The following is a 288358-nucleotide window of genomic DNA, read 5'->3' as shown; positions in this document are numbered from 1 at the left end:
GCTCGAGCCGGGCAACATGTGATCACACGTCACGACCTTCAATTCACCACAGCGTTTGCATTTTATGAATCCGTAGTCATTGCATCGATGTTATAATTTACAAATTAATAAACGAGCACCTGTCAATTGTGATATATTTTCGGAACAGTGCGATTGCTTTAACAACATAAAAAGCTTCACTAAAACAAATTTGTGTTTTACTTGACGGACAACAACTATTTATTCGCGGAATTCTTCAATTCAAAGGTAATTTACTTGCTAGAAGGTAAACGTGGAAACATTGTTTCAGTTTGAAAGCCGATTTCCTTGAATCCCGATTTAGCACGATCCTGTTTTTTTAGCGATGACATTTTATGGACCTCAACGATCGCATTATAACAGGGCCACACTGTCGTTGTTTATTATCATTATGAGGTATTATGTTCTGTAGAGTGTACATAATTGTATGTGCTATTTTATACGAGGCTACATCACTCGACGATAGGAATTTTTCAGCAACTTTTTTTTTTCATTTTTTTTTTTTTTTTCATAGCTGGCAGACCCATCGTATATGCGATCCGTCGTTGTCAGGAACGTCGTTAAGCGGCGCATGACTGTATGTTATATATACTAGCGATACCCGTGCACATGCACGGGATAGCAGTACAACATTGCTGGTCGCAGACGACAGACCGTACACGGGGAATGACAAAAATACGCATTGTGCAAAATGCAAGTGGTACTATGGAACGCCAAGACTTCCCAAACATTGTCGGCATGTCCGCTAAGTGCCACAGCAATTTCATAGGGATCGTGTGATGGCGAGCCGAGTTTTTATTGTGCAAGCTTGGTATATATATATATATATATATATATATATATATATATATATATATATATATATATATATATATATATATATATATATATATATATATATATATTTCTGAATTCGCGCCCACCGGCGTGCGATCGGCCACATAACTCGAATCGCGACACGTCGCCCACCGGACGGACAATTCAGTCGTGACCCTCCAGGAACTACCGCCCGGAGCCAGTCACGGGTGGGTGTTTAACCTCACCACGGTCGTGCCAATTGCCCACCGTCGCAGGATAGGGTTGCTCGCTAAATTCGACCTACCTAAGTACCTGCGCGAGTGGTCGACCGGGCGATCGTACCTTGCCGCAGGTCGACTTCGGACACGAACCGCTTAAGCGGTTCGTTCCGTGCTGCAGAGATAACCGAGCGGAGTTATCATCGACCTCGACGGTTAGGATGATTTACCGGGCATTTTAAACCCACTATCAGTCCCTTACGTGATGCAAGATGGAGATTCAATAAAAGGAAGGAGACGAAGCAAAGCGGCAAACCGTTCAACAAGCAATGCACATTTATTTACAAACACGGAAGCACGTATTTGACAGTCATACAATCATGCAACAAAAGCAAATGCAAGGAAAGAGTTAACACCGAATAAAAGGGGGGGGGGTAATTATTTACAACACTTAAACAGTTCTACTTGTTGGACACGGCACCACAGCATGCATTCAACCCGAAAGAAAAGAAAGCCACCCTCACAGGCAAGGAGGCAGACAGGTTCGTAGACCAAATGTACGTGGATCCTGGAGGATCGGCCAGGTCCACAACACCGGGAAGGTCTTACCCGCGTCCTCGTGACGCGATGGCAGGCAAGCCGCAATGTTCGCGCAGCTGCGCCCCGACTCCGTGCCCCTGTCGTGGTGGGCGAGCCCTCACCGGCATGCACCGCGCGAGCGGTTTTGTTGGCACCACGTTTAGGGTGGGGGAGGAACGGGCACCCCCCCGGCACTATCTCAGCATGGATGGGGGCGGGAATTACTGATGCTCAGGGAGAGGGGAATGGCTGGCTGGTTTGGACCCCGTGACGAGATGAGCGACCCCCACACCGCAACCTCGTTGCCGACCTCCGTCTCCACTTGACTCGACTTGAACTCGACCAGCCGCCTGCAACTGAACTCGACTGCAACTCAACTGAGCTCAACCCAGCTCCACTGAGCTCAACCCAGCTCCACCCAGCTCCACCCAGCTCAACCGTAATTCAACTGCAGCTCAACTGATCTCAAAACCCAACTCAACCGTAACTCAACTGCAGCTCAACTGATCTCAAACCCCAACTCAACCTAGCTCCACACCTGAGTCACCTTGCGCTCGCGTCTTTATAGGCCTCAGGAGGAGCCTATATGCAAATATTCGGATCAAAACGCGATTGGAGACGGGGCCACGCCACCCTCTGTTCAGCCATTGATCGGGCAAAAAAGGGGCGTGAATCCTTCTTGATCCGAATTCCTCTCTCGGAAAGGCCGCCATTCGCGCTCGCGGCTCGATACGTTCGGCACCAATCGCTGAACGGGCCCAAGACAGCCCGACGTTCAGTGTTCACAGGTGGTGCGGTTGGTGGTTGTGACGGAGAAAGGCGAAGGTGGTGGAGTTATTCGGGGGCGTTGTTGAGCGTCCTTAGAGAATGGCGGGTGAGGCGATGTTTGCGGTGTTGGGTTGTGGAGGTGAAGGTAGTGGCGGTTTGGAGTTGTTCGGGGGCGTTGTTGATGGTGGCGATTTGGTTGTTAGGGTGGTGTTTCAGTTGTTGGCGGCTTAATGGTCAAAAATAACAATAGCGAAAGAAAAAATAGCTCACTCAAAGCGTCGCAGCCCGGATGATAACACATATTCCCTCTATACAACGGGTTTGGGCTCACTCCACATGAACTTACCGATATATCTCACCTGAGGACTCTTTATGGTGTAATGCGAATTTCCACAACCGTAACAATATATATATATATATATATATATATATATATATATATATATATATATATATATATATATATATATATATATATATATATATATATATATATATATTTTTTTTTTTAATATATCTGAGGTCCGTCTAAAAAGTAACGGAACTGAGCTCGCTGTGTGCTCCACTTACACAACTTGAATGAACGGGTTGCGTCACAATCTTTCACAACATTCCAGCAATATATATGATTGGTGATGGTTGACTGCGCTCATTGTGTGATTTCTTTTTACAGGTCGTGCCTTACACGTTGTCGAGTCTGAGCCGTTGCGCTATGAGTCGTGGGCAGAGAGCCAATCTGAAGTTTCTTGCCAAGCTTGGCAAAACACCTTCCGGATCCTTCGCAATGCTACAGTAAGTCTATGTGGAAGAAACGATGTCACGTACATGTGCATTTGAATAGCCCAAGAGGTTCAAAGAAAGAAGGGAGGAGGTTGAAGACGATCCATGGTCTGGAAGACCCTCAACGAGCAGAACGGAGGACCACATCGAGCGTGTGAAGTAGATGGTGTGTGCAGATCATCGACTCACGGTGCGGATGATTGCTGAGGAACTTTCCATCAACAAGGACACATTCTGGAGCATCATCACTGAAAATCTCGAAATGTGCAAGGTGTGTGCAAAGATGGTCCCCAAGCTGTTGGCCAAGGACCAGAAACAGCAAAGAGACACTGCCTGTCAAGACATTATTGAGCGCCTCGAGGACGATCCAGACCTGCTCGAGAGAGTCATTACTCTTAGAGTGAATCAAACATTATCAATCCAATTTGGAGTGAGATGACGAGAGCGGTGCAAAGGTCCCTGCATGTTTGAGCAAGCATGCAGGCAGGTGTTTGCCAACAAGGAAATATGGGTTTTAAATGGTCTGGCCCTGTTTTATGTCGAACCTGGTGGTTAAAAAGAAAATATTGCTATTTCAGCGTATTTCATCGCCCTTCCCTTCCCCACCCCTCGTGCCACCTTCCCTTCTCCTCACACTTCCTTCACTTACCCTCATGTTGCCTTCCCTCCCCCTCCCATCATGCTTGTCTTCTTCCAAACCCCCTCCCCTCTCTATCCCCTCGTGGACATCTCCGGGTGGTCGATGCGTGCTGTATTAACATGCTGTTTTAATGTACCCAATTTTGTTCAACCATGCACTACCCCCTCCCCCTTTCTCCACAAGTTCCACTACCAAACGCAAGTTGAGAACCCCTCCCCCCCTTTCCTCCTCAATTCCCTCTACCAAACGCAAATCCAGAACCCCTTCCCCCCACACTTACCTCCTACAAAGCACACTCCTCACTTTCCCCTTCCCCCTACGACTCTCTCTCCCATCCTCCTCACTCCCATCCCTGCTCCTGGAGTGAATGGTGATGTTTGGTGAGGCGTTGCTCTCCCCACCCCCCTCCCCTCCCTTCTTCCCTTAATATTCCTGTCAGTGAATTGATGGGCTGTATTTGCAAGCATGTATCTCTCAATCTATATTATTTATGTATATATGTATGTATATATATATATATATATGTATATATATATATATATATATATATATATATATATATATATATATATATATATATATATATATATATATATATATATATATATATATTGTTACGGCTGTGGAAATTCACAAATCACCATGAAGGGCCCGTAGGTGAGATATCTCTAAGTACATGTGTAGTTAGCCCAAACCCGTTGTATAGAGGGAATTTATGTGATTCATCCGGGCTGCGACGCTTTGAGTTAGCCATTTTTTCTGTTCTATCTTTATTTTGAACCAACCACGTCTCAACCGCCATCACACAACAACCACCACCGAAAACCCTCCACAACCTTCACCTCTCTCCTTCTACGGCCATTCCCGCCCCACCTGTGAACACTGAGCGTCGAGTTGTCTCGGGCCCGTTCGGCAATTGGTGCCGAATGCACCGAGCCGCGAGCGCAAATAGCGGCCTTTCCGAGGGAAAATTCGGATCAAGAACGCCACACGCCCACTTTTACTCCGTCCAATTAGCAAGCGCGGGGCGGCTTGGGATCGCCTCCAGGCGCGTCTGTGTGAAATCGATATATGCAAATTCTAGGATCAGGGGAGGTTCACGCCCCCATTTTCTCCTACCAATGGGCAAGTGTGGCTCCGCCCCCGAGGTCATCCTGATCCGAATATTTGCATATTAGCTGCTCCTGCCGGCCTATAAGAAGGCGAGCGCAAGGTGAATGGAGTCAGTCGGGTGGCGAAGTCATCGGTGTGGCAGAGAGTTGGGTTCTGCAGTCAGCTGAGGAGAGTGTCATCGAGTTGGGTTCTGGAGTCGGCTGAGAAGAGTTGCGGGAAGAGGCAAAGGAGCTCGGGTCCGAGGCGAGAAGAACGGCGGTCGGCGACGAGGTCGCGGTGTGGGATCGCTCGTCGCGTGACCCAAGCCAGCCAGCCATTTTCCTCCCCCAGGGCATCAACAATTCCCCCTTTCCCCCGCGCTGAGATAGTGCAAAAAAGGGGCCCCGTTCCCACCCCACTCCAAACGTCGTGCCAACGAAACCCTCCAAGGAGCACGGAGTCAGGGCACAGCCACGCGGCCACATCTGCGGCTCGTCACAAGGACGTGGGTAGGACCCCCCGGTCTCGCGGACCTAGCCGCTCCTCCAGGTCACGCGCAATTGGCCTACAGGCCTGTCTGCCCCCTTGTCTATGAGGGTGGCTTCTTTCCTTTGCTTTTGTGTAAATGTGTGTTGGTGCCGTCTGTAAAGTAGAACTGTATAAGTGTTGCCGTATGTGCGCGTAGTCGGTAGTAAATCTGCGTCGTTGTTGCTTTTGTTTTGGTTGCTATATGTGCATTTTGACTGTATGGCTGTATATATGTGCTTTCCATGTGCCGGGAAATAAATGTGCATTGTGTGAACTGTTTTCCCGTTTCTCTTCCTCTTTTCTTTATTGACCCTCCATCCTGCTTCACGTAAAGGGTTCGTAGTGGGTGCAAAACGCCCGGTAAATAATCTGAACTGTCGAGGTCGACGATAACACCGCTCGGTTATCCCGATAGTACGTAACGGGCCGCCCAAGCTGTTCGTGTCTGGAGTCGACCTGCGGCGAGGTACGATCGCCCAGTTTACCATCCGTGTGGGTACTTAGGTAGGTCGAGTTTGGCGAACAACCCTATCCTACGCGGGTGGCCGATTGGCACGATTGTGGTGAGGTCGAAAGGCCCACCCGTGACTGGCTCCGAGCGATAGTTCCTGGAGGGTGACGACTGAATTGTCCGTCTGGTGAGCAACGCGGTCGCGATTCGAGTGACGTGGCCGTCCGCACGCCGGCGGGCGCGAATTCGCAACAATATATATGCCTGTCTGTTTGTTTGTTTGTCATGTTATAACATGAGAACAGATTAATGGATTTCATTGAATCAAACTGCAGTGGATTCAGGGAACTCCCAGGAAGGTTTATGATGATTTTTTTTTCTTTTATTATGGGTACATGGGCACTCATGGCAAAACTGCAAATGCTAACTTGTGGCTCTGGTTATCCCCGCACTCCCAGGAATCCTTTTTCTTCTTGCCATATTGATTAGCCATCACAGCAAAGATTGGTATTTCTGTCAACGAAGCGATGGGTCTTACATTCGAGTATATCAATAATATTAAATGTCAGTGTGTTCCCGTTCGTCAGTCCATCCATCTCCTCCTTGACCCTAAAACGATGAAACCTAGTGGCCCCAAACTTTGCATGCATACAAAGGTAACTCAAAGGTGGTGCATGAATGAAAACTGGTGTTTGGGTTAATTTAAACACCCCTTTTGAAGATAATTTAGGGGGTGCTCATCATGAAAAACCAAAATAAGCTTTACCAAAATGGCGGCACGCCATCACGGTCAACCCTCTGTCAGCTTACAAGAGTCTGAAGGGAGAGCCACCTCCTCTCTCTCTCCCTCCTCCATCCCCCTTATCCCTCCCTTCAGCCTGGTGTTGTCTTTGTGGTTAGGGTGGCGGCTTGGGATCCTAGGGTCCTGAGTTCAAGCCCTGTTGGCCACTGAATTAAAATACACCAGGAGGTTGACTCAGCCTGTCATCCTTCCGAGGTCGGCCAAATGAGTACCAGTATACTGGGCCGGTGTATACCCCGGTTAAAATAGGTATACCATATCCCTGTGTCGTAAGAGGCGACCAGGGTTGCGTCAGGAAGAGCATCCGTGGTCGGCAAAATGAGCACCACTGTACTGGTAAGGGGGACACTGCATCAGCGGCATAGCCACGTCCCAACCAATGGTGCAACCAGCAGCTACAGGCTGAGAGAGAGAGAGAGAGAGAGAGAGAGAGAGAGAGAGAGAGAGAGAGAGAGAGAGAGAGAGAGAGAGAGAGAGAGAGAGAGAAAGAGAGAGAGAAAGAGAGAGAGAAAGAGAGAGAGAGAGAGAGAGAGAGAGAGAGAGAGAGAGAGAGAGAGAGAGATCCCCTTTCTCCCTCATCCCTCCCCTCTCTCACTCCCCACCTTCTTTCTTTCTTTTTTCTCTCTCGCTCTCTTGCTCTCTCGGTTTTGGCCTCGAAGAGATGATGTACCACCATTTTTTTCTCTCTTGTGTGAAGCAACAGGGCAATTGAATGATCAAATGGGTGTTGGTAATGCTCCCAGACGTGCTTGGGGTTGGGGGAGAGCTGTAGGTTGGAATTGCTGACCCTTTGCCTTATATTCAAGAGGAGACCATGAAACTATAAGTACTCAGGTACTCTGCTGTATTGCATACTCAGGTACTCTGCTGCTCAGATCGGGTACCTTCGGGTGGGTATTCTGCCGGTGTATGATAATACGTGAAAGCCTACAACAAGGAAAGTAAACATCTCCAGATAAAGCCACATGCAATGGTTGTAGAATCTCAGTATGCTGCGTTCATGGGTCAGAGTGGCGACTCGTCCAGGATTGTGCCCCCTAGCACCCCTAGCTAGAGAAAAACTGCTTCAACAGTGCGATGCATCTGAAAATGTCAAAGGTTAACCTGGTGTTGGCTTCGCGGTTGGGGTGGTGGCTTGGGATCCTAGGGTCTTGAGTTCGAGCCCCGTTTTTCCCCTGAATTAATACCAGGTGGGGTTGACTCAGCCTGTCATCGTTCTGTGGTTGGCGAAATGAGTACCAGTGTAGCAGCCATAAGGCTGGACACGAAGGGAAGGGGTATTGACGGATTATTAAATCTGGTATTGGTGTGGCGCAGGCATGATGGGCCGAATGGCCTCCTCCTGCCCATAATTTCCTTGTAATTCCTTGTAAGGTGTGGTTCTTCTTTTTCTGCCCCCACAATTAGAGAGTGTGAAAATGAGGTTGCATTGTTGGATTTACTGTACGGAACCAGCTGATGTCACGGATCCGCAGCTGAGGTTATGGACCCACTGTTTCAAGAGAATCTGAGCAGAAAATGTCAAAAATCTCTAGGAAGAGCAGAGTCCTGCTGATGGTTTGAGCAGTCGAAAAATTGGTCAATTGTAATTAAAAGTGACTAATTCTCTTACACTGGGTGTACTTGAGGCACACAGATACAACTATTTAGAGGTTTACGATTAAAATAAAGTCAAGTGTAGAGTTATGGAATTTGTATCATTTATAACATCCTTTAAATGTGCATGCGTGCGTGCGCGTATCCACGGCCTTCCCTCATCGGAGTCTCACTGTCTTACTCCTCCTGTCCAGCTGTTCCTTGCAAGCACTTAAGGTCATCCTTCCCGCCATCTTGTGAGCCTTTTACAATCTCTTCTTTGCAGCTTTTTAGTTCTTCCATGAGCCTTGACGAACATCCATGCTTGCACACTTGATTAACGAAGACCATTCCACTCTAACAGCAATGATCCATTGATTACCATTTGTAAGGTCTGCCCTGCAGCTATCCACCTTACTGTGACTAAACCGTGTCCACACTCTGCTACGACACGTCTGGCTCAATAATTCAAGGACGTGTCTAACTTGTTAAAATTATTGTGTATTGGATGATTTATTAATTCTGCATCGTAATGACCTCTTTCGTTCCAGGCATGATTATCCAAACTCCAATAAGGTGAGATCCATCACAGATTGAAGGATTCATTAAACAAAAAAACACACGTTGTGAGAAATTAGGACATTAGTCAGTCTGAAGTTATTGTGACCAGAGAGCGACCTGCCAACAAGCATTTTCCATGCTCGTGTGTCCCTTTCTAATTTTTTAGGATCCTCTAATCTTTTCTAATAAGTGTGTGTGTGTGTGTGTGTGTGTGTGTGTGTGTGTGTGTGTGTGTGTGTGTGTGTGTGTGTGTGTGTGTGTGTGTGTGTGTGTGTGTGTGTGTGTGTGCGTGCGTGCGTGCGTGCGTACATGCATGCATGCGCGTGTGCGTGTCCCATAACTTGCATAACATAAATGTCCCCCATAATTGTACAGGAATTTAGTGAGGGCCACATCAACAATATTGTGTGCAGTTTTGGTCACCACAGTTCTGGAAGGACATAGATGCCATCGAGAGGGTTCAGCACAGGGCTACCAGATTGATTCCGGGCCGAGCAAGACTCAGCCATGAGGAGCGACTGAAGGAGACAGGGCTTTATACACTAGAAAGGAGGCGGTTACGAGGAGATATGATAGAGATGTTTAAGATAATGAAAGGTATTGATGAAATAAGAGCAGATGAATTGTTCAACAGGGTAGATATTAATAGGACCAAGGGCCATAGCTTGAGAGTAAAGAAGAGGAGAGGTAAGACAGTGGCAAGGCAGGGGACTTTCACTCAGAGAGTAGTTGATGCATGGAATGGCCTCCCTGGAAAGGTAGTGGCAGCAGAAAAAGTAGTTGTTTAAATTAGAATGAGATAGGTACCTGGAAGTTATGGAGATAAGACTTTTCGGTAGTTTGAGCATTGATGGCTGATTGTGTGCATTTGTACGGAGTGCTGTGGGTGGGGGTCTTGTCAAGAGGGGTTGCGTGGTTGATGTGTGTTTTTAACCAAGTTCATGCCCCCTCCCCTGAGGGGAAGAAAACAAAATACAAAAACTGGAAAACAAACAAAAACAAACAACAAAAAAAAGTTCATTAATTAAAAACATTTTTTGCATTTTCTTCCTTGGGTCTTGTGCAGATAAATTAGTCTCGCGTTGGTGCAGGCACGTTGGGCTGAATGGCCTCCACCTGTGTTAGATTTCCTTGTAAATCCTTGTAAACTCCATAACCATGAAACCTAGCAACCTGAAACTTTGCGTACTTACTAAGGGAACACGAAGGGAGTGCATGAGTGAAAATTGGATGTTGGGTTTAATTAAAACACCCCTGTTGAATATAATTAACAGCCTTATTTAATTATATCCTCGACCACCTCGCTCTCGATGGTTTTTCAGGCACATCCTGGATTACTTTGCTGGGGTCTGAAGCCACCAGGTTTTTTGGCCTGCTCAACCATGCCTTGACTTTGAACAGACCACAACGATATCTAAACGATAAAGTTTTTTTTCGCTTTCCTCACTCATATTATGGAATGCCTGATCATCATAGCTACGAATCGCTGAGTACATTGCAATGCTTTTAAATTCCCGGTGATGCCAACGTTCATGGCTGTATTTCATTTCTGCACATGCCATAACCTTGAGAATCTCTTAAACTAAGCCAAATTACAAAGTTTAAGCTTCAGAATTGAACTTGGAAGCAGTTCCAACTGCTAAAAAGTGCTCATTTGTCCAATTCGGACAACCACATACAAACCACATTTGTCCAACTCTCTCTCCCATCCCTATCCCCTTCTCTCCCACCTTTATCCCTCTCTCTCCAACTCCTCTCTCTCCGACCCCTACCCCTCCTCCGTACTCTCCCCTCCTCTCTCTCCCTCCCTTCTTTCCCTCCGCACCCCCTCCCAATACCCTCCTCTATCCTTCCCCTTCCTCCTCTCCACCGCCCTTCCATCCTTCCTCACTCCTCTCGCCTTCCTCTATCCTTCCCCTCCCTCCTCTCTCCCACCTCTTCCTCTTTCTCCCCACAAATTCAATCCTAAACTGTCAGTCCTTCGCAGTCCCCTTAACAGGGGGAGAGAGGGAGAGGGAAGCGAGAGAGGGAGAGGGATGGGAGAGATGGAGAGAGAGGGATAGGTGTGGGAGAGAGAGGGATAAGGGTAGGAGAGGGAGGAAAAGAGGTGGGAGAGAGGGGGGGGCGTTAAGATGGAGAGAGAGATATATATATATATATATATATATATATATATATATATATATATATATATATATATATATATATATATATATATATATATGAGCCAGTTATAATCTGTCATCCCAGTGTTTCACAAGCAAGGTGATTCATCAATGTGTGTGCCATCTCTCTGATGGACATTGAACTGGACATCTTGTCTGCTGGAATCCCCCCCTCATCTTTCCTCCCCCCTCTCCTCCTCTCCCCCTCCACACTCTCCCCTCCCCTCTCTCCCCCTCCCCACTCTCCCCCACCCCTCTCTCCCCTCTTTTCCCTCTCCCTCTCTCGATTCTTATCCCACCCCTCTCTCTCTCCCACCTCTTTCAAACCACAACGATATCTGAACGATAAAGTTCATCAAGAGCCTCTCTCTGAATTCATCAAGAGCCTCTCTCTGACCCCTCTCCCTCTCTCCAATCCCTCTCTCTCCCTCTCTCCAATCCCTCTCTCTCCCTCACCACCTCCCCTCTGTCCTCTATCCCTCCTCTCCCTCCCTCCTCTCTCCCCCTTCCCTCCCTCCCCTCGCCCCCTTCCCTCCCTCCTCTCTTCCCCATTCCCCCTCTCCACTCCCCCCTTCCCTCCCTCTCCTCTCTCCATCGCTTCCAACCTCCTACCCCCTCCTATCATCCTGCTCTATCCTTCCCCTCCTTCCTCTCTCCTTCCTCTCCCTCTTTCTCCCTACCCCTTAATATTCCTGTCAGCGAAGCGATGATGGGTTGTATTTGCTTGTCTCATATATATATATATATATATATATATATATATATATATATATATATATAAAATTTCCCCTCGGAGGGGATGGCCTGTTATGTGTGCCACCTGACGTCTTCAACTCACGTGCACACACTGCCCTTGTGATTGGACAAATGTACACCACAATAATATGTGTAACCAATGGTTAATATCTCTACAGTACAACCTGGTGTTGGCGTAATATGTGGTTGGCTAAAGATCCTTGGGTCTTGAGTTCTCGCCCTTGTTAATACTTAATTGAATTGAATTTAATTAATACTAGGTAGGGGCGACTCAGCCTGCCATCTTTCTGAGGTTGGTAATCCCCTTAACACTTGTTACTTTTACACTGGTATACAGTACCAGTGTACTGGTAACAGGGACATTGCATCGGTGGCACAGCTATGCCTCTAGCCAATGATGCTACTTGCAGCTCTGTGTTGCACATGAAGGAGGCACAAAGTGCTTACCCACAAACTGGAAGCACAAACAAATGCTTACCACATTTTAATTCAATAAATATTGTGTAAGTGTAAATGTTTGGCAAATTCTGTGAAAATATATTTCATTTATCTCTTTGAAATGTCCTTGGCATAACAAATTTTAAATGATCATTTCTAATTGAGAACTTGTGATTCATTATAAAGTTAATTTCAAAAATACATTTTATATATGGACTCGTATCTTCTGGTAGCTTGAAGGATATGTACTATGTGTGAATGTCTTTATAGCTGTGGAGGAACTCTGGGAAGGGTTTGAAAGAGCAAAGTGCTTACCTTGGGTAGGCCTTTTTGGGTTGCTTTATTCAGCTTCTTTGGCTAAAGGATGGGAGGTGCCAATTATATATATATATCTATATACAGTATACATATTGTTGCGGATTCGCGCCCGCCGGCGTGCTGACGGCCACATAACTCGAATCGCGGCACGTCGCCCACCGGACGGACAATCCAGTCGTGACCCTCTCGGACTAACGCCGGGAACCAGTCACGGGTGGACCTTTCGGTCTCACCGCGATCGAGCCAATCAGCCCCCGCGTGGGATAGGGTTGCTCGCCAAATTCGACCTACCTAAGTACCCACGCGGAGGGTAGACCGGGCGATCGCACCTCGCCGCAGGTCGACTTCGGACACGGGCCACTTAAGCGACCCGTTCCGTACTATCGGGATAACCGAGCGGTGTTATCGTCGACCTCGACGGTTCGATTAATTATCGGGCGTATTCAGCCCATGAAGAGGTGCGAGTGGGGTGTGGTGTCGGTGCTTGGAGTGAGAAAGATGGGGTGCGAGTCAGTGGTCGCTCGAAAAAGAACGGTTGTTCGGGCTTTTCCCTCACTGATAGTTCTTTGTGCATCCACGGTCGACGAATTGGAAAAAAGAGAGAATATCGTATTAAGATATCATGATGCTAAACCAGAAGAGGATTGTGGTGTTGTATTGTGGCATCGTAAGGTGGTTTCATTCTTCATTGTCATTTTTCTTCTTCATCCATCACAATCCCACAACAAAAGCAAAACGTCCAAAGATGTTGTGATGCTAATCCAAAAGAGGATTGTGGTGTATGGTGACATTGTAATGTGGCGTCATTCCTCCCTTGTTTGGTTGTTTTTTTTAGATTTCATCACTCTCAATGTTTTTACATTTTCTTTAAAAACTTTTTTGTGTGTGTGTGTGTGTGTGTGTGTGTGTGTGTGTGTGTGTGTGTGTGTGTGTGTGTGTGTGTGTGTGTGTGTGTGTGTAGTATATATATATATATATATATGTGTGTGTAGTATATATATATATATATATATATATATATATATATATATATATATATATATATATATATATATATATATATATATATATATGTATATATATATGTATATATATATATATATATATATATATATATATATATATATATATATATATATATATATATATATATATATATATATATATATATATATATATATATATATATATATATATATATATATATATATATATATATATATATATATATATATATATATATATATATATACATACATACATACATTTGGAGCCTGGTGTTGGCGCAGTGGCTAGGGCAGCGGTTTGGGATCCAAAAGGTCCTGAGTTCAAGCCCCGTTGGGCCACTGAATTAATACACCAGGGGGTTGACTCAGCCTGTCATCCTTCCGAGGTCGGCCAAATGAGTACCAGTATACTGGGCCGGTGTATACCCCGGTTAAAATAGGTATACCATATCCCTGTGTCGTAAGAGGCGACCAGGGTTGCGTCAGGAAGGGCATCCGGCATAAAACATGTGCCAAATCTCTATGCGGATCATACGGATGATCCGCTGTGGCGAACCCGAACGGGAGCAGCCGAAAGAAGAAGAAGAAGAAGATATATATATATATATATATATATACATATATATATATATATATATATATATATATATATATATATATATATATATATATATATATATATATTGTTCAGCTTCACAGCACAACCAACAAATAGATGGCAAACATTCTCAGCCAAGAATATTTAGCATCACGATATCTTTAGGCTTGATATATGTTGATTAGATATATGTTGATGCTGTGGATTGAAAGACATATGGATATTGTAGGAAATTATCGCAAATATGTTATTTCACAATCAGGTTCTGTTCATTGATTCCAGATCTACGTGCTGTGTACACCCGGCGAATTTGCACTTCATTAATTCAATGGTTCAATTGCACTCCAATAATTAAAAGCACCTGGGAAAATTGGTTCTACACTTTTAATGCAACAAATCGTCTTTCTACGAGACCGAGCAGTCTTCAATGTGGCTCTGGAGTAAATGAAGTGCATCCGTTGAGCTGTTTCTATGAACCGGGCTCACTCGTTGTTTGGTTCGATTGAGCCGTTTGAATTATTTCCAGTAGTGGTAAAGCCACGCACCCTACTCCTCGAACTAAAGACAGATGGCTCGTATACACTCTCCTTTCAGTGTGTTACCATTAAAACATGGACTCTGTAAGGCATTGTTCATGTGAATGATACACAAGTGAGCTTTGGATCAGTGTAGTCCACTGAGAATATGCGTAACGAGCACCAGTTAACGGAATGGAAAGGAATAAGATGTGTCTGACTTTGAAGAGCTTTTATTATTTGGCTCACTTGGTGAATTCATCAAGAGCAATAATTATGGAATTGTCTCTAATTTGGTATGGTAGTCGTATTTTATGGACATTCAGTAATGTTCCATTTGAGGGATATACATGAAATGACTGGGACATTCATTGCCACACAAATATTGCATGGAGGACTCTAAAGATTTGGCGATATTGGGTTATGGCTAGGATTAGGGTTACGGCTCATGATAGCTACAGTTAGGGTATTGGATGAGGGATAAGGTGGGTATGTCATCTGTTGATGCTGTGGTATACGATAAGTATGCTTGCTGTTGGCTTAATGGTTCAGGTGGTGGGCTTAGGATCTGAGGATCCTGAGTTCAAATCCCACTCTTCTGTTGAATTTATACCAGGTGGGGTTGACTCTGCCTTTCATCCTTCCGAGGTCGGCAAAATGAGTGCCAGCTTGCTGGTATCCTGTGTCGGAGTGGCGACCCATCCAGGATTGTGCCTAATGGCCAAGGAGACTGCTTGGGCAGCACCAACGCTCTGCACAAAGTATGGTCCCAATGGATGGATGGATGTGAGAAGTGTGTGAAAAGTTACCAGTCTGACTGAGTCGTTGAGAAAATATAATAACTGTGATATTTCAAAGTTTAAATGTAAAAGCCTTAATTTGGAAAGAAATTTAATGAAGTTGCTATTAAAAAATGGTGCCAAAAAAAACTTTCTTTATTTGGCCTTTCTGCATGGCAGGCCTGGAATGTGTCACATGCCACCATTGTTCAAGCTGTCATGAAGGCCCAGGATAGACCAAAGTTACATTAGGTCAGGCTTTGTCATCTCTCACCAGGTGGTAGTGAGTCACAGAATACTCAATGAATGCCATTGAATGCGATTGGGTTTCGTTGCTTACAATTTGCTATTTTAAGTAAACACAGACGACTCCCCATTTTCAACAAATACCCCAACCTAACTTATAATAAGTAATTCACAATTGTTTGTAAATTACAGAGTACTCTCCTTTCCCAAAGATACCCCGACCTTATACTGATATTGAAATCGAGACTTTTACAGACGGAATCTCACAGGAGGAGAAAACTGGAAGTTTGCAACGATAAGGGTTTGGGGTGGGGTGGGGTGGGGTGTGGGGGTTAGTTAGGGTAGAAAATATTATGGTTTTGGATTGGGGATGATCTGAGATGGTGATGAACAGCAGTCTTGAAGACCAGGAGGAAAGAGTGAGATTGAAGAGGATGTGAAGTTGGTTCCATAAGTGTGGAAAAAAGAAGAATGAATGAGTGGAGGTGAGCAGTGATTCTGGATTTAGTTAGTTTCACCAGAAGGGGCTTGATATTGGACCATGTGTGCCCTGCAGAAACCTGGGGAGGACAAACCACAGAAAGGGTGCAAAACCAGAGAGGAGGTGGTAGAAGACAGAGAGACCACCGACCTGTTTGCAATGGGATTGTGATAGCCCCATGTACTCAGCCTCAGTGCGGAGATTCCAATGGTCTTGAGGCCTCAGTTTCCACGGCGTCAAGCTGAGCAAGGTGTGAGGCAGGGGAGCCAGTCCAGAGAGGAGAGCAGTATTCCATCAAGCTGCAGCTGAAGGTCTTGTAGTTGGATAGGTGTTCAGGTGTGTCAAGGAAGGACTTTGTACAATGGCGAGTGGCTTTGGAGGCCAACTTTGAAATGCAGTTTGCCTAAGAAACATCATGACTGATAGTAAGACCCAGGAGTTTGAGTGACTGAGCTTCCTTAAGACTTGTTTAAAAAGTAGATGCAAGGGTTTGCCTTTTGTAGAGGGGAGAGAGAGAGAGAGATAGAGATAGAGATATTTGTTTGGATTGTAAGACATATTCCAAATGTTTGATCAGGTTGTGATTTTGTCAAGGCCTGAAGAGAGAGAAGAGGCTGCAGCCTGCCTGTCTGAAGGATAAGGAATGACTTGCACAGTCATTTATTGAGGCTAAGATTAGAATAACCGTAAACATTTTGTGCTATTGAACTTGAAACAATTCTCTTTCAGCAATATGCTTGATGTGCTTCTTCAGAACCGTCACACTGGTGTTGTACAATTGTTAAACCAAGTGGATAACAGTTCTGAGAACGCATTATGTAAAACCTGCACAAAGCTCACCGTAATGAGAAAGCACAGTTAATATGCTGTCACAGTCTTGTCGCATCTTCCAGAGGCATTGTCTCATGCAAAACGTCACAAACAGCATGAAACCGCATGCGTTCGGCTCACTCCTGAATGTCTGACCAGCATAATTACATTAGTAATGGCCATGATTGTACCGAAGTCACGTAATTTTTCAAGCAATTATCTTGTCATGCTCATGGCTGCACTCCAGTGAATTTCTTTCTTTGTCTCTTTTTGATTTTTTTCCCCCAATTCCATCCTAACCAGCCTCACAAATTTCTCATTGCAGAGCCGGGATGCACTTATGCCAATATTGGAATTATCTTTACTCCTTGTGCATGTTTATTCGTTGAAACTTAAAATTTTGCAAAAGGTTTTAAAATCATGAAAACGTATCTGCGAACATTTTTCCCGACTGCTTGTATGGTGTTGATTAAAATACAGATGAAATTGATTTCGAGAATTAAACGCAGATTTCAAAAGCTGATAATTCCCTCGGAAGATGGATTCGTTATTGAATTTTTCACTTTGCAGCCTTAAGGAGCAAATGGGACATTTTGGTGAATTTCCATTTGCTCTCTGTCGAGGCAGCCACGTCTTGTTTGTGATTGGAGAAACACAACTGACATCATGTCCATTTGACAGCCAATCGGGGAGCCCCAATAGCAAGACGTGGCTGCCTCCACTGAAATTGCTGGGAAATTAAAAAAAAAAACTGTTAAAATATTGTAGTACATTTTATTTTCAAGTAAAGCAGTAGTGGGCAACCTAAACTCATTATTGGGACACATGTCCGATCCTCAAACAACTCCAAGACCCCCTTTACCCCAATCACTAGCTAAAATTACACCTTATTTTTTAAATCTAAAAACATACAGTATGTATTATTTTATCTCCTTTGCATTTGTCTCTCCGATTTTCTTAAAATGGCTGGCTTTGTCCTCAGCGACAGGGATGTAAGACAGTATCATATGGAATATGGTGTTATACCTTACAAGGAAATATAACACAGGTGGAAGCCATTCAGCCAATCATGCCTGCGTGAACACCATACTAATTCATCTTCACAAGATCCAAGGAAAAAAAATGCAAAAAAAGTTTTCAATTTCTGATTTTTTTTGCTGTTGTTGTGGTATGACATGAACGTGTAAATCCGTAAAACCATGTTTCAGCAATACCCTTGGGATGCACTCCGCTGATCAAAAGAATAGGTTGATCTATTCCTTTGATCTCATCATATTTAGGAGGCTTGCATTTCTTATGGCATACCTTTTCAGAAGCCTGGTGTTTCCTTAGACTTTAAAGGTTAGGGTGGCTGGCTTAGGATCTTGGTGTCCTGAGTTTTGGATCCCTGTTAACCATCGAATTAACACCAGGTGGGGTTGACTCAGCCTGTCATCCTTCCGAGTACCAGTGTACTGGTAATAATGGCATTGCATTCGCGGCATAGCCGTGTCCTCAACCAATGATGCTACCTACAGCCTTGTGTTGCATATGAAGGAGGAGGACCGTTCAATAATTGATGGAGGTCTCATTAACATCAATTGTTGATTCAGTTCCTTGTAATGACTCGTTCACAGAACCTGGTTGCTATAAAGTGTAAAACCAGGGCTGCCTCCTATAAATGTGTCGAGGGCTGCAAGCTTGCCATGGGCTGCTGGTTGCCCACCACTAATGTAAAAGATGGAAAGTGAAAATAAATCGATAATGATCACATGTAGTAATTCTCAGATGTTGAAAATTGCTTCTTTTTTTTTCTCCTTTTTTTGCTTCACTTTGAACAAACACTTCCATGTTAATGGTTGTAAGACATTTTTCTCCTCCATTTCAGGTTTTTACTCGACTTGCTGGTGCTATAATTTATGTAATGCAGGCACTGCTAAATTTACTCAGTGCCCCCCCCTCCCACCCACCCAAACCTTCTTCTCTCCCCTTTTTCAATCAGAGAGATGTATTCATGCCGTGGTCGCCATCATGGCATTCCTCCTCAAACCACAATGGTTACTTTATAATGTGATGATGGCATTTATAATCCAAGTATACAAAACTCACCTTATTCGTCTAATTCTCAACACACTTCTCCGGCCAATATTCATGTAACGATTGACATCACAACACTCCTTTTATGTTCTAAAGCCTTTTTATTTGGCCCAGATTTTCCCTGCATTACTCAAATGATTTCTTTCTGGACATGCAGTGTTCAAACTTCACTTTCTTCATCAATTTTTTCGCTGTGTCGACCGCAAGGAGCATTTTTATTAACCAACAAAGAACTGCCTTCACCGCACATATGTGTCATCCTGGTTGTCAATCGCTATAAGATAGTCATCAGCTGAGCAAGAATTTTCGAACTTATTTGTATTATTTTTCGTGTTTTTTTTTCCCCCCGCAGTTCTTTTTTATTAGAAGATGCTATATTCGTCTTTTTAATGAGTCATTCTCAACGTATGGATTGCTTTGCTGTTATTATTGATTTATACGCACAGCTTTTGTGACTCAAAGATGGACCTGCCGTAAATTGCACACGAACCCGCTCTGCTCCCAATACATGACCTACCAAGCCTATCTCTCTCTGTGATGCATATAATCAAAAAACCTTAAAAAAAAAACTAAACCCACTCATTACCAGAAACGATCAAATGGAAAAACAATCACTCTCTGGCTATCTTCCTTGTTTATGCAATTCTGCTCCTTTTCTTCTTCATCGTCTTTCTTTGTGTTATTTACCTGCACCACCAATCTTGAATGGAGGTTATTTTTTCACCTCTGCTTGTCTGTCTCTGTGTGTCTGTGAGCAGGATATCTTTTAAAGTTATGGACGGAGCCAACGAGACTTGGTAGACAGGTTGGGTGTGTGACCAGGACAAAATGATTCGATTTTGGTCAATGTCCACATCCAGATCTGGATACGAGAATTTTTTTAAAGATTCGTGACCATTGAGAGACGTGGCCAAAAACTATATACAGCAAGATATTTCAAAAAGTTGTGGATGGTTTATGACAAAACTTGGTGGATAAGTTGGGTAGGTGACAACAACAAGCCAATTTGATTTTGGTTCAGGTCCAGATGTGGATCTGGCCCATCAGTGTGATACAAAATGTAAACTGTTCAGCTTGGTGGAGGTATGTTCTCTACTGAGTGCTGTTAAAGTTTTACTAGCAGGGTACCCCTCTTCAATGGGTTCATAGATGTCTCACTTAAAATGAACAATTTTTGGCTGCTCTTAGAGCACCCTTATTCTGGACATTTCCATCTGTCTGTCTGTCCACGAAACTTTGGTCAAGCCAAAGGGCTAAACCACTCAACCGATTCCAATGAAATTTGGTAGGTAGGACCAATATTTCTGGAAATCATGTGCTTTCGAATATGGAACCCCGGGCCCTAGCAACGGCCCTTTAAAGTGGTCAAAAATCGAGGAAAATCAAAAAAAAAATCGAAAAATCGAAGCTTAGAGTTCTGTGCGCAATCTATCGAGCTCCCTTCATGCCAATTTGCAGCCCTAACAAAAAATATTTGTAGAAGGAGATAGGTTTTGGGCGAGTACATGTCGAACATTTCAGAAACGGTTAATTGCGAATATCTCTAAGAGAAAAGAGTCTGATTTTGATAAAACTTGGGTGAAATGTGTACAATGTGGCTAGCATGTACACAAAAATGAATGGTTGCTATGCACACCTCCGTTGCTTAGGCCTAAGTCACATTTGCTATACGGCGGCCGTACGCCTTCTGAATTGACATAAACGTGCAGCGGCCACAGAGTTTCTGAGGTGGCCTCAGGGTGGCCCTACGCCGTTTGGCTATCTTTTACAGGCCGTAGGGGTCGCCATGGAATTATAACGTGTTTATAACTTTTTTCATTTCTACGTTCGCCGTAGCAATTCAACAAGCCGAAAAAAAAAAAACTGGTAAAATTTTTTTTTTTTTAAATGAACCCATTCGTTACCATCTGTCTGGCCGCACGTTCGCCTTTGGGCCCCCCTGCGGTCGCCTTGCGGGCACCTTGAGGCTACCTTGCATCTGCCTTGAAAATGCTATGGCCGCCGCAGGGCCCCCTTAAGGGGGGCCCCCCGACATCAAATCAAAGACCGTACGGCAACCCCACGTTTTCGGTCTCCGCAATTTCTCAATACGCCGTGCGGCTCCCCGAAAAATAAAAACATATGTGACTGCTACATTGTGTGACCGTGGAAATACTGCGGCCACCGTATAATTGCTCGTGGCCGTAGATTTTGGAGACCCCACGGCCGCCGTGGCAATTGTGACTTAGGTCTTCGCAACAGGTAAAATACTTTATCGTACATCGTACACTTATTGTGGACTGTACAAAAAAATCAATACCTCCGAAACTGGACCTCCGAGGGACCTGTTTTTTTTTTGTGCCCAAGGAGAATGTCTTACAGCATCATATAAAAAAAATAAAATCTTTAGCGAATAGATAAATGGAATTACCAGGGCTGCCATTTGTTAGAGTCTCTTTGTAAACATGCCTGAAATTTCACAAGGCGGGTTTCTGGGCTCAAACAAAGAGGGCTGTGATAATCATATTTATTGTGCTAAATTGATTGATAGCATGTACATGAATATCTGCAAGTCGCGTCGGCCAGCTTTCCATCTAGAGCGAGCAGCCATGTCGCCTACCGGCTTGTTTGTAGTATGTATTGGTAGAAACGGGAATTCAACATAAAGTGATGATGTGGACTCTGACATGTGGTACATGTTTACCTTATGGACAACGGTGATCCGCTCAGAAGAAAAACTATCATTCGTGATTAAAATTTTGTGATAAAAATCTACTCCTGGACCTCAGATCTTTCTTTGTCTCTGTAGTTATCTGTCGCAGATGTATCTTCAGCTCTCGCTCTTTGATGGAACTATATCTTGAATATACAAAGGCGTCTAAGAGATGTCACGTGTCTTTTCAGTTATTGGAATCCTTAGTTTGATTTAATTATCTTTTAGTACTCGTTTGTCTTTCCCATTGACATTAGGTAGTTATGGTTAATGCAGCTTACATATTTCAGTTTTTGACGTTTTGTGTGTACTGTTTTAAACACAGGACTATGAGGTATAATGGTCTATGATAGTTATCTCCACATTCAGATGAGGTGAAAGAGTTGGTCATGACCTCTTTGTTCATATGCAGCACAAGGCTGTGGGGTTGCATGATTAGCTGAGGGCATGGCTGTGCCTCTGACGCAATACCCTCTGCTGGTTAGGGTAGGAGTTTGTAATTTGTTAATGGTGCTAGCGATAGCTCACCTCCTCTTCGAGAAGGACACCATGGGATCTTTAAAGTCCACCAACGAATGTTGGCAGAAAGGATGCCTGTTTAATTTCCATCCGAGGGGCACATGCATTGATGAATCACCTTGCCTGTGAAAAACTGGGATGACAGTTTATAGCTAGGTTGGGTTTCGAAAACAGGCGAGACCGCTTGGAGGCGAGTGTGCATACCTCGAGTAGGCCATTCTGTCAGCCCCTGGTCATAGCAAGGTGTTGTGTTCAGCATACCCCCTCCTCCTCCACCATATCATATTTTCAGAAAGAAATACATTATTATTCCAGAAAAAATAAAGATGTATTTCTCCAAAGATTGATAATACTTTCTTCATTAACCCTTTGAACCCTAGCGGCCGGTTTACTGACCGCTATTCAAACCTCCATATATCCAAGCAGCCGGTTTATCGGCCGCTATTTAAACCTCCATAAACCTGACCAGACGGTCAGTAACCAGCCGTCACATGCTCTTGTTTACAAACACATCATGACCAACTTCCTGAGCCATTACTGGCTGTTATATTGCACCTGATCTTTGGTCTACATCGCCGCTAGTTGTTCAGGAAGTGTGAGGGAGTCTTCTGCTGTGGACACAATTTGGTTGTTCTCCCACCACTTCCCGTTCCATCCTGGCATGCATGCCAGGAGAGTCTCGTTTGAAGTGCGAGTGCAAAGGAGGTTTTGCTGTGCGCACAATAATTTGATACACATACCAGACGGCCCATCCTTGTGAGCACGCCGAAGCGCATGATCTGTGGAAGTAGTAGCAAGAAATTGATGAAAGTTTTTGAAAGTTTCTCGCTAAATATCGTTCCAAAATGAGTTGAAATGTGATGCCAATTGATGAGGTGTTGAGCTCAGATGAGGAAGGTATCGATGATGATGATTATTATTGTAATGAGAGTGATTTTTTAGTCGGAGAATGACTTTTCAAATGGAGAAGGTGAAACTGACAGTGCTGTCGACAATGCTGGAGGAGCTTCCAGAGGTGTGGTCGAGGGCGTGGTCATAGCAGAGGAGGCGGAGTGGATAGACCAAGGCCTGACTTCCACCCAAGATGGACAAGAGCCACTGCAGGGTTCAGTGCATGCCAGTTTACACTTAATGAGCAACCAGGGCCTAAAAATGTACCAAATGTAATAAATGTTTAAAGTTCTCCACTTGACTATTTTGACTTGTTCTGGTATGATGTTCTTTGGGATTTACTTCTTAGGGAGACGAATTGCCAAGCTGAACGTGTGATTACAGCCAAACCAAACAATTATGCAGCAAATTTTTTCCAACAAAAGCCTCTTACTTTGGTAGAGTTGAGGGCATTTTTGGGGCTCTGAGTCACCCTTGAAATGTTTATACATTAAGATAGGTATGAGTAGTACTGGCGGTCTAAGGACGCGATGCTTACTTACATGCCTGGTTTTCCAAAGGTCACGCAAAAGACCGGTTCCTTGCAATCTGGTCTCTCCTACATTGTGTAAGTGAGGATGATACCCAGCTGGACAAGACTGATAAAATATACAAGACCCTCCCAGTGTGAAATTATTTGATTGAGAAGTTCAAACATTACTTTGTTGCAGATTGTGAACTTTCACTTGATGAGGGAATGATCCCCACTAAAAACAAAAACTGTCGTTCAAACAGTACATAAAGTACGAGCTGATCCCTTGGGGAATCAAGACTTGTCTATTATGTGATAATGAAAATGGGTAATTATTACGTGTCGAAAAGCCGGGCAATAACTGCTGGTTGACTGGCACGACAAAGTAGGTCAGGTCAGGTACGGGAGCATGTGCCAGAACAGCGCGTCGCTGCGTCCACTTTCCGCCGGTACTCCAGGGGCCTCCGTCTGGCCTTCCCCCAGGCAGATGCCAGGCCCATCCCCATCTCCTTGAGATGCTGGTCAACCTGCTGCAACCACGAGGCACGTGGTCAGCCCATTGGCCTCCTCCACTCACGAGACTCCCTCGCTAAGAGAATCTGGTGAGCAGGATCAGCGTCAGGAAAACGAGCCACATGTCCATACAGCCGCAACTGACGCTCACGGACCATGCAGGTAACAAATCTCATTTGAGTCTCTCTCGGCAACTGCTCGTTGGACACAAAATCTGACCAGCAATAGCCAAGGATTCTCCGAAGAGACCTGGTACCAAAGGAATTAAGTCTCCGTCTCAGATGCTTGGTCAGCGTCCAAGTCTCGCATCCATAGAGCAAGACTGGAAGCACCAAGGACCTGAAGACTCAGACTTTCGTCCTCCCGCACAGGTACCGGCAGCGCCACACCCCATGATCCAGTGAATTCCTGACTCCCCAGGCCCAACCCAGACGTCTATTGACCTCTGACTCACAGCCAGCAGTCATGAATATCACTGCCAACGTAAGTGAATCTCTCCACGACCTCAACATCCTCACCACAAACAGACACAGACAGGACAGCAGCATGCAAGATGTCATTGAAAGCCTGGATCTTAGTTTTGACCCAAGAAACCCGTAATCCCAGCGGCTCTGACTCCTCATTCAGCACCTCGAGGGCCCCAAAAGGATATCTAAAGTCTTCGCAAAGATGACTGCATCATCTGCGAAATCAAGGTCCGAGATCTTGACATTCCCAAACGATGCACCGCAGCTTGATCTCTCCGACATCCTCCCTAAAATCCAGTCCATACAAGTGCTGAAATGTGTGGGGGGCCAATACACACCCCTGTCGAACTCCAGTAACAACTGGAAATAAGTCAAAGATGGTACCACCACACTTCACAGCACTCTCAGTACCAGAGTAGAGTTCAGACATCAGATCGATCAGTTTTTGTGGCACCCCACGAAGACCAAGAACCCTCCAGAGGGCATCCCGCTTCACTGAATCAAACGCTTTACAGAGATCAAGATAGGCAGCAAGCAGCCCCTGCCAAAACTCTCGTCTGCATTCGGTGAGGACACGAAGAGCAAGAATACGGTCAATCGTTGACCTCTTTTGGTGTAAAGCCTGACTGCTCTGGACGCTGGTGCTCAAGCAGATGGTTCTGAACCCTATCAAGAATTATCCGAGCAAAGACCTTGCCCGGCACTGAGAGCAGCGTCACCCCTCGGTAGTTGTTGCAGTCTTGGCGATCACCTTTCCCTTTCCAGAGAGGGCCAACAAGGCCCCTCTTCCAATCAGTTGGGATGATGCCTGTGTTCCAGGCAGAGCACAAAACTGCATGCAACGACACGAGTGCAGCATTTTCACCAGCCTTGAGAAGTTCAGCATGGATGCCACAGATCCCTGGAGCTTTACCCCGTTTCAACCGGTTCACCGCAGCCCGTGTTTCCACAAGCGAAGGTGGGCCACAGTTGATTGGAGGGTCAGCAACAGGGATTGTAACACACTTGACGTCCAACTCGACAGCTGGGGGATCAGCCTGGTACAACCGCTCAAAGTAACCGGCCCAGCGGGCCTTCACTTCAGACTTCTCTGTTAAGAGCCTACCACTCTCTGCTCTAACTGCAGTGCTCCGAGGGATGGGCTTGGATGAATGCAATGCACGAATTCCCCTGTAAGCAGGACGAGAATCACCTGTCCACAGGTGATGCTCTACCCCCTCACAGATTCCTCGCACATAGGCCTCCTTGTCCACCCTCAGTGCACGTACAGTTTTACGCCTCAGCTCCCTGAACAGCTCAGCTCTGCCATTCAACCTGGCCCTGCGACTCTGGTCAATTATATCCAGTGTCCCTTGAGAGACAAAATTCTTCTTTGCCCTGCGGTGAGTTCCAAGACATCCACTGGCAACATCAAGGACGGTGGTCTTGAAGGCACTCCACAACTCTTCAGGACTCCCCAAAGCACCCAGACACCCCAAATGTCCACTCAACATGTTCTCAAACTCCTCAGCTACTCTCTCATCCCTGAGCTTGCCAACATCCAGCCTAGGCTCGGATGGTACCATTCTCCAGGATTTAAGGTGCAGCTTTAGAGTTGCTACAACAAGCCTGTGGTCAGTATTGAAGAACTGAGCACTCCGGGAGACCCTGCAGTTCTGGATAATCCTCCAGCGAACGTCAATGAGGACATGGTCAATCTCCTTTGCCACACCGCCAGCGTTGGAATACCAAGTCCAGCGATGAGCTTGTGGGTGCTGAAACCATGAACCAGCCACCCTAAGTCCATGACTTCTTGCAAAATCAAGGAACTTAGTGCTATTCTGGTTCATCGTTCCTGACTCATGGGGACCAACACATGTCTCATAACCATCCCTATCAGTTCCAGTCGATGCATTGAAATCCCCCAAGACTAGAAGTGTATCTTGTCTGGGGCACTGATCAACCACAGACTCGAGCTTGGCGTAGAATGTGTCCTTCACGGGGATGTCACTCGCCTCAGTCGGAGCATAGACAGAGACCAGGGAAATGACACCTAAGGAGTGACGAATCCTTAGTCTCATAATACGCTCGTTGACTGGTGTTACCTCAATTATCATTGGAGTCAGCTTATTGGACACAGCTACAGCAACTCCTTGAATATGGTAACCATCAGAGCAACCAGACCAATGGTACGTGTAACCACCCGCCATGATCTCGCCGCAATCCGGTCTCAGAACCTCAGAGAGTGCTGCAATACCAATGTCCAAACGTTTGAGCTCAGATGATAACAGACAGGTGATCTTCCTCTCTTAGGGATAGGACATTCCATGCACCCACCCGAAGGGACCGCCTCAGGTTAACCCAAGGAGACCGCCGTCTGGTGGACGACACCTCAGCACCACTCCGACACACTCTCCCGCAATCTGACCGAGGGATGTTCCCTCCGAGGGATCAGTTACCCCGTGGTTTCCCTCCTTTCATCAAAGATTGGGGGTCCCGAAGGCTTTTCCCCAATCCTGTCATCCGCTGAGCTACCCTGCGAAGGGAAGCTGCACAGGAGGCACTTCCATGGAGTGGGTTTTCAGATTTTTTTGTGTTTTGCGGAATGAAGGGTTTTACGGTGACCGGAGTGCAAATCCTGCCACCAACCTCCTAATAAGAAGTAACCCAACTGCAAGAGCACGTCCGCAGACACAGTTGGGCACTAGATATGGATGGCCGTTGGCTCACAAGGAGCTCCTCCGCCCTTTGATGAAGTATAGGAAGTACAGCAATACAAAGTAGAGTATTGCTGAAAAACTCAAAAAAGAAGAAAGTAAGACACTTTTTGATTCAAAATATCATTTATTTGTAATTCCAGGGCTAGAAAAACATTTTTATAGGCAGAAAACTGAAATATAACAAATTTCAATTTTTCAGTTATTTTTCTCCAGGGAGCCCAGGGTGGGGAGCTGAAAGTCGAACGAATTCAGGGTTCAAAAGGTTAAAGATTTTCAGTCATCACATTATATAAGACACATCGGCCATTTCCTCACCCAGCCATCCCCTACTCTCCTTGTGTGTATTCGGGATTCACCACTGACTTGTGCAGACATTTTCTTTATGATTCCTCAGACCTGTGTTGTTACATTTCGTATCAGAACAATTGATGATATCAATACACTTTTCCATGAATAACAAGGATACTTGGATGCATTGGATACCCCATTTTACAGGATTTGAACCTTTTGTGATAACTTAATGAGACAATTCAACTTTGAAAACTAAAGTCTGCTTGGACCTTTTATAAACCTTTTTTCTCTTCTGACTTGCCCCCCCCAAGATCCCAAACTCTGTTTTCCCAGCTCAGAATACATCCATCCTTTCTTTTGTAATACCCATTCCACGTTGAAGTCTTTAGTTATTTTTTTTCTTAAACTAAGAAACAAGTTGAAAATGAAATGAAACTGATCTGCTGGCTTCGGCTCGATTTTGAGTCGGCCGCAAGCCGATCGCAAGCTCACACCGCAAGCCGATCCCCAAAACACACAAGCATGTCTCGGATGATCTTGAGGTGCACAAATATTAACTTCATTGATCATGTGCACACGGACTAATCAAGTGCAAAATCCGAAGGTGTGAGATTGGAGCACGTGGAGCGAGGACGAGCAAGGACTCGAAGTTCTCGGTTAAGAAGAGATTGATGCGAGTTTGAACTTTAAGGGTTATTCAGCAAGGAGGTGGTGTAACCTTCAAAGGCCTGTAACATGATTTCATTTCCATTTGTTTGGTAGAGATTTTGTGGTTTAAAGCCAGCACATGAGCAATTTGTTGGTTGTTCACATACCTCGACTTGATGTAACTTGGGAATATTCTGTTTGATCATGAAAAGAAGAAAAAGGTCTATTTGCAAACGTTGTTTGTTGTTCAAATACCCCAGGGAAGGTGTTTCACATTGTTTCAGTGTACAAACCTGAGGAATTGCTCCAGTAAATGGTTAACCACATTCGGGCCCTTTTGGGAAACTAGCAATCTGTTATATCGATAGCTGTCTGATTAATTGGAAAACCAACATACTACTTCAAATCCTGCTGATCCCACGAGAGCAAAGCACAGTGTATTTCTTTTTGCCTTTACAACATGTCTTGAGATCTGTCAATGTAGTTTGGGAGCATTTGCTTGGAGATGAATGTCCATCAGTCCTAAAAAGACAAAGTAGCTACATTACCTATGACAATTGCACTACGCTTTTACCATCACAAAAATGTAATGTCATGGATGATGTACGAGTTGTTTGTACTGTGCTGCCTTCCAGTCTTCATCAAGACATTTCTGATGTATATCAGATTGGAATCGGATTTGAACAACGTCCATAAAAAAAATTCCTCGCGTTGCATCTTAAGCAAACACATGACATTAAGTGATTGACAATGATAATTCATGCTTTGTTTATGTAAGCCTGTGTCACATGATATCCTCAAAAGGATTTCAAAGAATAATTCGGTGCTTCATCTATCCAAGTCATCTCCATGTAAAAATGGAAACCAGATTTGCAAGAAAGATTCTTGGCCTTTGGTCTGTGAGGTCCTGAGGCTTGTTTGTTTAAGGAGATCATTAGTTCTTCTGCAAAGATAAACTTAACAAAGCCTGTAATCAAAACAAATAGTGGAGAAATGACTATATAATATTGTATAATGACTGCATAATGAGTGAGCATTACTATGTATGCAGCTATGGAAGTGTCGATAAAAACCATCTGGCTCACTAATGACCTTTGAGGGGTGGGTAATGTATTTTGATTGCTAAGGTAATGCCAGCTCACACATTGAGGTTGAGTTGAATATCCTGCAGTGCATTTAAAGTTTGATATTAGAAACTAGATTAAGACTGATGGGAGAAAAAAATTTTTTGAAAAGATTGGTTGGATGAGGTGGTGAGAAAGGTTGAAAATGAAGAGGTTTGAGATGATGTTGATATAAAAAGAGAAAGAGCTGGAGGTAAGATGGTGCAATCAAAAATACCAGCATTTTGTTTACAAGAGATGTCGATTACTCCTAAACCGTGTGTGTGTGTGTGTGTGTGTGTGTGTGTGTGTATGTGTGTGTGTGTGTGTGTGTGTGTGTGTGTGTGTGTGTGTGTGTGTGTGTGTGTCTGTGTGTGTGTGTGTGTGTGTGTGTGTGTGTGTGTGTGTGTGTGTACAGAAACAATATTTATCATGGTACCGATTGATAAAATAAATGTTGTACCTTTTGTGTACAAAGAGCAGTGAATTTGAATGACCTTGCAGAGAATTATAAATGTCGTGTGACCATGTCTCACACTGCAGGCAATTTGGCATTTTCAATGGACGGTTTTATAATGCATATAAAATGTTTTCCATTTGAGTGACATGGTTTCAAATGGAATATAAAATAAACTAGCTTTCATGTATTAGAGTACAAAATGGCATAAATAATGTAAAAATTTGGTTCTTATTGCACTTTAGCAAAACCGTTCAATAATTTTGGTGAAACACCACAACTGCCCACAATCCACTTTATAATGTTTCTGTAATTGTCATGAAAATGAAATTTTATTTCTGGTTGAATGCATTCTGAATGATAGCTAACTTGAAACCAAAGATGACAGGGATACCTTATCAAAACTAATGTTACACTACACGTGTAGTGACGCTTCCCATGCATTCTGGTTTCCCCAAAATGAATTACTGGATAAACCGACCCAACTGAGGCAAATATAACATATACTAGTATGAAAGTCTGTCAAAAATGGCAGGTTGGAATTATTTTATTCAAAATATTCAAAGAGACTGGAAGATTGTATGATGTTTCGTAGCAAGAAGTGTTATTTTAAAACACAACATGTACAAATGTGATCATATTTTCTTTATCTTCTGGGACGTTTTGTTTCGACTGTACAGCCTCGTGAGCATGCCAAAGTCTGAAGCCTCGACCTAGCGTCAAGTGTGCTTATATCTTCTTTATTTAGTAGACATGCTACGGATATAAATGAACACTCGTTTTACTCTGCGTGTGTTGCACATCATTTGCTGTGAATTTCACCTCCCTGTGCCTTGTATTTACATATTGTCATTTTTAAAATGCTTCTGTACACCACTCTCGAGGCCTAGTTGCAAGTCATCGTCTACATTTCCAATAGAATAGAAGTAATTACTCTTTCAAGAAAAGTGTTTTTAAATTTTTTTTTTATCCTGAAAAAGTAGTCCAGCAGCCATTTCTCATATGAGGCCAAATAAGGAAATTCGTTCAACACCCCCTACAGAAAAGGTTTGACTTGACAGGGTGGTAGAATAGACCCTATAGAACACCTCCAGGTGGTATGTGGTTTCAAATTGTGGTATCATTAAAATTCTACAGGCCATTATACATACCAAGGGTACTTACCAAGAGGGTCACTGTGGGCGAACAAAATTTAGGGGAGGGGTAACTTAAACGTGAATATCTTTGTCGAGACAACCAATTTTCAATATTGAGGTATCATTGGCTTCCTATTATAATTCTCTATCAGAGTATGTACAGTTATTTGAAAATGGCCTTTGCCATGGCATCACCAAATGGTGTTCTGTACAGTCCTCAACATGGTGTTCTGGACATCTTTTCTTCTTCCAGAGCTAGTTGGCATGCTGTCACTTGCTTCATCACAGCATCTTCATCTACATCACTGCCCTCCTGCCTAGAGTGCCACTTCACAAAGGCACACCATTGCAGATGAAACATGACTTCCATGACTATCTTGTGGGCTCTCACCCCACAATTGTAAGACTTCCCTTTCAGGAGGGTCGAGGTTGTCAAACTGCTATACATGCCAGATTCTATCAGAAGATCCTCGCTGCTTGACATCTGGTACTTTTTACCCAGCACAGCCAGATAATTTGTTGCAATGTGGAAGCCTCCTATGCATATCACCATGTCTTCAAACTCTTCTTGTAGGCGTCATTGAATCTCTTTGGCCTTCACATATATAGCAAGGTCAAATGTAATAACGCTGTCATTTTGGCCAAGGCTTGCCATCATGGACTGCACATTCTTCATAACTGTGTAGACGGTGCTGAACTCTGTAGGGGAACCATCGATCATAGGGCAGTAGCCGATGTTTGTGCGAACGGGAACACAGGAGTGTACCACAGCATTGAAGCCACTCCAGCTGGGTACTTTTTGTTTTTCTGTGGCGAAGAGCTCCACCTCAAACAGCTTCATTGGTGTCATCCTTATCAATGCCCAAGCAAGATCCATCTTACAGGCTGCCGAATGCAAGCTTTCAGAGCATTTGAACCACCCAGCTTGTATCTTCCAGGAGAAACTGGTAACAACAGGCCGCTTTTTGTATGCACTGTACTCTCTGATGGATTGGCACATCCCAGTGGATTCAAGTGTCCGTTTCCTTTTTGTCTGGTCTGAAAAAACCCTCGGCTCGGGGACTGGACCAAAGTGCCCTCGTTGATAGAGGACTACTGTAGTGGCATGAGTTGTCCTCTTTCCATCAAGAGTCTCTTCAGTCATGTCATTATTGTCTGCTGCCACCTGGACAAAGATGCCTGGGGAGATGTTTGATGGCAATACTGTACCAAAGATGTCGCTCTTGGCTAGGATCTCCTGTGCAAGGCTTGTGTCGGTTGCCTCAACATCATCGTAGGAGTCACAGTGGCCCAATCTGCTCAGCATGGTAATGAGCTGTTTTGACCTTGTCATATGGCAAACTGCAATTCCCAGGGCCACATGCTTGGGCATGTTAGTTCTAGCACGAGTCGCACAGTGTACAACATCCTGAGCAAGCATCAAAACACGTCTTTCATCTGATGAGTTGCTACATTCTGGTGCTGAAAACTCATCTTCATCTTCCTTTTCTGGTTTGGCAATAACCCAGCGTAGTAGCCAGTAAAGACTGTCTGGTATCACAGATTTGGATTTTGTCAGGGTTAGATCCATGATATTAGGTGGTCGGACTGATATGCCTTGGCATTCATTGATCTCCGACTTGATGAGTTTCGCAGTGCGGTACAGCAGACTCACCCTGTCGCAATCATCCATCGCTGTTGTGGGCTGTTTTATTGGTACACCCGTGGCTGTTGCGGTGTTACACTGATAGGCAGAGTTGATGACATCTTGAAGGGATATGGAGCTTGAGTACAAAAGCTCGGACTTACTAAGATCATATGGCTTATGGAAGACAATGTCATCTCCAAAGTGTTTCTTTAGTCGAAGTTTGAGTCGCTGGGTAGTGTAGCTGTCGACTGCCACTCCCTGTCTGCGCAGAAAATGATTGTATCTGTCCAGAAGAATTGTCATATCAAAGGCCTTCCCACCATTCAGGTCAGCAGAGATATCTTCAGCCAATTGCTTGAATGCCGTATCAAAACAAGTTTCTTGTCTCCCTTCATGGAAGCCAGCATACTGCAGATTAGCTTTGCTGATGTATGAGGCATGGCAAGCTCTGTGGTATCTAGCTTCTGCTGCCACTAGATCGTTACTGGCAGCACCAGTAGTCCGTAACATGTCCTCATCGCCCTTTGCGGTCACTGCTTGCACAATAGTTTCACAGGCTTGGAAAGTTCTGACCATGGTCATCTCCTTTACCCTGCTGTGTGTTTTCTTCTTGCAGAAGAGGCACATAGTCCAGTCAGTGGACGTTGACTGGGACCTGGATACCCTGGAGGTCTCCGTCAAACTTGTTTCAGATTGTGTGCCAATCTTAGATTCTTATGCTGGTGTCAGTGAGAATGCAGATCTTCTCCTCTGCATGTAATGCAGGTTTTCTTTGCTTGTCCATTTTTCGTAGCAATTTGAGTGCCATTTAACATCTGCGCTTGCCAAACTGTCAAAATCTGATTTTAAACGTTCGTATACTCCATCTCGTCGGAGTTCCAGTGCTGCAACATGTATCTGTATGGAGGTATCTCGGGCTTTCCTCAGTGTCTCGTTTGAGTCCATCTGACAAATTATGCACTTGTGAAAGTTAGTCAACTTCTGTCTCTTTACAGGTAAAAGTTGCACTACTGCCTGACTCTCTGAACTGGCCATTGCTTCAGTTGGCTAGTAGGATTCTTTCAGATGTTCAATCCGGAATGACACAGAGAAGCAACTATGTTAACCCACAGCCTCTTTTACCATCATTATTAACATGACATTTTTAAACTTTATTTTTGTAATTATCTAGTCCATAAGAATTTCATAAAAAATAGACTAACACGGTATTTTTTAGTCCAGCAGCATGAACCTGTGAAAAATTCAATTGTCCAACACCCACTACAGAAAAGTTTGACTTGACAACTTAGTATACTCTAAAAGATGCCTAAAATATAACAAAAAGCTCATATTTGATTTGTTTGTGATTTTTACCTCTTGTGGTTGTACAGTTGAATGAATATCGACATTTCTGTACATATTCTGAAAGAGAATTATAATACGAAGCCATTGATATCTCAATATTGAAAATTGGTTGAGTCTCGACAAAGATATTCACGTTTACGTTACCCCTCCCCTAAATTTTGCTAGCCCACAGTGACCCTCTTGGTAAGTACCCTTGGTATGTATAATGGCCTGCAGAATTTTAATGATACCACAATTTGAAACCACATACTACCTGGAGGTGTTCTATAGGGTCTATTTTACCACTCTGTCAAGTCAAACCTTTTCTGTAGGGGGTGTTGAACGATTTCATTTTTTTCAGGTCCTTGCTCCTGGACTAAAGAGACTGCAGTGAACACGCAGTCGTGTTTAAAAGATTGGACTTTAAAACTCTACTTTAATCGTCCTTATTAAGGGGACAGACAACTAGACAAACACACAAATGCATAAATACACAGTGTTTTATGTGTGTAGATTATAGCAAACATTACTTTTCTTTAAGAAATTGGACAAATCCAACCAAAATTGGTTTAATCTGCTTGGTCTGATGAAGGGCTAACACTCAACTTCAGGTAAGTCATTTTCTATGGCGGTAAAATTTGCCTTTGAGTTGATTTTAAAAATCCATCGTTTATCGAGTATGACATTTGTCTTCACATAGACTTGTATCCCATTGCTTATTCTATGTAGATTGACCGATTAGGGTGGGCAGTTTCCAACTGACACAGCTATGTTTTAGCAACAGAATGACCATGCAACCTGGAAAGCCAATGTGCCGACCATAGCCAATCCTTTGCATCAGGATGGAGTAGTCATTCTGTTGGATCTTCGTAGAAAGTTGTATGCACACTCGCCTCTGCGCTGTCTAGCCTGGATTTGAATTTCGACTCTGCTATAAACTGTCCTCCTGGTGATTCATCAATGTCTGTGCTGTCCCTCGGATGGATGTTAAACTGGGCGTTCCATCTGCCAGAATTAATTGGTGGATGTTAAAGATTCTATGGTTCCCTTAACGATCGAAGAGCAGGCGAGCTTTCGCTCGCACCCCTGAACAAATTACAAATTCCTCCTCTAACCTACAGGAGGCACTCCATCAATGGCACATTTGTGCCCCCACCAAATGATGCTACCCGCAGCCATGTGCTGCATACGAAAGAAGAATATTGTGGAAAGCCAATGTTGGGCCGTTGGTGATTGGTGCTGATATATACTTTATTGTGGGCCAATATGGAAAGTCAATGTTGGGCCGACAAGCGACCAACACGCGACATTGGCCGAATGTCCCAGTTAGCACAAGATTAGCCCTCTCTTTCTGTCTAAAAGCAAACGTTGAACCAATGGTGGCAATGTGTGATGACCAACCGTGATGATGCCAATCCAAGCACAACATTGGTTTCATGTGGCTGTGTCAGCTGGGAGAGTAGGTCTACATCAGTTGCGAGCAAACAATTAAAGTGTTTATCATGGATTTTGATACCCAGGGAAATCTGTTCTGACTAAAGCTATTGCTGCGCTGGCATGGGACTCGACATCGTGGAGAATAGAGTAGACATCCAGCTCGCTGTTCTGTGTACCATATGGATGTTATAGATCCCACTTTATCTTTTATAAATATGGAACTTGTTATGATGTATTCCAAACATGTGTCGTGTGCAGGGTTAGCCAATGGGATGTAAATTTAGCCTTAATTATTTGCTAATTTCGATCTGTGAAACTAATATGGTGGTTTGAGAATTCATTAAAGTGCGATTCTCGTGATTAAGTTTCAATAAGAGCAAATGAACTCCAGAACCCAATCCTCCAGTTCCGATCACTGATCGTTACTCACACCACAACATTCATGCCTTTTAGATCTCCTTTTGACTCCTATTTTTCTTTTGACACACTTAATGTCTTTGACACGGTCCAGCAAGCATGTGCACATTGTCCATGCATTCTGCTTGTGGCACCCTTTCACTCATGGTTCCCTTCTCTGTACTTGCAAGCAAGGTGTTGCTCTTGAATTATTGATGGGCAGGTACACATAGCTCACTTTCTTCCTTCCATCCTTTTCCCGCAGTTGATGTCCCACAGGGTACAACCCCTCATCTGGTCCTTTCCATCAGCAAATGTCTGTTTTGTATTGCATCATCCTACATCTAAAAAAAGCAGACAATAAACCTGACTGACTGTGGACCAAAGATCAACAACTGCTTTGATTGCAGGAGTATGACATTCGACCAAAGTAAACTAGAACGGCACTTGGTGGAGTGCATACCTCTGCCAGCTGAACAGTTTATGTTTTGTATCCCACTGATAGGCTGGATCTGGATCCAGACCTGAACAAAAATCGAATTGGTTTGTTGTCATTTACAGTACCTAACTCATCCACCATGTTTTGTCCGAATCTGTCCACAACCTTTTGAAATATCGTGCTACATATCATTTTTGCCCAATCTCAATGGTGAAGAATCACTTTAGAAATTCTGATGCCCAGATCTTCACGAGTGTCCAGATCTTCACCAAAATCTAATCAATTTGTTCTTGTCACAAATCCCACTTGTCTCCCAAATTTCGTCAGAATCCGTCCTCAACGTTTTGAGACATTCTGCTCACAGACAAACAGACAGAGGTGAAAACATAATCTCCATCCACCTTCATGGCGGAGATAACCCCATGTTCTCGTTGTTGTTCTCCAGAATGGCCATCCGGCAAACCGTCTTATTTCATTTGTTTTGAGTCTTGGTTGCAGAAGTTTAGTCACTTGAGATCCTTCATAAGAACAGCAGCTTTGACCTGCTTGGGACTAATGCTTTATGCAAGTGGAAAAATATAAGTAGGAAAAGTTTTCGGTTAAAATTGTTTTTTCGACGACCTCAAACAAAATGAGTTTTATTAAATGACTCTTAAGAGCTGGCAAACTATAGCTCACTGATTAATCCTCATTAAATGGCCAACGCTGAATAATTTGATGAAAAAGTAAATCTGCTCAAAGAAGTTGCAAGTTATTAAACAAAAACTGATAGTTTGCATTTGAGGATTGGAACAAAGCAACGAATTAAGCACAGTAAAGCAATCAGTAAAGCAGAAAAAGTTACATCAAAGGCTAATTCCATTAAAGCTGTTTTGTGCAAAAAATATCAACATACAAAGCAAAATGTCAGTGGGCAATAATCCCTGAATGCAATTAAACAAAGTCTATTGCTGTGTTCAGTGAGCAATGTCTGTGCTTAAAGACACTGCCTCACCTTGGTTGTAGCCAAATACCTCCAATAGACACCGCACAGTGAGGAAACACCGAGACGTCCGCAGTCCACTTTTACCATAATTATATAATATATATTTTTATATAATATATATTTAGTGACTTCTATTTACACCTAAACACCTGCACTCATCAACAAACTATGTTTGCTTTTTACAAACTATTTTGTTTTTTTGAAGAGCACACAAACTCTTAATCCACTGAATCCAGAATAATGTGGGTAATAGTCGTGAAGTGGATGTCTTTTCTCGGTGGGACTTCAACCGTCGAGCCCCTTCGGTACCTCGGGACATGTGGGTAAGATGGTTAATGGGTTGGACCCCACCACCTCTTTTCCTTCAGAAACCTTCAGAAAAAGTGTTACTTATTTTTCCACATCTTCGGAGCGCATGGCATTTCAAATACCAGATTGACCTTTGGGGAGGGAGTAAGTAAAGCACAAGATGCAAGAATCAGACTGTCTCAGAGCAAATTTTAAAAGGCTTTGCCTTTAGCTGGCAGCCAAGCTCTTGTAAAGGGAAAAGCAGAGCAGCACCGAAAGTCCAGCCATGGAGGTCAATCAAGTGCTTTTCATGCTTCCACGCTGGGTGTGGCAACATTTTTGTTTTCTTATTCTTTTTTATTCACCAGTGGTCCGTTGGTGCATTGGACCAAATTCTCATTGGTCTTCATGGCCTTGTAGCATACCTGCCTGATGTACTGGTTGAGCATTAGCTTGCCTTTTCACCAAGCCCAGATGAGCTTGGCCCAGGGAGGGGATTATGTGTTCATTGTCATTATTGTCAAATGATACTACTATCATTGTTGTTAATATTATTGGTATTATTTCATAAATGCTTTGTTACAATGTTATCATTCTCTTTGTTCTTTATTTTGTAATGAGAATGCCATGCCACGGCAAGACCTCATAAGTTGCTCTATATATCTTAACATGCATTTAAAACATGGGAATTCTTCTGGGTTATTTGTAGTTAATTAGCCTAATCAACTCAGGAGGTCATGACGATCATTTCGGTGTATCAAATTCCACATCAGAAAGCTCCAGGGGAACCTCCACAAAAAACACACACACATACCACATCCACTTATTGTAGAAGATTACCTTAACAAAGGATTCTTATCCTCGCCGAAGGAGAGGGTATTGCATTTGTTTGTATGTCTGGGTGTTTGAATGATGTCTGTCTGTTTGTTTGTCCACACAGAACTTTCATGTTTTTCTCTGCAACCACTTGTCGGATTGAGACGAATTTTTCATCATTGATGCGACTACTCTTCTCGAATGTTTTTATGATAATTATGATGTCGTAGGTCACATGGTGTGGCAGCCATATTGGATTGAAAAAAAAATTAAATGATGTTTTCTCTTGATCTGCTTAATCAATCGATGTGAAACTTCATATTTATGATCTAGTAGTGATGGGGATTACATGTTTTAAATTTCAACTTGATCAGATGCATGGTCTGGCAGCCAGGATATATATATATATATATATATATATATATATATATATATATATATATATATATATATATATATATATATATATATATATATATATATATATGGGTTCTTTTTTATTTTTTGAATATTGGCTGGAAAATGGAAAACTTGGCTCACAAAACGGAAAAAAAAATTGGACCTCTGTAACTCTGAAACCGCACCAAGGAAAAAATTGAAACTTGGCTCATCGCAAGTACTCCTCATGGGGAATGGGTGTGATTTTTATATGACGTCATATGTGTCCTCGTTATGACGTCATAATTGCATATGTACAATGCCATGTCCGATCAGTATGAAAAATGTTGAGGGTCATCTAGGGATAAAATGGTCGCAAATATGGTTTTTGATGATGTCATGGGTCACGAGATTTGGCATCCATTTTTTTTATATATCCTTTTTAACCTTCAAAAATCCTCTCTGAAATGGCTGAAAAGATTGAGGCATAACTTTACACATATGACCCCCTATCCATAGGAAACAAATGGGTCACACAAATGACGTCATAAGTCACATGGTTTGGCAGCCATATTTGATTGACCCGAAAACCTATTAAATAAAAATACACCACTCAAAAGAAGTCCTGGTGAGGGTTTGCAATCTTTGATTGCTCTTTTACTTGTTTTTTACTTGCAAAATCGAAGATTTTTCAAGTATATTGGTTCAGTCGATTTTGTTATTCTGTCTGTCTGTCTGTCTGTCTGTTTATCGTCTACAGGTCACAATTTTATACCGATCATCATGAAACTTCACCACATGGTAGAGTTTGTCAACAGGAAGAAGATTTTTGTTTTTGAGGTCAAATGGTCAACAAAGGCCAAAGGTCAACAACTTAGGTGAGATTTGTCTCGCTTATGTGAGGTGAGATTTGTCAACACCGAAGTTGGTATTTCTAAAATCCTCAATTTTCATTTGATTGACTTGAAATTTGAAGAGAATATATATTTCAGGTCACTGAGTTCAACCACTAATTACTTTTGAGGTCCACATAGGCCAAAAGGTCAACCTAGGCTGAATTTCGAAAATAGTCAATTTTATCCAATTCACTTAAATTTGAAGAGTTGCATATTTTGTCATTGAATTCAACCACCAATGATTTTTGAGGTCAAATTTGTTTTATGGATTTTGCAAGTACCTTGCTCTGCAAGATGTCTTCTTCTTGTTACTTGGCAAAAAGAAATAAATATTTGACAAGTATGTTGATCGCCTCCCTTTGTTTATTTGTAACTTGCAAAATCGAACATTTTTCAAGTATATTGGTCAGTCGATTTTGTTATTCTGTCTGTCTGTTTGTCGCTGACAGGTCACAATTTTAAACCCAATCTTCACGAAACTTCACCACATGGTAGAGTTTGTCATAAGCAAGAAGCCTGTTGTTTTAGAGGTCAAAAGGTAAAACATAGGCCAAAAGTCAATGACTTAGGTGAGATTTCTAAAATCCTCAATTTTCATCCAAATGACATGAAATTTGAAGAGGATTTACATTTCAGGTCACTGGATTCAACTAGCTAATTAATTTTCAGGTCAACATGGACCAAAAGGTCAACATTGATTTTTCATTGATTCACCTCTCTCACCTATCATGGCATTTCAGCAAAAGCTTTTTGCGACTCATTGGGACTGACTCAATCGGTCAATTTCCTGACCCGGATCTCAACCAACGGTACTTTATCTCTTCTGGATCTGATTTTGACAAATTTCCCTGAAAATATCTGCTGTTCTTCCTCCGCTCCAATCGATTCTTCTGACCCACATGTTTGTCAAAGTGGACATCTCTCTGGCTGTTATCAGAAAACCACCTCAGCGCCGTCGAGTCTGGCATTTCACTCAAGCCGACCGGCAGGGTTTCCGAGCAGCCATCAAGCGTCTAGACTGGTCTCCCATTGCTACTTTGTCCAACATCAACTCATCCTGGGAATTCTTTCAAAGAAACTTGCTCTCCCTCATGCACAGATTTATCCCATCTCGTCTTCAGTCATCCTACCCTTCCTCCCGCCCTTGGTTCACTGAAGCTTGTGGTGAGGCAGTTGTCCTGAAACAACTTGCCTTTGCCTCATGGAAAGCAAATGCAACTGAGGGTAATCTCAGTTCCTTCCATAAAGCTCAGAACAAGTGTGTGTCTACCCTCAGGAGAGCCAGAAAACAACATCTTTCTAAGCTCAAGTCTGAACTCTCAAACCTCTCTCCCTCCTCCAAATCCTGGTGGCATCTCATCAAATCTGTTTCTGGTGTATGTTCCCCCTCCATCCCCTCCCTTACCTCAAATGGCCGCACTGCTGATACCGCACGTGAAAAGGCTGAATGCGTAAATTTGGTGTTTGCATCGAAATCATGTGTCCAAAACACATCGCTTTCTGTACCCACCTTACCTAGTTTCACTCAACTGTCCCTGGACTATGTGTCCTTTTCCTCTGACAAAGTGGAGAGCTTTCTGTGAAACCTTGACTCAGATTCTGCAACCGGTCCAGATGGCATCAGCCCACGTCTCCTCCAAACCTGATCCTCTGTTCTTGCTCACCCTCTCTCTGTTCTATTCACCCTCTCATTTGCTCAAGGTCATCTGCCATCTGCCTGAAAATCAGCAAACATTACCGCCCTGCATAAAAAAGGTGCAAAAACAGATCCCTGCAACTCCAGACCAATCAGCCTTCTCACAATCATCAGCAAGGTTATGGAATCCATCATCGCTTCTGACATTAAATCCTTCCTCTTCTCCAATGGCTTGATTTCTGATCATCAATTTGGTTTCAGACCAGGTCACTCTACCCTGGATATGCTGCTTCTACTCTCCCAACAATGGATGGAGGTCCTCAATGCCGGACATGAGATCAGAGCCATATCCCTAGACATATTGCGTGCTTTTGACGCGGTCTGGCACCCTGCCCTGCTCACCAAACTCTCTTCCTATGGTATTCAAGACCATCTCCACTCATGGCTCGCAGACTTCCTTTCCTGTCGCAGTCACCGTGTGGCCCTAAATGGAGTTCTTTCATCCCCTCTTCCTGTCCAGGCTGGAGTTCCTCAAGGTCATGTTCTGGGCCCTGTTCTTTTTCTGGTTTTCATCAATGATCTCTCTGACTCTCTGGAAAATCCTCTTTATCTCTTTGCTGATGACTCCACCCTCTGCCGTACGATCTGTCATCCCTCAGACCGGCAAGCAGCTGCGTCTTCGCTCACTGCAGATCTTGGTTGTAGCATCTTGATCAACAATGTTTCATTAGTGAAAACGCACCTTTCTAAAGCAGCTTGGAAAGGTTTGTTTTGAGGTTGGGTGTGCTGTCCCAATGATATTGCTCATGAAGTGGGGAATGGCCTGCCTTTTAATGTATGTAGAGGTAAGAACAAGGAAATGATCCAAAATTAAGGAACCTAATTATTTTCTGGCTGTCTTCATACATCTGAGCTGTTTTGTATCCCTCTTTGAACATGGAATATAGCCGGTGCAATTTGTGTGACAGGTAAAATGCAGCCATAATGAACCAAGTGTCCTTTTCTGACATCTTTGCTAACTTGTGTTGTACGACTGATGTCATCATGACTTTTTGACATCAGGTAGGGAGATCCCTGTTGCTTTGCTTCGAGATATTTGTGATCCACGTCAAATTTACCTTTATGCCACTTCGTTATTATAATCCATAGACAATAATGGTGATGTACAAAAACTTTTCAGAACCCTGTGTGCGGTCGGGGATGCAAAAGCAAAGGCCTCACAGAACGTTGGCAAAAGAGAGGGGTTTCCACATGAGCACGTTTCTCCACATATCGAGTCGTCACGAACGGTGCATTTCATGGCAGCCAGTGCAAGGCTTGGGTCGAATGCCTCCCATATCCATCGTCAGAAAATAAACCCATGAGCTCCTCATTTCACGAATGAGAAGGCAACACACCATTGCGGGATTACTGATGCGCCAAGGTGTTGCCTCCAAAGCGCCACTGGAGACCAACACTATACAGGCATTACTGAAGGAAATCTCACTTGGATAGATCAGAAATCTCGTTCCCCCAATTGCTCTCCTCCTGGTAATGTGGCAACCAGGTTTCTGTTTGCTATGTGATACTGCGGCTTGCCTGATTATTGGTATTCAAATCCCAAGCTATCACTTTTGTTGATTTCTCAAACATCCTCTGAAAACCTGTAGACAGTGGGTGAAAATGATTCACCTTCATTGACAAACCTTCATTCTTGTAAAACCTGACAGAAGGAATTTAGATTTTATTGAGGGGAGAGGGGGGAACACGCCATTCCCTTTTTGTACATCGACATCAGGTGCACTCATTGGGTCAAAATTCTCATTTTGCTCCTAAATATGTTTGCTTTGCCAAACGGCACCATAAAAAAACCAGCTGGTTTTGCCAACAGTCGAAAACCTCTGAAAGTGTCAAAAAGTCTCAAGAAATGTGATTGTCTTTTGACTGCACACACATCTCCAGAGGCGTGAGCACTGCCAGCTGGCAACGTTCGATTGAGCTCACAAAAAGGGCCATGGGAAGGGAGGCTTTTAACGGCTTGCAGATGTGTCAGAAAGCTTCCTTAAACAAACCACGCAAGGCATTCTTCGGTCAATTGAGCAGGAGGCAGCTCCATTGTCGGTTCCGGCAATTTTGCTGCAAAACAACAGCAGATGGGCCAGAGATGGACGTATGGAAAGAGCGCGAGCTGCTGTGGGTGCGAGATCAGACAGGCGGAGGCCGGATTAAAAGCATCCTTCCTACAGCCTTTCACACTCAGGATCATGATTACTGGAAACGGATGGAGCCAAGATTTTCCGATGTTCTTGCCGACGCGGCCTCTGCCACAACATGTGACAGGTTCTCAGATGAACATGAAGGTTTGGTCATTTGCAGCATCAAAGACATCACACGTCAAACATTAACGGTGCGGTTTAGTCACATAACCACTGATAGGTTTTTGTGAAAAGAACTGACCTCAGTACTTCCAGCATAGCTTTCTGGGCTCATTTTACAATCATTTCAGTTGGGATGAGGTGAGAGCCAAGGGGTTCTCCAAATGCATTCCCCAAAACTATTCAATTTAGCCATTCAAAAATAACCTCCTTTCAGCCTTTTCCTGGGGGGAATTCTCTGATGACTCCAAACAATCTTTGCCATTCCTTTTTGCCTTTTCCCAGCAGACTATCCAGACTTTACTTTTTAAGAAGCCTCTTTCCTAAAGCAGACTCGTTACCCGTCCTCGTTTATAAATTTATTATGAAGGGCCGTGTGGTTAATGGTCTTGGGGGTTGGGGGGATGGGGGGATGGGGGTTGGCAGACAGGCCGCAGTTGCAAATTGTAAAGGCTTTCACCACTTACTGCCTTGAGTATTTACATAGAGCGTGAGGAATGAACATAAAATGGAAAATCTCTCCAGGCTTTTACTTGCCGTCGAATAGATCACACAGAGCACTTTCGATTGCGCAGGCTGAGGGAATTTCAGGAACTTGATTGTGATGTAACCTTTATCCATTATCGACTGCGACTGTTCGAAAGCGCACTGCGAAGCCATTGTTTGGGCAAGCACCGTGCCTGAACGGACAAGAATCTGAATCAAAATTCTAAGCAAGTACAACATCATGTTGCTCATGTTATTATCCACATAATCAAATAAAAATCCGCTTCGTGGGACATTCAGTCGAATATTTCCTTCAAATTATTTTCACCGGTGAGGAACAAGGCACAAAAACATAGTCGGTGGCGAATTAAATTATAAATAGGAGGGTAGTTGTACAGTCTGGAACAGTGCGACGCATAGCTGCAACAGTATTTAACATGAGATGTGCCATGTGAAGCTTTCACAGCTGATGATGGAGACCATCTCGATAAAGGATTGTTTAATGTAATAAGGAGAGTTTAAGGGATTTTATAGGGGTTTAAGAGAAAATGCAAAGCTCTTTCCCAGACATTCCTAACAGGGCAACAAATGCAACGAATTCTTCCTGTAGATGTGCATTCTCTACCACCGACATATTTCTTCTTGTTCCTCGAGGAGCAGAAATGTGCAAATTGGAAAAGGAGACTCAGGCCAAAAAAAGGTGATCACAATGAGAATCCATGCAGTAATTTCCCTAGACCTGTGATCTAGCTCGGATAATGGATTCAGCTTCACACACCCTAAAAGGAATGTAGCATAATCTTCATGTGATTTTGACATCATCATTCGTTTATTTTCCTTTGGAGATAACTATGTAAAAATAAGACTTTCATGGGAGTAGGAATAAAAAGCCCAGGTTCGAGCCTGAAAACTGCCATGGTGCGTAGCTGTGCACTCTAGTGCCACGAGTCATGACAGGCAATGAAAGCAGGATCGATTAAACAGCTTTAAAACGTTGCTAGGGTTCTTTAGCCTGCTGAATTTGGATCCGGTACAACGAGCGTGCCAGGAATTTTAAACGAGCTTCTCATACGTAGGCCATGTGATCATAATAATGATTTTAATACCGGCCACACTGCGCACGAGGCCTGCTCAATTACCATTTGACTCTGTATTTGGTACATGCTCGGACAATAAAGACCGTTGTTTCTCCACCTGGAAGTCATACTGAGAGCTTGGAGTATGCACTTACCAATCGCATCATGAGTGGTACCATACTGATACAGGGAGCAGTAGGTCTTGCTTAAATGCTAGTATTGTGGGGGAAAAAAGGCTCACACTCTCATTCAGATGCCACACTCACATAAAGCTGAGCTGCAACCACGGGCGATAGTACACTGGCTCACAATATCGAGATAGGCATTGGATCGTGGTCTCGGTTGATACAACAGTGAGCTGGAGGTGATTAAAACGAAGTCCCTGAGAGATTGGCGCTAAAAACGCATCACAAACACAAGGGTTGAAGCAATTATGGTGCAGAAGCAGACGAGGCATGATCAACGTTCTGTATTATTGGGAAGCAATTAAGGGCTGGGGTTACCACTCATAATTGTGTTTGGTTCGTTAATGGTTGGAGTTCAGGATAAGGTGCTTGAATGATTTTTAAAATGCTAATATGGTGTGGACAGGATATCACAAGATCAGTTATACACTCACCAGCCATCTTTCAAGGCCCAGGTTCAACTCCTCCAATAAAGAATATCTTCACTGTCGGTGGTGGGGCGTTTCGAGCAGGGATACCTGGCACTGCCCTGTGCTGTTCACATCCTATTGGCATTTTGAAGAAATCAAATTTTGTTTTGTTTTTTTCTAAAAAAAAATTGTGGGGGCCTAAGACACTTCGCATCGCCCACAAATGAATGAGGTCGGGGATCATTTAATATTACCTTTCACATAGCTACAAAAGGCTTAGGCACTATAGAGCGATTAAAAAAAAAAGAATCAAAGTTTTGTTTTGTTTTGTTCTTTCAAAATTAAAAATAAAAATTCCCCCCTGGCACTAATTCATGAATCTGAAAGTTTGACAAAGATCCGTTTGTCCATCTCTAAAAAAAAATGGCAACACAGACACGTACAGACAGACGTCTCTCTTACAGAATAGATTATAATTGTTGACCATCCCTCCACATAAATGATTGTGTATTCATGATGGCTGTACAACTGGGGTAAAATCAAAATGTCTGACTCCAGTAATTTCCTGGTCAAGAGTAACTCTAGGGTCGTTGTCTCTTAAAGATGCAAATGTGCTCGTTGATCATTTATTTTGTATGCCGAGAAATAAACCAGCAGTCAATCAATTCACAGGGGCCAATGATTGTCTACAGACCCTCCTTCGGAGTCACAGACGAGCCTTGAACCAAAACACACAAAGGAGAAAAAAAAAATCCCCCGATTGAAATGAAAGATACTCATAAAATGTATTTAGTGCTTCTAACATAAGCTAATCAAAGAAAAGCATTTGATACTTTGTGATTAGAACAAAGAAATACAAAACCAGACTCGGACGAGGTCGTAAAAGCCGCCCTTTTATAATTTGTTGGAGAAATAAAGATGTCACCGAAAAGTGTGCAAGCTAAGCTGTTTAACGTCCAAGCAAAGAAAACTCCCTCTAGACTGGCTTACAGCTACCCACGGAACACAAGACGATGTTTATAGCAGGGAAAACGTCACGCCAAACTGAGCTTGTGATCTCCATGAAGAAGCTTGGCTAAAGGCAGGGTGGCCATTTTGTTTGACAAAAGCTGATTTGCCATCAAAGTGCCATCCCCAAGGTGCCGTATTCTTAAAACCAGCAGAAGAAACATCGCGATTCTCTTCCGGGCATACTGGGAACAGAAAGCAGACACCACAAGCAAGCGGGGAAGAGTGTGCGATCCAACGCTCTGGGAGCAGGCTGCGGATGTGTTGCTCAGAGTGCAGGAACATCTGCACTGAAGACAAAATGCATCGTAGACACCCCTCTCAGCTTGTGGACTGCCGCCACAATGACCACTCCTAACGGTTCATTGAACAGTTTATCATGTGGCGATGCACTAACCCTGTAAAGGTTAAAGGGATTTTGCAAAATTTGCTGTTGTCATTGTTTCGATGATGTATCTGCAAATTTATTCATTTAATCTCCAATAAATACCCTGATTACTCTGACAGAGAGGGGGTGGTGAACAGATTCCGTTGAAATGCACATGTTGAGAAACATTCTGAACACCTGAATGGCACTTGGCGGAGCGCATACCTCCGCCAGTCTGAACAGTTTACATTTTGTATCCCTCTGATAGACCGGATCTGCATGCGGACCTTCGCAGAATTTTAATGGGCTAGTTCTTGTCACACACCCAAACCTTCCACCAAATTTCGTCCGAATCCGTCCATAACATTTTTTGAGATATCCTGCTCACAGAAAAAACAAACAAGGATGAAAACATAACCTCGGTCTACCTTCGGTGGCAGAAGTAATTAATTTATCAGAGAAAGACTTGAACAAATTCCAGTGAGTGTGAGCATACATAAATCTACACTGAAATGATGTGGACTTGTGAAATAATGGAGGAGGAAAGACGAGTGAAAAGGGTATGCCAAAGCAGGATGAACAGTTGAAGGCCAGAGGGTGGACCAAGAACCAGATAGAAGCAAACACTGGAGAGGTATCGAATGAAAGCTGGAATTACTATGGAAGAAACACAACATTTCACCCAAGATTTAAACAAAAACAAACAAAGGCTGGAGAGCTGTGATTCAGTCCTGATTCTGCAATGTAGCAGCAGGAACATAAAGTCTGATGGTTTGGGGGGTTAATGGAAGCTGTTGCAAAGATTATTATTTCATTTCCCCAAAAACGTTTTTGAAAGAGTTCATGACACCAATTCTTATTGAGTACCAAATAAATAAAATAATTAGTATTATAATGTACAATAACAAATTTATCAACATAAAATGTCTGGGATTACTTTCATTAAAATGTTATTGAATGAATTCATTCATTCATTCGTGCACGAAGCTCCTCGTTATCATTTTTGAAAGCGCAGCAGTGTCGCTGATGCATTGCCCCCCGTAGATGATGACATCAATTTGTAATTTGCTCAGGGTGCAGGCGATAACTTTCTTTTAAAGACACCGTGGGATCTCTAACATCCACCAGCTAATGCGAGCAACGGGGATACCCGGCTTCACATCCATCCAAGGGATGGCAAGCTGCATTTAAAACTTTATTTTTTTATACAATGATGCAAGGTTCATGGAGGAGCATATATGTGTAACACAAGCAGAATAAGAATAAGAGGAGAGACATCAGTGCACTTTTACATGAACGAGTCATTCAAAAAAAACATGTTTTTTTTTTAATATAAAAGGATGTTGGAATGATGTGCCAAAAGTATGTAATCAAGGCAGGGATGGTCACAGTAAACTACAATGTGAAAGCAACCCTACACCTTTCTTTGAATAGTGGTTGTTCCCTGATATTGTGTATTAACACTATTCAGGCTGGGGAGCGGGGGGGGGGGGGCGAGAGAGGATCAAAATGATTCAGCGAGTGTTTGTGATTATTGTGAACCCAAATCGAGATCGAAGTATAATGCAAATACCCAGGGCCCTTTGTTATACAAGGGACTAATCAGCACAGTACGGTATAATGGATTTGAACCTGGGATCCCAGGCAGCATTGTGAGTTTGTATGATCAGATTGGAATGCCAAACCCAATGTTTTATCCTTTAAATTTATAATGAAGTAAAGACATCCGGAGCCCTTGATGTGAGAGCCCGAAGATAAAACATTCGTTTTCATGTCACGTTTCTCGTCTACCCGCCAGGTTCGCTTGGAACGTTGCACGTAAAGAGAATAGTATTCATCGTCCTTAAGCTTTTGGTTGCACTTTCTTTGAGTAAAACTCAACCGGAGAAGAACAACACCTGATCGGCCAGAAAGCAAAGTAACTCAGTTTGCTTCACAATACCTGTAAAGTTGTGTTGGTATAAGGAACAAACTCAGAGACAATGATCTTCCATGAGCCTTGACTCTAGATGAATAAATAAATAATACTGATTTTGTCTCGGTCACTCACTCGTCTTTATTCCTTATTTTACATCAAAGTATGAGAATCTAATTTTGAATCTTCTTTTCATATTTTAAACTTTTTTTTTCTTTTTCTTTGAATAATCAAATAACTGACCAATGCAGAACTTGAGTATCGGGAGGAACCAAATAGACAAAGATGGAGTCTTCAGGAGGAACCTGGATAGGATTCGGGTTTCGGCTGCTATTCCTCCACCCTCAAACCCATCCAGGCGCACTGCGCAGCCAAGTGAGCTTTATAAAAAACTACTTCCAAGATTCGCCCCTTCATAGACAAGTGCATTTGCAATCGGATATCCCGATGACATGACACGAGCTGGAACCATGGTGTCATTTGAGTTCTGTACTTTACCAGCTGGCCTCCATTTTGATTTGTTGGACGTAGATGCATCCTGTGCTAGCAAGACTTGATTGCTTATAAATAAGCCAACAGCGAAAGAATACTGCACTCCACAACTAAAGTGGTTCGAAGTAGAACAAAGAACTAGCCTTGCTCGTGAAGGCTAGTATCGATCTGCTTTGGCGGGCAGGTAGACCGATCGATGAAATCAACAGAACGTTGATTGACATATGCTAACCGCCAATATGAGAAGCAAGGAGAAGCTGAGGTTAGGGTGGTAGCCCTTCGTCGGAGAAAAGGATCTGCGCTCCGATGAAGGCTCCATCCTTTTTTTTTCCTCGAACAAAGAGTTCACACCCGAAACGTCCACTTCTTGCTTCCCACGTAGGGGTTAGCATACCCCGATCAAAAATCTGCTGATTTCATCCATTGTTCTGAGGTGGTTATACCATGGTGGAGTGTAATTCAGATCAAAAGCCCTAACTTCACGTCGAAAATGGGACTTTATTTTCCTGACAGTCACAGGAGTCACTCATATTACTGGTCGAATGAAACATAAATCAAGTTGTACTTTGTGTTCACCGTCGTCTGCATTGACGTTGATGTGGTATCTTGCTATTCTAGACATGTTCATGTTTTGGTGTTTAATATGCACCTGTCATTCTGATGGAAGATATTCAGGTGTATTAGGGAATGGGCAGGATTTCACACAGCACATGTCGCACGTCCAAGCTTGAACTGCCACCCAAAATGCCAGACGGCCAGATGATGAGACAATCATGGTGTGGAGCTCAAGAGAAGAATAGTGTAAGCATGATGCAAAGCTCTATCATATTACCCATACATTCTGTAGGATGGCCACAATGTCTTGTCACCACTTGTAAAAATTGTAACATTGCCTTTTATCACACTCGCTGACAACACTGAATGGTTCTTCAAGTGATACCACATGCATTTGGAGTACTCTTACTTTATTACACTCTTTTGAGCATACAACACAAGCCTTAAGTGTCCAGTGGATCCGTTTGTGCTCCATCATTGTCATTACACAGAATAATGTCGCGCAATGTTCTGTGGGACATTTGCCGGAACACTGACAACAATCCATTGTTCAATGGTGTGATTGCTTGTATCACCCAACCATGGTTACATTCACTCAATCTGAAAAAAAGGAAACGAATCAACACTGCACATGAGGGGTGACAAGACATTGTGCCCCCCCCCTGAACAATACCCAATTCTACCCTGTCTTTGGGGCTGGTTTTTTTCCCCTCTTTCTTGCGCACAGTATAAATTGTATTAATAAAACCTCAGCAACAAATTAACAACCTCCATTTCCTTCTTGCTTTTATCACCATCATAAATGGACTGCTTCCTTGTATCGGCGAATTTCATTATTATTGGAATGAAGGTGTTTAGTTATCGCTGGTAGGCGAGCGGGGAGGGTGTCTATGCTGGGTTCGAATCCTGAACCAGCTGTAAACTGTCCTCCTGGAGTTTCGCGTACAGGTCGAGGCATCAATGTGTGGCCCGCACTCAAATTAACATGAAGCAGAGCGTTTTGTCTGCTCGCCTTCGTTGGTTCCGTGGTGTCCTTAGCCAAGAATTAGCAAGTTATCTTCGAAACCGTAACCTAATTTCAAAATCCTGCTTGGACTGTGGGGAGCAAGTGATGTGGTCTTCCTGGTGGTTCCTTGACACCAGGTTACACTGCTTGCATGTGATTTCTGACTGATCAGCAGCTTCTGCACAGCAAACAAATTGACCAAGTAGTTCACGTTTCATGTGAATGGCTTATTCTTCGAATACGAAGGGCAACTAACACAACGAGGTGTTTTTGATATGTGGTTGCTTTTCGCACGTGTGTGTGTGTGTGTATATATATATATATATATATATATATATATATATATATATATATATATATATATATATATATATATATATATATATATATATATATTGAGTCAGAAGTAGCACCCAATTTCTGTCAGTTGATTGTTTGTTTGCCATTTGTATTGCAGTGTGTACAAGAAGGTAGAAATAAATGAATGACATGTTTATCTAACCATTTATTCAAGAAAAAATTATTACAGAACTGTACCAAGCTGTTTTACTTGCAATTTTCAAAGTGCCCTCCCTCGTGATCGATGCACAATTGCAGCCGAGCAGGCACAGAGCGGCACACACGTCTGCAGAGTTCGATATCGATTTCCTCAAACTTTGCAGTGATTTGAGCCTTCAATTCCTGAATGGTACGAGGCTTTTCACGATAAACAAGGTCTTTCATGAGCCCCCAAAGAAAGAAATCTGGAGGTGTAAGGTCTGGGGAGCGTGCCGGCCACTCGACCGGACCACAGTGGCCGATCCACTTTCTGGGAAAGTTTTCATTAAGCAACTGACGAACATAACGTCCATAATGAGGTGGAGCTCCGTCATGCTGGAAATAACAGTCCTGATCTTGTACACTGGGCCAAAAGAAGGTTTGCAGCATATCCAGGTAAATTTCTGCAGTGACAGATCCCTCAAAGAAAAAGGGTCCAATTATCCCAAATGGAGATATGGCTGCCCAAACTGTGACTCCAGGTAAATTTACCTCCTTCTCAATTGTCACTCTTGGGTGATTCGCAGCCCAGTAGACAAAATTGTGTCTGTTAATTGTGCCATTAAGCTTAAAACATGCCTCATTTGACCACCAGATGCTGTCTAGCATTGTGTCCTTTTCGTGAAGTTTAGCTAAGAACTCTTCGCAAAATTGAAGACAGCGGTCGTCATCTCCATCATGAAGGGCATGCAGTAAGTGTGGAATGTAAGGTTTCCATTTTTTTCTGGTGAAGGATACGGATAACACTTGATTGGCTCATTTCCAACTCTGCAGATAAACGGCGAATTGACTTTTGCGGTCTTTGTTCCAGTCTTCTGATGGCTTCTTCAGCCTTAGCCACATTCGTTGCCGTTTTCGGATGACCAGACTTCTTTGCAGTGGTTACCGACCCTGTTGCTTCAAATTTATCGACAATCAATCGTATGTTTCTTCCCTGAGGTGGGTTAATATCAAATTCCTGTACCAAACGGCGTGCCGCCATCGTTGGTTGTTCATTGCATTTGTAGTAATGTTTCACGGCCGCAATGCGTTGATTCATTGAAAGGTAATTCACGGTTCAATTTGGTGCAAATTCAGTAACTTTTCAAACTCACAGCAATAACCTGCAAAACAAAATGAACGAGAAGGGCACTCGGTAGAGCACATACCTCCGCCACACAATGCCTGATCCACGAGAACATATCGGGCCCAATACATTTTTGAAAAATAAAATCGAAATTTTTTGAAAAAAAATTGCAAAATGTTGCTTTTTTTCTCTAACAATTTTTTTTTGGGGGGGGGTGGAAACCACTTAAAACATGTAGAAATGCCAAGACAAAAATTCAAATATTTTTTCAAAATGGCCTCCATAGCGGCCATATTGGACTTTGGTCCAAGTCCAAAATCTCATGGCATGATCCTTGGACCATAACTAATCTCCCCACCAAATTTCGTCGAAATCCGTCGAGGAGTTTTTCCGTAATGCTGTTCACAAACAAACAAAGAGGGGTGAAAACAGAAACCTCCGTCCATCTTCGATGGTGGAGGTTAAAAATAAATAAATTACGAAAATTAATAATCTGCAAGACAATTATTAACAACATGACTTCCCAGAAAGAATCTGGCAGCCGAAAAAACAGAAATCAGGTGCTACTTTTGACTCACCCTGTATATATATATATATATATATATATATATATATATATATATATATATATATATATATATATATATATATATATATATATATATATATATATATATATATATATATATATATATATATATATATATATATATATATATATATATATATATATATATATATATATATATATATATATATACTGAGCGTAGTGGCGTGCGCCTGTAATCCGGCTACTCGGAGGCTTGGGTTGGAGGATCGCTTGAGGACGAGAGCTCTGCACTGGGCCACGCTATGAGAGGGTGTAGGGCAGCCCGGAATCATGGCGAAACCCAATCCATATCCCCGTTTCGTAAGAGGCGGCCAGGGTTGCGTCAGGAAGGGCATCCATTGTCTGTATTTCAGCGTAAAACCTGTGCCAAATCAGGATGCGGATCATAACGGATGATCCGCTGTGGCGACCCCTAACGGGAGCAGCCGAAAGAAGAACAACAACACATATAAATAAATATACATATGTACATGTGGAGTGTGAAGAGCACTCACCCAATCCCTATTGGACAGAGTCCTACACAAAAGCATCACCTCCAACCCAGAGGCCTTGTCCCAGCGACTCTGTCAAACAGACAAAGATTACATGGTCAACATCAGTATAAACGAAGTCAGATGTATAAACAACAAATGTGGTCATCATTCGTTAGATATTTATCGGTTTACCTTCCTGATCAGGGCAAAAATGCCTGAAATCCATATCAGCGGCTCCGATATATATATATATATATATATATATATATATATATATATATATATATATATATATGGATAGATAGATAGATATACATACAGCAAGCAATTTGGCTCATGTCGTGAAGCAAGATGCTGGCCTTTGGCTCTTGGTTGGGTCATGAGAAACGGACACTGAGCCTCATGTATGTCATAAGCAGCTGCACTGGGGCTCTGAGCCGAAGTGTGAGTGCCGCTCATGGATTGCCTGGCATACGTTTGTCCTGCTATGAGAGAAGTGACAGCGCCGTTTGTGTGCGTCTCCACATGCGAATAGGAGCGCCTCGATTCCAGTTCCACAAAGACCAGCTCTGGGCCAAGTTAAGTACAAGAATACTTGAAATGAGGGTTTTTCTTTTCATTTTGTGTTCCCGTTGTCTGTATTTGAGTTTGTGCAAGAGTCACCTCGACTATTGGATTTATTTATTTATTATTATTATTATTATCATTACCTTTTGAATTATTGTCCTTTGTAAATATTTGTTTATGTTCATTAAATGTATTAATTTTAAGAAACTGTATTCGTGTATTTGTCGTAGGGTTCGACGATAAACCCCCGCCTCCCCCCCCCCATGCATCCATTCCCTGTGCTTCTCTGCTCCTCCGCCATTACGCCCCATGCCCTTTGAGCATGTTTTGAAATTGCCGTGGATCAATGTGTCCACCTCTTATTAATAAGGAACTGCTCGGCGATCCCGGGGGTTAGTGGTGTTAACCGCCTGTCACCACAAATTGGGTCGTGGAGTTAACCTTGGCCGGCTACCCCCGCGATAATATATTTACACACCTACACAAACAATGGTGAAAAGCACGTTATTTTCAGCTATTTATTAATCAAGCAAGCAATCATTAAAGTGAGTATTTACAAGCAAAAGGCAATGAAGAACAGACTTAACCCTAACACGCATTCCCCTTACACAGACTTAGACAAGACATCTGGTCATCATTCAATCTGGGAGGAAGAAGACAAGAAAAACTGAAAGTGTGTGGTCGACTTTTTGTCTCACATCACACAACCAAATGGGGCAGTGCACCCAGTCCAAATATACTGGCGGTGGGGGGGGGGGGTCGTGGGGGGAGTTTGGGGAATATTGGTGGTGGAGTGGTGATGCGGTGTGATGGGACCTGCAGCGGTGTCCCCGGGGCATCCAGACCCAGTAGGCATCCAGACCCATCTAGACCCAGCTCCACCATGACAACGCCCCTGCTCACAGTGCCCTGAGCATCCGACAGTTTCTGGTGGAGAGGAACGTGCCAACTCTGGAGCAACCCCACTATTCACCAGACTTGGCCTTTTGTGATTTTTTTCCTATTCCCCAAGCTCAAGGGGGTGATCAAGGGGACCCGATTTCCTGATGTGGAGGCCATCAAAAGGACCATGACGATGGAGCTCCAGAGGATTCCAGAAGAAGCCTTCCGGGGGTACATCGAAACGTGGAAGAAGAGGATGGACAAGTGTGTGAGACTGGAGGGAAACCATTTTGAAAGGGACAAGCTGTGATTTCAATATATATTTTGGAATAAAATTTCTGTGAAGTCAGTCCCGTTACTTTTTAGACGGACCTCGTATACAAATACACACACAAGCCGATAGGCGACATGGGTGGTCGCTATATAATTGCATACTAGTCATACAGTTTTTGACGGATCGGGCTGAATATTTTTGACAAATGTTGATTATAGTGCGCATAAAAGTGTGGAAGCTGATTTTTGATTTTCGGGGACAAATTTTTTTCGGATTTTTTTCAAAAATTTCAAAGTCCCGTTCGTTGCTTGACAACGGTGGCGTCCATAGCAACGGTGCTCAAAATGATACAACTAGATCCTGGTATGAACCTACCAGTCAAGTTTCATCAAAATCGGTTGACTCCTCTGGCCTCTAGAGCTGTCCATTACATACAAACATACAGACCGAAAAAGTGAAAATAAGGGTACTCCAGCAACCACCCAACAGACATACAGACAGATGGAAAACCTGAGAAAAACGGTAGTCAAGCAACCACCCAATATCATTATGGAGTATGGTCGTGTATATACATATATATATATATATATATATATATATATATATATATATATATATATATATATATATATATATATAGATAGATAGATAGATAGATAGATAGATAGACAGATAGATATACTTTTCTTTCCTTCCCCTTTACAAAATGTTCAATCCCAGTTGTTCATAGAATGAACTCATGACCAATGAAGCTTGTTTCACACACAAAAAGCAAAAGGTAAAAGGCAGAATTCAGGATATTCTGTCTTCTTAGTCTTCTTCATCGTCTCCTCATCTTCTTCATCGAGCAATGAACTCTCAGTGCAAATCCAGAGCTTGAGCCTCCGAGTTTGAGCTGAAAACATTGCACACTTCACAAGCTTTCCAAATTGCACGGGGAGGAAGTTCAGAATAGAATAAGTGTCGTCGTGTTTTGAAGTGCTGATGAAAGTGAAAACAGCGATAGTTATATGCACTGAGGAAGGGACACTGCGTGAGTCTGAGTAGTCCTTCAGAATCGGTGTACTGCGGTTGCACTGAGCATGTACAGTCACTCAAACTCAGTCTGCCACATAAACAAGATTCAGGATATCTCATTATAATTGAGCACGCTTGCGGCTAACTAACACGTGTGTATGTACAATGTACATGCACGCCTATTCGTGACCCATATCCTGAAGCTCATTACTTTCCCTAATCAGTACTATTTACTTGGTGGTTCTGCCTTGACAGTGTGAAAATCCATGAGTAGAGAACTGGGCAAAACCTCATTAGAGCATACACATGCTATCTGTGAAGTGTGTGCTGAATCTCAGGTCAAGTGCACATCTCAAGCACAATCTGTTTTATTATTATCATTATTATTATTGAATCGTCTCCCCTCCTTTAATCTTTTGTGTTCCTCAATTTTGACTTCCTGCTTTCAATGTATCCGTGTGTGGTCTTTGCCTTTATCGCTTCCTTTTTTTTTTTTCTGAACCTGTCAATCTCCCTCAAAAGACCAATTCCATAATCCTTATGCAAGGAGTGGAAAATGGATGGGAGTGGTGGGGGTGTGGGGGTCGGAGGGGGGGGGGGAGTAGAACTCAAAAAGTATATGACAAAAGAGGATAGACAAAAAACGACATGGTTCTTGTAGTATGGACATGACACTAGCACCCCAGAGGTCATGTGTTCAAATTTAGCTGAAGGAAGCAGCATTAGGGATTTCGATGTTTGTTTTTCTTGCTTTTCCATGAACCTCAACTTCTGTTTTGAGAAGACTAGTCAATTATCCATTTCATGGAGGGGTGGTGGTGGTGGTGGTCTTGTCTGTAGAAGGCACGTGTGAGCACTGGACTAATCACATTCGTTGATGTACCTTGGGCTGCATAGCTAATACTTGGTTGGCTTGGCTTCACTTTTTAACCCCCATAATTTTTGTTCATTCCTTCATGATAGTGAGCTAGAAGGTATAGCAATCCAGAGTAATGTATACCAAGTACAATATAGCTGGGTTTTGTGGACTGTTGACGTTTCGTCGAGGAGGAGATAATAAACACTTTAGCTCCATTATAGTACAGACGAGCAAATACCACCCGGCGCTTCGCTAAGAGTAATACTAAAGAGGGGAGGGAGAAAAAGAGGGGGAAGAGGGGGAGAGGGGTGGGGGAAAGAGAGTGGAGGGGAAAGGAGAGAGAGGAGGTAGGGGGAGCAAGGAGGGGTGGGGGGAGGGAAGACAGTGTGAGGTGAGAGGAACGGAAGGCAGACGTGTGGTGGAGCGTTAATTACGATTCATACCGTCTCATCAAAATCATTCTACATAGAATAACAGTGAAGATTGAAACAAAATGATGTCTGAAATCCATTTTCTCCCGGTCATACTATGAACACGGCTCGGAGACAAACTCCTTTCTGGACAAGTCTGAGACAAACTTCCGTCCAGACATAAATACTGCCCGGACGCGTCCGGAGCCAAACTATATGCTGACAAACACTGCCCAGACGCATCTGGACACAAACACCATCCGGACATGTCCGAAGACAAACACCGTCCAGGCATAACCACCATCCAGATATGTCCAGACAGAAAGAGAGAGAGAATGGGAGGGTGAGAGAGGAGATGTGGCAGGAGGGTACTGCATTGTATTGGGAGGGGGTAGAGCAAGGATGGGAGAGAGAGATAGTGATATGGGGGTAGGAGAGTTAACAGAAAGAATATGTTAAGCTTAATGAACAACACATGCACACACACACGCATGCTTGGCCGATATAGGTAATTTTCAGGAATGGGCAGGTTGGAGTCTCTGTGAATACCAACTACAGTACTTACTGTACACAACCCAGAAACCTTGAGTAGCTTTCACCGAAAAACAACATTGCATTTACATAGACGTTTCAGGGATATGTTTACAAACATTATTCTTTATAAACAGCTGCGTGTGATGGGTGGAAAAAAAATTTGGCTTGGTAATTTAGAAAATATGTTAATATGGCAAACGGCTTAGAAGTTGGGTGTTATTTCACAACATTTCACTCAGGGTGACAGGGCACGACCCACTCACTCATGGTGAAGGAGCACGAACCTACCGGTCATACTATAAACATGGCCTGGAGATTTTCTGGTCATACAATAAACATTTTCGACCAGTCATACTATAAACACGGCCTGGAGACAAACTCCCGTCAGGAGATAAACTCCTGTCCGGAGACAAACTCCCATTCAGACATAAATACCCCCCCCGGACGCGTCCGAAGCCAAGCTGTCCAGAGCCAATTACCGCACGGATGCGTCCGGAGACAAACACCACCCGGACGTGTCCGGAGAGGAAAAACATCTGGACGCATCCAGAGACGAACACCGTCCAGATATAACCACCATCCAGATATGTCCAGAGACATATCAGAGATGGACAGAGAGAGGGAGAGAGCGCAAGAATGGGGAGGGAAGAGTGAGAGAGGTGTAGGAGGAGGGTGCTGCATTGCATTGGGAGTGGTGGTTTTGGAGTTAAGGAGACACACATCACACACCACACACTGCCTTTTATTAGTATAGGTTAATCGTTTTTCTGATCAAATCTCATGACGATTCTGATTTATGCCTGGTGTTGGCTTAATGGTTCGGGTGGTGGGCTTGGGATCCTCAGATCCTGAGTTCAAATCCCCCTTGGCTGTTGAATTAATACCAGGTGGGGTTGACTCTGCTTGTCATCCCTCCGAGGTCAGCAAAATGAGTGCCAGCATGCTGGTATCCTGTGTCGGAGTGGCGACATATCCAGGATTGCACCCAATAGCCAAGGAGACTGCTTAGGCAGCACCAATGCTCTGCACAGAGTATGGTCCCAATGGATGGATGGATTCTGATTTGGTCTTTCCAATGACCTTAAAGATTGTTCGAGTGCAATGTTAGTGCTTCTCATGGCAAATAGACCCTCTCCTCTTGTGGCCAGATTCGGCAATAATTTAGGAATTTGGTCAGAGTGCCATCACACACGGCCTGCTCTTTTCGAAAGCTACAATTGGATATTTTCACGTACACCTGTGAAGCGGAGCAGACAGAACACATCACCTAATGTCCCTCCAAAAAATGGTGCACTCATTGAATCAATGCCCTGACTGTTAAGCAGAAAGACGAGTTATAGTGAGGTGTGGAATCGAACCCATACTAGACAGCTGGAAAGTATGTACCATACCTCTGAGTTGTCCCAACAGCCACAGTACTATGACCCTGTTACTGATGGGGTATCGATGAAAACCTCGCTTGCTCGCTATTCCACCTGCCTATCCTAGTCTGTAGGATTACATGCGATGCCATTTCATACTTTGTATTTTTATCCCCTGCCAACCAATGAAGTTGGTGGGGGATATAGAAATGGGTTCCATCCGTCAGTCACATTTCGTTTCTGGAGCTTAACTACAAATCCCCTCAAGATATATTTACGAAATTTGGTACACATATCAAGCAAGTGGTGAACTGGTGCCTTTTGATATTTTCTTGATAGGTCACATGGTTTGGCAGCCATGTTGGATTCAAGAAAAATATTAAATAATGTTTTCTCTGGAATCACATAACCTAACAAAGCGAAAATTTGCAACTATCATATTCCATCATGTCTGCATACATAGTAAAAATTATGACATCACAAATTACATGGTTTGGCGGCCATCTTGGATAGAAAAACACACCTCATCCGATTAACACGAAACTTCACACATGTATTCCACTGGAGGATTTGAGGCAGAATCTAAATTTATGATGTCATAGGTCACATGGTTCGTCAGCCATCTTGGATTGAAAATTAATAAATTTAAAAAATCTTCTTCTCTTGAACAGCTGGACAGATTGAGGAAAATTTCACATACACTTTCCCCAACACATCCTTTCAGAAGTGTGTTAATTTTTAATTGATATGTCACATGGTTTGGCGGCCATATTGAATTTACCTTAAAACCTTCAAACATCTTCTCCAGAACGGCTGGTCAGATCAAGGGGAAACTTCACATACATATTCACATGCTTCGGGAATACAAGTTTGTTAATACTCATTTACTATGGGGGGGGATATCGAAGACTTTGTCTTCAATGGATGCTAGTTATTTTTGGCTTAATGAAGAGCATGATGACAAGGGTAAAAGGGAGATGATCCTTCAGATCGTGATGGGGAGAAACCATGCATTTCCAGCATCCTCTTCACATCCTGGCTTCCTTGCTTGCTCTATCATACTAGCTTGGAAGAAATAATTAATGGAGAACTGTAGTTGATAAGGAGAGACAATGTTGTCTTCCGAAGAGTCCTTCCATCCCTGACCCCAGGAACTTTTCATACCCAAAGTTGAAGAGCTCCACCACCACACTGTCGACTATTGATTCCCTTCTCTTTCCCTTGCTCATGGTGACAATTGCGTATTTGCTTGCTTTTGGTCTTGTTAAGATCTCAATTATTTTTATTCTGCCGTAGCAGTCCTTTTTGGAGCTCTATTTACATGGCATTTACTGTTGTCAGTAAACTCCATTCATCCAAAGATTACTGTTGAAGGAAAATAACGAATACGAGTTCCTTACAAGGAACTTAATTGCAGGAGACCATTCGGCCCACCAAGCCTGCACAATGGTTGCCAACATATGGTTGTTTGTCTGTGCTCTATTTGTCGTCAATGCTGAGAGTCAAGCAACCAAGCAGCACAAGTACCATTTTTTTTTCTCCAAGTTCTTGTTTTGACTGCCGGGGTTCGAACTGCTGACCTTCCAGACACCAACTTAACGTAATGGGTCTTCCACACAGGTAGTTATACGTTTATTTTATCCTGTTATTCTGGTGACTTGTCTCTTCAGCACCATCTCGCATCACGTTCATTTTCACGCAACGCAGTGAAAGCTCCACCGAGGTGAGGGGGGGTAGCGAGATGTGAGGGGGGTCGTCAATAAAGGCAGAAAATTACCAAACGAACACACACAGGGAACGCGTGGCTCTGCCTCGTATCAATTCCTCACTGCAGCTTAGTGTTTCCAGGGCAATAATTTTGCTTTGGGATAATGCTCTGCGCGTAAAAATGCTGTTTGTGGTAAATAATGGAAAGGAAATGGTGCATTTTGTTACACTAACTCACGAGTGGCAGAGTGTAACTGTTGTGTTTTTTGTTTTATGTCCTCACCCAAATGAACTCGTGCAAATAAGCCCAGTGGTCTTGTTTCACATGTGATTAAAAACAGACATCAAACATGAAATAGCCCCCTCTTTGGAAGACTTTTGGCCCATAATTAACCAAAACGCTGGATGGACCAAATTTACGGGAAGCAAATGTGATGTTAAAAATCTCTTCCCTGCAAGGCTTTAATCAATCGCTGGGCTTGATGGATCTACCTTGCAGACCTGCAGCTCTTGTTTGAACAAATTAAGTACCGAACGAAAAATGTAATTTCCAACAATACCCATCATTATTGAACGTTAATGAATAAAACTTCACATGCTGGCCTGAGCACAGTCATGATGGTTCAAATCCTTGGTTCAAATGCCTTAAAAGTGAGTTGTTTTCCTTTGTCTCCAAAAGCCACTGTAATTCTTGTGAAGGACCCTGATCTCTACAAACGTGGTGCTGTTGTCTGTGATGTGTGTACGAGTTTCATGACGAGCTTGAGATCGCTTTAAACTACACTATTAAATGGCTGTGTGTGTGTGTGTGTGTGTGTGTGTGTGTGTGTGTGTGTGTGTGTGTGTGTGTGTGTGTGTGTGTGTGTGTGTGTGTGTGTGTGTGTGTGTGTGTGTGTGTGTGTGTGTGTGTGTGTGTGTGTGTGTGTGTGTGTGTGTGTTATTCATAAGGTACAACATTCTTTCTGTTAACTCGATGAAAACTCCATACTATGACTATGCATACTATGACTATGCATAGCATGAAAACTCCAAAAAAGTGTAAGAGTGAAAATTTGGTGTTTGGGTTAATTAAAACACCCCTTTTGAAGATAATCAACGGCCTTATTTAATTTATCCTTTATCAGATGCCATCCACGGACCCTCGTTCTTTGGAGTGTTCAGGCGTATGCTCGGTAAGTTCGCTGGGTTGTGAAGCTGCCATTTTTTTGGGGACTGCTCAACCAAGCCTTGACTTGGAACAGGCCGCAATGATTTATTAACGATAATTTTTTTCTTCACTTTCCTCACTCATGTTATTGAATGCCTGTTCATCATAGCTATGAATCACTGTATTCATCGCTTTTGTAAGTGCTATCGTTTTCAAATTAGGAGCTTGGAGCGATATATGATGCAATTTTCCACGATCTACTCTCATGGGCTACTTAAAGTAGATCATCGAAATCGGATTTTGATTTTGACATTGTCCAGACAAAATAAATGTCGAAATCTGGAGGGAAATCTGATAGTTTAAAGAAATAACGAGTCTTAATATGGAATAGGCAAAGTCTAGAAGCGAACGTAGAATTCTTCTTACATTCGCTTCTTAAATATATCAAATTAAACAGTCTTTTTGCTATGAAAAAATAAATATTACCTTAACATTACCTTCACAACAACTACACCGCCTAGAACAGGATCTCATCTAAAAAAATTAATACTAGAAGCGAACGTAGAATTCTTCTGACATTTGCTTCTGACTTTACCTACAACTTGTTCACAACTGTATACGCAATTTCCAGTTACTTCAGCCTGGATTCGGGATCAGTGATCAAATAACGTAAATCATGATTAAAAATTATTTTTTGATGATGCGGGAGATATCTTTATTAAAATCAGTGGATGAAATATACACCATGTCTGATATTTGGGTCTTTCATGTCTCCGACGATGCCTTTATCTCCCGGCATGCATCATTCCCCATGACAAAAACTGGAAACAAAAAAAAATACCAGAAACAAAACAAAAACGGAAGCAAAAGGGTCATAGGCAACGACACGGATTCACAATTGGCAGGGTATTGTGTTGTTTTTGTTGTTTCCAATTCTCTCATGTGCACGCGTTAAGTAATATTCACAAGATAGAAATAAAACCCAATCGTGTTTATACACCGCACAGCGTTTAAAAACAACCAGAAGCAAAAGGTCATATCCAATGACACGGATTCCAAATAGCCAGGGATATTGTGTCATTGTTGTTGTTGTTGTTTCCTATTCTCTCACGTGCACGCGTTAAGTATGAAGCTCACTGCGTTCGCTATAACTAAGCCTATATAAGTAAAAAGGATTTGGGTTTTCACCATGTATGAGCTCTTAAATGAGGTATTTGCATTATTTTTACTTTAAAAAGAAAACAAGTCCAAAGCAAAAAAATAAAAAATAAAAAAAAAATAAAAATAAAAATAAATAAAAAAGGGGAAAGTAGGCCTCACCATTTCAGGTAGCATGCTGCATCCATCAACAGGAGGAAGTAACTGGAACGAATGAATTCAGCTTTTATAACAACTCCTCACCCCCACCCCATTGGCTGATTATTGTGGGATGCTGATTGGCTGATTAGTGTGGGATGCTGATTGGCTGATTATTGTGGGATGCTGATTGGCTGATTATTGTGGGATGCTGATTGGCTGTTGAATGCATGTTACAGATTGGTCGGGACATTTTGCTCACCATCGTGCAATGTCCTCAGTGTATTGCAAGCTGTAATTATAGGTGTCAATTTGTTGGTAAGGGAGAGCCAGATATCGCAAATTGGTATCCCGTTTCCTTGAGGGACCATGCGATGTAAATATGTCTCCATAGCTTCTCTGATTTCCTTGTGTGCCAGTGACTGGTGGATGTGATAAGCTTGCTATCTGACCATAATATGTGATGATTATTGATCTGTGCATGATTGACAATTGCTGATTTTTTTTCCCCTTCCCCTCTTCTATTATGGGCCTGATGTTCTTTCAATCCAGTGTTGAACGTCCTGCCAGTTTCACCAATGTAAACTTTGCCCCATTCACACGGGATGCGGTAAACACCTGGATGGTGGTTTGGAAGCCTTCTGTCCTTATGGGAGTGAAGAATAGATTCAAGCCTATGTGTTGCATGATGGTGGACTGTTATATTCGTAGTCTTGGCAATCTGTTGTACATGGAGTGATGTACGTCCAATGAAGGGAAGAGTAACATGTGCTCCGGCTTCCAGTGTTGGATCACGAGTTCTTGGTGGTTTAGTGATGATCTTGTGAGCGGGATAACCGTTGAATTTAAGGACATTAGTGATGTGGCATAGTTCGCGATGCAGGTTATACTTGTCGCTGATGGTGTAAGCACAACGAACAAGAGTGCTGCAAATTGACTGTTGTTGCTCGACTAAGGTGCTGCAGAAACGTATTGAGATCTATTTTGTCATATTGCCATATAACAAAGATGTCGTCGACATAGCGTCGCCAGAATTTTGGTTGAAATGGTGCTGAGAGGAGGGCTGAGCATTCAAATTCTTCCATAAAGAGGTTTGCTACTATGGGTGAGAGTGGAGAACTCAGAGCAGCGCCTTCCTTTTGTTGGCAGAATGAATCTCGCCATTTGAAAGTTATAGAATTGAGACACACAAGAAGGAGTTTGTGAATTTGTCCTGGTGATAAACTAGTACGTTCCTTAAGGGTGGAGTCTTCTTGTGTACGATGTTTGATGATAGAGCAAGCCTCTTGAACAGGGGTGGAAGTAAAAAGTGATTCTACATCAAAACTAATGAGAATGTCAGAGTGAAGAATGGTAAACTGCTGAATGTGTTGAATAAAAATATGTTCTGAGTTTTCAACGTAGTGTTGGGTTTTTCCAATATGTGGTTGAAGGATCTTCGCTATGGGGTGTGCGAGATTATAAGTTGGTGAGCTCTGTGTTGAAATGATAGGCCGAAGTGGAACATCTGGTTTGTGAATCTTAGGTTGTCCAAATAAAACTGGACATACTGAAGATATCTCTCTCTCTCTCTCTCTCTCTCTCTCTGGCTGCTGGTTGCATCATTGGTTGGGACGCGGCTATGCCGCTGATGCAGTGTCCCCCTTTCCAGTACACTGGTGCTCATTTTGCCGACCTCGGAAGGATGACAGGCTGAGTCAACCTCCTGGTGTATTTTAATTCAGCGGCCAACAGGGCTTGAACTCAGGACCCTAGGATCCCAAGCCACCACCCTAACCACTAAGCCAACACCAGGCTTATACTGAAGATGATGTGTGAAGTTTGAAGATATATAATGACTTGGAGAGAACGCTTGCTCGATGGAAAGATAGAAGCTTGCTGTTAATTCTCCTCTTCATTGCTGGGGTTGGATCTCGGGAGAGTTTCTTATAGGTACAGATGTTAAGAAGATGTTGAATCTTGAAATCGTATTTCTCCCTTTCCATAATAAGTCACATTGCCTTTGCCTGCAGTCAGTATGTGAATTGAAGTCTCATATTTTAATCTGGCTACAGCATTCTTCTCTGTTCAGCTGATATTTGTTTCAGGAATCTCAGCTTTGGAGAGGACTTGAGTGACTTGAAAACGGATTTGATCAGCAAAACTTTTGTTGAGGTGTCCTAAGACCGGGTTCAATTTGTTGGATCGTGTCTTTGATCGGAATAACCCTCAGTACCACTGCAAAGTTTAAACCCAAAATTAAAACTGATTGTTCATCATCGGTCAGATATCGTTAACTATGATTGATGACAGTTTGCTCAAGATGACAAGGCCTGTGTGTCATCCGAGATTGAACTGTAGGTTGAGGTCGAAGTTTCTTGAATTTCTTCATCTGTATACTATGAGCCGTGTTGAATGCTTTCTTCACTGAAATTGAGTTTAAATCTTCTATTTTTCGATTGTCTTGGTGCCGTAGCTTGTGATGAAGAACTGCTTGTGATAATGAAATATCCTGCCTTAGTATGTATAATTGATGTCGTGAATAGTTAATGCGTTCTTTGACTATATCAACGCTGGCCTGCCTGAGAATGCTGTCTGCACGGCGTGACTTGACTGTTGCATGAATCACCAGTCCCTGTGGAATAACATCGGAATCTCTGCAGTGCTTGAGAAAGGTGAGATTGTTGACAAGTTTTGCTGACTTGATGAGACTTCGTTCAGTTGTCCAACTTGATGATGAGTTTGCTCCCCAAAGAGCTGATTTAAGAGCTCATACATGGTGAAAGGCCAAAACCTTTTAACTTATTATTGTTGTTCCACCATGAAAACATTTAAACAGTACCTAAGTCTATATACATACTTACTTTAAGCAAGCAAGGTCATGTTCCCTCCTGCTCCATATATATTCAAGGAAATGTGAAATTTCCAAAGCATTTAACTTATCTATGTCGATTCTGGAGAATTATACTCAGTAAAGAAAAGATTTTGGAATGTGCCAAAATTAACCAGCTTAATTGAGCTATAATGCATTCACTGCTTGACATCGTGCCCTGTCCCCCAGAGGGACTGCTTCTGCCAGATGTGTCTATACTTTGGGAGGTTTCACGAGGTGCTCTACAGAGAATCAAAGCAAATCTGGTGAAAAATGGAAGTTTTAAAATAAAGTTATAACGTTTGCCTGGACCGTGAACCGATGTGCCACATGACGCGTGCACAGATTAGTAGGCAACATGGGATTATTTGCAATGTTTATTTCACAGGTAATTAAACTTTACAATGTCCCCAGGGATGTTCTATGTTAAACAGTAACTCTTTTGTGGATAAAGTCATCATTTGAACGAAATCATTTAATTTATTTAACTGCTATGGGTGCGGTGAAGACCGGCTTTAAAGTTAAAGATCCTATATGGAATGCAGCCACAGCCTGGCCAGCCATTCCTTGTCAACCATATAATTAGAGTGCTTGCTTGAGTGCTTAAGCCACTTGTTGAGCACCCTACAGTCGATAGCGGGACCACACTACGTCATTCTGAGTGAATCGTTCAACTCACAGCGGACGCTTTTGCCGCGCCAGATCATTCAGAGTGAGAGGTTTGTGCTCCGTCATCCTGAGCAAGTGGTTTATGCTCTGTCATCTTAACCGAGTGGTTCGTGCTCCATCTTCCTGAGTGAGTGGTTCATGCTCCATCTTCCTGAGTGAGTGGTTCGTGCTCCATCATCCTGAGCGAGTGGTTCAAGCTCCGTCATCCTATGTGAGTGGTCCGTGCTCTATCATCCTTTGCAAGTGGTCCATGCTCTATCATCCTGAGGGAGTGGTCCTTGCTCTGTCAACCTGAGTGAGTGATTCGTGCTCCAACATCCTGAGTGAGTGGTTCATGTCCATCATCCTGAGTGAGTGGTTCATGCTCCATCATCCTGAGTGAGTGGTTCATGCTCCGTCATCCTGAGTGAGTGGTTCATGCTTTGTCATCCTGAGTGAGTGGTTCATGCTCCGTCATCCTGAGTGAGTGGTTCATGCTTCGTCATCCTGAGTGAGTGGTTTGTGCTCCATCACCCTGAGCAAGTAGCTCATGCTCCATCATCCTGAGTGAGTGGTTCATGCTCCGTCATCCTGAGTGTGTGGTTCGTCTTCCGTCATCCTGAGCGAGTGGTTTGTTCTTCGTTATCCTGAGTGAGTGATTCTTGTTCCATCATCCTGAGCGAGTGGTTCGTGCTCCATCATCCTGAGTAAGTGGTTCGTGCTCCGTCATCCTGAACGAGTGGTCCGTACTCTGTCATACTGAGCGAGTGGTTCGTGCTCCATCATCTTGAGCAAGTGGCTCATGCTCCATCATTCTGAGTGAGTGGTTCATGCTCAGTCATCCTGCGTGAGTGGTTCATGTTCCATCATCCTGAGCGAGTGGTTTGTGCTTCGTTATCTTGAGTGAGTGGTTCCTGCTCCATCATACTGCGTGAGTGGTTCCTGCTCCATCATACTGCGTGAGTGGTTCCTGTTCCATCATCCTGAGTGAGTGGTTTGTGCTTCATTATCCTGAGTGAGTGGTTCCTGCTCTCTCATTCTGAGCGAGCGTTCAACTGGTTCATGCTCTATCATCCAGAGTGATTGATTCGTACTCCATCATCCTGAGTGGGTGGTTCATGTTCCGTCATCCTGATCGAGTGGTTTGTGCTCCATTATCCTGAAGGAGTGGTCTGTGCTCTGTCATCCTGAGTGAGTGGTTTGTGCCCCATCATCCTGAGCGAGTGACTCATGCTCCATCATCCTGAGTGAGTGGTTCCTGCTCCATCATCCTGAGTGAGTAGTTTGTGCTCCATCATCCTGAGTGAGTGGTTCATGCTCAGGCATCCTGAGTGAGTGGTTCGTGTTCCGTCATCCTGGGTGAGTGGTGTGTGCTTCGTTATCCTGAGCGAGTGGTTCATGCTCCATCATCCTGAGCGAGTGGTTCATGCTCCATCATCCTGAGTGAGTGGTTTATGCTCTGTCATCCTCAGCGAGCAAACTGGTTCATGCTCTGTCATCCTGAGCGAGTGGTTACTGCTCCATCTTCCTGAGTGAGTGGTTTGTGCTCCATCTTCCTGATGGAGTGGTCCTTGCTCTGTCATCCTGAGCGAGTGGTCCTTGCTCTGTCATCCTGAGCGAGTGGTTGATGCTCCATTATCCTGAGTGAGTGGTTCGTGCTCCATCATCCTAAGCGAGTGGTTCATTCTCCATCATCCTGAGCGAGTAGTTCATGCTCTGTCATCCTGAGCGAGTGATTCATGCTCTGTCATCCTGAGCGAGTGGTTCATGCTCCAGCATCCTGAGCAATTTGTTCATGCTCCATCATCCTGAGCGAGTGGTTCATTCTCTGTCATTCTGAGCAATTGGTTCATGCTCTGTCATCCTGAGTGAGTGGTTCATGCTCTATCATCCTGAGCAAGTGGTTTGTGCTTCGTTATCCCGAGTGTGTTTTTCATGCTCCATTATCCTGAGTGAGCAATTCTTGCTCCGTCATCCTGAGCGAGTTGTCGACTGGTTTGTGCTCCATCATCCTGAGTGAGTGGTTCATGCTCCGTCATCCTGGGCAAGTGGTTTGTGCTTCGTTATCCCGAGTGTGTGGTTCATACTCCATTATCCTGAGTGAGCAATTCGTGCTCCATCATCCTGAGCGAGTGGTCGACTGGTTTGTGCTTCGTTATCCAGAGTGTGTGGTCCATGCTCCATCATCCTGAGTGAGCAATTCGTACTCCGTCATCCTGAGCAAGTGGTCGACTGGTTTGTGCTCCATCATCCTGAGCAAGTGCTTCATGCTCCATCATCCTGAGTGAGTTATTCCTGCTCCATTCTCCTGAGTCAGTGGTTCGTGCTCTGTCATTCTGAATGAGTTGTGATATAACACCCGATTTCTGAGCCATTTGCCGTACCTACGTGTTTTCGAAAATTACCGAGCCAAATTTTTTTTCCACCATCACACGCAGCTCCTTATAAACATTTATATTTGTGAATATATCCCTGAAATGTCTATGTAAATGTAACATTGTTTTTTTGGTGAAAGCTACTCAAGGTTTTGGGGTTTTACACCTAACGTGTTGTCGGTCGGTAATCACACTGACTCCAACCTGCCGATTCCCAAAAAATTGCCGATATCAGCCAAACGTGTGTGTGTGTGTGTGTGTGTGTGTGTGTGTGTGTGTGTGTGTGTGTGTGTGTGTGTGTGTGTGTGTGTGTGTGTGTGTGTGTGTGTGTGTGTGTGTGTGTGTGTGTGTGTGTGTGTGTGTGTGTGTGTGTGTGTGCGCGCGCGCGCGCGCATTATTCATTCGGTATAACATTCTCTCTGCTAAATCCCCTAAACTCCATATATCTAACTTTCTCCTTCTCTTTCTCTCTCTCCATATCTGGATGGTGTTTGTTTCCAGGCAGGTCTGGACGGGGTTTGTCTCGAGACCTGTCTGGATGGTATTTATCTCTGGACATGTATGAATGGGAGTTTGTCTCCGGACTCCGGGCAGTATTTATGTCTGGATGATAGTTTATTTCTTGACGTGTCTGACCGGTTTTTGTCTCCAGACAGCTTGGCTCCGGATGTGTCTGGGCGGTGTTTGGCTCTGAACGTGTCCAAGCAATGTTTGTCTCTGGACAGCTTGCCTCAGGATGCGTCCGGGCGCTGTTTGTCTCCAAACATATTCTGGCGGTATTTATGTCCGGACAGGAGTTTGTCTCTGGACATGTCCGGGTGGTGTTTGTCTCTGGACCGGGTGGTGTTTGTCAAGCAGCTGGCTTTCTCAGCTTGGAATGCTAACCTGACTGAGGGTAATTTTAATTCACTCCATAAGACTCCCAACAAGTCAATCCTGATGCAAACCAGAAGACATCATCTTACAAACCTCAATTGGCTGAACTCTCCAACTAGTCTCCTTCCTCAAAGTCATGATGGTACCTTGTGAAGTCTTGTCTCTGGTGTATGCTCCACTCCATCCCATCCCTCAACTTGAACGGCATCACCGCAGACTCTGCCAGAGATAACGCAGAATGTCTCAAGTGCGTCTTTCTTTATTCCAAATCTTGTGTAACCAATTCATCCTGCTCTGTCCCCATCTTACCCCGATTGTCTTTAGGACTTTGTGTCCTTCTCACCAAACAAGGTAGAGAAAGTTCAGCCCAGCCTTGACTCTGCTTTAGTGATGGGCCCCAGTGGCATCAGTGCGTCTCTTCTCAAATCCTGCTCTGCCATTCTTGCTCCCAATCTGTCTGAACCTATTCAGTCTGTCCTTCTCCTTTGACCTCTTCTCCTCTGAATGGAAGTCAGTAAACATCACTCCCATCCACAATAAGGGTGCAAAAACAGACCCTACCAACTATATGCCAGTGAGCTTGCTTCCAATTACAAGGAAATTCATTAAATCCATCAATGCTGCTGATGTCACGTCTTTCCTGTTTTCAAACAGCCTGATCTCTGACCATCAGTTTGGATTTCGGCCAGGTCACTCATCTCTGGATATGCTTTTGCTCCTCTCTCAGCAATGGTTGGAGAACCTTAATCTGAATCAACATGTTCGGACCATCTCCCTGTACATATCTCAGGCATTCGACATAGTTTGGCATCCTGCTTTGCTTGCCAAGCTCTCTGCCTGTGGCATACAAAGCCAACTTAATTCCTAGATTTCTGAATTCCTCCACTCATGCAGTCAACATGTTGCCATATATGGAATCCTCTCCTCCCCTTTCCCAATGGCGGCTGAAGTTCCCCAAAGCAGTGTTTTGGGGCCCAATCTTATTCCTCATTTATATTAATGACCTCTCTGATGCTTTGGAAAACTCCACTCTTCCTTTCTGAAGACGACCTCCCATTGTGTCATATAGCACCCCATCCCACGACTTGGCAGACAGCAGATTATATATATATATATATATATATATATATATATATATATATATATATATATATATATATATGTGTATATATATACACACACACACACATACATACACGACATGGCCAAAAGTATGCGGACACCCCTTCCTATCAATGGATTCGGCTGTTTCATCCACCACACCAATTGCTGACAGCTGTATCAAATCAAGCACACAGCCATGCAATTTCCATTGACAAACATTGGCAGTAGAATGGGCCACACTAAAGCACTCAGTGACTTTCAATGTGGCACCATCATAGGATACCACCTTTCCAACAAGTTAATTCATCAAATTTCTGCCTGCTCGAGCTTCCCCAGTCAACTGTAAGTGCTATTATTGTGAAATGGAAACATCAAGGAGCAACAACAGCTCAGCCATGCTCAGCTTGGTCGACCACACATGATCACAGAATGGAACCGCTGAGTTCTGAAGCACATAGCGTGGAAAAAATCATCTGTCGTCAGTTGAAACCTTCACTACCGAGTTCCAAACTGACTCTGGAAACAGTGTCAGCACAAGCACTGTTCATCGAGAGTTTCATGAAATGGGTTTCCATGGCCAGGCAGCCGCACACAAGCCAAAGATCACCATGCACAATGCCAAGCGTCAGCTGGAGTGGTGTAAAGCTCACCACCATTGGACTCTGGAGCAGTGGAAACATGTTCTCTGGAGTGATGAATCACACTTCACCATCTGGCAGTCCCACGATAAATCTGGGTTTGGCCAATGCCAGGAGCACGCAACCTGCCTGAATGTATAGTGTCAAGTGTAAAGTTTGGTGGAGGAGAAATAATGGTCTGGGGCTGTTTTTCATGGTTCGGATGAGGCCTCTTAGTTTCACTGAAAATAAATCTTAATAAGCCCTGACCTCAACCCCATCAAACACCTTTGCAATGAGCAGTGGGAATAATCGGCTGGGTGGCAGATGGACGGTTGTTCTTTGCGGATTATGCGGTTTTACCATGTGAGACATAATCCATGGCAATGCTCACCATAACAGTGAAGAGGTGCATCTGATGTGTAAACGATGACTGTATGTGTAACAATTATTATTAATATATACAACAAGCACAATTTTAAAACATAAACTTTGAATCAAAGTACAAAGTTATTAATTTAAACAGCAAGCACGATTTTAACCATAAATTTGTGCTTTTAATCAACAAGCATGATTTTAACGATAACCTTGTGATTTTAAAACACAAACTTGGAATTCAAAGCACAAAGTTTTGGATATAAACAACAAGTGGGATTTTAAACCATACACTTGTGATTTAAAAAGAGAAACTTTTGAATCAAAGCATACAGTTATGAATTTAAACAAGTATGATTTTGAAGTTCAAACTTGTGATTAAAAAAACAGGTTAAGAATTTAAACAACAAGCACAATTATAAACCATAAGCTTTGATTTTAAACAACAAGCATGATTTGAATATATAAAATTGTGATTAAAAACATAAATTGAAACAAAAAGCGAGATTATAAACCATAAACTTTGATTTTAATCAACAAGCATGATTTTAAACCATGAACTTATGATTATAAACAAAAAGCATGATCAAAACTATAAACTTGTAATTTCATAACAGAAACTTGTGATTCAAACAAGAAGCATGATTTTAAAACATAAACCTGTGATTCAAAGCACATAGTTATGGATTTAAACAAGCACAATTATAAACCATAAACTTGTGATTTTAAACAAGAAACTTGTGATTTTATAAAATAAACTTGTGATTTTCGAACATAAACTTGTGATTTTAAAACATAAACTTGTGAATTTAAACCACAAGCATGATTTTAAAGTATAAACTTGTAATTTTAAAAGAGAAACGTGATTCAAAGCATAGAGTTATTAATTTAAACAAGTATGATTTTGAATCACAAACTTGTGATTCAAAAAAATAAAGTGATGAATTTAAACAAAAAGCATGATAATAAACCATAAACTTGTGATTTTAAACAACAAGCATGATTTTAAACCATAAACTTGTGATTTTAATCAACAAGCATGATTTGAAACTTTAAACTTGTGATTTTAAAACACAAACTTTCAATTGAAAGCACAAAGTTTTGAAGTTAAACAACAAACATGATTTTAAAACATAAACTTGTGATTCAAAGCCCAAAGTGTTCAATTTAAACAACAAGCATGATTCTAATCCATAAACTTGTGATTCAAAGCATAAAGTTATGAATTCAAATAACAAGTATCATTTTGAATGACAAACTTGTGATTTAAAAAACAAAGCTATGAATTTAAACAACAAGCATGATTATAAACCATAAACTTGTGATTTTCAACAACAAGCATGATTTGAAACTATAAAATTGTGATTATAAAACAAAAACTTGAAAATTTAAACAACAAACATGATTTCAAACTATAAACTTATGATTTTAAAACATAAACTTATGAATTTAAACAATAAGCTTGATTTTCATTTAAAACTTGTGAATTTATACTACAAGCATGATTTTAAACTATAAACCTGTGATTTTAAACAAAAAGCATTATTTGAAACTATAAAGTTTTAATTTTTAACAACAAGCATGATTTTAAACTATAAACTTGTGATTTAAGACTTAAAGTTGTGATTTTAAAACATAAAGTTGTGATTTTAAACAAGAATGATTTGAAACTATAAACTTGTGATTTTAAAACAAATTTGTGATTCAAAGCATAAAGTTATGAATTTAAACAACAAGCACTATTGTAAACATGATTGGTTGTGGGGAGGAATGGGGGGCAGCATGCATGGGCTGGACAAGAATACATACAGAATTAAACTCTAAAGAGGGAAAACTGGAAATTTGGAAGGAGGGATTAGAGTGGGGTTAACGAGAGTAGAAAATATCATGTTTCTAGATTTGGGAAAATCTGAGACGTTGGTAAAAAGCTGCCTGGAAGCTATGGAGGGATGAATGAGATTGAAGAGAATGTGGAAATTGGTCCAACGGGTAGGAAAAAAAAAGAGGAACAAATGAATGGAGGTGAGCAGTGATCCTGGATTTAGATAGTTTAACTAGGATGGGTTGATAGTGGACCATGTGTACCCTGCAGAAACCTACGGAAGACAAAACATGGAAAGAGCATAGGGTGATACAAGACCAGAGGATGGTTTAAAGCACAGACATGAATTTCAACAATAAGCATGATTTTAAGCTCTAGAATTGTGATTGTTCAAACAAATTTGTGATTTGAAACACCAATCTTATGATTTTAATCCGCAAATTTGCAATTAAGCAACAAGCTTGTGGTTTTAAACAACAAGCTATTTTTAAACATCAAATTGTCCATTTTCGACACAAAAGCCAAGTGACGTCACCAGCAATTATCTGGGGTTCTTTCACAGTATGATGTTCTTCAATTGTTGGCATGATTGAGATGCAGATGCTAAGATTCTTGTGATAAACAAGCATGATTTGTAACAATAAACTTGAGATTTTAAACCAGAAACTTGTGATTCAAAGCACAAAGTTGTAAATTTAAACAACAAGCATGATTTCAAACCATAATCTTGTGATTTTAAACCATAAACTTGTGATTCAAAGCACAAAGTTATAAATTTAAACAACAAGCATGATCTCAAACCATAATCTTGTGATTTTAAACCATAAACTTGTGATTCAAAGCACAAAGTTATAAATTTAAACAACAAGCATGATTTCAAACCATAATATTGTGATTTTAAACCATAAACTTGTGATTCAAAGCACAAAGTTATAAATTTAAACAACAAGCATGATTTCAAACCATAAACTTGTGATTCAAAGCACAAAGTTATGAATTTAAACAACAAGCACGATTGCAAACATGATTGGTTTTGGAGATGAATGGTGCACAGGATGCATGGGGTCGATGATAATAGATACAGAAAGAAACTCTGAGGAGGGAAAACTGGAAATTTGGAAGGATGAGGGATTGGACTGGGGTTAACGAGGGAGAAAATATCATGGTTCTGAATTGGGGACGATCTGAGACGGTGGGGAAACGCTGTCTGGAAGCCCTGGAGGGAAGAATGAGATTGAAGAGAATGTCGAAGTTGGTTCCACAGCTCGGGAAAAACAGGAACAAATGAATGTAGGTGAGCAGTGATCCTGGATTTAGATAGTTTAACCAGGAGGGTTTGATGATGGACAGTGTGTACCCTGCAGAAACTTATCAGGGACAAAGCACAAGTCATGTGTCCGGCCAGGTGAGATTAGATCTGTGACTTGCTGCAGGTACCATGTAAACCTGTACTGACCTGTTCCATGGTCAGGTTGTCGGCGACTAAACCGTCTCCCCACCAAGTTTCTTGGTGAAGAGGGTGTATGATATGGACACCCAGCCGGATGAAGAACAAAACCTGTGAAAGGGTGGAGGAGCTCCTTATGAGCCAGTGGTCATCCATATCTAGTGCCAAACTGTGTCTGCGGATATCCTCCTGCAGTTGGGTTACTTTTTATAAGGAGGTTGGTGGGCAGGATTTGCACTCCGGCCACCATAAAACTCTTCATTTTGCAAAACATTCCAAAAACATTAAAAAAAAATTTTTAAAAACCCACTCCATGGGAGTATCACCTGTGCAACTGCTCTTCGCAGGGCAGCTCACCAGATGACAGGATTGGGGCAAAGCCTTCAGGACCCCCAATCTTTGATGATAGGAGGGAAACCATGGGGTAACCTTCCCAGGCCAGATTGTGATAGTGTGTGTCGGGGTGGTGCTGAGGTGTCGCCCATCAGACAGCTGTCTACTTGGGTTAACCTGAGGCGGTCCCTTCGCGTTGGTGCATGGAATGTCCTTTCTCTAAGAGAGGATGATCACCTGTCTCTGTTATCATCTGAGCTCAAGTGCTTGGACATCAGTATTGCAGCACTCTCTGAGGTTTGGAGACCGGATTGTGGCAAGATCATGGTGGGTGGTCACACCTACTATTGCTCTGATCGCTGTGATGGTTACCATTCCCAAGGAGTTGCTGTAGCTGTGTCCAATAAGCTGACTCCAATGATAATTGAGATAACAGCAGTTAACGAGCATATTATGAGACTCAGGATTCGTCACTCCTTAGGTGTCATTTCCCTGGTCTCTGTTTATGCTCTGACTGAGGCGAGTGGTCTCACCATGAAGGACGCATTTTATGCCACGCTCGAGTCTGTGGTTGATCAGTGCCCCAAGCGAGATACTATTCCAATCTTGGGGGATTTCAATGCATTGACTGGAACTGACAGGGATAGTTATGCGACATGTCTTGATCCCCATGAGTCTGGAACTGTGAAACAGAAAAGCACTAAGTTCCGTTGACTTTGCAAGAAGTCGTGGACTTAGGGTGGCCGGTTCATGGTTTCAGCGCCCACAGGCTCATAGCTGGACTTGGTATTACAAAGCTGATGGTGTGGTTAAGGAGAATGAGCACAAACTCATTGATGGCCGCTGGAGGATGATCGAGAACTGCAGGGTTATAGAAGTGCTCGGTTTCCTCAATAGTGAGCACAGGCTTGCTGAAGCAACTCTGAAGTTGCAGCTTAATTCCAGGCAATGGTACCATCCCAGCCGAGGCTGCATGTTGGCCAACTCAAGGATGAGAGGGTTGCTGAGTAGTTTGCAAACAGGCTGAGTGGAGATTTGGGGGTCTGGGTGCTTTGGGGATCCTGAAGAGTTGTGGAGTGCCTTCAAGACCACTGTCATTGATGATGCCGGTAGATGTCTTGGAACTCACCGTAGGGCGAATAAGAATTTTGTCTCTCAAGGAACACTGGATACCATTGACCAGGGTCGCAGGGCCAGGCTGAATGGCAGAGCTGAGCTGTTCAGGGAGCCGAGACGTAAAACTGTACGTGCACTGAGGGTGGACAAGGAGGCCTATGTGTGAGGAATCTGTGAGGGGGTGGAGCATCACCTGTGCTCAAGTGATTTTGTTCCTGCTTACAGGTGAATTTGCGCATTGCCTTCCTCCAAGCACGTCCCACGGTGCACTGCAGTGCAGAGGGCGGTGGGCTCATGACAGAGGTGTCAGGAGTGAAGAGCCGCTGGGCCATTTACTTTGAGCGTCTGTACCTGGCTGAAACACCAGCTGTCGAGTTGGATGTCAGTGGTGTTACAATCCCGATTGCTGACCCTCCAATCAACTGTTGTCCACCTTCATTTGTGGAAACACAGGTGGCAGTGAACTGGTTGAAATGGGGGTAAAGCTCCTGGGATCTTTAGCATCCATGCTGAACTTCTCAAGACTGGTGGAAATGCTGTACTCATGTCATTGCATGCAGTTCTGTGCTCTGCCTGGAACACAGGCATCATCCCAACTGACTGGAAGAGGGGCCTTGTTATCCCTCTCTGGAAAGGGAATGGTGATCGCCAAGACTGTAACAACGACTGAGCGGTGACCCTGCTCTCAATGCCGGGCAAGGTCTTCGCTCGGATAATTCTTGATAGGGTTTGCCACCATCTGCTGGAACACCAGCATCCAAAGCAGTCAGGCTTTACACCAAAGAGGTCAACGATTGACCGTATCCTTGCTCTTCGGGTCCTCACCAAATGCAGACGAGAGTTTTGGCAGGGGCTGGAAAGCATTCGATTCAATGAATTGGGATGCCCTCTGAAGGTTTCTTGGTCTTAATGGGGTGCCACCAAAACTGTTCAATCTGACGTCTGAACTATACTCTAGTACTGAGAGTGCTGTGAGATGTGGTGATAGCATCTCTGACTTACTTCCCGTTGTTATTGGAGTTTGTCAGGGGTATGTCATAGCCCCCACACTTTTCAGCACTTGTGTGGACTGGATTCTGGGGAGGATGTTGGAGAGATCAAGCTATGCTGCATTGTTTGGGAATGTCAAGATCTCTGACCTTGATTTCACAGATGATGCAATCATCTTTGCGAAGACTCCAGATATCCTTTTGGGGGCCCTCGAGGTGCTGAATGAGGATTCGGAGCTGCTGGGATTTCGGGTTTCCTGGGTCAAAACTAAGATCCAGACTTTCAATGACATCTTGAATGCTGCTATTTTGTCTGTGCCTGTTTGTGGTGAGGATGTTGATATCATGGAGATATTCACTTACTTTGGCAGTGATATTCATGTCTCTGCTGGCTGTGAGCCAGAGGTCAACAGAAGTGAGGAATCATGGATTCACTGGATCATGGGGTGTGGTGCTTCAGGTATCTGTGCGGGAAGACGAAAGCCCAGGTCTTCAGGTCCTTGCTGCTTCCAGTCTTGCTCTATGAATATGAGACTGGGACTCTGACCAGGGATCTGATACGGAGACTTCATTCCTTTGGTACCAGGTCTCTTCGGAGAATCCTTAGCTATCACTGGTCAGACTTTATGTCCAACGAGCAGTTGCTGAGAGAAACTCAAATAAGATTTGTTACCTGCATTATCCGTGAGCGTCAGCTGCGGCTGTATGGACATGTGGCTCGTTTTCCTGATGCTGATCCTGCTCACCAGATTCTCTCAGTGAGGGAGCCTTCTGAGTGGAGGAGGCCAATGGGCCGATCACATGCCTCGTGGTTGCAGCAGGTTGATCGGCATCTCCAGGAGATGGGGATGGGCCAGGCATCTGCCGAGGGGATGGCCAGATGGAGACCCCTGGAGTACCAGCAGAAAGTGGACACAGCAACACGCTGCTCCGGCACATGCTCCCATACCTGACTTGACCTGACCTTACCTGACCTGACAAACACGGAAAGAGCAGAGGGTGATGCAAGACCAGAGGGTGATTTAAAGCACAAGCATGAGTTGAAACAAGCACGCTTTTAAGCTATACACTTGTGATTTTCAAACAAATTTGTGATTTTAAACACCAACCTTTTGATTTTTATCCACAAATTTGTGATTAAGCAGCAAGCTTGTGATTTTAAATTACAAACTATTTTTAAATATCAAATTGTCCATTTTCAACACAAAGGCCGAGTGACATCACCAGCAATTACCTGGTGTTCTTGCTCAGTGTGTTATGACTAAATTGTTGGCATGATTGAGATGCAGATGCTCATCTTCTTAATAACACCGTTTTCTTTGATAACCACTCTGGTTCGAGAGAGTCTGCTCTGAGTCTGGGAGTTTAGTGGTTTCAACCCAGGCTGAGTCAAACCGAAGACTTTTAAAATGGTACGTGCTGCTTCTTTGCTTGATGTTCAGCATTTTAAAAGGATAGAACATCGACAAACAATCATTGGTTGGTAACTGTTGTGCAAGCTTTGTGTTCCGAATGGTTATCTCCTGCGTTGAAGCTCCTTGTGAGGGAACATATCTCAGATTATATTTTTTTTTATGATATTGAAACTTCATTTAATGAATGCAAAATTACTCTGAAGCAATCAGCTAACATCTTACAAAAAATAAACTTTCATTTGATGGTGACACACTTACACTCAAATAAGTACATTGTAAATGTAGAGCTTCAACTAATGATTTTCATGACGTTGAAATTATACTGTCAATTACTGCTGTTGAGAGGACCAGACAACTTGTTTAACAACACGAGAAGGCAGAATACAAGGACAAATAATGGGATGAAAACGGCAGAATTTTGTCCAACTGTGATGAGGAATTACAACTACCCCTCTCTTCCCTGGGATTTCGGGTTTCCTGGGTCAAAACTAAGATCCAGGCTTTCAATGACATCTTGGATGCCGCTGTCCTGTCTGTGTCTGTTTGTGGTGAGGATGTTGAGGTCGTGGAGAGATTCACTTACCTTGGCAGTGATATTCATGTCTCTGCTGGCTGTGACTCAGAGGTCAACAGACATCTGGGTCGGGCCTGGGGAGTCATGGATTCACTGGATCATGGGGTGTGGCGCTGCCGGTACCTGTGCGGGAGGATGAAAGTCCGAGTCTTCAGGTCCTTGGTGCTTCCAGTCTTGCTCTATGGATGCAAGACTTGGACTCTGACCAAGAATCTGAGATGGAGACTTAATTCCTTTGGTACCAGGTCTCTTCGGAGAATTCTTGGCTATCGCTGGTCAGACTTTGTGTCCAACGAGCGGTTGCTGAGAGAGACTCAAATGAGATTTGTTACCTGCATAGTCCGTGAGCATCAGCTGTGGCTGTATGGACATGTGGCTCGTTTTCCTGATGCTGATCTTGCTCACCAGATTCTCTCAGCGAGGGAGTCTCGTGAGTGGAGGTGGCCAATGGGCTGACCACGTGCCTCGTGGTTGCAGCAGGTTGATCGGCATCTCAAGGAGATGGGGATGGGCTTGGCATCTGCCTGGGGGATAGCCAGACGGAGACTCCTGGAGTACCGGTGGAAAGTGGACGCAGCGACGCGCTGCTCTGGCGCATGCTCCCATACCTGACCTGACCTGACCTCTCCCCCCTCACCCACAAACTATACACTCCTCCCTCCCCCATACAAATACACCCAACCCACCCTACACACACACACACACACACACACACACACACACACACACACACACACACACACACACACACACACACACACACACACACACACACACACATCCTGCAACTAACCATTTACCTTCCTCCGCCCATAGTTTTCCTCTTCAGCATTCACACATCCAAATATGGCATTGCTGTTTTCTTTTGTGTATACATTATAACCGGCTTGGTGTGTTTTTACAACGTATGCTCACAGAAGTACCGTTTATTACGAGTGGCAAACACGTGGAATACAGTATAACACTGAGAAATGCTGTGTAACATGATGTAATGTCATATAATTGCTTTCAACATTGCAGAATGCTGTGTGTAGCACCATGGATTGTCATGTAACACTGTGGGATGTCTTTTAATCCAGTAAAGGAAGGTTTGGGTCAAAATATTGATCCCTTGAGTTGCTCAGCTGCATCTGTGCCTGTGATCTCCAATTTACCTAAAGTTTCATTTTGTCCATAGTGTTAGTAAACCTCATATGGTGTGAAATAGGCCAACATCACCGCCTTATATAAACTAAAGAGTTCATAGAGCACGATACCCCACACAGTGTTTAAGTTTATAGTTTAGTTTTAATAAAATGATGATTTTAAAGATCGTTTTTGAAATATCCGGAAGTTTAGCGCGACTGAAACAGACTTATATTTCACACTTACACATTATAATTGGACAGCGTTGAGTCCGTTGAGGAAATGGAAGCTTTATAGATCACCATCGAACACAGCATCAATCGGCATCATACATAGCCATACCTGCGGTCTCTTCTTCACCCCGATACTGTACCTCTCACATTCCACACCGTCTCATCATCATCATCATCATCATCATCATCATCATCATCGATATTTTATCTTTGGAGGGCTGTTGCCCCATGATGATCATTTTAATGGATGGGTTTCACAAAGTACATTTACACACTACTGCATCAATTTACAGGTACTAATCACAATCCTAAAAATAAGCATATAATCCAAAATATAAATTCCATTTCATACCCAAAATGGTTTCGGCAGCAGCAGTACAGTGCCTATCTTGAAAAATGACCATGAGAGGTGCCCTGCCAGCCCCGCCACCACCCAACCCACTCGCGAAACTAGCCGAGCAGCCATCATTGGCCCAACTCAAGCCACCCGAAACCCATGCAAAGCACTGCCTCCTTGGCCTCACCCCAACCACAGCAAAGCACCACCAGCAATGAGAGCAGCTCTCCAGCAAGAGATGGAGGAAACCACCGGCCATTAGCAATGATCCAAGGATGAAGTTCATTCTCCATGTAGTCATATCTGCAAGCAGAAAGCGAGTCCATGTGTGCCGGTGTTGCCACCTCTGCATATAGCGCGACACCAAACTGGAAGAAGGCAGCCACACAGCCCCAGTTGACGCTTCGACGAAACAGCTCGGTCAACATATTCACCAGGCAGCCCCAAAATACCACCCGGTTCGCCATCCCCAACGTTTAACCATCAATAACCACCACCCAGCTCTACAAACACCAGGGATGTGTTCAGTTACCAAGTTTCTTGTAGCATGCTCACCAAGTGCCCACTCAAGCAAGCACTCCATTGAAAACCATTGATAAAAGAAAAGCTGGCTGGGCAAACACGAGCTAGCTGCTTGGTAACTGAACACACACCAGGCACAACCATGTTGTGATGTCATGCATGTGTGGATCGCGAAGTGGTGGATCGGGAGGGTGGAGAATCGGGAAGATGGGCAGTGGCCCTGCGGTATGATGGGACATTCAGCCGCGTTCCTGAGGTGTCCAGACCCAGTAGGCAAGTCTTCTCCGGTATGCAAGATATGCGACTCACCCTCCTCTGCCTCCCCCGTGCACAAGCATTCATTGTACAGGCCCCACTGTACCACGCCTGTGAGGTGTGCCGCGTCCACCATGCACGGGAAAAGCACCGTACCTCGTGCCACATATATGCCTATGAGAATGGACACAGTCCCATCCGATGAAGGTAATCCAATCGGCCTGAAGGATTGATGACCACAGACAGACCGACTGTGCCCAACCAATCAATGTGCGAATGGAGTGAAAATGGAGAGGGACGCTGCTGGACCAAGGGATAACCGAATGGCTGTGGATCTGAAGGTAAGATCGATGGGGTGAAGGAGGGATTGTCAAAATGATGTTTGATGAAGGGGATTATTGGTGGGCCGTTGAAATGGGCCAATGGGGTAAAGGAGGGAAGATTTAAAATAGAGGGGTTTGGAATGGACCAATGGGGTGAAGGAGGAAAGATTGAAAGCAGCAGAGGGGGTGGAGGGATGGGTGCACTGATGGGGGTTAAAAGTAGCAACTGTTTTGGAATGGACTGATGGTGTGAAGTAGGAAAGATTGAAAGTAGCAGATGGTTTGCATGGACCAGTGGGGTGAAGGAGGGATTGTTGAATGTTGCAGAGGGGTTGAACGTTCAATGGTGTGAAGGAGGAACTATTGAAAGTAGCAGAGGGGGCAGGGGAGAAAGACATCACACCAGAGAATCACAAACTAACCAACGCATGCCACCCAAACAACCCTTTGACAAGCGGTCAAGCACAATCTACACAAAGACAAATGAAATAACTAATCCTCGGGTCACCTATGTATCCATGTATGCTCTCCCCCTGGGGTAAATTTGGGGAAGCGAGGATGAAGGGAGGGTGAGGAAAGGGAAGACAGCATGAGGTGAGAAGAAGGGAAGGCAGACATGCGGTGGAGCATTAATTATGATTCATACTGTCACATCAAAATGCTTCTGCATAGAATAACAGTGAAGATGGAAACAAAATAATTTCTAAAATCCATTTTCTACCAGTCATACTATAAATACCACCCTGAGACAAACACCACCCGGACAAGTCTGGAAACAAACACCGCCCAGACATGTCCAGAGACAAACACTGCCCAGATACGTTCGGAGACAACACCCGCCAGACGCAACTGGAGCTAAGCCGTCTGGGGACAAACACCACTCAGACACATCCAGAGACAAACTCCCATCCAGACATAAACATCACCCAGACACGTCCAGAGACAAACTCCGGTCCAGACATAAACACTGCCTGGACATGTCTGGAGATAAATACTGCCCGAACACATCCGGAGACAAAACCCCCCAGACAAATCCAAAGACAAACACCACACGGCCACGTCCAGAGACAAACACCATCTGGAGACAAACACGGATATGTCCGGAGACAATCACAGCCCAGACACATCCAGAGACAAACAGACATGGCCCGAACAGGTCTGGAGACAAACAGTGTCTGGAGATAAACAACGCCCGGACACAAACTCCATCCAGAGGTAAATACCACTCGGAGATAAATTACCGTCCACACATACTGCCGGGAAATGTCTGGAGACAGAGACACACACACACACACACACACACACACACACACACACACACACACACACACACACACACACACACACACACATTCGGGAATCGGCAGATTGGAGTCAGTTTCATTAACGACTACAGTACATAATTTGCAGGGATAGGTTCACAACATTAATCTTTATAAACAGCTGCGTGTGACAGGTGGGAAAAAAATTTGGCTCGATAATTAAGAAAACATGTTTATACATCAAATGACTCAAAAATCGGGTTTTATTTCACAACAAATATCTCAGAATGATGGAGCACGAACCACTTGCTCAGGATGACGGACCACGGACCACTCACACAGGATGACGGAGCACGGACCCCTCGCACAGGATGACGGAGCACGGACCCCTCGCACAGGATGACGGAGCACAGACCACCCGCTCAGGATGATGGAGCACAGACCACTTGTTCAGGATTACAGAGCACGGATCACTCGCTCAGGATGACGGAGCACGGACCACTCGCTCAGGATGACGGTGCACAGACCACTCGCTCAGGATGACAGAGCACAGACCACTCGCTCACAATGACGGAGCACAGACCACTCGCTCAGGATGATGGAGCACGAACCACTCACTCAGGATGATGGAGCACGAACCACTTGCTCAGGACGACGCATCACGGACCACTCGCTCAGGATTACGGAGCACAGACCACTCACTCAGGAGGACGGAGCAAGGACCACTCACTCAGGATGATGGAGCACAGACCACTCACTCAGGATGATGGAGCACAAACCACTTGCTCTGAATGACGTGGCACAGAAAAAACGTCCGCAGTGAGTGAAGGATTTGCTCATAATGATGCAATGTGGAGCTGCTATCGACTGTATGGTGCTCAACAAGTGGCTTAAGCACTCAAGCAAGCACTCCAATTAAATAGTTGATAAGGAACGGCTGGCCAGGCTGTGGCTGCATGCCATATAGGATCCCTCTAACTTTAAAGCCGGTCTTCCACACGCCCGTGCCCACAGCAGTTAAAGAAATAAAATGAATTCATTCAAACGATGACTTTATCCACAAAAGAGATGCTGTTTAACGTAAAACAAAGCTGGAGACATCACAGAGTTTCATCCCCTGTGAAATAAATATTGCACATTATCCACCACTTTGCTTGCACGTTTGTGCACGCATCACGTGGTACATCGGTTCGCGGTGCGCGCAAACATTACAACTTTATTTTGAAACGTCTGTTTTTCACCAAATTTGCTTTGATCCCCTGTAGAGCACCTCACAAAACCTCCAAAAAGTATAGACACAGATCTGGCAGATGCCATGCATAAGCAGTCCCTCTGGGGATAGGGCACGATGTCAAGCAGTGAATGCATTAAATCACACAGCTCAATGAAGCTGGTTAATTTTGGCACATTCCTAAATTTGTTGTTCACTCAATATATTTCTCCAAACACAAGAAAAAGATAAGTTTAATCCTTTAGAAATTTCACATTTACTTGTGTATGTACAGCGGAGGGAACATAGCCTCCAGCGACATGCTGGACGCAGCAACACGCTGCTCCAGCGCATGCTCCCCATACCTGACCTGACCTGACCCCCCCTCCCCTTCCCCAAGCGACTGGGTTGCGGTGGTCCATCGACCGCACCAGGTACAAAGAGGTCGCCCACCCCTCGAACTTTCTCTCATCTTTATTTGCTCTCTGATTTCCTCAGGTGTGTGTCTGATGCCGCCTGTCATGTTTGCGTAAGATAAATTTGTGGATATTTGTGTCGCGTTAGCTTTCCAGTGTCTATTTTTGTAAATAATTGAATTTCTTTTGCCACACCCCAAAAATCCTTGCTTTCCCTGCTGTATACATCGCTTTTGTAATAAAATCCTTTGTTGTTCACATGCCATTCCTCACCCTCGATTGATAAATAAATTGCTTGTATTATAAATGTCCCTTTCTCATTCTGTCTTTTCCTCCATTGGTCCAGTATGGTCCACACATAGTTAGTCAGGAAGTTCCACCCCACTAATTGGTTGTGCCATGTGAGGTCTCCTTTGTGGCAAAAAGAACTGTTGCAGGGGCAGGAGTAGTTGCCCTTTTTACCCACTCTGTTAACTGTGCACTCATTTTGGTGATGACACTGTTCCACGATTCTTCTAATTCCATCATTGCATAATTGAAGCCATATCACCCTTTCCTGTGAAAGATCATACGATCTATCGTTGATCCCAGTGACCTATAAATCAGATATAATACTGTTTCGCCATCTCTTGTTTGTGCTTCATATCTTTTTCTGCCTTATCTCCAGTTCTCCAACCAACAGCTGTTTCGGCATCCACTGTGGCCCCTTGTGGCCAAGCCAATGTAGCTGGTGTGTCATGAGAGTGTCAGCTATTGACTCCTCTATGCAACAAGTAGGAGCGAGTTGGTTGGAAGAGATGTGTTCCTTCTTGTGTTGGTACTTGGTCACTCCGATGATGGTCCTAATGCAATAATTATGGAAGGATTTCAAGTGCCTCACTTGTTCTGCTTTGATGGTTCATGTCTCAGCCCCATAAAGTGCAACTGCTAAGACCACATCACGGTACATTGCCCGCTTTGGTTGCTTCTGACAGTTTGCAACTTTGAAAAATGGGATTTTTCAAACATCCAAAGGCTCATGCAACTTCATCAATACGATACAACACTTCCTTTCTCAGCTCACTGTCATTTGTAATGTTGCTTCCAAAGCATGTGAAATCCTTAACTGTTTCTCTTGAGCTGCCTTCTAGCCACACTGGGCCGACATCGTCACCTTCTGCATGTTTTCCTATTTCCAACTCTTTCGTCGCGTCATTCTTCACCATCATCCCCAACCTCTCTCTGACTGAATAAACACTGACTCTGCTTACTCAAAGGCATCTCGTATAGTAGCATGCATTGCCGTATCATCTGCAAATTGGGATTCTGTTATTCTCACTTCATTCGGCCATGCCGTTGCTATATGATCTCCAACAAGTTTCCTGCCATAATTAAACCTCACATTCACTCCAGCTTGAGGGTATTTCTCACTCCAGTTGGCAACTAAGGCACTGAAATAGATTTTGAATCAAGTTGGGGTGAGGGTACATCAATGTCAAAGACCATTTTTCACTTCAATGCTGTCAGTGTCTGAAGCTCCCTCTCTCACTTCAGTCGGCATGCCCTTGTGGAAGGATATAATGATGGTTGCACACCACACTTCCCCAGCATATGCAACGGGGCTTGTCTAGGCACTGAGTTATCGGACTTCTTTAAATTCACAAGTTGCATAAACAGGGATCATCATCTTCTCTGTTTTTCTCCACCAGCTGTCGGGCAGCAAAAATCATGTTGACACATCCATGGCCCATCCAAAATCCATACTTGGACTCTGGCAGGATATTCTGTCCGAAGGTCTGCAGCTCTTCCAGTACGATTCTGGCAAAGACTTTACCTACAACCTCAAGAAGGCTGATGCCACGCCAGGTATTGCATATCTGAAGGGCACTCAAATTATTAGGGTAGGAACAATCTCTGTGTCTCGGCTGTCACCAACGACATTCTGTTTTTCCCACACCTCCTGCATGAGCTCAAGCAGCCTATCCCACAGCTTGGCTCCTCCACATATAATCAGTTGACTAAGTCTATGCGGTCCACATTGTTGCAGCCGTTGACCGAAATTTGAATTTGAGCACGCGTGTGCGACATGTGCGCCAATTTTAACGGCCTCTTTTGCAGTGCGCCATCGATCATATTTCAGCACGGAGGTTACAAGGGCGACACAAACACCACTGGGAGGTATCAGAGGAATACAGGATTTATTTGACAATAGAAATAGGGAAGGGGAAGAAAAAACAATGACTGAGCAAGAAAGGACAGATAACACGATGGACCCCATAACTAAACAAAATTGGCTATCATCTATCTTACTCTCAACTTAGACATGCAAGCACATGGGACAGGAGGGACAGCGAGGCAGGGAAATAGAAATAAGATTGGGGAAAGGAAAGGGAGAACTTCCCTTTCAGCGAAGTCACGCTCTCCCGGCTCGTACGTGCTGGCTTTCTTCGTTAGTCCATTGTATGGACAGTGTAGGTTGGGGGGTGAACCTCAGACCTTGGTGGTGCTCAGTCGGGGTGCTTCGATTGGTGGTGTTCGCCTCCCACTGCATCACTATGTATGACCGTTTCACTCACACTCAGCACCTGTGGGATGTCAGCACTTTTTGGGAACCAATCTGGTTGATTCTTCCTTGCACGGCCTATTACGTGTTCTGCTGCTGCTACAATGCATGCTTTCCGGGTGTCCCAATTCTGCTCCGTGGAACTCTCAGAATCGTGTGCCATTTACTGTTGTCATTGAGCCATGTCTTCTCAGTAAGCTTCTTCTCGATTTTGCTTGTTTAGCTGGTAGACTGTAAGTGGGGCTGATGAACTCCATCTCTTGGGTCATGAGTAAAGAAGCCTTCACTAACAATTTGACTTGCACCAATCAGTCATTTGATCGGCAGTTTGCTCCTCTCATAACCTGTACATCATTACAAAACATTTGATGACTGGCATGCATCACAGCATAGTCAATCATGTGGTACCTCTTCGTAGCTGGGTACATCCATGTGCCCAGATGGATTTATTCCTTTTCAAGCCACGTGTTCATTACTGTTGGAGTGGCTCATTATGCAAAACTCTCGGAACTCTTCACCAACAGAATAACAGTATCTCATGCATTCCCAGTGTTCGTCGCCACACGTCATTTGCTGGATTTATTTTGCCAACCCTTGCATTGAAGTCACCAAGCACAATAAAAATATTTGACCGTGGCACTCTGTCCAACATATCTTGCAACTCAGCAGACAACTTCTGTTTTTTTACTCCAGAAGGTGCCTTGGCTATGGATGCATCCACCGACATCACTGTCACCAAAGTGTTGGACGTCTGCCTGGAGCCACCAGGTCATCTCTGTCCTGAACTTTTGAGTTTCAGCTGAGTTGGAACAATTCATGAGTTTACTGCTTCCCACACCTCACCCCCCCCCCTCTCTCCATGCTGTTATAGCTTTCTCTTCCAATGCGATCCCAACACCATCATTTCTTACTCTACCCTCATTGCCACTTGGTCTTGAGCATCTCGAACATAGAAACGTATGCCCATCTGCTGATCACACATCTTCGCCAAACCATTTTGTCTCCTGAATCCCAGCCACAAACACATAATCATATCTTAGTTCTTTTAGCAGGAGGTCCAACTTATGAGCTACTGCCTGTGGATTTACTCCAACTAGTCGTACCTACTCCCTCCTGGAATGAGAGGATTTGTTTTCAGAATTGGCATAGTTATATACCCACAATACCTCCTCTGTCCATCAGGGGCCAGTGGTGAAACCACTTGTAATATTCAACATTTACAGATGAAAATTTTCAGTCATCTCCACACACGTGGGGGTTGGGGGGGGGGGAGAGGGGTGAGATGGTATCTATTTAAAGTCCCTGACCAGACTCTGGGTACCCCATGCATGAAAGCAAAATTTGGTGGAGGTCGTCCAAGAGGTTTTTGATTCTATAAGGAACAGACATACAGACATTGTCTTGTATTATATTGTGGGATTCCCAATGTACGCTTCCTGCAGATACTGTTGTTTTCTGATCTTTCCACTGATGAGCAGACATTCCAAGTTGCTACTGCTAGAACATTCCTTGAACAGCGTCTGTGCCCAACTTGGGCAGTGCAGTTCTGCTGTGGCAGCGTCAAGCCACTTTCTCTAATAATTTCCTCGTACAATTGGTAAGTTAGTAACTTAACATTCCAAGGCAAGTAGACCACCATTACCTTCTGGACTACTCCACACGATACATGACTGTGACTAGTCAGCTTTAGCAGCAGTTCCAATAGGACGTTACGTTACCGGGGTTCACCACGGGGAGGTAGCCGACCAGGAAAACACTCACGCACACACACTTGCTGTTTACTGCATCCTTCAAGACCATCAGCAATATGGCCTTAGCAGTAAAACAAAGCCTTACTGCAAATCATCCTTCAGAACAAAGCGAAAGAATTTGATCTTAACTCATGCACTGCCTCTAGGAGCCGTTCCAGTTGACCGGGCAGTGCTTGTTTATTGGGTGCTTCATTTGCACATTGAGGAAGGGAGTACCTGCTGGAGTGAGCTGGTGTACCCTGTAATGAGGGACAATGGTGAAACAGAGTAACACCCCAAAGTCTGCTGGGCCTTCAGTATATCTCTTCATTGGTTCATGGTCTGGCTGCAGGTGTTGTTTGACAAAAAGTCAACAACCTGCAGGTATTGAAATTTCATGAACTGATGAAAAAGGATTTGGTCAAAGATCACTGAACGACCAACATCAATGCTGTGGTTCTCATAACTACAGAGGTCAAATGACACTTTGAATGTGTATCAAAAGATGACAGACACACTTTCCCTGATTGCACATGAATATGTTGGTGAGATACCGCAATCACAAAACAAGTAATTACTATGATGCGACAGACTGGAGAAAATGCTGAATAATTTAGTCCATCAGGGATTTGTTTCCAAAACCTAGAGGTGATACACTTAACCTCAATACACAAAGATTTCTGTTTCCTGGTCTTTTGCTGAGAGGTAGACACGACGCAATCTATAAAGAAAGATCATCTGCACGCTCGGGAAACACCGAGCAAGGTTTAGAAATGAGCGCACATCCCACGCTCCGATCCATCACCATTAACTCCTACCAACACTAACTCACACGCTGCAGAGTGGGAGCCATGGCCTCCTCTCTGCAGTAAAACACACGCCTTGCTCATTGCTGATGCGTTGGGTCGACAGTTCGAGGTCTTCACAATGAGAAACTGTCGGGTGACTGTGTCTGCAGCCTTGATGAGCTTTTTGTTCCAATGGTTTGCCGATCCACAGTCCATGCTGCTTGCCATGATTCCAGGAGTCAGATCAGGATTTGCCTCGAGAATCCTTTTTATTACAAACCTGTAATCCTTTGTTACTTTTTTTTATTTTTTTTTTAGGAATAAACCGTTCAATAACAAATAAATTCAGCCTCAATCATGATCAGAGATATATTTTACTTCTATTTCTCTCTGTGATGATGGGAATCTCTGTGACAATTTGAAAGTTCAGGAAAAAAAAAATATATATATATTTATATTATTTTTTGGTATACGTGATCAAGACTTATGGAAGACCTAGAGTAGAATGGAAGGGGACAACATGGAAAGGGGGAAACACCAACAGCAGAGTAGAAGTGACAGTGACATCAAGGGGAGGGGTAGAAGGACATGTGGGAGTGAACAAGCTACACACAAGATTAATGGAACACAGCAAGAAAAGGAAGGGGAAAGTGAGGATGAAATAGAAAAGGAACAAACCAACCGACAACTAAGACAAAAAGAGGTGAGGGAGAGGGGGGGGTCGCAATAACCTAAATTCAGGGATTGAGGAAAATTAACAGCTGTAGGTGGCCAGGTCATGGGCAGGGGTGTTGTGAACAAACTAGGAAGGATTTGAACTTGTCACATTGGAGAAAATGAGATGGGAAAGCTATTATTAATAATCCGGTAAGAAACATGCTGGAGGAGAGTCAGAAATGTGAGTTTTGGGGGCTGATGATTTGAAACAAGTCCTTTCACCTTTCCAGATTGACTGTCATACCCCAGGCTCGTCTAACCTCAGCAGGATGAGATTGTGGTATTGCTGAGATGTACAACGTACCTTGCATTTATTTAATTGTAGTTGTTTTGCTTTGCAGTATTTGCTTAAAAGTAAATCATTTTCTATTTCTGACCAGTATGTTCTGATGCCATTCTCACCATGCAGCCGCAAATGTACAGCCATCCACCTTCATGACTATGATCAGCAGAACGAGTTGGCCATGATTGATAAGAATCTTAACACTTGAGTCGATTTAAGTGTGTCCTATGGTGGTGTTGTGTGTTCTATCCACTGATTAGCAAGTTGAATTTTAGAAATCAGCAATGCTCCGCACTTAACTTAGAGTCAAGAAGAAATTCATGACATTTTACTGTCCTACCATTTGAAACACCATACGCTGCTCCACCATGTGGAACATCATGGATTGCTCTATGATCTGGAACACAGCCTTCAAATCACCATTTTTTATTTGCCTTTTTCAACGGACCACCTGGTACACTTCCTCATTCTATCGCTATCTTCTTCAATCTCTTGACATGAAATTATTCTTACCATCAGACATCAGTTATCTTGGACAAGTACCATTTGGGCATCCTATTTTATTAGCCGGTGCTCCTTAGCTCCTCGTGTTGCACATGTAATGTGTCATTGAGTACGAGTTCTCACATATACCCACGATTCCTCTATACTGCTTAACACATCGATGCAGAAGTTTCCAAAGCCCTGGTCGTCATCGTCGTCGTCATCAACAGCATCTTAGAATGAGAGACCAAGGCAGGTTAGTGCCTTTGAATGGGTCATGGCTGCACATCGTCATGGGTGCAGGGAAGTCTTGCTGTTTGAACCTCTGTCCCCATTGTTCTCTCTTTCGCTCTGATGAAGGGTAAGTCCCAAAACGTCGGTTTTTCCTCTTATGCAAGGTGGATCAACCACCATTTAAGGTAATTTTTATCTATGCTTGCACATTGTCATGTCAACCGTCTTGTCCCTTCTTCTATCCTTCAAGTCTCGAACTGTCTTTTTACTTTCATTTGATATCCCTGATCTTTTCAGCCCTTTAGGTATGTGGATCACTGCAGGTGCTTTCTGTTGGCCCCATGTACTCGAAAGATGGCTGGTGCGATAGGATATTGTCGAGGTAGCGCACTAACCTTTGGGCTGTCTAATCTGGGGTTGATTCTCGATCTGATTATATACCCTTTGATTGGTGCTTCGCAGGCAGAGCTCATCCCTTGGATGGATGTTAAGCTGGACATCCTGTCTGATAGCATTACTTGGTGGGTGTTAAAGATCCCATAGTTTCTTTCACGAAACGGAGGTGAGTTATCCCCAGCACCCTGAACAAATTACAAATTCCTGCCTAATCTACAGGTAACTAGAGATCTGGTATTCTCGGATATTCTGGTATTCTTGTAACAGATTCACACACCTAGGTGTTTACCTAGGTGTTACATTCACACACATAGGTGAATTGCCATATTCAAGCAATTGCTGGTTATTATGGAACTACCATAAACAATGCGACAATTACAGTTCAGATTTTAAATGGTAACCATAAAGGGTTAGGGTTGCTTTGGTTGTTTTTGTTAGTTTTTGTCTGAAACCTCTCGTGAGACATCGTAAATTGTGGCAAAAACCAAAGAATAAGAGGGCATTATTTGAGTCAAAGGGGCGTAGCTGTTATCAAAAGAGCTTGGCTGGGTTTATGCCACCCCACCAGGTCAGGCCAGATTAGATCTGTGACTTGCTACAGGTATCATGTAAACCTGTACTAACCTGTTCCATGGTCGGATTGTCGGCGACGAAACCGTCTCCCGCACCAAGTTTTTTGGTGAGGAGGGTGTTTGGATATGGACACCCAGCAGGATTAAAAACAAAACCTGTCAAAGGGCGGAGGAGCTCCTTGTGAGCCAACGGCCATCCATATCTCGTGCCCAACTGTGTCTGTGGACGTCCTGCAGTTGGGTTACTTCTTATTAGGAGGTTGGTGGCAGGATTTGCACTCCGGCCACCATAAAACCCTTAATTCCGCAAAACACAAAAACGCAAAGAAATCTGAAAACCCACTCCGTGGGAGTACCTCCTGTGCAGCTTCCCTTCGCAGGGCAGCTCACCGGATGACGGGATTGGGGCAAAGCCTTCAGGACCCCCGATCTTTGATGATAGGAGGGAAACCACGGGGTAACACTCCCGGGTCAGATTGCGGGAGAGTGTGTCGCAGTGGTGCTGAGGTTTCGTCCACCAGACGGCGGTCTCCTTGGGTTAACCTGAGGCGGTCCCTTCGGGTGGTTGCCTGGAATGTCCTATCCCTAAGAGAGGATGATCACCTGTCTCTGTTATCATCTGAGCTCAAGCGTTTGGACATCGGGATTGCAGCTCTCTCTGAGGTTCGGAGACTGGATTGCGGCGAGATCATGGTGGGTGGTTATACCTACTATTGGTCTGGTCGCTCTGATGGTTACCATACCCAAGGAGTTGCTGTGGCTGTGTCCAATAATCTGACCCCAATGGTAATTGAGGTAACACCGGTCAACGAGCGTATTATGAGATTAAGGATTCGTCACTCCTTAGGTGTCATTTCCCTGGTCTCTGTCTATGCTCCGACTGAGGCGAGTGATCTCACTGTGAAGGACACATTTTATGCCACGCTCGAGTCTGTGGTTGATCAGTGCCCCAGACGAGATACACTTTCGAGTCTTGGGGGATTTCAATGCATCGACTGGAACTGATAGGGATGGTTATAAGACATGTGTTGGTCCCCATGGGTCAAGAACTATGAACCAGAATAGCACTAAGTTCCTTGACTTTGCAAGAAGTCATGGACTTAGGGTGGCTGGTTCATGGTTTCAGCGCCCACAAGCTCATCGCTGGACTTGGTATTCCAACGCTGGCAATGTCGCAAAGGAGATTGCCCATGTCCTCGTTGATGGTCACTGGAGGATGATCCAGAACTGCAGGGTCTATCGGAGTGCTCAGTTCCTCAATACTGACCACAGGCCTGTTGTAGCAACTCTAAAGCTGCACCTCAAATCCTGGAGAATGGTACCATCCCAGCCTTGGCTGGATGTAGGCAACCTCAAGGATGAGAGGGTAGCTGAGGAGTTTGCGAACAAGCTGAGTGGAGATTTGAGAAGTCTGGGTGCTTTGGGAGGTCCTGAAGAGTTGTGGAGTGCCTTAAAGACCACCGTCCTTGATGTTGCCGGAAGATGTCTTGGAACTCACCGGAGGGCAAAGAAGAATTTGTCTCTCAAGGGACACTTGATACCATTGACCAGGGTCACAGGGCCAGGCTGAATGGCAGAGCTAAGCTGTTCAGGGAACTGAGGTGTAAAACTGTATGTGCGCTAAGGGTGGACAAGGAGGCCTATGTGTGAGGAATCTGTGAGGCGGCAGAGCATCACCTGTGGTCAAGGGATTCTCATCCTGCTTACAGGGGAATTCACGCATTGCGTTCATCCAAGCCCATCCCTCGGAGCACTGCAGTGAGAGCAGAGGGTGGCAGGCTCTTGACAGAGGAGTCTGAAGTGAAGGCCCGCTGGGCCGGTTACTTTGAGCGGTTGTACCAAGCTGATCCACCAGCTGTCGAGTTGGATGTCAGGGGTGTTACAATCCCTGTTGCTGACCCTCCAATCAACTGTGGTCCACCTTCGATTGTTGAAACACAGGCTGCAGTGAACCAGTTGAAATGGGGTGAAGCTCCAGGGATCTGCTGCATCCATGTTGAACTTCTCAAGGCTTGTGGAAATACTGCACTCATGTCGTTGCATGCAGTTCTATGTTCTGCCTGGAACACAGGCATCATCCCAACTGACTGGAAGAGGGGCCTTGTTGTCCTTCTCTGGAAAGGGAAGGGTGATCGCCAAGACTGCAACAACTACCGAGGGGTGACGCTGCTCTCAGTGCCGGGCTAGGTCTTTGCTCGGATAATTCTTGATAGGGTTCACCACCATCTGCTTGAGCACCAGCGTCCAGAGCAGTCAGGCTTTACACCAAAGGGGTCAATGATTGACAGTATCCTTGCTCTTCGTGTCCTCACCGAACGCAGACGAGAGTTTCGACAAGGGCTGCTTGCAGCGTATGTTGATCTCTGTAAAGCGTTTGATTCAGTGAATTGGGATGCTCTCTCTCTGGAGGATTCTTGGTCTTCGTGGGGTGCCACCAAAACTGATCAATCTGATGTCTGAACTCTACTCTGGTACTGAGAGTGCTGTGAAGTGTGGTGGTACCATCTCTGACTTATTTCCAGTTGTTACTGGAGTGCATCAGGGGTGTGTACTGGCCCCCACACTTTTCAGCACTTGTATGGACTGGATTCTAGGGAGGATGTCGGAGAGATCAAGCTGCAGTGCATCGTTTGGGAATGTCAAGATCTCTGACCTTGATTTCGTAGATGATACAGACATCTTTGCAGAGACTTGAGATATCCTTTTGGGGGCCCTCGAGGTGCTTAAATGAGAAGTCAGAGCCGCTGGGATTACGGGTTTCCTCCATCAAAACTAAGATCCAGGCTTTCAATGACAACTTGGATGCTGCTGTCCTGTCTGTGCCTGTTTGTGGTGAGGATGTTGAGGTCGTGGAGAGATTCACTTACCTTGGCAGTGATATTCATGTCTCTGCCGGCTGTGAGTCAGAGGTCAATAGACGTCTGGGTCGGGCCTGGGGAGTCATGGATTCACTGGATCATGGGGTGTGGCGCTGCCGGTACTTGTGCGGGAGGACGAAAGTCTGAGTCTTCAGGTCCTTGGTGCTTCCAGTCTTGCTCTATGGATGCAAGACTTGGACTCTGACCAAAGATCTGAGATGGAGACTTAATTCCTTTAGTACCAGGTCTCTTCGGAGAATCCTTAGCTATCGCTGGTCGGACTTTGTGTCCAACGAGCCGTTGCTGAGAGAGACTCAAATGAGATTTGTTACCTGCCTAGTCGGTGAGCATCAGCTGCGGTTGTATTATATGGACATGTGGCTCATTTTCCTGACGCTGATCCTGCTCACCAGATTCCATCAGCGAGGGAGTCTCGTGAGTGGAGGAGGCCAATGGGCCCACCACGTGCCTCGTGGTTGCAGCAGGTTGATCGGCATCCCAAGGAGATGGGGATGGGCCAGGCATCTGCCTGGGGGATGGCCAGATGGAGGCCCCTGGAGTACCGGTGGAAAGTGAACGCAGCGACGTGCTGCCCTGGCGCATGCTCCAATACCTGACCTGACCTCTCGTGAGACATCGTTAATTGTGGCAAAAACCAAAGAATAAGAGGGCATGACTTGATTCAAAGGGGCGTTGCTGTTATCAAAAGAGCTTGGCTGGGTTTATGCCATCCCACCATTGGAGCTGCTAGCCTTTCCATCCAAATTGGCATGTAATTGGTTAACTTCGTCCTACTTAAGCTGTAACAATTGATGCTGCATTCTTGTTTTTTTAATTTGCTTGTTGTCAGAGTATTCCCTGTTTGCTGGACTCACCGCGATTCAACATGGAGTATAAAAACATTGTCTTGCCTGGCCTAGTTACAAGCAATTTAATTCTGGGTGTTGAATTGATGCCTGCCTTTCAGATGTGGTTAAACCCACTGAACCCCAAGTGTACAAAAAATATTCCTCTGTTGCTGCTTTACAGGAAAAAAATATGATAAACTTCAGAAATAAGCTGATGGATGTGCTGCTATACAGATGGATATAATCTGATTAAAATCGTCACTGAGACACAAGCTTGCACAATCACTTTGTCCTGGTCTCTGCAGGTCAGACACCCACAGAGTATAGTGAGATCTACAGGGCACTGAACTTCAAAGGAGGCACAAAGGTTGGTTGAGTTTTAGCCTGTATTGGTTGGTGTGCTTGTCTTTTGGCCCATTTATTATCAAAGTTAATGCTACGTGGGAAGTTAAAACGAGGAGAGAAAGTGAAATAAGAAAATTGAAGATGGTATGAAGTGCCGACCCCCAGCAGACCATCTCTGTTTAATGTTTTCATCTCATGGTCATTGCTGGCAACTGCTGGGTGTGCAAAGCAACATCGCTCGACCCAGCGGAACATACGATTTGTCTCTTGCTGACACCCCACGGCGAGGGGTCCAAAATCCACGTGCGGCCAATGCAAATGTGGCCTGAGGCGGCCTAATTAGGGAAGAAACGTCGCAGGCTCTGTCTCCCAGACCTGCGAAGGCCATCCTGAGAATGCCAATGAAGTAGGGAAAGTTTGGAGGAATTTTTAACTGGTGATGTCAGGGAAGGGTGATCAGAACTCAACTTTTTTAAAGTCTCTGGGCAGTTCTTTTTGATTTGCTATTTCATTCACGAGTTTACCCCTTCACCTCAAAGTTTAAATGAACTGACCCCTACCCCCTCTTCAGTCATATGCTCACCCAACCTCTGGTTTCTGACAATGAGACATGTCTCCATAGACTAAAAGCCATGATTTGTCGTGTTTCCTGTGAGTGGGACATGAAATATATATATATATATATATATATATATATATATATATATATATATATATATATATATATATATACATATATATATATATATATATACATATCTACTGTCTATCTCCTAATAGAATTCTTATCTTGTCTTTCAACAAGTATGGATACCAAGATTTTGGAACAGAGATTCAGATGATGGACGAGGGCGAAAGACTTCTTCATGCTCTGTGAGCAGGACAACAGCAATTTATGAAACACACACAAAGGCATACATTTGGACACATGCGCAAACACAGACATATGGATGTGGACACACACACACACACACACACACACATTTTTCACTCGATGTTTCATGATAAACTTTTTGTTTTACTTTATAATTCCATATCCAGAAGTAAAGGAGGATTTATTTAAAATAGACAACCTCAATAACCTTTGCACCCCCTCCAATATCCCATCGTGTACTATCGTGTTGCCATAGTGCAGTCACTGCGCTCACACTGTGGTCCGATCAGAGAACACAATGAGCAATGGAATTTGGAATGCCTTGGTTATGGGGATTGGGGTCGTTGTGGTTGTAGGGGTCACTTGTTTCTCGAGAAAATTATCATGCTTGATTTTGATTCACAGTGGTACTTATCCAAATAGCATCTGCTGGCATTGTACGATTGAAGCCTGAGGGGAAAGAGTGGAAGGAAAATATTGAGCAAGGCATTTCTGAAAGTGGAAGAAAAGAGCAACAAATTAGTGGAGGTGACCGAGCACCCAGGATTTTGGAAGCTTCACAGGGAAGGGGTTGCTGGAGGAACGGCTGTGTATGGAAGGGCATATGGAGGGTTGGAGAGATGAAAGATCAGAGGAAACAAGATCGGACGAGTCAGTATAAATCAGAGGCAAACTGATCTGTCTGCCATGAGAGCAGCAGGCCTAGTATGTAGGTAGGCTTCTTTGTGGGAGATGCCAGTGATGTTGAATGCCTTGGATCCTACATCATGCAAGAGAGAAAGGTCTTAAGAGGCGACATCAGCCCGCAGAGCGGAGCACAATGTGAGTGAGCTGTGGACGAAGCTCTGAAAACTTGCCTCAAACAGGTCGTAAAGTTCTGCGTTGTCCATTACATTCTATAATCTCCTAACATTGATATAAAATACACTCACGTCCTCACATGTCATTGTCATGAATGTGATACTGCGTCTTACAAGTCATAGAAATAATGCAGGAGAAGGAAAACCCAGCATTATGCATCAAAATGTAGAGCCTTGATACTCCTGTTTTTGGTGAATAGCATAGTGTTGCTATTCAAACCTTGCTCCTTGTAATTACTGCTAGAATCCTCCAACCATTATGTCACCAAGAATGAAGGATTTCAAGTCTCAAATGAATTTTTTTGTAATTGTGCTGATCTCAACGACAAGCCAAGAAAAGGATTTCCAGCCAGTGCTTGGTCTCCATCATGTAGTTCTCCTGGCTAGAGTCCAACGGATGTTCCGGAATCGATGCGCATCACTATTAAAAGGATCGCTCACAACTGGACGCAGTGTCGTCGTTATTAATGCCATACATGGCAATGACTTTGATGGAATTTTATGAACGGAGACGTGTATTGGGCTGCACGTCTCGCCATCGATTTTGCTGTGTCTGCCTAAGGCAAGCTGGTGTCGATGGATGTTTTTATTGCTCGACTTTCTCCCTTCCTCATGCACCCATGGATGTGATGTCATCACTCCGTTAGCTGCTGTGTGGGAAACTATGTGATGGAATGGTGCCGCTTTGGCCTTCCATCGAGGTCTTCCTACCCTGTGAAGGTTAAACAAAGCTCTGACATAACTCAGTCTCATGCAACATGGAGTCTTCTGAAACATTCCTATTCGATTAAAAAACAGCAATGTCGAGACTTCTATTAGCAAATGGGCAACAATGGCATCCGTTCAGCTGAACCGAATAAAGACTGAACCTCTGCATTGATCCAGCCTCTCAAGGGTTTTGAATGTAAATGGCTGCAATAACTGCAGATTTGCCACCTTGCTGGAGAATGCGATGGCAGAGAGACGGCTGAACCTCAATTACATAATCCCCACGTTCAGCAAAACAACCAGCAGAAGCTCAGTATGTTCAGTGGATGTGTCATGAAACACAAGGTCTTGGTAACGGAGGTAACATTGATTGATGATTTGATCATTGCAAATGCAAACTGGGTCTGCATAGTCCTAGCTCAGTGCTACCGAAACAATTGACCAAACTTTTTTTTACAGGGATGCTAAACAACGTGTTTACAGTTGTTACCTCCACCATGAAGGCGGACGGACGTTATGGTTATGTTTTCTTGTTTGTCTGCATGCCTGTTTATCTGTTCGTTTGCCTGTGAGCCGGATAACTCAAAGAGTTATGGATGGCTTCCGATGAAACTTGGTGGACAAGTTGGGTGTGTGACAAGGATGAATTGATTCCGTTTTGGAGATCCGGATCCGATAACTTTTAAGTGATTCTTCCTCATTGAGAGGTAGGGCCATAAACAATTTGCAGCATGATCTCTCAAACAGTTATGTATGGATTCGGATGAAACTTGGTGGATGAGTTGGGTAGGTGACAAGAACAAGCCAATTCGATTTTGGTTAAGGTACGGATGTAGATCCGGCCTATCATTAGGATACAAAACTTAAACTGTTCAGTCGCAGAGATATGTGCTCTACCGGGTGCCATTCTAGTTAACTCTGTGATGCTTGGAAGAGTCTTTCAGAGAGTCACTGCAGGTATTATTATAACTCAATTATTAGTTCCATGGTGCTTGGAATAGTCTTTTTAAAAGTCACTGAGGATGCATTTTCGTGCAACTTTATCTTAAAGAATGCCAAGGAGAAGGTCAGGTCAGGTATGGGAGCATGCACCAGAGTAGCACGTCGCTGCGTCCACTTTCCGACGGTAGTCCAGGGGCCTCCGCTGACCATCCCCCTGGCAGATGCCTGGCCCATCCTCATCTCCTTGAGATGCCGATCAACCTGCTGCAACTACGAGGCACGTGGTCGGCCCATTGGCCTCCTCCACTCACGAGACTCCCTCGCTCAGAGAATCTGTTGAGCAGGATCAGCGTCAGGGAAACGAGCCACATGTCCATACAGCCACAGCTGATGCTCACGGACTATGCAGGAAACAAACCTCATTGTTCTTGCTCCATTGGTGGAGGAAACAATTTGTAAGCGCAACACCCTGAGTTCAAATCCCAGTCGGGACATATACTGTTACTCTTACTCCTTTTACTTATTATGGTGATAGTTTAGAAAAACAAGTTATATCCATTACAACACTTTCTTTTTATATCACTCAGGAAATCCATCCATCCATTGGGACCATACTCTGTGCAGAGCGTTGGTGCTGCCTAAGCAATCTCTTTGGCTAGTGGACACAATCTTGGACGGGTCGCCACTCTCACACAGGATACCAGCAAGCCGGTACTCATTTTGCCGACCTTGGAAGGATGACAGGCCGAGTTAACCACACCTGGTATGAATTCAACAGCTGAGCAGGATTTTAACTCAGGACCCTAAGATCCTAAGCCCACCACCCTAACTATTAAGCCAACACCAGGCATGCTCAGGAAATGCATCTGCTGAAAAGGTTATGATATCATCTTTTGGTTGTGTCTGGTAAAACATGTGGGGTTCTGCTCTTCATACCACGGAATTAGTCATAAAATGAAGTGCATGGCAATGCCACAGTGCTTTACTGATGTACTCAGCAAGCAATTACCCATATGCCTCGGTTTAAAGTTTGTATCTACGTTATTCTCGTAATAACAAATCCTTTTCAAAATAAATCCTCAAACGTGCAGGGAGGGACATTTTGTGGGACGATGACTATGGTTTCAACAGTGATCTGTGAACACTATGATGTGCACCCTATCTCCATGATTGGCGTTTTATTACCTGGGTCTTAAAAGCTGCATGACGTTGGTTAAAAACTCGAAATGTGACTTGTAAGGAAGTTGTTTGAAAAGTGCTAAATGTCAGGCCAATAATTACTTTGATATTTGTCACTTCAAAACATTTTCTGGAACAAGAGTCACTTTGGAAATTGTTTATTTAACTTTATGCCATTATTATTTTTTACTTTTAAAACTTATGCCATTTTTTAGTCTTTTTTTAATACTCACCTAAGGCTCATCGAGGTCAGGTAGGTCAGGTATGGGAGCATGTGCCAGAACAGCGCGTCGCTGCGTCCACTTTCCGCCGGTACTCCAGGGGCCTCCGTCTGGCCATCCCCCAGGCAGATGCCAGGCCCATCCCCATCTCCTTGAGATGATGGTCAACCTGCTGCAACCATGAGGCACGTGGTAGGCCCACTGGCCTCCTCCACTCATGAGACTCCCTCACTGAGAGAATCTGGTGAGCAGGATCAGCATCAGGAAAACGAGCCACATGTCCATACAGCCGCAACTGACGCTCACGGACTATGCAGGTAACAAATCTCATCCGAGTCTCTCTCAGCAACCGCTCGTTGGACACAAAATCCGACCAGCGATAGCCAAGGATTCTCCGAAGACACCTGGTACCAAAGGAATTAAGTCTCCGTCTCAGATCCTTGGTCAGAGTCCAAGTCTCGCATCCATAGAGCAAGACTGGAAGTACCAAGGACCTGAAGACTCGGACTTTCGTCCTCCCGCACAGGTACCGGCAGCGCCACACCCCATGATCCAGTGAATTCATGACTCCCCAGGCCCGACCCAGACGTCTATTGACCTCTGACTCGCAGCCAGCAGAGACATGAATATCACTACCAAGGTAAGTGAATCTCTCCACGACCTCAACATCCTCACCACAAGCAGACACAGACAGGACAGCAGCATCCAAGATGTCACCGAAAGCCTGGATCTTAGTTTTGACCCAAGAAACCCGTAATCCCAGCGGCTACAACTCCTCATTCAGCACCTCAAGGGCCCCCAAAAGGATGTCTAAAGTCTTCGCAAAGATGACTGCATCATCTGCAAAATCAAGGTCCGTGATCTTGACATTCCCAAACGATGCACTGCAGCTTGATCTCTCCGACATCCTCCCTAGAATCCAGTCCATACAAGTGCTGAAAAGTGTGGGGGCCAGTACACACCCCTGATGCACTCCAGTAACAACTGGAAATAAGTCAGAGATGGTACCACCACACTTCACAGCACTCTTAGTACCAGAGTAGAGTTCAGACATCAGATCGATCAGTTTTGGTGGCACCCCACGAAGACCAAGAATCCTCCAGAGTTTTTTTTCCCGATTTTTTTCCGAAAATTCCGAAATTCCCGAAAAGAATTTTCCCGATTCACAGAATCAAACGCTTTACAGAGATCAACATAGGCTGCAAGCAGCCCCTGCCGAAACTCTCGTCTGCTTTCGGTGAGGACACGAAGGGCAAGGATACGGTCAATCGTTGACCTCTTTGGTGTAAAGCCTGACTGCTCTGGACGCTGGTGCTCAAGCAGATGGTGGCGAACCCTATCAACAATTATCCGAGCAAAGACCTTGCCCGGCACTGAGAGCAGCATCACCCCTCGGTAGTTGTTGCAGTCTTGGCGATCACCCTTCCCTTTCCAGAGAGGGACAACAAGGCCCCTCTTCCAGTCAGTTGGGATGATGCCTGTGTTCCAGGCAGAGCACAAAACTGCATACAACGACATGAGTGCAGCATTTCCACCAGCCTTGAGAAGTTCGGCATTGATGCCACAGATCCCTGGAGCTTTGCCGCGTTTCAACTGGTTCACCGCAGCCCATGTTTCCACAAGCGAAGGTGGACCACAGTTGATTCGAGGGTCAGCAACAGGGATTGTAACACCCTTGACGTCCAACTCAACAGCTGGGGGATCAGCCTGGTACAACCGCTCAAAGTAACCGGCCCAGCGGGCCTTCACTTCAGACTCCTCTGTCAAGAGCCTACCACTCTCTGCTCAAACTGCAGTGCTCCGAGGGATGGGCTTGGATGAACGTAATGCGCGAATTCCCCTGTAAGCGGGACGAGAATCACCTGTCCACAGGTGATGCTCTACCCCCTCACAGATTGCTCGCACATAGGCCTCCTTGTCCACCCTCAGTGCACGTACAGTTTTATGCCTCAACTCCCTGAACAGCTCAGCTCTGCCATTCAGCCTGGCCCTGCGACTCTGGTCAATGGTATCCATTGTCCCTTGAGAGACAAAATTCTTCTTTGCCCTGCGGTGAGCTCCAAGACAGCCACCGGCAACATCAAGGACGGTGCTCTTGAAGGTGCTCCACAACTCTTCAGGACCCCCCAAAGCACCCAGACCCCCCAAGTATCCACTCAGCCTGTTCGCAAACTCCTCAGCTACTCTCTCATCCCTGAGCTTGGCAACATCCAGCCTAGGCTGGGATGGTACCATTCTCCAGGATTTAAGGTGCAACTTTAGAGTTGCTACAACAAGCCTGTGGTCAGTATTGAGGAACTGAGCACTCCGGTAGACCCTGCAGTTCTGGATCATCCTCCAACGACGTCAATGAGGACATGGTCAATCTCCTTTGCCACACCGCCAGCGTTGGAATACCAAGTCCAGCGATGAGCTCGTGGGCGCTGAAACCATGAACCAGCCACCCTAAGTCCATGACTTCTTGCAAAGTCAAGGAACCTAGTGCTATTCTGGTTCATAGTTCCTGACCCATGGGGACCAACACACACCTCATAACCATCCCTATCCGTTCCAGTCAATGCATTGAAATCCCCCAAGACTACAAGTGTATCTCGTCTGGGGCACTGATCAACCACAGACTTGAGTGTGGCGTAGAATGCATCCTTCACGGTGAGATCACTCGCCTCAGTCGGAGCATAAACAGAGACCAGGGAAATAACACCTCAGGAGTGACGAATCCTTAATCTCATAATACGCTCGTTGACCGGTGTTACCTCAATTATCATTGGGGTCAGCTTATTGGACACAGCTACAGCAACTCCTTGGGTATGGTAACCATCAGGACGACCAGACCAATAGTAGGTGTAACCACCCACCATTAACTCGCCACAATCCGGTCTCCGAACCTCAGAGAGAGCTGCAATCCCGATATCCAAACGCTTGAGCTCAGATGATAACAGAGACAGGTGATCATCCTCTCTTAGGGATAGGACATTCCAGGCACCCACCCGAAGGGACCACCTCAGGTTCACCCAAGGAGACTGCCGTCTGGTGGACGACACCTCAGCACCACTCCGACACACTCTCCCGCAATCTGACCCAGGGATGTTACCCCGTGGTTTCCCTCCTATCATCAAAGATTGGGGGTCCCGAAGGCTTTGCCCCAATCCCGTCATCCGGTGAGCTGCCCTGCGAAGGGAAGCTGCACAGGAGGTACTCCCACGGAGTGGGTTTTCAGATTTTTTTGCGTTTTTGCGTTTTGCGGAATGAAGGGTTTTACGGTGGCCGGAGTGCAAATCCTGCCACCAACCTCCTAATAAGAAGTAACCCAACTGCAGGAGGACGTCTGCAGACACAGTTGGGCACTAGATATGGATGGCCGTTGGCTCACAAGGAGCTCCTCCGCCCTTTGACAGGTTTTGTTTTTAATCCTGCTGGGTGTCCATATCCAAACACCCTCCTCACCAGAAAACCTGGTGGGGGAGACGGTTTAGTCGCTGACAACCCGACCATGGAACAGGTTAGTACAGGTTTACATGGTACCTGTAGCAGGTCACAGATCGAACCTGACCTGACAAGTTTATCGAGGAACTTGTACATAAACTGCATGCCGGATAAACACATTCGTAAACATATGTGCCGTGGGACAGCAGGTGGATGAAACAAATAAGGGAATGAACAAACAGCCAAAGAGGAGACATAGGCAGGGAACAAACATATGTATATATATATATATATATATATATATATATATATATATATATATATATATATATATATATATATATATATATATATATATATATATATACCTGCAAGTAAGAGGCTTTGATAAGGTTGGGTTATTCTGGTGGGAAGAGGGAAATAGATTAGATGGTTGTGCACTGACTGCTTAAAATCCTGGAAAGAAGAGTGGGATTGAACAGCTTCTGGAAGGCAATTTCACAGATGTGGAAAAAAGAGGAATAAAAAAAGAGAGCTTTGCAGTAACCCTGGATTTGGGGGTTTTAACCAGGAGAGTTGTTGGAAGAATGGATGCATGCTGGAGGAGCTCGGCAAGGTCTGAGGGTTGAGAGCAGATGGAGTGAGACTGGAGGGGAAGTGGTTAAAAAAAACATAGAGGTCACCAACTTGTCTGTGATGACAGCAACAAGTCTTGTGCTTTGGCCTCATCACAGGAAATTCCAATAATGTTGAGAGATTTCGATTTTATGGAATCTCGGAGAGCAACAGTTCCCGGTTCTTCCGGAAGCAACATTTCACTTCCGGTCCGGGTACTGACGTTCCAAATTTAAGTTTCCGGTCGTTATTTGTCCCGTTCTAACTGTTTAATTTTCTCACCTACGTGTTACTGTGTGTTCCTAGTTCGGTTTTGTTTCAAAAATCGTGCTATTTTGTGAGTTTTTTGTCGACGTTCTTACCGGGTGTTTGAGGCCTTGGCCTAGGCTTAAGGCCTACCAGTTCCCCTCGGTGTTCGATTGTTTTTTTTTTCTCCCCATTACCTTCAATTTCTATCCTCCCCATTACCTTCAATTTCCATCCTCCCCACTTTCCTAAACGTCTCCCATTCTCCCAACTAATCTCTCTATTTCTTAACTCAAAAAAACAACAACAACACGCGAACCTTCTCACGATTCTGCTTCTTCTTCTTCCTCTTATCTTCCTCCTCGTCTTCTTCCTCGATTTTTTTTCTACAACACTTCCATAACCTAATCTGTTGAAAACCCTCAAACAATAATAACAACAAAAACGATCTTATTATTATGCTTCATCTTCCTCTCTCACACATGTGGTACTCTTTACTGTTTCATAATGCACTACTCTTCTGCTATTTTAACAGACTGCTCTCAATTCGACCTTTCCTTCATTCCTTGCCTAAAAAATCCAACTGTTACAGCGTTTCTTCTCTCCATTCTCTGAATTCGCCTTCATTGCATCCATCAAGAATTGTGTTAAATCGCATCTCTGACCTAAAACTTAAAAAAACCCCAGTTTGCGATGAATGTTCGCTTTCCAACAACCATTCTTTTTTTCCAACTTCAGTGCCAACTCACCCCCCTCACCCCTCACTCTCACCCTCAAAGCAACCATCCCACTCTTCTCCCTCCAAGCCTCCCTCTTACCTCTCTCAAAAATTCCCCCCTCACCTTTCTCTCACCTTTCATCCCCCTCACTCACCCTTCTCAAAGTCCCCCCCCTCTCATCCACTAAGCTGCCTCCCTCCACTGCCCTCTTACCACCATATCTTCAATCCACCTCCTCAAATCCTCAACTGCCTTCTTCCCCCTCTCTTGGCCCCCCTCTCCCTCAGCACCACAGAGCCTTTTCTCCTCCTCATTCGGCCTCCTCCCCTAGCTATTCTGCAATCCCCCACACTCTTTCAACAACCCTCCTTACCTCCCCCCCTCGTCCCTTCTCCTACCCTACCCTCCCCCTGCACCCAAAGCCTCCTGCCCGACCTCTTCATTAAAAGTGTGGACCTCAAATATCCAGGGCTTTCGCTCAAACCTTTCAGATCGTTCCATACAGGCTGCCACTGACAAACCAGACATAATCTGCCTAACAGAAACTTTCCTCTCCCAAGACGTGTCTGACTCCCAAGTATCTCTCCCTGGTTACTCGCTCCTCCGGTATGACAGACCTGAGCCTCGTCCTGGTGGAGGTGTTGCTCTCTTCATCAAAGACTCTAATCCTCACTCTCCATGCACTGCTCTCACTCCCCCACATCCCCAGGAATACCTCTGGCTACGGCTTCCCCTCCACTCCCACCTCATGTTTATATGTGTACTGTACCATCCACCGAACAGTGATGACTCCATCTACACCTCACTATCCGAAAACATGGACCATCTTCTATCTTCTCATCCAAACTCTCTCTTCCTCTTATGTGGCGACTTCAATTGTCATCATGCCAGTTGGCTAGGTTTGGGTACCTCTCTCACCTGTCATGGCACCTCAGCAAAATCTTTCTGCAAATCATTGGGACTGCCTCAATCGGTCAACTTCCCGACCTGGATCTCAACCAATGGTATTCATCTCTTCTGGATCTGATTTTGACAAATTTCCCTGACAATATCTGCTGCTCTTCCTGCGCTCCAATCGGTTCTTCGACCACGTCCTTGTCAAAGTGGACATCTCTGGCTGTCATCAGAGAACCACCTCACCGCCGTCGAGTCTGGCATTTCACTCAAGCCGACTGGCAGGGTCTCCGAGCAGCCATCAAACTTACAGACTGGTCTCCGATCACTACTTTCTCAAAAATTAACTCATCCTGGGAATTCTTTCAAAGAAACTTGCTCTCCCTCATGCACAGATTTATCCCCTCTCGTCTTAAGCTGTCCTTCCCTTCCTCCCGCCCTTGGTTCACTGAAGCTTGTGGCGAGGCAGTTGTCCTGAAACAACTTGCCTTTGCCTCATGGAAAGCAAACCCAACTGAGGGTAATCTCAGTTCCTTCCATAAATCTCGGAACAAGTGTGTATCTACCCTCAGGACCTAAAACTTTAAAAAACCCCAGTTTGCGATGAATGTTCGCTTTCCAACAACCATTCTTTTTTTCCAACTTCAGTGCCAACTCACCCCCCTCACCCCTCACTCTCACCCTCAAAGCAACCATCCCACTCTTCTCCCTCCAAGCCTCCCTCTTACCTCTCTCAAAAATTGTATTGTCTCACCTCAGGAGAGCCAGAAAACATCTTTCTTCGCTCAACTCCGAACTTTCAAACCTCTCTCCCTCCTCAAAATCCTGGTGGCATCTAATCAAATCTGTTTCTGGTGTATGTTCCCCCTCCATCCCCTCCCTTACCTCAAATGGCCGCACTGCTGATACCGCATGTGATAATGCTGAATGCCTAAACTCGGTGTTTGCAGATAAATCTTGTGTCCGAAACCCATCACTATCTCTACCCACTTTACCCAGTCGCACCCAACTGTCCCTGGACTCCGTGTCCTTTTCTCTTGACAAGGTGGAGAGCTTGCTTTCAAACCTTGACTCAGATTCTGCAACCGGTGCAGACGGCATCAGCCCACGTGTCCTCAAAGCCTGCTCTTCTGCTCTTGCTCACCCTCTCTCTGTTCTATTCACCCTCTCATTTGCTCAAGGTCATCTGCCATCTGCTTGGAAATCTGCTAACATCACTGCCCTGCATAAAAAGGTGCAAAAACAGATCCCTGCAACAACAGACCAATCAGCCTTCTCACAATCATCAGCAAGGTTATGGAATCCATCATCGCTTCAGACATGAAATCCTTCCTCTTCTCCAATGGCTTGATTTCTGATCATCAATTTGGTTTCAGACCAGGTCACTCTACCCTGGATATGCTGCTTCTGCTCTCCCATCAATGGATGGATGTCCTCAATGCCAGACAGGAAATCCGAGCCGTATTCCTGGACATATCACGTGCTTTTGACACAGTGGCACCCTGCCCTACTCACCAAACTCTCTTCCCATGGTATTCAAGGCCATCTCCACTCATGGCTCGCAGACTTCCTCTCCTGTCGCAGTCAACGTGTGGCCCTAAATGGAGTTCTTTCATCCCCTCTTCCTGTCCAGGCTAGAGTTCCTCAAGGTAGCGTTCTGGGCCCTGTTCTTTTTCTGGTTTTCATCAATGATCTCTCCGACTCTCTGGAAAATCCTCTATATCTCTTTGCTGATGACTCCACCCTCTACCGTACCATCTGTCATCCCTCAGACCGGCAAGCAGCAGCTTCTTCGCTCACTGCAGATCTTGGTAAAATCACAAACTGGTCCAACACGTGGAACTTGTCTTTCAATCCAGACAAATCTCACACTCTCACTATGCTTCTTTGAAAGGACCGTTTAGAAAACCCCCCCATCCACTTTCTCAACAATCCTCTGGAAGAAGTCTTTTCTTTCAAGCTTCTGGGTCTCACTATCTGCCATGACCTTTCCTGGGAAAGTCACATTTCCAACCTCGCCTCAAAAGCCAGTCGCCGACTGGGAATCCTCCGTCGTGCAAAGTCCTTCCTCGGCCCTCTTGAGCTCCTGACCACTTAAAAGCTTTTGTCCATAGCCTAATGGAGTACTGCTCTCCCCTCTGGGCTGGTGCTCCTGCCTCCCACCCTTCTCGGCTTCACGCTGTCGAAACCAGGTCATTTAGGATCATCGGCATCTCCCGCAATGAAGCTGAGTCTTTGGGCCTCTCAATCAATCACCGCAGGTTGGTCGTTGGTCTTTCTGTCTTCCACCATCTCCTCTCCAGCCTTGCCCCACCCTGCTCTCTCTATGATTTGTCCCCACCACATTTCCACAGGGCGCTCAAGGTCCGCCAACAACCCCCTTCTGGTAAAACTACCAAAATCACGAATCACTGCTCACCTTCACTCTTTCATTCCTCTTTTTTCCCGCCTTTGGAATAAACTCCCTCACTCTATTCTTTCCCATTCTTCCCTCCAGGCTTTCAAAACAGCTGTTCACCACCACCTCTTATTGCTATCTTCATCCCATCCAAATTGCTCCCCCATCCAAATCCTCGATCTTTTCTACCCCCGATAATCCACCCAAGCCCACTTCCTTCAATTCCCCTGCTTTCCTTCCTGAAAGTCCCTGTAATGTCCATATTCTCTTCCCCATGTTCCCCGTCCCCTCCCCTTACCTCTCCCTTCCACAGATCTCCTAATGTGTCTGTTCCCCACTGTTTTGTCCCTCCCACTCCCGCCCCTCTTGTCTCATGCCCCCTTGCTGTGCGTTGTGTGTTAGCTCTCATACGAGTCTCGACAAGGTATACAAAAAAAATAAATAAACAGACATGTGATGCTGGGGTGCCAGTTCATAGGGAACTCCAGTACTCCACTGAGCTATGGACAAAGATCTTGGAGACTGAGTAGTTCTGATTCTGCAAGGAATGAGTTTGAATAATGGAGGATGCCCAGTCTGCAACTGGATTTGAATGCAGTTGACATAGGAGAGAGACCATAGTTGATGATGAGACTGAGAAGTACAAAAGACTGAACCTCTTCCAGTGACTGACAATGGTAAGATTCATTTGATGATCCTCCAGAAGTGAGAGAATGAGACTAAAATGCTAAGATGGAATAGCATGTTCAATTTCTCAAACGAACAGATTCTCAATTACAGATCAGCAGCGTAATGCAATTGCTGTCTGTCTATAAGTGGGATGCAGTCACTGGACAACACATCAGCTTTAAAAAGTAAGAGTTTCCTTGTGGGCTGCGCGAACGCTCCAGTGTTCATGGGAAATCGACTCCACAATGCTGTTGGCATTGAAGGATCTTTCCCCTCCATATATGAAGTGGAACATTCAGGGCAAAGTGCTTCCTCTTGTGGATCATCTCTTCCACTTTATAGTCGTCCCATACTTCCCCATTAAGGGTCTTCTCTTCCACTTTATGGTCTCATACTTCCCCATTAGGGGTCATCTCACGCACTTTTTTGAGGTCGTCTCTTCCACTTTAGGGTCATCCCATACTTCCCCATTAGGGGTCATCTCATGCACTTTAGGGTCATCTCACGCACTTTTTTGAGGTCGTCTCTTCCACTTTAGGGTCATCCCATACTTCCCCATTAGGGGTCATCTCATGCACTTTAGGGTCATCTCACGCACTTTTTTGAGGTCGTCTCTTCCAATTTAGGATCGTCCCATACTTCCCTATGAGGGGTCGTTTCATTCACTTTAGGGTCATCTCACGCACTTTTTTTGAGGTCGTCTCCTCCACTTTAGGATCGGCCCTTACTTCCCCTGAATGGTCGTCTCATACACTTTTTCAAGGCAAGGTTGTAAGATCTGAGTGGTCGTCTCATTCACTTTTTCAAAGCAAGGTTGTAAGATCTGAGTGGTCGTCACACACACTTTTTCAAGGAAAGGTTGTAAGATCTGAGTGATCGTCTCAAACACTTTTTCAAGGAAAGGTTGTAAGATCTGAGTGGTCGTCACACACACTTTTTCAAGGAAAGGTTGTAAGATCTGAGTGATCGTCTCAAACACTTTTTCAAGGAAAGGTTGTAAGATCTGAGTGGTCGTCACACACACTTTTTCAAGGAAAGGTTGTAAGATTTGAGTGCTCGTCACACACACTTTTTCAAGGCAAGGTTGTAAGATCTGAGTGGTCGTCACACACACTTTTTCAAGGAAAGGTTGTAAGATCTGAGTGATCGTCTCAAACACTTTTTCAAGGAAAGGTTGTAAGATCTGAGTGGTCGTCTCATTCACTTTTTCAAAGCAAGGTTGTAAGATCTGAGTGGTCGTCTCATACACTTTTTCAAGGAAAGGTTTTTATATCTGAGTGGTCGTCTCACACACTTTTTCAAGGCAAGGTTGTAAGATCTGAGTGGTCGTCTCATACACTTTTTCAAGGCAAGGTTGTAAGATCTGAGTGGTCGTCACACACAATTTTTCAAGGCAAGGTTGTAAGATCTGAGTGGTCGTCTCATACACTTTTTCAAGGCAAGGTTGTAAGATCTGAGTGGTCGTCACACACACTTTTTCAAGGAAAGGTTGTAAGATCTGAGTGGTCGTCTCATACACTTTTTCAAGGAAAGGTTGTAAGATCTGAGTGGTCGTCTCATACACTTTTTCAAGGCAAGGTTGTAAGATCTGAGTGGTCGTCTCACACACTTTTTCAAGGCAAGGTTGTAAGATCTGAGTGGTCGTCTCATACACTTTTTCAAGGCAAGGTTTGTAAGATCTGAGTGGTCGTCTCATACACTTTTTCAAGGCAAGGTTTGTAAGATCTGAGTGGTCGTCTCATACACTTTTTCAAAGCAAGGTTGTAAGATCTGAGTGATCGTCTCACACACTTTTTCAAGGCAAGGTTGTAAGATCTGAGTGGTCGTCTCATACACTTTTTCAAGGCAAGGTTTGTAAGATCTGAGTGGTCGTCTCATACACTTTTTCAAAGCAAGGTTGTAAGATCTGAGTGGTCGTCACACACACTTTTTCAAGGAAAGGTTGTAAGATCTGAGTGATCGCCTCATACACTTTTTCAAGGCAAGGTTGTAAGATCTGAGTGATCGTCTCAAACACTTTTTCAAAGCAAGGTTGTAAGATCTGAGTGATCGTCTCATACACTTTTTCAAGGAAAGGTTGTAAGATCTGAGTTGTCGTCTCGTACACTTTTTCAAGGAAAGGTTGTAAGATCTGAGTGGTCGTCTCATACACTTTTTCAAGGAAAGGTTGTAAGATCTGAGTGGTCGTCTCATACACTTTTTCAAGGCAAGGTTGTAAGATCTGAGTGGTCGTCTCACACACTTTTTCAAGGCAAGGTTGTAAGATCTGAGTGGTCGTCACACACAATTTTTCAAGGCAAGGTTGTAAGATCTGAGTGGTCGTCTCATACACTTTTTCAAAGCAAGGTTGTAAGATCTGAGTGGTCGTCACACACACTTTTTCAAGGAAAGGTTGTAAGATCTGAGTGGTCGTCTCACACACTTTTTCAAGGAAAGGTTGTAAGATCTGAGTGGTCGTCTCATACACTTTTTCAAGGCAAGGTTGTAAGATCTGAGTGGTCGTCTCACACACTTTTTCAAGGCAAGGTTGTAAGATCTGAGTGGTCGTCTCATACACTTTTTCAAGGCAAGGTTTGTAAGATCTGAGTGGTCGTCTCATACACTTTTTCAAGGCAAGGTTTGTAAGATCTGAGTGGTCGTCTCATACACTTTTTCAAAGCAAGGTTGTAAGATCTGAGTGATCGTCTCACACACTTTTTCAAGGCAAGGTTGTAAGATCTGAGTGGTCGTCTCATACACTTTTTCAAGGCAAGGTTTGTAAGATCTGAGTGGTCGTCTCATACACTTTTTCAAGGAAAGGTTGTAAGATCTGAGTGGTCGTCTCATACACTTTTTCAAGGCAAGGTTGTAAGATCTGAGTGGTCGTCTCACACACTTTTTCAAGGCAAGGTTGTAAGATCTGAGTGGTCGTCTCATACACTTTTTCAAGGCAAGGTTTGTAAGATCTGAGTGGTCGTCTCATACACTTTTTCAAGGCAAGGTTTGTAAGATCTGAGTGGTCGTCTCATACACTTTTTCAAAGCAAGGTTGTAAGATCTGAGTGATCGTCTCACACACTTTTTCAAGGCAAGGTTGTAAGATCTGAGTGGTCGTCTCATACACTTTTTCAAGGCAAGGTTTGTAAGATCTGAGTGGTCGTCTCATACACTTTTTCAAAGCAAGGTTGTAAGATCTGAGTGGTCGTCACACACACTTTTTCAAGGAAAGGTTGTAAGATCTGAGTGATCGCCTCATACACTTTTTCAAGGCAAGGTTGTAAGATCTGAGTGATCGTCTCAAACACTTTTTCAAAGCAAGGTTGTAAGATCTGAGTGATCGTCTCATACACTTTTTCAAGGAAAGGTTGTAAGATCTGAGTTGTCGTCTCGTACACTTTTTCAAGGAAAGGTTGTAAGATCTGAGTGGTCGTCTCATAAACTTTTTCAAGGAAAGGTTGTAAGATCTGAGTGGTCGTCTCATACACTTTTTCAAGGCAAGGTTGTAAGAGCTGAGTGGTCGTCTCACACACTTTTTCAAGGCAAGGTTGTAAGATCTGAGTGGTCGTCTCATACACTTTTTCAAGGCAAGGTTTGTAAGATCTGAGTGGTCGTCTCATACACTTTTTCAAAGCAAGGTTGTAAGATCTGAGTGGTCGTCACACACACTTTTTCAAGGAAAGGTTGTAAGATCTGAGTGGTCGTCTCATTCACTTTTTCAAGGCAAGGTTGTAAGATCTGAGTGGTCGTCTCATTCACTTTTTCAAGGCAAGGTTGTAAGATCTGAGTGATCGTCTCACACACTTTTTCAAGGAAAGGTTGTAAGATCTGAGTGGTCGTCACACACACTTTTTCAAGGAAAGGTTGTAAGATCTGAGTGGTCGTCTCATTCACTTTTTCAAGGCAAGGTTGTAAGATCTGAGTGGTCGTCTCATACACTTTTTCAAAGCAAGGTTGTAAGATCTGAGTGGTCGTCACACACACTTTTTCAAGGAAAGGTTGTAAGATCTGAGTGGTCGTCTCATTCACTTTTTCAAGGCAACGTTTGTAAGATCTGAGTGGTCGTCTCATACACTTTTTCAAGGAAAGGTTGTAAGATCTGAGTGGTCGTCTCACACACTTTTTCAAGGAAAGGTTGTAAGATCTGAGTGATCGTCTTGTACACTTTTTCAAGGCAAGGTGACAAGTTTCTCATTTACACTTTTGTTGCACACCTCTAGACCGGATTCTCCACCAATACACATTATTTGCACATCTTTACACAAGATTCTCCACCAGTTTGTTTTCCTATTTATTTCCTTTTAATCCCATAACAATTACGACACTTCAATACATTTAAAAGGCCGGGTGACCCAATACGCAACAGCACATCCTCACCCAGAACACCTGCATGCACAAACCACGACTTGTCACATAAACACGAAACAAAAGCAAGCAAAATACAGAAATAATGTGATGAAAACAAGAACACTTGTCGCAATCACTAAATTGAAAGATAACGAGCAATCGTGAGAGATGCAAAATGGGCATTGAGACAGCTGCTGTCTGAATAAACAACTTATCATATTAACAAGCGAATCGTTTTAACAACAAAACACTTCATTAACAGTTAAACTATGACAAATGGTAATTATAAATACCAGTGGAACATATTTGCTTCCTGTCGTTGTCTACTTGTCTTATCCAAATCAATCTTGGACAGCAGGGGGAACAATGAGACTTTTTTTATTTTTTAATATTGATATACTTAGTCGAGGCTCGTATAAGAGCTAACACACAGAACATATAACAAAGGGAGCAGGAGACGAGAGCTTTACCCTGACTTGAGCTTTCAATGCTGGCTTTGAGTTCAGGCTCCTGGTGCAGGTGTTAAGGAGGGATGCTGCACCAGGGAGCACAGTCACCTTAACCGAGTCCAAGCAGGTGCTATAAGCAGGGATACTACATCATGGAGTACCACCTGACGTGAAGCCGGAATTGTGACGCTGGTGGTATACTGTATTTGACAGAGTACGTCTTTACAAGGAAATACAAGGGACTTGGACACAGTGGGAGCTGCAGGCCATTTGGCCCATCATTCCTGCACTCTATCAACACTTTTTTTTTGGGGGGGGGGAGGGTGTACAGGGTACAGGGTCTAAGGGTTGGAGAGAAGCTGTGCGCACACATCACATGTACAGATGTTGATAAATACATGAGATAACCAACACCGGACTACAAGCAGCCACTGAAGTTGTGGAAAATAATGACATTTCTTTTCTGTCCACACTTAGCAGGGCAATCAAGGAGGAATTTCTTCCCCCCCTCCCCCCCTCCCTTCCCTCATTGGATGACAACCGATGCTTGTTTAGCCATGCTGTGTCATTTAAATGCTCTATCCAACCTCCTCGATCCTTTATCCAACATCCCAGATCCTCTATCCTCAATCCAACCTCCCAGATCCTCTATCCTCAATCCAACCTCCCAGATCCTTTATCCAACCTCCCAGATCCTCTATCCTCAATCCAACCTCCCAGATCCTCTATCCTCAATCCAACCTCCCAGATCCTCTATCCTCAATCCAACCTCCCAGATCCTCTATTCTCAATCCAACCTCCCAGATCCTCTATCCTCAATCCAACCTCCCAGATCCTCTATCCTCAATCCAACCTCCCAGATCCTCTATTCTCAATCCAACCTCCCAGATCCTCTATTCTCAATCCAACCTCCCAGATCCTTTATCCAACCTCCCAGATCCTTTATCCTCTACCCAACCTCCCAGATCCTTTATCCAACCTCCCAGATCCTTTATTCAACCTTCCAGATCCTCTATCCTCAATCCAACCTCCCAGATCCTCTATTCTCAATCCAACCTCCCAGATCCTCTATTCTCAATCCAACCTCCCAGATCCTTTATCCTCTATCTAACCTCCCAGATCCTTTATCCTCTATCCAACCTCCCAGATCCTTTACCCTCTACCCAACCTCCCAGATCCTTTATCCTCTACCCAACCTCCCAGATCCTTTATCCAACCTCCCAGATCCTCTATCCAACCTTCCAGATCCTCTATCCAACCTCCCAGATCCTCTATCCAACCTTCCAGATCCTCTATCCAACCTCCCAGATCCTTTATCCTCTATCCAACCTCCCAGATCCTTTATCCTCTATCCAACCTCCCAGATCCTCTATCCAACCTCCCAGATCCTCTATCCAACCTCCCAGATCCTCTATCCAACCTCCCAGATCCTCTATCCAACCTCCCAGATCCTCTATCCAACCTCCCAGATCCTTTAATCCTCTATCCAACCTCCCAGACCCTCTATCCAACCTCCCAGATCCTCTATCCAACCTCCCAGATCCTTTATCCAACCTCCCAGATGCATAGCAGACACTCCAACTATCAAGCCATCGAGTCTCGTTCGTTTATCTACTTAATTATATTGGGGTGGGGGTGTTTGGGGTTTGGGGTGCCTGTGGGGTGGAGAACTGGGCCCTGTAATACTCCATTGTTGAAACAGTACTTTGGGGCCATGTTGTAGCATGTAATGTTCATGATAGGTTTCAATGGAATAGAAATGTAAAGTGAACATCTTGCATGGTTTTTAACTTAAGAAAGAAGTTCATGGCGTGTTAATAAGAAGCCTGCTATTGGTTTAATGGTTATGGTGGCTGGCTGTAAGATCTTAGGGTCTTGAGTTGGAGCCCCTGTCATGCTGTTAATTAAAACCAGGTGGGTCGACTCAGCATGTCATCCTTCTGACTTTTGAGGTTGTCAAATTGAGTACCAGCTCTGGGAAATAAGACATTCGAGTATCCTGCGTCAATTGTACATCATCGTCAATTGTACATCATCGCTCGAAAGGAATGACTTATTCTTTTATAGCAAAGGTCCCTCCTCCCACCCCTTCGCCTACATCATCCAACCCCTTCCCCTCCCCGCTCCCACCTCACCCCTTCCCCTCCCCGCTCCCACCAAACCCCCTCCCCTCCCTGCAGACTCCCACAAATCTAATTATTTTGCACCACAACAGAGCAGAACAGAAGTATTTAATTGAAGTCAATGACGTCATATGCAGTGACACATTTTCGAAAATCGCTTTACACCATGTATTTTATTTAAATGATTTTACACATTAGGTGACATACCTCGCAACGAGACAATCATGACGCTGTTATAAGCTGAAACAGAACTGAAATGGGGGTCCAAATAGCGAAATAAAGTATTCAATTGAAGTCAATGACGTCATATGCAGCTATGCCTTTCATAAAATTATTTTACACTTTTTTTTGTCCATAAATTACCATTGTACCATAGACTGAACGAACGAAAACACACACACACACACACACACACACACACACACACACACACACACACCCATATTTCCCATGAATTAACACTGTGACGTCACGCAGTTGACTGAACTGCGTACGTAATTCCTCGTCGTTCACTTAACCTTACCACTTCACTCACGCAGCACTGCCGCGTCGTAAAAAGATGTGTGTGAACACCGTTGTGACGTACTGCAGGTTTTTCTCAAAATACCGACCGTTGCTTGCAAATTCCACTCGTCAGTCCGCTGAATATGGAGGAGGGACCTTCTGCTTATTAAGTTTACGGCGTTTTCAGAGTTGCGAAGCTCTATATGCACCAGGTGCCCAGATATAACAGTGGTGAACGAAGGAGGCTTCATGCAATCCGTAATATGATATGGATTTCCTGCTCTCTTTTAAAAAATCTCCGAACCACCTTGCAGAGTCGGGAATGCTTCTGGTTCAAATGGCCGAAAATGTTCATCAGATCCGACGCGCCAATCCCCACCTCATTCATCCATCTATAATTCCAGCAATGTGTGTGTGTGTGTGTGTGTGTGTGTGTGTGTGTGTGTGTGTGTGTGTGTGTGTGTGTGTGTGTGTGTGTGTGTGTGTGTGTGTGTGTGTGTGTGTGCGTGCGTGCGTGCGTGCGTGTGTGTGTGTGTGTGTGTGTGTGTGTGTGTGTGTGTGTGTGTGTGTGTGTGTGTGTGTGTGTGTGTGTGTGTGTGACCGCTGTTTCTCGACAACCACTGGTCCGATATAATTGAAACTTGCCAGGTATATTGCTGGGGACCTGAGGATGTGCCTTTTCAAGGTTTAATATTAATCGGACAAGTGGTTCCCAAGTTATGGCCATTTCTTTACCAAACCAATGACAGGACACATTGCTACGTAGGCGTGGCCAATGGGGAAAGGGCGCCATTTAGTTACCAATTACAGGACACGTTGCTGCGTCGGTGTGGCCGATGGGGAAAGGGCGCCATTTAGTTACCAATGACAGGACACGTTGCTACATAGGTGTGGCCGATGGGGAAAGGGTGCCATTTAGTTACCAATGACAGGACACGTTGCTGCGTAGGTGTGGCCGATGGGGAAAGGGCGCCATTTAGTTACCAATGACAGGAAACGTTGCTGCGTAGGTGTGGCCGATGGGGAAAGGGTGCCATTTAGTTACCAATTACACGACACGTTGCTACATAGGCGTGGCCGATGGGGAAAGGGCGCCATTTAGTTACCAATGACAGGACACGTTGCTGCGTAGGTGTGGCCGATGGGGAAAGGGCGCCATTTAGTTACCAATGACAGGACACGTTGCTGCATAGGCGTGGCCATTGGGGAAGAGATCCTCAGTTACCAATGACAGGACACGTTGCTGCGTAGGCGTGGCCGTTAGGGAAGAGATCCTCAGTAACCAATGACAGGACACGTTGCTTAGCGTTTTGCACCCACAGTATCTATCTTGTATCTATAATTCCAGCAATCTCTGTTTGTTTGCCTTTTCAAGCTTTGAAATTAATCGGACAAGTGGTTCCCAAGTTATGGCCAAGTTAGAGCGCGTTCCCCATTACGGGTTACAACGTACGGACTTCCGGATAGTGATGACTTACTGTATTCTAATCATTTCTCGATTTCTTATGCGCATTTACAGATAAACACAATGCCCCAATCCAGTCGTCATTTACAAGAGCGAAGGAACGGCCTGTGTGGTTGTTTGAAAGTTTTTTTTATTATTTTTTTTTTTTGCACGTATGGTCACGTACTAGTATTTTGAAATATACTCAATCTGGGTATGTCATAAAGAGGGAATTTTAAAAACAGATGGTTCAAATCTTTGGGTTTCCTCCAAGTAACGCAGGCACCAGCAGGGTGACACCCTATCTTATGGAGTTATGAATGAAGACAACAGTGCAGAACGAGGGATGACAGGCTTGCTTAAATAAATGCACTTCGTTATAAGAATCGCTAATTTCTATTACTTTTCAGATTTCACTCCAGATTTCGAGACTTATTTCGTCCACGAGACCTGTGACGGGTCACCGTTTTTCCAAGGCAAGGCATTTTTGAGTCGGCCAAACAAAATGGCAGCGGAAGAACCCAGTGATGCGACGGAGGGCTGAGCAAAATGGTGAGTCACAATTTCGGAAAGGCTTTTTTTGTTGTTGGTGATGAGCACCCTCGATATTATCTTCTCAAGGGGTGATTTAATTAACTCAAACACCCAATTTGCACTCTTGCACTTCCTTGGAGTTTTCTTAGTATGCATGCAGTTTCAGGCTGCTAGGTTTTATGGTTTTAGAGGTATGAAGAACACACACACACACACACACACACACACACACACACACACACACACACACACACACACTTATTATTAACTCGCAAGTATCATCCATCGCTTTGCTGATGGTAATACTAAAGGGGGGAGGGAGAAAAAGAGGGGGAGAAGGGTAGGGGAGAGGGGTGGGGGAGAGAGAGCGAGGGAGAGAGAGCGGGGAGAGTGAAGAGGTGGAGGGGAAAGGAGAGAGGAGGGAGGGAGAGTGAGGAGAGGTGGGGGAAGGGAAGACAGTGTGAGGTTAGAGGAAGGGAAGTCAGACGTGTGGTGGAGCTTTAATTACGATTCATACTGTATCATCACAATGATTCTGCATAGAACAACAGTGAAAATGGAAACAAACTAATGTGCGAAATCCATTTTCTACTGTTCATACTATAAACACGGCTTGGAGACAAACTCCCGTCCAGACATAAATACCTCCCGGACGAGAATTATGTTGAGTAACCAAATTAACTAGCTTCATTGAGCTGTATGATTGAATGCATTCACTGCAAGACCTCACACCCTGTCCCCCAGACGGACTGCCTATCCATAGCATCTGTCAGATCTGTGTCTATATTTTCGGATCTTTTGTGATGTGCTCTGCAGATAATCAAAGCAAATCTGGTTTAAAAAAAACAACTGACGTTTTAAAAAAAACAAGTTATCACGTTTGTGCGGACCGCGAACAATGTACCTCGTGACGCGTGTACAGATGAGCAGGCAAAATGGCAGATATGCTGCGAGGTTTATTTCACGGGCAATTGAACTTTGCGATGTCTCCAAGGTTGTTCTGTATTAAGCTGCAACTCTTGTGGATAAAGTCATTTTATTTCGTTAATCCATTTTATTTCATTAACTGCTGCGTGCATGGTGATGCCGGGCTTTAAAGTTAAAGGGATCCTTTATGGTACACAGCGACAGCCTGGCCAACCATTCCTTATCAACGATTGCAGTGCTTGCATGAGTGCTTAAGCCACTTACCGAACACCCGTTGTCGATAGTGGTTGCACGCTACGTCATTCTGACGGAATTGTTCACTCTCTGCGGATGCTTTTGCTGTGCCACGTCATTCAGAGTCAGTGGTTGTGCTCTGTCAGTCAGTGGTTCTGACATGAGTCACCCTGAGCGAGTGGTTCATGCTCTGTCACCCTGAGCAAATGGGTCATGCTCCGTCACCCTGAGCGAGTGGTTCATGCTCCGTCACCCTGAGCGAGTGGTTCGTGCTCCATCACCCTGAGTGAGTGGTTCATGCTCTATCACCCTGAGTGAGTGGTTCATGCTCTATCACCCTGAGTGAGTGGTTCATGCTCCATCACCCTGAGTGAGTGGTTCATGCTCCATCACCCTGAGTGAGTGGTTCATGCTCCATCACCCTGAGTGAGTGGTTCATGCTCCATCACCCTGAGTGAGTGGTTCGTGCTCCATCACCTTGAGCGAGTGGTTCGTGCTCCTTCACCCTGAGGGAGTTGTTCTCTGAAACAACACCTGCTTTCCAAGCTGTTTGCCATATTAACGTATTTTCTAAATTACCGACCACTGCTGCTGTACATTGACTTCTCTCAAGCTTGGGAGGAAACTTGATCTGCCCTCGTCATGTTGTGTCACATCATCTAATGAAAAACCAATGGAAGACAGCCCGCTTTTATCGATATCTGTCCTCGTGTGGGCTGTGGAAATATCACACCTTTGTGGTGTGTGTGTGTGTGTGTGTGTGTGTGTGTGTGTGTGTGTGTGTGTGTGTGTGTGTGTGTGTGTGTGTGTGTGTGTGTGTGTGTGTGTGTGTGTGTGTGTGTGTGTGTGTGTATTAAATGAAGTAGACATATTACAACTTTCACAGTTTTTTTTTATATTTTTACAATTTAGAATTCAAATATCTAGGAACCAAGTCAAGTCATTCACACAGGCACAGCAGGTCTCTGAGCTAGAATGATTACAGTACATCAGGCAAATTCCATGCTCCACAGCTCCAGCATTGGCATGGGGGGTGGGGTTGGGGGGGGGTGTCTGGAATCCATCCACATCCATATGCAGTGTACGAGGGTCTAGAATCCATCCACATCTGCACCTGAAGCCCTCTGACCCATTTAAGTCGCACCCTCAGTGAGCAAGCCTCGTGTCTGCGCAAGTAAGTAATGGCAGTGGCAAATCCAGGGGTTCCCTGGTCACCCAGAACTCCTTCTCGTATGTCATATCGGCACTACCATCACTCAGGTAGGTCTCACGAGTCATGATATTTAAGATTGAAACTTGAAGTTTATTGAATTCAAGCTATTTTATTTTTAGTTATGCATTTAAATATTAAATTGATTGACTTTTATATCTTTTTGCACAATACATGCATATCAAAGAAGATGTGAATGTGCATTTATTTGAAAGCTGCAATAAAGTTTTCATAACGTTCATATGACTTAGATTTTCTGTTATTTGGAAATCACCCCCCCCCCCACCCAATTCCTGGATTTGCCCCTGAATGGTGCATTGGAGGCAAGTGAAGTTATTCAAATAGTTTGAGTACCACCTCGAAAACAGGGTAAAAGCATCAGGCACTTCCTAATATTCCACTCAGGACAACATCACCAATCCTCGCATGGCACACCTGCCGGATGCGATGATGAGTAATTAAACAATTAGGCAATACTCGCATCCATTTTTCAGCTTCACACGGTTGCTATTTTGGTTTGGGAACCTAATGAGCTCCCAGTTGGTTTATCCTGGTTGGAGGGAGATAACTGTAAGCACTACAGCAGTAGGCACATGATGCCTCACGTTAACTGTGAAGGTCACATTGTGAAAGGAGTGACAGGTATGATCATCCCATGTTTTTCCTCTTCTCTGGTGGGGAGGTATTTTTTCTCTCTCCATGATTACAGAAACTCTAAGCATACATCACAGCTTTTGCCCAAAGCACTTAGTTCATTCTGACATGATTATTAATCCAGTGAAACATTTCTGGAGTATCTAATATGCCTTAAGCAGTGTTTGTTCATTGTAAACAATGACTATGTGAAAGCATTATTTCTTATGACTTTCTGTGATACAAGCATGGCTCAAGTGACTTTCAGCAATAACTTATCGACACGGTCACTTCACAAGACATGGTCACTCATAACAAACGGGTTTCACTATTTAAGGTCGCTTCCATGTGTAATTATCACTTCTGTGTAAGTGTAGCACTGAAGACACAGTGATGTAATAAATTGGGAAAAAGTTGACCGCATTTATGACGTGACTAAAATATGACGTCATTTATCCATTATATGAAATACTGTCATGAAATAGGTATATATATATATATATATATATATATATATATATATATATATATATATATATATATATATATATATATATATATATATATATATATATATATATATATATATATATATATATATATATATATATATAATTTGACAATGTATGATGTCATTGAATATCATTTTTGTTGTCATTTAACTTTGAAATTATGGTTATTCTGCATGATGGAGTGATTTCAAGAGGAAATAACTTGAATCTAACAAGGATCTGTCATGTGATCTGGATCAAGGTCCCGTTTGCCAGCACTGGTCGTTGTTGGATGTAAACGATCCCACGTTGGCTGGTGAAGAGCAGATGGGTTATCACACTTACCTTGATCAAGTGACAAATGGCTAACCAACTTTAGTTGATCGTCAGACATGGCCAGCCAGTTCCAAAAGGACTTGGGGGTGGGGGGGGGGACTTTTATTGCCTGATAACATGGTTGGTGGAGGAGACCTTGGGTTGGTGGAGGTAGAGCAAACAAAATACAGAAGTTTCCACTCTTTCGTCTAAATGCTGAAAATCTATAACATAAAAGGAGCTTAGTGTCGGCGTGCCTGTGTATGTCCATCCCTACCTGCGTCCATCCATCCCTGCATTGGTGCCTGTGTGTGTCCATCCGGCCGTCAACAATTGTCCAATAGGGGATACCACTAATGAAGCCCAATCTGCAAACAGTATCATATTATATAGTTGAGTAAGGTGAGGATAGATGAGGCTGGTTTTAAACAGAATAATATAGTTGAGTAAGGTGAGGATAGATGAGGCCGGTTTTAAACAGTATGATATAGTTGAGTAAGGTGAGGATAGATGAGGCCGGTTTTAAACAGTATGATATAGTTGAGTAAGGTGAGGATAGATGAGGCTGGTTTTAAACAGTATAATATAGTTGAGTAAGGTGGGGATAGATGAGGCTGGTTTTAAAACAGTATAATATAGTTGAGTAAGGTGAGGATAGATGAGGCTGGTTTTAAACAGTATAATATAGTTGAGTAAGGTGGGGAGAGATGAGGCTGGTTTTAAACAGTATGATATAGTTGAGTAAGGTGAGGATAAATGAGGCTGGTTTTAAACAGTATGATATAGTTGAGTACGGTGAGGATAGATGAGGCTGGTTTTAAACAGTATAGTATAGTTGAGTAAGGTGAGGATAGATGAGGGCGGTTTTAAACAGTATGATATAGTTGAGTATGGTGAGGATAGATGAGGCTGGTTTTAAACAGTATAATATAGTTGAGTAAGGTGAGGATAGATGAGGCCGGTTTTAAACAGTATGATATAGTTGAGTAAGGTGAGGATAGATGAGGCTGGTTTTAAAACAGTATAATATAGTTGAGTAAGGTGAGGATAGATGAGGCTGGTTTTAAACAGTATAATATAGTTGAGTAAGGTGGGGATAGATGAGGCTGGTTTTAAACAGTATGATATAGTTGAGTAAGGTGAGGATAGATGAGGCTGGTTTTAAACAGTATGATATAGTTGAGTACGGTGAGGATAGATGAGGCTGGTTTTAAACAGTATAGTATAGTTGAGTAAGGTGAGGATAGATGAGGGCGGTTTTAAACAGTATGATATAGTTGAGTAAGGTGAGGATAGATGAGGCTGGTTTTAAACAGTATAATATAGTTGAGTAAGGTGAGGATAGATGAGGCTGGTTTTAAACAGTATGATATAGTTGAGTATGGTGAGGATAGATGAGGCTGGTTTTAAACAGTATGATATAGTTGAGTATGGTGAGGATAGATGAGGCTGGTTTTAAACAGTATGATATAGTTGAGTACGGTGAGGATAGATGAGGCTGGTTTTAAACAGTATAATATAGTTGAGTAAGGTGAGGATAGATGAGGATGGTTTTAAACAGTATAATATAGTTGAGTAAGGTGAGGATAGATGAGGCCGGTTTTAAACAGTATGATATAGTTGAGTATGGTGAGGATAGATGAGGCCGGTTTTAAACAGTATGATATAGTTGAGTATGGTGAGGATAGATGAGGCCGGTTTTAAACAGTATGATATAGTTGAGTAAGGTGAGGATAGATGAGGCCGGTTTTAAACAGTATGATATAGTTGAATAAGGTGAGGATAGATGAGGCTGGTTTTAAAACAGTATGATATAGTTGAGTACGGTGAGGATAGATGAGGCTGGTTTTAAACAGTATAATATAGTTGAGTAAGGTGAGGATAGATGAGGCCGGTTTTAAACAGTATGATATAGTTGAGTACGGTGAGGATAGATGAGGCCGGTTTTAAACAGAATAATATAGTTGAGTAAGGTGAGGATAGGTGAGGCTGGTTTTAAACAGTATGATATAGTTGAGTAAGGTGAGGATAGATGAGGCCGGTTTTAAACAGTGTGATATAGTTGAGTACGGTGAGGATAGATGAGGCCGGTTTTAAACAGTATGATTTCATTGAGTAAGGTGAGGATAGATGAGGCCGGTTTTAAACAGTATGATATAGTTGAGTATGGTGAGGATAGATGAGGATGGTTTTAAACAGTATGATATAGTTGAGTAAGGTGAGGATAGATGAGGCCGGTTTTAAACAGTATGATATAGTTGAGTATGGTGAGGATAGATGAGGGCGGTTTTAAACAGTATGATATAGTTGAGTATCGTGAGGATAGATGAGGGTGGTTTTAAACAATATGATTTCGTTGAGTATGGTGAGGATAGATGAGGCTGGTTTTAAACAGTGTGATATAGTTGAGTACGGTGAGGATAGATGAGGCCGGTTTTAAACAGTATGATTTCGTTGCGTAAGGTGAGGATAGATGAGGCTGGTTTTAAACAGTATGATATAGTTGAGTAAGGTGAGGATAGATGAGGGTGGTTTTAAACAGTATGATATAGTTGATTACGGTGAGGATAGATGAGGGTGGTTTTACACAGTATGATATAGTTGAGTAAGGTGAGGATAGATGAGGCCGGTTTTAAACAGTATGATTTCGTTGAGTAAGGTGAGGATAGATGAGGCCGGTTTTAAACAGTATGATTTCGTTGAGTAAGGTGAGGATAGATGAGGCTGGTTTTAAACAGTATGATATAGTTGAATAAGGTGAGGATAGATGAGGCCGGTTTTAAACAGTATGATATAGTTGAGTTAGGTGAGGATAGATGAGGCTGGTTTTAAACAGTGTGATATAGTTGAGTACGGTGAGGATAGATGAGGCTGGTTTTAAACAGTATGATATAGTTGAGTAAGGTGAGGATAGATGAGGGTGGTTTTAAACAGTATGATATAGTTGAGTATGGTGAGGATAGATGAGGGTGGTTTTAAACAATATGATATAGTTGAGTATGGTGAGGATAAATGAGGCCGGTTTTAAACAGTGTGATATAGTTGAGTAAGGTGAGGATAGATGAGGCTGGTTTTAAACAGTATGATATAGTTGAGTATGGTGAGGATAGATGAGGGTGGTTTTAAACAATATGATATAGTTGAGTATGGTGAGGATAAATGAGGCCGGTTTTAAACAGTGTGATATAGTTGAGTATGGTGAGGATAGATGAGGCTGGTTTTAAACAGTATGATATAGTTGAGTATGGTGAGGATAGATGAGGCTGGTTTTAAACAGTATGATATAGTTGAGTATGGTGAGGAGAGATGAGGGTGGTTTTAAACAGTATGATATAGTTGAGTATGGTGAGGATAGATGAGGCTGGTTTTAAACAGTATGATATAGTTGAGTATGGTGAGGAGAGATGAGGGTGGTTTTAAACAGTGTGATATAGTTGAGTATGGTGAGGATAGATGAGGCTGGTTTTAAACAGTATGATATAGTTGAGTATGGTGAGGATAGATGAGGCTGGTTTTAAACAGTATGATATAGTTGAGTATGGTGAGGATAGATGAGGGTGGTTTTAAACAGTATGATATAGTTGAGTATGGTGAGGATAGATGAGGCTGGTTTTAAACAGTATGATATAGTTGAGTATGGTGAGGAGAGATGAGGGTGGTTTTAAACAGTGTGATATAGTTGAGTATGGTGAGGATAGATGAGGGTGGTTTTAAACAATATGATATAGTTGAGTATGGTGAGGATAGATGAGGGTGGTTTTAAACAGTGTGATATAGTTGAGTAAGGTGAGGATAGATGAGGCCGGTTTTAAACAGTATGATATAGTTGAGTACGGTGAGGATAGATGAGGCCGGTTTTAAACAGAATAATATAGTTGAGTAAGGTGAGGATAGGTGAGGCTGGTTTTAAACAGTATGATATAGTTGAGTAAGGTGAGGATAGATGAGGCCGGTTTTAAACAGTGTGATATAGTTGAGTACGGTGAGGATAGATGAGGCCGGTTTTAAACAGTATGATTTCGTTGAGTAAGGTGAGGATAGATGAGGCCGGTTTTAAACAGTATGATATAGTTGAGTATGGTGAGGATAGATGAGGATGGTTTTAAACAGTATGATATAGTTGAGTAAGGTGAGGATAGATGAGGCCGGTTTTAAACAGTATGATTTCGTTGAGTAAGGTGAGGATAGATGAGGCTGGTTTTAAACAGTATGATATAGTTGAATAAGGTGAGGATAGATGAGGCCGGTTTTAAACAGTATGATATAGTTGAGTTAGGTGAGGATAGATGAGGCTGGTTTTAAACAGTGTGATATAGTTGAGTACGGTGAGGATAGATGAGGCTGGTTTTAAACAGTATGATATAGTTGAGTAAGGTGAGGATAGATGAGGGTGGTTTTAAACAGTATGATATAGTTGAGTATGGTGAGGATAGATGAGGGTGGTTTTAAACAATATGATATAGTTGAGTATGGTGAGGATAAATGAGGCCGGTTTTAAACAGTGTGATATAGTTGAGTAAGGTGAGGATAGATGAGGCTGGTTTTAAACAGTATGATATAGTTGAGTATGGTGAGGATAGATGAGGGTGGTTTTAAACAATATGATATAGTTGAGTATGGTGAGGATAAATGAGGGCGGTTTTAAACAGTATGATATAGTTGAGTATGGTGAGGATAGATGAGGCTGGTTTTAAACAGTATGATATAGTTGAGTATGGTGAGGATAGATGAGGCTGGTTTTAAACAGTATGATATAGTTGAGTATGGTGAGGAGAGATGAGGGTGGTTTTAAACAGTATGATATAGTTGAGTATGGTGAGGATAGATGAGGCTGGTTTTAAACAGTATGATATAGTTGAGTATGGTGAGGAGAGATGAGGGTGGTTTTAAACAGTGTGATATAGTTGAGTATGGTGAGGATAGATGAGGCTGGTTTTAAACAGTATGATATAGTTGAGTATGGTGAGGATAGATGAGGCTGGTTTTAAACAGTATGATATAGTTGAGTATGGTGAGGATAGATGAGGGTGGTTTTAAACAGTATGATATAGTTGAGTATGGTGAGGATAGATGAGGCTGGTTTTAAACAGTATGATATAGTTGAGTATGGTGAGGAGAGATGAGGGTGGTTTTAAACAGTGTGATATAGTTGAGTATGGTGAGGATAGATGAGGGTGGTTTTAAACAATATGATATAGTTGAGTATGGTGAGGATAGATGAGGGTGGTTTTAAACAGTGTGATATAGTTGAGTAAGGTGAGGATAGATGAGGCCGGTTTTAAACAGTATGATATAGTTGAGTACGGTGAGGATAGATGAGGCCGGTTTTAAACAGAATAATATAGTTGAGTAAGGTGAGGATAGGTGAGGCTGGTTTTAAACAGTATGATATAGTTGAGTAAGGTGAGGATAGATGAGGCCGGTTTTAAACAGTGTGATATAGTTGAGTACGGTGAGGATAGATGAGGCCGGTTTTAAACAGTATGATTTCGTTGAGTAAGGTGAGGATAGATGAGGCCGGTTTTAAACAGTATGATATAGTTGAGTATGGTGAGGATAGATGAGGATGGTTTTAAACAGTATGATATAGTTGAGTAAGGTGAGGATAGATGAGGCCGGTTTTAAACAGTATGATATAGTTGAGTATGGTGAGGATAGATGAGGGCGGTTTTAAACAGTATGATATAGTTGAGTATCGTGAGGATAGATGAGGCCGGTTTTAAACAGTATGATTTCGTTGAGTATGGTGAGGATAGATGAGGCTGGTTTTAAACAGTGTGATATAGTTGAGTACGGTGAGGATAGATGAGGCCGGTTTTAAACAGTATGATTTCGTTGCGTAAGGTGAGGATAGATGAGGCTGGTTTTAAACAGTATGATATAGTTGAGTAAGGTGAGGATAGATGAGGGTGGTTTTAAACAGTATGATATAGTTGAGTACGGTGAGGATAGATGAGGGTGGTTTTACACAGTATGATATAGTTGAGTAAGGTGAGGATAGATGAGGCCGGTTTTAAACAGTATGATTTCGTTGAGTAAGGTGAGGATAGATGAGGCTGGTTTTAAACAGTATGATATAGTTGAATAAGGTGAGGATAGATGAGGCCGGTTTTAAACAGTATGATATAGTTGAGTTAGGTGAGGATAGATGAGGCTGGTTTTAAACAGTATGATATAGTTGAGTACGGTGAGGATAGATGAGGGTGGTTTTAAACAATATGATATAGTTGAGTATGGTGAGGATAAATGAGGCCGGTTTTAAACAGTGTGATATAGTTGAGTATGGTGAGGATAGATGAGGCTGGTTTTAAACAGTATGATATAGTTGAGTATGGTGAGGATAGATGAGGCTGGTTTTAAACAGTGTGATATAGTTGAGTATGGTGAGGATAGATGAGGCTGGTTTTAAACAGTATGATATAGTTGAGTATGGTGAGGAGAGATGAGGGTGGTTTTAAACAGTGTGATATAGTTGAGTATGGTGAGGATAGATGAGGGTGGTTTTAAACAATATGATATAGTTGAGTATGGTGAGGATAGATGAGGGTGGTTTTAAACAGTGTGATATAGTTGAGTACGGTGAGGATAGATGAGGCCGGTTTTAAACAGTATGATATAGTTGAGTAAGGTGAGGATAGATGAGGGTGGTTTTAAACAGTGTGATATAGTTGAGTACGGTGAGGATAGATGAGGTTGGTTTTAAACAGTATGATATAGTTGAGTAAGGTGAGGATAGATGAGGCTGGTTTTAAACAGTATGATATAGTTGAGTATGGTGAGGATAGATGAGGGTGGTTTTAAACAATATGATATAGTTGAGTATGGTGAGGATAAATGAGGCCGGTTTTAAACAGTGTGATATAGTTGAGTAAGGTGAGGATAGATGAGGCTGGTTTTAAACAGTATGATATAGTTGAGTATGGTGAGGATAGATGAGGGTGGTTTTAAACAATATGATATAGTTGAGTATGGTGAGGATAAATGAGGCCGGTTTTAAACAGTGTGATATAGTTGAGTATGGTGAGGATAGATGAGGCTGGTTTTAAACAGTGTGATATAGTTGAGTATGGTGAGGAGAGATGAGGCTGCTTTTAAACAGTGTGATATAGTTGAGTATGGTGAGGATAGATGAGGCTGGTTTTAAACAGTATGATATAGTTGAGTATGGTGAGGATAGATGAGGCTGGTTTTAAACAGTGTGATATAGTTGAGTATGGTGAGGATAGATGAGGCTGGTTTTAAACAGTATGATATAGTTGAGTATGGTGAGGATAGATGAGGGTGGTTTTAAACAGTGTGATATAGTTGAGTATGGTGAGGATAGATGAGGGTGGTTTTAAACAATATGATATAGTTGAGTATGGTGAGGATAGATGAGGGTGGTTTTAAACAGTGTGATATAGTTGAGTATGGTGAGGATAGATGAGGCCGGTTTTAAACAGTATGATATAGTTGAGTAAGGTGAGGATAGATGAGGGTGGTTTTAAACAGTGTGATATAGTTGAGTACGGTGAGGATAGATGAGGCTGGTTTTAAACAGTATGATATAGTTGAGTATGGTGAGGATAGATGAGGGTGGTTTTAAACAATATGATATAGTTGAGTATGGTGAGGATAAATGAGGCTGGTTTTAAACAGTGTGATATAGTTGAGTAAGGTGAGGATAGATGAGGCTGGTTTTAAACAGTATGATATGATTGAGTAAGGTGAGGATAGATGAGGCCGGTTTTAAACAGTATAATATAGTTGAGTATGGTGAGGATAGATGAGGGTGGTTTTAAACAATATGATATAGTTGAGTATGGTGAGGATAGATGAGGGTGGTTTTAAACAATATGATATAGTTGAGTATGGTGAGGATAGATGAGGCTGGTTTTAAACAGTATAATATAGTTGAGTATGGTGAGGATAGATGAGGGTGGTTTTAAACAGTGTGATATAGTTGAGTATGGTGAGGATAGATGAGGCCGGTTTTAAACAGTGTGATATAGTTGAGTAAGGTGAGGATAGATGAGGCTGGTTTTAAACAGTATAATATAGTTGAGTATGGTGAGGATAGATGAGGGTGGTTTTAAACAGTGTGATATAGTTGAGTATGGTGAGGATAGATGAGGCCGGTTTTAAACAGTGTGATATAGTTGAGTAAGGTGAGGATAGATGAGGCCGGTTTTAAACAGTGTGATATAGTTGAGTAAGGTGAGGATAGATGAGGCCGGTTTTAAACAGTATTATATTTTTGAGTGAAGTGAGGATAGATGAGGCCGGTTTTAAACAGTATGATATGATTGAGTAAGGTGAGGATAGATGAGGCCGGTTTTAAACAGTATTATATTTTTGAGTGAGGTGAGGATAGATGAGTCGGTTTCAATTTGCATTAAAAACAAAAAAAACTTTCTTTCATCGTCTTTTCACCTATAATAATGGTGAACCTCATTCATTCCCATTTCTCATAACTATTAAACACCAGGCTATATTGAATCATTTTTTTTTCAGCATTACCATTTTATTCATGTCGCCCAATCAAACAGCATTTCCGATTATACACCGCTTTTTAAAGCATTACAAAGCAAGCCACTGTACTCGCAACACAGGTGAGAAACGGATACGAACAAAACAGCAGCTGATATTTATCAATTTATTCGCATGATTTTTTAAAGGTGAAAGTTAATATATATATATATATATAATATATATATATATATATATATATATATATATATATATATATATATATATATATATATATATATATATATATATATATATATATATATATATATATATATATATATATAGTTTTGTTTTTTTTCTTGGGAAGCAACGGGTCTTACATTCTAGTTATGTTTAAAACACGATTTATGAATCGCAGATTTCCCGCCAACAATGGCAAGTTAAAAGTGCCCGTCGAGCAAACGGAGTCACTGTAAACACACAGGCACACATACACACACACACACACACACACACACACACAGACACACATGCACACACACACACACACGCACACACACACACACACACACACACACACACACACACACACACACACACACACACACACACACACACACGGCGCATGCGCAAAACACCTCATTAAGCAATTCATACGTCATTTCAAAAGTGGCATTGTAGTCCCAAAAACACCAACTTTTTAATTTTTCAATCTATATGTTTATGTAATAAGGAATCAAAAATATTTCCCTGGTAATTAATATATCTACTCGTATATTGAAAGATAAATTGTGGTGGTATCTCATTCCTTGAACCTTTTGAACGCCTCTCGTATCATTATAAGAATACTAGTGCGTGGCCGTACGTGCAAAAAAATGAAGAAAAAAAGAATTGTGACATCAATTGTGACGTCATAGCAACGTTTCCTGTCATTGTTTTGGTAAATAAATGGCCATAACTTGGGAACCACTTGGCCGATTAATAACATCCTCAGGTCCCCAGCAATATATCTGGCAAGTTTCAAATAGATCGGACCAGTGGTTGTCAAAAAACAGTGGTCACAGCCAGACAGACAGAGATTGCTGGAATTATAGATAGATAATTATTATTGACAGCGACAAGAGTCGAGTTTGACATTATCGTCATAATATAATTCAATTGTGATGATCCTTTTACGGGATAAACATTGTTCTCCATCAAAGAGGACTGACTGGGTGTATGATGTCTCCGATCACTCCAGGACTGGTTGTAGGTTTTAGAATGGATTAATAGGATGAGTGAGGGGGTTATTGTGTGTTTCTTTGTTCTTGTTTTTCGCTCACCCTTTCAGAGTTACATTATATTACCCAGTCGACATTGATTTGCGGGTTCTTTTTCCATCACATCATCTGTCACTCTTTATGGCATGATTTGTTTTATAACTGATCTGATAAATAAGCTAAATAAAAATGCCAAACAAAGGTTGAGCAAAGCAACAACACACCCTGTTATCTTTCCTTCATTCTCGCATTGTCAACTTCTACCCATCATTGTGTGTGTGTGTGTGTGTGTGTGTGTGTGTGTGTGTGTGTGTGTGTGTGTGTGTGTGTGTGTGTGTGTGTGTGTGTGTGTGTGTGTGTGTGTGTGTGTTACTGAATTGAGAATTTGCTCATTGTTTTGCTGCTTGCACTTACTAGGCATGCTGTGAGCAGTGCCATGACGGTGTGTGAGGCCTGGTAAGCGAGTTGAATACAAATGTAAGGTGAAAATCATACAAGCTGTATATTCGTTTGTTCATATGCATACTGGAGTGCCAATCAATTTCGAGTTCAGCCTGCAGGTGTGCACCCTTCTCCCAGGACCATGGTTATGCCTCTGCTGCAATGCACTTTGTAGGTTAGTAATTTGTTCAGGGTACTGGCAATAACTCACTTACTCTTCGCGAAAGACACCGTTTGATTTTTTATTAACATCCACCAACTAATTCTAGAAAGCGAGCCATCCCCAATGATATCACCTATCCGAGGGGCGGACACTTTGTGATGCACTGCCCTGCCTGCAAAGCACCAATCCCACAGTTTATAGCCAGCTCGGGAATCGAACCCAGGCTACCACAGTTGGAGGAAGCACTACCTCTTCTCAATCCTGGTTATAGTAGAGAACAAAAGAGAAAGCAACTAAGTCATGTCATAATTTTGTCCCATTGAGCTTCATGGCCCTAACATGCTGGCATTTATCCGTTGCGTTGGGTAAACTGTCAATCATTGGGGAGATGAAGGCAAGACAGATGAAGAGATGATGCTAAAGGGATGGATGAAGTGAGAGATGTTGAATATAAGAGAATGTATTGCAACATTGAAACGTTTTCTACTGAAATATTATGCCCATGATTTGTCTTAAACCGATGTCATATTTGATTTCCATCCACGTTGAGCAGAAATTTCCATCGGTCCATTTCAATCGACTCACACCGAAGGTCCCATGCACTTACAAGGAAGGCAGTTATTTTTTTAAAAAGCTGCCAGGATTCTAACCCAGGGAGGAATACAAAGATTGCTTTTGTTCTCCCTTTATATTTATATTCGATATAAATGTTAAAAACCTGTGAATAAAAAATTCTCATGGTGAAGTGAAAACACTTTCAGAAGCAGAGAGGCGTTTAAAACCATGAAGGACAATGAAAAAAAAAAGCCTGAGTTGTAATGAAATGAGACAAATTGGACAAAAGGTAAAAAGCGGTGGCAAGTACGTCTCTCCGAAGGAAGATTCGAGCGAAATCTCCCTGAGAGCTCTTCGCAGGGAAATGGGTGTTGAATCGATGCCTCGACACCCGACCCAGGATCCCGTTGCACATGGTCAAGAGTGAGGCGTAACTTTCCAAAGCGTCTTGTGCGGACACGAGGACATGCGGACTTGGTCTTGTCGGCAGAAAAATAACTCCACCGATGCTGCGTCCTTTGCTGTAGAAGCTCCTTTCCCTGCATTTGCCTCGTCTCTGATCTGTCGAGATGCACTGCAAGGATTCAGACTTCAAAAAATCCTGAGAATGTTCCGCCATCACCGAAATCGACCATTCCGCAGAGGGCCGGGTGACGGGTTCTTTGAGCATCAGCATCCGTGAGACGTCCTAATTGGCCGCATATCCTCGATGGATCATCGGGACAAGCGGTGAAACCGTGGTGAAGGACTTGCTTCGAATTTACACTGTGAGGTGGAACAAACACCCAACGCTTGGAATTCAAAATCGTGGCAATGACGGATGGTTTTCCCATTTGAACTCAATTAAAGCTTGGTCTGCTGATATAACGCGTACAGATCCGGAGAGAGGATAAATAAGTTGAAATCTTACCAATCGGGACCAGTTTTATCTGGCTTTGGCTCATTCTGGAACATTCTCACCTGCTTTCAATGACATTTGGTATCGCAGTGCGTTCCGGGTGTGGGATAATCAAATGATCATCGCATTCTGCGAGCAAGCAGTTATTTCTCCAAATGTCGTAATGATAACGCAAATGGCAAACTGTTGTACACACTCCAAAATGTGATTAAAAACAAATACCGTTTCAGTTTTTTTACAATCTCATATGAAGAGTATCGTGCAGAGGTGGTTCATAGCACAGATGGAATATTCAGGTTGGTTACGAGGACGTCGTCGCTGGCCTAGTAAATTAACTTCATACCAGAACATTTGAGGCGCCGCGAGGAGGAGTGATTGATGTAAGGGCCACATCGGCCATTTTGGAGTTAATGCCATATAGCACTATTTTAACTCTTCCCCCAATCATCCGAGCCTATCATCATCATATCATTAAAAAATGTCGCTTACATCACTCCTCCTCGCCAGGCCTCATTTATACTTTGATATAAGTCCGACTGCCATTGGTTTAAAACTTTTTCAAACCGGCGTTGCCATTGAAGCCTTGTTTTGCATAGCAGGTTTCGGTGCCGGTCTGTCCGTCTCTTCACTGAAAGTCTGATGTGCTGGTCTCACGGATCTCTTCACGAAAGGTCGCACTTCAGTTCCCTTGCCTGTCATATTTCACAGAGGGGTTGGAAAGTGTACCTTGACTTTTAGCCCGAACACTTTGAGAGTCACTAAGGTCAATATCTCAGTGTATCCACTTGCCCAGCTTGTTATGTGGAACGCACGATGACGTGACGCATCGCCGGATGCTTGTTGAGATACAATAACACACCGTCACCACACCCTGTTGTGGTATAATAAGACCCCCCTCACCACACCCTGATTGTTGTGGTACATTAACACCACCTCCCTCCCACCCCTCACCACACACCACCGACGTCAGACAATCCTATGGGTGTGTGGTATTGGCAACGGAAGGGGCCAGCCTCGAAGAACGCAGAGTTTTGTTTTGTTATCTCTTGTGTTGAGCTTTTATCTTCTTTTCCTGACTCGTGTATTGATGCGTATGTTATGTACATCACGAATGAAGGCAGATGTTAATGGAGAGGCTGCGCTAATCGCCAACTTTGTTTCACAATTATGTTCTTCGTGATAGACCAATGTTGTTGTTTTTTGTCATTTGCCCTCCCTCTCTTGTCTCCTTGTGCCCCATGATAGACAAAAGTGATGTTCCATCGTATCCCATTTGGTGGCTCCATGGTGGTTTGGGGAAAGCCTTGTTGCCTTACTTTCACGAGAGTTCAATTCCCAGAGCTTTTCAGTGAAAAAAAAAATTTCCAATCCTGCGGTGGAGTGCTGACTTGTCTCAGATTAACTCTTGCCGAAGAAGCATTCAAGTCTTGTCATGAGCATCCTGTGCTCTGTCACAAGCCTTATTGGTCTCCGCCGCTGGAGTATCCCATTATCTCTGATCTCCTCTTCACATGCCATGACATGTCTCTAATTTTGACTCCACGGTTCATTGTTCTGTGCTGTTACCCCATGTCCATTTCTCTCACCATTGTCTACTTTCTCCATGCGCTACATTCTTCCATTCCACCAGCCTACTCAATGGGCACCACTCCCTAAACAAAAAAATGTGTGCAGTTTTGGTGTGTATCACAGACAGACAATATCGATGGCCATGTACATGTAGACAGATGAGCGAAGGCTGTTCAACCAAAAAGGGAGATGGAAAAAAGAGGATTGGACATTGGTAATGGGACTGAGTGAGGAGTACAAATCGACCCCCTCTTGATGAACCACCTCCAACACCATTTGCCTGAGCCTGGGGCCTGAGATAAGAGGCCATGGGTCTGGCATCGTCACCTTGAGCTTTGCTCTCTCTCGATGCGCTCTGCAGATCTCAGGCTCTTTCTAATTAACGGGAACAACCGTTTTCGTATGAGCATCGATTGATCCGTGTTGGCCATGCGTTGATGTGCGCCGCGTGATACCCGTGCAAACATGTAGCCTCGAGGATGGCAGATAAACACCCTGAGTACAGCTGATGGCTAGCAATTGGCCCAACTTGCTGGGAAAACAACATGGCTGACTGTACCTCGAACCAGCTGCCCCTTGGCAAATACCGACTGAGGCAGGAATTTCAAAAATATCAATTTGTTCATTTTTTAAAAAAATTTTGACATCATCCCTCCGATGGGCTCTTCCCTCATAAGTCAATCTATACGTGATTAACGCAGGTATTGATTTGCCTTCTGGAGCAGTATATAGTTTTGTAATTATCTCTATTTTTAATGCTCGTCAGAAACGGAGGCAATTTCAGCAAAAGCACCTTTTGACAAACTGGCAATTTCAGCACAACATTGTAATTACTAAACTATAATAACTGTGTTCTAAAAAATTTAAAAAAAGGTCCTCGTATTATCGATTCATTATTTCCCTCGTTTTTTATTTTATTTTAGAAGCTGCACATGATGTTACTTTCACTCACATCCAAGTCGTACCGTACCGACCGGGAGCACTCCACAACACCATTCCAGCACCGCTCGTGGCACGCTTCGTCAGTGGAATCGCCTGCGCGTGATGACAGTTATGGCCTCACGACATTCTCCTTTTGGTTGAAAGTTCTCCACACTCATGGATGATTTTTAGGAGCTTCTTCCTCGACGTTACCTGTGGGGACGGATGTTCAGACCTATCCAATCCAATCCTACCGGGTTGCTGCATGGCCATAACATCCGTGGGAATCTCAGACTCCTTTATTTTCGTTTGGCATCCTCAGCAATCGAGCTCAGTGGCTGCTATATTAAGGTTAGCACGCAGTCGTGCTCCACTATGTTGCTGTGTTTTTGATTCCCACCGTAATTCTGAAAGACGACAAGCTGGCTCCACGTACGGTTTCTCCGGATACCCCCTTTCGTACGACAAAACCATGAAACCGATTCTGAATGTCGGAGGCATTATTCCTTTAAACGTTCTTTCTGCCATTGAGTGCAATACATTTTTGTTTGAAAGATGGAATGGCATCTTTTTACATTCCTAAGGAAATACAACCAGGAATAAGAAAACGATGACCTCTCCGAACGATGCTGTGTTTGATGACAGAGCACTCTGTCCGAGCGACACAAGAATGACGAATTATATCCAATTCCGATTCCCTTAGGAAGGAATATCATCCAAAGCGTCACGTTGGAGGTGAGCCCATCACCACCGGGTTGTCCTGTCATTGTGTTTGATGAGAAACAAGTCACAATTTGCATCAGCTTTGGACTCTTGGAACTCGGTTGACTCTGCAGAGATTTCCAAATGCATACCAGTTGTGATTTCGATTCTTCAGACCTGCTGCCACGGTGCATTTGAAGCCAATAGGCAGCAACTCCGTTAATGCTGAATCGACACGATGTTCAACCAACATAATCACATGAACTTCAATTACGGAGTGCGATGCTCGCAGTTTCACACAGTAAACTCTTTAATAACTACCGATGATTCAAAATGCATACTGCAAATGGGTTTGGACTTTCCTGAGCCCAGCTTGTAGGTTTCATCGGATCGACACCATAATGAATGCGCAGCCACAGCCCCGATCCAAGCGTGGACATAATGGCTTAGTGAGTGAGAGATTTTAATGATGGACATTACGGCGATGTGGTCTGTTCGACCACTAATCAGGTTGACGTCAATGAGAGCCGGTAGCAAATAGTCCAATAGCTTTGGTCAAACTCGACACAGGAAGATATCTTTCTGGAGAAAACCATCACAATTCCAGTCCACAGTTTTTGATGTTCCCGTAATTACCTCCACCACGAAGGTAGATGGAGGTTACGTTTTCACCCCTGTTTGTCCGTTTGCTGTCTGTCTGTGTGCAGAATGTCTCAAAAAGCTTTGGACGGATTCGGACGAAAGTTGGTGGACATATTGGGTGTGTTACAAGGACGAATCGATTCAATTTTGGTGAAGATCCAAATCCGGATCCGGATACTAGAATTTTGAAGTGTTTCTTCATCATTGAGAGAATGCGCCAAAAGTGATATATAGCACAATATCTCAAAAAGTTATGGATGGATTCAGACAAAAACTTGGTGGATGAGTCTATTAGGTGACAAGAACAAGCAGATTCTATTTAGGCCCATTCCAGGTCCAGATCCAGGCTATCAGTGGGATACTAAACATAAACTGTTCAGCCTGGCAGAAGTGTGGGCTTAGTTGGGCAACTTAGCATAACAATTGTGAATTTTGTGAGGAAAGCACCAAATTTGTCACACTAGTAGCCTATCATATTATGAACAGATTTGGATATTGGGCCATCTCAAATTCAGCCGCTGATGGCTGTGGCAGCCATTTTCCACTGCCATCAAAAATTTTGAGATGGCCCAATATCCAAATGTGTTCATAATATGATAGGCTACTAGTGTGCCAAATTTGGTGCTTTCCTCACAAAATTCACAATTGTAATGCTATATTTAGCTAATTTGCCCCACTATCTACCTAGTGCCGTTCTAATTGCAGATGGGCTTATTGTGGATCTTTCAGGGTCCTTCCAGCCATCCTTAGTTGCTTTTATTCAATGGCCTGTGCTCCACCAGAAGGTCAACAATGGGGCTGCTCACTAATTAGCTTGTGGTTTTGAACACAATTTGTAACACTGGACAATGAAACGTTACTATTTCACCAGCACACAAAGCAGAATTATGCAAATGGGAAATTACCTTCACACCACACGAATGCTGATTCATGACCATCTCCAAACAGAGAAATCCCAGTCAGATGCTTCTGGCTTTCATTTGATTCACTCACTATCTTATGCCTGTATTTCTATCATATCAACACCATGACGACAATATCAGCACAACGGTGGGGTACACTGACACAAATGACTCACTTATTGATGCCATGAGCCCTCTTAAAATTCAACCTGCTCCAAGTTCTAAACATCCAAACTCAAGCATACATCATGGTTGTTTCATCATATTTGGGTCAAGATCATGGAACGCCCACCTTAACACAATCACATGTGGGCTGGAACCACACAGCACCTTCATCAAAAGAAGACCTTTCCTGACCTTTTCAGGAGAACTTGATATGGACAATCAAATGCTGTCCAGTGGTTCAGAAACAAAATTCCCGATGAGGCAATGATAAAATTTTAGAATAAGCAAAATATATGCATTGGAGAATAATGAAATGAGGTTCATCAATCATCGATTCCTTTTTGTGACATAGTTTAGAAGCTCTCAAAAATAAGTAAAATGGAAAATTGCAAGAGTGTGGGTTTACATCATTAGTTTTGGCAGAATTATTTATAAGATGTGTCATCTGATTTCATTTCTTAATTTTTGAATACAAAGTCAAGGTTCGTGGAAGAGCATAGAACATAGAAAAGATGAGGACGTAACAGAGCAAAAGGAACAGCAGAAGGAGAGGAGGAAACACAGCAAACGCAGGGTTGAGGTACGAAATAGGAGTCGTGGAGAACTAAGACATGTGGGGAAGAAAAAATGGAAACACTGAGGAAGGAACAACTGGAACTTTGGAAAGAGATGGACTTTGGGGTGGGGTGGATTAATGGAGGTAGAAAAGATCATGGTTTTGGATGGGGCATGATCTGAGATGGTGGTGAACAGCTGTCTTGTGGACATGGAGGTAAGAATGAGATTGAAGAGAATGTAGAAGTTTGTTCCACAGGTGGGGGGGGGGGGGTGGGAACAGGAACAAAAGAGTGGAGGTGAGCATGCAATGATTCTGGATTTTGGGAGTTTCACCAGAAAGGGTACAGGTGAACCAATGTCACGAAGACTGGCAATAAAATGGATGTATTTTCAGGAATTCGCTGTACTTTCGATGAGATGGCTTGCTGCCTGTCTGAATTGCTGATGTGATTCTTGTAATGTGCCTCAAACAGTCACGCAAGCGAACCTTCAGTCCCTGCGCTTCCTCGCACTTTTGTTTATGGCTGAGAGGAGGGGAAGACCACTGTTTGACAATTATTTGTAAAATCATGACATCGCCGAATGTAGTTTTGCGCAACACAGAGTACCTGCGCTGGTAAAGCATACACCTTTGCTAAGTGTGGAGACGTATGGCCTGTGGGTGAAACAGCCTGTCGACTTGCATTCCTGATGCTGACATTGGGGGAGCAATTAGGGAAATTCCTGAAAGACTTCAAGTTACCTTTTTTTTCTCTCTCTCTCTCTTAGGATTTTTCAGAATCAGCAAAATGGGTGATGTGGCTGGCCTTTTTCAGGATCATTCTGCATATTAGTATGCTTGCTTCAATCGCTTTACCCAAACCCAATCCCAATCCCAATTCCATCACCCTCAATCCTATATCAATTCAAAGCCTTCATTTTCCTCCTTTTCTCACCTGCCCTATACTCAGCAAGCTGGGAAGGCCAGTTTTTGGGGTCACTCAGAAGCAAATTGGACTACATTCGGGTTTTCTCGAAATGCCACCACCAACTAGAATTTTCAGGCCGCTCGCATTGTGAGAGAGATTGTGGAATCGAACGTATTTATAGGTAAGGCAGACATGTCGAATCGGAATGAAAGTGAGATGATCTGCATGAGCATCAATAAGGGGAAAACATACAAACTCCACACGCTGTGCGGAGGCCGATGTGCATACAGGAATGGGCTCTCCGTTATACAGAGGACTCCGTTTATGTTGGAATGGAAATCATAATCAAAGTGAAAAATGGAATTGATACTAATCCAAACTATTACATTGCCATAGCTACCTGCATGACCTTCATCAAAAATTTAAATCCTACTCCTGCAAAAATGTGGTCTTTGATTGAAAGTGGAAGCGAATGGTCCCAGGTACAGGCGCAATGTCAGTGCATCTGGGTTGGCATACATATATAGGTAATGGGTGGTGAGGCACAGAAAAGGCAGCTGACAGTATCATCAAAGGAGAAGAAATGTTAACAAGGATTTATGTCTGCTCTGTGACACTGGCCATCCTTTTTATTCTTTTTTTCTCCCAACGTTTTGCACACATTAATGCCTGCCTCAGGATTCATAATTCCTCATTAGCCGTTGAGTCAACACTAACCTATGGAAAAAAGTCGATTCAATAACTGCCTCATGTTATTAAACATATTAAATGCTCACGCCAAGCCCAGTGACATCACTGCCAGCAGGGCACCATATGGCTGTGTCGAGGTTTGTGTAAACGTTCTGGCATGGTCGCCACGGTATGGCTATCCCCATGGTCTCTGTGTTACAGAACATGTTGTATTGGCTCAAATTGGTCCAAACTCTTCGCCGATGATGTATTTCATTGTCAAGTGGAATAGGACTTGAGTACAGGACACTCACTTCCGATTTGAGGCTCCCTTTTGCTGGTTTCAAGCGTTCATGTTGTAACTTGTCCCACAATTCACTCTGATGATTGGCTGTTTGGGTGAATTGAAACAACCTATTGAATGCAATGATTATGGGATACAACAAACAGACGCACAAATAAAGATCTCCACTGGGAATTACTTGTGATGGAGACTAAACAACAACAAAGAGCGAAAATAAATCTGGAGTTCAAAGAAAATTCAAACATGACGTCATATCGACAGAAGGAAGGAGACAATAGATTTCTTTCTTTTGTCCTTCTTGCCTTCTCGCAGTGAAAACTAAAAGGACACTCGGTAGAGCGGATATGTCCGCCAGGCTGAACGGTTTTCCTTTTGTTGTCCACTGATAGACCGAATCTGCATCCTCACTTTAATAACGAAAATCTATTCGGCTTGTCCTTGTCACCTCCTCAACTCATCCACCAAGTGTTGTCATAATCCATCCACAGCTTTTTGAAATACCATGTTGAATATCGTTTTTGGGTCCCATGTCTCATTTGTAAAGAATCACTTTTTTAGAAAAAATTTAAATTCTTGTATCCAGATCTGGATCTTCACCGAAATTGAATCAATTCATCCTCGTCACACACCCGACCTGTCCACCAGGGTTCATCCAAATCCGTCCCTAACTTCTTGAGCTATCCTGTGCACAGCCAAATAGAAAGGGGTGAAAACATAACCTCCGTCTACCTTCGGTGATGAAGGTAAATATTTGAATTCAGTGCATTGGAGTATGCTTCTTCACGATGGGCTGGACCTTCAGCATCCTGTCATCCCATTTTTACGTCTGAATGCAAACGATGCCTGTGAATCATGAGTAATGGAGTGAAATTTGATTTGCGGATAGGTTGATGGCTTCTCGGTCATCCATTTTTATTTGTGGTTTTACACCTTCTACACCCCTTACCACTTGCCTGTCTCCCAGATTTGCATTGGGCTGGCTTGTTTGGCATGATCCCATGTGAGCACTTAGCTCATGAAGCTAGGCAGCTGAGGGAAGACCACTGAGGGGGACGTAACACACCTAACCCTAACCCTAACCCTAACAGCTTGGCTCAAAATCTCATATGCTATGCTTACTTATCCATTGTCTACTAATGTCCTTGTATTTCATGTAAACTCCATTGATGTCCTTGTGTCCTTTCTTTTGTGAATGTGTAATATATGTGCAAGTTCCTCCATCAGCATTAAAAATAGTAGCAAAAAAACCAACTCTTTATGAATTTAAATAATATAATATACAGAATCTTTTTCTTGAATCCATCCAATACTATTTTTCATTCTAGTCCTCTGTTGCAGAGTACAATAATCACGAAGAAGCTTGTACATGCATGACACAGACATTGACTACATTCGTGAAGTTTGACATGTAAAAAGGATGAACTAACTCTATAACAGAAGAGATATTAATCATCAGATGAAGAACTCTGCAATGACTCAGAAGTCTGCATGACCCATCCTCCGGAGGTCTACAAGACATGGAGATACAACCGACTGAAGGCATCACACAAAATTGTGGAACTGTCTATCAAAGACCCTGTTTGTGTCATCACCATTGTGGTCATTTAACAAGATAGTCCTTAACGTTTTTACCAAGTTCAACATTGGTCACGTCCTGAGCAGTGTGGAACACAGCACTTCCTGAGTACATTCAATGTCTCTAAGTGCAGCATACATGACAAAAGCAGGAATGATTGTCGATTAGTCAAGAAAATATATCATTGGCCTTCAAAATCGTTGGAATCTCCCATGCTGAAGTTGAGTCAATGGGCCTATCACTGTCCCGTCGTAGACTTTTCAGTGGTCTCTCTGTCTTCCACTGCCTCCTTTCTGGTATTACACCCTCTGCCCTTTCCATGCTCTGTCTCTCCCTTCCCCCACCCCACCCCAGTTTTCTGCAGGGCACATGCAGTCTGCCAGCAACCCCCTTCTGATTAAACTCCCAAAATCCAGAAACACTGCTCACCTTCACTCATTCATTCCTCTTTTCCCCCCTCCAGGGCTTCAAGAGAGCCGTTCACCACCATCTAAGGCCCATCCACAACCATGATCTTTTCTACCTTCAATAACCCTCCCCAAGTCCACCTCTTTCTGAGTTTCCACATTTTTCTTCCACTTCTGTGATTGAAAGTTTGCAGATGTCTCCATCTTGTCCACCCTGTGTTCCCCCCTTGCCCTCATTCCTCCCCAAATCCCATATTTCAACAAATCTCCCTCTATTTTGTCCTTCAACTCTGCTGTTGGTGTGTTATCCCCCTCTCCCCCACCCCACTCCTCTCCCTTTTTCTTGTTATTTTCATTCTGTTACACCCTGAACTGTTTTGTGTTCTAGCTCCTCCATGAGCCTCGACACTGTACACAAAATTTAAAGAACGTAGCACAGACGATTGGCCAAATGTGAGGCAGAAATATGTGAAACAAAGGAAATTTTTCAAAGGGGTAGTACCGATGGGAGTCACTCGAGGTATTTCTTGTCCTTATCAACAAGCCAAATACGACCACATATGGAATCAACACGATAAAAGTGAAATTGTATTGTTATGTGGAAGGGGAGAGGGGGGGATCCATAGTTAGAATGTCGTAAGTGTAGTATTGTCCGACTGATTTGCATAGCTAGATTTACTCTTCTTATAAACAGGGAAAATGTCAGTCATCTTTGTACATGTGATGCTGAGGAGACATCATATAAAATTTATCGACAGTATAGCTAGGGAAAACATTGTGGGTGTAAAAACCTGTACAGGCAAGCCCAGGTAAGGAATTGGGCACAAAAGTACACGGGAAAGTGCTACATGATTTAAAAGGGCACCAATGCGTACAACATCAATGAAGAGTACGTCAATCGGACTTCCGGTTCTGGGTTTGGAGCGTTGGCAGGTCTCCTTCAGGGCTCTCTGCTGACGATCTCAAAGTTAAGTTTCCAGTCGTTATCTGTACCGTTTTAACTGTTTATTTTCTCACCTACATGTTAATGTGTGTTCCTAGTTCGGTTTTGTTTCAAAAATCGTGCTATTTTGTGAGTTTTCGTCGACCTTGTCTTACTGGCTGCTTGAGGCCGACCCATCCCTCCCTTCTGTAATGTACTGAAATGGAAGATGCTTAGCAGGCAGACACGAGCGGGAGGACAGTCGAGCCGGGCTGTGTTGTACGAGCGCGAGCGCGGGCGTACTCTGCCCAGCGGCTCTCCTTTATTCCGTATGCACACGTACAAGCCGCGTTCGACTACTGCATTCCTACGACGCCTCAGGCGGCGCGCACACCTTATATCCCTTGCAGATACGATGACCACCACAACCACTCCTCCCATCATCACGCCCATCATGCATCATCATCATGCCCTCCCTGTAGGCCCGCAGACTACACCACACTCCTCCCTCCTAAAAGTATGATTATTAAATGATCACCATCATCATAAGCATAAACATAAACTTCGACATAAACAAGGCACCAAAAATGAAAACAGCGAAGTATAACAGCACACCACATCATATAATGTGTCGATGCGAGCGGGTGGAGCAGCAAAGGCCAGGTTCCAAAGACGGAGGTGCACAAAGCACCCACCAAACTCTGACCGCGTTACCGATATGAAGCAGCAAAATGAGAAGCACAGCAGCACTACGCAGCAAAAACGCCCCCAGGCGGCCCATGCTGACATGGCCCTCGCCGAGGTCGTGGAGACCTTTCGAGCCAACCTCCCCCGGCACCATCAAACGCCTCCGGCCCACTCCCCCCAGGCAGACCCGACGTAGATAAACATTCCGAGTCCGGAAGCCCGCTGTCTGGAAGCCGTGGCGCCAGCCTTGATCGACCTTGGCCGGGGGCGCTGAACAGCGCCGCTGGCTGTACGCATTTAATGCTCCAAAACAACCCACGCACCACAATCAGTTGAGACGCCAACGCCCGTCCAAACGGCCTTGAGCGAACACAGAGAGCTGCGCTCGCAACCAGAGGTGGGGGTAACGCCGACCAGGGCACCAGTCTTGGTTCCAAGTCGACCTCCGAGACCCACACGGCAGCGAGACGGGAGCAATTCCATTTAACCCACACTGCAATCATAGGCTCGTTATAAATCACTACGAACATCACTCGAAGCATTGCAAACTCACTTTTCCATACAGCGCAGTCTTTTGATAAACCCCCAGCACATGACAAAGCAACGACCCGCGGCCTGGGGCAACTGGAGGCCAATAAACCTTCTTTATTTGCCCATCGCATTTGCCCATTTTTGCCCATCGCATTTGCCCATCGCATTTGCCCATCGCATATTTGCACATCGCATTGATCATAATACCAACCCCACTGACTGATCTCCGCCAAATCCACTTTCACACGAGAACTGCTGGCATTTATTTCAACAACGTTAAACTGCATCACTAGAGCAAGGAAAAACACATATGCCATGAACAACAACCCACAACCCACATCACGAGTCCGTTTCTTGGTTGTCGACTCGATGTTGTGACTCGCGACTCCCTTTAACGCCACGGGCTCACCGCCACCTGTTGAAGCTGCCTGAACAACACCGACGCGCATTGCCTCACGAACACTGCCGAAGCGCGGGAATTCATCGCGAGCGAAGCGCGGGAACTCATCGCGAGAGCTGATACGGCTCTCGCCGCTCCCGAACTGCACATCACTGCCGCCGGCAGCAACGAACGGTCGCTCCCGCTGCATCGACGTGGCCCCCGCCGCCAGAGCCTCGCCCTCGGTACTCGACAAAGGCCCCGAAGAGAGCACTGGCACATCTGGAGGTACGAACCGGAGATCCAGTCCGAGGTGCGCCAGCCAGTCCCGACCCAAAAGGGGGGGGCCCTCCCCTCGTACAACGAACACCGAGAGCCGGGCGCGTCGATCTCGGTAGCGCACTGAGACGTCGGCCCTCGCAAGCGGTGCAATCGCTTCACCGGTGTACGTGTATAACGACAAGGCCGTCTTGACCAGGCGAATACCGCGAAGACCACGAGCCGCCTGCTCACCCATGACCAACACTGCAGCCCCGGTATCCACGCAAAACACAGTCGGTTGGCCATTCACTTCGACCTCAACCGTGAAAGGCGTCGTCATCTCCGAACCAACGGAAAACAGACTCAACCGTGGTTGCATCTCCTGCTCCGGCTCGCCGGCATCGTCATGCCCCGGTTGCAGGCCGATCTCCAGGTCACTGGGGTCCTCCCGCACCTCGTCATCCAAGATCCCAATGGAGGCCCCCGCCATCCGACACACACGCTTCAAATGTCCCACCTTGTGACAATGCAAACACATGGTGTTCTTATACGGGCACATCTGTCGCAGGTGCGGTCCCCCACACCCCCAGCACCCCCGGAAAGCCCCTTCGGTCCAGGTGCGACCGTGCTGCGGTGCCCCTTCTCTCCCGGTGTGACCGTGCTACGGTGCCCCTTCGCTCCCGGTGCGACCATGCTGCGGTGTGCGCCCTCGTCCCGCACCGCTAGGCGCGCGAGCACCCTGCGGCACTTGTGCCATCGCGCGGACTCCGGGCTGCGCGACCTGCGGCACTTGTGCGGTCACCGCGTGGACCTTGGGATTAGCCGCCATGCCCCAGCTGGAGCTACTCATTACGTCCTGGCCAGCAATGGCGCGGACATCCGTGAGTGTCTGCTCGACAGATGAAGCAGTCGCGACGGCCGAGTCGAATGTGATGTCGGTCAACCGCAGGATGGCTGCTACCATCTTTGCGTCTCGCAGACCAGAAATAAAACGATCTCTGAGCCGTGCTGGACGCTCCTCTGTCGTTAATTTGCACGGCACAGCCGAATGCTTCACCCGTGCTACGAAGTCTGCAACGCGCTCCTCGCCACCCTTAGCGAGATGATCGAACTGGAACCGCGCGAGATGTAACGACTTCTCTGGCGCCAAGTGGGTCTTCATTTTCGCCACGATGTCCTGAAAGGATAGCATGTCATCACTGGGCCTATTTGGAGCCACCAAATCACTCAGCAGCCGGTAGTGCTCCGTTGATAGCGAGGCGAGCAAGATCGCCTTGCGTTTCTCTTCATCCTCTACATCATTCGCCCGAAAGTAGCAACCTAACTGTTCAGAAAACAACTCGAACTCATCTCCCCCGAACACGGGTACACGTCCATGCGCTGTGCCCCGACCTTCTGCCATGCTCGTGCTGGCGAGACCCTTGGCTCCGTAGCTTGGAACCGCCCTGCACACGCCGATCCGAAGATCCTCGTCAGCCAACTGTAATGTACTGAAATGGAAGATGCTTAGCAGGCAGACACGAGCGGGAGGACAGTCGAGCCGGGCTGTGTTGTACGAGCGCGAGCGCGGGCGTACTCTGCCCGGCGGCTCTCCTTTATTCCGTATGCACACGCACAAGCCGCGTTCGACTACTGCATTCCTACGACGCCTCAGGCGGCGCGCACACCTTATATCCCTTGCAGATACGATGACCACCACGACCACTCCTCCCATAATCACGCCCATCATGCATCATCATCATGCCCCTCCCTGTAGGCCCGCAGACTACACCACACCTTCGACGATCGTGTTTATTTGTATTTTCTCCCCATTACCTTCAATTACTAACTTCCACACTTTCCCAACGTCCCCATCCCTCCCAACTAAACACTATTTATTGTCTTAAATCCAAAAAATACTGCCTTTCTCCTTGCACTCACGAATCTCAATCCTTCTTCTTCCTCTTCTTCTTCCTCTTCTTCTTCCTCTTCTTCCTATTCCTCTTCCTCTTACTCTTCTTCCTCCGGGCCGGCACATCATCTTTATTCTACTGAGCTGACCCTCTCTCGCCATTACCTTCCATTCCCGAATCTTACCTGTTCTTGTAAAATACATCAAAAAATAATAATCTTCCTTGTGTCCTTTCGATCTCCACACCTCCTGAAACCACGTCTCTCTGTCTCTCTCTCTCTCTCTCTCTCTCTCTCTCTCTCTCTCTCTCTCTCTCTCTCTCTCTCTCTCTCTCTCTCTCTCTCTCTCTCTCTCTCTCTCTCTCTCTCTCTCTCTCTCTCTCTCTCTCTCTCTCTCTCTCTCTCTCTCTCTCTCTCTCTCTCTCTCTCTCTCTCTCTCTCTCTCTTTCTCTCTCTCTCTCTCTCTCTCTCTCTCTCTCTCTCTCTCTCTCTCTCTCTCTCTCTCTCTCTTTCTCTCTCTCTCTCTCTCTCTCTCTCTCTCTCTCTCTCTCTCTCTCTCTCTCTCTCTCTCTCTCTCTCTCTCTCTCTCTCTCTCTCTCTCTCTCTCTCTCTCTCTCTCTCTCTCTCTCTCTCTCTCTCTCTCTCTCTCTCTCTCTCTCTCTCTCTCTCTCTCTCTCTCTCTCTCTCTCTCTCTCTCTCTCTCTCTCTCTATATTCACCACACACTTCCACGATTTTACTTCAACCTTCCCTTTTCCAAATGTTACACAATCCTTATTTAAAAGAAATAATTTCACTTTTGACGATACACCTCCCATAGCCAAGTTCTTCTCCTGTAACCACGTGATCTGTTTAGACCCCCTGCGTTTATCGATCCAATTTCACCATTCACCTCACAATTTTTTCAACAACACTTCCTTGACCTAATCTGATGAAATCTCTCAAACAATAATAATAAAAATAATAATAAAAACGATCTATGATATAATTAATGCTTCATCTTCCTCTTTCACATGTGTGGTACTCTTTACTGTATCATAATAAACTACTCTTCTACTATTTAAACAGACTGCTCTCAATTCGACCTTTCCTTCATACCTTGCCTAAAAAAATCCAACTGTTACAGCGTTTCTTCTCTCCAGTCTCTGAATTCGCCTTTATTGCATCCGTCAAGAATTGTGTTAAATCGCATCTCTGACCTAAAACTTAAAAAAAAAAAAAAAAACCCCCCAGTTTGCTATAAATGTTCGCTTTCCATCAACCATTCTTTTTTCCAATTTCAGTGCCAACTCACCCCCCTCACCCCTCCCTCTCAAAGCAACCATCACACTCTTCTCCCTCCAAGCCTCCCTCTCACCTTTCTCCCTCAACTCTCCCCCACTCACCCTTCTCCCACCATTCACTCCCCTCACTCACCCTTCTCAAAGTTGCCCTCCCCTCTCATCCACAAAGCTGCCTCCTTCCACTGCCCTCTCACCTCCATCTCTTCACTCCACCTCCTCAAATCCTCAACCGCCTTCTTCCCCCTCTCTTGTCCACCCTCTCCCCCAGCACCACAGAGCCTTTTCTCCTCCTCATTCGGCCCCCTCCCCGAGCTATTCTGCAATCCCCCACACTCTTTCAACAAGGCTCCTTAACTCTCCAACCCTCATCCCTTGTCCTACTCTCTCCCTCCCCTCCCACCCCCTGAACCCAAAGCCTCCTCCCCTCCCTCTTCAGTAACAGTGTCGATCTCAAATATCTGGGGCCTTCGCTCAAACCTTTCAGATCTTTTCATACAGGTTTCCACTGACAAACCAGTCATAATCTGCCTCACAGAAACTTTCCTCTCCCAAGACGTGTCTGACTCCCAAGTATCTCTCCCTGGTTACTCCCTCCTCCGGTATGACAGTATCCCTCCCTGGTTACTCCCTCCTCCGGTATGACAGCCTCATCCTGGTGGGGGAGTTGCTCTCTTCATCAAAGACTCTATTCCTCACTCTCCATGCACTGCCCTCACTCTCCATGCACTGCCCTCACTCTCCCACACCCCCAGGAATACCACGGGCTACGGCTTCCCCTTCACTCCCACCTCATGTTTATATGTGTACTGCACCCTCCACAAAACAGTGATGACTCCATCTACACCTCACTATCTGAAAACATGGACCAACTTCTATCTTCTCACCCAAACTGTCTCTTCCTCATATGTGGCGACTTCAATTGTCATCATGCCAGTTGGCTCGGTGTGGGTACCTCTCTCACCTGTCATGGCACTTCAGCAAAAGCTTTCTGCGACTCATTGGGACTGACTCAATCGGTCAACTTCCCGACCCGGATCTCAACCAATGGTACTCCATCTCTTCTGGATCTGATTTTTGACAAATTTCCCGAAAAATATCTGCTGCTCTTCCTCTGCTCCAATTGGTTCTTCTGACCACTTCCTTGTCAAAGTGGACATCTCTCTGGCTATTATCAGAGAAACACCTCACCACCGTCGAGTCTGGCATTTCTCTCAAGCCGACTGGCAGGGTCTCCAAGCAGCCATCAAACTTATAGACTGGTCTCCTATCACTACTTTCTCAAACATCAACTCATCCTGGGAATTCTTTCAAAGAAACTTGGTCTCCCTCATGCACAGATTTATCCCCTCTCGTCTTAAGTTGTCCTTCCCTTCCTCCCGCCCTTGGTTCACTGAAGCTTGTGGCGAGGCAGTTGTCCTGAAACAACTTGCCTTTGCCTCATGGAAAGCAAACCCAACTGAGGGTAATCTCAGTTCCTTCAATAAATCTCGGAACAAGTGTGTATGCACCCTCAGGAGAGCCAGAAAACAACATCTTTCTTCGCTCAACTCCGAACTTTCAAACCTCTCTCCCTCCTCAAAATCCTGGTGGCATCTAATCAAATCTGTTTCTGGTATATGTTCCCCCTCCATCCCCTCCCTCACCTCAAATGGCCGCACTGCTGATACCGCACGTGGAAAGGCTGAATGCCTAAACTCGGTGTTTACAGCTAAATCTTGTGTCCAAAATCCATCGCTTTCTGTACCTACCTTACCCAGTCGCACCCAACTGTCCCTGGACTCTGTATCCTTTTCTCCTCACAAGGTGGAGAGCTTGCTGTCAAACCTCGACTCAGATTCTGCAACCAGTCCAGACGGCATTAGCCCACGTGTCCTCAAAGCCTGGTCTTCTGCTCTTGCTCACCCTCTCTCGGTTCTATTCACCCTCTCATTTGCTCAAGGTAATCTGCCATCTGCTTGGAAATCAGTAAACATTACCACTCTGCATAAAAAGGTACAAAAACAGATCCCTGCAACTACAGACCAATCAGCCTTCTCCCAATCATCAGCAAGGTTATGGAATCCATCATCGCTTCAAACATTAAATCCTTCCTCTTCTCCAATGGCTTGATTTCCGATCTTCAATTTGGTTTCAGACCAGGTCACTCTACCCTGGATATGCTGCTTCTGCTCTTCCAACAATGGATGGAGGTCCTCAATGCCGCACATGAAATCCGAGCCACATCCCGAGACATATCGCGTGCATTTGACACGGTCTGGCACCCTGCCCTGCTCACCAAACTCTCTTCCTAAGGGGGAAGAGAGCCACATTTAAAACCTCGCCTCCAAAGCCAGTCACCGACTGGGAATCCTCCATCGTGCAAAGTCCTTCCTCAGCCGACCTGAGCTCCTGACCACTTACAAAGCTTCCTTCTGCAGCCTGATGGAGTACTGCTTTCCCCTCTGGGCTGGTGCTCCTGCTTCCCACCTTTCTCGGCTTCACGCTGTGGAAACTAAAGCATTTCGGATCATTGGCATCTCCTGCAATGAGGCTGAGTCTTTGGGCCTCTCACTCTCTCACCGCAGGCTGGTCGGTGGTCTTTCTGTCTTCTACCATCTCCTCTCCAGCCTCCCCCCTGCTCCCTCTGCGATTTGTCTCCACCACATTTCCACAGGGCGCTCAAGGTCCGCCACAAACCCCCTTCTGGTAAAACTACCAAAATCACGAATCACTGCTCACCTTCACTCTTTCAATCCTCTTTTTCCCCGCCTTTGGAATAAACTCCCTCACTCTATTCAATCCCATTCTTCCCTCCAGGCCTTCAAAACAGCTGTTCACCACCACCTCTTATCATCCCCCATCCAAATCCTCGATCTTTTCTACCCCCGATAATCCACCCAAACCCACCTCCTTCAAATTCCCTGCTTTCCTTCCTGAAAGTCCCTGTAATGTCCATCTTGTATTCCCCATGTTCCCCACCCCATCCCTCTCCCTTCCACAGATCTAATGTGTCTGTTCCCCACTGTTTTGTCCTTCCCACTCCCGCCCCTCTTGTCTCATGCCCCCCTTGCTGTGCGTTGTGTGTTTGCTCTCATACGAGCCTCGACAAGACATACAAAAAAAAATTGTCGGCATGTTTGTGCAAGCCATGTGGCAAGATGCACTGTAGAGCCCGGAAGAGAGGAGAAAGACTTTTTTTAATTGGGGTCGCCCCTTGGGACAGAATGGCCCTGAGGTTGGCACCTCCCACAAGCAGTGGGTAGCTGATCATGGAACCCGCCACAGGCAAAAGCGGTTCCAGAGTCCACAAGGGCTGGGTCTGTACATGCATGCGGAGTTAGAGTGGGACCTTGGAAAGAAGAAGATCGCTCTTTGTCTATGTCGCTCTTAATCTTGCTGGCTCTCTTATTCTTCTGCTCTCTTGATCTCTCTCGCTCTTCGTCTCTGGCTCTGCTTCGTCATTGAGACAGGGAGGACTGCTCTCTGGAGATGTGGATCCTTTCACCTCCACTGCATTGATCTTGCCACCCTTCATGTTCCCGATAGCTGCACCATCATCCTGCACATTCTCAGCTTCGTGTATGTTAATTCCTTGCCTGTGTTCCCCATCGTTGTGATTCAATTTTCCTGTGGGGTCTGGAGAGGTAAGGTTTATTTATTTCATTTCAAAAAGATGCTTGGTACTACAAAACTTCAATATGGATGTGAACAGAGACAATTGAAGGACATTACCATAAAACAGACTAATGTCCTTTTTTATAGTCTGTTTTATGGTAATGTCCTTCAAATGTCTCTGTTTATTTCATTTCACTACACATACGCTGCATGTTCCCGTCTCCCCACCCATGTCTGTTGACTGGCTTGGTTTGTCTGTCTTGCTTGTCCCGTCCATCTTTCTCCCCATCCTACTTTTTAAAATAAACCCTTATAAAGGTAAGAAACCGAGTTCCTGTGGTGTCCATCGTGTTTACCACATGTTCCCTACTCCATTCCTCTCCCTTCCACAGATCTCCTAATGTCTCTGTTACCCACTGTATTGTCCTTTCCTCTCTCGTCCCTCTTGTCTCCTGCCCCTTTTGTTGTGCGCTGTGTGTTAGCTCTCATATGAGCCTCGACAATGTATAAAAAATATTTAAAAAACGTTTTCCCATCCTCCTGCCTTCAGTGTGTACTGCCGTCAAATTTGGCATTCCATGGGGTGACCTTGGGGAATGGCAAGTGGTAACAACTGAACACAGTTAGGTCGAAACCTTTTGACCATTTGCGGGATCAAAATATCCCGGCAGGAAGGCGTATCGCGTTTGTGAGCCTCCAACACAGCAGTACTGTATATTTGTTTGTTTGTTTATATTTTTATATATGCTTCAAAAACTCAAAAACTACTCAACAAAATCCAACCAAATTTTTCTTGTTGACTTAGGGTGCTCAAAGTATCGTTTCTGTCGGGGTAGCATATCTGGGGGAGGGGGCTCAGCATGAGGGGAAGACCCCAATTCTCTCAATGTAAATATATATCATATCGTGCCACCTGGTGGTAGCCAGAATTACAAATCGTCATCTGATGTAAAGTTGAAACCACTCAACAATATGCATTATGGTGATGTTGAAATCTGAGGAAGAATAATTCAAAATTTTCAAAATGTTTCATTTCACTCATTTTAAGTGGAGGTTCAAACCAAAGCATATCCAACACTGAGCTTTTCAGTGAAGCAGAAGTGATTTTCAGAGGTTCCTCAGTGAGTATGCCTGGTGTTGGCTTTATGGCTCGGGTGATGGGCTTGGGATCCTAGGATCCTGAGTTCAAATACCCCCTTGGCTGCTGAATTAATACCAAGTTGGGTTGACTTTGCCTGTCATCCTCCCAAGGTCGGCAAAATGAGCACCAGCTTGCTGGTATCCTGTGTCAGAGTGGTGACCTGTCCAGCATTGTACTCAATAGCCAAGGAGATTGCTTAGGCAGCACCAATGCTCTGCACAGAGTATGGTCCCAATGGATGGATGGTTCAGTGAGCGCAGGGGAGTGTTTTAGGCAAAAAAAAAAGTTTAAATTTTGAAAAAAAAGTTGGATTAGTTTTTTTTTTTAGTCCCTTTATAATGCCGAAGACTTTGTAGCAATGTGAAAGGTAATATTAAATGATCCACAACTCCATTCCGGAGCGAGTATAGGGAGGTGTTTTCGGTCCCCACAAAAAAAAATAGAAAAAAAAATCAAATTTTAATTTCCTCAAAATGCCAACACGATTAGAATTACAACAGCCAAAGCCGAGTTCTACCCCAGCTAGTTTCCTTTAATCCTCGTCACTCTATTATAGAAAGAGCATCGTTGCAAGAAAAAGGCTTCCATGAAGGATGGCGATGGATTTTCCAAGCTTCGCTCGGCTCACTTATGAAGAAATATTCGACAAAACAGTGCTGTTTATGATCTCGAGAACAGGGGATTAAAGAGTGATCTTTATTGAAATGCTTAAGATAATGAATGCGATTGAGAAATGATTGACGTATATTATTGAAGTTAATAGAGACAGGACTGGCAGCACAGTTTGATAACAAACACACAGAAAGGATGCCTCTTTTATTGCAGCATCTAAAGTATTTGGTCATTCCCTCTCGTATGATCCTTACTTGCACGTGAGCACACACACACGTACAATATACACGCACACCACAGACAAGAACACATCTGCTCAAAGCATTCTTGATAGAACAAAATGGTGGTCAACATATAGTCACGTGTATCATACTGTAGAATGAAGTACAGTGCATCATTCATGCTCCTTGTAAAGGAGAGCATCAAATCAACTAAAAATCATAGGTTGGTCTGTTAGTGCTCTCATTTGCACTAGTGTCTCACGATACCTGGTTCACTGGTTCATGATACAAGGAACCCCGGTTCAAATCCCATACACAACATGTGGTTGTCTGTTGTGTAGGCTACTCATGTCCTTAGTATTCATCTATAACTACACTAATGTCTTTGTTCTGCATATGGTATTTGTACCCACTCCACGATGAGCCTTAGTTCAAGCAATGTAAGAAAAAGAAACATTTACTATGCCTGTACAATGTTGTTCAAAGTGTCGCCAATGAATCGGCTCCTGAAACGCGATCAGAGCGATGAAGACGTTTTCTTGAAGATTGTCTCATGTGATGAGACCTGGGTCCATCATTTCATGCTAGAGTCAAAGCGATTGAGCCAGCATGGAGTGAAGACGTTCTTCATCGCACCATCAAAAACTTCCATCAGCCTGAAAGCTTAGGCATATAGTGTTTGGGACTCTAATTGTTTTAACTCATTTGGAATTTCTTCAACATGGGAAAACTATCGATGTACATTGTGCAGTACTATAGTGACTTCTTGTGTAAATGAAGTGAGACAAGCAATACACAGACTATGGCCAGGTTGCTTTCTCAGGGCCTGGTTTTACAGCATTATAATACTCATCCCGACACGCCAAATGTAACCGCAATGACGCTTGCACGGTAATAGGTTGCAAGGTTCTAAGTCATTTTGAACCATTCAAAAAATAACTGAGTGTCATTAATTTTATAAATAAAGAAGACTTCAAAGCACATGATTTGACTGCATTCCTGTTACAAATATTTACACACTTACTAGCAGTCACCCCTTGAAAAATCAACAGGGCTAGATGCTTTAATATAGGTAATTTGAAATTTGAGAGCTATTCACGATAACATAATTGAAAGATATTTAATTGTGAAATTATGACACAGAATTTAACTCATTAAACTGCGATGTTTTTTTTTGTTATTAAAACCATATACAAGATGTATGATTTTTTTTTGTTTTATGATATGATTTGCATGATTTTTGGTTTATGATATATGAGTAGGAATAGTGGTGATGAAATGAGAAGTGCATTTTCAATGAGAAGTTTTAGCTATTTTGACTTGTCTTGTGGGGTATTGTTTCGGACAGCCTTGAACATGATGTTTTGAGTGAATGTTCCTGTCTTTGTAGTGCCTTGCTGTGGAGACTTGTCGATTTTTGGATTGCGATGGACTACAGACAGCGTGCTCTTGACAAAGCAACATAGATCTGGCCGTGGAAGGTTTATCTTCATCGAATAAACAGCCTGACAGAACAACTTGAAAACTGGATGTTATCCTGAAATAATAAATCAAACTCCCCAAAGTTGTAAGACTTTTACAGGAGAAAGAAAAAACACTCCCTGGCCGCTCATTTAAGGAGCTTGTCCGTGGCCACCTATGCCTTGTCCACGGCTGCTTACACCTTGTCTGCGGCCTCGTAAACTTTGTCCGCTGCCACCCACCCTTTGTCCATGTCCGCCAAAACCTTGTCCGTGGCTGCCCACATCTTTTCCACGGCTGCCTATGCCTTGTCCACGGCCTCACAAATGTTGTCCGTGATGGCTCACCCCTTTTCCACATGACCGGCCCAGCCTATAATAGTAGATGACAGATTATAATAGTCGATTAAATAAAAATAGTAGATCACCACAGTAGATTTCAGTCAATGTAGATCGTAGTAGTTCACTGCAGCATATTTCAGTCGATCGCCAACTACGACGACTGTGACACGAAAATCGAAACATCGCGCACCGCCCTAGCGACCGGGGCTCCCAGTCCATCAGGATGGATTGTGGCAGATGAAAGGCAGCAGGAAGAGAGGAGTTTAATTTGATCAACTGCAAACTTTTTGAGTATTTTTATATAGAGGCAGGTAGCATCAAAGCACTAGCACGTCACTCATAGGACAGGTGTGTACATGTAGCAAGGAAATACGTTTAAAAATAGGTGAAGTCTATCCTCCTGTGCTTTTTCATTTTCTAGAACTACTCTACCTGATGCTGGAGGAGTGGATGGAAGGGTCATGTTATTATCCTGTTGTTCCCCATGTTCCCCATGAAATATGCCTGGTGTTGGCTTAATAGTTAGGGTGGTGGGCTTTGGATCCTTGGGTCCTGAGTTCAAATCCCGATCAGCTGTTGAATTAATACCAGGTGGGGTTAACTCTGCCTGTAATCCTTCCGAGGTCGGCAAAATGAGTGCCAGCATGCTGATATAGTTTGTCGGAATGGCGACCCGTCCAGGATTGTGCCCAATAGCCAAGGAGACTGCTTAGGCAGCACCAACGCTCTGCATAGAGTATGGTCCCAATCTCCTCCTCTCCTCTTCCCCATGAAATGCCACAATAAATGATACACACACATAAACGGGCATTTGTCCAAGGCCCATCGGAGAGGGATGCAAACGAATACTCCAAATATACCTCCATTGTGTAACTTTTATTCCTCCTGTAAAGTTTGGTTGAGATTGGATAAGTACTATTATTAGTATTAATTTTGTTTTTTAATAACATTAATATTATGCTATTATAATTGGTGTTATTATTACCTCGACTATCATTGTTATTATTATTTCCAGTTGTTACTGGAGTTCGTCAGGGGTGTGTACTGGCCCCCACACTTTTCAGCACTTGTATGGACTGGATTCTCGGGAGGATGTTGGAGAGATCAAGCTGTGGTGCATCATTTGGGAATGTCAAAATCTCTGACCTTGATTTCACAGATGATGTCAGTCATCTTTGCAGAGACTTTCGATATCCTTTTGGGGGCCCTCGAGGTGCTGAATGAGGAGTCGGAGCCACTGGGATTGCGGGTTTCCTCGGTCAAAACTAAGATCCAGACTTTCAATGACATCTTTGATGCTGCTGTCCTGTCTGTGTCTGTTTGTGGTGAGGATGTTTAGGTCACGGAGAGATTCACTTACCTTGGCAGTGATATTCATGTCTCTGCTGGCTGTGAGCCAGAGGTCAATAAACGTCTGGGTCAGGCCTGGGGAGTCACGGATTCACTGGATCATGGGGTGTGGTGCTGCCGGTACCTGTGGGGGTGGATGAAAGTCCGAGTCTTCTGGTCCTTGGTACTTCCAGTCTTGCTCTACAGATGTGAGACTTGGACTCCGACCAGGGATCTGAGATGGAGACAATTCCTTTGGTACCAGGTCTCTTCAGAGAATCCTGGGCTGTTGCTGGTCGGACTTTGTGTCCAACAAGCGGTTGTTGAGAGAGTCTCAAATGAGATTTGTTACCTGCATAGTCTGTGAGCCTTAGCTGCGGCTGTATGGACATGTGGCTCGTTTTCCTGATGCTGATCCTGCTCACCAGATTCTTTCAGCGAGGGAGCCTCGTGAGTGGATGAGGCCAATGGGCCGACCACATGCCTCGTGGTTGCAGCAGGTTGATCAGCATCTTAAGGAGATGGGGTTGGGCTTGCCTGGGGGATGGCCACACTGGCCCCTGGAGTACCGATGAAAAGTGGATGCAGCGACGTGCTGCTCCAGCGCATGATCCCATACCTGACCTGACCTGACTGCATAGCATGATATTTTAAAAATGTATTGGGACTGATATGTTCTCGTGGATCAGGCATTACATGGCAGGACCGAGTGCCATTGCAGTTACTTTTGTTATTAGAAGCGAGCTTGGACAAATGCCACTATAAGCTATTTATATACCTTAACAATGATTTTGCCCAAAGCGGAAAACACCCTCAGAGAGGGTTCAAAATGAAGTCACCCAAACCTCCATCGTGTGACCCTGAGTTCTCCTGTCAAGTTCAGTTGAGATTGGATATGTAATGACTGAATGTATCACGGTCAGACAGACAGACAGACAGACACCAAATTGCTTATTTTAATATGATAAAAAAATCCATGAGGTAACTTTGTGCGTGCGTGTGTGCGCGCGCGCACGTGCATGTACGTGCATACAGAATGAACCCCCTAACCTGACGAGGCAGTAGGGCACAGATTGAGTCACATCATAGCACTTGTTGCATGACCTGCCAGCAAGAAGTGCTGCCTGCCACGTGAGTGCATTGTCTCTGCCCATCTGATCACCAGTCAGGAGGTTTGCAGCGAGGAATTATTGCACTTCACACTGATGTCATGTCATTGGGTGAGTGTGCTTCTTTGGTGAAATTAAATATGTATATATATATATATATATATATATATATATATATATATATATATATATATATATATATATATATATATATATATATATATATCGAAACACGTGTGGAGTGTGACGAGCACTTCCCTGATCTTCATTGGACAAAGTCCAACACCAAAGCGTCACCTCCAACCCAGAGGCCTCAGCCCAGTGACTCCGTAAAACAGACAACGATTACAAGGTCAACATCAGTTAGACATCAAACGGAGCTGCCTATCTGGATTTGGGGCTTATTTTCCTCTTTTGAAGGCATCTTTTTTTTGGAAAAAAAGGGCAGAAAATCAAAACATTTAAACAGCTTGACGGGTTGGGGGAGGGGATGAGGGCAGATTTCCCTGGCTCTGTTTTTTTTTTATTTCTGGCTTAATTCCACCTCCCCCTCCCTGGACAAACGATTTAGTATTAATGGTGATTGAATTGGTGAAATTTTAATGTCTGACATTTTAAAATGACAAATGTTCACTGCATCCTTTTTGGCACGAACTGGTTTTAAAAAGCTTGTTCGAACCACACAAACAATACAAGATCAGCAGGACATGGTGGTAAACGCGATTTTTAAAAATGTGATGGAGTTCGGCTTCACTGGATCTGGATCATGCTGTTGGGCTGTATAAAATGGATTGGATGTGATTCCACTTATATCCGTTATCATCTCACAAAACTCTACGTAACGAAGCACAGCAAATTACATAATGTACGTAACAAAGCACGGGGGCGGGGAGGGGGTGGAAGGTGGGTTTTGCCCCAAATATCGCTATTTCATTCAAAATTCTTCTTCACAGAAACCGACAACCTGATCTAGCCCAACCTGGCCATTCGGCATCGTGACCATGCCCCAACTTTAAGTTTTGCTCCTCATGGCTATATTGTTGCGAATCTGGAAGCCATGAGCACACAACAGCCAGAGTCCTTATAGATCAGTTATATCGGTAAGTACGTGTTTCTAGTTAGAGTCCCGTCCCGAGTTTAATGGGAATTAATTGTACATGCGCTGCGGAGTTATTTTGATAGTCAGGGTTTTCTTTTACATTTTTATATCATGTACAACTACAACAACACCTTCGCTCCATTCTGACGCCATAACGCTCGCGGTGGGCGGAGTTCAAGAAGGACTTGGCATCACTCTCACTCATTCAGAGAGATGCGAGCGAGTTTGCCGTCAGTCGGCCAATAAGAAGCAACACAAGACAATGTTACTCTTCCTGTTTGGGGGGCGGTCCGCTGTGACGCCCGCCACGCCCCCCCCCCCGGTCCAATCAGCGGACTTGGTGCCCCTTTTGGCCAATCACGGGGGCGACGAGCGCATTTGCGCGCCAAAACCGTCCAGTGAGGGAGAGCAGGTCGGAGGAGGCAGCTCCTCCCCTCTGAAGAAGGAGTGGATAATTGTTCGGCGTGATCCGACTGAGGAGAGTTGGTTTTGGTCTGCCGGATCACCTGGCCTTGCCTGCTGACGCATGCTGCCTCGTCCACGCTCGTGCTGGTTGGCGTCCACCTTTCATCCTCTGTCCCGGATACTTGGAGTGGCATCGTGGTTGCGGGTTCGAGTCCCGCCGGTCCCAGACGTCGAAGACCACACGAGGTGGACAGGTCCAAGATAGCCCTGGTTTCCAGCTCATCTCCCCTCGAGCTGAGAACCTTCAATAAAGATCCTAAAGGGTACATTTCTTTGGGTGTGTATCTGTGTGTGGGTCTGTCTTGTCAAGTGGAATTGTTAAGTGCTTTTGCTTGTACATTATCTACATTTCATATTTGGTTGTAATCTGCTCATTGTCTCCCTTCCCGGTTTTTGCCAATTATTAATGTAAATAAATACCCCTCTTGTTGAATGTATCAGCTCGTTTCTGTGTTTCTATCATTGGTTTGCCGCACTGCGAACGGGAACTAGGAGGCCTCATTGCTGCCGTAATCGTGCAATCGGCCCGGCAGGAATCTGGTACTCTCCACTCGGGGTACGGCTCGGATCCGGCTCGGTAACGGCCCAGATCGCGCAGATCCTGCCGAGGGTAAATTTCCCCGGTAGTTTGGACGACGTGGGTATTTAGGTAAATTGAAATTGGCAATCGACCCTATCCCACGTGGTTAACCTATTGGCGATCTTTGGTCTGATAAGGGACCCGTCGGCTCCAGAGTTTTCCGGGTTGATGACCTATAAATTCTGGGTGTTCGGTGGAGCCGACTCTACTGCTCCACCTAGCGGTCGTGCTCGCCACCAAAACTCGGCCCCACAACAATATCTCGCCTGGAAAGGGGACCACGTCCTCCCTCCCCTAATCGCTCATATTCACTAAAACATATTTTCCCCACAAACTGCATGGCCGATTCTGAACCAAATTTTGTATGATACACCAGAAGAGCAAGGTTTCATCATTTTGTGCTCCCCATCTGGATCCAGGTCCTATAAGAGGCTGAAAAGGTGGGGTTTCCACTCAAATTCAGGTAATTTATTTTGAAATCTTTTCAGAAACCGACGGCCAGATGCAGACCAAACTCTTAATATAACACAAGGACCATGCCGTTAACTTAAGTTGAGCTCCCCATGACCGTACCACTTCAGGAAGGGAGGCCATGGCCCCATCCCCCTAATCCCTCATTTTCAGCCTGCCTGTTGGAGAAGTAACCGTCAGTCCCCCACAAAACTATTTATTTAAATATATTGTGACTTTTTAGCTTCATGTCGCTATTGTTATTTATAGCTTGTAAGTTGTAAAAGTCAAAAATAACAAAAAAAAACGGATGATGTCAGTCAATTTTATCCCCCCACTGGAAATTTTACAAATCGCACACTGCACATACCTGTATACCATACAGTATATATTGAGTGTGCGCATACATATGTGCGTAAGGATGTGTGCATGCAAGTCGCTGTTGTTGACTACTATCTCCACACATGGGTGGGTTTTAAGAAATGGAACGGAGACCTACCAGGTCTCAAAGTCGCCCCTCCGAATGTGTGGAAGGAAAGGGCAGATTTGGAGAGGAGATTTTTTTTTGAGCTGTGCCATGAACCTGATGATGGGTTATATATCATTTTCCTCCAGAGAAACGCTTTGGCTTCCATGGTCTATGAAGTAGGGCCTTTCAGAGGTGCACTGCAGGTGAACCATCAGTTGTGAGACATTTTTCTTCCAGGCGAGCTCAGTCACTACTCGTTGTTTGCCAAAAGCAGAACAAATAAAGGAGAAAACGATTACTCATATATTGTAGAAAATACACTGAAGTCGGTTATTTTGAGCGCAATGATATTGAATAATGGAAAGCAAGCATATCAGGTATCACAATGTAAGGCAAACACCTCGGCAAACATCAATCATTTTGAAGTGCAGAGAAGAATCTGCCACATAACAATGCAAACCATCTTTTTATATACAGAGCCAAGGCTCGTGGAAGAGTTGGGGCAATATTAAATATGCAAAATGGTGGAGTTGTTTTTATTAACACGGTCCCTCACCTCCCCTTTAAACCCCTTCCCCTTCCCAAACCGTTCACTTTTTCTTACTCTTGCTCAAGATTGCTCCAAACCTGCACTTTCCTTCCATACATTTCTCCTTCCATACCCTTCTGTACCTTTCCCTGCCCTTCCGTACTTGCCTCCTTCCTTCTGTACCTTCCATAGCCTATTATTGTCCTTCCCTCTCCTTCTGTTCCTTTTCCTTTCCTTCCATACATCTCTTTCCTTCTGCACTTTACCTTTCTTTCCTTCCTTTGCTTTGCTAAATGTTATCTTCCTTAATTTAATTCCACCTTCATCCCCCTACTCAGGAGAAATACATCGAGACAGCTCATCCTCTTTAGAAACCTTAGTCTGGAATCCTGAACTTAACATTTGCTGAAGCATCACTCCCCATATTGAGCAGATCTGCTCACCATAATCTCAAGTCAACACCCAACCGCTGTTTAAACAAGAGATTCATCTTGCATATTTGGGTGAGTATAATGAAACGGTGCATTCGTTTCACCACTATGTAAAACAAGTAAACCACCACGAGCATGTTGTCCAAGTATTCTCTTATTGTGTAAATAGCACAAATTGAAAACGCAGAAACCTTGTCAAAATCAGAGGGTGAAAAGACCTCTCATAACAAGTCAAGTACAACAGCAGGTGGGATTCCCTAAATCCTACAGAGCAGCCGGGAATCTCGGGACGTTTCAATGTAATTCAAATAACATCATTATCCCCATGTCACGTGCATGTTCCATATGCCTTCTTCAAACCACTACTTGCACAGCTGCCCGGCCACCTTCTCCCACGTTCAGTTATCTCGCAGACATATTAAGTATTCCGCATGATTATGTCGCAGATAATCCACAGGATTTTCTTGAAGTTTTTATGAATAAAGTGGCTTCCTGAGAGTTTCTGCAGCATGTGCTCACCATTGTGCTGTGGATGCTCACAAAAAACAGTTGCAAAAGCCGGTGAAAACGAGTCCAAAAACGCTCAATGCTCCTTCCCCGCCAACCCATTTGTCACACCCTTAACTCGCGGAGCTTGGTAATTGCCAGCTCGTTTTGCTTGTCTATATTCATGATTCCCCAAGAGACCAGTGCTGCGATTGTTGAGAGATGTGGCATCATATCTACTCCCAAGGCACCTCGAGTGGTTTCAGATACCATTTGTGATACTGCCCTACAAAGATCTGTGTCTAATATATTAACATTCTTGAAATATAAAATGGCAAAAGTTTACCCATTTTGGCATAACACACTGCGACCATGAACGAAGCAAAAAAATGATGTCACATAACACAGAAAAGGGTTTCTTGTAATTAAAATCTCTTTCCACAGTTCCCTAAAGTTTGTGCAGAAGGGAAGAAAATTTCAACAGGGTAGGCGAACACAGTCTTGCTGAGCACAATGAAACAAGAGAACAGCAAGATGCTACAAAAAAACCGAGGCCTACCTACAGTACTTTCTACCCTCGTTCAAAGTTCCATCACCAGTGTTGGCAGTGATGAAAAGCTCATGTTTGGAGTTTCTAACCCAAGGGGCTGCCAGCGAACCCGCGATCCACATTCAGGAGTACAACCAGAATTTCTCCAGGGAATGGGAGGAAGGGAGGGGATGGGTTCCACCTTGCCTGCCAAGTATCAGAAATCACTGTAAATTAAAGGGATGGGGCAGAAGCTGCAGAAGGTCTAATTGTGGACATTACATTCTCTGTACTATGGCCAATGAAAAGGCACAGGTCCCCAAGCTCCCCTCGTTACGCCTTTGTCAACATTACAGGGCACAGCTGGTAATGAGACTTGGAATTTTGGGACAGCCAGGAAACTCCCTCCCTCTCTCTCTCTCTCTCTCTCTCTCTTTCTATCCTTTTGTAGATCTTGTAATTATTTCGCTTATGCATGTTTGACTCATATGAAAGAGCACAAAAAGCTCTGCACCTTTAACGCTCCCTCGTTTCTGGAACATCTTCCAAAAAAACATAACAACACAAAAATTGGTTGTTGGGAACTTGTGCGGCACAACAAGACCTTTTCGGAGCCACGGGATTTGTTTTGGATGATGAAAATTTTAACAACGTGCCATTAAAAATGCACAAGCCTTCTGTCCAAAACACGAGAGGCCAAGCTGTGAAAGGCCAAGCGGCGGTGTGCCTGGGACTGTGCTCTGCCTGATTGGTGGGGGTGGGGGGGATGTATTGTGGATACATTACGTGGAAAAGGGCAAGATCCCACAGTTTATAAAAAGGTATTTGGCATTGACAAATCAGGAGTATGTGTACACTAGCGAGGTATGCTTGCACATTGTAAGTAATAACGAATCCTGCTTCCCCCATTGTCTCTGGTTGATTCACCTGCATTTGATTTTTAATTTATTTATTTTTTTAATTTGTTTATATTTTCATTTACGGACACTTTCCAATGGTTCTGTGATTTTTCCTGGTGTGTCGGCACACAAAATCACCGTGCTTCACCATTGGCTCTAGTATTTCGCCTGCATTTTTTTCATTTTTTATCTTGCCAAAACGAAGTTTTTGCAAGATATGTTAGTCAGCTTGTATGTTTTTTGTTTGTTTGTTTGTTTGTTTGTTTGTTTGTCTGTAATCACATATAAAAAATTCTGCAGAGCACAGTTATCATTGGAAATTTTTGTAACTTCGTATATCAGAGGCCTATAGAGGTCCCTTTCAGCGCACAAAATTTTGAAGGTCAAGGTCACTTTGTCGCAAATCAGGGGAGTCGACAAAACCCTTATTTTTTTTGAGTAATTTTGATCGGATCGTCTTCAAACTTCATGGGAATATAGTTCATGGTCTGTCGCTCAGCTGATAAATTTTTGGTGGCGATTGGCCTTGACCTTCATGGTTAGCGCCTGAGGTCAAACATATTTGACCCCAAGGTCAAATTTTGAAATGTTAGAAACCATATCGAGTAATACCTCATATGAAAGCGCTTGATAAGTGCTTTCCAGATCTGTCAAAAGTTTGATGCTATGACGTCATTTGATGACGTCATGACGAAAAAACGGATTTTTCATGAAAATTTTATTTTTTTGTTTGTCTGTAATCACGTATAAAAATTCTGCAGAGCACAGTTATCATTGGAAATTTTTATAACTTTGCATATCAGAGGCCTATAGAGGTCCCTTTCAGCGCATAAAATTTTGAAGGTCAAGGTCAAAGGTCAAGGTCACTTTGTCGCAAATCAGGGGAGTCGACGAAACCCTTGTTTTTTGAGTCATTTTGATCAGATAGTCTTCAAACTTCATGGGAATATAGTTCATGGTCTGGCGCTCAGCTGATTAATTTTTGGTGGCGATTGGCCTTGACCTTCATTGTTAACACCTAAAGTCAAACATATTTGACCCCAAGGTCAAATTTTCAAGTTTTAGGAACCATATCGTGTAGTACCTGAAATTGAACACCTCGATGAGTGCTTTCTAGATATGTCAAGCTTGAGACATTATGATGTCATTTGGTGACGTTATGAGGCAAACGCATATTTTTCATGGTTACTCTGTAGAATGATTCTCATCGGAATCTCTCGTAGGCAGATATTCCTCAAGGAGTTGCTCCTGGTGGATAGCAGCTCTGTTCACCTCAGTGTGACCTTAAAGAAGTCACACGTGGTCACCTTTTGGCAAGATACGGGTAACCCTGCGGGTGACATTGGTTTATTTTTCATTTATTTATTTTCATTTCAACCGTAAATAAATGACGAATGTGGTCATCATAGGTTAGATATTTATCGTTATGCCATCCTGATGAGGGCAAATAAGCCCAAAATCTGGATCGGTATCTCCGTTTGATGTCTAACTGATGATGACCATATAATTTTTGTCTGTTTGACAGTCACCAAGCCGAGGCCTGTGTGTTGGAGGCGATGCTTTGGTGTGGACTGTGTCCAATGGGGATTGGCCGTGTTCTCGTCACACTCTACATGTTTCGACATATACTGAAACGCAAAAGAAACTTACGACCTTTTAAACCTTCAAATATCAACAATAACACTGCGTGTAGTAAATGTGTGAACTTATTTGTGGACAATAGTGTCCTCACTGTCAGACAAAACGGTCACGGATGGTCACTTAAACCTTCAATGGTCACTTCATAGCACAGCTGTTGAACAGCCATTTTGACTGTCAGTGATTAACCAAGGGGTACGGAATGATTTTAATGAGCTGCACGTGATGTCTTGATATTGGCTCTAAAAAGGCCAATGCAAAGTGGGCATTTCAATCAACATGCCACGATTGTCAAGGGATCAACGGCAGTGTGCCTTGGACATACTGCAAGGTGGATTGAGCTACCGTGAGGTGGCACGTCGCCTTGGCTGTTCACACCAGATGATATCGGCCCTGGTGGACAGAGACACCCTCCACAACTCTGCAGATGACAAACCTCGATCAGGGAGGCCAAGAGTCACCACTGCAAGGCAGGACAGGCAGATGGTCCTAAGTCAGATGGCTTCAGACATTGAGGACTGAGTGGGACAGAATCCAGTAGCAATCCATCCAAAGACTGGTGGGCAGTATGCGCCGACAATGCACTGCCTGTATCCAAAACAATGGTGGCCACACACGCTATTGAAAGGGGACTGACATTGCACCCTGTGCTGTTCTGTATTGTAGAACAAACTTATGAGATGGTGTATCTTGGTCAAAAACTTGACATGTCATCAATAAAATGCCGATGTTTCAATTAGCAATTGTTGGTTTGTTTTATTTTGAACTGTTACAATTTTATTACATTTCAAACAAGTGGTAAGTTTCTTTTGCGTTTCAGTATGTATGTATATATATATATATATATATATATATATATATATATATATATATATATATATATATATATATATATATATATATCTTCTTCTTCCTCTTTCGGCTTGCTCCCGCTAGGGGTCGCCACAGCGGACCAACTGTCTCCATTTTGCTCTATCCTCCACATCTTCCATTGACACTCCAACCACCCGCATGTCCGCCCTCACCGCATCCATGAACCTCTTCTTTGGCCTTCCTCTTCTCCTCCTGCCTGGCGGCTCCATCTTCAACATCCTTCTCCCGATATACTCCGTTTCCCTCCTGTGCACATGTCCAAACCATCTCAATCTCGCCTCTCTCACTTTGTCTCCAAACCGTCCTACCTGCGCTGTCCCTCTAATACACTCATTTCTTATCCTATCCATCCTCGTCACTCCCAACGAGAATCGCAGCATCTTTAACTCTGCCACCTCCAGCTCTGCTTCCTGTCTTTTTGTTAGCGCCACCGCCTCCAAACCATACAACATAGCTGGTCTCACTACCGTCTTATATACTTTCCCCTCACTCTTGCAGCTACCCTTCTGTCACAAATCACACCTCCAACTCTTCTCCTCCCTCTGCATCCTGCCTGCACTCTCTTTTCACTTCACTCCCACACTCTCCGTTACTTTGGACAGTTGATCCCAAGTATTTAAACCAATCCACCTTCCCCACCTCAACTCCTTGCAACTGCACCATACCACCACCCTCCCTCTCATTTACGCACATATACTCCGCCTTACTCCTACTGACTAACATTCCCCTTCTCTCCAGTGCGTACCTCCACCTCTCAAGGCCTCGATTCAGCCTGCTCCCTACTCTCCCTACAGATCATGATGTCATCCGCGAACATCATGGTCCATGGAGACTCTAGTCTGATCTCGTCCGTCAACCTGTCCATCACCATTGCAAACAGGAAAGGGCTCAGAGTCGATCCTTGGTGCAATCCCACTTTAACCTTAAACCGGTCCGTCATTCCTACCGCACACCTCACCGCTGTCACACTGTCCTCATACATATCCTGCACGATCCTCACATACTTCTCCACCACTCCCGACTTCCTCATACAATGCCACAACTCATCTCTTGGCACCCTATCATGCTTTCTCTAAATCCACAAACACACAATGTAACTCTTTCTGGCCTTCTCTGTACTTCTCCATCAACATTCTCAAAGCAAACATCGCATCAGTGGTGCTCTTTCCTGGCATAAACCCATATTGCTGCTCACAGATCGTCACCTCTCCTCTCAACCGAGCTTCCACTACTCTTTCCCACAACTTCATGGTGTGGCTTAACAACTTTATCCCTCTGTAATTTCCACAGCTCTGCACATCACCCTTATTCTTGAAAATCGGAATCAGTACACTTAATCTCCACTCCTCCGGCATCCTCTCACTTTCCAAGACTTTATTAAACAATCTGGTTAACAACCCCACTGCCATCTCTCCTAAGCACTTCCATGCCTCCACTGGTATTCCATCTGGGCCAACCGCCTTTCCACTTTTCATCTTCTTCATAGCAGTCCTCACTTCATCCTTACTGATCCACCCCACTTCCAGATTCACTATCTCCACCTCTTCCAACCTTCTCTCTCTCTCATTTTCTTCATTCATCAGCTCCTCAAAAGTACTCCATCCACCTTCTCAACACACTCTCCTCGCTCGTCAGCACATTCCCATTTGCGTCCTTTATCACCCGAACCTGCAGCACATCCTTCCCAGCTCGGTCCCTCTGTCTTGCCAATCGGTATAAATCCTTTTCCCCTTCTTTTGTATCCAGCTTCTCATACAGCCTCGTCATATGCCTTTTCCTTGGCCTTTGCCACCTCTCTTTTTGCTTTTCGACGCCACTCCTTGTACTCCTGCCGACTTTCTTCATCTCTCTGACTATCCCACTTCTTTTTAGCCAACCCCTTCTTCCTTATACTTTCCTGTACTTCCTCATTCCACCACCAAGTCTCCTTATCTTCCTTCCCTCTGTCCAGATGTCACACCAAGTACCTTCCGCGCTATCTCCCTCACAACTTCTGCTGTCGTTGCCCAATCATCCCACCCATCTTTACCACCATCCAGCGCCTGTCTCACCTCCTCCCTAAATTTCACGCAACAGTCTTCCTCCTTCAGCTTCCACCATCTGGTCCTTGGTTCAGCCCTCACTCTCTTCCTCAACCTCACCTCGAAAGTCATCCTGCAGACCACCAATCGATGCTGTCGAGCTACACTCTCTCCCCTGCCACAACCTTACAGTCACTAATCTCTTTCAGGTTGCATCTCCTACTTAAGATGTAATCCACCTGTGTGCACTTTCCTCCACTCTTGTATGTCACCCTGTGTTCCTCCTTCTTCTTGAAATACGTGTTTACCACTGCCATTTCCATTCTTTTTGCAAACTCTACCACCATTTGCCCTTCCACATTTCTCTTGTTGAGACCGTACCTCCCCATCACCTCCTCATCCTCTTTATTCCCTTCCCCAACATGTCCATTGAAATCTGCTCCAATCACCACTCTTTCATCCTTGGATACACTCTCCACCACTTCATCTAACTCACTCCAGAAATCTTCTTTATATTCCATCTCACACCCCATATGTGGGGCATATGCACTGATGACATTCATCATCACCCCTTCAATTTCCAACTTCACACTCATCACTCGGTCAGACACCCTCCTCACCTCCAATACCTTCTTGACATGATCTTCCTTCAGGATTATCCCGACACCATTTCTCCTCCCATCCACACCATGGTAGAACAGTTTGAAACCACCTCCAATGCTCCTCGCCTTACTCCCCATCCACTTGGTCTCTTGTACACACAGTATGTCCACCTTTCTTCTCTCCATCATATCAGCCAACTCTCGCCCTTGCCAGTCATCGTCCCAACATTCAGAGTTCCAACTCTCACCTCCACACTTCTACCCTTCCCCCTCTCCCACTGCCTCCGGACTCGCCTTCCCGTCTCCTTTTCCTCCTTCGCCCAGCAGTAGCACAATTTCCACTGGTACCCTGCTGACCACCGGTACCGGTGGCGGTCGTTGGTAACCCGGGCCTCGACCGATCCGGTATGGAAATTCGTTTTGTTGTCCGCATAATGATTTGGCATAGGTTTTTACGCCGGATGCCCTTCCTGACGCAACCCTGGTCGCCTCTTACGACACACAGGGATATGGTACACCTATTCTAACCGGGGCATACACCGGGCCCAGTACAACTGGTGCTCATTTCGCCGACCTCGGAAGGATGGCAGGCTGGGTCAACCCCCTGGTGTTTTCGACTTGGTTTATATATATTTATATATATATATATAGATATAGATATATATATATATATATATACATTATATAAATACATATATATATATATATATATATATATATATATAGATATATATATATATATATATATATACACATATACATACATATATTAATTCAGTGTCCCAACGGGGCTTGAACTCAGGACCTCTTGGGTCCCAAGCCACTGCTCTTACCACTGCGCCTAACACCAGGCTTATATATATATATATATATATATATATATATATATATATATATATATATATATATATATATATATATATATATATATATATATATATATATATATATATATATATATATATATATATATATATATATATATATATATATATATTTTTTTTTTTTTTAATATATATATATTTTTTTTTTTTTAATATATATTTATATATATTATACATATCAAGTTACCTTGTTCCGTCAAGTCATAGTAACATTCTGGTCACATTCATGATAAGATTTCTCCAAACATCCCCATCATGCACTGCTTCCCCAAAGCTCTGGTACAGACAGCTTGGTTGAAGCCTTTGCCCCATCCACCCAGCACATGCATGGTCTGTGTCTTCCTCTCATTCCCTCAAACCATTCTGCAAACTCATGTTTTTTGCACATGTGATGCGTCCAAAGTACACACTTCATCTGTATTATTAAAAAGGAGCACACTGAGCAGTAAAAGAATAAACTATTTATTGAAGCCTGACATTTTGAGAACAAGCTAGTTCTCTTCCTCAGGGATGTTAAGAGCGGTGGTGACACCACGTTAAGTTCAGTTGGGGACAGCTTGCGTCGTGGATTGGTCCAAGACCTCACCACTCACAGGGCTCCCTTCATTCAAATGATTCTGTTGCGTTTGTTAACGTAATTGATTGCATAGTGCTTTGTATCATACAATGCCTTGGACCAATCCACGACGCAAAATGTCCCCAAGTGAACTTAACGTGGTGTCACCACCGCTCTTAATATCCCTGAGGAGTTTTCACAGGAGTACCAGGCCTCGATAATCTCGTGGTTCACCCTTAATGACCCTGTGCAAAGGATAGTGGTCTGATTCCATGAGAACGTGTGTTGGTGTGTGTGTGTGTGTGTGTGTGTGTGTGTGTGTGTGTGTGTGTGTGTGTGTGTGTGTGTGTGTGTGTGTGTGTGTGTGTGTGTGTGTGTGTGTGTGTGTGTGTTGTGTGTGTCGGTCGCAACCAAAGACAGCCTGTCTTGTCGTCTCACAGCATGTTGGTGTTCGGTTACCCGTGTGGTTAAGCTTTCTGATGTTTAACTAACGTACTTGGTTTCACATTCTTCACATGATATGTTATCGATGGCATTATTTATTTTTTCGACATCAGATCCAAGATGGCCGACTGGCGGCCATTTTAGTTGTTAAAAAACCTGATGTTGAACACGTCCTCAACCATTTCTCGGACAAGCATTTCCCGATGTTGTTTAAACTTGGTGCACAGATAACGAATGATGGCTTACATATGCGCGTCATTTTTTTCGACATCAAATCCAAGATGGCCGACTGGCCGCCATTTTGTTACTTAAATGTGTCCCCAACCATTTCTCCAACAGACATGGTCCGATTTTGTACAAACTTGGCACAAGCAGAGTACACAATTGCATATACTTGCCCTTAACTTTATTTTGCGATCTGATCAAAGATGGCTGAGTGGTAGACTGGCGGCCATCTTAGTTGTAAGAAAACCAAATGTTGAACACGTCCTTAACCATTTCTCGGACTTGCGTTTACCGATGTTGTTCAAGTGTTCCCTCAGTTTGGGGCATTGGTGGTTCAAGCCCCGATTGAGTCATACCAAAGACTTTTAAAATGGTACGTGTTGCTTTCTTGTTTGACATTCAGGATTTATAAGTTTAAGAACACAGACAATCCCCATAGGTTGGTATATATTAGGAGGAGGAAATTCCTCCTGAAGAAATGCCCACATACACACAGTTCTGAGAAAAGCGGTGCCATTGTTTTGACTTCACTGGTACCCAGAGTACCCCAGGAAGTGATGGCACTTACCCCAAGCTCAGTGGTTGTGCTTGTTTCGTCTAACAGTCGTGTGTGTGTGTGTGTGTGTGTGTGTGTGTGTGTGTGTGTGTGTGTGTGTGTGTGTGTGTGTGTGTGTGTGTGTGTGTGTGTGTGTGTGTGTGTGTGTGTGTGTGTGTGTGTGTGTGTGCGCGCACGTGCTCCACTGCCAACTTTGGACCTTGGATCATGTATTCAAAAAAAACAACTTATTCATCACGAAGCGAAGTTCCAATCATTTATCCAATCCCAAAAAAGGGTATCTGCTGAATATCAATGTATATAATACAGTTCATCTATTTTGTGTTTGTGACATCACGTAAAGTGTATACATAGCTGTCCAATCTCCAGTCACTCAGTTGGAGCCACAGAGATCGGGTATGGCATGATGGGAGGGTCGCAATGGGGGAGAAGGTGGAAATGGGGGATGAGGGTGGAAATTTGTGTGGTGCCTTTAAATTTTACATTATTTTCACTTATCACTGTAGTTTCCTCCATGTATTATCTTACAACGATGAAAAGTTATTTGTGCTCGTTTTGTGACTTGTTTTATGCTATGCAGTCCACAACCACACACACTCAGTTCTGCGCACATTACATTGTAGTCACAACTGCCCCAAGCCCAAGCAACAGTCAATAAATACCCACAGGTTTTTTTCAGTACAAAACACGTAAGTGTGCTGATCTTAAGCTCAAACATGCTTAAAACCCAAGGTGCACAAACGTTTGGGGTTAACAGATTGATGGCGAGTGTTTATAAGTCTTTCATTTTCGTGTATTCATATGTTGTTGTCATGTTGAAAATGTTGCTCTGTGTTTGAGATTAAATCATCAGGTGATGTTATTCTGACCCCTCTCACACAATCACTGTTTCCTGCAGAGATTATGGGATTTTATACCATAAAGGTACATTTGCACGACAACTCGCCCCCAAAATAATTGATTTCCGCCGAGAAAATGCTCTTTTCGGCAACCTCAAATTATCATGTTTGGCATGACAGGAGCTGAACGGATGAAAGATTAACCTTTGCTTAAACGACTGATGTAACCTTTCATCCAGAATGTTTCATTGCTTCCTTGGTTGTAATATTGTGAATTTCTGGTATTGAATTAAGAATTTGTAAAACAGAGCACCGTTCACGATGTTGAAAACACCACCAACAACAACAATGAAGCCTCTTCACCTGATGTTCTACAAGATGCCCACATCAGTGGAGCATTGTGCGACAATGCCGGTGGTTATAAGGTTCCTAATCTTCTTTGTTCGTATGCAGCACAAGGCTGCGGAGTAACATCATTGGCTGAGGCCGTGGCTGTGCCACTGATGCAATGCCCTCTGCTGGTTCGGGCAGGAATTTGTAATTTATTCATGGTGTCGGTGATAGCTCGCCTACTCTTTGCGAAGAACACCAGTGGATCTTTAACGTCCACCAACGAATGCTGGCAGACGAGACGGCCGTTTAACGTCCAGGCTCGGGATTCGAACCCAGGCTCGACAGCCTATTGGCGAGTGTACGTACCTACAGGTCATCCTGTCAGCCCAAAGTTCCAAATGAGGCAGGGGGTCACCCCAATAAAACTAAACCCAGTTGGAGAGTTTGGTATTTGGATCAGCAGACGTTCTTAACATTAAGAGTTCCCTCCAGAAGATCTTAACTTTCAAGGCACTAAAAACAAAACTGTCATGCGCAACATGTGGCTGCTGGTTACATCATTTTCTGCGGGCCCGGCTGTGCCTCTGACGCAGTATCTCTATTACCAGAACGTTGGTACTCATTTTGCCGACCTCAGAAGGATGACAGGCTGAGTCAACCCCATCTGGTGTTGATTCAACAGACAACAGGGGCTCGAACTCAAGACCATAAGATCTTAAACCAACACCAGGCTTACTTAAGATATTGTTGCGGATTCGCGCCCGCCGGCGTGCGAGCGGCCACGTAACTCAAATCGCGGCACGTCGCCCACCGGACGGACAATCCCGTCGTGACCCTCTCGGACTAACGCCAGGAACTAGTCACGGGTGGGCCTTTCGGCCTCACCACAATCGTGCCAATCGGCCCCCCGCGTGGGATAGGGTTGCTCGCCAAATTCGACCTACCTAAGTACCCACACGGAGGGTAGACCGGGCGATCGCACCTCGCCGCAGGTCGACTTCGGACACGGGCCACTTTAAGCGACCCGTTCCGTACTATCGGGATAACCGAGCGGTGTTATCGTCAACCTCGACGGTTCGATTAATTATCGGGCGTTTTTAGCCCACGACCAACCCTTTACGTGAAGTAAGATGGAGATTCAATAAAAGAAAAGACGAAGCGAAACGGGAAAAACAGTTCAACATAAAGCACATTTATTCCGCGGCAAACGGAAAGCACACATATACAATTATGCACCAAAAGCAAATGTAAAAGTGACACGACAATTCTGCACAAAAAGCAAATGCAACAAAAGAAACACAATGCAGATCTACTACCGACTACCGAGCACACGGCAACACTTATACAGTTTTACTTCACAGACGGCGCCGACAACACATATACTCAAAGCAAAAGAAAAAGGAAGGGGCCACCCTCAACGATGAGGGGGCAGACGGGCCTGGGGCCGAGACCGCGTCGAGCCTACCCATCTGGTGATGAGCTGCAAAATGGCGGCGGCGCCCCGACTCCGCGGGCCTCGCTGGCACTGCCTGGAATGGGGTGGGAACGGGGCCCCCTTCTCACACTATCTCAGCGCGGGGGGAAACAGGAGGGGGTTGTTGATGCTCGGGGGGGAAGAGGATATCTGGATGGCTTGGGTCCCGCGACGAGCGACTCCATTGCGACCTCGATCGCGTTACCGGCCTCCCCTCTCCGCAGCTCCCCGACTCTGACACGAGCGCCGACCTCCACAAAGATTCTTGGCTTCTCCAGCCTCTCCGGACCCCGACAGACACTCTCTCGACTGCTTTCGCCGCCGCCACAACTCTCCAACTCTCCCACTCTCCACTCTTCTCAACTCCGTACAACTGCTAACTCTTCCCAACTGCTCGACTCTTCTCGGCTCCCTCCAACTGCTCGACTCTTTCCAACTGCTCAACTCCGTCCAACTGCTTACTCGATTCAGAAACTCAACTCTTAATTCGCCCCGCGCTCGGTGCTTTATAGTGCGACAGGAGAAATCATTTGCAGATTTTTGGATTAGGAATCGCTCGGGGGCAGAGCCACGCTCCCCATTGGACAGAGGAAAAGTGGGCGTGATTGATTCTTGATCCGCGAATCTGCATATAGCGATTATACTCTGACGCACCTGGAGGCGGGGCCAAATCGCCCCACGCTCGCTGATAGGACGGAACAGAAGTGGGCGTGAATCGTTCTTGATCCGATTTCTTGGAAAGGCTGGTGTTTTTGCACCCGCTACTCGGTGCGCGCCCTGTACGAGTCCAGGATCGGTGCCCACAAGCGGCGCGGGAATGGCGGTGATGCGATGATTGCGAGAGCGAGATGTGACGGCAAGGGTCGTGGCTGTTGTTGTGAAGCGGCGTTGCGGTTGGTGGTTGTTGTGTGATGGCTGTTGAGACGTGGTTGGTGGTGGTTGTGGTGGTAGTAATGGCGGCTGGTCCAAAATAAAGATAGTAAAAGAAAAACGGCTATCTAAAAGGGTCGCAGCCCGAATGAATGACATTTATTCCCTCTAAACAACGGGTTTGGGCCTAACTACACATATACTTACAGAGATATCTCACCTACGGGACCTGAATGGTGGTTTGCGAATTTCGTCAACCACAACACTACCCCCTCCCCTTTTTACAGACTCGTCCCGAGTCATCAAATTTTCGTGTGCCATCATGTGTAGTTTTCCCCTCGTACATTTTACCTACGGATCCCTGAGTGGGACATTCATGGTATTCGTGTCCCCAAAATAAATAACCTGAGGGCTGAGTAACTACCTAAACAAACCCACTCACACGGACGACTTAAATAAAATTGCCGGCGCTAAGACAGACATGCCGGGGGCGCACTCATATGTACAGTACATCTTAACCTTAACTTACAAATTTTACACTAAACCATGGCCCAGGATCACTGAACTCTGCAAAAAGAAAGCAGTTAGCAGGGAGCCAGGCTGCTCGCATGCAGTCTCTGGCTCAAACAATGCAGGTGACAGGGAACGTGGCCGGCTGCTCACACGCAGTCCAAGGCCTTCCCTTTTGAACTGAACGCAGTGAACCACAACGGTGCATGGGCTGCACAAACGCAGTCTCCGTGGCACACGCAATGAACACAACGGATGGATGGATGGACAAAAACATGGTGCACGGGCCGCCACTGCAGGCCCGTGTTGTAGCTGCCAACAGGGCAGTTCTCGCAGCTTGCAAACTGTTGCTTTCTGATCCTGGCGCACATGGCAATGAACAGGGGGGGGGGCAAAGCAAAAATTTAACGGGGCTGGTGAACAGGGGCAGTGGGCATGGCATGGCAAAGGTGATCAGGCAAACACAGCCTGCAGAACAAGGCCGCTGCAGGCAAACACAGCCGGCAGATGAACTGGCCGGCACAGGCCTTGAAGCACAGCAGCTGCAGACAATCCGACCGGCACAGGCCTTGCAGCACAGCAGCTGCAGCCGATCCAACCGGCACAGGCCTTGCAGCAAAACAACAGCTGCTGATGAAGTGGGCCGGCCTTTGCCTTGCAGCAACGCAGCCAGCAGATTAAGCTGGCCAGCCTTTGCCGTTCAGTGGAAGTTGGTGGAGGGAGTGCGGTGGTGCTGGCCACTCGGAAGGCGGGCTCAGACCTACCCTACGGTCTCCCTCCCAACCTATCGCCTTTGGCTGTCACTGTCTATACCCACTCCCTTAATTTGTCAAACCCCAATTTAGCCCCATCTTATTTTTTTTATTTTTACTTCCCCACTATAAATCGTCCCCTAACCCCCTGTACTGTCCTTGTTCGGCTAACCTATCCTGTCACCCAGCCTCCTCCCAACCCCTACATTCCCTTCCCGGAGGGAAATAAGGGAGAGCTCGCGTCCTGTGTCGAGGCCCAACGAAGCCTCAGAATGGCCTCCCCAGAGTTCAGCGATCTAACCCAAAGTGGGTCCAGCGGCCCACAACGAGAGCGAGGGGATGGATGGTGCGGAGGGGTACACTTCCTAATCTACCCTAACCACTTAACTGTTAAACTACCCCGGGGCTTTCAACAAGCGCCTCGCGCTTAAACTATTGGTTCTAACAACCCAGATTCCCGTCGCCTGTGTTGGTGTCCTCACAATTTCGGGCCTTGCCCCCCAATTTTCTTTCCGTGCCCTCACACGGTTTCATGGCTGGGACGCGTGGCTCCCCTTGGCAGGCACGACCCTCTGCCGATTCTCCCGCTATGGCACCCCCGGGCACTATACTGCCTCCGAGCCTACCAGCTCCCTAAACACCGGGGAGTGCCCCCCATGGCACCTCCCCTGAAACGCACACGTGGCAGGCTGACTTCCCAGGCCCCTTTCCGAGGGTCACCCGTGCCCACAACACTGCCCACGCGGCTAACGGCGCCCCGGGCCCCCGCACCAAACGGGCGCACCCGTGCCCACTACGCTATCCCGGCCCCCCATGGGCCCTTGGCCTACTACGGCCGACTAGCCTGGTGCCCGGGGTACCCACTCAGCGATACTCACCTTTCGCAGCCACGCTCCCAGCCCGTCAACAGGGCTCCTGCACCCCTCCAAACGGGTTTCGAGCCCACACTCCCACCAACAACAAAACGACCTCCATTTTGTAAATTTGACTAACCCCCTAACTCACTCTACACTGACCCCGGGGTCCCTTGGGCGGGAGTCACTCCTCCCCCCAATCACTCATCGCACCATGCATTCCCCATTCGCTCCACTCACACAGACCCGCTGGCCTCACTCACTCATCGTGTACTCACCTCACAACTCTTCAACACACACACCGCTGAACTCCGCCATCCTTCTAACTACCTCCCCTAACTAACTCGTGCTCCCACGTCGTCCCTTAAACTATAGCACGTTCCATTTAACCTACGTAGCTAGGCTACGTCCCCACTACACATCCAAAGTCTGTCTCTGTCTCCAAATAATCCCATTAATCAATTTCCCAACCTAAATCTCGCTACAATCCCTCTAACTCATCCATTCCACGGACTCCATGAGGACTTACCCCTGCCCCATGAAGTCGGTCTAGCTAAGCTAACCCTTCCCCCTAACTAGTTTCATCCTGTGCCCAGGTCAAGGGGGTCTTCCACCCCTTGCCCAGGAATCCTGTGCACCCGAAAGTGAGGCTTACTGTTTTTTTTGTTTTGTTTTTTTTTCACATGCGCAGCACCAGCGCGGAAACTCACAGCTCGCGCACTTTGCACCTGCCCGTGACGTCATGCAGCTGCACGTGTACCTCGTCCCTCCTTGGACGGTACCATCCGGCAGAGATACCCCTCCTGCCGGATTCCAACCCCACGTGCAGCCATGGCGTCACTGTGCGCATAAAAAAAAACAAAAGCCCCACGTCTCGAGGGGTTCCCCATGCGAACACATGTGCTTTGCCCGTTGGAGCTTAACACACACGATCGCGTGGAGAACCCGTCTGGTCCAAATCCGTAATCCTGCCCAAACTTTGTCCGTCCGCGGGATCGGCAAATCCACCGCGTGCGTTTCCGGACCGGGACTTCACTCTCGCAAGCGAGCACGTGGGGGCCTCGTGCGTTGCACAGCACGGACCTCGCGCTCGCTGCTGGGTGAACCCGGCACGGTCCTCGAAACAGCTGCAGCTGCTACCCAGCTTTTGTCCCTCACATGTCGCCGTCGTCGACATTCGACCCACGCACACCTGCGTGTCACGACGCTCACACTCCACTCCATTACATTCACACCGGGAGACGCGGCTGCGTGCTCCCGCATGCCACCGACATCTCCCTTACACACAGCGACCTTGCACACGCTGTCTCTCTCACACTCGGCCGCTCACTCACGCATGCCATTTCCCTCACACTACCCATACCACTCACACGTGGTGCTCCATTCATACTGGCCGTTTCACTCACGCATGCCGCCTCCCTTGCACACGTGGCTCCACTCACTCGCGGCCTTTCACTCACTCGTGCCATTTCCCTCACACAAACCATACCACTCACACACGCGGGGGCACTCATCCGCGGTGCCTCACTCATACACCGTGCCTCACTCACACACGCGGGGGAACTTGCTCGCAGTGCCTCATCCACACACGGCGTGCTGGGAAGCACGATCTTCTGCACACTTACCACCACACCACTCACACACGGGGTCGCTTCCACACACGGGGTCCCCGTCACCCACCCGGTCGCTCTCACACACGCCCTTGCACCCGCGCTATGCGTACGTTGCAGCACGCATTTCACCACACTCGTGAACACACACCTCGACACCACACACACCGGGACAACCACACTGGGGATTCGTGTCCCCACAAGGGTCTCCGGGGCCTCTATGCCCCCCAAGCTCTCCGTGCACCTGTTCGCAGCACTCCTCCCCCCAAACTCGCTCGACACGACCGAACCCACCTGGTCGTGACTCGCTTCAAGGGGGCATACTCCCTCCCCTCGTTCCTGGAGGAGGCCATCCAACTGCTCGCACCGGGTCTCTACCCAGTCCGCGAGCTCAACCCCATTATCCTCCACTACCTCCGTGTGTGTGTGCGTCACTTACCCCGTCTTCATCGTGTAGTCTTCCCTCTATCGTTCCCATCTCCCGTGTCTCTGCCAACTCAGTCACCTCTTCACCCTTTACCTCCCTTGTCTCAACTATTATTTCCGTCTCTTCCCTTGTTATCTCCCTCGTGCACGTCTCCGTCACCCCAATTAGTTTTTCCCTCTCGGTTACCGTCACTTTTTCCGTCACGACCCTCGCCCAACACGTCCCCCGAATTATTTTTTCCTTACCCGCCTCCACCGCGGGCCCGACAGCCGTTGCACTCCCTCCCAGCTCGTTCGCTCCCACACGTGGAGTCGCCATTTTAAGCTCCCCGGTTACTGCCTTCATGCCCGCCTGCAGGCTTCGGCCCATGCTCTGCGTCTCACCCCGCAGCCCTTTCATTTCTTCCTTCATTTTGAGTGCGTTTGTTTCCATCTTTTCGTTCATGCGTTTTATTTCGTTTGTGTTTGTATCCATCTTTTCGTTCATGCCTTTTATTTCGTTTGTGTTTGTATCCATCTTTTCGTTCATGCCTTTTATTTCGTTTATCATTTCATTTGTGTTTGTATCCATCTTCGCTGTCATTGCCGCCAGCATGGCGCATAGCTGGGCCATGTCGGGTGCGCTTGGGTGAGCCGATTCGGCAAGGATCGGGGGGTTTTGGCGGAGAGGGGGAGGGGAGGTGTCATACACCGCGGCCGCCGCCGCACCTATTTCGGGCTCTGGGTTCAGTTGGGCGAGTTCGTGTTCCTGCACAACCAACATTTCCTGCACGGGGATTTCATCCTGGACCATGGATCCTACATTACTACACATATACATTTCTAATACCCCCGGCTCCCGCTCGCCTTGAGACGCCATCTTATTTCTCGTAAAGAGTTAATTTGAATCGCTCGTAATTTGGAGGGAATCGGGGGTCGCTCCTCTCACCCCTGGACCGATTCCCGTGAATTTAGCTGGAGACAGGAGAGCCCGTTTTCCCGCTCTCCGATACCAGTGCCGCGAGGAGGGGGATGGGTTTGTGTCCCACTCCTGACAACAGTGTTGCGGATTCGCGCCCGCCGGCGTGCGAGCGGCCACGTAACTCGAATCGCGGCACGTCGCCCACCGGACGGACAATCCCGTCGTGACCCTCTCGGACTAACGCCGGGAACTAGTCATGGGTGGGCCTTTCGGCCTCACCACGATCGTGCCAATCGGCCCCCCGCGTGGGATAGGGTTGCTCGCCAAATTCGACCTACCTAAGTACCCACACGGAGGGTAGACCGGGCGATCGCACCTCGCCGCAGGTCGACTTCGGACACGGGCCACTTTAAGTGACCCGTTCCGTACTATCGGGATAACCGAGCGGTGTTATCGTCAACCTCGACGGTTCGATTAATTATCGGGCGTTTTTAGCCCACGACCAACCCTTTACGTGAAGTAAGATGGAGATTCAATAAAAGAAAAGACGAAGCAAAACGGGAAAAACAGTTCAACATAAAGCACATTTATTCCGCGGCAAACAGAAAGCACACATATACAATTATGCACCAAAAGCAAATGTAAAAGTGACACGACAATTCTGCACAAAAAGCAAATGCAACAAAAGAAACACAATGCAGATCTACTACCGACTACCGAGCACACGGCAACACTTATACAGTTTTACTTCACAGACGGCGCCGACAACACATATACTCAAAGCAAAAGAAAAAGGAAGGGGCCACCCTCAACGATGAGGGGGCAGACGGGCCTGGGGCCGAGACCGCGTCGAGCCTACCCGTCTGGTGATGAGCCGCAAAATGGCGGCAGCGCTCCGACTCTGCGGGCCTCGCTGGCACTGCCTGGAATGGGGTGGGAACGGGGCCCCCTTCTCACACTATCTCAGCGCGGGGGGAAACAGGAGGGGGTTGTTGATGTTCGGGGGGGGGAAGAGGATATCTGGATGGCTTGGGTCCCACGACGAGCGACTCCACTGCGACCTCGATCGCGTTACCGGCCTCCCCTCTCCGCAGCTCCCCGACTCTGACACGAGCGCCGACCTCCACAAAGATTCTTGGCTTCTCCAGCCTCTCCGGACCCCGACAGACACTCTCTCGACTGCTTTCGCCGCCGCCACAACTCTCCAACTCTCCCACTCTCCACTCTTCTCAACTCCGTCCAACTGCTAACTCTTCCCAACTGCTCGACTCTTCTCGGCTCCCTCCAACTGCTCGACTCTTTCCAACTGCTCAACTCCGTCCAACTGCTTACTCGATTCAGAAACTCAACTCTTAATTCGCCCCGCGCTCGGTGCTTTATAGTGCGACAGGAGAAATCATATGCAGATTTTTGGATCAGGAATCGCTCGGGGGCAGAGCCACGCTCCCCATTGGACAGAGGAAAAGTGGGCGTCAATGATTCTTGATCCGCGAATCTGCATATAGCGATTATACTCCGACGCACCTGGAGGCGGGGCCAAATCGCCCCATGCTCGCTGATAGGACGGAACAGAAGTGGGCGTGAATCGTTCTTGATCCGATTTCTCGGAAAGGCTGGTGTTTTTGCTCCCGCTGCTCGGTGCGCGCCCTGTACGAGTCCAGGATCGGTGCCCACAAGCGGCGCAGGAATGGCGGTGATGCGATGGTTGCGAGAGCGAGATGTGACGGCAAGGGTCGTGGCTGTTGTTGTGAAGCGACGTTGCGGTTGGTGGTTGTTGTGTGATGGCTGTTGAGACGTGGTTGGTGGTGGTTGTGGTGGTAGTAATGGCGGCTGGTCCAAAATAAAGATAGTAAAAGAAAAACGGCTATCTAAAAGGGTCGCAGCCCGAATGAATGACATTTATTCCCTCTAAACAACGGGTTTGGGCCTAACTACACATATACTTACAGAGATATCTCACCTACGGGACCTGAATGGTGGTTTGCGAATTTCGTTAACCACAACAATATCATAGGATTCTAAAGCCCATATTGTTGCAGATCTAACAGCTTCATATCTCCTCTAAAGCATATGTGTGCTCCACAATGCAGCTCATCACCTACTCCTCGTCGGATTGGTTTCCACTGAAGTTCTAACTCAGAATCCCGATAGAGCTGACAGTCGGCGGTGCAGACAAAAATACAAGGACATGGTGTCAAAACAACCTATCCACCACCCTCTATTATCCGTATCCTGACTCATAGCAGGAGTATTCATGGCACGTGAGATCATTGTCTGTTTTCTGTACTTCATGACATGCACATAGCATTGTCAGAAAGTGTAGCTGTGCACCTCAACCATATTTTAAAATAGAAAACCACCTGCAAAACACGGATTTTAACTTCCTCATTCGAATACACTGCACAGTACGCCGAAGTATTTTACGCGTTGTGTCCTTTCCGATAATATACTCCAAAGTAATTAAATATACACAGATCTTTTGGATCGCCCAATTATTTTGTGGTTTCACCACTGCCTGTGAGTGTAATTGTCTCCACGTGTGAGATTGCTCTCGTTCTTCGCCGATGGGGTCCAGCTTTGCAAAAGCCCATTTTACGGTCTCTGATGAATCACCATATAGTGAATAGTGGAACATTAGCTGTGTGTTTTGATGACCCTCCAAGACAGAAAACCGACACAGTGAAGTCTGAAAAAGAACCTTTTCTTCCTTTTTTTTAAAGGATGCTCCAAACCTGGTGACCTGTTCAGCAAAACTCAACCTTTGTGCAGTGCCTGTTTCAAGAGCCACAGAATTATGTTTAATCGAAGTATTGTTTCTCGTTAAGGTGTGTCTGAAGCTGTGACAGGGAGCGGAGATCGCCATCGCTCAGATGTCATCTATTCCATTCTACTCCATTATATTATATTCTATCCTGTAGCATCCCATCAATTTATTGAAACGTGAGCACCATGAAAGTGTAAACCTGGTCGCCTATTAGCTTTCAGGACGACCTGCATATGTTGCATGTTACCAAACATGGCATTTCTACCTGTTGCCTCTGCCTCGATTCTGTTTTGCCATTTTCATTCACTTGCTTCATATTAAGCAGCAACACTGTGGATGCGTCTAAATGAGGTTGTCCACGTGATCCAGCCAGGATGAAATGACATTAGATCAAATTAACCAAGTGGTCATATTGTCACCGAGATCACAGCTCGGACGTGTGGGATTTACAAAGTGTACATGCGGCAGGACGTCTGAGTGTAAATCCTGTGGCTCTCATCAACCGTCAACCTGATGCCAGACTTTGTATCATCTAAAGCGACTCATTCTGCAAAGAGCTCATTAACATCCTCATTTTGAAATGGAAACTCGATGGGACAGTGGGAGTGCGGAGAAGTCATTATATCTAAGCTGCAAGACATCGCAATCATAAAAACGTTGTAGATGGAATTCTGCAAAGTTTTTTTCAGGGATAAAAGAGAGACAGTCCTGTTGTCTGTCTTGTGTCCCTGAAAAAGCAATGCAAATTGGCCATTTAAACAAAACCACCAGCTTTTAACTCGAAGCAAAGCTTTCACACTTGGATCCCGCAGTTCACCTTGCTACAATCCCAATCCAGGCCGAACCAACAGAAACTCGTGCATACCTCACACTTCTTGCAATCCAGCAATGAAATAGCTTCAGGATCCAGGTGCAGAAGTTTGAGAGTGCACTTATATTTGGTCTTGACATCAGACAAGAATGGGAAAAAAATTTTTGGGAAAAGATGAAGGTTTTGTTGAAATTAAACAAATTCTAAATCCCTCCAAGCAGTCGCATCAAATGTGTTCACGAGCTTCACCAGCTTTTTGGTGTATTTCACGGTATGAAGGAGAACATTCTTGGCACATCCGAGGGCTAATCATCTGAGGGACATCAAAGGAAGATGGGACTGAAAGCCTGTCTATCTTCCAGAGGCCAAATGATACCTTCATGCCTCCTGACAGACATGAGACATCCACTTAGTATGCTTCGAGAATGAAGGTAAATACCTGAGAAGCATGCAGGAAATGTCCGCCATTTTAGTGGTATTCTTTTGATGTAATCTAGACCCTTTCTCAAGTCCCCTTTTGGAGGCAACACGTGATCAGGGTGTACACGTTCTTCCAATAACCCCCTCCTTGTTACATTTCCAAAATCCAAGCTGACTGCACACCTCGACTCTTTTGTTCCTTGCTTCTCCCATCTGTAGAAACGCCTTCCAGTGCCTGGTCAATCCCACTCTTCCCTTCAGGGTTTAAAGTGAATGGTGCATCATCATCTCATGTCATCATCATCTCATCTTATCATCATCTCATGACAACGGCATCTCCAACCTCACCTGCAAATTTTTTTCGCCCTCCATTAACTCTTCCTAACCCAGCCCTCATAATGGCAGGTTGCTGCGTTTCCTTCCCTCCTCTTTCCTCTTATCCTGTTCATTCATTATCTTGCTAATTGTGTCCAATGATTGGTGCCCCACTGTCAGTTCAACCTTCTGTCACCTCGCTCTCCAATTTAATGTAAATGATGGTGTGGCTCGTGTTAGGGCCAGGGATGCGTGAGGTTCTTGTAAAACTATGCATTTTGATCTTAGGGTCAGGACCTAAACCTAAAACTCTGTAACCTAAAACTGTAACCTAAACAACCTATCCTAAAAATGCATCTGTAACCTAAAACTTTGAAAAGCATTATCATAGCTTTGCATGAATATGTAAATTGATCTTTGAGTTAAAGTACATGTTTCTACCCCACACATGTGATACGAAAAGCGGGGTTAAGCAATTTGTTGAATTCTGTCTGTCTGTCCATCCATCCGTAGTAGGGAAAGAATACTGGTTCTGGCTCACTTTTCCCCATGTAAATGAATGGGGGATTTTCAGCCATGAAATTTTTCTTTTTTTTCCCCTGAAAAAATAAATCCCCTTTTTAGCCCAAGGTATATTTATTTGTCTCCCCTTTTAACCTGGAGCCTGGTGTTGGCTTAGTGGTTAGGGTGGCGGCTTGGGATCCCAGGGCCCTGAGTTCAAATCCCGTTGGCTGCTGAATTAACACCAGGGGGTTGACTCAGCCTGCCATCCTTCCGAGGTCGGCGAAATGAGTGCCAGTGTACTGGTCCCGGTGTATGCCCCGGTTAGAATAGGTGTACCATATCCCTGTGTGTCGTAAGAGGCGACCAGGGTTGGTGTCAGGAAGGGCATCCGGCCATAAAACATTGCCTCAAGAAAAAGCCAAACCCCTGCACAGCAGGGAAAAATGGCTGTAAAAACGGTCATTTTTTATTTCCCCTTTTAACCTAGGGGCTCTCTATTCAAATAACCCATACAACAAGATAAAGATTTGTTAAAGGTGATTCGAAAGAAATATCTGAAACGTCTAAGCCTCGGGGCACTCTTTATCAAATAACCAATGCATATTGTTTAGCTCACTCATTGAACCTATAAACATTTGTTCATTCTCAAATTCCTTCAATAGTTTAATTTTCTTTGCACAATAATCCCCATCTAAAATATTGAAAAACAAAACATTTGAATCTTTATATTTTTTAAGATACCCCTTTTGTGCCATTACGAAATGATAAACTTCTCTTAATGATCTCATCTGACCACCTCCTGAGTTGCAAATCATTTTTGTACATAAACCATGCCAGAAAAAAGTTTTGTTTCAAATGTTTTCAGTTCATGCCGTGAAAATGAGGAAGTTTTTTTGACACGGCCGTGCTGTGTGAATGAGGAAGTGGTTTTGGACTGTCATGCTGTGAAAAAATAGGAACTATTCTGTGAGACAAGGTCTCGTGTTTATATTTTATCTCAGAACACGAACTGAAAACATTTGAATCAAAACTTTTATGGCGTGGTTTATGTCCAAAAACGATTTGCAACTCGGGCGGTGGCCAGATGAGATCATTAAGAGAAGCTTGTCATTTCCTGTGCCCACACCCAATGATTAAGCAATTTCCTCATCGTTGCTTTATAAGCGGTTCGCCAGACAAAGTTTCTGCCAGACGGGATTTCATTTTTACAACTGAGGCATGGACGATATTTCTTCCGATGAAGCCAACAGCCCACTACAGAGTTGGTAAGTTTGTGTATGCTTTTCTCTTTGAACGATGAAGCAAATGATTATTAATTAAATCATGATAATTCTGATATATATATATTTTTTCCCTGACAGGGCATTGGAAGAAATTGAGTTCACATATCACGACGTGGTTCATGAAATTAATACTCTTATTGAAGAGATCAATGATTTTAGAAGAGAATTGAAAGACATTTTCAATGAGTGGCATGAAGTCTTATCACGTCCTCTCATCTCGAAGGAATTAAACCAATGGTGAGACACGTGTGTGTGCCTCTCTCTCTGTCTGTCTTTCTACCTACCTCTCTCTGCTCTTATTGAAGAGGCCAATGATTTATAATGACTGGTCTCTGATCTCGAATGAATTAAACCAATGGTGAGGCACGTGTGTGTGTCTATGTGTGTGTGTGTGTATGTGTGTGTGTGTGCGTGTGTGTGTGTGTGTGTGTTGCTTTCCCTGTCTGTCTCTTCATCTATACCCTTGACTTATTTTTTTTTTTTCAGCACTATCGCACAACATCAGCTGTTGAAGCAATCTTGTACAACACATGATTTTCTGGAGGTAAATATTTCTGAATTATTATTAATATCACTCGTACAACACATGATTTTCTGGAGGTAAATATTTCTGAATTATTATTAATATCACTCGTACAACACATGATTTTCTGGAGGTAAATATTTCTGAATTATTATTAATATCACTCTCTCTTTAGAATGTCGCCTTATGTTGGTTGCATCATTAGTTTGGACGTGGTTTTGTCAGTACACTGGAATTCATTTTATTGACCTTGAAAGGATGACAGGCTCCTGGTGTGTTAATTCAGTGGTCAACGAGGCTTATTCATATTACCATGTAATTATCTTTATAGAACCTAATTATTATCCACTTTTTGTTTCAAAACAGAATATGGTGTCTGAGTTTCGAAATCACAAGGCATCTGAAGAAGATTGCTGGGAAAGATTGTACATTCTCGCAAATGAATATTTAATATTTTCAATATTAATAAATTATATTTGTTTTGTTTACAATTACTTGATTCTGAATTACAAGAAAAGAATAAAAGAGATGTAAAGGGGGGTTGGGGGGGGGGGAGGGGTTGGGGGTGGGAGGGGGGGTAGGTGCGCTCCCCCAATGACCCATCACCCCCTCATCCCATCCCTCCCTCCCCATGTGTGTGTGTGGGGAAGGGTGGGGGTGGGATGAGGGAGGTGGTGGGTCAAAGGTGAGGCGCACAGGGGGATGAGGGGGGGGTGGGGCTTGTGTGGGCGGGGCTTGTGTGGGTGGGGTGTGTGTGGGAGGGGCTTGTGTGGGCGGGGTGTGTGTGTGTGGGTGGGGCTTGTGTGGGTGGGGCTTGTGTGGGCGGGGGTTTATGTGGGTGGAGCTTGTGTGGGAGGGCTTTATGTGTGTGGAGTTTTTGTGTGGAGCTTGTGTAGGCAGGGCTTATGTGGGAGGGGTTTATGTGGGCAGGGTTTATATGGGCAGGGGTTTATGTGGGTGGAGCTTGTGTGGGAGGGGTGAATGTGGATGAGGCTTATGTGGATAAATGGATGGGTGGAGAGATGGGGGGATGGGTGGATGAGTGGAGCTTGTGTGGATGGGTGGATAATTTTTTAATTAAATAAACATGTTGTGTGTGTGTGGGGAACTAATTAACTAATCACTAATTATGTGAATATGATGAATATGGGTGGAGCTTGTGTGGGGTTTGTGTGTGGAGCTTGTGTGGAGTTTTTGTGTGGAGGTTGTGTGGAGCTTGTGTGGGGTTTGTGTGGGGTTTGTGTGGGCGGGGCTTCGGTGGGAGGGGCGTGTGTGGGCGGAGTCAAAAAGGGGCGGAGTCAAAAATTTCAATTTATTGGAGCTTGTGGGGGGGTGTGTGGTGGGGTTTGTGTGGGCGGGGCTTGTGTGGGCGGGGGCTTGTGTGGGTGGAGCCAAAAAGGGGCGGAGTCAAAAAATTTCAATTTATCTTTGTCTTTTGTAATTCCTGTGAATAAAATGAACCTAAAATCTCTTCCCTTCCAAATCATATATCTTATAAGTCCAAGGAACCGTATCTATTACATCAACAATTTTAAAAAGCTCGTTGGTCCATCTTTTCGTATAACCTTTTTCAAAATGAGATTTCCACCTATATATTCTTACGATATCACCAACTTTGAACTTAGGTTTTCTGACATTAATCTCTTTTTCATATTTTAATTTTGTAAATGTTTCTGATGGCTTCATATTTGTTGACGTGTGAATCGTGTCATTGTACTTATCCACAATATCTTGAATAAAAGATGACCATTGTTGTGAACCGAGTTGTGTGAATTTTTTATATAGTCTCTCTTTTAAGGTACGATTAAAACGTTCAACAACAACTGCCTTCCCTTCATTAAAGGTACTGTATAATGTAATACTGTTATTTTTTAGAAAATTCATAAATGTCTTGTTATAAAACTCCCTACCCTCATCAGTCCACAATTTTTTAGGTTTTCTCTTACTTTTATTAAATATCTGTTGGAAGGCTAACATAAGAGTATTACCTGTTTTGTTTTTTAATGGTACAACCCACGCATATCTACTCCTCAAATCAATAACGGTTAAAGCATACTTGTACCCCTTATCATTATTGAGTTCAATCAAATCAGCAGACCAGATATAATCTACTTCCTTGGAATAAACTTTCCTTCTCTGAAACTTTGTGAATATTGGTTTATGTAATTCATCAGCTAATTGCTCTTCAGTCTTAATGGCATCATTAGAGCCTATAAGTTTTTGAATTTCCAAGTCCAAGTTTCAATTTAGCACTGATCATCTTCTTCACAATGAACCGATCAACTTTTTCTCTCAAGGTTGGATTTTGTATCAGAGACAAATTATACAACATTTCTCTATCGGCTTCATGCTTTTCTTCCAACGTTGTGGTATTCCCATAATCAATATCGTGTCTCATGCACACTTCATCAACTCTATTGATAGGCCGACTCCAGGATTTAGGATTGTCTGCCTCATCTAATCTTTTATCCAAGTTTGTGCCTGGACCACAGAAAGAATACCCTGGAAGATGTAATTCCCCTGGTATTCCAGTAGTTGTAAATTTACTTCCTGATAAAAACTTTTGTATATCTCCTCCTAGTTTGTGTTGGGAGATAAATTGATTTTTTTTTGAACCACACACCGAACATATACCTTTTTGTATAACCCTGTTATTTTTACTTTTAATATATGAAATATTTTTAGTATTAGTTTTCTTTTTACATTTGAGACAATAACTCATTTATTTATGAGAAAAATTCCTGCAGAGTGCAAAAACCTTTTTAGTTTCCAACATGCACATTTGAATCTTAATTTTTAAAACATAAAGAATCCTTAGAAATGCCTTCACTCTCTCCCCATTTATTTAAGAAAAAAAATAAAAATGAAAAACTTGAATTAAAATACCTGTCTTCTCGATGTCAATAGTCTTGTCGAAAGTATTGTAAATAGACTTATCAATTCTTTGTTTTCCTCCTCGGTGGGTTGAGTTATTTTCTGTAATACCCCTAATCTTTTTTAATCTCACTGGTTTCCATATTTTGATATTTATTTTGTCTCGCTCTTTCCTCCCTCTCCTCCTTCTCTTTCTTCTCCCTCTCCTCCCTCTCCTTCTCTTTCTTCTCCCTCTCCTCCCTCTCTCTCTTCTCTCTCTCCTCCCTCTCTCTCTTCTCTCTTTCCTCCCTCTCTCTCTTCTCCCTCTCCTCCTTCTCTCTCTTCTCTTTTTCCTCCTTCTCTTTCTTCTCCCTCTTCTCCTTTTCCTCCTCTTCCCTCTCTTCTTCAACTCCCTCCTCATCCCTTACTATTCTTGAATCGCTTACACCCCATAGAATATTATACATATATTCATCAGGATTTCTTGTTATTCCTGTATCCAAAATAATTTTTTTTACAACAGGAAACCAATAAAATTTCTTTTGAATTTCTAAAAGAGCCTTACCTTTTCTTAACTTTATAATTTTTCATTATTTAACATTCTAATTAAATCTAAAGTTGTCGGTTTATCAACATCAGCATAATGCCAATCTTTTATTGAAAATACCTCATTCTTATGTTGTAGAACATATTTATTAAAATACCGAATACCCTTTTCTTGAAGGTATGCTTGGACACAGAAATGATAATTTTCTTGAAGCCTTCTTGCTGTCATTTATGTATTAGAAATATATGTTAGAACAATATTATGGCACGAAACACCTCCCCATCTTCCCATAGTTAAATCATTTTGTATTTCCTTACTTATTATATATAATCCTGTTTTTTCTGTTTTCATGAGATAAACAAGGGCAAAACCATTATTATATTTACCCTTATTAAATTCTTTTATTTGTTGTTTACTAATCGTAGCCCCACAAAACTCATTCTCGATACCAAGTGGATAATATTCTTCCTTACGAGACTGATTTAATTGTTCCAGGTCTTCGAGGTTAATTTTAAATGACCAATTATACCCTAAATCATTCATATCATACCCCCATTGTTCTATTCTCATACAAACGATACGCCCTTCTTTATAAAAATTTATTTTAATTCGAACTGTGAATTCTGTATGACCTGGAGATAATATCAACACTTCTGTATCTTTGGAATACACGGCTGTTTTATTTAAGGATATATATTGTGATAAATCGCTTAATCTCACCAAGTCATTCGCGTCAGTCGGGCTTGGATAATTTTTAATTTATAAGCATTTTTCATGTTAATATTTTTGGTTATATTATATTTATGTCGTTCAGCCTGTGCCTTTGTGTAATAATTTGAGAAATCAATATCCAGTTCTTGAGATAAACCAAAGATAGAACCATCTTTACCAACATAAGTCATTTATATTAGATTAAAAATAATATCATAAAATTTTTTATTTTTGTTGAGTTGAAATAACACATATAGGCATAATTGGCCACAACACTTGGAATTTAATTCTTGGACTTGAAATGTTTGATAAACACCATTCTGTAAGAATTTTATGACTTCAACAGGTGGTGGAAGACCAAAACTATCAAAATAATATTTGTCTTGACTATTAAAAATACAAACCCAATGAGAACCGTTCCCATTATTATCTTCTAAGTTCATAATAATATTCTTTGTATGTTTCGGCACATTTGTTAATTCATCTCTCATACAAATAACCACATTATGAATTTTTAATTTCTTACAATATTTGACAAGTTGTAAATTTGATGTTGTATTCTTTCCAAATTTTTTCAACCACTCATCAATGCTCATTTATTTATTAGAAAGATATAATCCATTACCTCTTTTCGTTAATTTTACACCTGCTTGTGCTATAGAAGAAAGCATATCTCCAACTAACAATCTCGCTTTATCAGGCAGACCTTCAAGTTTTTCAGCAAAATCTACAATTACACCACTTCCACTAATTTGTTTCTCCAACTCTTTGTTATGTCTTTCCAATTCTTTTTGAGCCTGGAGTTGAGCCTTCCTTTCGTTGGCAGTTTTCACCGCTGTTGAAATACCACACGCCAATGCTCCAACCGCACTTAAACCAGCAAATAAAGGAATTAGAAATGGGAGAAATCCTCCACTCGTCTCTCTTATTGAATATTTTTTTCAACATTGGTTTTGTCATTTTAATTTTAAGTGAGCCAGTGTCATTCAAGATTTTAACCTGTTCTCTTGTGAGAAAAACATCAATTCTTACTGCTCCTTTTCTCTGAATTGTATTAACGTTAATCGTACAAGGCTTTTGATTTTGAACACAAGATGATAGTTTATGAAGATTGATTTGATTAACATATACCCCAGTTGGTACTTTGCCACTCATTTATTTAACAAAAAATTATGTGAGACTAATCATCACACCATTATCTGTATTAATCTGCAATTCTGTTTCTTCCAAAAGCAAACAATATGTATCAACTTCTTCACTCTCTCCTCTTTCAATGTATAGGGAAGTATCCACTGATTAGACTTTATAGTTTCCTTTTGAGCTCAGGTCAAACGCATAGATTGTACACAAACTTTTAAATCCTGTCATCTCCAAAATAGGTTCTTTTTTTCCATTACTTTGACACACCTTTTGGTAAGACTTGTCTGCTTCAGCAAAATCATTTTTTCCCAATTAATTTCCAATCTATCTCGTGGGTAAAATGTTCCATCTAGAGAAACGCGAAGTTGTTTCACCTTAGCATTATCACTCAATGCATTATTCTTATCAGTCGCAGTATCACCATCTGGCTTTTTAAAAATGATCCACAGATATCGTGGCTTTCCTTCCAGAACACCCAAATTCCACGTGTAAGTTGTTTGATTGAGTTTAACGTGTTGACATCTTCTTTTGAGGTATGATACACTGAGTGGTTTCTTTGAGTTAAGTCTTCGATTCAACATCTCTTCTGTTTTAAGATTAGGAGTATATTCACTGATATACCAACTCATTTCCTCAATTACAAATTTATTCTGATCACCAAAAGCACTACCAACACCAAAAAGCAATCGATTTTCATTATCATTCCTTTGTAGTTGAAATCTAATTTTAAGGCCATACAGAACTTTATCATGATCACAAAATCCAAATATACCTTTAAGAGGAACTGCCACAGTAAAACTATTTTCTGCTTTTGTATCATCATTATACATTCCTTTCCTTTGAGTATACCCAGGGTCTGTGTTTGTTCCCGTTGACATATCAGGAATAAACCTTCGACAGACCCCTTTCCCATTCTATCACTGAATGTATAGAGTGTAAATTTTATCATTTCAGATACAGCAGAGACATAATCAACCGCTTCAACTTCTTGTGTTCCAATATACAAACGCACACTATCAAACATTTTCCAGAAGAAATCATTTACAAGTGTAGCGTTTGTGTTATTCCCAGCCTTAGTGAATTTAAATTTACACAACAAGAAACTTTCGAAGATTCAAATAGGTTTGTTGATTATTTATTTCAAAACTTTTTGTACCATTCGTATTCCAGTCTGTTCCAGTTATTGCATTTACCTTGAAGTAATCTTCTTTTTAGTGGAGTTTGAGATAATAATAGTATCATCCAAATCATAGATACTATCAATTGCTTCCATACTTGTATTTATTTAGGAAAAAAGATGTTAAAACTTTTGAAACCCTGATCCAAGTATTTGAATTATTTTCTGTCGTTCTTGGGGGGACAACTGAGTTTTGCCTTTCTTAATTTCTTTTATTGCTTGTAATTTATGAGATTCCTTCTGAGCATCTTTTATACTCTTTACAGCACCTGCTACATTTCCCACAGCAGAAGCAGTTGAAACAATTAGATCTTTATGTTTAAGAATAGTTGAACCAATACCCATGAGAGTATCAATTTTCCCATCTCCTCTAAATTGATGTCCAACACCCTTTGTCTCTTAGGTTTATAGTATCCTCTACCAAGATACATACCTTCACCCTTGTAGTATGGGGAAAGGAACATCCCATCCCCTGTAATTATTTTATATTTTCCCAACTCGTGTTTCCTCAAAATAACCATCGTATTTATTTATTGGAAAACTTCACGTAGGTGAATTCTGATGGATATAACTTCTCCATTAAAAGAAATCACACGATTATCTTGGTCGGTTATCCTAAAATTTACTCTGTGTATGGTTTTTCCTGACACAGGAAGATAAACCAAATTTTTGGGTTCCATATTGAATTTATAACCAATTGGGGTTGAGTATGCGCTGAATGAAAATATTGTATTTGTTTTTTTTCCCATCATTATAAGCACCATCAATCAAATCACAGTGAATTAACACCGAATTTATTCCTGAGGATATTTGAATGACATTATCACTGTAAACGTCCCATTAGTTTCAATCTTTTTGAGGAGAAACCCAATAACTCTCTAAATGAATTATCAATTGTGAAATCAACCTTGTAGTTATTTTTAACTTTAATCGTTGATTTTGAAGTATGTTTTTGAATGTTTATAACAATATTTTTTGGTTCATCACCCTGTTCTTTCATAAGACGAGGCAATTTCGAAGATATTTGAGAAATCTCATATGCTCCGGGTGAGACTGTTATCGCTTTGTATCCACTTCCTGGATTATAACTAAACTTGTCATTTTTCTCGGTTATATTAAATAAGGTATTATAAGTTTCCATGGACAATAAAGATGCCTCATATTCTTTTGTTGTGTCAAGTTGTAGTGGGTATGGGAATGAAGATGTGTGGTCGCTTGTTGTGAAATTGAAACTAAGGATTGTGCTTCTCATCTTATTTAATATGAGATAAAATGTCTTTATATTGATATTTATTAATTATTTTCATGTTCATCAACTGGTCTAAAATGGCTGATGCTTCATTAAAACAATTGTTATTTCCAGCCTTCTTACTGCCTAACAACAATAACAGTCTATTAACTAATTGCGATGGGTCATTTGGAAGAAAACTAACACCTGAACCAAGGATACTTAAAGCCTGAATAATGTGTTTCTCCTTCTCATTCTTCCTACTTTTACCAGAAAGAATAACCTTATAATTTAGAGTGTTCAGCAGATCAATATATACTCTATCATCATTATTTTCCATATCCAATGGTTTATCAATATACTTTGATTCATCCCTCACAGTTGAACCTTGTCTTCCATCTTTTGTGAGAAGAAACATTAATCTTGGAGTTAGTTTAACAGGGGTTGAGCAGAACCCAAGAACCTTAATTCATCATTAAATATCAATACCTTTTCTTGAACAAGATGAAATATTGCTGATTGTTCTGTTGGAATGAGTCCTGCTTTGGTTTTTGAATCCGCTGAATATTCATTGTTTTGAAGAGCATTCACAATATAATCAGGGGTCGATTAATCTCTTCCAGTTGTTGAAATAAACCTTCATCATCATATTCTAATTCTCCTAAATGCTCTAATTCTTCCTCCGTCATTTGACTGAAATCTTTTAACATTTGAAGTTTTTTAGGAGTATATTCTACCGTGGGAAATGTGGAAACATCTTTCATTTTTCCTTGGGAAGTTTTTAAAAGTGGTTTAAAAATTTCTCTTGTTTTCTTTCAAATGCTTCTTCGCCCGTTAGTTTCTGTCTGCGTTTCTTCTTTATGTCTTCCTGCTGTTTTACAACTTTTGAAACCAACTCTTGATGTTCCCTAAATCTTCTTGCTCTTTCTTTCGCATCCATTTATTTATTGAAAAATATCATTTAATATCTCATCTTGTTTCACAACAATATATTTATATTTTTCAGTCGTGTGTTTCATGTAATCCCCAAATTCCTTTTTACTACATAATGTAGAACAATTGTCTCTCCAAAAATTGTTTATATCTATTGAATTTAACTTGAATAAAATAAAAGTATTAGCATTGTTTCTGATGGAACGACGAGGAAGCTGAAAGTACGATTGACTAAGATAAATACAATTACAAGAAGAATGTCTCCCTCTTGTGTAGTAGCTGTCCATTACCGTTTGGTTTCTCTCATTAACACAATCATCAAAGATAACGAGGTTCTTTTTGGATTTATCCAAATCTTGGGAGACGGTATATCATCCGTATTATCACTCAGAATACAAGTTATCGGTTTTGATTTCTTTTTACATCTCTGTGTATCACAAAATAGTTGTATTATATCTTCAATGTAAAAATCATTTAGGTTTTTTGAAGTTTAAATAAACCGATTATATCTTCTTTTTGAAGACCAGCATTAAAACCTTGTGAGAGTAGTTGATACTCTGGTTGAAAACTCGACTTTGTGAAAATTATTAAATTATCATAATCTAAAAAGTTGGGAGTGAGGAGCATCTTTAAAAGTAAGCAGGTTTTTCCACATCCACTTGAACCAACTATGAGGCATCTTAATGAATTTGGGAGATTTTTATGGTTGTCAAATTTTATCTTATTTTCCCAAATAGGTAAAAAATCATTCATTTATATATTTGGAAAACAGGTTATTTAATTTATTCTTGGCTTTTTTCGAAATTCTATATTTTATCCTAAGTTCAGGTTTAATTTCAAGATAATCCATTATTTTATTTATGCAATATCTTGTGTTGATATTTCCCTGAAAATCACATCCATGAATAAGATATAACAACACTCCTTTGAACATTTCTCTAATACGTTCAGTTTCTTCCCTTGTAAGGAAAGGTGTGTTCTCACCCTCGTTCTTTACATTCATTTCTCGAATCAATCTTGTAAAGTAATTCATTTTTGGTGTAAATCTAAAAGAATTATTTTCCTTTTATATTTTTGATTATCATTAATTAGAAGATAATCACAGAATATACATTGTTTATAGGCTTTTGACTCTGTGTTTAATCCCCGTCTTTCACACGCAGGACAATTCTCAAATTTGTCATATGGAGAATCATGGAATTCAAGAGGCTCAAAATCGAGTAAACTATTCATATTTATAAAGTAAAACTTTACTTAAACTGAAATTCATCTTCGATATCATCTTCGATACTTTCAGAATCATCTATACTTTCATAACTATCATTTGAACACAAACTCTCGGTGTCATAACTATCGCTTGAATGCAAACTCTCGGTATCATAATCACTCTCATAATCTTCAAAATCTTCAGTTGAATATTGGCTCATTTAATTAGTAGAAAAAACATTACCATCGATATCGATATACATTTTTTCATTAACAGATTCAACTGCTACATTTTTTATATTAAAGGTAATTTTAAAATGATCCTTAACTACAATTGAACTAAATGTCATTTCACCTGATATATTAACATCCTTTATTTCATCAGGATTTATATCTTTAGGGTTGTTGAAAAAAATACAAATTTCTCCTTGCATATTACAGATGGTCTTATCTTTTCTTTCTAAAGCTTCATCCATAAGGTTTTTATTTTTTGATACCTTTTCTTGTTTCATTGCTTTTTCTAGTTTTGAATATATTGCCAGAAGGAGAGGAGAAACTTTTGTTAGAGATACCTTAATTGATGTTCTTCCAGGTATACTAAAAGCCCTTCCACTGAAGTAAATTGAAGAACTCATCATATCCACCATAATTGTTTTTATCCAATAGTTGTTATATTTATCTTTGTTCAATTTTACATCCTTGACATATTTCTCAGCATCTTTAACAAATGAAGAGATTGATTGAAACTTGTCTTTTGTGTCTTGAAACATTGTATTTATTAAGTGAAAAAGTTGGAGGATAAAATGGTTTTAAGCACAGATTCACCTGTAAAATAAACGAAATTTTCATCAAGAAAATTTTAGTTTAAGCACAGATTCACCTGTAAAATAAACGAAATTTTCATCAAGAAAATTTTAGTTTAAGCACAGATTCACCTGTAAAATAAACGAAATTTTCATCAAGAAAATTTTAGTTTAAGCACAGATTCACCTGTAAATAAACGAAATTTTCACCAAGAAAATTTTAGTTTAAGCACAGATTCACCTGTAAAATAAATGAAATTTTCATCAAGAAAATTTTAGTTTAAGCACAGATTCACCTGTAAAATAAACGAAATTTTCATCAAGAAATTTTTAGTTTAAGCAAAGTTTTATTATATAAATATGGTGAATACAACATACTGCGATGTTTGTAATCACGAATATAAACATTATAGAAAACACCTCCGAACCAACAAACACACATTTAATCTATTTCACAAAATATCCCCTCTTGAGTTGGAAAGAAAACATTGTGATACCTGCTCAAAGGATGTTTTGAAGAGTAGTTATAATAGGCATCTTCAATCACAAAAACACAAGAAAAATGAGTTTAAAGTAAAGGGAGACTATTATATTGAAAACACTGATGGGGCATTTAAAGGGCATATAAAAATAAGGATTTTTCAATTTGGAGAACCCGGTCCATCATCAATAATTGAATCAATTGAAATAGTGAAACCTGATGTTGAAAAATTTATTAAAAAAACATTAAAAGAAATGAAAACTTTAAAGTTTTATATGGGAGTGAAAATGAATATGAAAAGACAAGATGAAGAACAAACTCCTTATATGAGGACAGATCTTCATTTTATAACATCATTTCAAGATTTTTTGAATAGTGGGGTTTATGAAGAACTATCAAGACAAGAGGAGGATGTTGATAATACAGTGGTAGGAAGTGGATTCAATATTAAAAAAATCATCTTTTTAGATGTACACATTCTAAAATCAAACTCCTCTTAAAGCTTCTTCTTATATTGAATTACCAAAAGAAATAAAACGAAAAGAAGGCAGTTGTTAATATTAAGAATAATGATAATAAATGTTTTCTCTGGTCTGTTCTTGCTCACTTACATCCACCAAAAATGTAATTCAGAAAGAGTAAAACAATATATGAAATATGAGAATACCTTGGACATTAAAGATTTTAATTTCCCAATGCCACTAACAGATATTCCTAAATTTGAGAAAAGAATAATCTTTCTATTAATGTATATGGATTAACGGATACAAACAAAGTTCAAATATTAAAAATTTCAAACAACTTTAAAAATGAAGAAACACACATTGATCTTTTATATTTTAGTGTTGGAAATAATTCACATTACACATACATCAATAATTTATCAAGATTAATCTCTTCTCAGGTATTCAGAACAGCAAACAAAATATATCCTTGTAAGCGATGTCTTAATTCATTTCATACAAAAGAACGATTAGAACAACATTCAAAATATTGTAGTAATCATAAATCAGCTGTAATTACAATGCCTAAACCTGGTGAAAAGATTTCTTTTGAAGATTATAATAAATCTATCATGCACCCATTTGTGATATACGCTGATTTTGAATGTATCCTTAAAAAGATAAATACTGCTTCTCCTAATCCAAAAGAACCATATACAAATAAATATCAAAAACATATTCCTTGTGGTTTCTGTTATTATATCAAATCATCTGTTGGAGAAAAGTATAATAAACTTGAACAGTATAGTGGAAAAAATGCTTCACAAGAGTTTGTAAACATTAGAAAAGGATTGTATAAGACTAAGTAAATTAATGAAAGAAACAAATGAACCGATGAAATTAACCATAGAAGAAAAATTAGAATTTAGAAAGAACAATATCTGTCATATTTGTGAGGAGGAAATTGAGGAGTCTAAAGTTAGGGATCATTGTCATCTTACTGGTAAATATAGAGGTCCCGCTCATTCCTGTTGTAATCTTAATTATAAATTACCTTCTTTTATTCCAGTCTTTCTTCACAACAGCGCCAACTATGATACACATCTATTTATAAATGAACTTTCAAAAACACCAGGGAATATTTCTGCCATAACAAACACAAGTCAAAAGTATATTTCATTTACAAAAATGATATTCACAAAACCTATAACTCGTATAAGGTTTCTTGATTCTTACAAGTTTATGGGAACGCCACTAGCCAACCTCGCATCAAATCTAAGCTCCACGGGCTCTTTCCAAATCTTAATTCATTCTTTCCAAAAGAGGAAATTCTAACTAAAGAGGAAATTCAGATTAAAGAGAGAATTCAAAGTAAAGAGGAAATTCTAATTAATGAGGAAATGAATGAAGAAATTCTTACTGAAGATGAAATTCTAATTATACAGAAAATTCGAACAAAGAATGAAATTCTAACTAAAGAGGAAATTCTGATTATAGATGAAATTCTGATTAAAGAGGGAATTCTAACTAGAGAGGAAATTGAAACAAGGAATGAAATTCAAAGTAAAGAGAAAATTCTTACAAGTAAGGGAATTTATCCTTATGGTTATATGGATTCATTTATGAGATTTAAAGAAACACAACTTCCTTCAAAAGAAAGTTTCTATAATAACCTTTATGAAGAAGAGATAAGTGATAAGGAATATAAACACGCACAAGAAATTTGGAAAATATTTAAGATAAAGAACCTTGGAGAATATCATGATTTGTATCTAAAAACAGATGTTTTATTGTTAGCTGATGTGTTTGAAGCTTTTAGATCACTCTGTCATAATAAAAATTGTTATGGATTAGATCCTGCCCACTATTTCACAGCTCCTGGTTTAGCTTGGAGTGCAATGTTGAAAATGACAAAACAAGATATAGATTTAGTCAGTGATGTAGATATGCTTTTGATGATTGAGAAGTCTAAGAGAGGTGGAATATCACAAGTATGTTCAAAAGATATGCTAAAGCAAATAATAAATATCTTCCAAATTATGAGAGTGAAAAAGATAGTAATTATTTGATGTACTTTGATGCTAATAATTTGTATGGATGGGCAATGTCTCAATCTCTGCCTTATGGTAAATTAGAGTGGGTGGAAAAAAGGATTATGAAAAGGCTTTGATGAATATTGTTATTTCTTCTCAAGAGAAATTGAATGACAAAGAAGAAGGTTATTATTTTGAAGTTGATTTGAAGTACCCGAGTGATCTTCATAATAAGCATAAAGACCTTCCTTTTGCATGTGAGAAAGAAACCCCAAAGAAAGAATGGTTCAGTGATTATCATAAAAGTTTTAATATTAAAGGCAAATCAACAGAAAAGTTATTAACAACATTCTATGATAAAGAGGGATATGTTTTGCATCAAAGGAACTTGAGACAATATTTATCTGCTGGGTTGAGAGTAGCTAAAATTCATAGAGTTTTAAAATTTAAACAAAGTCCTTGGATGAAAAAGTATATTAAATTCAATACAGATATGAGAACAAATACAAAAGTAAAATTTGAAGGGGAATTCTATAAATTGATGAATAATGCTGTCTTTGGAAAGACAATGGAGAATGTTAGAAACAGGCAAAACATTAGATTTGCAACATCTTGGAAAGAAGCTTCTAGATTGATAAATAAACCAAGTTTTGAGAGAGAAGAGGTTTTTTCAGAGAACTTTTCTGCTATTCATATGAAAAAGGAAAGTATTGTCATGGATAAACCAATTTATATTGGAACAGCAGTTCTTGATTTATCAAAGATATTGATGTATGATTATTTGTATAATGATTTAAAGAAAGAGTATGGTGAAAATGCTTCATTGTTGTATATGGACACCGATAGTTTTATTCTAGATATAAAAACTGATGATGTTTATAAGGATATGAAGAAAAACATTGGAGTATATGATACAAGTAATTTTAGTAAGAAGAGTGAGTTATTTTCAAAAAAAGAATGAAAAGGTTATTGGTAAGTTTAAGGATGAGTTGGGTGGAAAAGTAATGAGTGAGTTTATTGGATTGAGAGCAAAGGCATATGCTTATAAGTATGGTGATCAGATTGATAAAAGGTTAAAGGGAATAAAGAAATATGTAATAAAGAAATCAATAACTTTTAGAAATTATTATAATTGTTTGATGAATAACAAAGAAGAATATAGGAAAATGAATACAATAAGAAGTTATAAACATAAGATATATAGTGAAGAAGTAAATAAAAAGGCATTAGGAGCCTTTGATGATAAGAGATTTATTTTAGATAATGGAATAGATTGTGTTCCATATGGATATTGTATGATAGAGTGTATAAAATAGATTGTGTTCCATATGGGTATTGTATGATAGAGTGAATAGAATATTGTGTTCCATATGGACACAAGTTTTAACGATGGGAAGATGGGTTAGGGTTTTTAAGGGCTTCCGCCGTTTTTTCACAATATATAAATGGTCGAACCAAGTATTAGTCAAACTAAAGAGTGGAGAAAATCTCAGTCTTGGTATATAAATGGAAAACATAATGAATGTGAAAAATATCAAATAAGTCTTATTGAAAAAATATCTAAAACAAAGGTAAATAAAACAAATATGCGAATCAATTTAAAAACCAATAAGTTAGAGGATGTAAAGAAAATAATAAATATGTTTGAATGGACTGAAAAATTTGATGGTTATCAATTGAACAATGGAAAAATAATTTACTACAATATCAAAATGATATGCAACTCAGGAGGTGGTCAGATGAGATCATTAAGAGAAGTTTATCATTTCGTAATGGCACAAAAGGGGTATCTTAAAAAATATAAAGATTCAAATGTTTTGTTTTTCAATATTTTAGATGGGGATTATTGTGCAAAGAAAATTAAACTATTGAAGGAATTTGAGAATGAACAAATGTTTATAGGTTCAATGAGTGAGCTAAACAATATGCATTGGTTATTTGATAAAGAGTGCCCCGAGGCTTAGACGTTTCAGATATTTCTTTCGAATCACCTTTAACAAATCTTTATCTTGTTGTATGGGTTATTTGAATAGAGAGCCCCTAGGTTAAAAGGGGAAATAAAAAAATGTGCGTTTGTACAGCCATTTTTCGCTGCTGTGCAGGGGTTTGGCTTTTTCTTGAGGCAATGTTTTATGGCCGGATGCCCTTCCTGACACCAACCCTGGTCGCCTCTTACGACACACAGGGATATGGTACACCTATTCTAACCGGGGCATACACCGGGACCAGTACACTGGCACTCATTTCGCCGACCTCGGAAGGATGGCAGGCTGAGTCAACCCCCTGGTGTTAATTCAGCAGCCAACGGGATTTGAACTCAGGGCCCTGGGATCCCAAGCCGCCACCCTAACCACTAAGCCAACACCAGGCTCCAGGTTAAAAGGGGAGACAAATAAATATACCTTGGGCTAAAAAGGGGATTTATTTTTTAGGGGAAAAAAAAAGAAAAATTTCATGGCTGAAAATCCCCCATTCATTTACATGGGGAAAAGTGAGCCAGAACCAGTATTCTTTCCCATCCATCCGTCCACAAACGTCAGTTTATGATTGAGGAACAACTTTATTTCAATTGAATGTTGCATTTTGAACATGAATCGGAACATGAACCTGTAGTTTAGCAGTTCTTTGGCTCTGATTTTGTCCCAATTACACATGTGCAGAAAGAAGTATGATAATCTTTTTATTCTGTCTGCCTGCCTGGCAATCAAACGAAATTGAAAATCATTCCAAACAGGAAACTTACTGTTTCTGAGAACGTCATAAAGGACACAAATAAAAGCCATGAAGAGCTCATGTTCTGTAACTTGGTAGATAAGGTGGTGTAATAGACATTGCGTCAACAGAGGTAAACTTCTGGAATTAAGTTTTTTTATACAACCTTTACAATCTTATTTTATTTCAATTTCAGGATCTACTTTAACACTGCATAACACAATTCGCCTTCTTTTTGCTTCGAAAATCCTCCAGTTTTGCAGTACTTGGTCATATTGTAGCATCAATGGCTCAACTAGCGTTGAGCTCATTGCAGCGAGATGTTAAAATCCCGTAATGTACCGAACGGTTTTAACTCCTGTGGAAACGTTCCGAATTATGGCGGACTAAGCATGCATGGTTGTGAGGAGACACACGAGAACCTTAGCTCTTGTAAAACAAACTAGTACGATCCGTAGGTGCGTGTCCGTAGGTGAGTGCCAGTATGTGCAGCCCTCTCTCGGTCCCTCTCTCTCGCCCCCCTCTCTCGCCCCCCACTCTCATCCCCCCTCTCTCACCCCCTCTCTCTCTCGCCCCCTACTCTCATCCCCCCTCTCTCGCCCCCTCTCTCTCACTCCCCTTTCGCCCCCCTCTCTCTTGCCCCCTCTCTCCCCCACTCTTGCCCCCCTCTCTCCCCCTCCTCTCTCGCCCCTCTCTCTCGCCCCCACTCTCATCCCCCCCTCCCGTCCCCCTCTCTCACAGATATTGGTCGACAGATAAATGGCCGTAACTTGGGAACCGCTCGTCTGATTAATATCAAACCTTGAAAAGGCACATCAGCGGGTCCCCAGCAATATTCCTGGCAAGTTTCAATCAGATCGGACCGTCAATCGTGAAAATAATAATAATAATAAATAAATAAACATTAATTGTGATGTCATAGCACCGTGTCTTGTCATTGGTCGACAGATAAATGGCCGTAACTTGGGAACCGCTCGTCCAATCGATATCAAACCTCGAAAAGGCACATCCGTGCGGCCCCGGCTATATTCCTGCCAAGTTTCAATCAGATCGGACTGGCGGTCGTCGAGAAACGGTGGTTGCAGACAGACAGACACACACACACAGAGATTTCTGGAATTATAGATAGATGGGTTTATTCGCGAACCAAAGTGATTGTGAAGAGACGACAGCAGGTTGGGATAGGTAAGAAGGGGAACACGGAATCGACAAATAAATGATGTACAAGGAGAACATAACCTATGGCACCACACTCAAGGCCCAAAATCACAGACGGGAAAGGGATGAAATGGGGGACTTAGCTCTGATGGTAACCGGGGGGGGGGTGGTAGGAGGGGAGGATGGATGTGGAGCAGCCATGAGGAGGTGATGGGCAGGAAGATGAACATGCAGCAGGCAGACAAACAGGCTCAGGGTGAAGGCAGACAAGCAGGACGATCTCCTCAAGGCTCTCCTCACAACTCGTTCTGCTCAGAACCTTCTCCTCGTAGAACAAGGCTCTCTTCAGTCACTTCTCCTTAGCATCAAAGTTCTCCTTTGAATTTGGTCTCCTCTGAGCTCGATCCTCTCTCACACGTTTTTCCTCCAAACTCTCTCAATCCCTCTCTTTACAATCCTCTCCGAACCCACCCGATTCAGGTTCCTCCCCTCTCGTGGCAATGAAAACTCTGCCCTTCGAAGGTGATCCAGGGCTCCGCCCCTCAGGGGGCAACGAAACACTCCACCCCTCACTCTATAGGCGATCCAAGCTCCGTCCTTCCCTCTTGTCCTGTCTCCCGGTGCCCCTGGTGGATGTTTTCAAAGAGGCTATATGTACAATTTCTTCACCATAATCCCTAATTAAATATTACTACACACCATCCCCTGTATGTTGCACATTCAAACAAGACAATCCTTAAGCTGACGTATCCCTACTTATCACATCGAGATGGGCTAACTACTCATACATGGACCATGCTACCCTGTACACTTATATCTGCTCTATGGTAATATCTTACCCCTCCCCACAAACGTAACGATATGTTATATATGGTGGTGTATAACACTGCTTCAATACCACTAAACTATCTGGATGTTTTTTTTGTACAACCTTTAAAGTCATTATTCTATTTAAATGTAATTATATATTTGAATCCGGCGCAGTCTCGAGTTAGCATTGTGACAGTTTTCAGTCTTTTTATATGCAACGGCCTTGCTCATTCGAGAAATAGTGGCTTCTTTGCATGACCAATGTCCTGTATGGTGACCTCGTTCACAGGATGCTCGTGTTTCTCATGTGATCATGCACGCATTGTATCTTTCGGGCCAAGGTGCATACGTGTATTGCTTCAACAAGTTTTTCATGCTGATTTGCAGGACCATTCACTTTGGTCTTTGGACTGAAGTGCTTCGATGTTTTTTTAAACCTTGAGTATAAAAGTTGCTTCTCAGTGGAGAAACGCATGTCCTAAAATAATGCTTAAAATGTTGAGCTTGTACACTTCCCCTTCGGAATTTTCTTTGGAAAGATCTCCATCTTATAAAGCTAATTAGTCCTTTGCTTAAAATTTTTCTATAATTCCAGCAATCTCTGTGTGTGTGTCTGTCTGTTTGTCTGCAATCGCCGTTTCTCGACGACCGCCGGTCCGATCTCATTGAAACCTGCCAGGAATATTGCCGGGGCCCCGCGGATGTGCCTTTTCGAGGTTTGATGTCGATCGGACGAGCGGTTCCCAAGTTATGGCCATTTTACTGCTTTTTCAGTGTTGAAAAGGTGTATATATGGCAGCTGAAGGTGTTCGTTCCACCTTCTCACCTTATCATGCCAATTTTTTCCCAAATTATTAATAACCAGACGACCACCGGTCCGATCGGATTGAAACTTGCCAGGAATATTGCCGGGGACCCACGGATGTGCCTTTTCGAGGTTTGATATCGATCGGACGAGCGGTTCCCAAGTTACGGCCATGTATCTGTGAACCAATGACAGGACACGGTGCTATGACGTCACGAATGACGTCACAATTAATGTTTCTTTAATTAATTATTTTTTTTGAAGGATTGACGTCACAATTCTTCTTCTTCGTTTGGTATGACGTCACAATCGACACTGGGGACCTGGGTATGTGTCTTTCTCTGGGTATGTGCCATACCTGGGTATGTGCCAACTCCCAAGGTTTGATTATTATTCAGATTATTAATTAATCCCAAGGTTTGAATTTTCCTGAGGGAAACAGCTGTTTCCCAAGGGTTTGAAAGCTGTTTTTTCCCAAGGTTGGAATTAATCGTTGTGCTTGGTAGACATTTGTGAATACATTTACAGAGAGAGGGACGAGAGAGGAGGAGGGAAGAGGGGGGCAAGAGAGGGGAGGGAGAGAGGGGGCGAGAGAGGTGGGGCGAGAGAGGAGGGGGGAGAGAGGGGCGTCACAATTCTTCTTCTTCGTTTGATATGACGTCACAATTGATTCTGGGGACCTGATACTGCAGGCACGAAGCTGCACATACTGGCACGCACCTACGGGTTCGCCCCTACGGGCCCGCACTAGTAATAAGAATGCAGATTACTTAGTCACAAGGAACAATTGGCCATCCTTTTCTATATCCCGTTTATAGTTTTGTACTCTTGAACAGTTACCCAGAATTACTTGTCCTTCCCACCCGGAGTAACCATGATTGACACAGTTCAAATTCTGGGCCCTGGAATGATCAAACCAATTGTCAAATTGTGCTTTGTTGTGTACATTTTCCTTCACCAACACATCGTAGCATCGTAATTAGAATAAGCCGTGCTGTGAGGCTGATAATACTTCAGTTTCACTCCACTACCCAAAACACTAAAAGTTTTCACAAGATATTTTTGCATTGATGATGTAAAAACAACAACAGCTTGCTCCCAAACTTGGGTATCCTCAGAATGATTGGATTAAAGAATTGTTATTTCTTGTTGAAGATAAATTCAAGTTCGAGTCTTTGTCTTGTATATCACACTTATGTGACGTGGTAACATGTAACTGACATGATGATCCAGATTAAACATACCCAGAAAAAAAAGGGGAAATGCATCAAAATGGCAGTCATATTTGAATATGATAGCAGTGCACAGTTTTGGGACTTTCCGTTAAGTCTGTTTCATCCATTGAAACCATTAAGCTTTAGTTTAAAGCTAGTGTATGTCTGTGAAGCAATCTTTTAGTTATTAAATCTCGTGGGTTTGTTCATTGAGTGAAGTTCATAAATACCATCTAAGAGAATCAGCAAGTGAATGCATCTTTCACAAAGAGTAGATCAGTGTTCTGTTAATCTGACCATTTTCCTGGTGCGGTTCCGGACCTCATGCACTTGAGTTCGGACTGCCGGGGGGGTGATTATGGTGCAGACATAGTGGACGAAGTGACCCTTACGTGCCCCTTCCCTTCCTCGAACTTGGAAACATTTGTATTGACGTGCAAAAAAGATTGCACAAGCAAAAAGAAAGGAAGTGTTCCTCCGTTTTGTTTGGGTCAGCATGTTCGGATCAAATCACCTTCGGTGAAAAGGAACTGAAATCATTTTTTAAAGTCCAGTTATGGAGGGTGGGCGTTGCATCGCCACTTTCACAGCCGTTCCTTTAGTGCTCATTCAAACCTGCCTTGAGGGCATTCAATGTGATCTAAATTGTGTGGACCAGCATCACTATTATACCGGAGAGGAAATGGGAATTACTCCCTCGCAGATGGTCGATCGTTAGTGAGCCAACTGGGTTTTACTGGCAATCCAATGGTGACATGGTTCCACCACCATTCCTGCTTTTTTTTTTTTACTGATTTTATGTACATATTCAATATTCCAAAAATGGTTGGTTTATTTAAACTGTTTACACAATTTTGATACCGATGAAGATTGTTTAGTGACAGATTCACATGTTTGACAGTGAAAATTAATAAATTTTTTAATCTGTAGCAAAATGAACTCGTTTAAGAAGCAAAAGTATTTATGAGTGAGATTTTAATTTGCACCCCGTTCCTTCACATCTTTAATTGTATCTTAAACTCACACAACATATTGTTGCGGACCCGGAGTAGTGGGGGTACGAGGGTGGGGGTATCTCTGTTTCTCCCCGTACTCACCGGGAATCGAGGCCGTCACACACAAATAACTTCGTGTCACGGCAGGTCACTTATCGACCGCGAACGCCAATAACTTGACCATGTGACTCAGGGTCCTCCGTCTAACAACCGTTTACCGAAGAACACGTGATCTCCTTACTGGGGAATCGCACCCTCGGCAATGATGCTGTTGTTATCTTTATTGGATCTTGATTAATATGGCTGAGCTTTCTGCCAGCACAATGCCAGAATGATAAGAGAGCCAAGTTGGGGAATTATAACCTCCCGGCTAATCTACATACGGACATTGCTGGACTAATGGAAGAAAGGGCAACCACGGGCAGATTGGAAATATAACAAGAATAATTTATTTACAATGACGATGAGGGGTATGGGAAGGAAGGAAGGAAACTCAAGGGTTTTAATGGCGTCAAAGGGCAAACAGGGCAGGAAAAGGGGAAATGCAATGAAAAGAGAAAGCAAGATGTGTATTTACAAAAAAGAAAGAAAATGTACAAGTTGTAGACTTAGCCTAACCTATGCCTTACCTCCCGGATAACAAAACAGGGTACCCATCAGACCACACACACAGGGGGAGACAAATTGGGAAGGGTAGGGTGGCCTCAGCCTACTGGTATGTACGTCACCGTCACCCTCCCCAGCTTCGTACCACTCTCCAAAATGGCCCCGAAACTGCTCTCCACAACTGAGGGTCCATGAGCTCCATCACGAGCATGAACCAAAGCATCCAGGGCCAGGGAAGAAGTGAGGGTGATGTAGGGTGTCTGGGACCAGGGCAGAAACAAGTATAATTACCAGGGCAGAGACAGAGACAGAGAATGCGTGCAACAACCTGGACCAAGAAAGCTCGACGCAAGAGAGAATGCGTGCAACAACTAGGACCAAGAGAACTTGAGGCAAGAGAGAGTGAACCAGGCACCAAGCACAATCTTTATAACCCCTGGGGCAGGCGGGGCCAATGAGCCACACGTCAGATTTTCCGAGGCGGCCTGGGTCCAGCTATTGGGCTGGCCCCATGCCAGCCATTGGAGGGTTTCCCCACAGCCCTGCCCATTCTGCTGCCCAGCCAGATATTCACTCACTTGGTCCTTCTGGCTGTCATCATGAGCAGAGCTCCACACTTAACATGGGCAATCGTCCCATCTACCCCCATGCTACTGGAATGGACCCCAAACATCCAGCAATGTCCATGGCACAAAGCCAGGAAATGGGGCATTATTTTCAGGGAGGCTGGGTCATGTCTTGGTCTGTTTAACGGTCATTTTGTGTGGAGGGGAATGAAACACGGTACAAGGGTCAACTACAATAAATTATATTACAGGATAGATGTCCAGACAGATGAACAGACAAACATGGACTTTGTGGAGCTTTAAACAATAAATGGGAATTCGAGAATTTGGTGCATGTTCCAGAATGCTGGTGTTCGTCACACACGTTGAACGCCATGGCAATAAAACACACACACCCTCCGTGATGATGGCAGTCATGGTTCACGTCATCATGCCCTGACGTCTCTATTATCCCAACGGGTGAGAGGGGGCGCTAACTTCCCAACCCAATGCATTTAATCACATAATAACCCCGATAGGGAAGGAGCTATTCCTAACGTTCATTACGGAAATAACTATTCTAAAGTCCATGTGCTGTTTGTGTTTCAATCTCAGCATGCGGTTTATAAAGTGCTTAAGGTGAAGGAGGTTATGTTTTCACCCCTCTGTGTCGATTTGTTTGTTTGTTTGTCTGTTTGTTTGTCTGTTTGTTTGTGTGCAGGATATATCAAAAAGTTGTGGATTGATCTGGATGAAATTTTGTGGACAGGTTATCGCCATCTTCTTCGCGGGTTACAGGAGTGGGTGATAAATAATTATTTAATTTTTATCGTGATTCTTCACCATTGAGAGATAGGGCCAAAACGATATCGAGCATGATATTTCAATAATGTATTGGGCCTGATATGTTCTCGTGGACCAGGCGTTACAAGGCGGAGGTATGGACCATCTCGTGGACCAGGATCCGGATTCGGATCTTCACCACAATCAAATCAATTCGGCCTTGCCGCACACCCAACTTGTCCACCAAGTTTCAGAGCAGAAGGAAAGCAGAAGAGCAGAAGTTAGGAGAGTTGTTGGGAGAGCAGAAGCAACATATCCAGGGTAGAGTGACCTGGTCTGAATCTATATTGAAGATCGGAAATCAAGCCATTTGAGGAGAGGAAGGAATTAATGTCTGAAGTGATGATGGATTCCATAACCTTGCTGATGATTGGGAGAAGGCTGATTGGTCTGTAGTTGCAGGGATATGTTTTTGCCCCTTTTTTATTTCCGGTTCAGTAATGTTTTCAGATTTCCAAGCAGATGGCAGATGACCTTAAGCAAATAAGAGGGTGAATAGAACAGAGAGGGTGATAAAGAGCAGCAGAGCAGGTTTTTAGGGCATGTGGACTGATTCGGTCCAGACCAGTTGCAGAATCTGAGTCAAGGTTTGACACCAAGCTCTCCACCTTGTCAGGAGAAAAGGAGACAGAGTCCCTGAACAGTTGGGTGCGACTGGGTAAGGTGGGTACATTAAGCGATGGGTTTCGGACACAAGATTTAGAAGCCAACAAGGAGTTTAGGCATTCAGCCTTTTCACGTGCCATGTCAGCTGTGCGGCCATTTGAGGTAAGGGGGGGATGGCGGGGGAACATACACCAGAAGCAGACTTAAATAGACACAACCAGAATTTTGAGGAGGTAACAGGTTTGAGCGTTCAGACTTGAGATTACAAAGATGTTGTTTTCTGGCTCTCCTGAGGGTAGACACTCACTTGTTTGTGACAGTAATTGCACGATTTCCCATTTGCCAGGCAGTGGTCATCATTGTCCATATGACCGATGATTCCACGGCCATGGCAGCATTTAGATGCACTGAAATTTGTCATGATGTCATCAGATTTTTATGACGTTCTTTCCACACAGGCGGCTCATTTTCAGTTTGCCGAGGTTGAGTTTAGTTAACCACGTTAACAGCTTCTGTGTTGGGGTTATTCACAGTCCTTTCTTCCACTTGTGTGGCTTGAGTCTCAGACACTTCCATCGTCCGAACTGATCATATCAGTGTCAATGTTCGAATGAGGTTCACGAAGGACATTTCTGCGCAGGTACGGCGATGCACACTTCTCTATTATTAGATCTTTTCATTGCCTCATCGGCGTCATAATGTTCAAAATCACACCTCGCTAACTACCGAATCTGGGTAACTTAATTAGAAATCGACTCGGACGGTGCCTGGCCTGCGTGGCGAAACATATCCTTCAAATGAAGCATGTTTGCCAGCCATGTGCAGCAGGACAGCATGCTTTTCTTCCTTCTCGGTAATGTTCGCAGCGGCCATGATGTAGTACTCCAAGCTCTGTCGCCATTTTCTCCATCACTGTGCGTCACTCCAGTATTTGGAACCAATGTCCAATCGTCATGCAGCCGGTAAGTCCAACTTGTGTGCCATTATTCTCCTCGTCACTAATATCATGTTCTTCCACAACGGAAAACGTTATTTCACACCAGAAAACGGTTGTTTGTTTCAGACAGACTTTAATGAAACTCCGCACCACCACAGCACATAAACCGCCATTTGCCTTCCTCATTCCTTCTCCCTACATCAATCCTTCATTCCTTCATGTACAATCTCCCTTACACCTGAACCTCTTCCTTGAGCTTGACAATGAGAGCCTCCAACCATTGCAGATAGAGGAGCAGAAGCATGTCTACAGTTGAGTGACTGGGATTGAATAAAAAATGATTATCTAAAACCAGGATTTTTTTTAAAAAACGGGAAACACGACATCTGAAACAATGAGGGGTTCCATGACGTTGCTTGTGCAATAAATTGGAAGAAAGCTCATTGGCCTATGATTGGTGGGGACTGTTCTTGCACCATCATTGTGGTTGGGAAGTGGTTTGCTGACTTCTGTGCAGAGGGGAGGCGGTCAAAAGAGGGCAGATTGAATATGTTAGACAGATGAGATGTAAGCACAGCAGGGCAGGATTTGAGAACATGGGCACTGATGCCATCTGGACCAGTCCTTCTGGTCCACTGATGCCATCCACTGATGTCCACTGATGACCAGTCCACTGATGCCATCTGCACAAGGTGCAGGGTCAAGGCCAGATACAATTTTTGATCTTCTCAGGTGAGGAGTGCAAATGTAAGGTGGCAACAGGATGGGATGGGGTTTGTTACACGAGATTTGGAAGTAAAAGTAGAGTTTAGACGTTCTACCTGACCTTAGACAAAGTCTGCAGTAATGTCATTTGAGGTGAGGGATGGGATCAAGGGGAGCATACACCGGACACAGACTTGACAAGGTGCCACTATCACTTGAAGGAGACTGATTGGAGAGTTCAGCCTTGAGATTTGTAAGATTGTATTTTCCGGTTCACCGTAGAATGGACACACTTCTCTTTTTTTTTTTTGTATACATAGTCAAGGTTTGTGAAAGAGCGAGTATGAGTACACTGAACGGATCAGGACACAACAGGACAAAAGGAACAGCAGAGCTGAAGGTGAAGACAGAGGAAGGTGGACAAACAATGGGTATGGGGGGGGGGCAGGAGAGAATGCATGGGAAACTTTGGAAAGAGGTGACCTTTGGGGATGGATTAATGAGGGTCGAAAAAATCATGGTTTTGGATGGGGAATGATCTGAGATGGTGGTGAACAGCTGTCTTGAAGATCTGGAGGGAAGAATGAGATTGAAGAAGATGTGGTGGAAGCAGACTACTTGACTGCAACTGCTTCCCCACAGGGTTCAGTGTACCAGGGTCAAGAAGGTGGATAGGAAAGTCACAGAGAGGATGGGATAAACCGGTGTACAAGAGAAAGTAGACTTTTGTGAAAGTATTCCCAGGCAGAATAAATATCAGTTGCTGTGCACCATGGTGGCCCAATCTTTTTGGGAGAGGGCAGATTTATGTCCTTGTCAATTAACCTGTGTGAATAGCCATGTTATGCATCATTGAGGTTGCTCCATTACAATAACCAGAGAGATATGGGCCTTGACAAGAAAGTGGCTAGAAGAGCCAATAAGGGCAGAAGAGAAACAAGAGATTGTATGGAAAGTTCGTCATTACTTGGTCAAAGAGAGAGGATGTACCAGTCGTCTAAGTTGATCAATATGAAAGGAAAGAGGTATGTGGCGAGTCATCATCCTTGGGTAGGATATACCATACAGACAAACATTCGGTGGGTGATTCCAGAGAGGAAAATACAGCTGTAGGTATTCCAGAGGGCTTGGAGGCTTCATCGAGGATAATGGACAATGCGAAATGGAGTTTGTGACGTACACAGTAACTCTGCCTCAAGGGTGGGGGAAGGGCCTGTCAAAATAGAGAAGAAAGTCGCCAGGGAAAAACAAAGGACTTGGAAAAAAATCCCATGATAGAAATGTTTATGTTAAACATACATTTTCCAGCGCAGCAGCAGCAACAACCTGAATGGAGAAATTGGATATGATGGAGAACGGATGCATTAAATATTGTTGGACCACACTATGAGGGGGGAGGGGAGGAGATGAGAAGAGGGTGGATTGTGGGGGTTGGGCATGTGGCGGGGGAAAAGGGAGTGGGGCGCATGGTGTGGGGAGTGTGGGAAGGAAGTGTGGCTGGGGGGGGGAGAGAGATTTGTGACGGGGGAGGGGAGTGGTGGGGGGAGAGTGGGACATGTGACAGGGGACCGGGATGTGTGTCAAGGGAGAGGTATCAGAACAGCAGAGATGAATGCACAGCGAGAGTTGTGGGACGTGTAATATTCAATATTCTAGCTCTCTCAACACAGCAGACACTTCAACACTTTGGGTTCAATCACATGGAGCAATCTTTATTTCAGGGATTTGACTGCATGACAAGATAGCACCTGTCTCACAATCAAGCCACCTCACCCACACTTGTCTCCCAAGAGGTGGTGTGATATCTCTTACACGACATGCATCATCGGGTGTGCCTGGCAAGTGCAGTACAGACTGGGAACAATTAATGGTCGTGTGCTGGCATTCTCCACGGACTGGACTTCTCATGATCCCGAATTCTGAAAAAGACAGACGTTGCGATGAGGATGAAATTAAGGGTTATTGAAAGCACGGAGGAAAGCCATGCGGTAATTTCTGAGGGATGGTCCACGGACTGGTAGTTTTTGTGATTGACTGGTTTTGAAAATAAATTTGGTGAAGAAGAAGAGGAAGAAATTGAGATGAAGAAGAAGAAGCGTATGTGGGATGTTCCTGTCGGAGATATATGGAAAGTCCCCCTCCATCGAGTGCAGCCTGTGGCTGCTGGTTGCATCATTGGTTGGGACGCAGCTATGCTGCTGATGCAGTGTCAGGCTCATCAGTGTCAGGCTGATGCTGGATGACAGGCTGAGTCAACCTCCAGGTGTATATTAATTCAGCAGCCAACGGGGCTTGAATTCAGGACCCAAGGATCCCAAGCCACCACCCTCACCATTACTCAGGACCCTAGGATCCCAAGCCACCACCCTCACCAGTACTCAGGACCCTCGGATCCCAAGCCACCACCCGAACCACTACTCAGGACCCTAGGATCCCAAGCCACCACCCTCACCAGTACTCAGGACCCTCGGATCCCAAGCCACCCTAACCACTAAGCCAACACCAGGCTATATGGAAAGTGAAAGATTTTAAGATGGTTTTTAAAGCTTTTTAAAGAAGCAAATTTGTTTTATTAGGAGGTATTCTAGTTCTTCTTTGAACCACAATCATGTCTTCAATGTTTTGTTTTGTTTTTAAAATAGGGATAAAGAATGAGTGAAGGAAGGTTAAGATAACAGGCCGAATGGTTTGTGATTTTTTTTTTTGTATGTGAAACAAAGTGAATTTTTTTTTTTTTTGGAAAATAAGAGGAGCGGGGAATAAAAGAGAAAGTCGAGAAGCGTAAAACGTACACCCAGGATAAAACAAACCCCATGAGGCACGTGTGAGACCTAATTCAATGAGTCACGCTTTCCAGCTGAGGGATGTGGAGTTAGGCCAGATAGATAAACTCGAAATCGACAATATACACTGATTAGGTACGGATAAGACGCAGGAATGGGTTAAAAACACACACACAATTATCAACTCAGGGATGAAACTATAACAGAAAGACAAGACAGATCCAGTGTGAAAGTCTGAGCTTTGATGAGCTTCAACGAAGGAGATAAAGACCAATGTTTAGCCTGGGTTTGAACCCCGACCCAGCTACAAATTATCATCTCGGTGTTTCCCAGGAAATGTGTGTGCCATTCCTCGGATGGACGTTAACCGGGCGCCCCGTCTGTCGGCATTAGTCGGTGGATGTTAAAGAGCCCACGGTGTCCTTCACGAAGAGTTTGTGGCCTATCTCCGTCACCCTGAACAAATTACAAATTCCTGCCGTCACTGCTGCTGCGAAGGCAATAGTGGGACAACTTAGCTAAATATAGCATAACAATTGTGCATTTTGTGAGGAAAGCACCAAATTTGGCACACTAGTAGACACTATCATATTATGAACAGATTTGGATATTGGGCCATCTCAAAATTTTGATGACAGTGGAAAATGGCTGCCACAGCCATCAGCGGCTGAATTTGAGATGGCCCAATATCCAAATGTGTTCATAATATGATAGGCTACTAGTGTGCCAAATTTGGTGCTTTCCTCACAAAATGCACAATTGTTATGCTAAGTTTCCCCACTACAATGGCAAACCAAGCGCTGTAGCCCTTTCCAAGAAACTGCTTCAGCAGCACCGACTCTCCATAACAAAGTATGCCGCATCAGAAGACCATCGTTTTTTTACGACAGAGAATACCTTTGTAACATTTAATGTCTTTTACACCCTTGTTTGAGATTGAAAATGCTTATATAACATTAAATAGTGAATTTTGTTCAATACGCTGATGAAACTAAACTTTATTTTGAAATACTTCCTCAGATACCTTCCTCACAACAACATTGAGACATGCAACTGCTACCGGCAGGATTAATTAGGTTTGTTGCTGTTTAAGATTGAATCGAACAAAGACGGAGTTGCAAAAGCCATTTCTCCAAGGCCATCGGTCCACAAAGATCAAATCGGACCACGTGACTTGGCAACTTATGACATCGCCAAGACCTCTGTTCCAATGGACTATGTCTTGCGAATGAAAATTTGGTGATTGAACTGGTCTGGTGCATGCATTGCTGTGAAGTCCTTGGTTTGTTGAAGTCACGTGACAAAATATACATCAGAGGGTGAAAGTTAACCTCCTGACATTGAACGAAAGACCAACCAGACGTACAACACACGCACAAATGATATTGTCGAGGGGGGTAGAGATCGTCGTCACGTGTTGAGAGCGACATAACGGCAAGCCACCATCTTGAAGGACTGTAAAGAAGATAATTAAATGGACATAGATATTTCCATGCGTGGGAAGGCTGGTGAACAAGACAAAACGTTTTGACTTTGGAAGTTGATGAAGAGTGGCGTAATGATTGAATGAGCATGACCTATCGAATATGGTAAGTGGTGCGAAGCTGAGAGAGAGAGAGAGAGAGAGAGAGAGAGAGAGAGAGAGAGAGAGAGAGAGAGAGAGAGAGAGAGAGAGAGAGAGAGAGAGAGAGAGAGAGAGAGAGAGAGAGAGAGACAGAGAGAGAGAGAGAGAGAGAGAGAGAGAGAGAGAGAGAGAGAGAGAGAGAGAGAGAGAGAGAGAGAGAAAAAAGAAGTACAGCAATGGTCAGGTGACGGAGAATGGAACACTGAGAAGGCAAAGGGTCAAATACTTAGAAACATACTGATGAAAGTACTGGCCAGAAGAGATGATATGCTTGGAGTGCTTTGGCTTCCACATGACAGAAATCCCCAAGGAAACGGCTCTCAATCCCAACTTAGCCACGGAACAACTATGGGAATGAACGTGTAGTTTGAAGATCTTTCATCTTCCACGGTTCATACCCCCACAGAAGTACAGTCAGGTCTACAGATCGTTTGTTTATGAACTCAATCTGAATTCCCAATGTAATTCCCAATATGCTGGAGCATGTACGAGTACATTCGGCTATTGCATTACGTGTTGACTTTTAAAAACAGCAAGTTACAGAAGCACTTTGTCCACATTATTGTCCTCCAGAAGGCAATCTAGCTACTTGATCAAAATAACAAAGTAATGCTAGTGGCTGTAATTAGAACATCAAGGTTTTGACATCAACTTGAAGCTTTTAAATAACAGAATAAAACGGTATTATAAACAATATAGAGAGAATGCCACTTCTGCAGTACATCACAATCTTTGCTTTTGACACAAAATTTAAAGTAAATAATTTTCACTTTATTTTTTGTTTTTCACACTTTGATCTGCTCCACATATTGCACTCATTACCTTTGCCACCGAAGGTAGATGGAGGTTATGTTTTCACCCCTGTTTGTTTGTGAACAAAATATCTCAAAACGTTGTGGACGAATTAGGACGAAATTTGGTGGACAGGTTGGGTGTGTGACAAGCAAGAATTGATTCGATTTTGTTGAAGATCCGAATCCGGATCGGAGAATTTTTTAAGTGATTCTTCACCATTGAGTAATGGGGCTAAAACAAAATATAGCACGACATCTCAAAAGGTTGTGGACGGATTCAGACGAAACTTGGTGAAAGAGTTGGTTACAACAAGAGGTGACAAGGACAAGCCGATTAGATTTTAGTTCAGGTCCGAATCCAGATCCAGCCTCTCAGTGGGATATAAAACGTCAACTAATCAGCCTTGCGGAGGTATGAGCGTGACCGAGTGGTCATTCTAGTTCAACATGGATATCTCAGTTTGGTGGATTGATGTTGCTGGGTGTGACACTTGTCTTCTTCTTGTAATACCAGCAGCGAGATTTTGAGGGCAATTTCACCGGTAGCGAAGATACCCACATCAGCAGCATAATCCAAGTCAATAAGCTGATATTGGCCAAGCATTATTCCCCAGTGAGAAGCAGGAGTCGATGCAAAAGATGGTCGATAATAGTGTTAAACAGCTCTGGGGCAAGTATGCAACCCTGCCATACAACTACCTGACTGTGAAATTCCTCAAAAAGTTGATTTCCATTCCAAACAGTGCTACAAGTATCAGTATAGAGAGACTTTATGAGTTGTAGAGGGGCCAGAGGAATACCATAGACCTGGAGGAATGCCACAGACCCTAAGTACTTTCCAAAGTGATTCATGGCATGCCGAGTCAAAATTACTACCTTGAAGTCAGTTAGGGCAATGGAGGCACATCCGTTGGAACTCCTTGGATTTTTCAATCAAATGATGGATGGCAAAGATCTGTTCCTGTGGTACCCCTTCCAGGAGAAAACCCTGCCTGTTTTGGGCAGTGTTTGCTTCGAAGCACTGACCTCACCGAGCAAGGAGAACTAGGGCAAACAGCTTAATATCAGGTATGGAGAGTACACAGATGCCATGATGGTTGTTGCACATATGCTTATCACCTTTTCCATTCCAAAACGGGAGGATAATTCCACGTCTCCAATCATTTGGGATAAGTTTGGTGATCCATACAGCCAGTATTAATAATAATGAAGGCAATGATCCAGTCGATCATTGTATCTCCTCCGCTCTTGATGAGCTTGACTGCACAGAAGGTGAAACCTGCATCAAATAAGAGACTTTTAAAACTTTTCCAAGACACGTCTCAAAAAGTAGAGGCAGGTGGCAAGGTTTGTATTAATTTATAACTTTGTGGTCGAGTGAATAAATATTTCAGAACCTTCAGACGAGCGAGGAAGTAGTAGTAAGTTTGGAGCTTGGTACACGAAGCATTGGGATTTGAGGCGTGTTTGTGACAGCCAGGGTTAGAAGCTTCATGTTTTTGTATTCTGCATTCAGCCGTTACTGCACTTAATCAAGATCTCCTCGAGATGTCAGAATCGACAGCAGGACCACAGTACCTGATCCGTAATCATTCGCCTTTCAGTTTTGAGTTCGACCCTCAACCAACAATGCAAATCCCTTTCAAACATCATTTCCTCGATATGAATCATGCGCTTTATGCCAAATTCATAAAGCCTGAAGCCGAACTGGATGCTTAAAATATCACAATAAATGTACAACATTCCACAAGGGCAGGTTTTTGTTATTTATTTATTTATGTGCAGCCTCTGACTGCTTGACTGCATCGTAGCCTCGGGATGCAGCTGTGCCACTGATGCAGTTCCCCCTGTTACCAGTAACCTGGGATTCATTTTACCAACCTTGGAAGGATGGCAGGATGTCATCCCACCTGGTGTTGATTTAATGGTTAAAAAAACAGGGGCTTGACACTCAAGACCCTAATATCAGAAGCCAGCCACCTTAACCATTAAGCCAACACCAGGCTTTGCAAGGGCAGGTGAATCATATACAGGATATTAAATAGGTCACAACTAAGCATGAGAAACGCCATCTCGTCTCTCCCAGAGCGACACTTGGAAACTATTCCTCAAAAGTTAAAATTTGGAGAAAAATTTTACCCATGAGCTTTTACAAAAATGCTTTCGTGTCAGCAAGAAGGACGATATTACACGAACAATGTGTTTCATCTTATATCGTAATTCTTGGTGACAGTAAAAGTGTAATGTCACCGTGCCATCGGGTGCACTGCTTAAAATGGAAAGAATGGCCTTTTGGCATGAGGATTAAAGAGTCAGAGTTAAAATTGCATTTACTTTTTAACTCACGTGGCCTCTCCTGGGTCGTGACTTCGCATCCGGCCAAGTTGGCTGCTGGCTTGAGCCTAATCAGACAACCAACAGTAAGTGGTTGGTTCGCCCTGTCAAACCGAGCCTTTTCTCTCCCCTGTGCCTGATACTGGTGTGTGTGTGTGTATCTTTCTTTGCTTGTGCATGTTTGCATGTGTACATGATGGCATCACATTTTAAACATGACCCAAGACAATTCCAACACCAGAGTGGATAATTTTTGTACTTTAGATTTTTTTTGTACTTTAGTACTTCGAACCAACTGTCACAGCATCCATGATTCGAGGTTGTAATTTCAGTTCAGAAGCGTTTCCTTTGATTCGTGTTCTCATCATGTGGTCTTTCACCAAAACCTCATCATATGCTCCGTACTTCTCGAAGTACTTCTCGAAATCGTCCTTATCGAAGAAGCTCTACACGTTTTTGAATGAGCGAGTTCGATGGGAGATTTATTATTCTGATTTTTAATCTTGGATGTAGTGGATTTTTAATGATATAATTGCTCATCTCATTTAAGTTTATGCTTCTTGGGCAATCATAAATATGCAAGATAACTGAAACTGTTCATCTTCAATGAATCTTTCGCGATTTAGGAAAGCATGAAAGTCTTTTTCATTCATTCTGCTCTTGTGAAGATGTCGCGCACACTTGTACGTGGATATACCCGCTTTGCGCATGGACCGGCTCTCGACCTGCACCGCAAAAGCATGACCTCAGGACCCCAACACCATAAGAAGCTCAAAATGGCTGACTGCACCTTGCAATTCGTCGTCGTTCATTTGGAGATTCTTCTGAAAGCCGAGATTTCTACACAGAAGTCTACTGTATCGGATTTATGCTTCAGCGAGGGAGTGTGCACCTTCACACGCGGGCACGTCTTGCACTGAAACACTCACAGCCAGCATTCTTCGATACTTGTCATAACATCGGTGGGAAAAAAAAAACATATCGATCTTAGAAAGCAACATGTATTGCATAGATCAGGCCTTGTTGGCCACATGAAAGCCTTCCTATCAAAGCGAGGTGAAGCCATCTGTTTCGTCGGCTGATATATTTACTGAAGAGGCTCTTATGCCAAAACATGCTGAGATTGCAGTTCTGTGGTTGGATTTGCTGGAGTTACTAAGATGTGTTCACATCCAGTATTTATAACCTTTCTTGGGGAGAGGTGTGCAGCCATTTCCAATTCACCAGGCGGACATAACATTAGTTGACACCATCTTTACAAGAGGGCTTTTAAAATGAAATTGTTTGTTCCAGTGAGTCTACTTAACACAACATTTTGTAGGTGTGCCAGGTAGCTTTTCACTTTTAGACCAGCAAGCAATTTCACTCCAGCTTTCACAATACATTCATATATGCTGCGTTTACCATTTCATTACAACTCACTTGTATATATTAGTGCCATCATCATCGTCATCATCATCCACCCTGCTCCAGACGGTGTCCATTCTACCAAAGCAGCTTCTTGGCTCAGATTACAATCCTGGACTGGTTGCCTCTCTGACACAGGATACAAGACTGTGCACAGGAATTTGGAATTTGGCCAAAGTGCTGCCATGAACCCGCCTACTCTTCATGAAGGACACAGTGAGATTGTTAACGTTTTAACATCCACTAACTAATGCTGGCATGTGGTATGCCAGTTCACATCCATCCAAAGGATGGCACACATATTGATGTCTTTCTTGCCTTGCCTGCGAAACACTGAGATGACAATCTGTTCGGGATTTGAACCCAGGCGAGACAGATCAGAGGCAAGTGTGTGTACTCCTTGGTTATCCTTCCTGCCACTATAATGCCATCCCAGAAAAAAAAACTAACCCCAATGATTGCAAAGAAACTTTATTTTAATAATCTGTGATACGAAACACAATCGATTGGACAATAAATTGTTACAGCCACGGGTTTCGGGATTTAGTACGAGGAGTGCCTCGGTTCCTCCGGGCTTCCAGACCCGAGGCGAACGAGCACAGATAACTCTGTGCTCCGGTGAGCCGGGAACACCAATTAGTTGACCACATGGCCCAGTGTCCCCCCTCTAATTACTGTTTACCCGGGGGTCACGTGATTTTCCAGCCGGGGAAAGTGCCCTCAATTATGCACTGATCTTATCTTATCTTCCGATCTTAATGGGATGCAGCTGAGCGAAACTGCCAGTGCACACCGGACATAGACTGGGGCCAATTAGTTGGGGAATTAAAATCTCCCAGGCTAACATGAGGTCCTGATAGTGCGAGGCCAATGAAGGAAAAGACACATCAAGCAGATCGGAAAGCATAATTCAACAAGCGGTGGATTTATTTACAAGAGAGGGCTGTGAGGAACATACGGTGAGTTTCAAAGGAATCAAAAATGGACAAGGGATTTTGATAAATCACAGGGGCAGAAAGCAGAACTATCCCAATATATATATATATATATATATATATATATATATATATATATATATATATATATATATATATATATATATAATATATATATATATATAACATATATACATATATCTTAATATCTTAAACATGTTACTCATCCAAACACATTACAATTACAAGGGTGCCCATCTGAATCATCTGCGGAAGCGTAGATAAAGCAAGAGGGATAGAGCAGTGCTCGGTTGGTGCGGCCTCTTTAGCTCACTGAGCAGGGCTGATGTGAGCCTGCACTGCCCATTCACTGAGGGAGGTGGTGAAAAGGAGGAATACTGGTTGGTGTCTAAGGTGCATATTGAAGAGGTGCGAGGAGGAAAATGGAAAGGGTTGTGTATCAATGAGGTCGCTCTGAAAAGAATGGTTTGTGGCCGTACCTTTGTTTAGCTCCTAGTGCTTCCAAAGCAGACGATTAGAAGAGAGAAAGAATGTGTGAGGTGTTAACTGGCCTGGCCTTAATGAATACGCCATGCACAGTGCCTGAATCGCTCGCTCGCCCAGCGCTCCGTCCCGCAAAGTCCGTTCCACAGCTCCAGCTCCATTCCAACAGCTCCGACCCTCCTTTCACAGTGTACTACCGAACAGGCCAAAGAGCATCCTCTCCAGGTCTGGAATACACTGCTTAAAGAGCTGCTTGGTGGGGTGAGGCTTTAGTGCGGATCAAGAGTCACTAGGCATGGTTACCATGATTTGCAGAGCACCCATTGGTGCACACCCAATCTCTCCAGTGCTGGCGCCGCCCACGCGAGCTCAGTCATGAAAATGCCGTCATTACCTCCTGGGCAGCCCACGCAGCGGAGCTCTGCACTGAACATGGAGCTGCTCTTTCTGAGCGTGAATGTGCACTGGAAGCCTAATTGGCATGACAAGCAAGCGGAGCATCAGGGCTATTCCCAAGGTGCTAAATGGGCGATGAATACACATTTGTGCTTCGTGCTATCGATTTCATTGAATTAGCGCATGATACGCTCCAGGGCATAGTGAGGACAAAGCATCGGATCAGAGATCTGTATTAGTGGCCGGGAATAGACGCGCACGTCGAGTCCGCAGTCAAGGCTTGCATTACATGCCAGCAGCGCGACAAGACAGCTGTGCCACATGCATCACCACTACAACCGGTTCCTTATCCCAATGCCGATTGGGAGAAATTGGCAATCGACATAGTGAGGCCCTTCGAGTCTGTGCCACTGGGTGGTCGTTTCGCTATCACTCTCAATGATCACTTTAGCAAATGGCCAGAAATTGCCTTCACCTCCCAGGTCACTTCCGCTACAGTGATCAAGTTCCTGTCAACAGTCTTTAGCACAGAAGGTAACCCAAAAGAGTTTATATCTGACAATGGTTCACTATTCACATCTCAGGAATTTGAAACCTTTCTGAAAGACAGAGACATTACCTACAGGAAGTCAGCAGTGTCCCATCCGCAAGTGAATGGGGAAATTGAGCGATTCAATAGAAGCTTAAAGGAAAGCTTGCTCATTGTTAACAGAGGGGAAAGACTTGAAAACATTTACAATAGACTTTCTTCAAACATACCGGGCAATTCGACATACCACAACACAGCGATCACCTGCTGAACAGCTTCATGGGAGAGAGATGCACACCACAAGCAACATGTATCTGGTTTGCAGATTCCAAAGCCTAACACACCGTCACACAAAGGCACGGCAATCAGAGTACAAGAGAAGCAGAACAAGCAAAAGGTGTACACCGACAAACGCCATGGAGCAAAGGATGTAAACTTTGAATGTGGTTCCTCCGTCCGAGTGAGGGAACCTGGCATCCTCCGAAAAGGACAATCCAAATTTTCAGCGCCTCTCCAAGTTATGGATCAAAGAGGATCTCACACAAACAGTCCGATGGATGGATCTGGAATACATTTCATTTAGCATCTGCCTGTCAAAGGAATGCAAGAGATGATGCGGAGCTACCACTCCTTCCTGACGTCACCGCACCACCAGTGTAAGACACATCAGAATCTGTTCCGGTTGGCCGGGATGCAAATGCGATCGTTTCCTCCGTTTTGTCAGCATTAATTTGCTTCAGGACCGCTCCAAGGTAATAATCGGTGACGTCAGTTGTCACAATGGTGTATAGCTCTGGATCAAAGAGAGCGAGAGATGGATGACTGACAATCAGTTCTTTAACCGAATTGAAACTTTGCTCTGCTGTAACTGACCAGAAGAAGGTGGATGATCCCCACAGTAATTCTCTCAGGGATTCAATGACTGATGCATAGTTAGGGATTAACTTCGCATACCATGATGTGAGCCCAAGAAAAGAGCGCAAGCTCTGCACATCTTTCGGTGGGGGTGCTTCTGACACTGCAACAACATGAGCAGGGTCAGGTTTCAGTCCTATGTGTGACACTACATGTCCTGAAAATGACAGCTCTGTCTGTCTGAAGTGGCATTTTGAAAGGTTCAGTTTCAGTCCAGCAGCAACGATGCACTGGAGCACCGCTCTGAGGTGTTTCTCATGTGCTTCGGGAGTCCCTCCATAAACGATTACATCGTCAAGGTAACACTGAGCTCCGGGTTGGTCTTTTAAAATGGCAGATATCATCCTCTGAAAACAGCTTGGTGCTGAAGCAAGCCCGTAAGGGATTTGTTTGTAGTAAAACAGTCCCTCATGTGTAGTTACAGCAGTGAGGTCCCTGCTGTTCTCATGCAGTACCACCTTGTGGCATGTACTTTACAGATCCAATGTGGAGAAAAGTGTGCCGCCTCGCAGCCACACAAACATTTCCTTCAAATGCGGAAGAGGATATCTATCAATCAGCACCGCTTTATTTGGTTCTCTTAAATCCACGCACAGATGAATCCATCTGTAACATTTGCGACTGGGGTTTGATTTGCAATACTTTGGGTGGGAGAAGTGATGCGACCAATCAGTAGTTGCATGTCAAGTGCAGCAACCTGGTCTCTGCCCAGCAGGACAGTGCCGCTCCGCACTATATAAAATTCAGCAGGTGCACAGTAATTCTCGAAAGTCACATCGGCATGCAGGCAACCACACTCAGGTATCGGATTTCTAAGGTAGCTAACCAGGTGTAGTTTTGGCTCAGTCCGTGACACATTTTTGAAACATTGCAGATAGACGGATTCGGGAAGCATTGACACTGCCGAGCCTGTATCGAACATTAGTTCAATGTCCATCGGCTCTCTCCCGGCAGCAGTAACTTGTACAATGCGTATTATCTTATCATCATCTCGAGCCCTATTGCCTCCACTCAACACATTCATGTCAGGGACAGTCACTTCGTGAACCTGTTTGAAACCCCGGAATACTTTATCAAAGTGTCCTCTCTTTTTGCAGTTGTTGCACTAGGCGTCCCTTTGCTGGGCATCCATAGTAGTTGGCTGTGTGATTTACAGATCCACATCAATAACACGTTTTCCTTTGAGCCGGTTGAGATCGCTCATCTGACATCCCCCTCACAGTGAGCCGAAAGGGTCTCTTGCTGCTCTGTGAATCCTGTGTCTGAACAGGGTGTATGGCCTGGATGTCGCTGGCAGTGCCTTGGCCGATGATTTGAGCTTCCGCCATTGCTGACTCAATCTGTCTCGCCATGGTTGTAGCTTTCTGTAACGTCAGTTCCATTTCTAGCAGTAAACGTTCTCTAATGCGAGGTGAGTTTGTTTTCTCGACGAGCTGGTCCCGGATCATCTCGTCTGACAGCTCTCCAAACTCGCATGTGATGACCATCTCCCTTAATGAAGCAATATATTGCTCCGTAGACTCGCCATTTTTTTGACCACGTGGACGAAATTTATATCGTTCTCCCACGACATGAACTCTTTGGACAAAAAAGTTTCTCAAGGCCATAAGTGCAGTCTGGTAGCTATTATCAGCTACCGTTAGTGTGTAGAAGAGTTTCTGACCTTCTTTGCCGAAGCAATGTATCAAAAGTGCGCGCTTTCGGGCATCAGCGAGTTCATTCTTCTGCATCGCCAGTACGTAGTTTTCAAAGACACGAGTCCAGGCCATAAAAGGCATTGGAGGCTCACCCGGATTTTGCAGAAAAGGTTTCGGTGGATTCGAGTTCAATCCCATCTTCGTCGCCAGTTTGTCGTATTGTAAAATACTCCAAGAATGAGGAATCCAACATTCTCCAGCGGTTTTAATCAACCGAACATCGGAAAGTACCAAACCAGGCTGCCTCTGGCTGTGTTTGCGTGGTGATTGTGGTCGAGGTGTTGGTAGAGGCTGCGTGGTGGTTCATACTGTAGTCGAGCAAGGGAGAATGTGTATAGTGAGCTTGTATAATGTTGTGGGAGAATATAATTATATTAATGTACTCTCCATTATAATTGTTGCTGGTGTTTTATAAATTTAATTTTTATGCTATAAGTCGAATTGGCTGTCAGTGATGTTTTCCCTTTACCCGAGTCTTTGACCTAAATGTTGATAAAAGGAATGTCTTGCTATGGAACAAAGTGACCTGGTTGATAACACTGCAACTTTTGCCGTAATTATGTCATTTGCTTTTCCCCTCGAAGACACGTATTGTGTTTGGAGTTCTTTTGCTTAGGGCTTGTCAGCCCCCTCCACTCTCCCATGAAAGCATATAAATACCAGAAAATGTAATCTTGTTTTAGTGCAAATCATTGAAGATGTTTTACCATCTCAGTGGCTTGTACTCCTTGGTGCTGGCCAAGTACCAAGTTGGAATAAAACTCTCTGATGTAATGTGCTTTCACGTTGACAGTGAATCAATCGGTGTCTTTGATTTGAGTAACAGGATTTACATCGAGTCGGTTAAACGGTTAACTAAAAGTAAGAAAAGAAAATAGAACGTATCAAAGTTCCACAACAATGTTCTAATAATGTGGAGTGATAATAAATGTGTCAATGATTTATCAGTGTCGTGTGGTCATTGTCGTGTTTGTAGGAAAAGTGTGGTGGAGAGTTCAATCCTGCCACATGATTCAAACCTGGTTTTTGGCACACGTGTGCAAATTAGCTGGCACAGGTGGTGTGCGTTCACTGTGCTCATGCCTGCTTGTGACTGACTATCCATAATGAAAGGGGGATATAATGGTGGGAAAAACCTTGCTGAGCCCACACAACACATGATTACCCATAACACCCACTACACAAAAGTGGAGGACTATCTGCACATGTACTAAGGAAATAACGAACTCGGGAACCTGATTGTTGTATGCCATTGCCTGGGGAATGATGGTTTTGCAGAACTGTCACAATATATTAGTATCTGATCATATGGTATGTGTGAACCCATGAAGGCATCAAATCAATGGTGTTCTGTACGACAGACAGCCTGATGCAGATTTATATGCAGGTCTTGCATATTTCTTGGCAGAGATTAGTTTTTCCCCCAATTCCCAGGTATATTCGATGGTGTTCAATGTCAGGAATCTTTGGTGCCCAGGGAAGAAGTTGCAACCAATTTCCTCACTTCCAGGCACAGGTGGTTCTGGATGTATGACAGGTGGCACCATCTTCCTGCAGTAATTGTGTTCCTTACTGGAAATCACCTAACTGGTATACAAGAACCCTCTTAGCAAGGCACTTTACAGAACTTATGGAACACATTCTCTGCAGTAAGATTGCACTGCATGTCATACATCAAAAGCCATCAATATCTGGAAGATATGGAATTGGCAGCAGCTTCTTCCCTGGGCACCACAATCCTGATACGAACGCCATCCACCACATCTGGGATCATCTATCGGGAAGTGTGGAAAAATCAATCTCTGCCAAGTAATGTGCAAGAGCTGCAACAAAATCTGGATCAGGTTGTCATACACAATATCATTGATTTGATGCCTTCACTAGTGCAAGGAACTTATGTTGTTTGATGTCAAAGGCCATGCTAACAGATACTAAAATATGTTATCCATTTGATCGTGTTCCTATTACACATTGAAACATATAGCCTGGTGTTGGCCTAGTGGTTAGGGTTACTGGCTTGGGATCTTAGGGTCATGAGGTCAAGCCCTGTTAGCTGCTGAATTAACACCAGGTGGGGTTAACTCAACCTGTCATCCTTCCAAGGTTGGTGAAATGAGTACCAGTGCACTGGTATAGGGGCACAGCATCAATGGCATAGTTGTTTCCCAACGAAATGATAGCTACCAGGCAGCCAAGCTGCCAAGGCAAGAAGAGGAATATTAAAACAGATTTACTTACAATCACGCATGTTCATTTTATTCTGGAAAGGTGCAGTGTCTTTCCTGCGGAATACTTTGTGAATGTTCAATCGTCCTGAATAAGAATGCAATTAGGTATATGACATCCCATCAATCCCTGATTGAAAGTTAAATGTGAAAATTGTCATCGTACTGCTGAACAAAAATATCATAGAAATACTGGAATGTGATTGTAGAATTGATGACATGGAGGTGAAGAGATGTGCTTTATTGAAGTGAAACAAGAGAAGGATGTGTGGAGAATATCAAGTGTACATCGGTTTGCACAACCTTAGACATTATGGAGATGTTACCATTATTGATCTGTGATTTCAATGACCACACATAGCTGTCACTTCGCTCCATTGTTCCCTGAATATTGACCACCATTTTGGAATGACTCAGGAAGATAAAATGCTTAGTGCCAATTATTTCAAGTGTTTTGGTTCCGTGAAACAGCGCCACAACACAGGATTCAGGATGGCCTTTGAACCCGAACAAGGAGTGATATAGACGCTAGGTGAAGTTGTGCCATCGGTGACACCACCAGGTGGTTGTCATTGACCTACCTTGATACTGCTCACAGTAATCGGAAAAGTTACCTTGATTGAAATTTATTTCATTTCTCACAGTAACTCGAATCATTGTCCCAAGTGATTCACATCCATAGATCTCGAGGGGGTTTGTGCTTAACTCCTGATTTCATCAAGGCATACTCAATCAAAACAGACCGTGATGGCTATTTCGGAAACATTCATGACCGACGATGCTCTTGAAGTACTAAAACATTCAAGCACACGATTCCAATCTCAATTATTGGTCTTGAAAATTAACTTGGATGATGTTTATATAGTTTTGCCACTGTTTTTATATGTAATGTAGTTCCAATCTGATGAACCCCATAGGTTATGATTTCTAAGTTAACTGTGGAAGTGAGGGTAGAAGTTGCTTCATTTATTATTATGTATGTGTGTAGTTTATATATATATATATATATATATATATATATATATATATATATATATATATATATATATATATATATATATATATACATATATATATATTATTGCAGGCCAGGGGTTGGGTGATGAGAAGACCACCGGGGGGAAGCTATCTCGGGTTCCCACCAGACTCCCCGGAATTGCAAGCCATCACACTCGGATAATTCTGTGACATGGCGGGTCGCTAACCAAGCGTGAATTCCAATAACTCAACCACGTCCTCCGCCAATAGGGTCCTCCATCTAGTTAATCGGGTTACCTAAAAATAACCACGTGATCTAATTACCGGGGGACACACCCTCGGTACGCCTTGTCTGAACTGGATCACTTTCCCAGATCAAATGCAGCTGAGCGACACTGCCAAGGACGTACTGGCTAAAAGGAATGGATCATTGGGAATAAAGTCCCGGCTAAGTTAGGATATGCGCCATGCTGGATCAATGAAAGGAAAGACAAAAACGAGCTGGGAACATTTCTACAAGGATTTATTACAGGCAGGCAAGGAAAGATATGTAGCACAGTGAATGTTGTTTATTGTTGTCTGTAGCAGGAAGAGCAAGAAAAGTGAAAGGTGCGGCAATATACAAGCAACTTACAAAAGCAGACACAGAGCAGAGTTATCCCTATATTGTTGCGGGGCTGGGCGTCGGCCACGAGCACGACCGCTAGATGGAGCTGCAGAGTCGGCTCGACCGATCGCCCGGAATTTAGATCGTACTTCTTCGGAGAAGTACGAAGAGTACGGGTCCCTTATTGGACCGAAGTTTGCCAACAGACAGACCACGTGGGGTAGGCTCGATTGCCAATTTCAATTTACCTGAATACCCATGTGGTCCAAACTACCGGAGAAATTCACCCTCGACGGAAACCCATACGGAACGAGCCACTTAGTGTACTCGAACCGTGTGCGATCCGAGCGGTTTGATCGCCAAGGTCCGTCGGTCCGAAATATCCCGTTACAACGGCAACGGCCTGGCTAATTTCGAAACACGCAGCACGCTAGGTCAATGAAGGAAAAGACACGAACGGGCTGAAACATTGAACAATCGGGGTGTTTATTTACAATGGGGGGAGCACATAAGGGCAGAGTTAAACCGAATATTAATAAATGCACGTATATACAAGCAAAAAGCACTTATACCACTCACGATTTATCTGACTGGCGTCACGAACACACACACGCACACACCCAAAATGATTGGACCAAATGGTCTTTATTGAGGCCTATCTCAGACCTGTCCACCTCGTGCGGTCTTCAAGGACCAGGTCCTCGGGACAGAACTGGACCCCCAACACGATCCGGACGATCCATGCGAACAAAGTTGGCAGGGCGAAGGCTGGTGGGAGAAGACTCTCCGTGGCACCGACCACTCCGTGCGTAGACACTTTTAGAACTCAATCGCCCTGCGCGCAGATGTTCACACTTCTTGCCAGAACCAGAACCAGAACCCATGCGCGCACTTCTTGCCAGGACCAGGACGATGACGAATGTGCAGACCGCACCAGACCCAGAACAACCGAACGCGCAGACCGCGCCAGACCCAGAACAACCGAATGTGCAGACCGCGCCAGACCCAGAACAACAACGAACGCGCAGACTGTGCCTATAATTATACCCCCTGTTTAGAGGGGGGTGCCTCCTTGCGACCCTCCCTCTCTCACTGGCTGGTTTTGGCGTGCAAAATCGCTCTTCGTCTCACTCAATGGCCAAAACGGGCGGCAAGCTCCTTGATTGGCCCCGGGGGCGTGGTGACGTCACGCAGAGCCCTTTCCTCCTGTCACGGGATCTGATTGGCTGGGCGATGGTCACCTCACTTGTTGCACGCTGATTGTTCGAGGGCCGCCGCGCGACTCCTCCTTGAACTCCACCCACCATGACGTTGGCCAGAGCGAGGTGACGGAAGCGAAGTGAAGGTGAGGTTGATGCGGTGTGGTCGGCGTTGATGTTGGTGGAAAAATAAACGAAAAGAAAACCTGACTATAAAAATAACTCCACAGTGCAGGAATATTTAATTACCCATTAGACCAGGGACGGGAGCCTAACTGGCAACACATACTTCCCGGTATAACTGATCTATAGGACCTGTATGTTGTGTGCTCATGGCTTCCAGATTCGCAACAATATAATTATTGTACACTCTTAACTTAAGCGAGGACAGGCGTCAGGACACACACACACACACACACACACACACACACACACACACACACACACACACACACACACACACACACACACACACACACACACACCCTCCCCCCCCCCTGATGAAGAGGAGTTGATGAAGAGAAAAAGGAGAGCAGATGAGGCTAACGGTCTCTCAATACCTTGCACGATTGCCCGATCACGCCACCAATACGTTTTGGGGGGATGCTCCTCCCTGACAGCTGACGCGTCGTCTCTTGCTTCGTGACACTTTGTGCAGCTATCGGTCCAGAGAATGAGACGCAACCGTCGAGCGTGAAGGGAGGGACTTCGGTGGAGTCAGTAGCCAATGGGTGGACAGAGAGAGAGAGAGAGAGAGAGAGAGAGAGAGAGAGAGAGAGAGAGAGAGAGAGGCGGAGGCCGAAACAAGTGGGTGGAGAGAGATGCTGAAGTGGTGAAGAATGCGGAATCAGTAGGTGGATTGGTAAAGAAGGGCAGAGCCAGCAGGCGAATGGGTAGGTTGTCGATCCCAAGCCAGACAGAACGAGTCGACAGGAATGAAGAAAGTAACGATGGGCAGGAACGATGCTTGAACGACTCGTGAATGGCGACGTCTCTCCCACCACCCCGCGACCCATCCTTTTATCGATCCGGAAGTGTGGGGTGGGGGCGATGACCTGAGCGATGTGTCGTCACCCGAATCGGGCTTTCTGGTTGGGCCCCGGCAGCACATGGGCCGGCCGCCATGACCGGAAGCGGCTCCACTTTACATCCGGCCAGATGTTTCCAAGCTGCGGAATTGTCTCGCTCCGGGTACCATGACATGAATTGCCTTGCACCGAACTCCGTGCCATACCCCTGCAACCCGCGGTTGGTGTTGGTCAATGTGCCTGCTCCATGGTGCACCACGCAGCCCGAGCGATCCGACCGCATAGCATGCCTCTGCCTGGTCGACAGTTGACGGGACAGAGGTGCGGAGGATGTCTGCCGTCCACGGGAGACATTTGTTGCCGTCATAGTGAACGATGACCGACGGTAAGATGTTATTGTAACCCCATGCGCAGACCCGACAAAAGATGTGTGTTATTCGTGCCTCGTTCTGCACGATGATAAAGTGTCACGGCTGCGCACGAGTCCACCATTGTACATGTGGTCAGCGCGCGGGTCCGCCATTAAGCACGTCGCCATTTCTCAAAAGCGGTCACATGCACGGTGCCAGCCCTGATCTGTGTCAGGGAATTGGGGGAAAAGTTTGGATATAATTATATATGTAAGGTTGAGTTGAAGAAGAAGAAAGATATGATTATTAAATGGAGAAATGGGTGGAAAAGTGTGCGCCGAGTGTGTGCTGAAAGTTGCCAGCATTTATGGTGCCGTTTCTTCCATCTCCTCGGTACGTGTTCCGTGCAGTGTGGGCGTCGCGTTGGGTGCGCTTTCTATCCAGTGGGTGGAAATTACCGCTGTACGTGCGTTTGGCAGGCTGTGATTTCTGCAGAGGTGTGTCCGGCGTGATGCCTGCTTGACCTTCGCTGAGGACCCATCTCACAGTGAAGGGCGCACGTGGCTGGGATTTACCTCAGGAATAAGAATTTAAAAAGCATAGGAATGAGTGCAGAGATTTAATCAGACCTATCTATGAGATTTACACGACGCACTGTCCCGTTGTCCCGCGAGACGAACGAAAGGACGATCTGACCGTACATTAATGACATAACTGTCTAGGGACCGCTGTATGTTGGTTGCTATTGCTTTGGAGGGATGCGGTTCCCAGAACCGCAACAATATATATATATATATGTGTGTATATATATATATACATATATATATATATATATATATATATATATATATATATATGTATATATACTTAGGGCCCCAAGTCCTGTGGTTGAGTTATTGATGTTCACGGTCGGTTAGCAATCCGCCGCGTAACGGAATTATCCATGTGCAATGGCGAGTGATTCTGGGGACTCTGGTGGGAACCCGAGATAGCTTCCCCCCCCCCCGCAGTGGTCTTCTCACCCTATCCCCGGCCGGAACAGTGTATATATATATATATATATATATATATATATATATATATATATATATATATATATATATATATATCTTCTTCTTCTTTCAGCTGCTCCCTCATTTAGGGGTCGCCACAGTGAATCATCCGCATGATCCGCATAGTGATTTGGCACATGTTTTACGCCGGATGCCCTTCCTGACGCAACCCTGGTCGCCTCTTACGACACAGGGATATGGTACACCTATTTTCACCGGGGTATACACCGGCCCAGTACACTGGTACTCATTTCGCCGACCTCGGAAGGATGAGAGGCTGAGTCAACCCCCTGGTGTATTAATTCAGTGGTCCAACGGGGCTTGAACTCAGGACCTTTTGGATCCCAAGCCGCTGCCCTAACCACTGCGCCAACACCAGGCTCATATATATATATATATATATATATATATATATATATATATATATATATATATATATATATATATATATATATATATATATATATATATATATATATATATATATATATTAGACGCTGGAGCTATTTTCAAGGTTGCATCAAAGTCACATTTCTTTGCAGGTTGGGGGGGGGGGGGCGTTGGGTTCCCGTTGTGACAGTGGTTGATGAAAAATGTAATTTCAAGAAAAACAAAAAGATAGTTCCAGCGAACTATACTACTGAGGTTGTTTGCATTGATCAAATTCTCCCAGAGTACTTGACTGAATTGGGAATTGATGTTTTTAATAATTTTTTTCGTTTCCCGATTTGAACGAAACTTGATGTTGCACACCACAGACGAATGTTGAGTAAGGTAGCCCTAAAATTTTTGTGCTATCTTGTACCGTTTTGGCTGTTATTCGGGAACATACATACTTACATACATACATACATACATACATACATACATATATATATATATATATATATATATATATATATATATATATATATACAACATGAGAATTTTCGTAATATATATATATATATATATATATATATATATATATATATACATATATCAACACACACATATTTATACGTCTATATATAAAAATATATATATATATATATATATATATATATATATATATATATATATATATATATATATATATATATATATATATATATATAGGCCCATGCTCTTGACAGACCTTTGGGGTGTTCATAACAGCCAAGAAACTTTTTCAAGGCTATTACCAACCAAGGACAGATATCCACTCTGTCACAGGATACTGGAGCAAATGTGGCAAGGATTTGTAATATGTTCAGCTTGCCGGCGATGACACTGTGGCATCTTTAACACCTGCCAACTAACCAAGTGCTGGCAGACGGGATACCCAGCTGAACGCCCATCGAATGGACGGCACGCACATTGATGCCTCGCCCTGCCTATGAAACACCAGGATGACAGTTTATAGCTGGGTCAAGAATCAACCCAGTCTAGACAGCTCAAAAGCAAGTGTGAATATCTCTAAACTATCCTGCCAGCCCATTTTGTTTGTATGTGTATATATATATATATATATATATATATATATATATATATATATATATATATATATATATATATATATATATATATATATATATATATATATATATATATATATATATATATATATATATATATATATATATATACACGATCCCAGTCGACCCGGTTGCCCAGTTCAAATCTGGCGAGTCACTTGGCGAACAGTTCAGTCGGTTCCCACGCCCAACGTCGCATTACAGTATCAATTGTAATCTCTGTGCTAAGTGAGTGACGCACTGTGGCAATCATGGGATAGATCTTACCTTTTGGCAGGGCAGCCAATGCTCTGCATGATGCTGGAACTCCAGCAATAGGAGACCGTTGCCAATCATTATCTCATTCCAATTTCCCCATAGCCGCCAGATGAAATCATTGTAAGCAAGCAGGATGAGCCGAAAGACAAACTTCGACTCAACAAGTATATTGGTGTGGTGTAAAAGCATGTACGTACAAGCAGCGATCACAATCATCAATTCCCCTTAATTAGCCCCTCCCGGTATGCGCCCACGAACAGTCCAAGCGAACAAATGGGAACCTTAATTAAACTATGCCTAAAGGCCTCAGACAGAAGTCATGCCACCAGAAGATGAGCAGTGGTCGCGAAGCCCAAACCTGATAGTATTGTTGATTGACAGGATTGTCCAGCTCCAAAGACTGCATGGAGGAGGAGGAGACATGATGCCAGCAAAGCGAGGAATGGCAGGTCTGGTGGAGGCGGGGCGTCACCCGGAAACTCTGCAGAATCGCACACCCTACCGCTGCAATCGGTCTCAGCTTCTCCTACGTGGGTCCGATGCTGCGACCCCTTTATCACCTCATGCCTGCACGTCATCGATGACATGCCGAACCACTCCCATCTCACTCTCTATTGATCAACGGTTGGGGGTTGGATGAGCCACGCATCATCCCTGACCTGACTGAATTGATGATGCGGCAAGGCCCGGATGACCGATAGGATGACTAATCAGTGCCCTGTTTCCTGCCTAAACTAAGGGCTGGTAGCCTGACCGAATACTCATAACGCACATTTAGTGGAAAGAACAAAGGTATAATAGACATTAAATATAGGTCAAACGACATGGGTTTTTTTCGAAGCATACTGGGATGGGTCGGATGATCCTAGCTATAAGAATTAGCGACATATTTATGACATTTAATTCCTTCACATTTATTCCAAACACTCAATATTGGAATAACTACACTAAATTAAGCATTTATTAACCCCAAGGACACAGATCCGCAACAATAGATTTTTTTTCTTACAACAATGATTTTGTTGTTTTTGTATTTTAGGGTTTTTTTCTTTCCACAACCTTTTGTTTGAACAACTCTGTGGCCTCAGAAGTTAGAATTCAGCCTCGATCAAGCGGAGACAATTTCTTGCCTTCTGTTCCAATCCCGATACTTACTCTCATAAAAATGCGTAATAATGCAGGTAGTATGCTATAACAAATGTGTGTACATCAAAGTGCTAAGGGATGATGACTTATTGTTGTTATTTTCATGTTTTACAGCCAATCAGGGGCCTACAAAAGGCAACACACGGCTGCCCTGACATAAATTACTGAAATTTTTTACCAAGTTGCATTTCATGCTTAATGGCATATTTTTCTTATAAAGGATGTGAAATGAAGAAATTGATGAAAATATTTATCAAGTCCTACTGCTTATTAAATTTTGAGCTAAGTTTCCCTTTAAGTCGAAGTTTTCAAAGTTATGATGCAATATTCCTTTATGGAGTTTCCACGAGGTATTAGGTCACGGTGAGAATGACCCGAATGGAATGTTCCAGACGGAGCACCAAGTTAGTAATGTTTTTTTTATTTTATTTTAGACCTTTTCTTTCGTTTCTCTTTCTTTCTAAATCTGGGTTGAATGTAAACTCGAGTGAATCTGATCAAACACTTTTTAAAAAACCCAACCTGGTGCTTCGTGAACTGGCACATCTTACATTTTGTGATCTGCTCATATTGTCTATTTTTTATTTTTTGTTTCGCTGATCTTCAATCACCCCCAAAAAAAATTTTCACATAAAAGTGTTTTGGCTAGAACAGAGGTTGCATTTCCTGCCACCATCTTTGTAATGGTATGGCCGCCCGCCACATGGAGATGTTTGGTTTATAATGTACTTTAGCACCACCAAGTCTGTTTATATTGTTTATTTGCTTGGTGGATTGTGCAACCCTGCTTCGTGGAAAAAAAAAACTCTCTTGAGAGTGTGATGTAGGACCTTCTCTTTGAACTACTAATGTCCTTGTGGTTATATGGTTGGAATACCTCGGGCGAGTGGTTAATTTATGTGTACAGATGTCCAGAGGCTATGAAATCGCACATTCGCTAAGCAAATTTATTTAGCTCCTTACCGAGCTGTAACATCCCAATATTTTCAAGGTTGCATCAAAGTCACATTTCTTTGCCGGTAAATGCAGCAGCCTGCCCCAAATTCGGAACAGTTTGTTATCCGGATCGTGGTTCCATTATCTCGAGCTGCTGAGCTCCATCATCTTGCTGCTGCTGCTGCCTCTCGAACCCCACTCCTCACCATTGCCAATTCACTCGGCACTCACCTTCTTCTCGCTTGCATCCCAAATGGGGTTTATTGCCTGGAAAACCGCAAAGCTTCCAGGACCATGCAGCGCGACAAATGCACGACAGAACATCTCTGGGCAGGGTTGGTATCTTATGCACTGGATGCTCTCCCAGCCAAGGAAGCAACCTGCAGATCCCAGCTGGTCCATCGAGATAAACGGCTTTGTGTATACACTCTGAGCAGATGCACTCGAGTGCAAGTTTATTGGTTTGTGTAAGTGAGCTGTGTCCAAGCAAGTAACCGACAGACATACAAATTAGGCCAAGAGTTCCTTGTGCATTAAATAATATTTGTTCAGCTTTTAGATTGAGAACTGCATGTAGGCAACGATGATCCCAATCTCAGATGATCCCAACAATCATCTCAAAATGCCTTTTACAAAGAACAGGCCATTGTGTTCCCATATTTTAAGTTAAATGTACTCCATGAAAGAGTGTACAGGTATTACAAACTAGCGTGTCTTGAATAAAATCCAAATAAATTATAGCACAATATTATACAATGGGAAATGCTGTTTATGTGGCAAACTTACCTTTTTTTTGTATACTTTGTCGAGGCTCGTATGAGAGCTAACGCACAACGCACAGCAAGGGGGGCATGAGACAAGAAGGGCGGGAGAGGGAAGGACAAAACAGTGGGGAACAGAGACATTAGGAGATCTGTGGAAAGGAGAAGGATGGGACAGGGAACACGGGTATACAAAATGGAGAGTCTTCTTCTTCCTCTTTCGGCTTGCTCCCGTTAGGGGTCGCCACAGCGGACCAACTGTCTCCATTTCACTCTATCCTCCACATCTTCCATTGACACTCCAACCACCCGCATGTCCGCCCTCACCGCATCCATGAACCTCTTCTTTGGCCTTCCTCTTCTCCTCCTGCCTGGCGACTCCATCTTCAACATCCTTCTCCCGATATACTCCGTTTCCCTCCTGTGCACATGTCCAAACCATCTCAATCTCGCCTCTCTCACTTTGTTTCCAAACCGTCCTACCTGCGCTGTCCCTCTAATATACTCATTTCTTATCCTATCCATCCTCGTCACTCCCAACCAGAATCGCAGCATCTTTAACTCTGCCACCTCCAGCTCCGCTTCCTGTCTTTTTGTTAGTGCCACCGCCTCCAAACCATACAACATAGCTGGTCTCACTACCGTCTTGTATACTTTCCCCTTCACTCTTGCAGCTACCCTTCTGTCACAAATCACTCCTGCAACTCTTCTCCACCCACTCCATCCTGCCTGCACTCTCTTTTTCACTTCTCTCCCACACTCTCCGTTACTTTGGACAGTTGATCCCAAATATTTAAACCAATCCACCTTCCCCACCTCAACTCCTTGCAACTGCACCATACCACCACCCTCCCTCTCATTTACGCACATGTACTCCGTCTTACTCCTACTGACTAACATTCCCCTTCTCTCCAGTGCGTACCTCCACCTCTCAAGGCTCGATTCAGCCTGCTCCCTACTCTCCCTACAGATCATGATGTCATCCGCGAACATCATGGTCCATGGAGACTCCAGTCTGATCTCGTCCGTCAACCTGTCCATCACCATTGCAAACAGGAAAGGGCTCAGAGTCGATCCTTGGTGCAATCCCACTTTAACCTTAAACCGGTCCGTCATTCCTACCGCACACCTCACCGCTGTCACACTGTCCTCATACATATCCTGCACGATCCTCACATACTTCTCCAACACTCCCGACTTCCTCATATAATACCACAACTCCTCTCTTGGCACCCTATCATAAGCTTTCTCTAAATCCACAAACACACAATGTAACTCTTTCTGGCCTTCCCCATACTTCTCCATCAACATTCTCAAAGCAAACATCGCATCAGTGGTGCTCTTTCCTGGCATAAACCCATATTGCTGCTCACAGATCATCACCTGTCCTCTCAACCGAGCTTCCACTACTCTTTCCCACAACTTCATGGTGTGGCTTAACAACTTTATCCCTCTGTAATTTCCACAGCTCTGCACATCACCCTTATTCTTGAAAATCGGAACCAGCACACTTAATCTCCACTCCTCCGGCATCCTCTCACTTTCCAAGATTTTATTAAACAATCTGGTTAACAACCCCACTGCCATCTCTCCTAAGCACTTCCATGCCTCCACTGGTATACCATCTGGGCCAACCGCCTTTCCACTCTTCATCTTCTTCATAGCAGTCCTCACTTCATCCTTACTGATCCACCCCACTTCCAGATTCACTATCTCCACCTCTTCCAACCTTCTCTCTCTCTCATTTTCTTCATTCATCAGCTCCTCAAAGTACTCCATCCACCTTCTCAACACACTCTCCTCGCTCGTCAGCACATTCCCATTTGCGTCCTTTATCACCCTAACCTGCAGCACATCCTTCCCAGCTCGGTCCCTCTGTCTTGCCAATCGGTATAAATCCTTTTCCCCTTCTTTTGTATCCAACTTCTCATACAGCTCGTCATATGCCTTTTCCTTGGCCTTAGCCACCTCTCTTTTGCTTTTCGACGCCACTCCTTGTACTCCTGCCGACTTTCTTCATCTCTCTGACTATCCCACTTCTTTTTCGCCAACCCCTTCTTCCTTATACTTTCCTGTACTTCCTCATTCCACCACCAAGTCTCCTTATCTTCCTTCCTCTGTCCAGATGTCACACCAAGTACCTTCCTAGCTATCTCCCTCACAACTTCTGCTGTCGTTGCCCAATCATCCCACCCATCTTTACCACCATCCAACGCCTGTCTCAACTCCTCCCTAAATTTCACGCAACAGTCTTCCTCCTTCAGCTTCCACCATCTGGTCCTTGGTTCAGCCCTCACTCTCTTCCTCAACCTCACCTCTAAAGTCATCCTACAGACCACCAATCGATGCTGTCGAGCTACACTCTCCCCTGCCACAACATTCCAGTCACTAATCTCTTTCAGGTTGCATCTCCTACTTAAGATGTAATCCACCTGTGTGCACTTTCCTCCACTCTTGTATGTCACCCTGTGTTCCTCCTTCTTCTTGAAATACGTGTTTACCACTGCCATTTCCATTCTTTTTGCAAACTCTACCACCATTTGCCCTTCCACATTTCTCTTGTTGAGACCGTACCTCCCCATCACCTCCTCATCTTCTTTATTCCCTTCCCCAACATGTCCATTGAAATCTGCTCCAATCACCACTATTTCATCCTTGGATACACTCTCCACCACTTCATCTAACTCACTCCAGAAATCTTCTTTATATTCCATCTCACACCCCATATGTGGGGCATATGCACTGATGACATTCATCATCACCCCTTCAATTTCCAACTTCACACTCATCACTCGGTCAGACACCCTCCTCACCTCCAATACCCTCTTGACATAATCTTCCTTCAGGATTATCCCGACACCATTTCTCCTCCCATCCACACCATGGTAGAACAGTTTGAAACCACCTCCAATGCTCCTCGCCTTACTCCCCATCCACTTGGTCTCTTGTACACACAGTATGTCCACCTTTCTTCTCTCCATCATATCAGCCAACTCTCGCCCTTTGCCAGTCATCGTCCCAACATTCAGAGTTCCAACTCTCACCTCCACACTTCTACCCTTCCCCCTCTCCCACTGCCTCCGGACTCGCCTTCCCCGTCTCCTTCTCCTCCTTCGCCCAGCAGTAGCACAATTTCCACTGGTACCCTGCTGACCACCGGTACCGGTGGCGGTCGTTGGTAACCCGGGCCTCGACCGATCCGGTATGGAAATTCGTTTTGTTGTCCACATAATGATTTGGCATAGGTTTTTACGCCGGATGCCCTTCCTGACGCAACCCTGGTCGCCTCTTACGACACACAGGGATATGGTACACCTATTCTAACCGGGGCATACCGGGGTATACAAAATGGAGAGTGTGGGAGTTTATTCCAAAGGTGGGGAAAAATAGGAATGAAAGAGTGAAGGTGAGCAGTGATTCATGATTTTGGTAGTTTCACCGGAAGGGGGTTACTGGCGGACCTTGAGCACCCTGTGGAAATATGGTTGAGACATATCGCAGACAGAGCAGGAGGAGGGCGAGACCGGATAGGAGACGGTAGAAGACAGAGAGACCACCTCCCTTCCTGCGGTAAGAGGGTGAGAGGCCCAAAGACTCAGCCTCATCGCAGGAGATACCAATTATCCTAAATGCCTTGGTTTGCACAGCATGAAGCCGAAAAAGGTGAGAGACAGGAGCACCAGCCCAGAGGGGAGAGCAGTACTCCATCAGGCTGTGGACGAAAGCTTTGTTTGTGGTCAGGAGCTCAGGTGGGCAGAGGAAGGACTTTGCACGACGGAGGATTCCCAGTCGACGACTGGCTTTTGAGGCCAGGTTGGAAATGTGGCTTTCCCAGGAAAGATAAAGATAACCTTTGGGCTGTGAAGTCCTGGTTCGATTCCCAACCCAACTATAAACTGTCAGATTGATGCTTCTCAGGCAGGGTGTATGTTGCATCACAAAGTGCATCATCCCTTGGATGGACGTTAAGTCCAGTGTCCCATATTTTAGCATTCGTTGGTCGATGTTAACTATTCAACTGTGTCTTTCAGCAAAGAACAAATGACAAATTCCTGCCACAACCACCTTTGGCCGAACGTCACAGGCCCGGCCAACCACTTCATGAAAGACTTGGGCCAAAAACTTTCCCTGGCCGACCCCACAAGAAGGTAGGAATAATTGAGGCCATAAAAGGAAGTAGTCAAAAGTAGAGGGGATTTGAACCCAGGGTCAACCAGTGTCATAAAGCAAGGGTACAGATTAGCCCCATCTCCTTCCCAAACACTTTCTCTGCCTGTCCACCGGTTTGACACTTTAATGATTTACTGCTTTTTTCACCCTGTAGGTTCTGTCCAGAAAACATCAAATAGCATTTTTGACAATATCCATCATATAGATTTCTGTAATATCCATGAAATAGGTTTCTGTAATGTCCATCAAGTACAATTTTGCAACACGGTTTACCGAATGCCTTCAGGTTTGGCAGCCTGTGGAATTATGAACAATGAAAACTGACCTTTCAACCAATAACACGTGAATGAAACAGCGCCCTTTTGCTCTGGAAAGTTAGTAATCTCTCTCCTGACAGCATTGCCATTTTTGTGGTTGACAGCTTTTAATTTTCTCGACAGTGTTTGCTCTCTGTGAGAAACGCAATATCGGTGTCGCTGTCACATCCTCGATAGCTGCCCAGAATGTCACCTCGTGATTGCTTGAGGCGCAATTCTTTTATTTCATCTGTATTGGTATTGCATTTGCAAATGGCAACCTTTGCTATTCTTTATTCCATCCTCATTCTGTCAATCCGCATCTATGGTTTGTCAATCTATTGTTCTATTTCTCACCCAATCTATTCTGACATCAATGATGATGCACAGGTTGTAGACATGAGGCAGTGATGTCTCAGATAACAAGCCGAGCCATGAACATTACGTTCTAAGCCGAAGTTATCTTGCTAACAAAATCTTGAAGCAGAATCAAGTGTCCAAGACTGATGCTTCGGACTCATTATAGACAAATGTCGGTATCTGTTCCGAATGATTGTGTCTAAAAATCTGAAATAAGTTGTCCGAAAGATAATTTATAAAATAAATAATGTTGATTAACACACTAACACAATTACCCTGAGGTGTCACTGTTTCTGGTAAACCGACAGAGAGATATCTCTCCCCCCCACAACCACATTTTCCCCTTCCTTCCCCCAGTAATGTACACAGGTGCGATTTGCTGAGCATCTACGATACCGGTTTCATGCACCATAAATAAGAAAAACTTGCAGTCGCAGGATACCGGTTAATGGAAAACAAAACTTTTTAAAGAGCAAACATGGGGAATCAAAGAGGCAAAGTAAAGAGATGTTTTGAACTGGGGGATAAACAAATATCAATGAAACACGGGTGAAGCATTTGAGTGTATCGACGATATTTTCCGAAGGCAACGACGAGCTTTTCATCGAGTTCATCATCAATCCGACGGTCCATCTTTGAACTATGATTGGGATGTCTTGGAATTAAAATCCTTTCTCTGATCTTAACAGAGGACGCTTTTTCATTCTACATTATTATGCTTCAATTGAACAAAGAAACAGTATAAGTCACAAGAAAAAAAAAACACGAAAAACCTGCTCATTCATTTATCGATAAAAGGCGAGGAGGGGAAATACTTTCTGTCGATTAGGAATAACTGCAGGCGGCAGTTCGAATTAATCTCAAATCCTTGCGTTGTACTCTTACTCGAGAAAAGCCACAGTGGTTTCCAGAATCAACGCAATATGGAGTAGGGAAGGGGGTGAAAAGGCACAATGTTAATAAACAGCAAGTGCTAGTGATGGTGTGCCACACACACACACACCACCGCAACTCTTTAGATTCATCGTAAAAGATGCCACATTGCTTCCAATATCACGTTGTGTACAATAAAATGTCTTCATGCATTTGCTGGTTTCTTCAGACCAACATTGGCACCACATTATGAGCCTAACACTCATAAAAAGGCTGTTTGAAAGAGCCTCCAAAAGCTGGATTCGGGCCAACATGGCTAAATCAGGAACTCTTAGGCCACAATCACCCTGATCATCAGCAGAGTGCAGTAAGCGAGGCCGAAGCCCACACTCACACACCCATCGTGAGAACTGAGCCATCATTTTGGGCAGATTTTTGTCTCAAGGGTCATCTGCAGGAATATATATGTATATATATATATATATATATATATATATATATATATATATATATATATATATATATATATATATATATAACAATACAGTGTTGCAACAAGTAAAAAAAACAAAAGGGGTTAATGATAGCCCCAACCCTTACAGCTCGGTTTTGTGGTCTCACAGATGTTGTAAGTAAGTTAGCTTTAAATAGTTTAACAACAGAAAATTTTTGGGACAGTTTGATTATGGTACGAGGCCATCTATTTATTACATACACAGATGTGGCAGAGTTTATGCCCATGCTTTAACCCGAACAGGATGCTTCCTAGCAGGATGTCACTGTTGACGTCGGACCAATTTGAACTCATGGCATCAACTTGCACTCTTTGTTTCCTTCCTGACAAAAATTTGTTCTCCAGTCTAATAAATAGTCTCCAAATCCATAAGCTCTCAATTTCCTTTGTAAACTTACAGCTAGTGAACAAAAATAATGGAAACACCAATGTAAAGTCACTTAATAGAGCTTGGGCTGCCACATGCAGCCAGTGCGGCTGGTATACGCCTTGGCATAGAGTCCACCAACATCTGTAATTCTGCAGGAGGGATGTCAGTCAATTCACACCTGTTTGATGGAGGTTGGAAAACGCTGTCTCAGGCGTCGTTCCAGAATATCCCATAAATGTTCGATTGGATTCAGGTCAGGTGACTGAGACGGCCATGACATATGGATAACATCAGTCATGCTCATCAAACCATTTGGCGACCACATGTGCTCTGTGGATGGGGCCATTGAGGGGTCTCCTTTTGCAGCCATGCTAACCATAATTATAGGCAACCAGGCCTGTGCAGCATTCTTATATATTCCCCCAAGCATACTGGGATGTTATTTGCTTAATTAACACGAGCCACACCTGCATGGAAGCCGTTGCTTGGTGACCCTCATTTACTCAGGTGTTTCTATCTTTTTTTGTTCACTACCTGCAGTCTTACAGAAGTCCAAATCGAAAAATATCAGCAGATACACCTTGGTCCAGTTTCTCAGTCAAGTCATCAATGCATTTCAGAAGACATGTCACATCGGAATGTCATTTTCTCAAACGTTGCTGCTCTTAACAAACCAAATCTTTAAATTCTTCCATATCATGACCAGCTGCCATAGCTTCCTTCACCAATCATTCCATTAATTTGCAGGTAACTGATGTCAAACAAACAGTTCCGTAATATCCGTGCTGTCTCGGATCAGGAAAAGATTGGAACCTCACACTTTACATTCTGTTTTGGATTTGTAGCAGATTAACCTTTTGCTGTGAATAAGCTGAATTTGGCAGAAATCTTGAGATCCTGAGTGTTTCCTTGTGCCCTCAGTCGTACTGGTCTGACGCTGCTGCATCTGTTTGTCGACCTGTTTATACCATACATCATGCATAAATACCCTCAACTGTTCCTAACTTTCCACTGCGTTCTGCACATGTCAGCGTTGACACAGAAACGCTGGCTCGTTAGTCCACGTACATTAATCAAGGCGCCATGGTCAAGTCCCGGTTCTATGCTCACATTGCATCAATTCCCCCAACCCCCTCCACACCTACAACTCCGCTCACAGTTTCGATACAACTTTGTGACTTTTATCTGGCTCCAAGCCTCGTGATTAATGTTCATGCCTTTTTTCCTGATGTGCAAAGCGATCGCGGCCCGCGGCGCATTTGATTAAATCGAGAGAGCCGAGCCAATTTGAGCACAAGGCAACGGGCCGTATTAGATATACCTGATACATTATTTTCATGTGATTATTCATTTTCTAACTTTAATAACTCCAGCGATGTCGTAGGTAATACGCATTTTGTGAAGATCCTTTTCCGGCACAATAACGTGTACACTTTAATTTAACATCGGATTTGACACACAATCATTAACTATCCCAAAGGGATATCTCTATTCTGGAGCAGGCCAATCTCGGTTGAAAACCGACGTTGTACCCAAATGCTGAACTCGTACAACTAACCATACTTTCTTCCCTTGGCAGTGTAGTCAACCTCTCTGTTCTCTCTCGCCAATGAACAGGTGCATTTCAATCCCAAACGTCATCTTGAAAATGTGTTCAACTTGCATCACACGTGATTAAAGTGTTCTACCTGCAATCGAAGTAGGCCTTGTAATTCAACCACCCCGTGATTGACGTTGTGCAACGGGTGGGTTTTGCAGGGAGTCAACCATCGATTCGGAGCATCATTACAAATTTCAAACAAGAAAAAGAGCAATCAGACATCAGAAACCTTGCCAGTACTTGTTTTGTGTGGTGTCTGTGCACTGGTGTGTTATGTACTGAACCACAAAAATAGAACTGCCACTTTATAACTTCTGGCAGTGATGACCGGGTTCCAAGACGTCCCGCTTTGATCGGACACTTGATCCTGACCCATAACGTTTTATTATTATTCAAGTGAATTCAGAATGGGATTAAAATAAATTCACCTCAAATAAAATGGAAGACCGAATAGGTACAGTGCTGCAGCGGAGTCATCAGAAGGAACTCGAACAAGCAAAAAGCAAAGATGAAGTCACCAGGAGAACGTGGATAGGATTCGGGTTTCAGCTGCTACTTCTCTACCCACAAACCCTTCCAGGTACAGTCAAGTGAGCCTTATTTTTTTTTTAATGCAGATCAAAAAAAATATCATTCTGGCTGCCAGACCATGCATCTGATCAAGTTGAAGTTTAAAACATATATTTCCCATGATGACTAGATCATAATTGTAAAGTTTCACATGGATTGATGAAGCTGTTCAAAAGAAAGAATTTTTTTTAAGGTTTTCGTTCAATCCAATACGGCTGCCAGCCCATATGACCGATTATTCGTGAACACCCTGGTATCCCCAAGGCTTGAGGAATGTGTATGAAGTTTCTCCTCGCTCTGTCTGCCATTCTGGAGAAGAGGATTTTTAAAGGTTTTCGGGTAAATCCAATATGACTGCCAAACCAAGTGACCTATTACATCACAGGTGGGAATGTTTTTCTCCTCATGGATAGGCGGTCATGGCGAAAAATATTTGCCTTGATCTGTTCAGCCGTTTCAGAGAAGATTTTTGAAGGTTTTTTTTTTTTAATGGCTGCTGAACCACATCACCGAATACATCATCAATTTTTTTTTCTGTCAACCAATTTATCCCAAGATGACCCACAAAAATTCACACACTGATCAGATGTAGCATTCTGCATATGTAATTGTGACATCATAATGAAGGCACCTATGACATCATAAAAACCCTTATTCCCCATGGGGAGTACTTTCTGTGTTCCAAGTTTCAATTTTTTCCATCTTGCAGTTTTGTAGATGCAGAGGTCCAAAGTTTTCCCTTTTTACCAACATGGCTGCCACACCACGTGACCTATGACGTCATAATTATCATTGAAACATGCTACATGAGTAGTCGCTCCTATGGTGAAAATTTTGTGTTAACCCGACAAGCGGTTGCAGCGAAAAACCATACTCACATTCTGTGTGGACAAACAAACAAGAAAAAGATGTCGTGCAGAGTGCAATACTTGCAAAATCCACCCCCACTCTCCAAAGGTTGCCATGGATACATCAAATTGTCCATTTAATTAAGATTAAAATTGACAATGTTCATAAAAGCTCAGGTCAATCAGATGAAAATTGATTATTTTTCAGATTGAAATTGATGATTTTCGAAGTTTGATTTTTATCCTTTTGACCTCAATTAGTTGGCTTCCAAATTAGGTCATGTACACTGCAATTGATGCTTAATTTTCAGGTTAATTGGATGAAAATTGATGCTTTTTCAGATGAAATTTGACTTTAGAAGTTTGCCCTTGACTTGACCTTTGACCTCAAAAATATTTCCCCCCCCCCCCCCCAATTCAGTGATGAACTATGCAATTGCTGTTTAATGCTCAAGTTAATAGGATGTAAATTGATTATTTTTCAGTTGAAAATTGATGATTTTAGAAGTTTGAGCTTGAGTTGACCTTTGACCATTTGACCTCAAATAGTTGGTTTCCCAATTCAGTGATGGAGTATGCAAATACTGTTCAACTTTCAAGTCACTCAGATGAAAAATGACGATTTTAGAAATTTGACCTCAAGATGACCTTTGACCTCAAAATCAAAAGGCTTCTCAGTTGAGACTATCTCAACAACTTGGTAAAGATTCATGAAGATCGATTTGGAATTGTGAAGTGTAGGCGATTGACAAACAAACAAAAGACGTCATGCACAGCATGATACTTGCAAAATCCACCCCCCCCCCCATCTCCAAAGATTGCCATGGATACATCAAATTGTCCAATTAATTAAGAGTAAAATTTACACTCTTAATCAAAGCTCAGGTCAATCCGATGAAAATTGATTATTTTTCAGATTGAAATTGATGATTTTAGAAGTTTGAGCTTGAGTTGACCTTTGACCTTTTGACCTCAAAAATAGTTGGCTTCCAAATTCAGTGATGAACTCTGCAATTGGTGCTTAATGTTCAGGTTAATCGGATGAAAATTCACGATTTTTCAGATTAAATTTGATGATTTTAAAAGTTTGCCCTTGAGTTGACCTTTGACCTAAAAAAAATAGTTGTTTACCCACTTCGGTGATGGACTATGCAATTGCTGTTTAATGTTCAAGTTAAACTATAAATTGACGATTTTTCAGTTGAAAATTGATGATTTTAGAAATTTGACCTTGATTTGATCTTTTGACCTCAAATAGTTTCCCAATTCAGTGACGTAATATGCAAATCCTGTTCAAATTTCAAGTCAATCAGATGAAAAATGACGATTTTCGAAATTTGATCACAAGTTGACCTTTGACGTCAAAATCAATGGCCTTCTCAGTTGAGACTACCTCGACAACTTGGTAAATTTTCATGATGATCGGTTTATAATTGGGACCTGTAGGTAATTGACAGACAGAGAAACAAACAGACAGACAGAATAATAAAATCGACTGACCAATATACTTTAAAAATCTTCCATTTTGCAAGTAACAAACAGACAAACGGACACAAATGCAAGACTCTCTCCTCTGGTGAGGCTAACTCAAGTGAAGTTGATGGCGTGCCGTCACAAATCCCCACGCTTCCCACTTAAAGCAAAAGTTGAAAGATGGTAAAACGTTCCACCAGGAATGACACAATATCAAATTTTGACTTCAATTTTTTCCCCCCGCATTTTGACCTCTGTGACGTTAAGTCCCGACTAAACGGTAATAAATCCCCCAAAAATCGTTACATATTTCATGCATCCCCCAATGTTTTACAAAGTTTCATTTTAAAATGTGTCCAAATTTTATTTTTCGGAACTGAATCTTAGGGGGCAGAGCCAAAAAGGCAATGCTTTTGCTCATTATTTCCATGTGGTGATCATAACTACCAAGTTTGGTGAATTTCTGCCTTACCATTTAGGAGGAGATAGCGTGACGGACAGACGCACAGACAGACAGAAGGAGCCGATTACAATATTCCCTGTTTTGTTTTTTTTCGCGTGGGGATAACAACGACGATGAAGGCAACTAAAACGTGAAAGAAAATCAGGGCTATGATGATCCTGATAAGGAGATGGTACTTTGTTTGTACTTTGGATAGTCGTGCGGTAAACAGAAATTAGCAGTTGAGGATAAAAAAAGACACCCATCAGAATAGAAACCCCAAGGAGAATGAAGATCACTGCAGTCGCATGCTGACAGCCAGAGGCCTGAATTGGCTCAGACAATATTGCCGCAGCTTGTTGTCTTAGCAGGCAAAGCCAGGCCGAGCGTAGCGACAAGATGTCCCCAGACACGAACATGGCTGCCTGGTGCAGTACCGTAACAAGATGAGCAATGGGGTTTGTGCTTGGTTTCCTGCATGCGCCGCGGCCTACACGATGATTGTAATGGGTGGTATACAAGGCACTTATTCACCAGCTTCACACATCACTGAGCGACAGGGAAATGGGGGGGGGAGGACATGGTGGTTTGGGGGATGGCAGAGGGCTGCTATATTTGATGTATTTTTCTTGAAAATGGAAGACTTGCATCATTTTAGTGATAGAAATCCTCATTGGATTTCAATTTCAAATAGTGTGTTTTATTTTCGTTCTTCCTTTCGCTCCCACTCCCTCATACTTTCCCTTCAATGACTAACTTCCATCACATTTCAACTTCCTTTTGGCCTTGCAGTTTGTGTGGTATCTCATCCGCCCACAATCCCTCTTTCCCTTTCTCTTTCCTCCACAAGCCAAAGACACCTGCACCTGTGCGAACATCTCCCTCGGTCGTTGAGGTTAAGCGAGAATACGCCAAAACAAACATCCTTTTCAGCGAGAAAGGCACAATATGAAATCCATTGCCTATTTTAGCTGGTGCTGAAGTGCAATTATGCAATTACCTAAGCACCAGGAGTGATGACTTCCTTTATTTCATGCAGGGCAGATTTCCTTTTTTCCGTTTATTTTACGACACCGAAAGGAAATTGTTTTTTTTTTCTACATTGGCCGCCAGCCTGGATTTTTAAAGGTATTTCATTCCTTCCTGGCCACCTGGCTTTAACGTCTTACACCTATCATTGGCAACTACCATTTCATATGAAGAGACTTTTCTTTGCACTAGCTCACACATTTTGGTTTAATTGACTGAGGAACACAAGACCTCCGGCACCTTTCCTGTCCCATTTCCATCAGGTACAGTCTGTTCATCCTTCCTCCAAATCTTTCCATTTTCTCCCTTTCCTCGTACCCCAGTTCTGGCACGCTCTCGTTTCCCTCCTGTCCTCCTCCCTTCTCTTTGTTTTCAAATTTCCTTCCCCTCCCATCAGTTTGTAGGAGCAACATGCAGATTGGCCCATATCTTTTTCGATTATAAATGGTACAAAGCAGAAAGTCATCTCTATTGAAAGCTACTCTGAGGCTGATAATGGCCTCTTTTCTCGACAATTAGTTTTCCATTACTTGGCCTGAGCTATACATCGAATAATTATCGTCCTTATAGACCATTTTGTATTTGTTCTTCTATGGTGTCCAAGGCACATCAAGGTGCTTGAAAATATATTACTCAACAATGTCAATCTGCAAACGTGTCTTGCTTGCACAGAACGTGTGACTACGAATAATTATTATATTTGTATTTTATTATTATTATTATTATGATCAATATTATTTAATAAATTACAATACGTTGAACAAAGAGGTTACTGATTCACACTGCAGTCTCTCCATGGAGCGATAGTGATTGGCACACAGCTTTGCAGTTGGCAGACCACAGAGCCTGGGCGTTCATCTAAAACGCAGAGGCATGTTCTCTCTTTTGGGAAATATATGGAAGATAAATGTGTAAACACAGAACATCAGCCCTCTTCCATTTGGCAAATCAGTTTGTATCCCCCCCTTACTCATGATAAAGAGTTTAGTTACCTATGCCTCCAAAAGTGGATGGAGGTTGTGTTTTAACCCTTGTCTGTTTGTCTGTGAGCAGGATATCTCAAAAGGTTGTTTACGGATTCGGAGGAATGTTGGTGGACAGGTTGGGTGTGTGATAAGGAATAACTAATTAGAGTTTGGTGAAGATCCGGATTTGGATCCGACCTATCAGTGGGATACAAAACGTAAACTGTTCAGCTTGGCGGAGGTTTGCGCTTCACCGAGTGCCGTTCTACTTCCAAAAATGTTCATCATATATGTCATGGCAAAGCTGGCATTTTAAGTTTCCCCTATAGTGAGGCAACTTAGCATAAAAATTGTGCATTTTGTGATGAAAGCACCAAATTTGGCACACTAGTAGCCTATCATATTATGAACACATTTGGATATTGGGCTATCTCAAAATTTTTGATGGCAGTGGAAAATGTCTGCCACAGCCATCAGCGGCTGAATTTGAGATGGCCCAATATCCAAATCTATTCATAATATGATAGGCTACTAGTGTGCCAAACTTGGTGCTTTCATCACAAAATGCACAATTGTTATGCTATGTTTAGCTAAGTTGCCCCACTACTAAGTTATTTTATAACATTTGATAACAACAGTCGCATGTATAATCTCCATTATTATCATAGAGATAATGCTCTTCCTTTCGAGGCTGACTTAACTGTTTTCGTTCATGTATGTTTTATTTCAATTGAACAATTGCAACCCAAATGATGCATATTTGAGAATTTACATGATATTTCCAAATGAACTGTAAACATCCTTGCTTATGAAGGTTAATTCGAAGTGTGAAATTGAATGTTGAAATGATGTGTGTAATCGCTTCTGTTGTTGTGCTATTATCAGACAGAGGGGTTTCATTTCCAGGAGTATGTTCTATCAAGTCTTCAAACCTCCATAAGTCATTTTTCGTCTCGCAACCAGGTGATTGTTCTTCTTTCGTATGTAACACATTGTTGTGAATAGCATCATTTTGAGTGTGTGTGGGGGGGCGGGGGGCAGTTATGTCGTTGATGCAGAGGCACTTGTACAGTTGTACATTAGATTAGGAATTTGGAATTTGTTCAGGGTGCCAGCGATAGCTACTCTTCGCCAAGGATGCCATGAAATCTTTAACATCCACTCTGCCTGCAGAACAATAGGATGCCGGTTTATAACTGGGTCGGGATTCGAACCCACATCCGAGAGATCGGAGGTGAGTGTACATACTTACATGCTATACTGCCAGCTCATTAGATGACTGATTAATTTTTAAACATTTTTCATATCTATACCTTGTTTATACTATATTTATTTTCACAAAATTGCATTTTCCTACGTTTCTTATATTCCTATAATTTGTTCTCTTTTTCCCCCTAAAGTAGAGGGGGAATTTTTTATGTAAAATAAATGTTTTTTTTTTTTACAATAGATTATAAATGGTATCATAGATGTCTGTACTCTGCCTTCACTGGAGCAGCATTGATTTTCCATCGTTTTTTTTACCCAACTGCATGGAAACCACTTACCAAATTTGCAGAGACATCTCCTTCAGGGCTCATATTAAGCGAAATGTTCGAACTGGATGATCAGGGTGTTAATGAAGGAGCCACCTCTTTAGGAATATTGCTTTTATAGAAGATAAGGAAGAGCATGATGATATGATAAAATATCGATTATTTGCTTCATAGTTTTCAAAACTGCAAACAGGACTCCTTTATGCCAATAACAACAAAAAGTAAAACCTCCATCACTTCATCAAAGCCCATCATACAACGACATCGAACGTCCTGGAAATGAATCGATTATTATTTGCCATTATAACACAAGAGATAAACAGGGAAATAATGGATTAACTTGATTTGTTGTGATGTCATCTGACCTTGCCACCCAGAAAATTGACTCCATAGGGCCTTTGTTACTCCGTGGGAGACAATACTGAAATTACACTTCGATTTGAAAGTTGGCTACGAGCTTTCTATCTCTCTCTCTCTCTCTCTCTCTCTCTCTCTCTCTCTCTCTCTCTCTCTCTCTCTCTCTCTCTCTCTCTCTCTCTCTCTCTCTCTCTCTCTCTCTCTCTCTCTCTCTCTCTCTCTCTGTCTCTGTCTCTGTCTCTGTCTCTGTCTCTGTCTCTGTCTCTGTCTCTGTCTCTGTCTCTGTCTCTGTCTCTGTCTCTGTCTCTGTCTCTGTCTCTGTCTCTGTCTCTCTCTCTTTCTCTCTCTCTCTCTCTTTTTTGTACGACCTCAATTCCATTACTGCTCCCTCTGCTCTCTCATCCTTCTGTCCCTTTCCAATCTTTAGAGGTCACACGTGTTCATCCAGAACCCACCTCCTTGTGGAATACCCTAAATCCAAGCTCACTGCTCAACCTACTCCTTTGTTCCTCTTTTCTCCATGCTTGAGGAAATTCCTTCTTCCTCAGTATATTCAATCACATTCTTCCCTTCAGGGCTTCAAGTGGGAAGTTCACCACCATACCAGGTCATCTGCCGTCCCTTGCTACCCTAACCCCTCCTTTATGATAGGGGTTTCCTGACAAGGGACTTTGACGCAGAAGAAGGCCATGAGGCCCATCAAAGCCTGTGCTAGTATTGCCAACGTACAGCTGTTTGTCTGTGATCTATCCTTTTTTAATATTCGGAACATCAAGCAATAAAGCAGGATGTACCATTTTTAAGTCTTTTCTAGGACACAGCTGGGGTCTGAACCAGCCAATCTCCCAGATTCAGAATAGATGCTCTCACCATTACACCACTGAGTCTGGTATCAGAGAGTGCACAAATATGTAGGGATGGCGCAGAAATAAATGTCGTTCACACCCGCTACATTCAAAACCAAAGTTGGACTATCTTCTCTAAAAAGTCTCAGGCTAAATATGAGAGCCTACCTCGTCTGTTCAGCTGATTGTCGAGGCAGGGATCACTTTTCAGTACTCCAGGCCATGGCAAGAGCAAAAAAAAAAAACCCCCCCAAAAAACTGAGATCGGTCAAAACTGGCAAATCTTATTCTCGTTCATAATAATAATCTTCTTCAGTCGGCGTATTTCCAAGCTGCCTCTCTCTGACAATGATTCTGGTACCATCCAACAGAGTTTTACTTGGTGCAGCGTCCTTTGCTGCCGTAATTTAAAAAGCTTGAAAGGATTCCATGAAAAGTACACAAAACTGCATTCCTTTGTAAAGGGATAGGAAGGGAACAGAGGGACAGCCATGACTATGACTGTCAATCAGACTGATGGGGGTAGGGCCGAAAGACACATTTGACATTTGACCATCTGGTTAATGGTGGAATATTATCAGGAAGTCGGTGACAGAAAGTATGTACTACGTATTTAGAATGTTACATCATCTATAAAGTATGTGCAGGACCAGTACAATGTGAGCCATCTATAAAGTCTGCACGACAACATTTGGAAATCAGCAGTGGAACATATATATAGATATATATTTGTTCTAATTTAAAGTAAAGAAACAAATAATAAAAACTTTTTTAATGCAAAAGGATTTAGGGATTATGCTCAAAAAAGTATGTACAAAAGAAAGGGATGGTCACAAGAAATAATCATGTGAAACCATCCCTATATCTTTCTTTAAATAATGGTTGTTCCTAGAAAATACAAAGTTATGTCGAACACATACACACACATACACACACACACACACACACACACACACACACACACACACACACACACACACACACACACACACACACACGAAGTGTCTTTTATAGGGATACCCATTATTCAAAGAAAGATGTAAGGATGTGACCATCCCTACCTTGTTTACATTATTTTGTATTTTTACCTTCGCCACCGAAGGTGAAGGAGGTTATGTTTTCACCTCTCTCTGTCTGTTTGTTATTTGGTGAAAAAAAACTTTTCGCCAAGTATATTGGTCTGGAGGGTTTCTCTGTTTGTCTCTTTGTCTGTTTGTTTGTCACATGATTTTTGGCCACAATTTTCGAGCAATCGTTCTGAATTTTTTGTGTGTGCAGGTGACCAGCCAAGGACAGCAATGCTTAAATTGGGTGAACATCTGAATCCGGATCCAGATCTGAGAATTTTTTAAGTGATTCTTCACCACTGAGAGACTGGACCAAAAACAATAAATAGCACAATATCTCAAAAAGTTATGGATGGATTCACACGAAACTTGACGACAGTTTGGGAGTGCCACTACAAATAATTAATTGATTCAATTTTGGTGAAGATCTGAATCCAGATATGCATACAATAATTATTTAATTTTTAATTGATTCTTCACCGTTGAGAGATGGAGCGAAAACGACATTGGATATTATCTCGAAAAGTTGCGGACGGATCTGGATGAAATTTTGTGGACAGGTTGGGTGTGTGAAAATGACGAATTGATTCAATTTTGTTGAAGATCAGAATCCGGATCCGGATTGTAGAATTTTTCAAGTCATGGGGCCAAAAACTATGTATAGCATGATATCTCAAAAAGTTGTGGATGACTTATGACAAAACTAGGTGGATGAGTTGGTTCAGTGACAAGAACAAGCCGATTCGATTTTGGTTAGGGTCCGGATTCAGATCCAACCTATCAGTGGGATACAAAATATAAACTGTTCAGCCCTGCGGAGGTATGCACTCTACCGAGTACCATTCCGTTTCACCAAGTGTTGCTCTTCGAGTGATTTTTCATTTGTTTGTCACACGATCTTTGGCTACAGGTTTCAAGCAATCGTTCTGAAATAAGTTATGAGTGTAGGTAACTGGCCAAGGACAGCAACACTAAATTTTGGTGAAGATTCAAATCCAGATCCGGATCTGAAAACATTTCAAGTGACTTTGACTTCAATGAGAATTTTTGATCTGATTCTTCACCCTTGAGAGAGAGGGCCAAAAATGATATACCGCACGATATCTCAAAACGTTGTGGATGGATTCACACGAAACTTGGTGGACATGTTGGGTGTGTGAGCACGATGAATTGATTCGATTTTGGTGAAGATCCGGATCCGGATCTGGATACGATAATTATTTAATTTCGAAAGTGATTCTTCACCATTGGGAGATTGAGCCAAAAACGATATATCATATGATATTTCAAAAATGTATTAGGTCTGATATTTTCTCGTGGATCAGGCATTACGTGGTGGAGGTGTACGCGCTCTACTGAGTTCCCTTCTCATTTGAAATGTTTTTATTTCTTGTATTCTTTCAAATTCCTATGTTTTCTTATCTCTCCTCTTTCCTCCTATTTGTTCATCGCTTTGTTTGTTGCATCTGTGTGTTGTTCAACTGTGTTACCTCGCTCTTCCATGAACCTTAACTTCTTATACAAAAAGAAACTCAAATCTCTAACATTGCTGGCAGTACTCTTAACCGCTTGTATGACATGTCCCACAAAATTGATTCCTTGATGCGTCAATGCATCAAACCCAAAACGATGTTTAATTCATTGATTGGAGAAAAACAATGGAAGCCTAACTTCCCATCAAGAGCTTTGCTCAATTTAAGATGGGGTGGGGAGGGATAAATTGAGAGAATTATATTTGGAGGAAAGAACTGAAGGAAGAAAAGGATATAGGTACGAGGTGAGTAAATGAATATATTTCGGTGGAGATTGAAGTAATGGATGCTACTACCTCTCTGTTCCATTCCTACTTCTTTACAAAGAAATGCAGTTTTGTGTCCTTGTCGTGGAATCCTATCAAGCTATTAAAATTACGATAGTGAAGGATGCTGCACAAAGATGCTGCCCTTGGCAAAGGCTATCCTGGGTGGTGGGGGAGGGGGGGGTGGTGGAAGGGGGCATAAAGGCATCTCCAGTGGTCAGGGGGGAGTCAAAACTTCCTCCAAGTTCAACGAAAAATCTCACCTATGAAAATCGTAAATGACTGTTGAATGAGTTAAAATATCACATGGGATCTATAATGATGTGAAACGCAGTGAAATAGCAATTTCCCATCACAACTTTCCGTACCTGTCATACTCATAACTTTCACCATGTCCTTATAAATGTACTTCAGGACCGAACCACGCATTATGTGTACGTCAATAAAATATTTAACACCAAATAGCAGCAAAAGCCAACCCAACCTAAAATAGATAGCTTGTCAGCTACAATTGACTATTGTTGACTATTTCTTTGTTTATTGACAATAATACCAGTATATTGTTCAAGCAAAAATTATTCCTTCCATAAATGCACGCACCAAGTCTTACCACACATCCTGAGTGGGTTCCTCAGCTGACAACCGCATTCACCCTTCCCCGTCCTCCAAAGATACTTCCCATATTCCCCAAACCCTTCACTTCTTACCTTCTTCCAAAAACAAAATCACCAAAAAAAGTCTTTTAAACAAAATTAATTTCATGTACCATATATGTTTTCCGTGTGTATTTATTTATTTTTGTAATGAACCAAACTCTTTACAGAGTATTAGTGATGCCGAAGCAGTTTCTTGGCAAGGGATACTCTGGGCAGCTTACCATTGCCTTCCCAGCATTGTTTATCCATGTTCTATCATTTTAAATGCTGAGCATCAAGCAAGGAAGCAGCACGTACCATTGAGAAAAAATGAAATGGTCTTTGGTATGACTCAGCTGGAGTATCTATAATGATAATGTGTGTGTGTGTGTGTGTGTGTGTGTGTGTGTGTGTTTGTGTGTGTGTGTGTGTGTGTGTGTGTGTGTGTGTGTGTGTGTGTGTGTGTGTGTGTGTGTGTGTGTGTGTGTGTGTGTGTGTGTGTGTGTGTGTGTGTCCTCCATGACTCCAAAACCATGAAACCTATCGGCCCAAAACTTTCCATGCATACAAAGGGAAAATCAAGGGAGTGGGAAACCAAAGGTTGTGTGCACTGAGTATTTGGGTAAATTTTTTAAAAACATTATAAGATATCTAATGGCTTACCTCCATGAAAGGCCGATCCCTGGTCAGGCCAACTTCGCCTCACAGAGGTCTGAGCCGCCATTTTGATTCGGCCTATTCCAACGTGCTTTGCTTTGGAAACACGATCTACTCTCAGAGATTAATTAATTAATGTATATAATCGAAATGTCATTTCGGTTTTGAGAATCGTATCTCATGGACTAAATAAGTGTTGAAATCTGGAGTGAAATCTGAAAAATTTAAGACATTACCAATTAGCCAAATGTTGGATTGTTGGCCGAATAACAGAGAGCGTGAGATGAATTTGGACCGTTTTCCGACATCAATTGGAGAGACAAGTGTTTCCTGAGAGTTTATTATGTGCACCTACACTTTAATATACACCCTGTGAAAATTCCTTTGTGGGAAGAGGGAGGGAAGGATTTTGGTGGGAGGATGCAGCAGAAGGGTGGACGTGGGAGGTGGAGGGGAAGGGGTGAGGTGGGAGTATGAAGGGGTGGGGTGGGAGGGGTTTTGGCTGGGATGAGGGAGGAGAAGGGGTGGGGTGAGAGTCCAAATGGAGAGTTTGGGGTAGGAGGAGGGAGGGGGAAGGGGTGGGATGGGAGTTTGAAGGAAGGGGGAATGGGATTGTAGGAGGTGGGAGAAGGAAGGGAAAGGGGTGGGGTGGGAGTCCCCAGAGAGGGGGCGGTCACTATATACTCCGGGAAGCTATAACAGTCACTGTACACTCCGGGCAGTAGCTGGGAATGAAAAGGATGGGGGAGCAAGGAGGGTGAATTGGGGAGAGGAAGTGGGTGTTCTGAATTTGCATTTGGTAGTGGGACTTGAAGTGAAGGGGGGTTTGACTTGCATTTGGGAGGGGGACTTGAGGGGAAGCTGGCGGGGGAGGGGGTGGTCCTCTCTGCTGGCATTAGTTCAGGATTGAATAAAATGGGTATGTTAAAAAAGAACATTCAAACAGGATAGCAAAACCACCTGTCACTTTCAAACACCATATTCTATTTTTAAAGAGATTATAACATGGGTTTTCCCTTGAGGTATGTGACTCGAACTGTGGCTGCCACCTTGTTTACCCTGTCTGGAACTGGATATCTTCGAGAGGGTCACACTACCTAGAGATGCCCTGTGTGCCAAAGATCACGCAAACTGGACAAACGAACACCCCTCCAGCAGCTGGACGCACCGCGAAGCCCAACTCTGCAGTCCAAACCCCGAAATCCGGCTCAAGCCAGGAGACCCGAGAGCCCATCACAACCCAGCTGCAATGCTTCTAAATGCCCAGAGATGCCAGTGTTTTGTGCCTTTATTTAATTTCAGCACATGTTTTACAACCAAGATAAGATAAGCACCAGAATCTCTCAACCAGAGTCGAATCCCAAAATTCAAACCGCCAAATTGAACCGAGCAGCAGTCTCGACCACCCAAAAAACACACTCCCTGACACTCTGGGCTCAAAACACAACACACACACACACACACACACACACACACACACCACAGCACAACATAACCACCTCCAAACCACAACACAACCACCTTTGGCAACTTATCACAACCTCCCATTGTTTATGACTTCATGGAAGTTGAAAGAGGGGTAAGAGAGGGAGGATAGAGAGGAAGGAGTGAACACAAATGAAGAGATATGGGGAAGGAGTGGATGGATGGAGAGAACAATGTATGGACAGAGGGAAGGATGGATGGATGGAATGATGGATTGAGGGAAAGAATGGATGGATGGATGGATGGATGGAGGGAAGGAATGGATGGATAGGATGGAAAGTGGATTCACAGCAAGTTCCACAGTTGTTCATGAACACCTGCTACCCCAATCTCACAGAGTGAACACAAGGTGTAAGGAATGAATGATGAATGAGTTCCCACCTGCTGTTATTTTGTCTGCCATTGCATTCCCCACAACATTTGCAATGAGCTTGAGTTTTGGAAACAACTCTGCCCTAATAACCTCTAAAGTACTCCATCAAAGGGTGGTGGTGCTCAGCTGGTGGTGCTCAGCATGACCACTCCGAGGTGATGGTTACATTTAAAACTTTTGTAATATTTAACTAATACAATGGAACACATGCTTATAGATGTACTTACATTATCACTTAACATTGTCTTGAATGTCAATTTGTCATTTTATTTTAAAAAACGACAATAGCTGTGATTTAAAAATAAAAGTCATTTACACCACCATCGATTGTCTCACCACGGCTTACAAACATTTGTTTGGTCCATCCATTCCTTCCATCCATCTATCCTTCCGTCCATCCCATCCATCCATCATAGCATCACGTGACACCATGGGCCACAACACTGGCAGGTGAGCCTGAGCTTTGTATGTCGTTCGATGTATTATTGATTGTGTTGTGCAGAGGGACAATTGCAGAGGAACAATGCAGGTACTTTTGCCATGTATCGCCATAGTTTGCAAACAATCATCCAAGCAGCTTGTAGAGCGCTTGCCAAATGACTTAAGCACTCAAGCAAGCACTCCAACGAAATGGTTGACAAGGAACGGCAGGCTTGGCAAGCAATTAGCAATCGGTCATATTAAGCATCACCCAGAGATGCTCGGAGTGTCAAACAATGTGCAAATTGGACAAATGATCACTGTTTTTAGCAATCGGAACTGCTGCTAATATCAATTCCGCAGTTTTAATTTTGAAATTCAGCTTAGGTTAAGAGATTCTAGAATCTAGAGCTCAGGGGCTGGCCAAGGATGCCTGGCGTTGGCTTAATGGTGAGGGTGGTGGGCTTGGGATCCTAGGGTCCTGAGTTCAAATCCCACTCAGCTGTTTAATTAATACCGGGTGGGGTTAACTCGGCCTGTCATCCTTCCAAGGTTGGCAAAATGAGTGCCAGCATGCTGGTATACTGTGTCGGAGTGGCGACCCCTCCAGCATTATGCCCAATAGTCAAGGAGACTGCTTAAGCACCACCAACGCTCTTCACAGAGTATGGTCCCAATCTCTTCTTCCTCCTCCAAGGATGACGCATTGATTAAGGATAATTGAATAAGGCCATTAATTATCTTTAAAAGGGATGTTTTAATTCACCCAAAAAACCAAAGTTTCATTCATGCACTCCCTTGGAGCTCCCTTAGTATACATGCAATGTTTGGGGCCACTAGGTTTCATGGCTTTGGAGTTATGGAGGAGAGACCCTGACTGACTGATGGACTGACACACACTGACATTTTTTATGATGGAATTTGACAAGGCAGCAGGGCACAGATCAAGTCTCATCACAGCACTTACTGCATGACCTGTTAGCAACAAGTGTCGTTTTTTGTCTCGTCATTACCACATTATCTCTGCCCTGCTGATCCTTAGTTCGGAGGTTTGCAGTCAGAAATAATAAATTAAATGAAAGGAGCACACTGACCCGAGATGTGGTATGACATTGACACCAGGCACATAAATTATGCCGACACATCACCTCCAAACTAGGATGGCGTCTGTGGCACTCATATCTTTGCAGACTGAGATTTATACCTTTCTCAGTTTTCAATTTCAAGCATTGGACTCAATTCCTTATATACATGGATATACAAAGAACTTTAACACAGGAGGAGGTTATTCAGCCCATAATGACTGCACTACATGAACACCACATTAATTCAATATATCAGTTAATGAACTCCTGAGGTATGGGGTAGGGGGGGGGGAGGAGGAGGAGGAGGGCGAGGGGGAGGAGGATGAGGCGGAGGAAGATTGGGGAGAACAGTTGGCAGGACATATAATATGTGTAATGCGGTATATATGTTTAATATGTTATATATGTGTGTGTGTGTGTGTGTGTGTGTGTGTGTGTGTGTGTGTGTGTGTGTGTGTGTGTGTGTGTGTGTGTGTGTGTGTGTGTGTGTGTGTGTGTGTGTGTGTGTGTGTGTGTGTGTGTGTGTGTGTGTGTGTGTGTGTGTGTGTGTGTGTGTGTGTGTGTGTGTGTATCTTCTAAACTGCAAAAGTATTCACCCTTATCAAAAGTTTTCACATTTTGATGCCACATTCTTCACAAACTACTCCAATGTGATAAAGCTAAAAGATGCAATAGAATGTGAATAAGTGAGATTAACAGAGAAAATCAAATGATTTGCAGTTGCGGAAGTATTTAAACCCTTTTCTTAATTAACCCGAAATCACTTCAGGAGCAAATTTTTTGTTTGAAAAGTTATAAAATAAGTGTAGTAGGTTTCACCTGTATGTAATCAGTGGTTTAACTTTAAAAATATCTCCCCACTGGTCAAAGGAGTTTTAAGGTGCAACTCAGTTGGTCAACCAACAAGGCAAACATGAAGACCAAGTAGCTTTCCAAATAAGTCAGACATAAAGTGGTGGAGAAGCACCATTCAGGAGAGGGTTATAATACGATTTCAGTCACTCATTATACATTTGAGTATGGTGAAATACATCATTAAGAAGTAGAAGATGTATCACACCACCCAGACTCTATCCAGATCAGGTCGCCCATCCAAACTCATCAGCCGGGCAAGTCGAAAACTGGTTCGGGGTGTCACTGTAAATCCAACAATGACTTTGAAAGATCTGCAAGGCTCTATGTCCGAGATGGGGGTCAGTGATCCTCAATCCACAACATCCCCGTTCCTTTGACAAAACTGGCCTCTATGGACAGGTAGCAAGAAAGAAGCCATAACTGAAAAAACACACATCTAAAAGCTCGAATGGAGTTTTCAAAAAAGAATCCTGATGATACTGCAGGCATGTGGAGAAATGTTTTGTGGTCAGACGAGACAAAAATTAAACTTTTTGGTCAAAATTCAACTTTTTGGCAACCAGTGAATCTTGATTTGTACATGTTTTTTGCAAGTATTCCTGACATGTAACCTCCTTCAATTACAAGTGTTTAGTTTGATCTCTTCAGTTGTGAATAAAAAAGTTCATTTGGAGAAAATTGTTTCAACATAATTTGTAATTCATCTAAATGTGGCATTATTGGTAGGGGGTGAATACTTTTTTAAGCCACTGTATATACATATATATATATATATATATATATATATATATATATATATATATATATATATATATATATATGTTTCCTGCCTACTGTTCTCCCCACTCCTATATATCACACTGGTGGTATCTCTGTGCCTGTCCAACTGTTCTCCCCACTCTTCCTCCGCCTCCTCCCACCCCTATCCCTCAGGAGTTCATAAACTGATAAATTGAATTAATGTGGTGTTCATTATGTAGCACCGTCATGATTGGCTAAATGATCTCCTCTTGTGTTAAAGTTCTTTGTATATCCTTGTATATAAGGAATTGAGTCCTTTGCTTAAAAGGTGTGGCTTATAAATTTAGTATTGTGTGCCTTGTGAGGTCACACAACCACCTGAGTTTTTATGTGGACAGAGTACGAGGAGCCAGCCATACACAAATCAGCATTTTCCAATGTAAATTTGCCTGGCCGTGTGGCCACCTGTCAAGTGAACCGTTTTTATTTCCTCATTCAGAAAGCTTCAGGCCGTAGTGCCTCCCTCTACAACCACTCACTATTTCATTCTGACAGGCCTCTTACCATGTTGACTGTGTTCATTTTCAAAGTAATTTTACACAGAGTGCGAGCATTGTCCTCAACCATGGAGTACCTGGAATCACAACATTCTTCTCCTGCATCTGTTGTACCGACTCAGTCCATGGTGAACAATACAACCCTCAATGGAGTCTTGATTTATGTGGCTTTCGCAATGACGCAGTCTTGCTACCAACTTCCTCACAGTGTGTTTGTTTTTCTTGTTTGTTAACGTTGACTCAAACATAACTTTTTAGTTGTTAGTGGTTGTCGCACTTTTGGCCAGGCACAGTGGACTATCCAAAGAGTATCCAGGCTCACCTGATACATTAACTTCTTTTTCTTCCATCGGTCTTGTCCCACACTGGGGTCAACCACTCAGATCCCCATCCTCTGCAGACGTCTATCCATTACATCGGTATCTTGGAACCCTCGTGTTTCCATATCCTTCCGCAATGCATCAATCCATCTGAGCTTCTGTCTCCCTCTGATGCGCTTTCTTATTGGTTCTTCTGATGCTTTTCTGCTCAGATGTTTTTTTTCCGTTTCATTGTAAGTGTCTGTACCATCTCAATCTCGCAGTCGAATTACATCAGCGATGTTGACTATCTCTAGTTCTCTCCTCATGACTTTGCTTCTCATCTCTCTTTAAGTGAGACTTGTGCAATCTCTTGCAACATCCACATTTCTGTCCATTGCAATCATTTCTCCTCTTTCTTCTTTGATGCCTAAGTCTCCACTGAGTACATTATTACTGGTAGAATCACTTATTTATAAAACTTCATCTTAAGTTTCTTCGGTACCTTCTAATTGCATACAACACCAGATATTTCTCTCCATTTATTCCATGCTGCTTTGATTTTGTCTTCTTCAGAGCCGCCAAACTCACAGAAAGAGGGGACTGCTGACAAACCGGACATCATCTGTTTAACAGAATCCTTCCTCCCACAGGATGTCCCCGACTCTGTAGTCTCCTCCAATTTGATAGGCTTGATCCACACCCTGATGGTGAGGTTGCAGTTTACAAAACAACAGTATTTAATTAATCGTCTTAGCTGTATAAGTGAACTGAATGAGGGGCATTCATGAAGTTCTATGATCAGATACAATTGTCAAAGAAAGGCTAACTTTTAAAATTTCTCAACGTAAGTGCATACAATAAATATGAAAATGTACAGATATACATTTTAATTATTATTACTTATTTATATACACACACTGCAGGGAAAGGAAGGTTGAGGAGTGTGAGAGGAATGTAGTGATCAGGGAAAGAAGTTTGGAAGGAGATAGGAGTCAGAATAGGCACACATAGAGCATATCAGGGTTGGGGTGGGGATAAATTCCACCATATTTGAAGATATAATAAGTCGATGTTCCTTGTGGGTTGTAATTATTAAATGCAATTGCATCTAATAACACAGGATTACAAGCAAAATCCCCATTCCCTTTGGAGGTATTGAATGAGTAGCGTGTACATAAACGGGCTGTGATGTCAATTTTATAAAATGCCATGAAGATGATTGCGATGAGACCTTGACAGCAGGATTCGAGTTTGATTGAGTACAACAAAGTATTTACGTGATGTGAAAACCCTAACAAAGCAACTCGACATTTCTCAAAGAGCAGAAAAGTTATTTGGGAACTATATAAGTACCTAGCAGAATATCCTAACAGCATAAGCGGCACCGTGTTGATGGTATAACGACGAGGTGTGCACCTGGGGGTGGAAACATGGGAGGCAAAGCCATACAGGGGCACAACCGCTTGAACAGCGGCATCCAAAACTGATTCCAAGTCTTATTTCTCAAATGGACTCCCAAAAATGGATTTGTGCGTGCATAATGTAATAGGCATTTAGTTGTGCTGGTCAAATGCTGCCAAACCGATGCAATTTGCAGAACATTTTCCCTGTCTGACCTGAGCTGCTTGTGCTCAGCCTAACCAGATTGCTCCAGGGTATTCAAGAAACTTTTCACCATGAAACGGGATTACGTTTCCCCACAATCTTTTCATTCGCACAACATATCATGCTTGGGATGCACTTTAATCATCTTTTGGCATCCTTACATGGAGTGGTGGGAACAATTATTGCATCACCCGCTTTGTTGCACAGATTGAAGTCAATTCCATGTTCTTATCACAGAATTAGATTGAAACAAATAGATAAATAGATTGATGACAACACCAGCAAGTAATACCTGAGTGTTGGCATTCCACCCACTAGGAAAGCAGCCTCAGCTTTTCCTATGAATAATCAGTTATCGTTCATCTGCACTTACCTGTGCACCCAACTTAAAGGGCAAGAAAATGCATTCAACACCGTGGAATAAAACTGCAATTTTGTTTCCTTTCAACTGAACAGGGATTTGGAATGAGACAAATTGCATCAAAAATTAAATCCCACCAATAAACTGTGGCTCGACTCCTGAAAAGAAGAAATGTGCTCGTGGCTTGTCTGGTCATAAGGTGAGTGCCTAGAATTGAAGTTTCAACCCATTCGGCTTGGTACCTCTGAATCTCCTTGGAGATCCACAACAGCTCATGGTATGAATCAGAGGCAGCTTTTAAGATTCTAACTTTTGGCCAAACCATCAACTGTCGAGCTTCTCAAATTGACAGTTTAAAGGACAGTTAGAAGTCGTTTGATTGAGCCGAGGAAAAAAACAATGATGTCATTGCTGAATCAAAAATATACAACCAATTAAGTGCAGAAAATTTGAAAAAGGTTATAATCTATACTAATAGAAGGCAATGTGTGTGTGTGTGTGTGTGTGTGTGTGTGTGTGTGTGTGTGTGTGTGTGTGTGTGTGTGTGTGTGTGTGTGTGTGTGTGTGTGTGTGTGTGTGTGTGTGTGTGTGTGTGTGTGTGTGTGTGTGTGTGTGTGTGTGTCAGTGTGTCTCCTCCATAACTCCAAAACCATAAAACCAAGCAGCCTGAAACTTTGCATGCATACTAGGAAAACTCCAAGGAAGTGCAAGAGTGAAAATTGGGTGTTTGGGTTAAATAAAACACCCCTTGAGAAGAGAATTAATGGTCTTATTTAATTATATCCTTCATCAGACGATCCTCGGCCACCTCGCTGTCTGGGGTCTTAAGGCGTTTCCTGGGTAACCTCGCTGGGGTCTGAAGCCGCCACATCTTTTTTTTTGCCTGCTCAACCTTACCTTGACTTGGAATAGACTGAAACTTGGAACAAGCTGTTCATCATAGCTACGACTCGCTGAGTACATTGCAATGCTTTTAAAATGCCCAGATGTCAGCGTTCATTGTTTTATTTCATTTCCGCACAAGCGATCGCTACTAGTATCTCTCAAACTAAGAAAAATTACAAAATGTATGCTCCAGAATCGAACGTACAAGCAGCTCCGACTCATGGAAAAGTGTTCATTTGTCCAATTCGAACATATGTGACATTTCGAGCGTCTCCGGGAGCTGAATGTTGAATATGACGGTTCGGTGATTGCCAATTGCATGTCAAGGAGCTGTTTCTTATCGACTGCTTCATTTGAGCGCTTGCTTGAATTTTCAAGCCACTTGCTGAGCACTCTCCAAGCTGCTTGGTTGTTCGTTTCAGGAAAAAAGTGCATGTGCTTTCAATCTCACATTGATTAGATGTACGTTTCCGCCTTTGTTGGTTCTCACGGTGTCGTGGGTGGCTACCTCGGGAGGTGTCTCATCCACTGAAAATGTGCAATTTTATTTTTACAGGACATCGCTTTGCTTAACCTTGTTGTGCAATCTCCATTTGTAATCCACCTCTCACTTCGACATCGATACTTTTTTTTTAAGCAATAAGTCCACCCGACCAGGTGTTCTCCATGTTTGTTTTAGCTGTGAAGGTATTCGGACATTAGTGACATTTCGAGCCTCTCCAGGAGCTGTATGTGGAATATGACGGTTCAGTGATTGCCAATTGCATGCCAAGGGAGCCGTTTCTTATCGACCATTTTGTTGGAGTGCTTGCTTGAATGCTTAAGCCATTTGGCGAGTGCTCTCCAAGCTGCTTGGTTGTTCGTTTCGGGAAAAAGTACGTGCTTTCAATCTTACATCGATTAGACGTACGTTGGTTGCTTCCTTTGTTGGGTCCCGCTGTGCCGTGGGGTAGGTTCCTTGGGAAGTGTCTCATCCACTGAAAATGTGGAATTTTATTTTTACAGGAAATCACTGTTTAACTTTTTTGTGTGATCTATTGTTATCCACCTCTCACTTCGACATCGATACATTGTTTTTAAAAACAATAAGGTCCATCTGACTAGGTGTTCACCATATTTGTTTTAGGTGTGAAGGCATCGAGTATAGATGGACATTTTGTGTTCTCTGGTTTGATACATTTTTGAATTGAATTTTGCTAATAACCCACTTTAAATCCTCTTTCAAAGAACAATGTTTCAAGGTAAATCTTCGTGTTTGTCGTTTTTTAGCTCGCCTGTTCGAAGAGCAGAGAGCTATAGCGATACCCCCGGCGTGAGCGTGAGAGCGTGAGCGTGAAAATGTTAACGTTTTTGGTGCAAGTTATTTCCTTTCTAATGATTTTATCTACCGCACTATTTTTTACTGATTACAATATACAAATACATATATTGCTTTAAAATTATTTGGATCAGACTTCACTGCAATGCTTTATAAAAATTATTATTAGACTAATCTTTTAAAAATGATAAATGTATAAACAGGTGAGCATTGGGTGGCTTTGACACCAACTCTCTCGTTTACTTTATGCGTGTGTACATTTGCACCTGTGTGTATGTATATAAACTGTATTACTCCAGTGGCACTTGGCACCGATATGTGTATGTGTTATTGGTTATTGGTGGTTGGTTGTTATCTCCATATAGGGGTTCAGAAAGTGGAATGGAGCCCTCCCAGGTCTCAAATATCCACCTCCGTATGAGTGTGTGTTTGTGGATATGCGCAGGTGTGTGAGTACTTGCAAGTTTCTGTTGTGTGCTATCTCCACATGTGTGTGGGTTTCAGGAGGTAAAACAGACCAACCACGTTTCAAAGTATCCACCTTAGGGTGTGTGTGTGTGTGTGTGTGTGTGTGTGTGTGTGTGTGTGTGTGTGTGTGTGTGTGTGTGTGTGTGTGTGTGTGTGTGTGTGTGTGTGTGTGTGTGTGTGTGTGTGTGCGTGTCGTTGATTGGTATCTCCAGATGTGAGTTTCAGAATGTGGGATGGAGTCCTCCAAGGGTGATCTCAAAGTATCCATCTTCATTTTGGTAAGGGGTCACGATTCAAGGACCAGGCTGTGAAGTTTTTTGTTCTCAAAGTTTTGTGCCGAGGGCTCTCTTCAGAATCATCACTGAGCCCCGGACATCTTCCAACTATAGTTCATTTGTAATAATATTCCCAGGGATGGTTTTTAATATCTCTGTGAGGTTCTTTGTCATCATTCCCATAGCTCCAACTATCATTGGTACAACTTTGGCATTCTTCAGCTTCCAGGATCTTTTCACTTCATTCATGAGGTCTTGGTATTTGGGTATTTTCTTGATTTCTGCATCGTTTAGTCCAAAATCACTGGTATTAACACCTCACTTAGCAATGCCTTCTTCTCTCTTTTTTTTGTACCGAAGTATGATATCTGGTTGCAACACTTTGTTTTCGATGTTCACACTCGATGGGATTATTAAGTCGTACGTGAGCAGTACTTGCATGTTTTCAGTCCATGCTTTTCATTAATGTTCCCACAAATTTTCTGGGACTGTGATATCAAAGTTTTTGCAGATGTGCAGTGGTTAACTTTACAAACTCTGTTGTGTCGTTGTGTGTACAGCTGTTCTGACATGAGATTTTTTTAAATTTGTGTTTCCGTCATTAAGCATAACATATCACTCTCTTTGCTAATGCCACCTCCACCCCTGACTTTTCTGTTTTTTTTTTCCTCCTCCCCCCCCCCCCATTCACTCTGTCTGTCACCTCCTCGCCCCCCCCGAAAAAAATGTAGCACTCTCCTCCCACACCTCTGTTGCTCTCTCTCTGTCTGTCTCTCCCCCCACCCCCCGCACCCCTCCCTCCCACAGTGTATAGCAACGTTTTGTGAGGCATTGCTCTCCCCAGCTGCATTCCTCTTCATCGCTCTTCTCCCCTTCCTAGCTTCCCCTTCTTCACCCATCCTCGCTTCCCCTCCCTCCTCTCCCCTCTCTCCCACCCCTCCCCCTCTCTCTCTCCCTCTCTCTTTCTGCAACCCCTCCCCTTCACACCCCCGTCAGCGAAACGATGGGTTGTATTTGCGAGTAATGATTATACGACATCATAATGGTGTTAAGTATGACCAAATATCACTTTCTGTCATCGGTGCAATCTTAAGGTGGCAATCTGTGATCATTCGTAAGGTGAGTGCACACTGAATATTCTTTGTTGTATAAACAGAGCACGTCCCTTGGGGTTGTGTTATGTACAACTTTTGTTCTATAGATCACAGCTTGCACACAATGGCAAACCTCATTAAGACTTCTTCTCCCCCTGAACTATCGCACATGTGACCTCCACCCCCTACACCTTTATCCAATGTCCAATGAGGTTTACTTATTTTGCCAAAGGTGCAGACACATGATGAAATACTTTTTTTTTTCATGATACAAAGCACATGCTACATGAAGTATTGTAGAATGGCATGCACTGTCCAACTTTGGCCGAAATAACACAAAAGCACGTTTACTTCATCAAATTTTGGAAAAAATTTGATGGTGCATATCTATTCTTCTGAACACCATACTATAATGGACCTATGATGTATGTATGTGTATATGTACGTATGTACAGTATGTATGTATGTATGTTCGTGTCTGTATGTATGTATTATCTTCTACTCCGAGAGGATTTGACCGTTGAAGCTGAAACTTTCAAGGATTAATGAGGGCATTGTGAAGTTGTGAATGTGCAAGTTTTGTTTGATTCCATCGAGCTTTGAAAAAAAAATTCACCCATCTTGCCATTTTCTTCTTTGGGGGGTGTTGGGGGTAGGGGAAATGGGAGATACAATTAAAATTATCTGAGCTATATAACCGTGATGTATTGTGCATGCACATATGTAGTACACATGTTTTTACTTCATGTACGTAACCTGGGTTATTTTAATTTTCAGGAGCAATCGAAGCAGCAGTCTATTGCCGATACACCACCCAAATAAAAGGATGCTTCAGAAGAATGTGTCACACACTTGCAACAAGATCGCCCAGAGGGCAGGTACTCTGCCAGTATGATAAATGCAAAGAACACAAGTGACAAAGATATCACCACCTAGCTAAGGCTGGCATGTTTGGTGTTTCTATCCGAGTAGAGGAGACCGGGGCTCGTTGTTACAGAGGTAGACTGTTCCATGGCTTCACATTTAAATAAAAAAAGACCATGTGGTGATGTATGTTTTACCATGCAGGCGCCTTTATTTTGGGTCACATGTGTGCCTCTGGCGGGGAAATCCGGAGCGGTCCTCGTGCGTTCAGTTAAAAAGTTACAATTTGACCCTTTTAGTAATGTTTACCCTTCTCGCAAAAAAATTTCTGCATGGCTTACGATTTGGAACTCATTACATCTTATCATATCGTATGGAATAATAATGCTTATACTTGGTTTCTGCATAAATGGTAATTTGAAAACTGTTCAGTTCACATGTTTGAAGTGATCACACAACTCCATGGGGCAAGTTGGGACTTGCTGTAACAACTTGCCCTGAGATCAATTTTTGGTGTTATTTCAAAACAAGCCCTGCAAGTTTTAATTTTAGATGTATTGCTATGTTGTTGGTTTCTTACAGTTGTGGTGAATCATGGTGTGAACGTACAAACAGCTCGGTTAAAACTTTTTTGACGAGTTGAGTAGGCGACAATAACGACCTGATTCCATTTGGTTTCGGTCTGAATCCAGACCCGATCTATCAGTGGGAAAGAAAACCTAAACCGTTCAACCTGTCGGTGACATCTGCTCAACTGAGTGCCATTCGAGTTTATTATTGTTTTCATGATTTTAATTTCATGTCTTAGAAAATCAAACCGTTCGTACCAATTGCATCAACTTGCCCCACATGTTGTATCAACGTACCCCGCACTTGGGGTACCAAGTTGTTACAATTTTTCACCTCCATTTATGATGATGCACTCCTCTAGTTTCATTTGGTAGATATGGTAAAAAAAAAAAAATTAAAATACAAAACTTGTAACAACTAGCCCTGCACCCAGTCTCCTCTACACAATCCATTATGCTGGTATCCCAGGTTCAAACCTCCTCGACTCTGTTGATATGTCCTTTGCATTCTGATGGAGTATTCGTCTTCATGAAGACGTGTACCAGTCTGCTTCGGTGGACAAATTAAACGATGGATAAAAAAAAATTCAAACTTGATGAAGGTAAATGTTTTTACCTTAGTGGGAAACGAGGTGGGGTTGACGTTTCGAGCATTCACCCCCTCATCAGAGCAAAAAAGACAGAAGGGCTAACGCTCGAAAAATCAACCGCACCTCATTTCCCACGGTGGTTAACATATTTATCAGCATTCCATTGATGATGAAATTTCAATCCATTGTACAAAAGTATATTCATGTCCTTGTAGTTTCTGTCAAAGTGCACTGATGTCCCTTAATGTCTTTGTCCTGCATAAACAAACTCCTCCACAAACCTAAGACACTATATAGAGGAAAAAATGGTCCAAAGGAGTGCACCGAATGTGGCATTTTCCATCCAATACACAAATGGTTTAAATAACTGAATTTCAAGACTTTTATGGAATCTGAGAATTGAGATGTGACCGGGGAACAGCACGTCGACCTGTTTTACAAAACGGTCCACAAGACTGTCCTGCTGGCGAGCTTCATGTCTAGATGGTACATTTATTCGTAGTTTTCAAGTCGCTTTCGGTGCCTCATTCACGCAGTTTCTCTCCCAGCTTCCCCCATTCCTTTTCGGTTGTGGATTCGTTCCCAGGGAAATAGTAGTTGCACGGTGATTTCAAATACTGATTATTTCAAACAGGTATACACACCCCTGAGATTCAAACAGAGCACGAGCCATTTATTTAGAAGGAAGATATATTATTTATTTATACACACACACACCACTTTAAACAACATTGAATAGACGAAGGTGAATTCAATTCCACACACTGCACTGTCATTAGGGTGGAGGCTTTTGGTGTTTTCACTACAACCAACAGGGCTGATAGGATCGCCTTGAGGTAAGCACACTCACCTCTAAGCTATCTTGCCTGGGTTTGAATCCTGACCCAGCTATGAACTGTCATCCCTCCATGCCAGTATTTCACAGGCAGGGTGATTCATCAGTGCGTGTCCCATCCCTCGGATGAACGTTGGACTGGGAGTCCCATCGACTGGCATTCATTGGTAGATGTTAAATACCCACACGTTGTCCGCAAAGTAAAATTACCCAACAGACGATGAGATGAGGTTTCCAGTGCACCAAGTGGAATGAGCTCAGCATGGTCATCTGACAGCTGCTCTGCCCAATCCGCCTGGTAAATCATTTCACCAAGGATCTTCGTGCGGACCTGCGGTTAAAGGTCTGGTGCCGCATCCATTTAAGTGACCCCCACACATAAGTCGGAGGGGATTCAAAAAGGAAGCTCAAACGATGGCCTGCAGACAGTTTGTCTGCTTAACCGTGCAGGTATCGACACTTTGTCACAAGAAGAAGTAAACAACGACTTGAAAAGTCTTTACATGTTTGTGATGCTGAGAAGTTTCAAAGAAGGGAAAACAGGCTCGTGCTTTAAATCAGGTTGGATTAATGCTGGAATTGCACACCTGAAGCTTCGGCCGGTCTCCGCTGCAAGCAGGGGCGTAGCGGTGAAGGTAATGGGAGATTAGCGGTGACCTGGGTGCACATCAGGCCATCTTTACTCCAGACGAGAGAAATGACAGGTGAAAGCCCATCACACGGTGAAAGCAAACCTGTTTGTCTTTCACCGTCCTTGGGGCTTTGGTCAAATAGCAAAGCGAAATCCAGCCTCGTTGTGTGTTTGCACACTTTTGGCTAGCTCCAAGTGCTGTCATTATTCTTCTTTACAATCTGCATCCATTACCATCAATGTCAGTTTCACCCATGTAGTTCCATTATCTGTTTAACGAGGTTTTTTTTTTTTTTTTGCTGCAGCTGCCTTGATCTCAAAAGTTCTAGTTGCAGTCATTTGTTGAAGAGCGATGTCCTTGATGAAAACTCAGATGTTCAAACCGTGGAGTTTTTATGTACGTTGAGGTATTGTCTCGAAGGCAAAGGGTTGGCAGGATGGGTAGCTTAGAGGTGTGTGCACTCGTCTCTGAGCTGTCCATCTTGGGTTCGAATCTCGACCCAGCTTGAACCAACATCTTGCTGCTTCGCATGCACGACGAGACATCAAGGTGTGGGCTCCCTAAGGAGGATGTTAAACCGAAGGACCAGTTTCTACGAGCACTGAGCACTGGTGGACCTTAAAGAGCCCGTGTTCTCTTGAACAAATGACTTTCAGTGGAATGTTTTTTTGTAATAAATAAATAAATAGACCTTCAGAGCTTCATGGATATTATCCAATCATGTCACCTGGCATATGCAGCTTCTTATGAAGCTTCGTCGGTCTTGGGTCCACATTGCAATTTTATACTCAGGGCACTATGTTCTCGCTTGCCAAGCCAGCCGTTCCGTATCAACCGCTTGCCAAGCCACCAGGGTTCGATTCAAAACGGTGCCACAACCAGTGAAATGTTTAGAAGCATACCCCTGTTGTGTCTACCCGTAATACTGGAACTTGAATTTCATACTTTTATTATTACTTCTACTTTTCATTCTAATTCTTCAAGATCCACAAACATGCAAAACCCCTCCTCCCCCTGGACCACATGCCCCCTCCCCCCCCCCCGGAACACACCGCTGGACCTTGGTGACCTTCATGCCTTTTATTTCCTTCTTGACTGTAGGCTAATGTATGTCGCCGGGTCTCTCCTGGCTGTCCGACTCTTATCTTCCCATCAGGTGCCCAGCATATTGCTCGTTTCCTTACATCTTGATCCTCCATGTGCAACACATGACGAATCCATCTCCACGACTTCCTATTTTGATCTCTTCCATGATGTTTTCCCTCCCTGTCCCTGTTAATCTTTCAACCTCTTTCTTAATAGCCATGTCAGGCCAGATAGACCATGTGGAGGGACTCGCTATTACCTTCAGAAAATGATTTTCGTTGTGCAGATCACCAATCTGGATGAAATTTGGCATACTTAAACAATTTTAGACGCTGAGTCCAAATCCACTTGTTTCCACGTCGAGGATGTGACACAATTGGTCATTTTTAGCAATTAAAGATACACCGAACATTAAAGCACGATTTTGATACAGAAATGAAGAATCAAGGTGAGACTGATATGTACGTCAAAGAAAACTCTTGTGAGGTCTTAAAATGATACACTATGTTTATACAGAGCCCTATTCACTGTTATTAAAGATGTTTATAATTAAAGGTCGTAAACTGAAGCAGTTACATATTTTTACTGGCCGAAAACGTCTGGACCGACCAGACAGGCCTTCAAGTTGACCAAGGCAACTTTTTGCTTAAAAGGCAGCCACACTGGCTAATAAAGGTAGTTACATTGACTATTACGGATTAAATCAAAGACAAAGAGACTGCGCGACTCAGCCTGATGAAAAGTAGAACAGCCACAAGAAGATGACTGCCTTAGAACTCCAGTATTTCTTGCTCTGAAGCGGTTGCTGAACTCGGCTCTTGACTGCTGTTATTACAAAACTCAAGTCCACTATTACATGCTAACCAACCTGAATACTACTGTGTAGTAGATCACCACAGAAAAAGCAGTGTGACACCCGCATTCACAGTTCGTCGTCGGAATCATCGTCAGTTCCGCTTTCATCATCCATAAGTTCCATTTCTGCAAGGGTCTGTTCATCGTTGGCCCAGTTTTGACACCCACAGCACTCTGCACAGGACAGTATTTTTGACTGGTAAGAAAACTGGTTGGTCTCGCATTTTGTCTTCTTGCAATTACATTTCGTCGCCTCGAACAGTTCCTTCGGCGCTGGTGGTTTGCTCAGCCAGTGAACAGTCAGTGCTCCGTTGCGTTCCACCCATTCGTGACATGTAGGAGAAGGGGCTTCTATAAACCTCTCAGTCATGTGGTGGTGGATCGCAGACTGATAGTTCAGTGTTTTGAAATGCAGGATCAGAGCATCACTTCTGTTCTCCGAGGGACTGGCTGCAGAATAGCTTGTGGCGAGCCTCATCCACACTCTTCATGGTCGGCTGATTGTACATGGCACAGATGAATTGTTCCAGGTCGTGAATTCTCGACCACTGCTCCCGAAACAGGTGATGAGATGGGGACCTTTTTGCTATCCATGCACGCTTGATAGGTGTCTGGGTGTTAGTGCTCCAGCCCGGCCATTTCCAGCCAGTAAATGGGTAAGTACCTTGCATAGTTTAGGTGATCGTACGCAAAGTACCAGGGCATTGACGCTCTCGTGATCGCAAGGTGTTTCGGCCAGTTCTAAGTACGAGTTGCCCGTATAAGCTCTAGTGCAAGCTCCACCATTTCCAAGTAGGAGCACCAGAATGTGAATGTTTTGCTTGCTGTACATTGCTGCTGTCTGAAGTCGCTGTAGCGTGTGAACATTTCCGAGACCTCTTCCGATGACAGTAACTGTTCGAACAACGGAGACGGAAACGTTTCCTGGAGACACTCTATACACCTCTCGAATCGCACACGCGTCTCCTCTGCGAGGGAGTCCATGAAGGACTGGAAGCATAGTCTTCCTAGCGCTTCATAGACGATCTTGTGATAGCGCAGACTCCTGTTATAGTGGTGGCCGTTTATTACTGAATTTGCAGAATGCTGAGCGGCAATATCAGACTCTGTTATGAGGTCCAGCAGACCTGCGTCTCTGAATATTTTGCCGATCATGCTTTGGAAGCTCATGAGTTGGTGGAATTCGTCGAGATGAATTACCAACCTTTCTGTCAACTCCGGGTGCAACCAACGAATCTCCTGCGCCTTACTGTAGATCGCAAGGTCGAAGACTACAACTACTTCTTCACGTTCCAGTTTATCAGCCATATCGATGCTTTGGTGTAGTAAACGGTGTTCAGTTCCATGGGTGATGCCTCGATCACGGGAAGGTAGATGATGGCTGACTTGGTCAACTCTTCATCCCGACGAAGGAGGGTGTTGCACCCAATCCATGTCAGCAACCGCCCGTCCGTTTTCTGGACTGTTTTCATTGTGTAATAGAGCACATCCAGCGATAGCCTGTCCTCTTGTGACGGACTGATGTCAATGTCACAAATGTAAAAGGCTGTGGTCCCTTGCCTTTTCCCGCCACCATACTTGAGAATGGGTGGCGCGTTACCAAAAACCGCTGACGATGGCTAATTGGAGTCACTGGACGAGCGTGCTGAATCCGCTCAGAGGGTGCGTCTTGTATCATCAATCCATTGGTGTGGTGAGTGGTCCCATGACCGGTGAGGGTCTCCTCACTGAAATCGATGTTATCGTACACAAATATTGTCGGTACATTTCTGAGGCAGTTTGAGAGCAGTTTTCTCTCCTGATCAATCTGCAACAGCGCCAAAGCAGTTTCCAACGCCTGTGTAGTACTGACTGAGACACAATGCCCAAGCTTGTTGAGCAGTCCTAACAGTCGAGTAGAACCAGTCCAATGTTTCACAGTCAGGCCCAATGCATAGGACTTCGGAGTAAACGTCTGACCCCTTGACACTATAGAAATAACGTTTTGAAGGACAGAGAGCATTTTCAGATGAATATGCTGTGGGAGTTCCACAAATTTCTCCAGGGTTGGCTCGTCTGACAGGCCCGCTATTCATGCAACAACGTTGTACAATGCAACAGGGATGGCTCTTTCAGCATTTGAAATGTCGAAGTCAGGAGCAAGTGGTGGCCATGCAATGTCCACACTTTGATGTTTGTTCAGGTCATCCCTCACCATGAGTGCTCCCGAGTATAGAACATGTAAATTGAGGCCTGAGTCACCCTGCTGTGGACCCTAGCTGGCTTCATCCTCTGTAATTGACTCTGTTTCTGTTGTAGAGCTACTGTCTACAACAGCAGCCTGAGCAATGGAACCAATATCAATGTCCTTCATGTACACCACTTCGCTCTCAGACATTTTTGGTGGTCGATAGAAAATCATGTCTGGGTACCGTTCCTGCAGTCTTTTCTTCAGTCTTGTTGCCTGGTAGTTGGCCTTATCCTGACCTTCGCATACTCTGAGTAGGTCATTGAACATCTCACACAACTTCTTCATGTGTATAGATTGCTTTCCATCAATGAGTCTTACCTGGATTACTTTATCACAGAAAATGTCAAATGTTTAGTCATAGTTCACTTTCTAAGTTTGGAGTTTACATTCACTCTGTCTGTGATATGTGTCATTCACATACTCGTAATAACATTTACGGTGATAACAAACTTCCAGCGCCACACAGTCTTTATCCTTTATAGTTGTCATTATTCTCACATCACGTTCATCTCTCCTCTGCTCAGCAGTTTCCCTCAGCTTCCCTCCATCCTGTGTTTCTGCAAGGGGCAACTGATGACGTTGAGATTTTCCTTTGACACGGATGAATTTGTCTTTTTTCAGGCATATGATACAAATTCTTGGCAGTACACCAGCTGATTTGCCAGCCACCCTTTCTACAGAGGTTCTGAGGGATTTTCTACGTATTTTGTGGTACGAGTGCCCTCTTCTTCTAGTCCGCCCACCACCTCACTGGCTCTCGCAGAAACTGCAGTAGTGCTGGCTTCTGATTTCCTTTTCCTGGCTTCAGCGCGTTTTGTATGATCCTTGTTACAAAACGACGCATAGCAGAACCAGTGACAGCCGGCATCCGCAGGAAGATCAGTCATTGGCTGCAGTTTCATGATTTGATCAGAAAACGGCATTTGTTGGTAGTTTCACTATCTGTGGCGTCGCACCAAGCCTTCGCACACTCGCATACCTTACGCCAGCTCTTATGCGTGAATTGCATCACTTTCTCATCTTCCTCCCCGCCCAAGTGTATGAAACAACGCATATTTGGTTGTTGAAAGACCAAAAATCACTCGAAATTACACGACAACCATGGGCACCGCCATCTTGATTTGTTGTTTCCTGGTCGTTTCCTCCGCGATTACAAGCATGCCACGCCCACTTCACGGCGGTAATTTCAAATGGTAATAACTGTCGGTGTATCAACTTGTGCTTATGGAAACAAGTAGGAATTTCAGTGGTGTGTTGTCATGAATGTACAGGGTGAATTTCGCTTAGATTAGTGATCTGCACAACGAAACTGAACGAACCGACCCACCTCCACTTGACCGAAGAAGATTCTCAAAATTTTCTTATGACTGCTGTGTAGATGAAAGACTCCAGTTTGCTGGTTCTTTGGTGATTTTTCAAGATTCGCTTCCAAATAAGAGGACTGACTTTCTCTTTTTTAATACATGGTCTAAGCTCGTGGAAGATCTAGGACACAGAAGAGATCAGGACACAACATAACAAAGGGAAGAGCAGGAGAAAGGGGTAATGCCAATAGCAGGGCTGAGGGAGAAGGTAGATGGAGACAGACAAACAAGGGATGCAGGTAATGATGAGGGTTAGGGGAGAATGCAAGGGGTAGACAAGATGGAGACAAGCAAAATTTGGGAGTGGTGGGGTGATTTAACGGGTGTACAAAAGATCATGGCTTTGGATGGGGGAGATGGTGAACTGCTGTGGAAGGAAGAATGACATTGAAGAGGGTGTGGAAGGCAATTCCACCAGTATCAAAAAAGAGGAATAAATGAGTGGAGATGAGCAGTGGTTCTGGATTTAGGCAGTTTCACAAGGAGAGGGTTGCTGGTGGACTCCATGCATCCTGGAGATATTTGGGGGTGAGGGAACAGAGCACGGAGAAGGCAGAGGGTGCAAAACCAGAAATGAGGCGGAAGAAAACTGAGAGACCACCGACCTGTCGGCGATGGCGAAGTGATAGGCCATAGATTCAGCTTCATGCGAGAGATTCCAATGATATTGAAGGCCTTGGTTTCCATGGCGTCAAGCTGAGCAGGATTTGAGACAAGGGAGCCAGCCCAGAGGGAAGAGCAGTACTCCATCAAGCTGCAGATGAAGGCCATGTGGGTGGATAGAAACTCAGGTGTACCAAGGAAGGACTGCACGACGGAGGACGCCCAGTCAGCATCTGGCTTTGGAGGCCAACTTTGAAATGTAGCTTGCTCAAGAGAGATCATGGCTGAGAGTGAGATCCAAGAGTTTGAGTGAATGAACCTCTTTGAGACAGTTGTTGAGAAAGTGGATGGGAGGGTTTGATGAACGGTCCTTTTGGAGAGAGAGAGAGATAGAGATAGAGATAGAGATGGAGATGGAGATGGAGAGAGAGAGAGATAGAGATAGAGATGGAGATGGAGATGGAGAGAGAGATGGAGATGGAGATGGAGATGGAGATGGAGAGAGAGAGAGAGAGAGAGAGAGAGAGAGAGAGAGAGAGAGAGAGAGAGAGAGAGAGAGAGAGAGAGATGGAGATAGAGATAGAGATAGAGATGGAGATGGAGATGGAGATGGAGATAGAGATAGAGATAGAGATAGAGATAGAGATAGAGATAGAGATAGAGATAGAGATAGAGATAGAGATAGAGATAGAGATAGAGATAGAGATAGAGATAGAGATAGAGATAGAGATGGAGATGGAGATGGAGATGGAGATGGAGATGGAGATGGAGATGGAGATGGAGATGGAGATGGAGATGGAGATGGAGATGGAGATGGAGATGGAGATGTAGAGAGATATATCTCAGGATTGAAAGACATATTCCAAGTTGTTGACCAGTTTGTGATTTTGTCATGGTCTGAGGAAAGGGAAGAGACTGCTGTCTGTCTGTCAGAAAGTTGAGTCATCAGTGAAGAAATAGAGGATTTTCCAGAGAGTCAGTAAGATCATTGATGAAGATTAGGAATAATATGGGGCCGAGAACACTGCCTTGGGGTACTCCAGCCTTGATAGTGAGAGGAGATAAATGGGTTCCGTTGAGAGCCACGTGTTGTCTACGAGAGTGGAGGAAGTCAGTCATCCAAGAGTGGAGTTGGCCTTGGATTGCAATGGAAGACAGTTTGGAGAGCAAGGCAGCATGCCAGACTGTCAGAAGCTTGAGATATTTCCAGAGAGACGGCCCTGATCTCATTGTCTGATATTGAGGCCTCCATCCATTGGTGAGAGAGTAGAAGCAGCATGTCCATGGTAGAGTGACCAGGTCTGAATCCGAATTGATGATCTGAGATGATGCTGTTTGAGAAAAGGAATGATTTTACGTTAACTGTAATGATGGATTCCATGACCTTGTTGATGACTGACGTAAGCTGATTGGGCGGTCGATAAGGGGATCCGTTTTTACACCTTTTTATGTAATTCTGTGATGTTGGCTGATTTCCAAGCAGATGGAAGATGACCTATGGTAAATCACAACATGAAAATAACAGAGAGAGAGAGCAATTACTTCAATTGCAATAGCAGCAGAGCAGATTTTTAGGACACGTGAGCTGATGCCATCCGATCCAGTTGCAGAGTCAGAGTCGAGGTTTGAAAATCGAGACTTCATGGTCCTGTCAAAAATCCTCAGCTAAGTTTTGCTGTTATACTTCTTTGATTTCCAAACTTCCTTGAGTCTCATGAACTCACCCCTTGCCTTTTGTATCTGTTCCATTGCATCTGCATCTCCCCTCCTGTTATGGTGACCAAGGACCCCAGATGTGTAAACTTGTCAACCTCTTTAATTGTGATTTGTTGCACATGATGTTGGTGTGTGTGTGTGTGTGTGTGTGTGTGTGTGTGTGTGTGTGTGTGTGTGTGTGTGTGTGTGTGTGTGTGTGTGTGTGTGTGTGTTTTCATGCTTTCTGGTTTGGCTATGTTAATTTTCAGCCCCACTTTCACCGCATACTCCTGTAGCCGATATACTTTCTCCTGCATGCTGTGTAAGGATTCTAACAGGTAGATATCATCTGCAGACCAGAGTTCATCTAGCTGTTTGGATTGGTCCCTCCAAGGTATCCCGTTCCTTCTCTACTCAGTTGTTTTCTGCAACACTCAGTCCAACACCACCAAAACAACACTTCAGAGCTTTTATCACAAATATATTCCTTTGCAAACCCACAAAATGCATCTTGCAATATAGCAATTATGACCATTTTGGAATGCTATATGGACTTCTAATACTATTTGCCTTGATCTAATATCTAATACTAATACTATTTGATCCTCCTTTTCTCTACCTTGATCATAATTCGAGCTGTTTGGGTGAGAGTTACACCATTCATCCGAAGAACCTCATAATACATTATTGATCCTGTTCGCCTTAATGCTTGAGTGGTCACTCTTTTTCTTCAGACTATAGCTCCCAGGCAGTTGTCTACCTGGCAGGGGAAATATCATTACTTCAACCTCCAGCTGTGACATTTGCTGGACATGATGTGCAAAGACATCCAAAAATGGCTACTTCATCTTTCCAGTTCAAAAAGCTGTTTATTGAATTGCTGCAGTGAGGCCTGGCACTGATATTGGGTTGTTATCGTTGTTCATTTGACACCATTTTCGGAACCAAAAGACATGCACGGAGATATTCTGACTTGTGTTCCACAGGATAAGCCGATGACCATCTCGAACTTGATGAATGTCATTCATTCAAGATTGCTCCAGTTGATATGTTCACTGCAAGTACGACCACTCACCTGATATTGTGCACGCCGTCAGCTGTCTAATCTGTTTTTGTGGGAGGTTTTTTTCTGACGCTATCCCATTTCATGACAAACGGCCTTTTTTATACAATCCAGGGGGAGGTGGGAGGGAGCATTCTGTCCTTTGGAGTGGTCGTGGTTCATGGATTGCTGTCCTTTGGTGTGGATGGAGCGGCAGTAGTTTGGGGGGTGCTTACCTTTGGTGAGGATGGAATCATATGAGTTTCCTTCCAAGGAACTTTGATGCAAGAGGAGGCCTTTAGGCCTATCTAGGCCTGTGCTATTATTACCGACCTCTGATTGTCCATGCTCTATCCTTTTTAAATGCTGAGTGTCAAGCAAGGAAGCAGCACATACCATCATATGACTCGGCCAGGGTTCGAACCTCTGACCTCCCAGACTCAGAGCTGACGCTCAAACCATTGCACCATCGAGGCTGTTTAAAGAATGAGAGTAGTTCTGTTTCTGGAGACAGAAAGGTAGTAGGTCTGTCTCCATTTATAGGGTATGGATGCTCAACATATCATGGTATCCTCAAAAAAGGAGGCCATTGCATATAAAACTAGAACGACACTCGGTAGAGTGCATACCTCTTTCCAGGCTGAACAATTTACATTTAGTATCCCACTGATAGGTCGGATCTAAATCGAGACCTTAAGCAAAATCGAATCGGCTTGTTCTTGTCACCGAAGCAACCCATCCACCAAGTTTTGTCATAACTCGTCCACAACTTTTTGAAATATCTTGCTATACATAGTTTTTAGCCTCATCTCTCAATGGTGAAGAATGAACTAAAAAAATTAATAATTCTTGTATCCAGATTTGAATCTTCACCAAATTCGAATCAATTCGTCCTTCTCACACACCCAACCTGTCTTGCCTGGTGTTGGCTCAGTGGTTAGGGTGGTGGCTTGGGATCCTAGGGTCCTGAGTTCAAACCCCGTCAGCTGCTGAATTTATACACCAGGGGGTTAACTCAGCCTGTCATCCTTCCGAGGTCGGCGAAATGAGTACCAGTTCCAGTGTGTGTACTGGTAGAGGGGCACTGCATCAGCGACACAGTTGCGCTTCAAGAAATGATAGCTACCCCGGCAGCTCAGCTGCCATACGACCACCACCACCTAACCTATCCACCAAGTTTTGTCTGAATCCGTCCATAATGTTTTGAGATATCATGCTTATATCTCGTTTTTGGCCACATCTCTCAAATGTGAATAATTATTTTTTAATTCTAGTCTCCGGACCCATGTCTGGATCTTCACCAAAATCTAATAGTTTTGTCCTTGTCACACACCCAACCTCTCCACAAAATTTCGTCCAAATCCATCTCCAATTTTTAGAGCTATCCTGTTTACAAACAAACAAACAAACAGGGGTGAAAACATAACCTGCACCCACCTTTGGTAGCAGAGGGAAAGATAAGCTTGGCCAAATCCCACTTGAGAGCAGCTGTACATAAATACTTTGTATATGGGAATGGTGTGATGTAGATATGACATGTTTGATCGTTCTTCAGCTTGAACATGCTATTGCCTCACTTATTAAGTAACTCTGAGGGCCATAGTCACTCAGCAAAATAACCAGGTTAAGTAGTGTTTTTCACGAGGTGCTCGTGAAGGTGGAAGGACTTTCTGCACATCCCTCGGTGTCTGGGAAGGGTCCAGCCTGTTCTCGAAATAACTGCGAATGCATTTTGCCAGTTTTGGCAGTGCTTTTGTCCTGACCTTTCCTGCAATACTCCACGCGGGATTGGAAGGAGTGACGTGAGATGAAGTAGGATAAAATTCGCTCTCACAGCCCAAACACTTTG

The 288358-nt window shown here is 43.5% G+C and overlaps 1 protein-coding gene and 1 long non-coding RNA gene across 5 annotated transcripts; one reads left to right on the top strand and one right to left on the bottom strand.

Annotated features, from left to right (window-relative positions):
• Positions 1–73518: 73518 nt before the first annotated feature.
• Positions 73519–225006, bottom strand: LOC147014562 (uncharacterized). Of its 4 annotated transcripts, none has more exons than XM_085850722.1 (4): positions 224920–225006; positions 223510–223565; positions 124974–125064; positions 73519–74683 (listed from the first exon to the last, which is right to left on the bottom strand). In XM_085850722.1, exons 1-4 carry the CDS (start codon positions 224979–224981, stop codon positions 74638–74640), a joined length of 255 nt encoding a protein of 84 aa, XP_085706848.1. In that variant the 5' UTR covers positions 224982–225006; the 3' UTR covers positions 73519–74637. The 4 variants fall into 4 exon arrangements, 2 of the variants coding, with proteins under 2 accessions (XP_085706848.1, XP_085706847.1); XM_085850721.1 differs by lacking the exon at positions 73519–74683 and adding an exon at positions 81097–82281; XR_015050459.1 differs by lacking the exons at positions 223510–223565; positions 224920–225006 and adding an exon at positions 138985–139206.
• LOC147014563 (uncharacterized) lies at positions 188693–190809 on the top strand. Its single transcript, XR_015050457.1, has 3 exons — positions 188693–189930; positions 190027–190185; positions 190435–190809. It is a non-coding gene; the product is annotated as an uncharacterized LOC147014563 (long non-coding RNA).
• Positions 225007–288358: the final 63352 nt, after the last annotated feature.

This window comes from Eptatretus burgeri, chromosome 13, assembly GCF_056783735.1.
Source record: "Eptatretus burgeri isolate ZD-2024b chromosome 13, Ebu_testis_v1, whole genome shotgun sequence".
In the NCBI taxonomy this organism is placed as follows: domain Eukaryota; kingdom Metazoa; phylum Chordata; class Myxini; order Myxiniformes; family Myxinidae; genus Eptatretus; species Eptatretus burgeri.
Note: the sequence above shows the minus strand (reverse complement) of the source record. Positions and strands in the feature narration are given on the sequence as shown.

Coding starts and splice junctions, on each gene's coding strand:
- LOC147014562 (XM_085850721.1), bottom strand. CDS start 224,981: ATGGACACCGTCTGGAGCAGGGTGGATGATGATGACGATGATGATGGC. Junction 223,566..224,919: donor GATGGCACTAATATATACAA/GTGAGTTGTAAT, acceptor TTGTCTGATTAG/GCTCAAGCCAGCAGCCAACT. Junction 125,065..223,509: donor CACGACCCAGGAGAGGCCAC/GTGAGTTAAAAA, acceptor TACTGTTTGCAG/ATTGGGCTTCATTAGTGGTA.